General features: G+C 46.8%; 1 protein-coding gene across 1 annotated transcript; it reads right to left on the bottom strand.

Moving 5' to 3' along the window:
- Positions 1-96,686: 96,686 nt before the first annotated feature.
- Positions 96,687-255,711, bottom strand: LOC147689512 (uncharacterized). Its single transcript, XM_086936898.1, has 3 exons — positions 255,586-255,711; positions 194,028-194,162; positions 96,687-102,407 (listed from the first exon to the last, which is right to left on the bottom strand). Exon 3 carries the CDS (start codon positions 101,689-101,691, stop codon positions 100,039-100,041), a length of 1,653 nt encoding a protein of 550 aa, XP_086793024.1. The 5' UTR covers positions 101,692-102,407; positions 194,028-194,162; positions 255,586-255,711; the 3' UTR covers positions 96,687-100,038.
- Between the last annotated feature and the right edge of the window lie 32,647 nt (positions 255,712-288,358).

Here is a 288,358-nt window from a genome sequence, read left to right as displayed (position 1 = left end):
TACAGAACGGCTCCGCACGACTCATCCTCGACATCCCTCGCCACAGCCACATATCGGCCCACCTGAGAAACCTGCACCGGCTCCCCGTCAGCAAGAGGATCACGTTCAGGCTCCTCACCTACGCACACAAAGCGCTCCACGACATGGGCCCCGAATACCTAAACAACCGCCTCTCGTTCTACTCTCCTACCCGCCATCTCCACTCCGCCAGCCTCACCCTCGCAACCGTCCCACGGATCCGCCGAGTCAATACCGGAGGAAGATCGTTCTCCTACCTGTCTGCTAAGACATAGAACTCACTCCCCGCACACCTACAGGACCATCTCACCTTCAGGAAACACCTCAAGATCTGGCTATTCGAGCAGTAGCGCCTACCGCCCCCTCTCCCTTCAGCGCCTTGAGACCCTCGAGGGTGAGTAGCGCGCTCTATAAATGGACTGATTGATTGATTGATTGAGTATAGATAACTGTAAACTTCTCACCTGATGATGTATGTCATGCAGCAAAAAATATTACAGGAAGCCGATGATGGACTCCGTGAGAAGCAAACGATATTCCATAAACAGAAACAGACAAGATGGCGCCCTGTCACGCTATGTTACTTGCGTTGAGGGAGACACGCAGTAGCGTGTGGAAGTGAGGCGTGCGTTCCAGTGATGTAGAGGGGGACGTCAGATGATCAGAGCAAGGCGCGCGCTCTAAACGGCTGCACAGGACAACATCTAAAAATGGGCAAAAGTACGTTAAAATGTAGCAAGACCACGAAGGAGATACTGTGGGACTAAGACACTGCTTCCCAAATCCTCACGAAAGTAGAAGCCAAGATGAACGGAAGAGAAGGAATTACGCCAAAATGGTACTAGGTTGTGCTGAAGGGAACCAAAGTAAACCAGGATCGTCGCCAAATATGTTGAGATGGATTCCCCAAATAATGAGAAGGATACGTTAAGTGAAGAAGAGAAGTTTACTCGCAGCACAACCTGGCATCTGACTACCTCCACAACCCGCTGCAACTGTCAGCTGCGGAGTGCCGTCCACCTTACATTCTAGGCACGAGCATTGAGAACACGAAGGGCACGGAAACCCTCAACAAGGTGAGAGATGTGGGAGACTCTAACCAGGGTAAGTATGTACTAGTACAGATAATACAGATACGTATGCATCACAAGGACCTAGGCTGCTTATATATAAATGTAATACTGAGGATCTACCATTACCCCTTTCCTTTTCTCCTGCAGTATCCTTTACGGGCGAGAGGCATCTCCACACATGTGCATAGACTCCTCACAGTGCAGTATGATGCAGTGCACAGATCTGCCTTTAACACACATGATTTCACAAACACCCCGAAGGTGCTGATCCTCCCTACCTGAGCAGGGACCTGTGTGGGCGTGTCCAGCCTCCCTCTCCTCCTGGGGCTGGGGGCAGATGTGGAGCCTGAGGGTGGGGGCGGGTCTGTGAGTGTCACACTGCACAGACAGACGCACCTCCTCCTCTGGACAGACAGACAGGCGCTCTTCCTCCTCTGGACAGGCAGACAGGCGCTCCTCCTCCTCTGGACAGGCAGACAGGCGCTCCTCCTCCTCTGGACAGGCAGACAGGCGCTCCTCCTCCTCTGGACAGACAGACAGGCGCTCCTCCTCCTCTGGACAGACAGACAGGCGCTCTTCCTCCTCTGGACAGACAGACAGGCGCTCCTCCTCCTCTGGACAGACAGACAGGCGCTCCTCCTCCTCTGGACAGACAGACAGGCGCTCTTCCTCCTCTGGACAGGCAGACAGGCGCTCCTCCTCCTCTGGACAGACAGGCGCTCTTCCTCCTCTGGACAGGCAGACGCTCCTCCTCCTCTGGACAGACAGACAGGCGCTCCTCCTCCTCTGCACAGACAGACAGGCGCTCCTCCTCCTCTGGACAGACAGACAGGCGCTCCTCCTCCTCCTCTGGACACGCAGAGCAGGGCCCCGCTTCCGATGCTGTAGATGCGAGGGCTACTCACATTCGTTGCTGATGCTGTCGCTGCCGCCGCTGAACCGGAAGAGGAAACCACCAGGAAGACGGAGGCCGAGCCTGGTTAGTAGACGCCGCTGTTGCTGTCGCTGCCGCCGCTGAACCGGATGTGACCACCCTCCCTGGACTCTAGCCCTTGCTTTAGGAGCGCCGCGAGCCACCTGAGACCCCGGCACGAGGTGGAGGCGCTTCATTTGAATGAACCGAGACCGGAAGTGACGCAAGATGTAAAAGGGTCCACCTTCAACAGAAGGCCTCGAGACCAGCCCCCACCCCCCTGCGACCCCAGGGCCCAGGGCGGGGGGGGGGGGGGGAGCTGTACATCCCTACACCTCGGACACCCCAGTCCCCCCCCCCCACCCTCTCCTGGACCCCGGGGGCAGGGCTGCCGGCTTCGGATGTGGGGGGGGCTCATCCTGTCGTCTCTGGCTTAAACATGAAAACAGAACCTGTCCTATTTATTTATTTTATTTATGCAATTTTATATAGCGCGGACTTTACCCGAAGGTGTCAGAGCGCTTCACAATAGGAACAGAAAAGATACAAACTGAGAACATTACACGAGCAACAGATTGCAGAGGCATACGTTACGTTACATACGGTAAAGTGATAATTGTGAGCAAACAAAATACATGAGGTAGTAAAAAGTGCTCAGGAGGGAAAAGTGACAAGTGTGCAGGCTACAAGAGAAAATAGAGTATAATTTGTGGTATAATACTGCAATATATGTTACACACTCAAGCACAAGAACAAACGATTACGTAGGCAAAAGTGGCACTTGTGCAAGTATCAAAGGTAAAAAACATGTGAGAGGAAGCAAACCGTGTGTTACAGGGGCAAAGTGGTGAGTGCAAGTTGCAAGAGGGTACCAAACACAAGTACATGGATAATACTGCAATAAAAGGCAAGCACTCTAACCGCAAGAACACACTGGGAAGGCACTTCCATGGACATGAGAAGTAGAAATTATCAGTAGTGGGAGATCTTCCTTCAGACAGAAGAGAGTTACTTTTGGAGGTGTCTCTGGAGGAGGAGAGCTTTGAGGTCCCTTTTAAAGGCCTGGGAGGAGGCTGTGGTCCGGAGCTGAGGCGGCAATGGGTTCCAGATTCTCACTGCGTTGCCTGAAAATGATTGGGCCATCGTTCCTACCAGCTGAAGCCTGAGCCCAGCTCTCTAATGTCACTGCCCAGTCTGTGGCCCTGTGGAACTGCAACAATAGATCCCTTCCCGCAGCAAAGAGGGGCTTTAAAACCCCCATTAGTATAATAATAACAGAACTAGATCCACCCCCAAATGACCCCCCCTGGCACGGCTCCTTGAAGAATGCAAGCACCATGGCCTGCTGCTGAGCTCCGGGGCGAGGCCGGCTGCCCAGGGTCACACCTCTGGGATAGACTAACCATGCCAGTGATGCTGGCCTCATCCCTGCAACAACACAGGTCACACAACCCCAGGGGCCTCCTGCCTCAGGAACCATCTCAGAAAGACCCCATCTACTTCCAGCCAGAGCATCATGTGATCGTGCCTTTTGGCTTCCTGCTGCATTTGGAGTTGGTTTTCGAGGGGCTAGGTGGGATTTTGGTGTGTCTGTGAGAGTAGCATTCCCGTAGCCCAGTCTTAACAGAAGCTCCAGGACACTCCTCGGAGTAGCTGAGCGCTATATAAAACGCCCCTTAACATAACATAACAGAACCATGGCTTGCATTGCAGTTTTGAGATCATTAGGAGGGAGGACGGGTTTGATTTTGTTTAGTAGTTTTAATTTGTAGAGGGCACTCCTTGCGGTACTCTTAATGTGTGAGCTCATGTTCAGGTTAGAGTCCAGCATTATTCCCAGCGATTTGGCGGATTCAACCAGGGATAGGTTGTAATTTAGGGAGTTAATAAGCTTTATCCATTCTTGGACCTGGTGGGTTTTTCAGTCATTTGAGAGAAGAAGAATTTCTGTCTTTTCTTGGTTGAGTTCTAAGTCATTGTGTGATAGCCAGTTTTGGATTTTTGTTAGAATATCATTTAGACAGCGTATGTCTTCTGGGGAGGACATTTCCAGGTAGAGCTGGATGTCGTCTGCATAAAGGTGGAAGGGAATGTTTGATTGCTTGATTATGGTATGAGGGTCTCCATGTAGATATTGAAGAGAGTACGTGAGAGGACTGAGCCCTGGGGAACCCCTTTGGTTATAGTAGAGATATATGAAGTTGCATTGTTTATTTTTATTTGTTGAGAGCGGTTGTGAAAAAAGGATGTGAACCATTTCAGCACCTGGCCGTTCGCTCCAATCCGTTGTTTGAGGGTGTTAAGGAGAAGTTTATGGTCCACCATGTCGAAGGCCACAGATAGGTCTAGGAGAATGAGCAGGCAGCAACAGCCGGCATCCATACATTTGTGGTTGTCTTTTGCTATATTTTGTATAGCTGTTTCCGTGCTACAACCCTTTTTTTAAGAAGCCTGATTGGTGAGAATCCAGGAGATTGTTAGTGTTGAAGTGCTGTTTGAGTTGGAGTAGGACACATTTCTTGAGGATTTTGGTCAGGTTTGAGATTGGCCTGAAGTTGTTGAGGTCGTTGGGGTCTGATACAGTTTTTTTTTTGTTTTTTTGTAATGGAGTAATTTGAACACTTGCGCACTCACAGCTGGGACACCCTGCTTCCTGGCAATCCTGCATATGTCTTAACCTCTCTGTTGTGAATTATACTCTGCGTAAGTACCAGAAGTGCACCAGCCTCAAACACATTAAAATTGTCAATGCTTTTGGTGCCGTCCATTCTTGAACCCATTATGCATTCTCAAGCTGCCTCAAGTCTCTTTCCCAGTGTTCTGTCAAGACCTGACTTTCAAGGGATTTCAGGTGTTTATCACTAGGGATCTGTAAATCTGAGTGATACCTTCACCCCTGTAGGCTCAATTGCCAGCTTTGCTTCTAATGGGTTCAATTCCGGCACGTCTGCTAATTCATACTTGCAAAGGTTTAAGGCACGCCTCACCTCCAAGTATTGTTAGAATTGTGTCAGGAGACATTTTCTTTCAGGGCCTCAAACGGTTTAGTATATTTCCCCTCACAAATGTCACCTAATTTAGAGATACCTTTCAGGCTCTGTAGGAAAATGCGTTACTGGTTGAGGAGGGTGGAGCAATACTCAAACAGGAAGCACAATCCTTGTCAGGGTGAAGTCACAAGCAAACCCCAAATCAACAAGTGCTCAACCCTCTGGTAGCTTGGCACAGATCAGTCAGGCTTGACTTAGAGGGAATGGGTAGAATATTGATGCAGCAATTCAAACAGTAACAGAGTGAAACAACACAAGGAAAATCCCACACAAGATTAGATCAATAGAGTATGTTTTAATAAATAAAACAGGACCAAAATAACAATAATCCAGTCAGTAGAACTGGAGTTACGTAATTTTAAAGAGTTCAGTGAATATGGTGCCAAAAAGCACAAAGTGCCAACTGTGGTTATCTTGTCGTGACGGACCCAGTTTAGGCCAACCACGATGGAGCTCAGGCCATCTGCAGGGACTCTTTTAGGCCTGCTGAACAAGAGTACCTTAAATCTTGGTTGCGGAGCATTGCAAGGTCACACGTCAAAAATGCGTCACGCAGCAGAGGCAATGCAATGTCCGGGACGGAGATGAGGGGGCTTGTGATGACAAGTTTTGTGTCGAGGATGCGCCACGTACTGGCTAGCTCAGAAGAAGCCACGGGGCTTGTGATGCAAAGTCGATTAGGGGCTTGTGATGTGAGGGCCTAATTCGAGGATGCATTGAGCTTCAATGGCGATGCAAAGTCCTTGCACTGGGAAAGTCCTCACAGCAGCGGTGATGTGCAAGTTCTGCTCAGGGTTGCTCCGCGCAGCAAAAGAGATCCACAGATGGGCTGGCAGGTCACCTTCAGGCTCACTGTGAAGGTCCAAGACTGGGGTGACATCACTTTGCAAGGTAGGACTAACAGTTGCAGAGTCAATGTGCTGGTTACAAGAGACTAGTCCTTGGAGTCACTCTGGGGTGGTGGTCCTGGGTACAGTTTCCAGCTCCAGTCTTTCTCACCCAGGCAAGAGGGCAGCAGTCCTGCAGAGACGCAGTGCTTTCAGCAGCACAGAAGAGGTGATGTCTGAGGTCCACTATTTATACCTGATGACTTCTTTAAAGTGGGATACACTTATAGAGGATTCCCTTTCAAGTGCTCAGGTTTCTGCCTCCCCTGGTCCCAGACTAACTACAAGTGGCATTTTCAAAATTGTAATGAAAAAATCTGACTTTACCATCAAAGATAATTTAACTTACAATTCCAAAGACACCAAACAGGACCTGTTTACTTGTTCCCATTTGGAAGATATCCATATTAAATGAATGTAATAAAATTAACTCCAGTGTTGTCCTATGAGAGGGTTAGGCCTTGCTGTAGTGAAAAACTAATTTAAGAGATTTTTTCGCTATCAGGACATGTAAAACTTAAAAGTACATGCCCTACTTATTTAAATAACTTGTGCCCTTCCCAGTGGGAGGGAGGTCCAGTGGGTAATCCTGGTGAGTGGATCCCAAAAACTATTTGCACAGCACTTTGGAGGAGCAGAGCAGCTTGGGGGGGGGGGGGGGGAGTGCATCTCCCGCTAGGCAGCGCAGCCTGGGTGACAACATCACCGCGCCTGGAGAAATGAAATGAAATGCCAGCATTTGTAAAGCGCACAGCTACCTCCGGGGTGGTGTCCCAGCGCTGGGGGCCGTCTGGAAGATTAAGCAAGCTATTACCCAGAGTCACATGGTCCTGGGCGAACCTGTCGCCAGAGGCGGGGATCGAACCGGGAACCCTGTGGTCCGGAGTCAGGCACTGTGGCTGCTGGTGTGACACACCTCTTGCACTTTGAAAGAGGAGAGCAGCTCGGGGGACTGCATCTCCCGCTAGGCAATGCAGCCTGGGTGACGACATCACCGCGCCAGGAGGTGCACTTAAGCACAGCGGTTCACTCGCAGAGCCGGATGTGCTCTGGCGTGCCCGAGCCAAGGGCAGGCCCATCTGCGCCCGTCAGCGACTGAAGGAGGCAGGGCAGGGCCACCCCCTTTGGATGTTCGCAAAGGGGCCCAGAGAAACATCATAGAAATAGGTTGTTACTGGTTGGAAGTGAGGGCTCTGAAGAGGTGGACTCCAAAGCAGCTAAGTAAAGCAGTCACCTGGCGAAGGAAACAGCAGATTGCAGGTACATTATTCTATCTTCACTCCCGTAAGCCACCCCGCGCCAACCAGTTGGCAACCAGTCGGGAACTGAGGCTGCCCGTTCAATATTGCGGTGAAGACCTTGATTAGAACCCTACTACATATCCCTGATAGCTAAAAAAGTCGCGAATAAGACTATTGTGCATCTGCATTGGTATTCTAGCTCTGGGGTTGAATATATAGTGTGGTAGTCACACAACCAGATTAGAGTATTTTTGTGCCTGTGCCCGGCCCTGGTTTAAGGTAAACAGATTGACTCTATTTGCTGTCCCTAGGACTGACAGGAAGCCTAAACAGGACTACAGGGACAGACAGACTCTATATGCTCCTGAGGCGTGAGCAGGGAGATATACGCTGCTGCTACTATTCTAGATTTCGTATTATTGTGTCCGCATTACCCTGTGTGTTCGAGTTTTTAAACTTTTATGTGATCTCTTGAGGTCCGTTTTTGAATGCTGCTAAATTTTGCCACTTTTGCACTGAAGCTGTTAGAGCCTCTTTTAATTAAAAACATGACTTACTAGGAGATTGGGAAGGCACTCTGGGATCTGGGTGCTTGATTCTGGCTGGGACCGGGGGCTGCACTTGGCAAAGCGGGCCGCCATTTTGGGGGAAGTAAGGTCAGCGGGCTAGTCTTTTTCGCCCCTGACGTTATATTTGGAAGGTTTAGCGCAGGTGTGTCACTCTATATGCTCCTGAGGCGTGAGCCGGGAGATAAACGCTGCTGCTAATATTCTAGATTTCGTATTATTGTGTCAGCATTACCCTGTGTGTTCGAGTTTTTAACCTTTTATGTGATCTCTTGAGGTCCGTTTTTGAATGCTGCTAAATTGAGCCTCTTTTAATTAAAAACACGACTTTCTAGGAGATTGGGAAGGCACTCGGGGATCTGGGTGCTTGATTCTGGCTGGGACACGGGGCTGCACTTGGCAAAGTGGGCCGCCATTTTGGGGGAAGTAAGGTCAGCGGTTTAGTCTTTTTCGCCCCTGACGTTACAATTGGCAGAGATGGTTCGTGCGCGCAGTGGACGCGCGCAGCGGGCGCGCCAAAGCAAAGCCCGTCCGTGCTCGACCAGCGCTCAGCGTCAGGACCCCTGTAGGACATGGTGCGGGTAAGCCAAATATACAACAATACTCTAGGGATTTCCTTTCAGTGTGAATGGCGGGGCTGGATCGGTGGGGTGCCCACGTATCAGTTTTGATAAGGAGGTCCCCTCCTGCTCTACTATGTGTCTTAAGTGCATGGTGGTGCTTCCTGTCTGACTTTACAGACCTGTTAACACCTGCAAGTATAATAGAAGGAATAATATTGACTCCTCACAATTGCAGGGGCTGAAGTGCATTCTGTTGAATGGTAGATCATTGGTAAAGCACAGTCTGGAGTGCGCTAGACAAGTTGATGAAGAGGCAATAATGGCTGCTTTTATCACGGAAACGTGGACTGACGAGGCATCAGGTCCAGATTTAGTTAAGGCTACGCCCCCAGGCTACGCTTGCTATACCCTAAATAGGCCGGGGAGGAAAGGGGGGATCGCGGTTATTTGCCACACCTCTATTAATGCGACTTTTGGAACAGCATCTATCCCAGATTGTGAGGCTTTGGAGTTCTGCCTATATTACTCCCGTCAGGCTGCTTTCAGAGGTACTCTCCTCTATAGACCGCCTGGCCCTAGGAGACCTTTTTTAACATCGGTGGGAGTGCTGTGTGCCAGCTCCTATACCATACTGGGAGATTTTAATTTCCATTTAGAGGCGCTTACAGACCCAGATACGATGACGCTTTTGGACTTCATGGAAAGCGTTGATTTTAAACAACATGTGGACGGGATCTTTTCCACCATCCCGCAACTCACAGTTACAGGTCTGCTGCCCCTGGTCTGCTGCCCCTGGTCTGGTCAGACCATGTGGAAGTATGCTTTGAGCTAGCTGGATCCTATCACCATGAGATGGGTAAACTAACCAAGAAATAAAGGATCTCCAGAGCATGGAATACATTTGATGCTATAGAACTAGAAGACCTGTTGATCTCCACCTTATTTTGTCCGACATTGAAGAGGCGACTACTCAATATTCTAATTGGCTCGAGGTAGCCAGCAATAAGTTAGTAAAAAAGTCTCAAACTCTAATAGAGCACGGCCCTCTCAGGAGCTGAAAGATCATAAATTAAAGTGTAAATGGTTAGAGAGGAAATGGAGGAGGGGATATAACATTGCAGAGAAGGAGGCATATAAACAAAGCCTTGTGGCGTATAAAAATCTACTTTTTACAACTAAGAAAGATTTCTTTGCCAACCAAATTAACGCGGCCATAAATTTGGCTAAAGAACTCTTCAAAATAGTCCCCAGCCTAGCGTACCCTGGTATGTCTAGTGTCTCGCCAAGTCAGGGGCTTTGTGAGGAAATAGCCAACTTTTTCTGCAGCAAGGTGGAGGCTATTTTTTCCACATTTAAAGGGCCGGGGACATATGGAGCACTGGGTGTCGGGGAGAAATATATAGCTCAGCCGGGTCTTCCCAGCTTCGAGGAGTTTACACCTCTCTCCATCAAGGACATTCGCAAATCACTGTAAGCTAAATCGGGTTCCCCCTATGATCCCTGCCCGGTGGCGGTGCTAAAACTAGCCCCCGACCCCATTGTTATAACACTCACTGCTATGATAAACTCAATGTTTAGGGAAGGATATTTTCCTAAAGCCTGGAAAATCGCGTCAATACTTCCGCTACTCAAGAAGTTGAATCTTGACCCGAATGATCCCAATAACTTTCGGCCGATCTCCCGTATCCCCCTGCCAGCTAAACTGATGGAGAAAGGTATGAATGCACAATTAAGTTCATTCTTACAAGAGGCACAAATTTGGGATCCAACGCAATACGGGTTTAGAGAGGGACACAGTACTGAGTCCGTTCTCATAAAATCCACAGAGGAAATTAGGGCCGCACTTGACCAGGGAGACAAAGCTTCAATGATCATGTTTGACCTGTCTGCGGCATTTGACACGGTCCACCATGATTTGCTGCTGGACCGGTTATGAGACTGTGGTATCCATGGCAAAGCTTGGGACCTCCTGAAGCCCTTCCTCTCGAACAGAGTACAAACAGTTTTGCTTGGCGCATTCTGTTCCAAACCCTTCGCTTTGCCCTGTGGAGTGCCGCAGGGGTCCTCGCTTTTTAATGTCTATGTTTCCCTGCTGGCCCCCCTGATCAGGTCCTTTGGTTTTGCTCTGACATCGTATGCAGACGACACGCAGATTGTGATGTCCCTGCGGCCTGGGCAAAAGACGGAGACTGCTAGTCGATTCAGTGACTGTATGAAAGCAGTGGGTAAATGGATGACCCAGAATTGTTTAAAACGTAATTCTGGTAAGACAGAAGTCATTCTCTTTGGCAATGACCCCAAGTTCTGGTCCCCAAGCTGGTGGCCTGACTCATTGGCGGTGCTTCCGATCCCGACGAAGAAAGTAAAGAACTTGGGTGTCCTGATTGATGATAAACTCAACTTTAAGGTACAGGTCAATGCAGTGGTCTCAGCGACCACATTTGCGCTTAGAACATGCAAGAAAATCTTGCAATTCCTTCCCAAGAAAAACCAGCGTACAGTTGTGACGGCACTAACTAAGTCGCGGTTGGACTACTGCGATGGCCTCTATCTAAATATTCAGGAACAATTAATGTATAGACTTCAACTTTTACAAAATTCGGCTGCCAGACTGCTCACAGGCACAGCCAAATATGTCTCGATCTCCGGAGCGATCAGAAGACTTAACTGGCTGCCCGTTAAGAAACGGGTGCAGTTCAAAGCACTCTGTACAGTTTACAAAGCACTTCATAGCACCGGGCCAGAACATATGAAGCAACAGTTTCAGTGGAATGTCCCCAATAGACCACTTCGATCTTTGGGAGCAAAACTAGTAACGGTACCTATCTCTAAAAAGGCCAGTTGGGGAGGTAGGAGTTTCATAGCTGGTGCAGCTAAAGCTTGGAACTCTCTACCTCTTCATCTTAGAAACAGCCCGGATTTACTGGCATTCAGGAAAGCCTTAAAGACTTGGCTTTTTGGCGCATAACCTCTGGCTCCTAGTTATATCTCTTTGGGTTGCGTATAGACAGCGCCAGGACACCTTCGGGTAGCAGTTTGCGCTTTAAAAATACTTCAAACAACATAACATAACTGTATCTTCATTGTGTTATTCTTTATTTAAACTTATATAACTGTGATAGATTGTATACGTACTGTACGTGGTTGTAAAACGATCTCACGGTCCTGTACATATATATGTGTTGGTACTAGGGGTTACTAAAAACTAAGCATGGGGAAAAAGAAATTACCACCAGATCTTGGGAAGCCCAGCTCCCCGGACCAAACACAGACCTCACTATTGAAGTTTATAACAGGTGCCACAGGTGCAATAGAAAAACAGACTACTAATGTCAAAGAGTCTCTTTTAATATGTGGAGAAACGGTACCGGACATCCCCAGTTACATCAGAATGTTTAGGCAGCGGTATGGTTAGACAGACTGAGAAAGAAGCAAACGGGTTATTTGAGTAGTTAGTTTTCCCGGTCTCCGCACCTGGCCTGTGCATAATCACCCTCATCCAACCGTACAAGCAGATTAACCAAAACGACAGGAGCTCCCGTCCCTAATACAACTCTCCATAGCAGGTCCCGGGGCACAAGATCGAATGCAGCTCGGAGAGCGACAAAAGCTACGTACAATTTATGTTTCTTTAATAATGCGTATTTCCAGGTGTGTAATATAAATCTAAATACCTGGTCTCATGTGCTGGTTTTAATACGGAACCCAGTTTGATAGGGCGACAGAATGTTGTTATCCTCTATCCACGTTAACAATGTATCCAAAACTTACTTAGCAAACATGTTTTGCAAGTTGTCTAGGAGGCTAATCGGTCTGTAGTTCGATGGGACTGAGGCATCTCCTTTCTTCTGTATGGTGAATATTTCTGCCCCTCTCTAGATTTCTGTTTTTTTCCCCCATCGGCGATGGCATTGGACAGGATGTTTATAGAAGTGGCCCATACAGGCGGTTCTGACTTGTGCAGGTCGCCAGGTATCTGATCAGGCCCTAGGGCTTTGGCTGATTTTAATTTATCTATAGCCTTACGAGTATCAACCAAGCTAAAAAGAGGGCCTCCACTGTCGTCATCACATGCTGTCTCAGGGAGCTGGCAATGGGTTTGGCTGTCTACACCGTCCACAGGAAAGATAACTTCTCCTTTATCATAGAGCATAGTGAAGTGGTCAACCCACTTCTCGGGCTGAATAAAATCTACATCTATATATATATGTATTTATTTTGTGGCTCACTGGTTAGAGGCGGCAGACCCGAAGCAGAGAACGGCCTGGGACCAGGGTTCGATTCCCGACGCGGCAGGGTTGTGGACCAGGGTCAGCGGACTCGATAATTCTCGCCTCGGTGCCTACTCTAACCAGGGATCACACTCGGCAACTCTGGGCATTAGCTTGCCTCATCTCTACAATGGCCCCCCACATTCGCCGGGGATGCCTGGTTTCACCTTGGAGATACCCAGTAGGGACCATCTAACAGGGATAGCCAGGACGGGTTCCCCAGCGGTCTACAGCGCCACGACGCCTCAGGGCAGCAGTGGCCTTTACAAGAACACATACATATATATATATTACCAACTGGCGGTCGCCAGTAGGTAGTTATAGTTAGGATTATCTTCAATGCAAAATCTTAACATTCTATTATGAATAACTTTGGCGCCGGTTGAGGAATCTGCCTGAAAATTTCCTCAAATTTGCCTCGCGGCGCTCCGGTCCTTCCCTAAAAGTTTGGTGGGGATTCGTGAAGCGGGGGCCGAGATAAAAGGGGGGTCCCAAAACGTGTTTTCCCCATGTTAATTTCCATAGGGCGGTCAACCTCACTTTTAGCCCGAACGGCTGAATGGATTTCCACCAAACTTGGCAAAATTGTAGGGACTGGTAGCCCGATGTGCCTTTGCTAGGTCTCAAGAAATGTGCTCCAGAGGATTTTGAGTAATTTAGGTTCAAAATAATATATATATCTATACCCGCACCCCGGTACGCGCACCGGGGAGCGTACCGGGCGCGCCACGTGAGGTGCGCACGGAAAGCTGATTGGCTCTTGGGTGTCTGTAAACATTCAAAACAGTCCGGAGCGGCTGCCATCTTGTGTCTTGGTAAAATCGAGATTCAAGAGGTGGCAAAAACAAAGGGGAAATGACCATATGTGGGGTTCATAAAAGGGACCCGCGGGGCAAAAAAAAATGTTTTTTTTTTCGATTTGCGCGGGGGGAACGCCCGGTACGCGCACCGGGGAGCGTACCATAAGGAATAAAGAATGACCGAGTTTTTAAAAAATGTAGCCTTTTTTTATAATTTGGAGGTAGTTCTAAAAAGAACAGTTTTTTTTCTTCTTTTTATTCAAAACAAAAACAAAAACAGGGAATGCAAAACTGCTCAACAGGAGCAAAAAATAGGGGAAAAATTAGGGCTGGGGAAGGCAGCGGTGTTCTTGCCTCTTGCGTGCAATGGGCTTGATGCTCTGCTCACCATAGCAAAGCATTTCATCGCATTGCTTGCACTTTATAGTAATGTCACTAAAAACAGGTTGAATGTTCGGAATCATCTCCAATTCCGCTGCACGTCCTCTCCCTGATGTTGTGGCTCCTCCTGTAGATGTGGAGGCACCATCCCTTGGGGGATTACATGCCAGGTCTCGGACACTCTCCCGGGCATAGTTCTGGGGGTGCCTGCGTTGGACGTGGCGAATCATTGTCGAATTGCCAAAACTGTACTTCCTTCTTGAGTCTCCGCGGGAAAGCACAGTTTGGCAGATTAGGCATTCTACTTTGGGAGCATTCACCTTTTTTAATCCTTCAGGTATTGAAAACAAATTCCAAATAAAATGCTCCTTGATCTTGGGCTGAGGAGGCTGTTCCTCAATGAAGCCATCTGAGTCCTCACTACTGCTGGAGGGTCTAGCTGCCAATCTTTGCACAAAATGGTAGGACAGATAAAAACAGGTCTTGCTGTCTCCAAAGTGAAAGAAGAAATGAAGGAAATGGGTGGGGTTTTCATTAGTTGTAAAAAAAAAACTGATAACAACCAATGAAAAGAGTTATTTTAAGGTCACATGACCAGGGCTTTAATCATTTGGAAACCAAAACTGTCCTGAACCAATAAAAAGTGTCATTTTTAGGTCACATGACCCGACGCGCTTACACTACGCGCCCCGGGGCGCGCCCAGGGGCGCGTCGCTTAAGCGCGTCAAATGCTTACGTTGAGCGATCGTATTCGCTCGAGTGCTTCCGGGTGCGCTTACGCTGTGCGTATCACGCGGACGTGGCTACGCGATGCGTCACGATGATGTTTTCATTCGCGGCAATAGCACTAACGGGACGCTCCCCGGTGCGTGCGCCGGAAAAGTGCGCTTTCCGGTGCGCTCGCCGGGGCGCGCACCGGGAGCGCACCAGGGCAAAAAATATATATATATATTATATAAATGTACAATATAGGATTTATTATAAAAAATATAGGTTTGATGCCCTATATATAGTTAGGAATTAGCATTTAAAAAACCTATGAAATTCACTGAAAAAACCATAGGTTTCAGACCAGTTATAGTTAGGAATTAGCATTTAAAAAACCTATTAAATTCACTGAAAAAAACATAGGTTTCACACCAGTTATAGTTAGCTGGACATTTTACTGACATAAAACCATTGAAATTCCCACGTTATAGTTAGTTGGACTCACTATAACTTGCGCGCCTGCAATGCACTGCTGATGACGTCACTCATGACATGGTCAGTGACATCACTCATGACATCACTGATGACACCATCCAGTGGTCCAGAGTGCTGATTTTCGATATAAAACCTACTTGGCAGTCTTACAGGATATTATTATGCTGTATCCACTCGTCCAATCTAAAAGGGACCTGTCTACAGAAGTTGGGAGTTGTCTATGAGGTTGATCGGTCTATAATTTGATGGAATAGATCTCGTCCCTTTCTTGTAGTTTGGTATAATTACCGCGCCCTGTCATGACGGAGGTATCCGATTACTATTTATTATACTGTTAGATAGGGCATTCAGATGAGGGGCCCAAACTTCAGGTTCTGAAAGATAAAGATCTCCCGAAACGCCATCCATTCCAAGAGCATTACCTTTATCTTTTCGCATTAGTGCTTTATGTGTTTCGCATAAAGTGAATATAGGGCTCAATTGCGTAACTGAAGAATGAGATGAGGTAGTCACTTGAGATAATTGAGCACCGCTGGCCTCTTCTGGGGGATAAACTCTTGGATGCTACTATGGAGCTGGCTGTCATAAAGGGCACTAAAGAGGGCACAGATCTAATGTCAACATTCACAAAAGTTATGTATCTAGGTTCTGACCAGGTTTTGATGATAGTTTGCAAGGCCAGAAGGTCTTTGGAATTAATTGGGAGCATTTTCACTGTTGGAAAGAGATCAGTTCTCAGCCATATTAAAAGTCCACCTGAGGGGCGCCCTGCCCGCGATGGAACCGTATCTTCACCTGGGCGGAACACAGGCTCTGTTGCTCAGGTTTCTTGCAGAAGAACAATAAGGTGAAGATCGATGAATGAGCCCCACTCTGGGTCAGAGAGTTTAGACTTAATGCCGGCAACATTCCACAACAGTAGTCTTAAAGGGTTGTCGTGCACTACTCCCATGGAGTTCATGGCAGGCCTTATAGCCACTAATGTCCTCTTAATTATGTCTAGGGTTCCCGGTTTTATGGTATTTATTTTTCCAACATTTCCATCTGTATTTATCCATATTTCTTTTTTTGTCATTTTATCTGTATTTATCCACATTCATTTTTGTCGCAAGAAAAAAGAGTCTGAAACTAGTACTTTACCACATTTATTTAAATTGATATCAAATTTGCACTAGGTTGTTATAGCAGTTTTTAAAAGATTGGATCCTATGATAAATGCATTATTCGCATTGGCAGCTTCCCTCCCTTCATTGGAGAGTGCAGGCAAGTTTCTTGCTGCACTGATGAGGCATTCCGCCCACCCACCCCAGATCGTTCAACCCCTACGGCCCTACTGAGGGAAAGCATGCTCACCGGTCTGCTGGCTGATGGGCGAGGGGAGGCCCTCCCCATCACTACCTAGAGAAGGGAAACCTCTCTAGCGCCTAGGGCCTATGGAGGCAAGAGCAATATGCAATACTCGTGGCCCGGAAATCCCGGAATGGAACCACCTTTCTATTATACCCGCTGGATTTCGTCTCCATCGCATGCCCCACTCTTGCTCACCCTGGGTGGTATGGATATGAGGTATGAGTGTTGGGCTCACCTCGCTTGAAAATCGCCGGCGTTGCAAGGCATATCTGACTCGCTCAATCCGTCTTGAGAGGCGCAATCTTGGGTTCATTTGGTCTCTGCCGGGGGTGCCTCACTCCCTCGTAGGACCCATCCTCCGTTTCATGGGAGCGTCGCTCCACCTTCAACAATCTATTATGTTTTAAAATAAATGGTGTTCTTAATGCACACCCTTTGACCCCCTCCGTTTCGTGCGAACTATTCGTTGCTAGAGGCATGTCTGCCCCCTCTGTGCCCTGCCACATCACCCTCCATCCCCCCTCCCATACAACAACTACAACAAAAGGTCGATGTCCTGGGGTGTTTTCATACCGCTTAATGGACATCGGCTGCTTGCACTGCTCCAACAATTTACACCTTGCCTGACCACCGCTGTGAGGGGTCCTGGAGGGACTGCACTTGTTCACCCCTCTTTGAAGCGGCAGTTTGAGGGCACCAATTTACTATTTCCTGTGGCAGCCCCTGTGCACCTCTGACTCAGATTTCATAGACGAGCACAGAGGCGGCAGGAGCATCTGTTCTGTATTTTGCCGTTTCTATATAAAAATACAGACAAAAACCAAAAGGTTTTCTGTCTGTATTTATATATATATAAATCCGTTTAATCGGAACCGGGAGCCTTCATTATGTCCAACGGGTGTTGTCCCAGCAATAACTAAGACAGCATAAGCTGAAAGCCCTTCGGGCACACGTGGGTGTCTTATAGGATACTGTTTGGGGGTATGAGTAATGAGTCCATCGATATCTGAGGTGTTGGAGAGACTAGTCGTTTCTTTGCGGTTGGATCTCAATGCAGTGGATGGGCAGTATTGATGGATTTTGGGAAGTAAATCCAGTGCATGTGAAGGGGGTCTTATTTTTAAAGATATTTGAGCCTAAATTGTGTCCTTAAGAGACAAACCTATGTAGTTCCTTTCTCGGTTTGCAACTGTAAACCTTCTAGCATTTGTTGTGTCCTCCCTTATGATTGATCTACACCCTCTTGTATGGCGGATCCAATGTATTACTTTATTCACCAGGGCCTCGTTTGTTTCGGGTTGATGTTTCTCAAGCTTTGGGACGTTAGTCATATATATATCAAAACATTGAGCACTATTAGTGCACCTTGTAATGCTGTCTCCCTTGCAAGGAGGGGGTAAACAACCTTTACAACGCAACTTTTACCACGCAGTGCCTTTACATCGCGGTATTTACAACGAAAACCATTACAACGCATTGCGCTGGGGGCGCTCTAGGATAGGAAATACGTTTAATTTACTATCCAACACCTTCCCTAGTGTCCACGGGTACTGGTGTTGGAATAGTAAATTAAACTTTTCACTATCCAGCACCCCAAAGCGCTATGCGTTGTAATGGTTTGCAATGTAAAAAATGCGTTGTAAAGGCATGCGTGGTAAAAGCATGCGTTGTAATGTCATACATCCGGAGGGGGTGAACAACCTTTACAACGCAACTTTTACCACTAGGGGAATATAATCACAGTTCAATTGAGTTATCAACATTCTTGATGGGAATTCTGTCTTGTCTCTGATAATAGGACGTCGTGGTATTATGTGGCTCAGGATGCCCTTTGTCCACCCTCTTTGGAGGGGTCTTTTGTGTCCCAGGCTACTCAGATCTTCCGGCCTCAGTGTTCCATTTAGGAGATGTAAACGTACATGGGCCCCATGTCGAGACTGTATCGATAAAAGTATCCAATTTCTCAGTTATTAAATTATCCAGTCTTTCAATGATAGACCTTGGAGATCTAACTGCTTCAATTGATCCCCCAGATCTGACTTTGATGGGGAAGGCTGGGGCTGTTAGGTTGATTGCTTTGCTAATTACAGATGAGGGGTCTTTTCCTACAGGCTCATTCTCTAGTGACAAATATTTGTTCATACAATCCACATTGATAACAAAATGCTCTTCTGTGTCAGTAGGAATATCAGCTGTAGGGACATTAAGTTGATTTTGGTAACCAGCAGGAGAAATTGAATTGGGATCAATGTTATCCGTGTGTGTCGCTTGTTGATCCTCATAATAGGTGCTGGGCTGTGAGTCTGCTAAGCATGCCCACAGCCACATTAAGTCGAAAACCAGTGAAGCAAAAAGCAAAAATTGGGGTGACCATAGGAAAGCAGACCCTACTCTCCTACAACAGGGATATGTAAGATGTGTTTTTTTTGTATTGCAGCGAGTGCTGCACCCGTAGCACATGCAGCAATACAAAGACTACACATAGCAACCACCTTGAAGGCGGTTGTATCCTAAGCACTTTTAGAACATATAATACTTGTAGCACCAAATAGCAAAGGTAGCACACAACCATTAACCACTTGGAAAAGGTAAGTACCACCTACGCAATCCTAAACACCTTAGGCAGGGAACCATGAATTCACTAGTATAACCCATACTAGATAAAACAACCTCCTAAGCATGAAAACACATTCACAGGTATAGGGTATAGGCCAGAAGCTTTACACATGATGCATGAAGACATATTCAGAGGTATAGGCCAGAAGCTTTACACATGATGCATGAAGACACATTCAGAGGTATAGGCAAGAAGCTTTAAACATGATGCATGAAGACACTTTCAGAGGTATAGCCCAGAAGCTTTACACATGATGCATGAAAACACATTCAGAGGTATAGGTAAGAAGCTTTACACATGATGCATGAAAACACATTCAGAGGTATAGTCAAGAAGCTTTAAACATGATGCATGAAGACACATTCAGTGGTATAGGCAAGAAGCTTTACACATGATGCATGAAGACACATTCATAGGTGTAGGCCAGAAGTTTTACACATGATGCATGAAGACACATTCAGAGGTATAGGCCAGAAGCTTTACACATGATGCATGAAAACACATTCAGAGGTGTAGGCCAGAAGTTTTACACATGATGCATGAAGACACATTCAGAGGTATAGGCCAGAAGCTTTACACATGATGCATGAAAACACATTCAGAGGTAACAGAACACAGGGTGCGCAAAACATACTACACACAGTAAATTTCCTAACACCCAAAGAATTAGCACATAATCACATTTAGCGCATAAATCACATTGAGGTCCAGGTTGCGCCACTGCCTTAGGAGCAAAACTGTGTCATGTGGGAGACTTCTAGACTCCAGAAATACAGATTGCGCTCATGGGAGCCCTCAAGGCTCTTAAACAACAGTGCCCCCAAAAGGTTGGAGCCCTCTAGCTCCGGGACTCACTGGGGCCCTCAGGGGCAAGGAACATGGGCCCCTCTGGCCCTCGGGACCCTCCACTGGGGCCCTTTAGATAATTGAGGCCACCGTTGGAGCCACGGGGCTCTGAGGAATAAAATGAGGCCAAGCCCCTCACGGGGACTTTAAATGTAAATGTATGTATACTTGTAAAGCGCACTGTTACTGTGGAACCCATCCTGGCTTTCCCTGTGAGATGGTCCCTCCTGGACACCCCCAAGGTGAAGCCAGGCATCCCCGGTGCTGATAGGGCTGTTGTGGAGATTGAGCAAGCTATTGCCCAGAGTTGCAGAGTGGGACCCATGGTTAGCGTAGGCACCTAGGCGAGAATTATCAAGTCCGCGGACATTGACCCAAGACCCTGCCGCGTCGGGAATTGAACACTGGTCCCGGGCCGACCTCTGCTTCAGGGTTTGCCGCTTCGAACCAGATGAGCCACACTTCTCCCTTCTTCTTAAACAAATGGGCCCGTTGGAGCCTTCGTGGCTCTAAGACAAATAATGCGCAAAATGGTGGAGCGGCCCTCTGCCAAACGGGGCCGCTCGAATACTGCCTCTCCCCCCCCCCCGTCCAGCCCTGACTCACCGGGCTACTCTGGGGAGGCGTCTCTCCGTTTCCGGGCCGGACTCCACGGGGTCTCAGGGGGCTCTCCATCACTCAGGGTAGCCTCGGCGGGTGTCAGCAAGGCAGCGGGCGGGACTCTCTCGCTTCCTCTCGAGAGCCTCGCTGGTGGCTGCCCCTCTTCACCCGGCCCCCTCTCGGGACCCAGGACTCTTCTCTCGGGCATGGCGCAGGGCTCCTCCCAGCAGATGGGAGACCTGCAGGCAGCCCCCGACCTTCTCCTCATGTACGGCCGCACTTCCGGGCCGCACGTGTCACTTCCGTCTGGCGGCCCGTCCACAGTCAGGCGGGCGGCGGCATCTTTCGGGGGCAATATTGAGGGGTTGGCACCCTCGAAGTTTAAAACAAACATAGAGACGGGGTGGGCACCCGTTAAGGTGCATATCACGAGGGGTGGCACCCTCCATGATCCTTTACACGAAGACGCAGGGTGGGCACCTGCGCACTTGGGGGCATACAAAGGGCAGGAGTGCTTCCCTCTGAGGGAAAATGAAAGCGCTCTGCCCAGGAATGAAAAATAAAGCATTCACAAGGCACTAGGGCACGGACAGCACCAAAAGGCCCCAGAGATGACCCCAACAACAAGAAGGGTCCCAGCAATACAGGACAAGGCTCCTGGGGCAAGGAAAAATCCCCCAGCCATCCTCAGGCCAGGCAGATGGGACCAAAAGAAGTCCTCCAGTATCCAGGGCATCCAGGGGCTGGGCAGGGCCCAGGGAGGCAAGCCTTCCCCGGGCTCAAGCAGCAGCACACCCCTGGCAGATTCAATTCAGGAAACAAGAACATTTAACATGAGGTCACAGCCTCTTTTTATACACAAAATCCCTTTGTCTCTAGGGTGTAGGGTGGGGGAAAAACCAGACGCAGATGGTTCTGGAGCCCTCTGTTGCTCAGCCCCTCTCCGCGTTCACTGGCCAGGCTAGGGTCATCAGTCGCACCACAGGAGGCGGAGCCAGCATTGTGTAGGGAAAGCCCAGCCCTTTTCAGGTCCCAGGTGCAGCCCCTCCCTGCCATCAACATGCAGATCTCCCCATTCACCACCGGGGCAGATCAATCCTGACTTCTGGAGCCAGGCACACCAGCCAGCACCAGCCAATCACAAGCCAGTCACTGCACAGACAGGCCAACTTCTAGAAGTGGCACTTCCACACTAGCCACATTAAAGCCGCGCACATCATCGCGCAGCACTCAAACTCACAAGTCCGCACATACCAAACTCAACCTTGCACTATCCAAGCATCAGGAACTACCATGGACACACATATCCCCCATGCATTCCTATGGGAGGGCAGGCCAATCTCACACACGCACTCAGAGAGTGCACGCAATTTACACTGGGATACAGTGTCAAGTGTGCAAAGACCAGAAATCACTATAATTATCTCAGAGTTCAATGCAAAAAGTTCAGGGGTGAACCTGCCGGAAGGGCCAAGTCCAACAGGGAGGTTCCTATCAATGCCTCAAAGTGTTAATCTATTTGCCTGGAGATTCCTATTAATGCCTTAAAGTGTTAATCTCTTGCCTGGAGATTCCTATCAATGCCTCAAAGTGTTCATCTCTTGCCTGGAGGTTCCTATTAATGCCTCAAAGTGTTAATCTCTTGCCTGGAGATTCCTATTAATGCCTTAAAGTGTTAATCTCTTGCCTGGGGGTGTCTATCAATGCACCAAAGTGTTCGTCTCTCGACTCGGGTTGCTATAAATGCCTCAAAGTGCTCATCTTTCACCTTGGGGGTGCTGATCAATGCCTCAAAGTGTTCATCTCTTGCCTGGAGGTTCCTATCAATGCCTCAAAGTGTTCATCTCTTGCCTGGAGGTTCCTATTACTGGGATGACCAGAACGACCCAGGGGTAAACAGCCTCAAAGCTTTCCTCTCAGACCTTAATTTTAACCAAATATGTAACAGCCCAGCACACGACAAAGGCGCACCTCTCGACCTAGTAATTTCCAAAGTGGACTCCACACAGCTCGTTCTTGATCCTCCCCTGTGATTGGTCTGACCATCTTGTTGTTATATTCCAAGTCATGGAATCGGTTAAACAACTTCCAACACAACCCCTGAGAACAAAGATCTGGAAGAGAAACCTGAAAAACGTCGGCTCCGACCTTCTAGCATCCTCTAATTCAAATTCACTATGTCCCCCGGAAGACCTAGCTGATGTCCAGGGGCTAACCAATGATTACTTTCACGCCATGAACAACCTACTACACAAAATAGCCCCTCTTCAACTGAAAAGAACTTCCACAAAAGACTCAAAACCTTGGTATGTTGAAAGGCTAAGTGAAGACAGATGCTCACTTAGAGTAATTGAACGACGTTGGAGATCCGCACCCTCAGCTGACCACCTCAAGCTACTAAGCACCTCCAGAAACTCCCACTTTAGAAAGATCAGAACATCTAAAACCGCCTTCTTCAGGATTCAACTAGACCAAGCCAAAAACTACCCCAAAAAGCTACTCAATCTGATCAAAGCTCAAACCAAGAGCGCACCTATTCTCCCCAAGGCTATCTCTGGCACTCTACCCAGTTGTGATAAATTTGCCGTCCTTCTTCGCTTCAAAAACAGAATCCATAAAAACAGACCTACTCAAGGACCTCTTATCCCCCTCGGACATGCACAAGAATTCATCACTGCCCCCTACAGGTGCCCAAGCTAACTACCCCTCAAAATTCAACCTAAAAAACAACGCAACTTGGTCCTACTGCAACACGTACAGTGAAGATGCCATACTAAAGACGCTAACTGCTCTGAAACCTTCCAATCATTTAACAGACCCGCTTCCAGCCAACTACTTAAAAGACTTCATTCCTCTGTGTCTACCACTCTGGACCAAGATCATAAATACCTCCCTCCTTCAAGGATCCATTCCAGACATCCTGAAAACAGGTCAGGTATCGCCTATCCTAAAGAAACCAACAGCTGACCCTTCGGATCTAAATAACTATCGTCCGATATCCAACACACCTATGCTAGCCAAACTCTTGGAAAAAGGTGTTAACATGCAGCTGAACAGACACATCGAAAAATTCAACCTGCTTAACCAATTTCAATCGGGCTTCGAAGCAGGTCACAGAACCGAATCAGCAATGACACATGTAATTGACGACGCTCTAAAAATCCTGGACCAAAACTAAGCCTGTATACTAATCTTACTCAACCTGTCACCAGCATTTGACACCGTCAAACATGGCAACTTGCTAGAAGTCCTGAAACACAGAATGGGACTGTCTGGAGCTGTATTTAACTGGTTCGCCTCTTTCCTCCAAAATAGATCCCAAAGGTTCAAGGTCAATCAATTCCTGTCCAATCCCACGCCAGTCACGTAAGGAGTTCCGCAAGGATCCTTTCTCTCGCCCACTTTTTTCAACCTTTTCATGGAACCACTCACCAAACTTCTCAGTCTTGCCAAGATTCACTTCCATATGTATGCAGACAACACCCAAATCTATATCAAGATCCACTCACTTGAAGACATCAAATCGCTCAACACAACACTACAAAAAAAAAACATGGCTGCCCGAAAACCATTTGAAACGAAACTCCCTCAAAACGGAGTTCCTCTTAATCGCTCCCCCTAACAAAGCATCCACTATCCTGGACTGGCTGAAACACTTAACTGCTCTCAAAGAACAACATTGTTGAATTAGCGAAATTGCTAGGTGTGACTCTGGACAGTAACCTAAAGATGCAGAAGCATATCAGCGCTTCCACCAAAGGAGCTAACTTCCACATGAAGACCCTGCAAAAACTGAAACCCTTCCTGCCAGCCTACAATTTTAAACAAGCAGTTCAAGCCCTAGCAATCCCTAGAGTGGAATATGGGGCGGTAACCTTATGCAGCCTCCCAAGGTCTTTGACAGCCTGCTAAGAGCCGCTATCAACTCAGCTGCGAGACTCATCACGTGTTCAAAGAGAAACGCTCACATATCCCCTGACCTGAGAGCCCTCAACTGGCTACCGTTTGAGGCTAGAATTTATCTGAAAATCGCTTGTATGATGCACAAGGCCCTACACCACAATTCTCGGCACTGCCTAGCTCAGAAACTGGTGCTCTCTGTGGGCAATAGAGCCTCCAGGAGTGCCAAGACTCTTCTACTAAAACCACAACGATTTCCAAGAAAAAAACCTATAACCGATCCTTCTCTGGTATGGCTCCCAGGATCTGTAACGCTTTGCCCACTGAAACAAGAATGAACCCTTCCTCTGCCCCGAAAAAGAAGGGAAAGTGATTCTAATGGCTAAATTCACATGAATTTACTGACTTATTACTGTTTTAATTACTAGTTCTCTTTTTGAGCTACATATTGTTTTTTCCCGCCAGTTTTCATGTCTCTGAGTATCGTATATCTGATTCACTTATCATTGTCTACTCTTGGTTTCTACATCTGACATGTAAAGCGCTCCGATACCCGCAAGGGTCTTGTTTGCGCTATATAAAACCTTCAAATAAATAAATTAAACTCCCATATAACCAAGGCGGTCTAGACTTTCCTGATTTTAAACGTTACTTTTTGTCTGCTTTTGTTGGGCGTTTCAGGAGCCTTTTTATTCCGGAGCTAACTGAATTTTGGCATTGGCTGGCCCTGGGGGCAGAAAGCCAGATATTCCTCTACCGAATCAATGACCCTAATTATTTTAAACGAGTGTGATTTAAGATAATTCAGGACTGTGTATATATATGGAAAGGAATTGAGACAGGTCTTTCTTTATCCTCAACTCTTATTAGATACCCGCTGTGGGGAAATCCAATGCTGCTTGGAATTTTTCATGATAGTACTGCCCAGCGGTGGACCAGATAGGGGGTACACTTACTGGGACAACTTTATGAGGGCAATGGTATTAAATCCTTTGAGAACCTTCGGGCAACATTTGATATTCTCCAACATATGTTTCCCTGACCCTCCTGGTAGGTCGCTCCCCCTTCACGCAGCTCCGACTGTGTGCTCCTGCTGCCGCTGCCACGGCCGGTGGTAAGTGTCCTCCGTCCTTTTTGCTTCTGTGCCACTGTCTCCCCCTCTTGTGCCTCGTTTTCTGCCCTCTGTTCCATCCATTTTTCCTTCGTTTTTTGTGTCTTTCTTCCCTTTGTTCCACCCGTTTTTCCCTCGTTTTTTGTGCCTTTCTGCCATCTGTTTCACCCGTTTTTCCTTCGTTTTTTGTGCCTTTCTGCCTCTGTTCCACCCGATGTTCCCTCGTTTTTATGCCTTTCTGCCCTCTGTTCCACCCGTTTTTCCCTCGGTTTTTTGTGCCTTTCTGCCCTCTTTTCCATACGTTTTTCCCTCATTTTTTGTGCCTTTCTGCCCACTGTTCCACTCGTTTTTTGTGCCCTTCTGCCCTCTGTACCACTTGTATTTACCTCATTTTTTGTGCCCTTCTGCCCTCTGTTCCACTCGTTTTTTGTGCCCATCTTGTCTTCTGTTGCAGTTGTTTCCCACTCCATTGTGCCCACTACAGCCCTGCCCCCCTGACTGCCCACTGCCCAATCGCTGCTCCCGCCTCCCAGCTGCTCCTCCCACCCACCTCCCTATATATGCCGAACGCTGCACGGTAAGGTGAATGACCCCTGACCCTCCTGGTAGGTCACTCCCCGTCCACGCAGCTCCGACTGTGTGCTCCTGCTGCCGATGCCACTGCCGTTGGTAAGTGTCCTCTGTCTTTTTTGCTTCTGTACTGTTCTGCCCTCTGTTCCACCCGTTTTTCCCTCGGTTTTTTGTGCCTTTCTGCCCTCTTTTCCATACGTTTTTCCCTCATTTTTTGTGCCTTTCTGCCCACTGTTCCACTCGTTTTTTGTGCCCTTCTGCCCTCTGTACCACTTGTATTTACCTCATTTTTTGTGCCCTTCTGCCCTCTGTTCCACTCGTTTTTTGTGCCCATCTTGTCTTCTGTTGCAGTTGTTTCCCACTCCATTGTGCCCACTACAGCCCTGCCCCCCTGACTGCCCACTGCCCAATCGCTGCTCCCGCCTCCCAGCTGCTCCTCCCACCCACCTCCCTATATATGCCGAACGCTGCACGGTAAGGTGAATGACCCCTGACCCTCCTGGTAGGTCACTCCCCGTCCACGCAGCTCCGACTGTGTGCTCCTGCTGCCGATGCCACTGCCGTTGGTAAGTGTCCTCTGTCTTTTTTGCTTCTGTACTGTCTTCCCCTCTTGTGCCTCGTTTTCTCCTCTGTGCCACTCATTTCCCCCCCTTGTGCCCCATTTTGCCTTCTGTACCACTGTTTCCCCCTCTTTGTGCCTCGTTTTCTGCTCTGTGACACTCGTTTCCCCCCCTTGTGCCTCATTTTGCCTTCTGTAACACCTTTTTTCCCTCTTCCTGCCTCCTTTTTTTGCTCTGTGCCACTCGTTTCCCCCCTGTGTCCCATGTTGCTTTCTGTACCACTGTTTCCCTGCCGCTGTGCCCCCTGCGGCCCCGCCCCCTGCCCACTCGCTGCTCCCGCCTCCCAGCTGCTCCTCCCTCCCACCTCCCCATATATGCCGGACGCTGCACAGCCACGCAGCGGACGCGTGCAGCGGGCGTGCCACTGGCATGCCGAAGGCGAGCCTAAGGCAAGCCCGTCTGCGCCCGTCCTCGCCTGGACCGCGCCCAGCGCCAGAACCCCTGGACCTTGCCACGACACCAGACTCCACTACGACACCAGCACCCTCCACGCACTCAACGTCGGCCGAAACCACATCTGCTTCCAGGCCGCCCCGAAACGGACCCACGGACCCTGCAGCTTCACCTGCGACAGAGCCACCAAACCTCCAAGGACTGGACCCAACCACCTCCGCTGCATACTCCTCAACACCCGCTTCGCACGCAAACACACCGTCGAGCTCTGGGATCTGCTCAACACCTCCGCCCCAGACATGGCCTTCCTGACTGAGACCTGGTGGAACGACTCCTCCGCGCCCGACATTGCCATAGCCTTCCCGGACGGCTACAAGACCACTCGCAGGGATCGCGCCAACGGAATCGGAGGAGGAATAGCCATCATCCACAAGTCCACCCTCCAGGTCGCCACCCACGCAGACGACACCCTGAACACCGCGGAACACCTCCACTTCCAGATCCACACCGACCCCAACACCACCCTCAGAGGAACACTCATCTACAGACCCCCCGGACCCCGGGCTCAGTTCAGCAACTCCATCGCCGACCTCCCCAGCACCAACGCACTCGCCTCCACAGACTACATCCTCCTCGGGCCTGAACTTCCACCTCGAGAACAACAACGACGCCAACTCCGTCATCCTGATCGACCACCTCACCAACCTTGGCCTCAGACAACTCGTCACCGCACCCACCCACACCGCCGGCCACACGCTGGACCAATCAATCAAAGCATTTATATAGCGCGCTACTCACCCGGAGGGTCTCAAGGCACTTGGGGGGGGGGGGGTCCGCTACTGCTCGAACAGCCATGTCTTGAGCTGCTTCCTGAAGGCAAGGTGGTCCTGGGTCAGGCGGAGGTGGGTCGGGAGGGAGTTCCAAGTCTTGGCGGCCAGGTAGGAGAAGGACCTTCCTCCTGAGGTGGCTCTTCGGATGCGGGGGACGGCGGCGAGGGCGTGGCCGGTCGATCGAAGCTGGTGTGTGGGAGCATAGAAGTTGAGGCGGCTGTTGAGGTATCCTGGGCCTTGGTTGTGTAGGGCTTTGTGTGCGTGGGTGAGGAGACGGAAGGTGATTCTCTTGTTGACCGGGAGCCAGTGCAGATCTCTCAGGTGTCCGGAGATGTGGCTGCGACGGGGGATGTCCAGGATGAGTCGTGCTGAGGCGTTCTGAATCCGCTGGAGTCTCTTCTGGAGTTTGTCTTCTCCACAGGAACCCACATTGCCTTTGACCACACCACCGAACTCCACTGGACCGACCACCGCTGCATCCATTTCACCTTCAAGAAACCAACCACACACCACGGCACCCAACAGCTGCCTCGCCGCTGCTGGAGCAAAGTCACCGAAGACCAGCTGATCACCACCCTCGCCCAGAACCCACCTGCCGACCCCACCAACCCAGACGCCGCAGCCTGCAACCTCAGACAGTGGATCGACGACTGCGCCAACACCCTCGCCCCGCTCAAGAAACCCTCCAACAGCCACGCCAGCAAGAGAGCTCCAGACCTCCAAACGTGCATGCCGGAAACTGGAGGAGATATGGCTCCACGAACGCACATCCGACAACAACGCAGCCCACAAGGACGCCAGCGGCAGACATCACCACCTCATCAGATTAGCCAAGAGATCCTCCTTCAAAGACCGCTTGGATAACAACACACACAACAGCAAGGAGCTCTTCAGCATCGTAAAGGAACTCTCCAACCCCAGCGCCAATGCCAACGACATCCCGCCCTCACAAGAACTGTGCGACTCACTAGCCATCTTCTTCCACTGCAAGATCGTTGACATCCATGACACCTTCAACACCAAGACCACCCCGACTACGCCAGACTCCACCTCCCCAGTGAACACTACCAGCGCCAACCGCCTGACCTCCTGATCCAACGTTAACAACAACGAGACACGCAAGGTCATGAACTCCATCGACTCAGGATCTCCGTCAGACCCGTGCCCACACCGCTTATTCAACAAAGCAGACGCAGCCATCGCACCCCAACTACGGAAGGTCATCAACATCTCCTTCAACACAGCGGCATTCCCGGAAAGCTGGAAGCACGCCGAAATCAATGACCTTCTGAAGAAGCCCAAGGCGGACCCCAAGGACCTCAAGAACTTCCGGCCGCTCTCCCTGCTCCTGTTCCCGGCAAATGTCATCGAGAAAATCGTCAACATGCAATTGGCCCGCCACCTGGAAGACAACAACATCTTGGATCCGTCCCAGTCCGGATTCAGACAAAACCACAGCACCGAGACAGCCCTCATCGCTGCCACAGACGACACCAGGCGCCAACTAGACAACGGCAAAACAACAGCCCTCATCCTCCTGGACCTGTCAGCCACCTTCGACACGGTCTGCCATCGCACTCTAAAGACAAGTCTCCTAGAAGCCGGGATCCAAGAGAAGGCCCTTGACTGGACCATGTCCTTCCTCTCCGGCAGAACCCGGAGCGTCCGCCTCCCATCCTTCCGATCCAAAGCCACCGACATCATCTGCAGCATCCCCCAGGGCTCATCTCTCAGCCCGACGCTGTTCAACGTCTACATGGCCCCCCCTCGCACAAGTGGCCCGCCAGCACGACCTCAACATCATCTCCTACGCCGACGACACCCAGGTCATCCTCTTTCTCACCAAGGACCCACTCACCGCCAAAACTGACCTCCACTAGGGAATGAAGGCCGTCGCCGACTGGATGAGGAGCAGCCGTCTTAAGCTGAACTCGGACAAGATGGAGGAACTCATCCTCGGACCCACCCCCTCAGTCTGGGATGACTCCTGGTGGCCGACCACACTGGGAACAGCACCAACACCCACTGACCATGCATGCAACCTAGGATTCATCCTCAACTCCTCTCTCTCCATGTCTAAGCAGGTCAACGCCGTCTCCTCCTCCTGCTACAACACCCTCTGCATGCTCCGCAGGATCTACAAGTGGATCCCAACCGAAACAAGAAGAACGGTGACACAGGCCCTTGCCAGCACAAGACTCGACTACGGCAACGCACTCTATGCAGGAATCCCGGCCAAACACATACGGCGAGTACAACGCATCCAAAACGCCTCCACCCGACTGATCGTCAACGTCCAAAAAGTATCAACAAGAGAGAGAGGGCATGAGTGGACACTCCTATACCCCTGTCAGTATATCATAAACAACTTAGGAGTGACTCAGTGAGAAAGAAAATTATATTTAAATATGTGTTAATCTATTTTACCCCCCACCAAAAAACGGTGAACCAGCTTAAGGAAACACCCACAATGGGCAACCTTCGCCCTTGTGTGTTTAAAGGAAAAGAGAAAGACAAGTCTTTCTCTTTATAAAAGGACCCTCACTCACCACTTATTGGTGACATGCTTCATCATTGGGTCCCCCCCAGCGTGCTACAACGCCTGAATTACAGCGGAGCGGGATGGTGATGTGTGTAACAGTGCTCTAACTAAAATGTGAGTATAACTGTGAGTGCAAAGTTAAAAAATACAAGGTTGAGGCCTTTAATTTTTTTTTAATAAAGGCCAACCCGTCTTAGGTTAAAAACAGTGTAAACGGACAAAACTAGGTTCTATATTAGGGAACCTGTGTCCTTAAATAAAATAGTCGGTCAACATGTTTCTGCTGTTAATTATGCAAAATCGCTCAGCATTTGTCAGGACCTTTACAGATAGCACTCCGGTGGTGTGCGCGCGCTAAGGTGCACCCTCCCATGAGGCTTTTAGTGTGAAAAGGAAATTTTCATAACAGTGTTACTCACGGTTATTACCCGTGGCAGCTCACTGAAATTGTGTACAAAAAGAGGGAGCAGTTGATCCAGGGGGGATCAGGGAGGGCGTAATTACCACTCAATTAAGAGCGGAAAGTCCAGCCTAAGTGCGTGCCCTCAATAAGTGTATTGATCAAAAGTTGGCAAGGCTGTTCCTTGGGGGTGAACGGGAAGTGAGGTGTACTGGTGAAGGGAAAGGTGGTGGTTTAAACAATATTCACCTCCCACTGGGTATCCATTGTGTTGGATATGTTTGCCTCACACACCCTTGCAGGTGTCATGCTTCATCATAGGCGTTGCTCCTCGTCGGGTAGGCGGTGCAATCCCCGACGGGCTCACCTCAGAGAGGGGCTCCTTAGCGGAGATCTTTTGAATCCAACTGCCTATGGGTGAAGTGAGGGGCCAAGGGGTTTGCAGACCTGGGTGTGAGTTAAAATGTAGCGCAGGGTACCTAAGACTATTTTATTCGGGTGGTCCCTCGTTACAATTAAAAGGTGGAGCTAGACTAGACCTAACCGGAAAATAATGTTTCCATATTCTAGAGTAGGCTGGGGAGTATAAAAACGGTCGACATGTTTCTCGCTGTGTAGCAATGGCTTGCGATTCGTCAGGACCGATATGGTGTGGTCTACAAGAAGTAAGCAACCTTATGTCAAAAAGTGTTGCTTATTTTAAATAATTGGGAAATTTTTACCTCAATTATGTTGTTCCTTGCCTAAAGGGGGGAGCAAGAAAGGGCTGGTTATAAGCAAGAGTGGCCTAATATCAGTGACCAGGTGCACACATAATGACATGCCATGAAGTGCATTTGCGCATTAGGCATGTATTCAATTTGAACCATGTGTCGTGCTTGTGGTGCAGCGTGGGTTCAACATGCAGCTGGTGGGTGTGCGGCTGCATGCGTATGGATGAAGTGATAAAAACAATAATAATACAGCAGCATTCAATTCTTTATCAATCCAGAATGTATTCACAACTCACCTAAAGGTCAGTATTTATTTGCCCCGTCAATACTCGGCGGGTCGTACATCAAAAGAGAAGCCTCTGGTTAGCAGGCTGGGTAGTGAGGGGTTTAAAAATAACATTTGCATCATGCAGTATCAGGGGAGAACCAACAGTATGCCGCAGTTCCTAACTTGTGTAGTGGAATCAGTTGCCCGCCAGTATACATGAATAGGGGCCCTTTACAACGTTGGTGGGCAGTGTCACATCATGGCCCCGGAACTACAGAGGCAGATGCTGGCTGCGACCTGCTGGGGAGTGAGCTAGAGCCCTGACACGGTTCACTCCGCAGTATAAAGAGAACCGAACAAAACAAAACAGAACAGAAAGTCAGTCTCCCTCTGTAGAGAGGACACCCGCGAACCTCCCTCTCGTGGTTAGATTCCTACATAGGCTCTGCTTGCTAGTGAGCATATAATGCGGACCCATGCTAGTTATGGGGAGAACGACGGTCGCGGCCAACTATCGGTATACGTATTGCCTGACTTTAAACTTTAAATTATTGCTCGCACCACTTACCTACTGATCTCCGTGTAGTAGGCATTGGTCCTACCCCTTCTTCCACAGGAGCAAAAAATACGTATCAAGAGAAAAGTGCTCTCTCCCTGGGTTGAGACAGCGCGGGATACCTTCACGCGGTGTCACATTTGTGAAGGGTGCGAGAAGCTGGCCCTTAGGTGGAGTGAGACGCTGGGTGAAAATATTACAATTAATAATATGCGGATAGCCTTAGATACTATCACCCGATCAGTGCATTCGGTCGGCTTACAGCTCCAGCAATTTCGCACACTCTGTTTACTTTATTACACATCCGAAAGGATTGCTAGCTGGTCTTAGGGTCGAGGCACATGGGGAGGGACACGGCAGGATTGCCCTAATGTGGGCTATATGCAGCTGGTGTCCATATGTTAGTCACATGTCCCTTGTTGAAGAAGTTTTGGGATAGGGTGCAAGGTGCAATTCAGAACAGATTAAATAGGGACATTACAATCTCGGTGACCGAAAGGATGCTGGGATATAAAGAAGATGGAGAGGGGAATGGTCCCATACTGACAATTCTGCTAGTAGCGGCGCGCCATGCCATAGCCAGATCCTGGATTTCCCCGAAACCTCCTACGGAGATGGAATGGTGGCTGATTCTTAAGGAAACTGTTGAAAGGGAAAGGACTCTGGCTAAAGGAAGAGGGATTAAAGCAATGCAAACATATAGATCTGTTTGGGGAGCACTGGAAGCGCTTTGAATTCGCCTATAGCTGGTCAATATTGACAATGGGTAGCTTTGATCTATAGCTCCGAAAATGGCTCAGAAGAAAATTCATTACTAGCCTATCATGACTTGCATTGCTTCTGTTCTTCCACCTCTTTTTTCTTTTTTGTTGTTGTAAGTGAATCTCAGTTTGTATATTTCTGGAATTGTATCTTTATCCCGGTGTTTTGACAATACAATGTTTTTTTTAAAAAAAAAAAAGGAAATATGAGTAAAAAACTGAAATTCACAGGAAAAAATAGTAGGTTAAAGTGACATTATAGTTATGTGTGATACGATATTGGATCACTTAAAAAAAATAATTACCTAGAAATTCACTGAAAAAAGTAAGTCTAAAGTGATGTTATAGTTAGGTATGGTTAAAAGATCTTAGTTTACATTAAAAAAACCCTATCACTTTACAAAAAAATGGAAAAGTGATCTTATAGTTAGGTACTAAAATAACACAAAAACTAATGGTTAAAGACAAAAAAAACGGACATTTACCAGTTATAGTTTACTGAGCTAATTATAATGTGCACACTCATCATGCACTGTTAATGATCTCACAAGTCTCTTCACTCATGACATATTACATGACATCATTGATGACATCTCAGATGATATTATTGGTCACATCACTGATACATGAATGTGGCAGTTTGATGTATGCTTTTCAAACCTGAAGGTATTCTTCAAGCTACACCTAGACCCGGTTATCTATCACCTCCATAGAGCTAATGGGAGAAACCTTTCACAAAATGCAGGACATGAAGCATATCTGTGACATCACCTACATTAGTAGATAATATGCTCAGTTTTTAGTGCTTTCAAAACAGTGATGGATGGAACGCTTGAATTAATCTCAGCCACAGGCAATTGCTCGGGCTGCACCCCAATCAATCTTTACTCACCCACTACGCCACCCCATATTGGACTAAGCCATATGCAAATCTGTCTTGACCCTGCTCCAGTGGGAACAGTTCAGTTCGAACTGCCGGCTCAGGACCTCCTTGAGCTGGACCGGTTTAGCCTTTATAAGGGCTCATCAGTTAGGTATGGCTTGGTTCCAGCGGCACAGTGAGCACAGGACTACGCCATTGCAAACAAACATATGAGAGATGGAATGCTTGAATTAAGTGGTATTCATGTGTGTGAGGAATGTAATGGCTCGGTAAGAATGAGTATGATTAGCAACTTATTAAACCTTGAATACCCTCCAATTAATTTTGTTTTTTACCTTAATAATATGTGGTTGTTAAATAATTAGGTCAACGGATTTACATCTCTGCATCTGCCAATCATGAGGTATGCACAACTATGCCTTTTGTCGATGACCCTAAGTAATTTGTAAAAGTAACTTGCACATATTCCTGAAATGAGCAGAATGGCATACACCATTACAACAACGCTTACAAACTTGAACCGTCTGTCAGTGAGTCATCCATATATTATACACTCTACACAGTAATGTACAATAGCTCAGACATTTCACAGAACTTCTGGAAGTAAGGGGCATATTACCAAGGGCCATTATCGCCGCTTTAGCTGGACTTTTTCCCGCTACAGCGGCGATAATTTTATCGCTCTATTACCTAGTAGGCGATAGCGAGCATTTTGGGCCCCGCTTTGCATGTCACCGATAATTATCGCTAATGACATGCAGAGTGGGCGTGCCAAGATGTTAGCGACTGGAAACAGTCGCTAATATCGCTATCTCCTATTACCAACAATGGCTTAGGTTTAGAAATATTTGCACTAAGCGCGAATATCTCCAAAAGCTAACGCCTGCCCAGAGCAGTTCTTAGCCATGTTATCCAATGAGAGGTGGATAACATGGCTAAAGCATTGTCACGGTAATGCCTGAATATCGCGGTATTCACAGCGATATTCACAGCGATATTCACGCATTTTGCCCGTTTTTTATCGCTTCTGAGATAAACCTTGATAATAGCAAGGTATCTCAGCGATAAAAACAGGTGAAGGGCGGGGATAGGAATATCCCCAATAAGCCAACATAGCGATAATTATCGCGAGTTGTTGGTAATATGCTCCTAAGTATCTGCACTTTGTATATCTCCAGTTTCTATAGAATTTGTTGATATTTTGTACATTTCACCTCTCAAGGACGGCATTTGCGCGGGCGGATGTTCTCGTAAGAAGGTAGCAGTTCGGGCCGGTTCCCACCTGAGACTTCCAATACCAGCGGGCTCCCCCAAGAGTTGGTTTGATCGTGTTAGGGGTCCACACTTACCTGCAGGACAAAGGGGTTGAGTCCCTGTTCTGCTTCTGGGGTCCTGGCAGGAGCTCCTTCAGCCATCTGCCTGCTCCATCTTGGGGTTCAACCTCTATGGGAAGGAAAGAGGGGCGGCGCTGAGACTCACCAGGGGCACATGGCATTCCTCGCAAGAGGGGCTATCACTTGTCTGAAGGCCTGTGTAAGCCTTTTAAAGACATAGAATCCAGGCTAGATTTTCAATGTTCCACCCTGAATTACCATAGACAGGACCACAGTTTTCAGAATCCTTGCTTCCCAACCTGTTATCACCAGGCTCATGTGATTTGCTGTGTCGTTTCCTCTTGGGACACCATTTAAGGATTCTTCCATTCCTTTCACTGCATCTCAAAGCAGCCACCGTTCTTTTCAATGGGTTCTATGCCCTTGTAGTCTCCTGTTTTGCTCCCTTTCTTTCCTTGGAGATTTGGTTCTCTCGGATCATGAGTCTCTGGCTTCCAAATGTCCTGGAGATGTTTATGAAGCTGGCTTCACCTCCACTTTGCGACCCTTCCTGCGGACGCCTCTTCCACATGTAGTTCCTATTGTGGGAAGGCACAGTGGCCTCAAGTAGGAATCATCCTTATCTTCAAGAGACCAACCCCTGGGATTGATCCCGTATTCATCCAGGATGTGACGAAGCGTCTTTTTTACTTGATGAGCGATTAAAACACTTCCCTCATTCGCTGCAGCTTTTGGAAGTTTGCTGCTGCTAGAGTCTTCCTGTTTGAGCACAAATAAATGGAATCGTCCTTATCACTAAACCGAGGCGCTCTAGGATGATGTTCTTTACCATTAAAAACAGTATCCCAGATGTCTGAATCTTCCTCTATTTGGTGTACGCTGTTGTCAAGGTTCTCCCCTGAGTCGCCTCCGCAGGAGAATTATTGAAAAAAATGTAGTTGCCTTTACTCTCCTACCCCACTTCTTCTGCAGTTCACTCAGGAGGACATATTTACAAGCCACTTGCACCGCCGGAGCATCACATTGTGTGACGCACCGGCGGCGCAACCTGCTGAGTGATATTTACAATCACAGGTAAAGCCACCCTGAACGACTTTACCTGTGCTTGTAAATATCGGCCCTGTTCACGCAACACTGCGTGTTAGGGGTGTGACATGGGTGTTGCTGTGGGTGTTCCCATGTAACAACACCCATGTCCACTGATGCATCTCCAGATTTACAAGGAATCATAAATCTGGAAATGCGTAAGAATGGTAGCGAGGTGCAACGAGGTGCACCGAGGGGAAATATATTCATTTCTCCTCGTATTTTTCTGAGTATAGGCTTAAGATATTGAGCAGGTTCACGCACATATAGAACCATGTCATCAGCATACATGGAGACCGCCAAAGACCGAAGAGGGAACTTTAGAGCTGCGCCCGCGTATCTCTGCCGTAAGATGCAAGCCAGGGGCTCCATCACGATAGCAAATAGTAAAGGCGAGAGCGGACAGCCCTGTCTCGTCCCTCTTTGCACAGGAAACGAGCTCGAAACATGTCCATTGACCCTCACTCGCGCTATGGGATTAGTGTAAAGAAGGGTTATCAGTGATGTAAAAAAGAAGGGCACCCCCATCCTGTGCAAGATTGCCATCATGTATCGCCATGCAACTGAATCAAAGGCCTTTGTGGCATCGAGCATGACTGCCACTGCAGGCAAGTCCGGCTTGAGCAGGTGAAGCACCGCAAACAGCGTCCTCAAATTGTGGGTGGTGTACCGGAGTGGAATAAATCCTGACTGGTCCGGCAGCACCATGACTGGAAGAAGTAATCGCAGCCTGGTCGCCAGTACTTTAGCTATAATTTTTACATCGGTGTTCATGAGAAACAGAGGTCGGTATGATTCGCATTTGTTAAGAGGTTTGCCCGGTTTAGGCAGTGCCACAAGCAGTGCTTCTCTCATTGTAGTTGGGAACTGGCCCTGTTCTACCGCTTCCTCCAGCACCATAGCCAAATGCAGAAGCAAAAGATCAACGTATTCTTTATAGAATTCGGATGGCAGCCCATCTGTACCAGCAGCCTTTCCATTTGGAAGGGCTGCTATCGCATCTCGAAATTCCCCCTCCGTGATATGATGCATAAGGAATTCCTGCTGTCCACTTGATAGCCAGACCAATGCAATGTCTTCTAAATACTGGTCTATTTCCCTTTCTTCCGTCGTTGCCTTATATTCATACATTTGCTCATAATACTTGGTAAAACAGTCCAGAATGCCAGCAGTGCTAGTCACGGTGTCCTCCCCATCTTCTATCTCCTGCACAGTACAGTGTCTAGCCCAGGGTTCCCTGATACGATCTGCCAATCCTTTCCCTGGTCTACCCCCTTCGCCATAGTATCTCGCCCTAGTGCGTTTGGATAGGAATTGCACCTCCTGATCAGCCAGTTCATTATATTCTGTAACCTTTGATCTAATGGCAGCTAGCAAGGTCTCATCCGGGCATTCTTCCAATTGATGTTCAAGCCTCGACAAGTCTCTCTCCAGACTAGACATGGAGTCTCTGAGTGATTTGAGGACTCCAGATTGAAGACCAATACATGCCCCACGTACAGTCACTTTGAAGGCCTCCCACACCGTGCACATACTGTCTATTGACCCAATATTCTTAGCAAAGAACTCCTCAATAATCCCCCTGAGACGTTCACGCAACACCTGATCTGTCAAAGTCCCCGGCGATAAGCGCCAAGTGAAAGGAGCCGGTGTGTGCGCCGGCATTCGCACCTCCAAGCATACCGGGGCATGATCTGAAAGTGTACGCGGCAGGTGTCCCACATCTATCACCCATCCGCAAACATCTCTGGTCACCAGCCAATAGTCCAATCTGGACCATGTGTCATGGGCCGACGTGTAACAAGTGCCCTCCCGCCTGCTGGGATATCGCAAGCGCCACGCATCCACCAGCCCCAGACCTCTCATCCCCTCACACACCGCATCAGCCGCCTTCTTTCGCACACCAGGCCTATCTTGTTTTCTGTCCATTTCCCCGTCTAGAGCAACATTCAAATCCCCACCACATATCACCGCCGATGGAGGCAGCATGTAAATTTTGTTCCAAAGCGTAACATAAAAGTCAGGATCATCAACATTATTATTATTATTATTATTATTTATTTTTATAAAGCGCGATAGTCACCCGGGGGTATCCCAGCGCTAAAAGAACCATGAATTCACCAGGTCGAAGGGGGGAACAGAAGCTGAAAAGAGGGGAGGGGGGTACAGATTTAGGGAAAAAGATGGGTTTTTAACAGTTTCCTGAAGCGCAGGTATTGAGGTTCAAGACGTAGATTACGGGGAAGTGAGTTCCAAAGTCGGGAGGCTTGTACTGAGAAGCGTCTACCTCCTGCTCGGGTTTTCCTGAATCTAGGGATTTTGGAAAAGTTTTCTGTATTGGAGCGGAGGGACCTAGGGTTCCTATAGGGAGTGATAATGTTACTGAGAACAGGAGGGCCTTGATTCTGCAAAGTTTTATGAACAAGGCATAGGGCTTTGAATTTGACTCTCTCCCTTATGGGGAGCCAATGGAGAAGTTTAAGAGCGGGCTTGGCAGATGATCTGGCCGGGGTGTTAGTGATGATCCGGGCGGCCGTGTTCTGAATTATCTGTAGTTTGGTGAGGGTCGCTTCGGGGGCACCCAGGTAAATCACATTGCTATAGTCCAGTCGCGATATAATGAGACCTTGGACTAAAAGTTTTTGAGATTTAGGGGGGAGAAGGGGCAGAACTTTCCTCAGCGATTTTAAGAGGCCGAAGCAGGTCCCTGCCACCTTCTTTGCTTGTGAGGTGAAGGAGAGATCGGAATCGATCCACACACCCAAACTTTTCACCTCTTTTTTAGGATCAGGGGGTGGACCCAAACAGGCTGGCCAGCTGTCCAGGGGAAGTGAGGCTCCTTCCGGGCCTAGTATAAGGACCTCGGTTTTTGTCCCGTTGAGTTTTAGGGCTGATCTGTTCATCCAATGATGGACCTGCGTAAGGCAGTTGAACAGATCAGCTTTCTGTTGCTTGGGATGGGACAGAGACACCACTAGTTGAGTGTCGTCGGCGTAGCTGACGACGCTCACTCCGAAAGGGGTGATAACCTCCTCCAATGTGGACATATAGATATTAAATAAGGTGGGACTCAGGGAGGAGCATTAGGACCATATACATTAAGAAGGGTCACCAGAGTACCGCATAGGTTACCATGTGCTATAATATACCGACCATCCTCGTCAATCTCTTGGTGCTGAATAACAAACGTCACATTTTTTTGATCAGGATCATCACACCACGTGCATAGGATGAATAAGTGGTCGCCAGTCTAACACCCGCCCATTGCTTACCCACAATGTCTGCTGCCCTTCCCCTAAGATGCGTTTCCTGAAGAAACACCACTTGAGCGCCATGCCTGTTCAGGAACGCCAACATTTGTCTAGTTTTTTGTGGGCGATTCAACCCTCTGACATTCCAAGTAACACAGGTAAGTTTACCTCCCCTATCCATGCATCCAATGTTGAAATATGTCCCAAATACCATAGTACCATCCCAAAGGGTTGCCAAGAGCACATTTCATACAACACATTATTGACCAAATGTTATGTAGTAGCACCCCGTAATTCAAACAGTGCATCAACCAGCAGTGCTGCAACCTTTGTACAAACCTCCCACTCCTCCCACCATAGATCAGGAACCCCAACAACCCTCCCCTAGAACTCCAGAAACCCTCCGTCCCCCCACCTCCCACTTCAGCATCCCCAACCTGCCAAAGCTGTCCCCCACCCCCCCCCCCAACAACTCCAACAGTGCACATGAAAGAGTGTGGGGTTCTCCCATACGAGGGGGCGCAGTGGCACACAACTCCCGACAGAAAACCAACGAGAGTGCAGACCGTGCAGATCAATAGAGCATCCCAACTCCCCCAGCCCCGGCTTCCCAGCAATAAGAATCAGAGCAGGAAAAGGCACTCAATATACAACCTCAGATACACCAACAATCCTGTTGCGCCTCAAGATACCTCCCAGTGTACATAGAGTATATCATGGTCAAACAGTTCATTGCAATGGCGCATGTCCGCACCTCGATCGTTACCGTGTAGGCCCTCAGAGATACTCATAGCCCGCAGGATCCAAGGACTAGGAAATACTCCTGCAGGAGAATCAATGTTCGAGCGGTAGTTACACAGTAAAATCCAGTTCCCGCAGGTGGTCAGTGCCATGAATCAAATGTTGCTCCACATATTGCAAGGGAAGGAGTGTAATCGGCGAGGGAAGCAGTTTGAATCTGGGCGGTAGCCTACTCCACAGCGCTCGGATATGTCCAATTGGATAGTAGCCAGATATGAAGTCCCTAAGCCACCTCATCCTGCAGGACCTACTCTTCATCCTGTCGCACATTCGAGTCTCTCTTGCGTTTTTTTTGTTTCTTTGCGTAATCCATGGCTGCTTTAGGGAAGGCAAAGATCTTGTTGTCTGCCGGGAGGCCAATACGAAGACGCGCCGGATACAACATGGCGTACAGAATGTTTTCGGCGCGAAGCAGCTGCTTCACCGCCGTGAATTCCTTGCGCGCCGTTTGCACTGCCACGGTGAAATCAGGATTAAATTCAAGTCTGTTCTCTTGATATTCAATAGTGTCCTTCTCTCTCGCAAGACGCAATATGACATCCCTGTCGCGATAGTTGAGAATGCGGGCGATGATAGGACGCGGTTGCGCCCCAGGCACCGGCCGATTCGCCAGAGATCGATGAGCCCGCTTCACGATGAATACTCGTTGTGAGAAGTTGGCCCGATATGCAGCGTTTGCTATTCTAGCGACCGCTATGTATCGTTCCAAACGACCCTTATGATGATTGGTTGTAAGTCAACCTATAGACCAGCTATCCTAGTAGCGTGGATACGAGCAGTCTAAGGCTAAAGACTCGAGAGGGCGCGTTAAGCCAGCTGTTTACCACACATATACCCCTTCAACACCAAGTGAAAGGACACCACACAAGTGTTATGAAAATAAACAGGATATTTATTAAGATTCACAACAGCCCTGGACTCTTTATGAGGACAGGGTACTAAGCACAAACCAAATCTCTTAGAAAAATACTTCAAGTGCACAATTAAAACAAGTGTCCGAGGACACGGAAAGTTTAAGGTCTCGGGCGGACCCGATAAGGCAAGTCGGAAGCGAGGGACTCGGGACCCTAGAGTAAAGAGGCTATGCAGGCACCGAAATGCCGAGTTACCTAGCCACGAGGGCTGCGGCTGCACAAGTCTTACAGGCGTCGGGGTCTTCGCTGACGAGCCAGGAGCCGGAAGAAAAGGAGTTGCTGGCCGGCGACCAGTGATGAATAGTTCGTAGAGATCCAAGCCTGGATCAGAGATTGATGATACCTGAAAGCAGAGGGGACCAAGTTCGTACTACTAGGCAGTAGTCAGAGGGTACCAGGAAGGCACCGGTTGGCCGTCACCTCGACCAGGTGAGTGGGCGACGCTAGGCTCTGCAGTCTCACGGACCAGGAGGCGTTGTCGGCGACCACGGTGGAGGTGCGAGCTGTCCCACGAAGGATGATGCTGTCGGCGTCGCTGGGCCCAGGATGGGGCAACAAGCCTTGGCAGATCTCAGGGCCACGTGGTGGGCCTAAGATGGCGTCTTGAGTGGACCAGGAGGGTCCGGGGTGCTTCTCTCAAAGATGGAAGCAAGGGCCAGTCTGGAGCAACCAGACCAGCAGTGTTGATTGTCGGATGTCGTCACAGAAGGGCACAAGCCAGCGGCTAGTGACCAGACAACGTGCTGAGCAGCGAGCAGAAGGGCCCCACGCAGATCGTGGAGATGCTGGGAGACTGCACTTCGGTGCTGGAGCGGCTCAGGGTCGGGGCTTCTCGGACCCCAGAGCACTCACCAGAGAATTACTTCGATGGTCGTGCTGGTTAAGAAAGCGTGCAGGTTTTGATGATGGCCGGTCCCTCGAGGTCTCGTCGCACCCACAGATCACAGCTGAGCTGATGACGTGGGTAGAGGTCAGAGGTGCCAGGGAAGCCGGTTCTCGTCGAGCTGGGCCGTCGGGTTCCTTGAGTCAGGACTTACAGCAAACCGCAGAGTTCTTAGATGGTGCCCGCTGATGCAGGGTGACTACTCCTTAGTCACAAGGGAGAAATCTTGAGAAGAGTCTCGAATGTCCTTTCATAGAAAGTAGTTCTTGATCCAAAGATGATCTAATTTGGAAGGGTCCCCGCTCCGGTCTTTATCCTAAAGAAAGGGGTGGGTACATGACTAGGTCCTGCCCTAAGGGTGGGACCAGGAAGGGGGGTAGTTACACCCCTCTCCCCTGCCGGACTTTCCCCAGGGCTGGCGCCCCTGGAACTGGTTCTGACCGGCAGATGCGTAGTGAGCACCGGGGTGCCACTCCGCAGTCACCTTCTCGCAAAAGCCCTACCTACCCAGAATACACAAACCCTGTCTGGGATGGTGCGAACACCGCCCTCGACAGGAAACCCTTTGTCCAAGCTCTCCTCGCTGGAAGGACTCCCAGCAGCAGGAGGTCAGACTCGTGTCTGTGGTGGCAGCATCCATTTTGTGGAGCTGAGGCTTTAGTTAACTTTAACCGGGGTTCACAGTTACGTACATGTCGTGTCCCTCTAGAAGGGCGGAATGCTAACCTCGTCGCCAGAATTGGTGAGGGGGCAGCATCCCGATTCGTATGACACCTTACTCGACATGCCTTGATAACGCGACACCGAAGTTACCGATGTGGTGCGCGTTATCATGGAACAGCCATTGGGTCTTGATCCTGCAAGCTGCAACCGGGCTCGGCTCGGGCCAGAACCTAGTTCACACGAGCCCACGCACTCTGCCTTCAGGATTGTCAAGGCCTGCCATAGGAGTGACTGATAGGAACTCGGGTGTCCATTGTATGGTTAGATATAGAGCTACTATACCTAAAGCAAAGGGTGATTACACGACTTTGCCCCAGCTGTCATGCAGCCAGTTGTGTCAACTTTAGGCGGCCAGCCAGGGGTGGCATAATACATGCTGCAGCCCCTGGCGGCCCTGGGTACACCTATGCCCTGCGTTACGGGGTCTGATAAGGTGGCCCAGTACCAATTGGTAAATGCACCTAGGGTACATATCGTAATTTAGAAAGAGAACAGCCAGGCTGTGGGTCTGATTGGCAGGCCCACAGCCAGAGAAAGTCGTAAACCAGGAAACAAAAGCAAAAAATCTGGGTGATCATAGGATTGCAGACCCTACTCTCCTACATGACCCCCCCCCCAAACGTCGGAACAATAAGCTAACCTTGACCAGGTGAGTCTTCTTGTTCTAAGTGGAAATATCTGGAGAGCCCATCGGCATTGCCATGATCAGTACCAGGTCTATGTTCCACTGTAAAGTCCATCCCCTGTAGGGAAATGGACCACCTAAGCAGTTTGGGGTTTTCACCCTTCATCTGATTTAGCCACAAGAGGGGCTTATGGTCGGTCTGAATCTTGAAGTGAGTGCCAAACAAGTATGGCCTCAGCTTCTTCAGGGCCCAAACCACAGCAAAGGCCTCCCTCTCAATAGCTGACCAATTCTTCTCTCTAGGGGTCAGCCTTCTGCTTATAAAAGCAATGGGCTGGTCTTGACCATCAAAATTCAGTTGAGAAAGAACAGCTCCCACACCCAACTCAGAAGCATCTGTTTGGACAATGAATGGTTTGGAGTAGTCCGGACTTTTGAGGATAGGCGCCGTGCACATGGCCTGCTTTAGGTCATCGAATGCTTTTTGACAGCTCGCTGTCCACTGAACCTTTTTTGGCATTTTCTTACTTGTCAGTTCATTTAATGGTGTCACAATTGAACCATAGTTCCTGACAAACTTCCTATAGTAACCAGTCAGGCCCAAGAAAGCTCGAACCTGAGTCTGGGTGGTTGGAGGAGCCCAGTCCCTGATTGACTGTATCTTGCTCTCCAGTGGCTGAACCTGGCCTCCACCTACAAGGTGGCCCAGGTATACAACCTGTGTCTGCCCTATCTGGCACTTGGTGGCCTTGATAGTGAGGCCTGCTGCTTGCAGAGCCTCTAACGCTTTCCGCAGGTGGACCAGGTGATCCTCCCAGGTGGAGCTAAAGACAGCAATATCGTCAAGATACGCCGCACAGAAGTCATCCAGCCCAGTAAGGACTTGATTCACCAACCTTTGGAAGGTGGCAGGTGCATTTTTCAGACCAAAGGGCATCACCACGAACTGATAATGCCCACCAGGGGTTGAAAATGCGGTTTTAGGCTTGGCGTCCTCAGCTAACCTGATTTGGCAATACCCAGCTGTCAGGTCAAACGTACTTAAGTAGTTGGCCGAAGCCAATCTATCGATAAGCTCGTCTGCCCTTGGTATTGGGTGGGCGTCAGTCTTAGTGACTGCATTGAGACCCCTGTAGTCTACGCAGAACCTCATCTCTTTCTTACCGCCCGGGGTGTGAGGTTTCGGCACTAGAACTACGGGACTAGCCCAAGGGCTATCCGAGGGTTCAATGACTCCCAGCTCCAACATTTTCTGCACTTCACTCTTGATGCAGTCTCTAACGTGATCAGGCTGCCGGTAGATTTTACTCTTAACGGGCAAGCTGTCACCAGTGTCAACCTCATGGGTGCACCAATCGGTCTGACTGGGTGTTAGAGAAAACATATGTCTGAAAGACTGAAGAACCTGTTTACAGTCTCTCTGTTGATGTTCGGAGAGGCTGCCACAAAAGACAACACCATCTACCGATCCATCGTCAGGATTCTGAGTGAGCAGGTCGGGGAGAGGGTCACTCTCCTCCTCCTGTCCCTCATCTAGGGCCATGAGCAAACTCATGTCCTTCCTGTCGACATATGCCTTGAGCCTGTTGACATGAAGCACCCTGTGGGGGCTCCGGGGAGTTCCCAGGTCGACCAGGTAGGTGACCTCTCCCTTTTTCTCCAGGATGGTGTAGGGCCCGGACCATTTGTCCTTGAGTGCTGCTGGGGCCACTGGCTCCAACACCCACACCTTCTGTCCGGGCTGGTAAACAGTCAAGACAGCCTTTTGGTCATGCCAAGCTTTTTGGAGTTCTTGGCTGGCCTTAAGGTTTTCAGATGCCTTCTCCATGTATTCAGCCATCCGCGAGCGGAGGCCAAGCACATAGTCCACTATGTTGGCTGCAGGCTTTTTGAGAGGTCTCTCCCATCCTTCCTTCACCAAACACAGGGGTCCTCTTACAGGATGTCCGTACAAAAGTTCAAAAGGGCTGTAGCCAACCCCCTTCTGTGGGACTTCTCTGTAGGCGAACAAGAGGCAGGGGATCAGGACGTCCCATCTACGCCAAAGCTTTTCCGGTAGTCCATGAATCATCCCTTTCAGGGTCCTGTTGAATCTCTCAACAAGCCCATTGCATTGTGGATGATAGGGTGTAGTGAACTTGTAGTTGACACCACATTCCTTCCACATAGCAGTTAAGTAGCTCGACTTAAAGTTTGCACCTCTGTCGGAGGTGACCTCCTTAGGGAAGCCCACTCTGGAGAATACTCCAACTAGGGCTCTTGCCACAACAGGTGCTGTAGTGGTCCTAAGGGGAATAGCTTCAGGATACCTGGTGGCATGATCCACTACCACCAGTATAAACTTGTGCCCTGATGCTGTTGGTGGTTCCATGGGACCGACGATGTCGATCCCCACCCGTTCAAAGGGCACCCCCACCACAGGCATTGGTATAAGGGGGGCCTTTGTCGTGCCACCTGACTTACCACTGGCTTGGCAAGTGACACAGGAGCGGCAAAACTCCTTGGTATCTTCGTTCATATGAGGCCAGTGAAAGTGTGAGACAAGCCTGTCCCACGTCTTCGTCTGGCCTAAGTGACCTGCTAAGGGAATCTCGTGGGCCAAGGTAAGTAGGAAACCACGCTGAGACAAGGGTACAACCAGCCTCCTGGTCATGCCAGGCTTGGGGTCTCTTGACTCAGTGTACAGGAGTCCATCTTCCCAGTATACCTTGTGGGTACCTGTGGCGTTCCCAGCAGCCTCAGCAGCAGCCTGCTGTCTGAGGGGTTCAAGAGAAGGGCAGTCTAACTGGTCCTTCCCCAGGTCTTCCCTTGAGGGTCCCCCTGAACCCAAGAATTCAACTTGATCAAGTTCGAACTCCCTAGGCTCAGTTTCCCTCAATTCCTGTAGGTCAGCCTCCTCTGAGACTTGATCCACGACCTGGGGCAAGGGGGAAGGCGCAGCCTTAACCCTACCGCTCTTTTTCTTGGGAGGTGTCTGGTCCGTTGTTCCAGGATCCAGCACCTGTTCAGTGGGGCATTTCCTGACCTGTGACCTGGTCACAGCGAACACATGTGCTGGCAAGCCTAACATTTCCATGTGAGTCCGGTGCTCCACTTCTGACCATTGTGATGACTCCAAATCATTGCCCAACAAACAATCCACTGGGAGGTCTGAACTAACTACAACCTTCTTTTGGCCAGTTACCCCTCCCCAGGAGAAAGCTACAATTGCCATACTGTGATTGGTAGTGACATTGCTTGCATTGGTCACCAGGAATTCCGTACCTGGCATGATCTGTCCAGGGTCCACAAAGTTAGGCGTCACCATGGTGACGCTGGCACAAGTGTCCCTATAGGCCTGAGCCATCTTTCCATTTATGAAAGGCGTCTGTCGGTATTTGCCCAAAGTATTGGGACTTACGTCAGGGGACACGTCCACGTCCCCTGTACTGACAAGGACAGCCTGAGTGAGTGTGCCAACTAAGTTGTCACTCCCCTCAGAACCCAGGGTTAACCCTACTAAACCCTTGGGAGGTGCACTACCACTGCTGGCTGTACTAGGGGGCACAGGTGCCTTAGGGGCTGCAGTGGCAGGAGCCTGCCCTCCTCCTTTCTTGGTGCACTCACTAAACCAGTGAGATTTACTTTTGCAGTACTGGCACCATCTTTTGGATTGGCCTTCTTTCTTCTTTTGGGGAGCCTGACCCCCACCCTCTTTGGGTTGTTGGGGACCTGTCTAAGACTTCTGGTCATTTTGTTCCCCCTTAGAATCTTTACCCTTCTGGTCTGCTTTCTTCTGACCACCTTGATTCTGGCCCTGGTTCTGTTTAACTCTTGTACGAACCCATCTGTCTGCCTTCTTTCCCAATTCTTGGGGAGAGGTCAGATCCGAGTCGACAAGATGCTGATGCAACAACTGGTTCTGACAATTGTTTAAAATTTGTTCTCTCATCATCAAATTATACAATCCTTTGTAATCAGTAACCTTACTGCCCAGCAACCAGCCCTCTAAAGCCTTAGTGGCACAATCTACAAAGTCAGACCAATCTTGAGACTGCGTTTTCTGGGTATCCCTGAACAGCACCCTGTACTGCTCAGTGGTTAGGCCGAACCCTTCAACGAGTGTATTTTTCAAGACTTGGTAATCGTTAGCGTCCTCCACCCTTGTGGTGAGGAGCTTGTCTCTTCCTTTTCCTTCAAAGGAGAGCCACAAGATAGCTGCCCACTGACTCTGGGGAACACCCTGCACAGTGCAGGCCCTCTCCAAAGCAGTAATCCATTTGTGGATGTCGTCCCCTTGTTTAAAGGGGGGCACTATCTTCCCAAGGTGTTTCGTATCAAAACTCCTTTCCCTATTGCTAGGTACATTGCTGCCACCAGTGGGGACTACCCCACTTAACTGTTGCTCTCTAGCAAAGGCAAGCCTCTCTTTGGCCAGGGCAAGTTCTTCCCTTTCAATCCTCAGATTAGCTGCCCTTTCCTTAGCTTCGTACACTCTCCTCTGAGGGGACGTCATCCCTCTTTGAGAAGAGTTGTGAGAGCCATTGGTTTGAAGGGATCTGCCAGAGTCTCTCGACAGAGATCGGGCTCGTCCATTCCCAAGGTTAAGCGGACCCGACAGTAGCGCTGGGGGTCCCCCAGTACCACTATCATGTTTGCTTAAGTTGGACCTGCTTAGTCTAACGACTTCTACCTGTCCCTTATCTGCCTCATCCCCAGAGGGATCCTCATCCTCATCATCCTCCACATCTTCGTTCTCAGTTGCGAGGTGGATGAGGTCAGGATCGTCTCTGGTTCCCTCGAGGGGAGGCATGTCTCTTTCTGGATTAGAAGAGCTGGGAAGGGTCTCAGCTTTTCTGGCATCATAAGTCTCCAAGAGACCAATCAGAAAGGACGTGGTGGGGTTAGACCCCTGCTTGATCTTCCTGGAGTGACACACTTGTCTTAACTCCTTGAAGCTCAGCACAGTATATCTCGAAGGGATGACCTGTGGAGGGTCAACTGACACAAGGGGAGACTCAGAGTTTCCTCCTTTGTCCGACATACTGTTTCTAGTGTGGTGTAAGTGATGCACCTACCTACACTATGTGTTTACCTACTTTTCCCTTGCTAAGAGTTGCAGCCAAGGTGTGCTAAGCCTTGAGGAGCTGCAACAGCTGGTTCAGTAGAACTCAGAGTATTCTAAGCTTTAGTTATATGTACTAACAGTACTTATGTGATCTTTCAACAAGATATTCTTAGGATACGTGTGGTAAAACAACAGCAAGCTCAAATCCCAACCGCTGCTCACCAATGTGAGAAGTTGGCCCGATATGCAGCGTTCGCTATTCTAGCGACCGCTATGTATCGTTCCAAACGATCCTTATGATGATTGGTTGTAAGTCAACCTATAGACCAGCTATCCTAGTAGCGTGGATACGAGCAGTCTAAGGCTAAAGACTCGAGAGGGCGCGTTAAGCCAGCTGTTTACCACACATGTACCCCTTGAACACCCAGTGAAAGGACACCACACAAGTGTTATGAGAATAAACAGGATATTTATTAAGATTCACAACAGCCCTGGACTCTTTATGAGGACAGGGTACTAAGCACAAACCAAATCTCTTAGAAAAATACTTCAAGTGCACAATTAAAACAAGTGTCCGAGGACACGGGAAGTTTAAGGTCTCGGGCGGACCCGATATGGCAAGTCGGAAGCGAGGGACTCGGGACCCTAGAGTAAAGAGGCTATGCAGGCACCGAAATGCCGAGTTACCTAGCCACGAGGGCTGCGGCTGCACAAGTCTTACAGGCATCGGGGTCTTCGCTGACGAGCCAGGAGCCGGAAGAAAAGGAGTTGCTGGCCGGCGACCAGTGCTGAATAGTTCGTAGAGATCCAAGCCTGGATCAGAGATTGATGATACCTGAAAGCAGAGGGGACCAAGTTCGTACTACTAGGCAGTAGTCAGAGGGTACCAGGAAGGCACCGGTTGGCCGTCACCTCGACCAGGTGAGTGGGCGACGCTAGGCTCTGCAGTCTCACGGACCAGGAGGCGTTGTCGGCGACCACGGTGGAGGTGCGAGCTGTCCCACGAAGGATGATGCTGTCGGCGTCGCTGGGCCCAGGATGGGGCAACAAGCCTTGGCAGATCTCAGGGCCACGTGGTGGGCCTAAGATGGCGTCTTGAGTGGACCAGGAGGGTCCGGGGTGCTTCTCGCAAAGATGGAAGCAAGGGCCAGTCTGGAGCAACCAGACCAGCAGTGTTGATTGTCGGATGTCGTCACAGAAGGGCACAAGCCAGCGGCTAGTGACCAGACAACGTGCTGAGCAGCGAGCAGAAGGGCCCCACGCAGATCGTGGAGATGCTGGGAGACTGCACTTCGGTGCTGGAGCGGCTCAGGGTCGGGGCTTCTCGGACCCCAGAGCACTCACCAGAGAATTACTTCGATGGTCGTGCTGGTTAAGAAAGCGTGCAGGTTTTGATGATGGCCGGTCGCTCGAGGTCTCGTCGCACCCACAGATCACAGCTGAGCTGATGACGTGGGTAGAGGTCAGAGGTGCCAGGGAAGCCGGTTCTCGTCGAGCTGGGCCGTCGGGTTCCTTGAGGAAGGACTTACAGCAAACCGCAGAGTTCTTAGATGGTGCCCGCTGATGCAGGGTGACTACTCCTTAGTCACAAGGGAGAAATCTTGAGAAGAGTCTCGAATGTCCTTTCGTAGAAAGTAGTTCTTGATTCAAAGATGATCTAATTTGGAAGGGTCCCCGCTCCGGTCTTTATCCTAAAGAAAGGGGTGGGTACATGACTAGGTCCTGCCCTAAGGGTGGGACCAGGAAGGGGGGTAGTTACACCCCTCTCCCCTGCCGGACTTTCCCCAGGCCAGGGCTGGCGCCCCTGGAACTGGTTCTGACCGGCAGATGCGTAGTGAGCACCGGGGTGCCACTCCGCAGTCACCTTCTCGCAAAAGCCCTACCTACCCAGAATACACAAACCCTGTCTGGGACGGTGCGAACACCGCCCTCGACAGGAAACCCTTTGTCCAAGCTCTCCTCGCTGGAAGGACTCCCAGCAGCAGGAGGTCAGACTCGTGTCTGTGGTGGCAGCATCCATTTTGTGGAGCTGAGGCTTTAGTTAACTTTAACCGGGGTTCACAGTTACGTACATGTCGTGTCCCTCTAGAAGGGCGGAATGCTAACCTCGTCGCCAGAATTGGTGAGGGGGCAGCATCCCGATTCGTATGACACCTTACTCGACATGCCTTGATAACGCGACACCGAAGTTACCGATGTGGTGCGCGTTATCATGGAACAGCCATTGGGTCTTGATCCTGCAAGCTGCAACCGGGCTCGGCTCGGGCCAGAACCTAGTTCACACGAGCCCACGCACTCTGCCTTCAGGATTGTCAAGGCCTGCCATAGGAGTGACTGATAGGAACTCGGGTGTCCATTGTATGGTTAGATATAGAGCTACTATACCTAAAGCAAAGGGTGATTACACGACTTTGCCCCAGCGGTCATGCAGCCAGTTGTGTCAACTTTAGGAGGCCAGCCAGGGGTGGCATAATACATGCTGCAGCCCCTGGCGGCCCTGGGTACACCTATGCCCTGCGTTACGGGGTCTGATAAGGTGGCCCAGCACCAATTGGTAAATGCACCTAGGGTACATATCGTAATTTAGAAAGAGAACAGCCAGGCTGTGGGTCTGATTGGCAGGCCCACAGCCAGAGAAAGTCGTAAACCAGTGAAACAAAAGCAAAAAATCTGGGTGATCATAGGATTGCAGACCCTACTCTCCTACACTCGTGACAGTTGGTCGGAACCAAAGATGTCCACCAGCATGAATTGCGACGCCATATGGTCCAACCTGTGGTTAACCGCCTCCATGGTGCCTTCAATGGACTGTAGCGTCTTTTGCATTGCTACCAATGTGGCCTCTAGGTTTGGGGTGCTCCCAACCGCTCCAGCCGGGTCCGAGTCTGTAGGCCCTTGCGAGGAAGATAGTGCAGTCTTCCTCGTTTCAAATGTAATTTTCGGCTGGTTTCTTTCCGGCCTGCCCATGGCTCCCTTTATTTCCGCGGTTCAGCCCAGGCTCCGCAGTCTGTGGGTCAAGCGCTGCCAATGTCCTTCTCAGCGCAATCACCAGCAGTGCCCAAGGCGCGTGGGAGCAGTACACCACCAGGTCACCGCCCGTCACCTCCGTGGTCCGTTCCACGGGCAGACCGGCAGCGTCAACCTCCCAGAGGGTATTGCCAGCACCAGGCCACTTTCTCCAATGTCTGCCGTAGTTAGCGGTAAGCCCGCTGGAAGCAGCAGTGCCCAGCCCCTGCACAGCGCTGCGCACCCGTCCATCCGTCCCCGTCCCCGTCCCCGTCCCCACCAGCCACAGCTCGCGCGGCGCGTCCCAGCGCCGCCTCCACAGCCCCGGGCTCAGCTACTTCCCCGCCCCACTCACCGCGACCAGCAGGATCAGGGTCCAATCCGCCCAGCCCACAGGCTGTCTCCGCTCGCTCCCGATGTCCTCGCCGCCTGCAGCGCGGGCCACCTGTCACCACTGGGAGGGACGACGAGCAGGGAAGAAGTCGTCAGGCCTGCAGGCTTCCGCCGGGTGCCGATATCAGGGCCGCTCTAGTCCGTCCTCCGCTCCGGCGCCAAACACCGCTCCACAGAAAGCGGCTCACACAGTCGTCCCGGTTCAGGGAAAGCGCCTTTCCTTTTGCTCAGTCTCCTTCGCTATCATTTGCCATCAAGCCAGGGCACTGGAAAGCTGGAATATGTAGGATATTAATGCAGATTTTCAACGGTCGTAGCAGAGCCTCACAAACGTGCGGCCATCTTGCTCGGCGCCCTCTAGCGCCCCCCCCCCCGGAGCGTAGAAGTTGAGGCGGCTGTTGAGGTATCCTGGGCCTTGGTTGTGTAGGGCTTTGTGTGCGTGGGTGAGGAGACGGAAGGTGATTCTCTTGTTGACCGGGAGCCAGTGCAGGTCTCTCAGGTGTCCGGAGATGTGGCTGCGACGGGGGATGTCCAGGATGAGTCGTGCTGAGGCGTTCTGGATCCGCTGGAGTCTCTTCTGGAGTTTGGCGGTGGTTCCGGCGTAGAGGGAGTTGCCGTAGTCCAGACGGCTGATGACGAGGGCCTGGGTGACCATCTTCCTGGTCTCGGTGGGGATCCACCGGAAGATCTTACGTAGCATGCGCAGGATGTTTAAGCACGACGAGGAGACGGCGTTGACTTGTCTGGTCATGGAGAGGGAGGAGTCCAGGATGAAGCCCAGGTTGTGTGCGTGGTCTGTTGGTTTGGGTGCGCTGCCTAGGGGGGGGTGGGGGCACCAGGAGTCGTCCCAAGCGGCGGATGAGGATCCCAGGATGAGGACTTCCGTCTTGTCCGAGTTCAGTTTCAGGCGGCTGTTCTTCATCCATTCGGCTACCTTTTTCATCCATTCGTGAAGGTTGGCTCTGGCGGTGGCGGGGTCGTTGGTAAGGGAGAGGATCAGCTGGGTGTCGTCGGCGTAGGAGATGATGTTGAGGTTGTGCTGGCGTGCGATGTCTGCGAGGGGGCTCATGTAGACGTTGAAGAGGGTTGGACTGAGCGAGGAGCCTTGCACTAAGCCTCTTGATACAGGGCTCAAGACAACAACCCGCCCTGCTCATTGCAGTACCACACCGCGTGGTGTTGTCTGTGAACACCTGCAGCAGCTGTCCTTGGATGGGGAGCAGGAAGGCCTCCAATGCCCAGCAAATCACCCTCAACTCCAACACATGTATGTGGAGTTGAGCCTCTGCTGGAGACCAGAGACCTCCGACCTCCATTTCTTACAAACTGCCTCCCCCGCCCAGTTTTGCTGCATCCCTGAACACCACACACTCTTGGTGGAGAAAGGAGAGGAGCCCACCACTGACCCAATTGCAGATCAGTAGCTAACACTGCAGGTCTTTGGCAGTCTCCTTTGAAATTTGGATACAATCCAACACTTTCCTTTGATGCTGTGCCCACTGGGATTTGTGGTCCCACTGCAGACCCTGCATGGGCCACTTGGAATGTTCAGCCAGCAGGATGCAGGAACCCAATAATCCCATGAGCCTCAGGGTTTTCTGCACAGAGATCCAGGACCAAGGCTGAAACACTGGGAACAAAGCCTGAATGTTATGCACTCTCCGCTCCAGGGGAAAGGCACAAAACGGTATTGTATCCAGAATAGAATCTACGAAAGAGTCAACTGTGAATTCTGAATGTTGATAGTGAACCCAAATGATGTTAGGAGGTTTGCCATCATCTGGATGTGGTTGATGACCCCACCTTCTGCAGCCAGTCATAGATGATAACCTTGGCCACTGAAGGTGTATTGCAACCACCTCTATTACTTCTGTAAGCACCTGAGGGGCACTGGTGAGGCCAGAAGGGAGAACCGCGAACTGAAAATGTTCGTGGCCCACTGTGAACAGCTGGTTGAGCATGTGGGACTGCAGGATGAGACTAGGCAAATAAGCATTCTGCGGGTTCAATGCCACCATCCAGTCTCAGGGTTCTAGGTCAGACAGGAACTGGACTGGTAAGCATCTTAAATTTGTCCTTTCACAGGAAGGCATTGAGAGGGCAAAGATCCTAAATAGGATGAGGGCTATACCCTTCTTTGGCCCAAAGAAGTAAAGGAGTTAAACCCAATTGTTATGGTATGTTATGTTAAATGTAATTTGTAGAGCGCACGTTCACCAGGCGGTTTCTTGGCACTGAGAGAGGATGGCAGTTGTACAAGAGTGAACGATCTTCAGTTGTACACTTGGATAAATAGCCAGGTCTTTAGTAACTTTCTAAACTCAGTGTAGGAGACGGCAGTGCGCAAATTGGAGGCGAGGGTATTCCAGAACTGAGGGGCCAGGGTTGTATATCGGAGACCTCCATGTTTCTTTCATTTGAAACTGGGGGGAACCAGCAGATTTTTATTTGAAGAACGAAGGTCATGGGCTGAAGTGTACCTCTGTTTTGGAAGTGACGAAGGCGGGCCCACGTCCAGCGAGGGCTTTATCGATGGTACAACCCAATTTAAACCGGCAGCGTAGAAGTAAAGGAAGCCAGTGAAGGCTTTTACAGAGGGCTCAAATGTCTGTGCTTGGGCTGACCAAAAATAAGCCTAGCTGCCTGATTCTGAACCAGTTGCATCCGATGTAACTGATAGGCCGGTATGCTAGTATATAGGGAGTTTGCATAGTCAATAGGAGAAATGATTAGGGCAAGAACCCCTTGGGTCAAGGCTGCGGTGGAAAGGAATCTACTAATTTTCCGAATTCTTCGGAGATGGAAAAAGCATGCAGAGACCACTGAACTGATCTGGGCCTTCATGGTTAGGTCATAACTGATGACGATTCCCAGACTTTTTACCGAGGTGACTGGGAGAGGGGAACTCCCTAATGGTGGAGGCCAAAATTTGGAATTCCAGGGGTTGGCCAAACCACCCGTCAGAATCAGCTCCGTTTTGTCTGGATTTAGCTTAAGTTGGTTAGTGTTCATCCAATCACTAATGACATTCATAGTAGATTGGAAGCTAGACACAGACGATGCAGAGGTGTCATTGTTGAAAACCAACTGGAGGTCGCTGCTTCCAAGATTGTAACGCTCTCTATGGCTTCTCTGGTCCTGTCAACAATTACAGGCCCTTTTAGTATCACGCCAAGGACACCAGAGGCAGGACAAGGAAGAGGATCCAAGTCCAGTGGGCCTAAGAACAGGAACAAATCGGAGTATCAACTCGGAGCATGACCAACAACATCCAACCGGGACTGAGCAACCGGCCTGTCTAACAGTGTATCTCACAGCATGAGTTCTCACCTTACCTCAATTACCAGGGATGGAAAAAGATTTTGGTTTTGTCCCCATGGCCAATTTGGACTAATTTGTGAAATAAAAAAAGTTCATCAGAAAACGAAAACTGCAGGCCTTTTTCATGGAGAGACCAATTGACACGGACAGACAAGGAGATACAGGTTTGCAACCAGAATCAACTTCACCCCCCCCCCCCTCTCCGTCGTTCCAGTAGAAATCTTGGCATTTTAAAAAGCCGTTCTGAAGGACACTGGTGAGATCAAACCGGGCACAATAAAAATATTCCATAACACAACTATCAAAGAATTAACCACAGATAAAAAATATTGTGATAAAACTAGCTGACAAAGGAGGAGCAGTAGTGTTACAAAATACAGAGGCGCCATAGTGAATGCTTCCGCCTACTAAGTGACACCAGGAACTATGAACAACTACCAGAGGACCCAACAGAATTGCTAAGGATTCATATCCTCACCATGATGCATTAGCACATAGCTGGATCTCACGTCAGGAAGATGATTTCCTAACCAATAAATCTCCAGTCATCTCTTATTTTTACACTATCCCAAAAAAACATAAAAACCTGACCTCATCCCCAGGATGTCCCATTGTATCAGGGATTGGTTCAATTCTAGAACTGCTTACAAAATGTATGGATGCCTTCCTCCGACAGACTGTACAGAAGACTGATACTTACCTGAAGGACACGAAGGATGTCTTGAGGCTTCTCAATAACATGACGTTTGCTCCCTCTGACTAACTATTGATAGACCTGGACATCGAGAGCTTCTATACAAGCCTTCCACACAACGAAACTCTCAACATCATCGAGAATCCATTATTTGAGGTGGACTGGGATTTCCAGACCCCCAGAAACGACATCATGGAATGCTGCAAATAGGCCCTCCTCTCCAATTTTTTCAGATATGAAGAAACCTTATATCTACAGAAATATGAGACCAGCATGAGCAGCACCATAGCGCCTAGAATAGCTGGACATTTTGTACATCACATTGAGAAACACAAAATCCTTAAGCACCCCAATCCTTTTTTTCTCAATATCAAAATATGGAAACTTTACATTGATGGCGTCCTGATAATTTGGAATGGAGATGAGCCAAGAGCTCATGATTTCATCAAATGGCTCAACAAACAGAACACATTCCTAAAATTCACACACACCATCTCTAGAACAGAACTATTGTTCCTTGACCTAAATATTATTACAGACGGGGAAACACTGAGACCGACCAAGACACCTAAAAGAGAAGTTACCTTTTGGTCAGCGCCTCAAACTAAGACACAACTGTTCTACCCTTCACAACTACAGAAAAAAGCAGAAACTAGCAAAAACGGGTAGCTAGAACCTATCCTTATAAAATAATTTCAGGAGCTATGAAACGGGTGAAGAACAACCATAGAGAAGCCCAACAGTAGGAACCTCCTCAAAAGCAACAAGAACAGCGACCAATATGTTTCACCACCTACAGCTTGGCATCAAACCAAATAAGGAAGATCATCAGCAAACATTGGAGAATTATGAACAGTGGTACTCTTCAATTCACTAGATCAAAGTTCTCAAACAAAAGAGTAAAGAGTATCAGAGACATGTCGGTTCACACACTGCCGCGAAAAACCAACACTGATGACATCCAGTTACATTTTTCCCCCAGTCCAAGGCCATCATCCATGCAGGGTCTGCAGCATCTGTCCCCTCACCCAAGCAACAGAGAATTACATTCAATGATAATACAACTTGGGACAATTCACAAACTGCAACTCGGAATGTGTGAATATATATATGATCGAAACTAAAAGTGGAGTCCGTACCCTTTCTTCCCGTCGGAGCATGGACGGTCTGGGAATATGAATATGAATATATATATATATATATATATATATATATATATATATATATATATATATCTCCGGATGAACAGCCAAGAAAGGAGGTTTGGAAGAAAGAGCCTGAAGCTCACTCACCCTGCGAGCAGAAGTGATGGCAACCAAAAAGGCAGTTTTAAGTGTCAAAAGTCTGAGAGGACAGTTTTGTAGTGGCTCGCAAGGAGTGCGCATAAGGTAGGTCAGAACCAAGCTCAAGTTTCACTGGGGCATTACGAAAGGAATAGGAGGAAACAAGTGAGTAATGCCCTTAAGGAAACTATTTACAATAGGGGTCTTGAAAAGAGAATGTTCATCTGGAAGGCAAAGAGAGGCCAAAATGGCCAAAAAATAGCCTTAGAGAGTGCCCAGAGCAGAGCCCTGCTGGACCAAGGAAAGAATGAAAAATAAGAAACTTTGAAAGAGGGGCAGAAAGGGGATCCACAGGCTTTGCTGCCCCCCATGCCACAAATGTGTTTCATCTACAGGCGTATACTGGTGGAGGGACGCCTGGCTCCCAAGTTAACGTTACAGTCTTCGGGAGGAAGGTCGAAAGCTGTCAACTGTCGCCGCCCAACCTCCACGCAAGGAGGTGGAGGACTGTCCCCTGTTGAGGCCGTCTGATTGGAGAATCGATGGCCATGTGCAGGAGCTCTGGGTACCAAACTCTTCGTGCCCAATCCGGAGCCACAAGGATGACTTGGGTCCGGTCGCGCCTGATCATCTTCAGCATTCTGGGCAGAAGTGGTATAGGCGGAAAGGCGTATAGAAGTACGGAACTCCACTTGCGGCGAAAAGTGTCGCCTAGCGAGTGCCACCTTAGAAAATCCAACGCACATAACTGCTGACATTCTGCGTTCTCTTCGGTGACGAAAAGATCCAACCAAGGTTCTCCAGACTGCTGAAAGAGACCTTGCACCGCTTCCAAGTGAAGACGCCATTCGTGATCCATCATGCACCGGCAGCTGAGTTTGTCCGCCCTGGCGTTCAGAGAACCTGCCAAGTGTTGAACCACCAGGGACATGCACTTATGTTCCAGCCACATCCAAAGGCAAAGAGCCTCTTGACATAGGGTCCACAACCCCACCTCGTCCTGTTTGTTGCAGTATTCAGTGGCAAATAGATCTAACCAAGGTTCTCCCCACTGCTGAAAGAGACCTTGCACCACCTCCGAGTGAAGACGTCCTTCATAATCCATCATGCACCGGCGGCTGAGTTTGTCCGCCCTGGCATTCAGAGAAACAGCCAGGTGTTGAACCACCAGGGACATGCACTGATGTTCCATGCTATGTCCAAAGGCAAAGAGCCTCATGAACATAGGGTCACAACCCCACCTTGCCCTGTTTGTTGCAGTACCATAAGCCCGAAACTGCGCTCTGTCCAGAACCGCTCCGATGAAAAGGAGCTTCTGAGAGGGAATCAGGTGTGACTTTGGCACGTTGATGGTGAACCCCAGTGAATGCAGGAGGTCGGCCGTAGTCTGGAGGTGGGAGACAACAGCCTGGGGCGAGCCTGCCTTCAACAGCGTGAGGCGAGCCCGCCTTCAACAGCCAGTCGTCGAGATAGGGGAAGACTGGAACCCCTGATCTGCGCAGATGAACTGCGAACACCGCCATCACTTTCGTAAATACAGAGGGGTGCTGGTAAAGCCAAAGGGGAGCACAGTAAACTAAAAGTTCTCGTAGCCTACCGTGAACCGTAGGTAACACCTGTGAGCCGGCAGGACAGGAATGTGAAAAAATAAGGGTCTTGCAAGTCCAACGCTACCATCCAGTCTCTAGGGTCTAGGGCAGACAGGACCTCAGCCAATGTCAATATTTTGAACTTCTCCTTGCGGAGGAAACGTTTGAAGCTCTTGAGATCCAAGATAGGACGCAGGCCTGTGTCCTTCTTGGGCACCAGAAAGTAGTGGGAATAACAACCACAACCTACTTCGTGGGCAGGAACTCACTCAATGGTTTCCTTGGCCAAGAGAACCGTAACTTCCTGGCAGAGAAGGGCCAAGTGATCCTCTGATATGCAATGGAACAGAGGTGGCATGGATGGATGGGTAGTGTCGAAGGGGAGGGACTAGCCCCTTTCGACTATCTGCACTACCTCCCTGTCCGACATATGCTGACCCAGTGCGGGAGGTGATGGCAAATCCTGCCGCCTACTGGCAATCAGTGGCGGTGACTGCGTGGGGCAAGAGGTAGAAGCGAAGCCCGAGGACCTGGCCGTAGCCCTGGAGTCCTTAAAGCGCTCCAGCGTGTTGACTGCTATGTCGCTCAACAAACAACGGCATGTCCAAAACTGTAGATTGGACATCACCCGAAAAGCCAGTGGACCTCAGCCAGGCGTAGCGTCTCAGGGCTACTGACATTGAACTCGTCCTGCCCAGCGAGTTGACGGTGTCCAGTCCACATTGTATGGTGAACTTCGCTGTGTCTCGCCCCTCGGGAGAGCACGGCCCGGGCCTCCTCCAGGCACTGTGGCAGCACCTGTGCGAGCGTGTCCCATACAGAATGGGAGTATCGGCCCAAGAAACATGCTGTGTTCACCGACCGCAGTCCTTAGCTGGTGGAAGAAAAGATTTTCTTCCCAAGGTGGTCCAGCTTCTTGAATTCCCGATCAGGTGGAGTGGTAAGGAATGCGCCCTTGGAAGTCGAGGCTTGGACCACCAAGCTCTCAGGGGTAGGGTGCTGGAAGAGGAAAATGTGGTCGGCCGGGCGGTGGCACCGGGAAATCATCCTATCCACAGGGGTTCCTGTGCTGGGCTTGGACCAAGCGCCCAAAAGGATGTCCGTGAGGGCCTCATTGAACGGCAGCGGGGGCTCCGAAAAGGCTGCAGCCAGTTGAAGCACCTTGGTCAGGAGGTTAGTGATAATCGTCACCATTGGATGCTCGGGGTTCAAGGTCTCTGCCGCCCTACACAACACCACGGCGTAAGAGGCACCCTCCTCCATAGCCACAGTAGGGGAGATAGCATGCCAAGGTCTGGAGAAGTGTCCAGACCACTGGCCTCACTTAACTTCTCTCTCTAGTCCGGTTCTTCTAACTGGTCTGCCAAAGGGTCAAAAGACTCCTCCCAGTCCTCCTCAACCTCCTTTGGTAGCCACTCAAGGCGATAGGGAACACCAGGGGGAGAACGGGGGTACTAAAGAACTGGTCGGCAACGGTAGCGACATCGGTCGACGCCGGTCCGGGTCTGTGTACATGTCGAGGGGGAGGCTGTGGTCGACGTCGGTTGAGGACACAACCGGCGTCGGAGGGGTCGTGAATGGATTCAGTGCCAGAGGAGGTGTCGTAAGGTCGACCGGCGCCGATCTGGATCCAGGCCTGTATCCCTGGGGGCCCTGCGGCGCCGGGACCGAAGCCGCCGGTATTGAAGGCCTAGAGCCCACTGCCAAGTCTTGCGGTGGCCGAAGGCACGCCGGCGGAGTCGGGCTGTTCAAATATGGACGAGAGGGCTTCGTAAAAACTACGAAGTTGGGCAGGTGTTGCCCCGGCTTCCCGGGAAGGAGGTTCGGAGTCGACCCAACAGGCTCCGCAGGCGGAGCTGGATGACTACCATCCACATCCCGCGTTGGCCAACCGACGTATAGAACGCGAAGAGCGACGGTACTTCTTCGCCTTCCTTTTTATGCTTCGACTTACCCGAAGACGAAGACTTCTACGAGGAATGGTGGTGATGGCTCCGAAACCGGTCCATCGAACTCCCTCTCGACCGGGACCTCGCACGGCACGTAACTGGCTGCTGGGCCTCCAGAGGCTTTCGGAACCACTCCCGCAAAGACTTCGGGCCATGGTCTGGCAGTCGGAGCACGACTTCGGGTCGTGGTCGCGCTTCAGACACAAGAGGCACACAAGATGAGGGTCCGTGACCGACATCAGCTTGTGGCAGGAGCCACAAGGCTTGAAGCCGGTTCACCAATGTGACATCCCTGTCCACCAGGATTCGGACGACTCGAAAAGATGTCGACAAAAAGTCGAAAAAAGACAGTCAAAAAGTAATTCGAGATACCGCTCTCTCCGGATCTGTGCTGGCTGGCACGGAAAAAGAAAGAACCAACATCAGCGTGCAGAAGCGGCGTCTAAGTAGATACTACAACGTCATTCCGGCGATCACGACGCCAACGACAAACGCAGAGTCGACCGACGCCACCTACCGACGCGCAGGGGTACTGCTGAAGAAACTTTTTCTGGATCCAGTCTGACGCTTGGGGGTAATTCTAAGGTGAGGAATCCATAACTAATAGTCTCTTTCAGATTAGATCTTTTACCACCTGTAAGTGCTCCCTTGCAACTCCCAGGTTGTAGCCCGCCCCATTCTGCGGCGGAACAGGAAGAAACCTTATGATGAAGCATGCCACAAAGTGGAAACCCTGGTGGGTGAGGATAATTTAAGGAAAACACACCATTTTCCTAAACAAACCTGTGAGTGGAAAGAAAGAATAACAACCCTTCCCTTTTTTCACAGAAGGGCTCTTTTTGCTTAACACATACGTACTAAGGAGGATGAGCCTTCTCTGAATCTTTCCTCTATCTCCCCCTTGTTTATTTACAATATTAAGTTAAAACACCAAGATCGTCGGAATCAGGTAAATATTTTAGACATTCTATATTTTTACAGGAACTCATAGCAGTCAGATTTGAGGCATGAGCTTCAAAAGCAGTAATCTTATCCTATGAGAGAAGAATTCCCTGCATAGGTACACTTACAAACGGGTTATTCTCCTGGACGTAAGGTGCTTAGGGGCCAAGGTGCAAAGAACCACCAGCAGTTCGGTTTACCTTACCTGGTGTGTCCATGTGCAGAGGTGCTAGTTGCGATAGCTTCGAACGCCACCTGTCGGGGAAAAGACTGGAAGAACGCAGATGGGGGCTCGGGTCTTGAGGGTCTCTAGAGCACAAGGACACTGTTGGTTTAAGTGGACCTGGGCTAGGGGGCTCGTGTGCAGAGGTGTTTTGTCCAGCAGGTAGCTGCTGTTAGAGGCTTTCACTTTGTGGTGGAGTCCTGGAGAGGGGAAGAAAACAAGACTGCAGGCCCACTTTCATTGATGGCCTTGGAGATCCTGATGTCCTTTGTCAGCAGGTTGGTGTAGGTGGTGCCTGGACACACAACAAGTCATTGTAGTTGCAAGGGCTCCAGTATCCTGGGAATTGGTGCAGGGAGGCTCAGGGCAGGCCCAGCGTCTTGAGACTTGGTGAACAGATGAGGCTGGCCTTCTGGACACTCTGTAAACTCCTGCTGGCGAGTTGCTCCCTCATTGGACCCACGGGTCAGCAAAACAGTGAACTGGGCTGGTGAATTCAGGTGCCTGCACAAGCAGAGGAGAGGCTCCTCCACCCAAAGGGAGATGTTTGGTGGTTGTTGAGATGCTGGACAGTCCTCCAAACGTTTGGGAAGGATGTGAAGCTTGTGGACTACTAAGTCTCTGTGATTGTCGAGGGGCAAGCAGCCAGGTAGGGTTTGGTGCCAGCCTTTGGTGCATGTGCTCTGTTCTCACTCTGTTGGTCTTTCTGCGTACCTCTTCAGTTCCCAGTAGTCAAATCTGTTTTCCCGGTGTCAGGGGGCCACCTAGGTACTACATTTAGGGGCATTGAGGGAGTGTAAGGTAGTAGCCAAAGGGTTACGTACTCCTGGGGTGACTGCACCCCCGATATGACCCCTTTCTGTGGAGAGAGGGCATAAACCAGACCCAGAGTTCCTAGTTTCACCAAAAACAAGATGGTGATACCCTTCTTCGAGTGTCGACTTCAGGTGGTCCACCTTAGGGGTGTGCCCAGCCTGTAAGCGTGACACGCCTTCTGACTTGCTAATTTTCCCACTTGACCTGGTGCCAAATGGGCCTCAGAGTAGAGGGAGGCATTCCCAGGTCTGCGGAGAAGCTGAGTTTGCACATCAAGGGCAGCAAAGGCTTTGAAGCCTCTTGCCTCGATGTGCTAAGATACTAGTCATACTGCTGGAGGAGGTATGAACACCTTCCTCTGGAGCAGGCAGGGTTTCTGACCTCAGAGACTGCGGGCTCACATCTGCAGAGGGGTCAGAAGCTTGCCTGTGGTGGAGGCTGTATGATACCAGTCAGCCAGCACACCAAGACTAGTAGGATGCAGGGGGCACCTTTAAGGTGCCCTTTGGGTGCATGTCAGGACAAATCCAATATTGGCATCAGTGTGGAGCTGGCAAGATGAGGCGCTTGATGCCAAACACCATTATTTTCAGGAAAGCCATTATGTAGCTGTGTAACTCATAATGAACAGTGCCCAGGAACACATAATCAAAAGAGCTACCTGATTACTTGTAATATCTAGCAACGGAACTAGACATCAAAGGGGCATATCTATTCACGGACATGGGCCTTCACATGCAATATAATGCACCCTGCTTTAAGGCCTGCTGTAGGAGTGACTTACATCGATTGCATGCAGTGTCTGGACAAGTTTGCACCATTTCACAAATCCTGCAATGGCGGTCTGGATGGTTTTGAGTGTCGGCCCCTTAGGGGGGAACACTACATGCTGCAGCCTTGTGGACCCTCCAAAGTACCCATGCCCTAGGTACCCGGGGCACTATTTACAAGGGACTTACTGTGGTGCTACAGTCCTTGTCAACTGGTTCACATGTGTACATGTGGTTTGTTTTAGGGAAAGAACACTGGTGCTGGAGCCTGGTAAGCAGGCTTCAGTGTACTGTCAGAGTTGAAAACCAGCATCGAATAGTAAACAAGTATTTGCAATGCAATAGGTCTCACATGTGTTAATGTTACAGCTGTTGGCATTGAAAAAGGCAATGTTTTTTACATACTTTTTTTTATTTGTAGTGGAGTCATTATATTTGCATAGCGCTATTGCCATTGCTAAAGTAAAAAATATTGTCATTTTGAATGACAAGAGCTCTAACTTTAACAAAGGCAAGATGCACAGTAGTTAGATGGCGCCCCCCGGAGGTCGCAGTCTAATGGAGTGCATTCAAAGTCATAATATGCGAGGCATGTTTTATCATTTTTTCATTGCAATAACGCCTTATTTGAGGCAGCTCTAGCAAGGAATCTGGTTAGGGAAAAGGGAAGCGAAAAAGGCTACAAGGTACGCAAATTTGGATGGGTGTAAAGGAAAATCGATTCCTCGAGCTGCGCGGCATAAATGGATGCTAAGAAACAAACTAAGCCACTGACAGACCTCGTGTAACTGCAGGACGCACCAATGGGAGTCATGTGCATTTGTTCTACTGTCCACAAGAGGGCTCCATTACAACCATTTCGGGTTTAAGAAATGCAGATAAACAGTTGAATGGGCTAAAGCCAGCGCTGTTCTGAGTCCAGCTTTGCCACCCACCATTGGCAGAAATACCTTGACCTACAATGAAATACATGGGGTTATGGTGGGCAGAAGCACTCCACGGGGTATGGTCAGTGTCATTGCGTCGACATTCGACCAACAATAAAGAACAAGTTACTTACCTTAGGTAACGCTTTTTCTAGTGGATACAGTATTTGCCTGTGGATTCCTCACCTTGTGAATATCCCCCTGCGTCAGCAACGTTCAGAAAATTCTCTTGTAGCACGCCGGCGTGGACGACATCATAGGAGCAGGGCATCATAGGAGCAGGGCATCGCGCGCGACTCCGACTGACGTCACGGAATCCTTATTAGGCCTACGTCGGCGTGATGACATCAGTTCAGACCTTTTTTCCGTGCCTTCGAGGCACCCGGACGGACCAATGACAGTAGATATATACATATACAGAGTACACAGTACATAATATCCAAAATTACACACAGTGTGTAGCCAATGCATGAAAAACAATATATATACAAACATAAAAATATATATACATATAAAAACATTAAAATAATGTCAAACACAGGTATAGAAGAGTGGACAACGTGGAGGCGGGTGGGCATGTGAGGAATCCACAGGCAGATACTGTATCCACCAGAAAATGCGTTACCGAAGGTAAGTAACTTGTTCTTCTGATGGATACATCTGCCAGTGGATTCCTCACCTTGTGAATAGATTCCCACAGCAGTCCCCACTCCCGGAGGAGGGTGTCCACTCTCCTATACCAGAAAATCCTGGAGCGCAAAGTGTCCGTCCCTCCTCACCTCGGTATCCAAGCAGTAATGCTTCGCGAAAGTGTGGAGGGAGGCCCAAGTTGCCGCTCTTCAAATGTCCTCCACAGGAACACCCAGGACAAAGCAGATGTAGAAGACTTTGCTCTAGTAGAATGGGCTATTATACCCTCTGGAGGTTCCTTACCAGCCAGGGCGTAGCAGATCTTGATGCATAGTATTATCCATCTCGAAAGTGTGCGCTTGTGCACAGCTCTTCCTTTTCTGCAACCAGCAAATCCAACAAACAGCTGGTCATCCACTCGATAGTCCTTTGTCCTATCAAGATAAAAGCTCACGCCCTCTTAGGGTCCAAACTGTGAAGCTGCTCCTCCTCCTTGGAAGGGTGAGGGGGAGGATATAAGGTAGGAAGGGTAATGGACTGTCCTAGATGGAAGGAAGTTACCACCTTAGGCAAAAAAGCAGCCCTGGTTCTGAGAACCATTCGTTCAGCATGAATGGTCAAGAACGGGGGCTTTGACCTAAGAGTTTGAAGCTCACTTACCCTCCTTGCCGAGGTAATTGCAACTAGGAAAACCGTCTTAAAAGACAACAACCTCAAGGGACAATTATGTAAAGGTTCGAAAGGGGACCCTTGACCCTGTTTTCAGGCCAGGTCGCTCCCCTGACACGTTAGCTCGCCGTCCTAGTGCTGTGTCTACCTTGTGCCCCGCTGCTGCCGCCAGTTCGATCCCTGGCGGTCCAGTGGGCGTAAGCTTGCTCTCTATTCTGCTCTTTATTGCCTTTATTCTGCTGCCGATTGTACTGTCTCCACTGTGTTACGCTTTTCTTTTTGATTCACGTTCTGTGCCCCATTGACTGTACTGTGTTGCCTGTACTCCCTTAGCGTTTTTTCTTTTGTGCCTCTTTGCGTTCTGTTCACGTTGTTGGTTTCCCTTCACGTTTCTGTGCCACATGCTCCCCCTCGTTCCCGCCACTGCGTCCCCCGCGGCCCCGCCCCCGACTGGTCGCTGCTCCTCCCTCTCTCGACCCCTACATAATGCAGGCCGCGCAGCGGGCGCGCCGCTGGTGCGCCGAAGGCGCACCTAAGGCAAGCCCGTCCGCGCCTTGACCGTGCCCAGCGCCAGGACCCCTGGCCCCCGTCGAGGACAGCCCACCAGTCAGATCTACGATGCCGCCATCCTCCACGCACTCAACACCAGCCGGACCTCTGCCTGACACCGAGCCACCCCGAAACGCACCCACGGACCCTTCATCTGCCAAGCCTGCAAATTCACCTGCCTCCACACCTGCACCCCGCACGCCGGACCAAGCATCAACAACCACACCCTCAAGTGCATCCTTCTCAACACCCGCTCCGTCCACAGGCACGCCGTCGAACTCTGGAACATCCTTGACACAACAGCGCCGGACATCACCTTCCTCACAGAAACCTGGATGAACGCCTCCTCAGCCCCCGACATTGCCACAGCCATCCCAGAGGGCTACAAGATCACTAGAAGGGACCGCACCAACCAAAACCGGATGAGGCATCGCCATCGTCCACAAAAACACCATCCGCATTACGACCAACTCCGACGATACCCTCACCGCCGCCGAACACCTTCACTTCCAGATACACACCGACCACAAGACCACCCTCAGAGGCACCTTCATCTACAGACCCCCGGGACCACGCACACAATTCAGCGAAGCCATCGCAGACTTCATCAGACCGCAGGCCCTCACATCCTCCAACTACATCCTCCTAGGGGACCTCAACTTCCACCTTGAAACAACAATGACAACAACACCACCACCCTGCTGGACAACCTCGGACTCAAGCAACTGGTGAACACCCCCACCCACTATGCCGGCCACACGCTTGACCCAGTCTTCTCCTCCAGCGACCACATCTCCTTCAGCCGCACAACCGGACTACGTTGGACAGACCACAGTTGCCGCCACTTCAGCTTCAGGAAAACCACGACCCACCACCACGAGCAAAAGGCTCCCCGAAGATGCTGGGGCAAGATCACCACCGACCAGCTCACCACCTCCCTGAGCCAGAACCCCCCCAGCAACATTACGGACTCCAACGAAGCAGCCCGCAACCTCACTCAGTGGCTCCCCAACTGCGCTGACGCCCTTGCACCAATGAAGAATGCCCCCGGCAGACCAGGCAGCAACAAAGCCTCGTGGTTCACCAACGACCTCAAAATTTCCAAGAAATCCTGCCAGACCCTCTAAAAAGCCTGGCGCAACAACCAATCAACAGAAAACATGACAGCCCTCAAGAACGCCACACGCAAACACCACCAGCTGATCCGGACCACAAAAAAGACAGCGCTTAAGGAATGGGTCACCTCCTTCCTCACCGACAGAACCCAGAGAGTTCACCTGCCTCCCTTCCGCTCAGCAGCCACCAAGATCATCTGCGGCGTTCCTCAAGGCTCCTCGCTCAGCCCCACACTCTTCAACGTCTACATGAGCCCCCTCGCAGCCATCGCACGCCAACACAACCTCAACATCATCTCCTACGCTGACGACACCCAGCTGATCCTCCCCCTCACCAATGACCCCGCCACCACCAGAGCCAGCCTCCAGGAAGGAATGAAAGACGTTGCGGAATGGATGAAGCTCAGCCGTCTGAAACTGAACTCAGACAAGACGGAAGTCCTCATCTTCGGACCATCCCACTCCGCCTGGGATGACTCCTGGTGGCCCCCTGCACTGGGTACCACCCCCAAGCCCACAGACCACGCACTTAACCTGGGCTTCATCCTAGACTCCTCCCTCACGGTGACCAAGCAAGTCAACGCCGTCTCATTATCTTGCTTCAACATCCTGCGCATGCTCCGAAAGATCTTCCGGTGGATCCCGACCGGAACCAGACAAACGGTCACCCAGGCCCTTGTCACCAGCCGACTGGACTACGGGAACTCCCTCTACACTGGAACCACAGCCAAACTACAGAAAAGACAAGACTCCAGCGCATACAAACGCCTCTGCACGACTCGTCCTGGACATCCCCCGCCACAGCCACATCTCCGCCCGCCTGAGAGACTTGCACTGGCTCCCGGTAAACAAAAGGATCACGTTCAGGCTCCTCATCCACGCACACAAAGCCCTCCACGACACGGGCCCCACATACCTCAACAACCGCCTCATGTTCTACACTCCCACCCTCCAGCTCCGATCCGCCAGCCTCGCCCTCGCCACTGTCCCACGGATTCGCAGAACCACCACCGGGGGAAGACCCTTCTCCTACCTTGCGGCCAAGACATGGAACTCCCTCCCCGCACAACTTCGGCTGACCCAGGACAATATCTCCTTCAGGAAGCAACCAAAGACCTAGCCCTTCCAGCAGTAGCAGCAGCAACCCCCCCCCCCCCCCCCCCCCCTCCAGCGTCTTGAGACCCTAGTGGGTGAGTAGCGCGCTATACAAATCTGCTGACTGATTGATTAAGAAAGTAAGTACCAGATTCAAGTCCCATTGAGGCACAATAAAAGGAGTGGGAGGAAATGTATTTGCAATTCCCTTCAGAAAATCTCAAAACAATAGGAGATTTAAATAAGGACGGCTGATCCGGCAGGCAGAGAAATGCAGATAACGCCGAAAGACAACCTTTAACTGTAGCCACAGCAAACCCTTGCTGTGCTAAAGAAAGAGCAAATAGAAGTATATCTGACAAACGAGCCCTTAAAGGGTCAATGGACTTCTCCCCACACCAAGTCACAAATTTAGACCATCTGTATGAATAGATTGACTTGGTAGAATCACGCCTGGCCAATAGAATGACATCCACCACATCATGTGGGAGAGAAAAGGAATTCAGGTTGCCCGTTCAATCTCTAGGCATGAAGGTGTAAGGTCTGGAGGTGGGGTGTAGATATAAACAACAGGATTCTATCAATGTGCATTAGTGAATAATTTTAGTTTTTGTGATGATTATCTATCTAATGAGCGTGGAACAAGGCTCTCTCTTGAGATGACAAGACGAGGGCACTATGTGCTTTTAAAATACCCCTCACACACTAAGAATCCCTTAGTGTCATGCTTCATCATGGGGGTCTTCCCGTCCCTCAACCAGGCGGGGCGTGCTGCGACCTACGAGCTACGTGGGAGCACTAATTGTTGTGACAGTAGGCTATGTGTGGTGCAGTGTAGGTTATATCAGTGAAGTGTAGGGACCTATATATGTGAAGGGAATTTTTAACTTTGCATTCACATATATAGGTCCCTACACTTCACTGATATCACCTACACTGCACCACACGTAGCCTACTGTCAGCACGTAGAGGGACGGGACGAACCCCCATGATGAAGCATGACACTAAGGGATTCTTAGTGTGTGAGGGGTATTTTAAAAGCACAAAGTGCCCTCGTCTTGTCATCTCAAGAGAGAGCCTTGTTCCACGCTCATTAGATAGATAATCATCACAAAAACTAAATTATTCACTAATGCACATTGATAGAATCCTATTGTTTATATAGACCAGTAAGGAGGCTGATTCTATCATCACCTCTACACTTCCTCGACTGTTGTTTTGGTGGGGGTGTAGAACCTGCCCCTCCATCTGAGAGAGGAGATCTGCCCTGAGAGGGAGACGGAGCGGCGGGCATGAGGAGAGGTGGAGAAGATCTGTGTACCACACCCTTCTAGGCCAATCCGTGGCGAACAATATGACTTGGGCCCGGTCTTGACGTAACTTCCTCAGAACCCGAGGAATCAAGGGTATGGGAGGAAACGCGTAAATGAGTGTTGAGTCCCAATTCAACTGAAACGCATCCCCCAAGGCTCCCTGCATCGGAAACTGGAGACTGCAGAATGACAGGCAGTGAGCATTCTCGTGAGTGGCGAACAGGTCCACCTGAGGAGTTCCCCACATCCAGAAGACGTGAAGAACCACCTCTGGATGAAGCCTCCACTCGTGGTCGGCTGAGAATTGCCGACTGAGACGGTCTGCGCGCACGTTCAGAACTCCGGCCAGAGGATTTGCCTTCAGACAAATCTGATGGTCCTGAACCCAGGACCAGAGACACAGAGCCTCTCTGCGACCCCACTCCTCCCTGTTTGTTGACATACCACATCGCAGTGGTATTGTCCGTCAGGAGTTGAACCGACCGCCCACGAAGGGAAGGGAGGAAGGCCTTGAGTGCTAGACGTATTGCCCTCAATTCTAGAAGGTTGATGTGAAGCAACCTTTCCTCTGGAGACCAAAGACCCTTGATCTCTAGATCCCCCAGATGAGCACCCCACCCTAGAGTGGATGCAACCGTTATCACTGTGGCAACCGATGGAGGTAGATGGAAAGACTTTCCTTGAGACAGATTGCCTTCCACACCCCACCAAGATACATCCGCTGCAGCTTCTCTGGAGATCCTCACAGACTCCCTGAGATCTCCGTTGTGCTGATACCACTGCCTGCGGAGACACCACTGGAGTGCCCTTATGTGCCAGGGTGCATGGTTGACCAACAGAATGCAGGAAGTCATCAGACCGAGCAGGCGAAGGACCTTCAAGACTGGAACGACCGCTCCATTGTGAAACAAAGGAATCATTTCCTGTATGTTGCGAATCCGTTGTGGAGGAGGGAATGCCCGACATACAGTTGTATCCAGTACTGCACCAATTAACAGGTTGCGCTGGGAGGGCACCAGGGGAGATTTGGGTACATTTATCGAAAAACCCAACCTGTACATCAACTGAGTTGTGTCTTGCAGATGATGGAGCACTTTCTCTGGAGATTCCGCCTTGATCAGCCAATCGTCCAGATGAGGGAATACTGGAATCCCTGACCTTCTGAGATGTGCTGCCACCACAGCCATCACCTTGGTGAAGACTCGAGGTGCAGTAGTAAGACCAAACGGAAGGACCACAAACTGGTAATGCTGTGATCCCACCGTAAAACGGAGATACTTCCTGTGTGACCTCAGGATTGGGATGTGAAAATATGCATCCTGCAAGTCGATTGACACCATACAGTCTTCTTCCCGCAGCGCTTGAAGAACCTGCGCAAGGGTGAGCATATTGAACTTCTCCTGCTTCAGGTAAAGGTTCAAGATCCTGAGATCCAGGATTGGACAAAGTCTGCCATCCTTTTTGGGGATCAGGAAATACCGGGAGTAGCATCCCTGACCCCTTTCCTGCTCCCGAACCACCTCTATCGCACCTTTTCGCAACAGTGACAGGACCTCCTCCTGCAGGAGAAGTAGGTGGTCCTCCAAGCAAAAACCTTGGCAAAGAGGGTAATCCGGTGGAAATTCCTGAAAGGGAAGAGCATACCCATTCTCTACGAGATTGAGAATCCAAAGATCTGATGTAACCGATTCCCAATCCCGTAGAAAATGGGTAAGCCGACCCCCTACAGGACCCACATGAACCGGAATGGCGGATCTAGGGCTGCTTTGCTGATGAAGGAGGGGATTGGGAAGCGGAGGAGGAAAAGGAGGAGGAGGAGGCTTGATGTCCTCGAGGACGAGCTCTTTGTCTGCCCCTGTAGGATTTATATAGTGGATTTTGCTGTTGCTGCTGCTGTTGAACTTGACGGTAGGGTCGAAAGGATGCACGCCCAAAACCTCTAAACCTCTTAGTCGCAGAGCCTCTGGACTGCAGCCCCAAAGATCTGGCAGTAGCCCTACTGTCCTTAAATCTTTCTAAAGCTGCATCAGCTTTCTTTCCTAATAAACCAGTACCATCAAATGGCAAATCCAACAAAGCTGCCTGAGAGTCAGGAGAAAAGTCAGATGACTTCAGCCAAGCAGCCCTTCTAGAGGCAACAGAAGTTCCCATAATGCGAGCAACCGAATCAGCAGTGTCAAGTCCACTTTGAATCACTTGACTTGCAGCCGCCTGTGTATCAGCCAACACCTCATCAAAATCCGTCCTGCTGTCCTCAGGAATCTTTGGAGCCAACTGCCGTATAGAGTCCATCAGAGCATGTATAGATCTCCCCATGAGACATGTGGCATTGGTCGATTTTAGAGCCATACTCGCAGAAGAGAAAATCTTCTTCGCAGTCTGATCCTGTTTCTTGGACTCTTTATCCCCAGGCACTTGAGGGAAAGCACCAACAGACTTCTTCGAACAGGCTGCCTGTATACCCAGACTTTCAGGCGAAGGATGCGAGGATAGAAACTCAGGATCACCAGGAGATACCCTATACCTCCTTGGAACACCCTTAGCCACTGCAGGAGCTGTAAGAGGCCTGTTCCAAACCTCCAATATAGGCTCTGTCAAAGCCTCATTAAAAGGAAGCAATGGTTCTACAATCGATGATGGGGAATGAAAGACCTCAGTCAATGTATTAGCCTTGAACTCAGCTGTAGGCAAAGTCAAATTCAAAAGAGCTGCAGCCTTTTTAATAACCACATGGTATGGTGCAAAGTCCATTGAAGGAGCATCAGAAACAGAGGACAGCTCCCATTCAGGGGAAAGCTCTAAGCCGCTAGCTTCCCTCAAGTCATCAAAATAGTCCTCCTGAAGCTCACCTTCTTCCATCTCAGCGTCTCTATATCTTTGCTCCTCTATAAGACGCTGAGCCTCCTGCCTTGATCTTTCCTTCACGAGCCGCGCCGTCGGATCCGTGACCGACTCCAACGGAGCTGGCGCGAGATTGAATCCAGAAGCACAAGCTGCTGCTCATGAGGTCGAGACGGAGCTGGCGTCGATTGAATTGGCGTCGACGACTTCGGCGGCGCCGAGAAAAGCCAAGGCGAAGCTGCGCCGGCATAAATGCCATAAAAGGAGCTGGAGCATAGGAGTGAGGAACTCCTAAATTATATGCCAATGGACCCATGGGACCCGAAGGTGCACCAGAGGGGTACAAAGCTCTCGAGTAGACACCATACATCGCATTTAAAAACGAAGTAGGGTCTTGACCTGGAGCTGGGAAGGGCGGGCAAGAACCCATAGGATGCCCTCTGGGAGGTTCCGAATTCGCCTCCTCTTCCACAGGCGGATTGACTGGAGTCACTGAGCCCTCTTGTAAAGGAGCCTCTTCTTCCTCACAAGCCGGGGACGGCGCCGTAGAGGGAACCAATACCGGAGCCAGAGAATGCACCGGCGTCTCCAAGGGCGAAGCCTCACCTTCTGGAACACCAAGCGAAGGAGACACCTCATCTTTTCTATGCTTCCTCTTAGGCGACTTCGGCCTCGACTCCGAGTCCTTACCGGAGTGATGACGAGATCCATGCCTTCGCTTCTTATGCTTTTTCTTCGCTGACGTCGAAGCATGACCAGAAGACTACTTCGAAGGCGACGCCGTGCGAGACCTCGACCTCTACTTCGCCCTGCTCGAATGCGATCTCGAAGTCTTTTCTCTTTTCTACTTTTCAACTTCGCCACCAGAAGTTTCGCTTCCCTCTCTCGAAGAGCCTTCGGATTCATCTTCTTACACAAAGAACAGCCTTTGACATCGTGGTCCGAACTCAGGCACCAGATACAATATTCATGTGGGTCCATAATAAACATCATCTTGCCGCACTCCCCACAAGGCTTGAACCCGGTCTTCTTAGTCGACATCTTCTGCGAGAAACAAAGAAGCAAGAAGCCAAACAGAGAAAAACAGTAACAAAGTTACCAACAGTTACAGAGATTCCCAAAACTGTTAGCGTCGACGACGCGGAAAAAAGGGAACTGATGTCATCACGCCGACGTAGGCCTAATAAGGAGTTAGTGACGTTAGTCGGAGTCGCGCGTGATGCCGTGCTCCTATGACGTCGTCCACACCGGCGTGCTACAAAATAATTTTCCGAATGTTGCTGACGCAGGGGGATATTCACAAGGTGAGGAATCCACTGGCAGATGTTTCCATCAGAAACATCACCTCTTCGCCGAAATAGCATAGCAAATGTATGTCATTAGAACAGCGACAATTTGAACGTTTCGGCAAGCCTCAACTGGCACGACAGAAGTTCACCGAGCAGCCTAAAGTGATCTTAGTATTAGCAACCACCTTGCTCGAATGAAGTTAGTATACTGTTATGGCTGTCTTTTTGCTAGCTCTTTGGAGAAGGAGAATGATGGAGAGTGACTCCAGCCTATCACCCCCATAGCATAGGGATTAGGCCGATAGATAGGGGCCCTGTCTTACATATATAAGGGTATTTTCGTACCATTTTCCTTAGAGTAAGGCTTATGAATTTAAGTTAGGGGATAGACATATAAGTATTAGTCATGATTTGCTCATTTGCTAACATGCTAGGCTATTTTCCATGGAGCTATGCATATTGTGGGCTCCGTAGGCCTTAAACGAGACAGACTCCATTTTGCTTTCTGCCCGGTAGCTCGAGAAGGCTTTCTAGGTGAAGAGTAATGTTTTAGTTTCAAGCTGTTGTTCGCTTGGAGAGAACCGGTTCAGGCTGACCCTTATCGAAGGAATGTATTTTTCTCCACTCCGAAGACACAACTTCAGGCCGGCCGGCTGGGAAAGTGTCCTTGGTACGGGGAGGTACAAGAATTTGGTGGGCGGCAGGTTACTGGCCGTGAATTTCCATGAAGGAACGGGCTTTGATATTAGCGAAGGTGTTAGTCAGTTTTTGAGTTAGTCCGTAGGCGGCATCTAGCCGTTAGCATCTCTGCTATTAATTATCTCACGGCGGACAGTTGCCATCTTTGAAGTCTTAGAAAGATTTAAGACCGAAACTCTCTGAGAAAGACTGAAGGAGATTTAGCGCGGAGCGCACTAATACAGAGAGTGAGAGATACGGTAGCTAATAACCAGCAAGGTTCCAGTGCCCTGGAGGGAAGCAGACGAGGTTGAGCCTAGCGGTGCAGACGTGTACTTGTGACGGCTGGGGTGTGACTGCAAGGCGAGCCAGGACACAGAGACGAGAAGGGAACCTAGATGACTGCCGAGCCCAGACTTCATATTAATCAGGTGACGTCCGACCAGCTCTAATAGAATGTGCACTCTAATCTTTACCTTTTCTTTGCAGAAGTTATGTTGCATAGTAATGTGATTCGTGTCTATTGTTAATAAATACCCTAATTCTTATGGAATTATTGTGTGCCTTGTGTTCCTGTTCAATCTCGGTAAATGCATCTCCTAGTCGAAAGTTGTTTATGTGAACGGATGTGTAATCCCGATCAGGTAAATGGTGGTCGAACAAAGAGGGAGTGAGTGGACCTTTGATGCCAAGAACAGAAAGTACACCATATAATTTGGAACCTTGTTCAAAGTCATTATTATAGTTTTATTCCGAGTAGGTAACTGAGATATTATCCTGATAACTGTTCATAGGAATGTGGTCGTCGTTGATATGCGGCGTTAATGAGAGCACTGGGGGGGATTACCAGTGTGGATACCCACAGGATTGTGGCTTGAATAAGTGAGAACGCCAGGGAGGATACTGGCGTGTAGTTTCGCAGGATTGCGAACAGTTTGGAAAAGAGAGCATTGGGTTCTGCAGGCCCATGTGTAGACGCACCGGATTGTGTGTCAGATCTGCCCTAGGGTAGAACGGTCTGGGTCGGGGTGGCCGCGAGACCAACTGATGTGAATAAGATATTGTAGAAAATCCGTACATGTATATTGTCATTCCCCATCCTTAGGTGCGACCTGTATATATATCTGTATATCTATTCATTGTGAATACGATCTGAGGAGGGAAGGTGAGTACGTTTTGGCTGGGTCACAGGGGCCCCTGGGGGCTGATCCCATCTAAACAGAAAATCCAGCCATTACATCTGGCGTCACGAACTGTTTACGAAGCCTGTGTGCATTGTGTTGTTTTAATCTTGTTGGTTTGCGCTCGGCTTGTACGTATAAAATTTTGTTTATAATTGTGTATATAATTTTTGCGTGTAATTATGTTTGCGAAAAAATCATCGTCGGTTTTTAAATTACCGATTCAGATTCCCGGCTGGGAGTCTACGCCTTACGAGGCATTGGCTCGTGAGTGGGCCGATTCTACTGGTTTGAGTGAAAATTGGTCTTCATGCTTGGAGCAGGCGGAGCCTGCCGATGTGGTGTCATGCTTGCAGAAAGCGCCAGTAGTGAAGGGTGATGAGCTTCCTATTTTAGGACGCAGAGGGTGGATTGTTCTTAATGCATATAGAATATTGCATGAGAGGTTTGTTCAGCTACAAAAACAGTTTAAGGACATGGAAGGTCAGTGTGTTGAGTTGCAAAATGCGCACACTTTATTGCGTTGTCAAAATAAATTGCTTGCCGACAAACTTGAAACATATCAAACCATTGCCGAAAGGGCTGCGGTCCGTATTGCACGATATAAGTATAAACATCGTCGTGGACGTGTGTCTTCACGCAAAGTGCGTATGGTTGTAGCTAAAGCTGGAATGGATTGGAACCCCGATGAGTGGGACGGTAATATCTGGGATTCTCATACTTCTGACTCCTCGGCAGAGGAGGGTGACAAACGCGAGTCTTCTCGCTCCGGACGTGATTGTAAATCTGCTTCATGTATCGATTTAAGTCCTGATTGTGACCGTCCTCGTTCTTCCCGTGTGGATGACGTAGCTTGCCCTGATTGTGCTGCTAAATCTAAGATGCGGGCTTCCTCGGAAGCTCTTCCTGCAGTTTCTGCTCACCCGATTTTTCGACGAAAATTACAACAGGCCCCTGGTAATCCGGGTGGTATAGCTCTCGATTGTATTGAAGACTTTACTCAGCAGGAGGTTAGTGACATTCTGCAACGATTTCGACAACGGCCTGGTGAGGCCTTGCTTACCTGGATGGTGCGTCTCTATGAGCTTGGCGCTGCCGGTATTATGCTCGATGCTGTTGATTGCTTACGATTTTGCTCTTTGAGTTCTGATTCTACGATTCAGGATCATTTTCGGAATTATAATGGTGCTGGTCAAATTACTTTGCTCCAGCTTGCGTCTGACGGCTGTAATCATAAATACCCTACCGAATCTGATTGGCCCACTGATGAGAAACCGTGGTACACTTTGCGCGATGCGTCGCAACGTTTAAAAGAGGAAGTCATGAAAACGTGTATCTTCCTTAGTACTGCTGACAAGTTATTGGATGGTCTTTTAACATCTTCTGTGCGTAATCGCATAATCCGTGCTTCTCCTGTTGCTTACAAGCAGGTCATGATGACATTATTGATTAACCAAACTGGCAATCCTTTGTCTGTTGTGCTTGAGTCTGTTCGTCAGCTTGGTGAGCTGGGTGAATGGTTTAAACCTGAAAGACAATCTCGACCTGAGGGTCGTACTGGTGGGGACTATAAGTTCTCTAGACGTGACATGTTTCTTGCTCTCATTGCTGATGGTGTTAAAAGGGAAGACATTGATGGTGAGCCTAATAATATCCTATGGGATATGTTTCGTAAGCGTGGTTTGGATCGGAAGGAGGGTGCCCGTCGTGTGCGAAAGAATGAGTATGATCGTGGTTCGGATGACAGTGGTGATGAGAGACGACGTGTGAATTCTGATCGCCGTGATGATCGGCGCTATGAACGTGACGGATCCCCTCGTCGTAATGATGGGAGGGGGAGAGAGGATGATCGTGAGAGGGGAAAAGATGATCGAGTTTCCAACAAACGAAGAGATGAAAGGTGTTACTCCCCTGACACGAGAAAGAGAGAGGATCGTAACAGACTCTCTGATCGTAACTCACAACTTTTTGAACCTGACACTAATCCGTTTCGTACTGGAGACGGATATGAACATGACATTCTAATACCAAAGAAAACCGAAAGCATTTACCCTGATTTGTCTTGGTTGACAGACCGCAGGAAAAATGACTAGGAAATAGGTCAAGCTCCGGTACGCAAGTGGGCCCACAGAGATTACAGACCCTATGTAGATATTGAAATTTTTTGGAAACATCGTAATATCCAAAGGGCCCGAGCGTTGGTTGATACTGGGGCGGAGGCCACTTTAATTCATGGTAAATCGAGAAAATTTAATGGACAGTCTTTTACAATTACCGGTCTGGGTGGTAAAGAGACACCCGCGGTTCAAACTGCACTCGAAATTAAAATTGGTAGAATTCCTCGTAGAGAATACTCTGTGTTGGTTGTGCCACTTTTGGAATACATTATTGGAATTGACATTTTGAAAGGTATGACTTTGCATTTGGATGATGGTTGCTATCAATTTGGTACACGACAGTATATTTCGACCAGACCCGTACGGGTTGGCCGTTTACGCATGCCACCTATTAAGATACCTTTAGCAACGAAAGTGATCTCTCAGAAGCAATATCGCATCCCAGGTGGTCATGAAGAAATTACCGCTACGATTCAGGATTTGGTTGACGCAGGAGTCATTACTCCGGTCACATCTGCTTGGAATAATCCTGTTTGGCCCGTGCGCAAAAGTGATAATTCTTGGCGCATGACTGTTGATTATCGAGAATTGAACAAAAATACACCTAAATTGACTGTTGCGGTGCCTGACATTGTCACATTGATTCAGAGAATTCAAAAGCATCCAGGTACATGGTATGCTTCCATTGATATTGCTAATGCGTTCTTTTCAATACCAATTGCCCCCGAATGTCAGGAACAATTCAGTTTCACATGGAATGGACGTCAAATGACGTTCCGGAGTCTTCCTCAAGGCTATGTACATAGTCCTACGATCTGTCACCGGCTGGTGGCGGAACATTTGTCTGAAGTGCCCACGAATCCACAAGTTCAGATTTGTCATTATATTGACGACATTTTGATTCAAGGTGAAACGCAAGACCAGGTACAGTCCCATTTAGATCAAATTATTGACTGTTTGCGAGCGAAAGGCTGGGAAATTAATCCTGACAAATTACGAACTCCATCCCAAGCTGTGAAATTTTTGGGAATTAATTGGCATGAGGGTCACAGAGAGGTGATTCCACAGGTTAAACGAAAAATTCTTGATTTTGCTGTTCCCAGAAACAGGAAAGAAGCTCAATGCTTTATTGGTTTATTTGGATTTTGGCGTCAGCATATTCCCCATTTGAATCAAATCTTGGCTCCACTGTATCGAGTCACTCGTAAAAAGAATGCGTTTGAATGGGGTGAACCTCAACAGACTGCTTTTAATTTGGCTAAAGAAGCTATTCAGTATGCTTTGGATTTGTGGCCCGTGAATGACGGTGATGTGGATTTGAATGTGTCCGTGGAAGGCCTGTATGCCAATTGGAGTTTGTGGCAAAAGCAGGGCAGACAAAAAGTGCCATTAGGTTTTTGGACCAAAAAGTTACCCGAGGCTGGTGAGCGTTACTCACCTTTTGAAAAACAGTTGCTTGCTTGTTATTGGGCTCTGGTGGATACCGAGCAGTTGACCCTAGGCCATGCTGTGATTTTGAGGCCTGAAATTCCTATTATGCAGTGGGTTTTGAGTTCACCAAAGTCCCATCGAATTGGACATGCTCAGGAGGCTAGTGTGATTAAATGGAAGTGGTACATTCAGGACAGGGCATGTGTGGGTCCGAAAGGTGTGGCGGTTTTACATGAGCGAGTGGCGCAGGCGCCCTCCAATGAGAGTGAAAGTGAGTGTTCGGTTCCCGTAGTGCAGGAGTCTCCCGTGAAGTGGGGTAAATCATTTGATGATCTGTCCGCGGAGGATAGAAAACATGTGTGGTTTACGGATGGTTCTGCGAAATTCATTGGTGACAAAAGACATTGGAAAGCTGTCTCTTTTAACCCGATTACAAAGAAATTGCTAAGCACAACTGGAGATGGTAAGAGTAGCCAATATGCTGAACTCTATGCAGTTTACCAAGTTTTGAAACAGGAACTACCAGGCACATGTCATATTTTCACTGATTCCTGGTCCACTGCGAATGGACTAGCGGTGTGGTTGCCAACATGGCATTCTCATAATTGGGAGTTGCATTCCAAAGAATTATGGGGTAAAGAACTGTGGCAAGAAATTTGGGAATTGCTCCCGCAGAGTACTGTAACAATCTTTCACGTGGATGCTCATACTCCAATTGACTCCCTTGACAAATTTTTTCATAATATTGCAGATGAACAGTCTAAAATTTCTGAGGCAGTGGTTGACATGCAGGATTCTGATTTGGCGGGATTGGCGAAGTGGGCCCATCAGAAAGCAGGACATTTTGGAGAAAAAGCCACTAGCAGGTGGGCTACCGATAGAGGAATTCATATTCCTTTTTCTTTAATTAAAGATGTCATTCTACATTGTCCCATTTGTCAGCATTCTAGGAAAAAAGAGGTACCTCAGATTGTTCGAGGTCACTTACATCGAGGTAAATTGCCCGCCCAAATTTGGCAGATTGATTATATTGGTCCGCTCCCTATGAGCAGAAATTGTCAATACATTTGCACAGTGGTTGATACTTATAGTGGCCTTTTGGTCGCTTTCCCTTGCAAGAATGCTACCCAAGTGAATACAATTAAAACCCTGGAGTTAATTATTCTATACTATGGTGTCCCATTCCAGATTCAATCAGACAATGCATCCCACTTTCGTGGAAGATTGGTACAGGAATTCTGTACGGAAAATAACATTGATTGGGTGTTTCATATTCCATATTACCCACAAGCTTCAGGATTGATTGAGAGAATGAATGGCTTGTTGAAAGAACAGTTGCGCAAGTTGACTGATGACCGTTACAGCCAGTGGAGAGATGTCCTACTTCAAGCTCTGTTAATTTTAAATAATCGTCCTTTGTTACATGCTGAATCTCCTTTGATGCGTTTGTTTCCTCCACATGTTGATGCAAAACCTAACTCCATAGCGAACACTGTCATGTATTGGGAAATTACCCCCGGTGCTTTGGCTCCATGTAGAGCAACCCCAGGTTCCGCAGGCCTTGACCTGCATGCATTAAATGATGCACATTTTCCAGGAAAAGATCGAATCATTGTTGAAACTGGCATTGGTGTCTCTATACCTGCCGGTAGTTTTGGATTAATTGCCCCTAGATCTGGCCTGGCCCTGAAAGGTGTACAAGTGCTCGGAGGAGTAATTGACAGTGATTATCAGGGAGAGATTAAGGTTCTCCTGCTTAATAGCAGTGAGACGGATTTGTTTATCAAAAAGTCTGACCGTGTTGCTCAGTTACTGATTATGCCTGTCTTCAGTGGTGAGATCAAAAAAGGCTCTGCTCCAACGTTGCTAACTGTGCGAGGACAAAAAGGCTTCGGATCGTCTGATCTTCCTGGAGCTAAAATATGGGTGCAATCGCCTAAAAATCCTCCTGAACAGGCTGATATTATTGCGACCGGTCATGACAACACCGTTTTGGTGATGAAGCCAGGGAAAGATGGCTGGGAAGCTGTCCCAGCTGATAAATGTTACTTACGAGAATGAATAAGGCCTGTGTTTGTATTTTTTCAGATCATTCTTTGGATTGCTGCTGCAGGATGTGTCGGCGCTGGACTCCTTTTGGCTTGCTACGCCGGGAGAGGAGAGGATCCACCGACGCCGGTTGATGGGATAATAAGAGCCCTGCGGTCCGCGTGGGTACAGTCATCGAATTTCTGGGTCACACTCGCAAAGCGGGTGACGAACTCTCCGCATTTTTGCCTTACACCCATGAAGAGCGTTACTGACATTTTAGCGACCTGTTTGGTAGCTGTCCCTGCATCCACTGAGACTCTTCGCCATGTCTTCAATGTATCTAATGCCCGACCTAATGTTATTCTGGGTGATTTCGCGGCCCATGAGTTTTGTCCCTCATGTACTCTTATTCCAGATCTTGATGTCCCTATTAATTCCAGAATTACTACTTTTAATATTACCCCTGGAGATCTTTGCTTCGTGATGACCTGTAACCCTAAAGCTATTACCGAGTGTTTGCGGCTGAAGCTCCAAGCCGCTACTACTTTTTCATTTCATCAACGTTTGTTATGTTCAAAGAGACTTCCTAATTCAGGTCTTTCAGTTAAGAATAATATGACCTGTAAACGTTTAGTAGTAGCCACTAGCCATTATCGTTCAATGCTATTGCCAGCTGGATGGCTCTTTTCTTGCGGGAATTCATCTTGGCCCTATATTCCTGCGAATATTTCTGGTGGCCCATGTGCCATCACTAGATTGAGTTTGCTAATGTTTTCCTCACATCCTACTTCACATTCCCGTATTGTACGTGATTCTATGTCATTGCATGAAGATTGTGATTCCTCTGTTCATCTCTATTCCAGATCGGAATATCTTGGTTTAGCTTTTTCTATTATTGGAGTGTCTGCATTGGCCGTTTATAATGCCAAAACAATCGGCAAAATGGCCTGCTGGATGGTTAAGTCCATTAACCAAACATCTACTGTTTTATCTGATCTCTTATTAGATGCCCAAGGTGAACGTAGAGCTATTTTGCAGAACAGGGCCGCTATTGATTATCTCCTGCTGAAACATGGACATGAGTGCTCGGATTTTGAAGGTCTATGCTGTTTTAATTTGTCTGACCATTCTAAAGCTATCCAATCCCATATTGACAAACTCCACGACTTGACTGCAGAAATTAGACAACATATAGATCAGGGTTTCTTTGACTGGCTTTTTAATTGGCTCCCTGACATGCATTCCCTACGACAAATTTTAGGGGGGGTTATTGTCGCTATTTGTATCCTAATAGCTATTTGTTGCTTTATTCAGTGTATCCCTTCCCTGCTACAATTTTTTAGACTTAGTAAGGGTCGTAGGTCAGTTAATTTTGTTTCATACTATTCGTCTACTGATGTTAGCTCCATTTAGTATGTGGTTAATAGACTGGAGTCAAGGGGTGTAATGTTATGGCTGTCTTTTTGCTAGCTCTTTGGAGAAGGAGAATGATGGAGAGTGACTCCAGCCTATCACCCCCATAGCATAGGGATTAGGCCGATAGACAGGGGCCCTGTCTTACATATATAAGGGTATTTTCGTACCATTTTCCTTAGAGTAAGGCTTATGAATTTAAGTTAGGGGATAGACATATAAGTATTAGTCATGATTTGCTCATTTGCTAACATGCTGGGCTATTTTCCATGGAGCTATGCATATTGTGGGCTCCGTAGGCCTTAAACGAGACAGACTCCATTTTGCTTTCTGCCCAGTAGCTCGAGAAGGCTTTCTAGGTGAAGAGTAATGTTTTAGTTTCAAGCTGTTGTTCGCTTGGAGAGAACCGGTTCAGGCTGACCCTTATCGAAGGAATGTATTTTTCTCCACTCCGAAGACACAACTTCAGGCCGGCCGGCTGGGAAAGTGTCCTTGGTACGGGGAGGTACAAGAATTTGGTGGGCGGCAGGTTACTGGCCGTGAATTTCCATGAAGGAACGGGCTTTGATATTAGCGAAGGTGTTAGTCAGTTTTTGAGTTAGTCCGTAGGCGGCATCTAGCCGTTAGCATCTCTGCTATTAATTATCTCACGGCGGACAGTTGCCATCTTTGAAGTCTTAGAAAGATTTAAGACCGAAACTCTCTGAGAAAGACTGAAGGAGATTTAGCGCGGAGCGCACTAATACAGAGAGTGAGAGATACGGTAGCTAATAACCAGCAAGGTTCCAGTGCCCTGGAGGGAAGCAGACGAGGTTGAGCCTAGCGGTGCAGACGTGTACTTGTGACGGCTGGGGTGTGACTGCAAGGCGAGCCAGGACACAGAGACGAGAAGGGAACCTAGATGACTGCCGAGCCCAGACTTCATATTAATCAGGTGACGTCCGACCAGCTCTAATAGAATGTGCACTCTAATCTTTACCTTTTCTTTGCAGAAGTTATGTTGCATAGTAATGTGATTCGTGTCTATTGTTAATAAATACCCTAATTCTTATGGAATTATTGTGTGCCTTGTGTTCCTGTTCAATCTCGGTAAATGCATCTCCTAGTCGAAAGTTGTTTATGTGAACGGATGTGTAATCCCGATCAGGTAAATGGTGGTCGAACAAAGAGGGAGTGAGTGGACCTTTGATGCCAAGAACAGAAAGTACACCATATAATTTGGAACCGTGTTCAAAGTCATTATTATAGTTTTATTCCGAGTAGGTAACTGAGATATTATCCTGATAACTGTTCATAGGAATGTGGTCGTCGTTGATATGCGGCGTTAATGAGAGCACTGGGGGGGATTACCAGTGTGGATACCCACAGGATTGTGGCTTGAATAAGTGAGAACGCCAGGGAGGATACTGGCGTGTAGTTTCGCAGGATTGCGAACAGTTTGGAAAAGAGAGCATTGGGTTCTGCAGGCCCATGTGTAGAGGCACCGGATTGTGTGTCAGATCTGCCCTAGGGTAGAACGGTCTGGGTCGGGGTGGCCGCGAGACCAACTGATGTGAATAAGATATTGTAGAAAATCCGTACATGTATATTGTCATTCCCCATCCTTAGGTGCGACCTGTATATATATCTGTATATCTATTCATTGTGAATACGATCTGAGGAGGGAAGGTGAGTACGTTTTGGCTGGGTCACAGGGGCCCCTGGGGGCTGATCCCATCTAAACAGAAAATCCAGCCATTACATATACTGATGCGACCCAGCCACCCAGAAGGCCTGTTACATCACTGCAATTTATATGTTGCGCACAGCGCGCTTCACGTTAGGGTAAATGCATTTGTTTAATGCAGTTACCATCATAAAACAGCATACTTCTAGACGAAGCAACACCCAACGTGAATATAAAGCCTCCAACGTACCTGCTTAAAGTATGAATGATGCACAATTGCTCCTGTGTGAATTACATCTGGACAATCTGTAGCCGAGTAGCGATGCGCAGCGTTTTCCTTGCGGGAGTGAGCTCAATAATTGCTAACAGATGGCGACTCAGCTTGCTCCTGATGGCGCTGCTCTCACTCCCGCAAAGAAAACGCCAAACGTGCATGAGTCGCAATAGAAACCAATCTAAAACATGCACGCTTTTAGGCAAAAGTCCTGAGCGATGGCTAAAGGTCCCCTCCTAAGCAGCGCCTGCGCGCTGGGTAGGTGAGACCTAAAAAGGGAGCAAAATAATTGGGGGGACAAATGCAATAAAATTCCAGTTTCCTACAGTTGGTTAGTGGACTCTGATCTAATTCCCACTTGTGGCACTCTCTCAATGTTCTGCTAAGAGTGTATGACCATTGATTTTTAATTTCGGGAACATGTTCCACTTTTTAAGTAATGCCGTGTTGCAGAATCCATTATCATATATTTTGGGCTTCCATGGAAAACAGGTGTAACTTTGTCCCTCCTTACTTGTTCAGATAGTATACTTTGTGGTCATTTATCTGTAAGAACTAGCATCGTATGAGTGCTTTATTTTCAGTAGAAATGTCCATCCATACTTGGATTCTTCCAACTACCACCAGCCGTTGACTTCTAACACCTGCAAATGTGCTCGCCATCCTTCTAGGGATTCCCCAAACCCCTGAGGATATCGACGGACCTTCTGCCCTGAGAGAGAGGAGGGAGCTGAGGGTGCTTACTGCTGCCTGCGTCGCCTGTTGCCTGTTGCCTGCTCCCGCCGCTGCCCCTCGCCGGACCCGCTCCGCGGGTCCCGCTTCGCGGCCAGGAGTGTGCTGAAGGCTGCAAGGGCTTGCTCACCGACCGGCAGGGCTGCGAGCCAGAGGCGGGGGACTCCAAGTTCCAGGAGCCCCGCGCGCCTGTGGTCATCTGGGCTGCTCTCCCTGCCGGCTCCGCCCCCACCTGGACGGTGAAAGCGGCGTCCCTCTACACTTCCTGCGGATTCCCCAAACCCCTGAGGATATCGACGGACCTTCTGCCCTGAGAGAGAGGAGGGAGCTGAGGGTGCTTACTGCTGCCTGCGTCGCCTGTTGCCTGTTGCCTGCTCCCGCCGCTGCCCCTCGCCGGACCCGCTCCGCGGGTCCCGCTTCGCGGCCAGGAGTGTGCTGAAGGCTGCAAGGGCTTGCTCACCGACCGGCAGGGCTGCGAGCCAGAGGCGGGGGACTCCAAGTTCCAGGAGCCCCCGCGCGCCCGTGGTCATCTGGGCTGCTCTCCCTACCGGCTCCGCCCCTAGAGACCAATCAGCCAGTAATAAAGGAGGAGTATCATCCCCGCTGCGCGGGAGCGCGCGGGAGGGCGCCGGGAGAAGCCCGGGACAAGGGCGGGACCGTCTGTGGCCGTCCGGGCCCGAAGGAGGCCGGGCTGGGCCATCCCCCTTGATCTTGTGACACGCCATTTATTTCAGTAAGTGACACAGATTCTCTTGTATCACCTTGTATTTATTATGGCGACTGCTACTAACTCTAGTCCTACAACCAGTCAATTGATGTCTTTTCCAACGGAGTCCGGCCCTTTGGCCATTGGTCCCTTAGATAAATTCTTTTTCAATCGCTCACTGGCAATAGATAAAGAATTAACTTTGGCAGAGAAGCGCGCCGAGCGTAGACTATCCATCGAAATACTTAAGAACTCTTTGGACAAGTCTTCTAATGTTGTCTACCTCACTTTGGTAACCCCTCTTTCATCAGTGAGCCTTCCAGTTACAAACGAAGGCTCTGAGGCCCTGGGTGACAACACAATCGAGACTCCCGCGACGGATTCAAACAATACTTGTAGTAGTACATCTCACCCATTATCGCTCTCTGATTTGGGCCTTCAAGTTATACCTGCCAATTCCAAAACTGGGGCTAAAAGGAAACGTCCAGTTGCTGTAAAAAACTGTAAAAAAATGGCCCGACCACCATCAAAAAGTAGGAAGTTACATACATCTTTGAACATTGGGAATACAGTTAATGAGCCAGTACAAAGAGTAGGATGTGTAATACCAACCACTCCTACTTCTCAGGATAATGAAGATAAAGCGGACGATTCTTCTTCGGTTCCAAAAGTACCAAGTAAAGACAATGATGTATTATTTGCAAATATGCTTCCTGAACTGGAAAAAATGTTTAGACTGGTACTCACTCCCATAGAGGATAGAATTGCTAAACTCATTGATAGGTTAAACCACTTTGAGCAAAAAACTTTAGACAATTTCTATTCTACAAAATCTCTGATCAAAGCAAGTAGGGTGGAAACAAACTTAAACCCCCAGGTCATGAATATCCCCCACACTCAGGACAAGGGTAGAAATCCTAGAAATGGCTCCCCCTTACCTGGCAAACAAAATAAACCCCCAGCAAAAGTCACTGCAAATCCCACAGCCAGGGCCGATAAAGCGACTTCGGGTTCTGAACCCTCACAGTCGAATTTGACACATCCCATACAGTCCTCATTACCCCAGCCACAAAAACAACTGGCCAACATAAACGTTGTGGCTAACTTGTGCCAACAAGTGGGTAAAGCAACAACATCTGCAAGCGCCACTACCAACACATGTATACCCCCGAACACCAAGGGGGTAGGAAATGGGGTTAATGTTTACCAGCCGGCTGTTAAAGCCCCAACGGCGCCCCTAGCTAATAGCAAACAGGTGCAGAAACCTGCCCTTCAACCTGTTCCCCAAGTTCCCAAATCAATCCCAACGCCCTTGCCAAAGCCACCTTATAGAAAACCCCCAATCAATCTAACTCCAGACTCCTTCCCCTATGTGGCAGTTCTCATCAATGTACCACCTTTACCCCCAGGACAGAGAGAAAACTTCCAGATGCTCAAAAACAAGACCATGCACTGGTTAAAGGAAAATCGCCCTCTGCCGGGTGGTATAGATGGGCTAATAATAGGGGCTAGGAGAATTGACTGGATGGGCTACACACCAAAAACCCTGGGAGGGGAATGTATAGTGGTTAATTTTCAAGATCCTAGGGTGGTGGGATGGATAACAAGGCAGGGATGGGGAACAAATAAGGGCGGTATTGGTATTGTGGACCTCACCTTCTTTTACCCCAGACCAACAAGTGTAGCTACAAGCCTACTAAACGAGCCCATAATCCCCCCCATCGCGCAATGGCCAGTTGTTTCATTACCTCCCTCCCATGCTAGTTTTAATTATACTCTACATTCACACAATAATTCCCACGTAGGATGGCAGGACTTGGGCTGGGGATATTGACACACTGGTACTGACAGCACGGGCGGAATTTTAAAAGAAGTAGAGGCGTTGGGTGATGTCTGTGTTAATACCATTGCTACAAATGTAAAGGAGAACAACATCGAGGCTGGGTGTGTGGCCGAAGAAGATGGCCTTAGTCTAGGAACATCAAATTCAAATGCCATATACCCTGTAATGGACGATTTAGTTGTGGGCTCAATGGATGACTCAGATAGGCTGGCTAGTTTAGTGGGAATTTCTATGTCATCCCACGAATCTCCGCTTGCCAAAGCTCGGGAGGGAACTAATGCAGATATTGGCACCCTTTTGTCTTGGAATATCGCAGGGTTGGCCAGCAAGCTGGACTCCCAGCTTTGGGTAGATTTTATAAGTGGCTTTGACATTTGTTGTTTCCAAGAAACCTGGGCTTGTGATCCACTCTTTTGCTTAGGTTACTTGAATTATTATATACCAGCCATAAAAGGGGGAAGAGGGCGGCCAAAGGGCGGCCTAACTGTGTGGGTCAGACTGGGTTTGCATATTGATATAAAAAGCCTTGACCTGGGAAAAAGTGATTTACAAGCCCTTAGAATCTCTGTCGCAAAAGGCCAACCAATAGATTTATATAATATCTATGTGAGAGGTGGCACAGTAACAAATCTATCCACCATCGAGTTGATGTCTGATGTTATGGAGGCCAATTCCCAGGGAAATGCAAAGATAATAGCAGGGGATTTAAACAGGACCTTTGAACCCTTGAACTGTACAAACGACCTCAACGAGTGTGAAGAGGATAATCTCTGGGGAGTACCATCTTTAAACTTACAACCTGTGAAGCGATGGACAAAAGAGATTTTACTGTTAAATGGAATATGTTTGGAATATGGTATAAGAGCCCTTAATGGTAGGACACCTGGTGATAGGGAGGGCAGTTTCACTTTCGACAATGGTATCAGCAGGAGCCGAATTGACTACATATTGTGTAGTCTCCAGCTGTGGAATGGGGTTGTAGACATGGCGGTTAGACCCCGGGTTGAAAGTGACCACAACCCCCTATGTGTGTCACATAAGTGGTGGAATGCAGGTTTAGGATACCCTACTGAGACACGCGAAGAAACCCCTCATTTAAGTAACGATGAGCGAAGGCTAAAATGGCCCAAGGTGTTAGCAAACGAAGTCACTATGACATACATCATTAACAAGGTTGATGGTGCAATTTCTGAGATAGAAGCTGCCGTCCCAGTGGCTCCCGGGGACAATGTTATCACAGAAATCCACAATAAGTTATTCTCCTCTTTAAGACCATGCTTTTTTATAAAGAAAAGAAAAGGGAAGAAAACTAAAGAAGTGGGCAGGTGGTTCGATAATCATTGCAGAGCAGCACGTCTAGATCTGGGGCAGGCAATAAGGAACAGGGATCGTGCTGCTGTGATTAAGCATAGGAAATTGTACAAAGCAGCCATCTATCGTGCAAAAAAGAAATGGGATGAAGACCATTGGGCCCAATTAAAAGAAGCCTCCGATAGTAATGATTCAATGTTATTTTGGAAAATTATCAAGTGGGGCAGTGGTGCGGGCCCAGCAAAACCTGATAATAATGTACCAGTGGAATCCTGGGTCGATTATTTCGGGCCGCAGTACGCGGAAAGTAATATATCCGTGACAGCAGAAGATATAATCCCGGCTTATGCAATCGAAGATTTATTCTCCCTTAGTGAAGCAGAAATTGCCATCAGTTCTGCGAAATGTGGGAGGGCGCCTGGCCCAGATGGTATCCCCCCTGATATTTTTAAACATGATGTGGCTAGATGGGCAAAATATATCCTGCTTGTAGCAAATGCCCTAGCTAAGGGGGCAGTGGTTCCAGACATTTGGAAAGGCGCAACCATTATCCCCATCCACAAGAAGGGCGATCGCACACTGCCTGCAAATTATAGGCCCATAAGCTTAATAGCCACTGTGCAGAAAATAGTCGGAAGAATGGTAACAAACCAGCTAATGGACTGGGTAGAAGACAACAGCGCCCTCTCCCCATACCAAGCGGGATTTAGGCGAGCTACTAGTACCATTGACCAGGTCTTTCGCTTCACAATATTGAGGTGGAAAACCGTTGAGCTGGGAAGGGGCAGCCTGTACGTCGCGTTTGTCGATCTGCGGGCTGCGTTCGATCTAGTCCCCAGGTACAAGCTATGGTCGGTGCTCCTAAAGCTGGGGATTCCTGCAGAATTGCTAACACTAATTATGCGACTGCACGAATCCAACTTTGCCAGAGTCCAATGGGGAGGAAGTAGCGAGACAACAGTGGACTTCCCTGTGGAAAGGGGTGTTAGGCAAGGTTGTTCTATGGCCCCCCTACTTTTCTCGTTATTTATTAACGGGATAGTTGAGAGAATGCTGAGGGCTAGTGTCGATGCCCCTTCGTTGGCGGACACCAGGGTTCCGATCCTGATGTTCGCTGACGACACTCTTATTTTGTCCAAGACTCCCATGGGGCTGCAGCGTGCATTAAGCATTTTTGATGCTTTTTGCACGGAGCACGGGCTAGAGGTAAACGTAGGGAAAACCAAACTAATGGCCTTCTCTGCTGGAAGTAGAAGCTATCCTAAGATAACCCTAAATAACAGCAGGCTCGACATAGTCAATGAATTTACATATTTGGGAGTGCAGATTGCGGGGGGGACTGGCTGGACGCATCATGTGAATAAAGTAGTCCTAAAGCACCAGCAGCTATCAGGTGCCCTAAGGGGGGAACACCGTAAATCAAAAACAAAACCTATAAAACCCGCACTGACAGTGTATGATGCGAAGGTTTTGGGTGCCACCTTATATGGCGCTGAACTATGGGCTTGGAATAGTCTGATGGCTCTTCAGACCTCCGAAAACAAGTTCATGCGCGGGATTACTGGACTTCCACAGAGCACCCCTCTGATCCCATTGTTTATGGAGCTTGGTAGACGCACGATCATCGACAGAGCTCGTTTGCGACCAGTTCTTTACTGGAGACGCCTCTGGACGACTCCAGAAATAAGACAGTACGCGGAGGGCTTTTCGTGGATAATCAAGGAAGATATCTTCCACAAGATAAAATGGTTAAAACATCTGAAGACCATGTTGGCAAATCTAGGGTTTTCAAATCTTTGGAACAACCCTGAGGGAGAAACCTTCCCAAGCAAAGAAGCCCTCAAAGAGCAATACTGGGATTGGGTGGGAGGCAAGATGCTGAATGACACCAGGGCAGATTCAATGTCTGGTCGTTTCTTGGAGACCAAAATTTTACCTGTCCTAGAAAATTACTGGGATAACATCACGGTACCAATGGACAGGAAACTTATTTTCCAGTTAAGGTCAGGATCTATCCCCCTTAAGAAATTGACATCTGGTTGGCACAGACCCACTGATAGCCTATGTCCTGCCTGTGAAAATGCCGAGGAGAGCCTAGGCCATTTTCTCTTTTCATGTGAAGCCTATGTGAATCCAAGGAGGAAATGGCTCTCGCCGGTATGCAAAAATTTGGGGACACGCGATAGCTCCGTGGCCCTAAGAATCCTATGTACAACACGCCAGGATTCGATAGTCATGGGTGTCGCCAAATACATGGGTTGGGCTTGGGCGATAAGACGACGGTCCTTAGGGGATTGCAGGTAATTTAGGGATTCCTTTTAATAAATTAATAAACTTTTATGTATTGGTATAAATTGTTTTATCTGTAATGTTGTATGAGCTGCACTGTGTTTAATGAATTTTTACTCTGTATCATGTATTTTGTGTAACTGTTCTGATTTTATGTGCGAAGCATCTGTAGTCATCAGGAATTAAGGCTGTGGGTTTCGGAATGTTAGGCCTAACAATGTATTGTCTTCCTGCATTCACCAAAGCATAGTAAGTCTTAGTCTGGGAGTGAACAGATTGATGTTTTAAAAATCTAATTGGCTTTAAGTCCACTCTATGTCTATCTCTTCCTGAAATGGTGTTGTGTAAGTGACAATGTGGAATTAGAGGAATGAAAGAGGACATATCCAGAAATTATTTGAATAGCTGAACTGAACACAGACTTTCTTGTCGAACAGGAAATGGCAAAATCATTTAGTCTCGGTATGGTTTCTTTTGTAGGGAAAGCTTTGCATGAGACTGTATCCAAAAAGAGCCCCTGGAAAAGTTATTTTCCTGCTGGTATGAAGGCAAGATTGTTCCCTGTTTAGCATCAAACCTAGGTTTTTAAACACTTGAAGGCAGGCTATTGCGGATTCCTTTGCACTAAGCTACAAAGGACCTTTTATAAGTCAGTCTTCCAGGTGTGGGAAAATCTGAATCCCGTTTCTTTTCAGGTAAGCCACAACTGGGACCCTGTATCTGGTAAATGCTCAAGGAGCGAGCTTGAGATACAGTAGAGTTTTTAATTGGCAATGGCATCTGGCCACCTCAAACCTTAAATATTTTCGATGTTTTAGATAAATGGGGATATGAAAATAAGAATTCTTGCAATCTAGGGATACCATAAAGTCTCTTTGGTTTAATAATTGGAGAATTTCCGGCGGCATAACTAATTGAAATTTCAGAAATTTCTTTAGCTGCCAGAAATCGATTATCTGCCGCTATTGCCCCAACCTTGTATTGTATTGTAGTGATTTTTGTATAGCGCAGTTGCTGCCCAATGGGCGTCCAAGCGCTGAAGCATGAAGACAGAACTGGGAGTTGCGGGGAGGGATTAGAGTTCGGTGGGCCTTGCAAACAGATAGGTTTTCAATTGTTTGCGGAAAGAGAGTAGGTTCGAGTTAGTCCGGAGTTGTAGGGGAAGTGAGTTCCACAACTTAGAGGTGTTTAGGGAGAACATCCTTCCTCTGGTCCTGGCTCTCCTTACTTTGGGTACCACGGCCAGGAAGGCCTCCGTAGATCGAAGGTTTCTCTTTGGGTGGTAGTGGGTGACTAAGTTGTCATTGATTGCTGGGCCTGTCTTCCAGAAGGCCCGGTGGGCAATACATAATGCCTTGAATGCCACTCTCTGCCTCACTGGCAGCCAATGTAGGCTGTTTAGTGCGGGTCTAGCTGACTGAGTTCGTGGAATCTGTAGCAGGGTGCGGGCTGCACAGTTCTGTACCACCTGTAGCTTTCGTAAGGTCATCTCGGGGGCTCCTACGTATAGGGCGTTGTTCGAGTCTAGCCGGGACTGAATCAGGCCTTGTACTGCCACTTGTTTGGCTTCCATTGGCAGAAGAGGTAAAACTTTCCTCAATGTCCTAAGTAGGCCAAAGCACGTGGCGGATAGTTTGGTGGCCTGAGTGGAGAAGGAGAGACTTTTGTCAAGCCATACTCCTAGGCTTTTTATACTTTCCTTGGGGGTAGGAGGGGTGCCCAGGCATGGAGGCCATAAGGAGATGAAAGATACTGGTGATACTGAGCCCAGGAGCATGAGCTCAGTTTTGTCTCCATTAAGTTTTAGGGAGGAGCATGTCAACCTTTTCTTGATAAGGAAGAAAACTGGAATAGAAACCATGTATTCCGATGAGTGTGAACACATTTCTATGGCTTCTTTCTCGAGGAGAGGAACTTAAATTTTAACAGAATGAGATTTTGATGTGACCTGCGAGGTGGATTTTGAGGTTTCTGAACAAATTCTATAGTGTGGCCATGATGGACTAGATCTAGCACCCATTGATCTGTTGTAATAGATTTTCAATTGTTTCAGTAATTGCAGTCTTCTGCCCACCTGTCGTAGGGAAGCAAAGATGACCATTGCCTAAAAGGCATCATTGATGCATGGACGAGTCTAGTCCACTGTTGAGAGATGATGATCTCCTACGTGTAGCTGACTTGGATAGGCTGCAGTCAGTGTTGGTCTGTACTGCTTTTCGGAGTACCGCTGGCAATAAACAGGGTGGTGCTGGAGGTAAGGCTGGAACCTGTAAAACTGAATGTTCCCTCTGTAATATAACTGCCCCCTTCCTCTAGTACCATAAAAGGCTTGGAATCTGCACTGCTGCAAACCCCCCAAAGACCATGCCGTCTCTGTATCCCCCTTTATAGACTGAGGAGCACCAAATAAGTTTGCCAAATTGGACCTCCCTTTTGTAGGGCACATCCAATATTTTAGCCGGAATCTCAGGTCAAAAGGATGTTGCCTTAAGCCGTTCTTGCCTTTTCACGATGGTCGTGGCAGCAAGCTGGTGAAAGCCAGTGGAGGAAACATCCATGGCTATGTCAATGATATCGCCGGATGTTCTTTTGCCCTGCTGTATAACTGCCCTTTCTTCATTTTTCTTGCATCTGGTAGAAACTCCAAATAAGCTACAAGATCGGATCACATTGTTCCGGTCTTACCTTCCTAATATGGCTAGAGCATCAGATAAATAATAATGGTAGCTGCCATCGCAGAAAACCTTTCGCCTACATTATCCAGGCATCTGTTTTCCTTGTCAGGTGGAGTGGAACAAGGTGTGGAGGGATTTCTCAAATGCTTCTGATCAGCCTGCATGCCCACAGAGTTTGGACATGGGCGCTCAAAAAGAATCGCTTGGGGCCTTGTACTTCTCATTAAAGCGTGGCTGTATTCTACATCACTTTCAAGCCCTCTTTACATAAGTGGTCAATTATAGATATTACTTTAACCTCTTCGAGGCTATTGACGTCACCATTCCGTCACGGCTCGCGGGTGAGCGGTGCTCATGACGGAACGGTTCCGTCACGGCCCGGCCGCCGCGCCTGCGCGGCACTGATTTCGCGCCTGCGCGGCACGTTTAATTGAGCGGGCGGGCCGTGACGGAACCGTTCCGTCATGAGCACAGCTCACCCGCGAGCCGTGACGGAACGGTTCTGTCACCCGCGCGCCCCCCCCCCCCCCCGCGACCGAAGGAGTTAACAGACTTATGTAGCGGCTCATGGACATTATAGAGAAAGTTTGCTTAATGGGAAATGGAAGATCAAATCTCTTGGAAGTTATCTCCAAAAGAGTGTGGAACTCTCCAATGTGGAGAAGTGTGGCTCAGGGGTTAGAGGCGGCAGACCCGGAAGCTGAGATCGGCCCTGGACCCGGGTTCAATTCCCTGCCTCGGCGGGTCTTGGGCTAAAAAATTCCACGGACTCGATAATTCTCGCTCCGGTGCCTTCTCGACTCACGGGTTCACACTCTGCGACTCTGGGCAATAGCTTGCTTAATCTCCACAACGGCCCCTCGTGGCGGGATGCCTGGCTTTCACCTTGTGGATACCCTGCCGGGGCTATCTCACAGGGGAATACCAGGACGGGTTCCCTAAGCAAGCGCCGGGACACCCACTGCGGGTAGCTGTGCGCTATATAAGCTCAAATACATTTACATTTACAAATATCATTTGGTAAAAAGCTAGCAGCCAGTGGAGTAGGAGGGGCCGACGGTGGTGCCACAGACTCATACAATTCCACTCCAGTGTGAGCTGGTTGATCCTGGGTTATCTCATCATGTTCAGATTCGCCAATATCAGAATAAACATTCTAAATAGTAGAGGGGATATTTTGGGAGTCAAGGATCCTCAATGGCCCCAAGCCAGATTTCCACTGCGGGTTCATGCTAAGGGAGTCTGTGCCCCACTGGGTTCAGCACCGACTCCAGTGCAGATTTGTTACTGGCACCATACCAAGTGGGTTCCTTTTGCATTAATACCAATGCTGGAGAAGGATTTGCAGCCCATTGTGCTATCTCACTCCAAGCAGAAACCACCCCAAACTTGTTTGAGGTCACACCTGGCTCCGGCAGGGACGCAACCAGCAGGTGATCCATTTAATTCTGTCACTTTCCCCCTCTTAAGTGGTAGGGCCTACATTTTACACAATCGTTTTGGCACTGACTTGGGCAATGAGTATTATTACAATTCTCCAGTATTGAATCTTTCATAGATTCACATGCTTGGATCTTAACCATTCTTGGGGTGGGAATCCCACTTTATTTTAACAAGCAGTACCAATGAAAGCACTGTACAACAAAGCTTAAATGAGTGACATTGTTAACCAATTCAAAACCTTTTAAAAAGAACTAAACTTCAGCAATAAAGGACGCAGCTCCTGAAGCACCCTACCCCTCAAGGACCACAATACCTCAGATGTCTGATCACACATCATATTCAGAGAGACTCCCTGAGCCCTGCTCAGTTTATCATCTTCAAATCTAGTTTGAACCCTGTTTGCTTGGGGAAGGGGGGGTGGAGGTGGGACTGACATCTTCCCTTGCACACTTGAATTTATTTTGACGAGAAATAGGTCTCAACAGATTTGTTTTTTGTGTCTTAATGATATTGTTTATCACTGTTATTTCTGCAAATACAATTCACCATGGGAGGTTTCTTATTTGGTTTGCCTCAGTTCCTTTTTCTACCTCCTGGGGTATTCTTTTTTTTCTCTTTTCAACTTCCTTTTCTAATTACTGTTTTACTAACTCTAGACTGCAACTGTCTACACACTGACATTTCTTTTATTTTCTTGTTCTAAAAATGCAAGTTGAATGTTTTCAAACAAACTGTTTTCTTTGAGCACTGTAGGAACTGGGGTCACCAGTTCCCCGGGGGGTAGCCTGGCACGAGCAGGTAGGCACCCGAAAGCTTAGGTGTAAAGTGACCATACAGCACACACGTCCACTGAGACAATAAATGCACGCAATGACCGACACCACACCAGCATGGTTGATTAAAATCAATACGCTTTATCTAAGATCAAGGTCACGACTGGTAAATCATTTAGAGCAAATCACTAATCACGGTAGCAATAACTCATTACAGCATTTCATCAGGGGAGCAAATGGAGCAATTCAATAATCACCATAGCAGGTCTCAATAACCATTGCATTAGGGGAATAAAGGCTTCATTACTCAGCAGTAAACATTTCCTCATGTACCTGTAGTCGTTCAGGAAACACTGCATTAGACAGGATTAAAACATTTCATCAGACCAGAATGAACATTTCATCAAACATTGTGCAACATCTCATTATGCAGGAGAATTAACATCTTATCAGGTAAGCCAACATTACATTAGGCCAGAATAAACATTTCCTTTAACCAGGGTAGCATTTCCTTAGGCAAAAATAACCACCTCCTCCTGTAGGTCAATCATTAAGCCAGGCAATAATAAACAATTCATCAGGCCAGTTCCCGTAAACCTCTGGGCCGGCCTAGGGCGAGTGGGAGCGATCAGTTCTCCCAACAGGGGCTATTCTCAACAAACTCAGGCCCCACTGGTGACCTGCGGGGTCTTGGCCCAGTTCCGGTGCTTTAATAGGCAGGTTAGGGCCAACTGGGCCCCTCCAACAGTCTCCCGCGGGGGAGTGCGTTCTCGGGGCCTTCCTGGGGGTTTACCTTTTTCTTCAGCCCCCTCGGGCCCTTGGGGAGGACTCCTGCTCTTCTGAGAACCCTCCGGTGTATCTCGTGCTGCCAAAGCCAGCCACGGGGCCAAGGGCTCAGGCGACCCCGGGGGTGCAGCAAGTCGGAGGGGGCTCTCACTCTCCAAGGCCCCCTCCGTGACGATTCTGGGGCCGGCCTGGGTTCTGCCGGTGGCGGGCCATTCCGCGGTCCTTCCTTGAGGGGTGCGGCACGGCCGGCCAGCCAATCACAGTGCAGCAAAGGCGGGGCGCAGCCTGTGACGCGGCCAGGCGCCCCCTTCACGTGGTGAGGGTGATGGTGGTGGCGTCGGGCCTAGCACTGCCTGCTAATAGCGTGCGGCGGCCTCCCCAAGGCTCCGGGGCCTCCGCGGCGCCTTCGCACACTCGGGCCGGGCTGCGGCGATGATTGGGCCCTAGGCGCACCGGAGGACTGCACCCCTCCTCAACCTTCTCCCGGGCCGGGCGCGGCCCACAGCAAAACGGCGGCAGCCCTCTCCTGGCGTCAGGGGCCGCCAGGGGCAGATGACGGCGATGCCGGCACCACCAAAAACGCAGTGAGTCGGGCGGCGCTTTTGGGGCACAGCACGCTGCCCAGCAGGAAGGCGTTTGAGGCACCGGGGCACAAGTTAGAGCGGCGCTTGGCCAGGGTAGCGCCTGGGGCAGGCAACAGGTTGGCAGATTACAGCACTGCTCAAGGGCACAGTAGGAGAGCGCTGGGTAGGTAATGCAGGCAATAAGGCAGTCTCAGCAATCAGGCACTTCAGGGTGCTAGCGCTAGGCCATGAGAGCGCTTAGCCAGCAGTCCAGGCAAGGCAGGACAGCGAAGGGGGTTAGGCAGGACAGTACAGGTGCCCAGGTGAAGACAGAGGAGCGCAGAAGTGACACAGCCCGGTACCTGGTTGATCCCCAGTAGTCCTGGTTAGCGCAGGTTGGTTTCTTCTTGGCGCTTGGTGGTTCTTGCGCCCTTGGTAGGCAGTTTCTTGAAGGGGGGAGGGGTTGAGTTGAAGGCTGCTGACAGGATTCCTCTGCAGGTCACTGCAGGTGGTCCCTAAGTTCCCCTCCCGCCGGGCCAGATCAGTGGGCTAGTTCAGTGTTCCTCCCACAGCTTGGTGGGCAGCGCCTAAACCCCGTCACCCCCAGTGGTATAGGTTCCTGACTAGGCCCTACCGCCTAAGTCTCCTGCGTAGGTTCCCCCAGGTCCGTGATGCCCCAACTGACTAAAAACTTTCCCTCCTTTCTTTATATATGCCCAGGTCAGGTGACCACTCTCTAAGGCGGCAGAAGCAGACCCCGCCCTTATTCTGGAAGGTTCCAGGAGCTTCCCTACTCTAGCTACGGGCAGGCAAGGCAGGCTGGTGTTGAAACAATGTTTAAGGGTCCCAGGCAGCTCCTGGCAACTAGGGTGCTACTAAAAAGACCACGCTGCAGTAGCAGGGGCCTGTGGCAAACAGGTTGGAAGTAGAGAACACCTGCACCTTAGCATTGGTTAGCGATGGGACGGTGCTCGGAGACCTAAGGCCAACAAAAAAGAAGGTGGGAAAAATGAGGCAAGGGCGAAAAAAACAGGGAAAGACCACCCTAGGGCTAACAGGTCTAATAAGCACTATTTCCAGTTTTAGCTTTTCATTAACTATTTTTGTGCATCAATGTTTCAGTAGTTTAGGGTATGTTGCCTAGCAATAGCTGAACATTAGATTGTTCTTTATTTGAATAGTCTAGGTAAGAATATCCTGCCCTCTTCTTATCCCTGTAAGCGGCAGTTTAATTTCTTTACCTTATCTCTGATATTACACCTGTTGAAAAACAAACTGATTTACCATGATCTGGCATTACAACAGTGGTATTATTGGGGTTTGATGTCTTTGCACTATCTCTACTATGATAAGCACCCCCTTTGCAGAGGTATGGGTTGGTGTCAGGTTCTTTTATCTTGGGTAAAGGTATTCAGCAAACGCTTGAAAATGGAGGAAATATTTATCTACACTTCTATTATTTCTCTCCTCCCTCCATATACATCCTGGATGTGTCTGGTGCTGTGTTCTTGACTTGAGAGAATAAACCACTTCCCACATTTCCTCCACCTTATGGAATTTCACTGCGGTGAGTGTCTTCCTATTATAAATTGCTTTAGCACACATGAATGGTATAATGCATATATGCTCAGCCAAGGCATATTGCTGTTAACCATTTGGTCACCAGGACATTAATGAGTTTTGATATTCCTCGATTTAGTATACATTGTCCAGCCTTCTGGGTTTTGGGTCTCTGAACTTTAATTGCTGCTTGCTGTCTTCAGGCCAGAAACCTTCACAATATACTAATACCACAACAAGAGTATGTAATGCTAATGTTAAAAAGATTTATACAGAGCATGCTGCCCCAGTGACGGGGCGTCCTATATATCATTTGTATAGAACTGCATCTGTTGCCACCACCCCAAACCATCTCCAGGCCAGAGTTGGTGCTGGATACATTTTATACTGGGTGTGGTGGGACCCTCTTTTCTGCAGTGTGGATGTGCATGTCACCTTGTTGATGACTAACTCAAACTCATTCCAAGTTCACTGCACACGTGCATCTCATGTCCTGTGTGTGTTCGTTCATGGGTTCTCAGATTTGATGACCGATTATACTTCTTCCCACATTTCTTGCACTCCTATTTTTTCTCTCCGGTGTGTGTTTGCTGATGGCACCTAAGTTGTGATGAGTTATTAAAGCACTTTCCACATTCACTACATGGGTATGGTTTTTCCCCAGTGTGCGTTCTCTGATGGACCTGTAAGCATGATGACTGGTTAAATGTCTTCCCACATTCACTGCAAACATATGGTTTTTCTCCAGTGTGTATACGCTGATGGGTCCTTAGGTGTGAGGATTGAATAAAACTCTTACCACATTCATTGCACATGTGTGCTTTCGCTCCCGTGTGGATTTTAAGATGGCGTCTTAGTGTTGATGATAGTCTAAAACACTTACCACATTCACTACACATGTGTGACTTTTCTCCTGTGTGTATTCGGTGATGAGTCCTTAGACTTGATAAGTGACTAAAGCTCCTCCCACATTCACTACACTCATATGGTTTTTTTCCTGTATGTGTTCGCTGATGTACCTTTAGGTATGATGACTGCTTAAAATTCTTCCCACATTCACTACACTTATATGGTTTTCCCCCTTTATGTATTTGCTGATGTCTCTTTAGTGTTGACAACTCAGAAAAGTTCTTCCCACATTCACTGCAGCTGTAGGGTTTTTCTCCTGTGTGTGTTCGCAAATGTATCCTTAGACTTGTTGAATAATGAAAGCTTTTTTCACATTCACTGCACCTATATGGTTTTTCCCCTGTGTGTGTTCGCTGATGGACCCTTAGGACTGATGACCCTTTAAAGCTCATCCCGCATTCACTGCACATATGCGTCCTTTCTCCTGTGTGTATTCGTATGTGAGTTTTTAGGTTTGATGATTGATTAAAGCTTTTTCCACATTCACTGCACCTATATGATTTTTCCCCTGTATGTGTTCGCTGATGGATCCTTAGGTTATATGAATCATTAAAGCTCCTCCCACATTCGCTGCATGTGTATGGTCTTTTCCTTGTGTGTATTCGTAGATGGCGCTCCAGCTGTGAAGTATATTTAAAGCTTTTACCGCATTCATTGCATATGTATGCATTTCCCCTTGTATGTGTTTGTAGATGGCACTCTGGCTTTGATGAGTGTTTACAGGGCTTACCGCACACACTTTGGGGGTCCAATTTTTGGCCTCTCTGTATTTGCTGATGGAGCTTTAGGTCTGATGCCTGATAAATGTTCTTTCCACATTCACTGTAACCAAATGAAGTTTCTCCAGTGTGTTTTCGCACATGACCCTTTAGGTAAGATGAGCACTGAAGGTGCTTCCCAAATTCACTGCCTGTATATGTTTTTTCCGCCATATGTGTTTCAAGATGACTTCTTAAGGATAATGAGTGTCTGAAGTTCAATCCACGTTCACTGGATGTATATTGTTTTTTTCCTGTGTGTATTTGCTGATGGACCCTTAGGTCTTCTGAGTCACTAACATTCTTCCCACATTCATTGCAAGAATATGCTTGTTCTCCTATGTGCGTTGCCAGCTGGATCTTTACGTCTGACGACTGATTAGATCTATTCCCACATTCTGTGCACCTGTAAGTTTTTCTATGTGTGTTCACTGATGGGTTTCTATTTGTTGAAAATGTATAGCTCCTCTCAAATTTACTCATGTGAATCAGTTTTTCTGTTGTGGCCTCGGTCTCTGGATTGGTTACTTTCCTGCAATCATGCCCCATGATGGGCCATCACAGTAGCAATAACGCTGAGACATTGTCACAGTCTGTGCATTTGTGCAGTGTTTGAGATGTATACATCCCAATTTAACTACTACGTTGAATGGTTACTAGTATTCCAGCCATGCTCAAGTCTGTGGCATCTCTGTTGGAGGAGATAGTGAGTCTTTATAATGGATTGAGTTATTTCACAAACGTAAACAAAAACTCAAAGGGCCTTTTATTGTAGGATATGATGTGCTTTGTAGGCAGCAGGGCCCCTCTTTCTTTTCATCTTATTCTGTGTGGTCCTGATTCAGCTTTTCCTCCATGTGTGGATTTTAACTGGTTTGGTGGGTGCGGCTGAAATGGGTTGTTAAGAGAACAGAATGATTGCATCTTGTTGTAACCATATTACACAGATGTCAGCCCAAGAACACTGTTGGGAACATTTGTATGCTGCATTTTATGTGCCAGTGCTGTTTCAATGATTTGCTTTCAAGCAGGTCTCATGTATTTCATGACATGGATGTCCACAGACTCCTACTTCCATTGGATCGCACAGTCAGCTTCTTGCAGGGCTTGTCTGTACACAAGGGGGGTTTTCTGTCTCTTACTACATTCTTATGTTTCTTAATAGTCAAGAGTACTATTTCTGGATCTTCTTCCAGGTATCTTACTTGTTTCGATTAGCACAATATGTTCTTCAATATTCATCATCATATTATAAATTCATGAGTCTGTTGGCAGTAAAGAGATCTAAAATCATTAAAGGCACAGGCTGCATGAAGACCATTGTCTACAAATAATTCATAACTTATCTATAACACAAAGTATGAACACTTCATAACATATCTATAACACAAAGTATGAACAGTTCATAACGTATCTATAACACAAAGTATGAACACTTCATAACGTATCTATAACACAAAGTATGAACACTTCATAACGTATCTATAACACAAAATATGAACACTTCATAACTTATCTATAACACAAAATATGAACACTTCATAACTTATCTATAGTACAAATTATGGGCCTTATTTAGTGTTAAGCCCATAGGGTTCTCCACCTTGGAGGGCCTCATGATGAATCTCACTGTATCTCTCTCACTATTCCTCATTGTATTCCTCACAAAATCTCCCTCTGAATCTTAATTTGTAAATCTCACGGGATCACTCTGTGGGGCATATTATAAAGGACCAGTGTTAAAATTATTGCTGTTTTACCGGCAGGAAACTGCCGATAAAATGGCGATAATACGCCCTTGTTAATTCCCATAGAAGCCCATGTTAACACAAAACATGGGCTTCTATGGGAATTAACTAGAGCGTATTATCAAGCCCATTATCGCCGGTTTATTGGCAGTTTCCTGACGCTAAAATGGCGATAATTTAAACACCGGTGCACAAGTTACTACTTGTGTAACGATATATCTGTAAGAGACATTAGTTAGTGATAGATTCCTTACCTTAGAATATCCCCAGGCATCAGACTGGTTTCGGAAAATTTGGCGTAGCAATACCCATGCGCGCCGGCAGGCGTCGTCCGCGGCTCCGTGTCCGTCGTCGGCGTCGTTAGCGCCGGAATGACGTCGGAGTACTTAGATGCCGCCCTCGCGCGCTGACGTCAGTTCTGATACACAGCTTTTCCGCGCCAGATACACAGAGCCATGATAGAACCAACACTGGTGCCATGAAACTAGGGCCCTGAAAGGGGATGACCTTAACCCTAGATATCGGTTCGCAGAACGGGGAGGATGGGGGGGTCGGTAAGGAATCTATCACTAACTAATGTCTCTTACAGATATATCGTTACACAAGTAGTAACTTGTGCATCTGAAAGAGACACGTTAGTGATAGATTCCTAACCTTAGAATAGATACCCCAGCAATACCAACCCCGGTGGTGGGTCTGCGAACCAATAATCACACCAGAAAGTCCTGGAGGACGGAACGGCCAAAGAAGCCATCCCTCTAGACTTGGCTGTCCAGGCAGTAATATCTTGCAAACGTGTGCAGTGATGCCCACGTAGCTGCTTGGCAAATGTCCTGCAAGGTCACTCCCCGGCCCAGGGCAGTTGTAGTCGCCGTGGCCCGAGTGGAATGAGCCCTCAATCCAACAGGGAGCTCCTTATTAGCCAAGGAGTAACATGCCTGGATACTCAAGATGATCCACCGAGAGATGGTCAGCTTGTGCACCGCCTTCCCCTTCTTAGCGCCCACGTAACCAACAAAGAGTTGTTCATCCACCCGGAACTGGCGTGTGCGATCCAGATAGTAAGAGAGCGCACGTTTTGGGTCCAGACAGTGGAGCCTCTCTTCCTCTTTTGAGGGATGCGGAGGCGGAAAGAAGGTGGGCAAGGTAATGGACTGCCCGATGTGGAAGGCCGTGACAACCTTGGGCAGGAAGGAGGGTCTTGTCTGCGACACAACCTTGTCCGAATGGACAGAGAGGAAAGGAGGTGTGGAAGAAAGAGCCTGGAGCTCACTCACTCTCCTGGCAGAGGTGATGGCAACCAGGAAAGCAGTCTTCAAAGTAAGAAGACGGAGATGACATTTATGGAGCAGCTCAAAGGGAGCACACATTAGGTAAGTAAGAACAAGGTTCAAGTCCCAAAGGGGCATCACGAAAGGAACAGGAGAGAACATGTGTGTGATGCCCTTCAAAAACCTATTTACAATTGGGGACTTAAACAAGGAAGGATGATCAGGTAGCCTTAAGAAGGCGGAAAGGGCAGAAAGGTACCCTTTGATAGTGCCCAGAGCAGAGCCTTGCTGGGCAAGAGAAAGAAGGAAGAGGAGAACCTCAGAAAGGGGTGCAGAGAGTGGATCCACAGACTTTGCTATGCACCATGCCACAAATCTTTTCCACCGGCAGGCGTATACCGACTTTGTGGAGGGACGCCTGGCTGCCAGAATGACATTACAGACTTCGGGAGGCAAGTCAAATGGCCTCAACTGTCGCCTCTCAATCTCCAAGCTTGTAGGTGGAAACTGGACAGGTTCGGGTGGAGGACCGTCCCCTGCTGCTGCGACAGAAGGTCCTCCCGAAGAGGCAGACGAATCGGGGGATCGACTGACATGCTGAGTAGCTCGGGATACCAGTACCTTCGTGCCCAGTCCGGAGCCACAAGGATAACCTGGGCCCTGTCGCGCCTGATCTTCTTCAGCACTCTGGGCAGAAGTGGTATAGGCAGAAAGGCGTACAATAGACCGCAACTCCACTCACGACGAAAAGCGCCTCCGAGCGAGTGCCGGCTTGGAAATTCCAACGCGCAGAACTGATGACATTGCGCGTTCTCTTCTGTGACGAATAAATCTAACCAAGGCCCTCCCCACTGCTGAAAGAGACCTTGCGCCACGTCCGAGTTCAGACGCCATTCGTGATCCATCATGCACCGACGGCTGAGTTCGTCCGCCCTGGCGTTCATGGAACCTGCCAGGTGTTGAACCACCAGGGTCACGCTCTGATGTTCCAACCACTGCCAGAGACGCAGAGCCTCCTGGCATAGGATCCACGACCCCACCACGCCCTGTTTGTTGCAGTACCACATGGTGGTGGTGTTGTCCGTGAACACCTGCACTACACATCCCCGGACAGAGGGGAGGAATGCCTTCAGCGAAAGTCGTATCGCCCGCAGCTCCAGAAGGTTGATGTGGAGCCGGGACTCCGCCGGAGACCAGAAGCCTCTGATCTCCGCCTCTCCCATGTGGCCTCCCCAGCCCAGGAGGGACGCGTCCATCACAACCACGTGCTCCGGGTGGGGTAGGGAGAGGGATCGGCCACTGACCCAATCGCGGTTCGTGAGCCACCACTGCAGCTGTCTCGCAGTGCCCTCCGAGATCAAGACATGGTAGGACAAGTTGCCCTGATGCTGGGCCCACTGAAACTTCAGGTCCCTCTGCAGAGCCTGCATCCGCCACCGGGCGTGATGCACCAGAAGGATGCAGGAGGCCATCAGCCCCAGAAGCCGCAGCGTCAACCTGACCGAGACTCGGGATAAAGGCTGAAAGATCTGAATCAGAGCCTGAAATATCCCGAACCCGCTGTTCGGGAGGATAAACCCGAAACTGCGCTGAGTCCAGAACCGCTCCGATGAAGAGGAGCTTCTGAAAGGGACACAGGTGCGACTTCGGCACGTTGATGGAGAACCACAGCAAGTGCAGGAAGTCGGCCGTAGTCTGGAGGTGGCTGACAACTATCTGGGGCGAGCCCGCCTTCAACAACCAGTCGTCGAGGTAGGGAATGACTGACACCCCTAACCTGCGCAGATGAGCTGCGACCACCGCCATTACTTTCGTGAACAACCGTGGGGCGCTGGTAAGGCCGAAGGGGAGCACGGTAAACTGAAAGTGCTCGTGGCCTACCATGAACCGCAGGTAATGCCGGTGGGCCGGCAGGACGGGGATGTGAAAATAAGCGTCCTGCAAGTCCAACGCTACCATCCAGTCTCCGGGGTCCAGGGCAGCTAAGACCTGAGCCAGAGTCAGCATCTTGAACTTCTCCTTTCGGAGGAAGCCGTTGACGTTCCGTAGGTCCAAGATAGGGCATAGGCCCCCTTTGCCCTTCTTGGGTACCAGAAAGTAGTGGGAGTAACAACCACACCCTACTTCTGGCCCAGGAACGCGCTCGATGGCCCCCTTGGCCAAGAGGGCCGTGACTTTCTCTTGCAGAAGTTGCAAGTGATCCCCCGACACGTGGTGGAATTGTGGTAGCATGGCTGGAGGGGTCGCCTCGAAGAGGAGGGAGTAGCCCCTTAAGGTGATTTGCAGCACCCACCTGTCCGATGTGACAGTGCGCCAGTGGAAGAGGTGATGGCGAACCCTGCCCCCCACTGGCGTCACATGGGCCTGAAAGCACGGACTAGGAGGGTTTTGAGGCAGGTGCTGTGGGGGAAGGTGTGGACTGGCCTCGCCATTGTCCCCGACCGCCGCTACAGCGGTTTCCACGGCCGCCACCGCGCTGTTGAACATTCTGCGGTGCGTGGCTGGCGGCACGCGTGGGGGCGCCCCTTCCGTGGCCACGAAAGGAGCAAAAGGCACCCGATTGCTGGCGTGGGGCCGAGAGGCCCAAGGACTTGGCCGTAGCCCTGGAGTCCTTAAAACGCTCAAGCGCATGGTCTGCCTTGTCGCCAAAGAGGCGACCGCCATCGAACGGCATGTCCAGAAGAGTAGCCTAGACATCGGCCGAAAAGTTGGCGGACCTCAACCAGGCGTGGCGTCAAACCGCCACCATCGTTGCCATCGCCCTGCCCAGTGAGTCCGTGGTATCCAGCCCACATCGGATGGAATATTGCGCGGCATCTCGACCCTCTGCAAGGGCTTGGGTGAGTTTAGCCCGGACATTGTGGCAGCAAGTCCGCGACCGTGTCCCACAGGGTGTGGGTGTAGCGGTCCAAGAGGCATGCGGTATTGACTGACCGCAGTCCCAAACTCAGGGACGAGAACACATTATTCCCTAATTGTTCATACCTCTTAGATTCCCGATCGGGCGGAGCCGCCGGGAATGCGGTCTGGTAAGTGGAGGCCTGGATGACCAGGCTCTCGGGGGTGGGATGGGTGGACAAATAGCAAGGGTCGCCCGGGGCCGGGCGGTAGCGTCTGGCCACGTTCCTGTCCACAGGCGGACCTGTGGCGGCTTGGAACAAGTGCCCACAAGAACGTCACACAAGGCCTCATTAAACGGCAGCAGAGGCTCAGTGGAGCTTGCCTGCGGTTTAAGGACCTCTGTGAGGAGGTTAGTCCTCACGGCCGCGACAGGGAGCTCAAGGTTTAAGGCCTGCGTCAACACTACACTGTAAGCAGCCCCCTCCTCCGTAGCCACGGTGGGAGGGGAGACAAATCCAGTGTCTGGCGAAGTGTCAAGACCACTGGCCTCCCCAAGCTCATATGCCCAGTCCTATTGAGACTGCCACTCCTGTGCCAGAGGGTCCACAGACCCCTCCCAATCACCCTCGTCACCCATCTCCTGTAGTTCAGGGTCAACAGATGGGGCCGTTTCATGGAAATAGAAATATTCAAACGACGTCGAGAGCGGCGCCGGAATCGGACCGAGGGTAGGATCGGGTACGGCGTCCATAGTAGGCGCCGGGGGCGACACCCGCAGGGCTGGCGCCGGTGAGGTCGTGAGGTCGACCGGCGACGACCCGGATCCGGAAGCGGATCCAGTGAGGGCCTGCGGCGCCGGGACCGAAGTCGTCGGCGGCACCGGGCCGAAACATCCGGCGGCGTCGGAGCCGAAGCACTCGACCCGCTAGGCCCTTCAGCCGGGACCGTTGGGCCCGGAGGCGCCACGGTACCCGGCTGAGGAGGGAGGGACCTCATGGCCATGAGGTACCGCTCGACCTCCTCAGGCGTCGCGTCATGCCCAGGGACCCGAAGGTGTGGGGCAGGCGGCGACGCCCGTGACTCCATCGGAGCCGCGTGGGTGGCGTCACCCGAATTCCCGGCCGCATCGCACGAGCGTTGGGGTGGGTTGGAGGAACGATGGTGTCTCTCCGACCTCTCATGCCTCTTACCTGAGGACTTGGATCCTGATGACCGATGTCCACTCCCGGAGCAGCGAGGGGTCCGACCCCGTGACCGGTCCCTCAACCTCCTGTGGGACCGGGACCTGGATCGGCGCGGGGCCGACTGCCGGAGCTCAAGTCGCTTGAGAGACCGCTCCCGCCTAGTTTCAGACGTCAGGGCCCGGCAGTCGGAGCAGGTGCAGTCGTCGTGGTCGAGGCCTAAACACTTTAGACACCGGCGATGGGGGTCGGTAACCGACATCAGTCGTTCGCACTTGAAACAGGGTTTAAACCCAGGCATCCCTACCGGCACCGTCGGAGTCAAAGACTAGAGTAGTGAAATGATCAAAAAGATCAAAAAGTTTAGTCAAAAAATGACTAAGGGGTAGAGCTTTACCGGATCTGCGCTAGCTGGCGCGGAAAAAAGAAGAAGAACTGACGTCAGCGCGCGAGGGCAGCGTCTAAGTACTCCGACGACGTCATTCTGGCGCTGACGACGGACGCCGAGCCGCGACGACGCCTGCCGGCGCGCAGGGGTATTGCTACGCAAAATTTTCCGGATCCAGTCTGACGCCTGGGGATATTCTAAGGTAAGCAATCTATCACTAACGTGTCTCTTTCAGATCCTTGATAATATGCCCCTGTATTCCTTGGTCTATCTCCTTCTCTCTAGCTCTCATTATAATTATTTGTGCAGGTCTCTCTCTATGTCTCTGTGTATTTCTCTTTAACTCTCTCTGTGTCTTGGTCTGTAATGTACACCATAGGACACTAACAGAAAAATAAGGGGACAGACAAAGAAATAAGGCATGGAAGAGAGAGGGAAAGAGAATGAGAAAGAGAAAATGGGAGAGACTAACTACTACACCCACTGTGGATGATGTATTATCAGACACTCCCTTTAAATAAGGGACATGAATCTTGACAGCCGTTCATGAGATTACACTGGCTCAGTCACGACAGGCCATCCTTTCCTGTAAATCCAGATCCCCCAATGACCCTTACCCTCCGACATTCTTCATAACTGTTGACATTGTCAACCCTTTTATGAATAAAACTATTAATACCTCATTATCAGTGGCTGAGGTCACTTTAGATTGGAAATTGGCAGTTGTCAAACTATTAGAAAAATTAATTTGGCAGACCCCACAATATTGTCCAATCTTCGTCCCATCTCACTGCTCCCTGAATTAACCAAAATGCTTCAAAACCTTGTCAATTGTCAATTAATTTCATTTTTGGAAAACTTAAATGTACCTTTTCCCCGGTAAGCTGGCTTTCACCGAAGACACTCCACAGAATCTGCTCTGTAGGAAGTTTCGGATACCCTAAAATTGACCTTGGACGCGGGAGGGCAAGATGGCCGCCGAGACGCCGTAGTGGATGGTCGCACCCTGTAACCCTCCTGACTGGGAAGATGAGGTGTACTACGTGCTCATATGCTTAGATTGCAGACTTACAGATTTGCAGATTCACTGATCTACTACCAAGCTAAGTTGATATAATCTAATCTGCTGTGGAAAATTTGCCTTTCTTACTGGGAGAAAAGAGCACTCGATACTGATAAAAAGCGATGCTGAGAGAACTCACTGGCTTGCTTTTTTTGATATGTGACTTTCCACAAGAGAAAAAGTGGGCTCTGCAGAAATATCTGCACAAACACTGTTCAGCTTTGATTTCCCATTCGCCCCTACCTGGAAGTCGCTATTGGAAAGTTGCTTCAAAATCTATGGCTACAAAACCTGCACTTTACTCAAGGAAGAATCGTGACCGAGACGATTGGAGCCGTGACTCTGAGGTGGAGGAGGATATGGATAACCTCGGGGCCCCAGCGCTTAATTTAAGAGGGAAAGCACGATCTAAAGCGCAGCAAAGGCGAGAAGCGGCAAAGGAAAATAAATTAAAGAAAATACGTGAAAAAGAGGAAGGAGGGAAAAAAAAGAATGTGACTGTCCCAGTGTCAGCTATTGTAAGGAGAAGAGAGGAAGCAAAACTCACCGCTGGGGAGGTACTTGGAAAGGAAACAGCACTCCGCCAGATGACCATAGTTGAGACTTTTTTGCCCGCAGCAACACCAGTAACGACTGACCAAACAACTTTGCAGTCGAATCTGCCACAGGGAGTGAGAGTCCCCACGTTGGTGAGCCTGTGCAGGATGTTGCAGCCTGCTGTGGAGAGGGAACCATTTGAACAGGCAGGAGCAGATGGGGATGGTACCTGCACGCTCGAGGTACAGCCTCTAACTGAAGTTACAGAGGCAGCAGAAGGCGGAGACTTTTCTACTGCTGTGGAAGTGGGCGGACCCAAGCTCTTAAAGGAGAAAGCCACAATTCATTTGGCACCAGTGGTATCTGGAGTTAAAGGGCCAGGCGCAGAACAAAGCCTGGTGGAGGATACTGTTGTAGAAAAAAGTAATTCTGAGGCTGCAACTAACTTAATTGAAACAGAGCTAAGGGTTGATAAAGATATTAACTTGGATTCAATTAATAAGAGGGATGCAAGCACACGCAAATTGCCTGATGCACTTCCTGCCTCTCCCAGTGATGAGGTTTTTTTCACTGGTAATGACGAGGCGGATGATGAGGAAAGTATGAATGGAAGTCTGGGATCAACGACAGACACGGAGTCAGAGACGGAGAGTTCAGATGATGAAACAGTGAATACTGACACGGGAAGTAATGAGACTGTATCAGGGACTGACTCTGAAAACTCCTCAACTCCTATCAGTAGTGAGATAGAACCTATTGATAAAGAATATAAGGATTCATTTCAAAAAACATTGCAAAAAGACGTCTCTTCTAGATCAAAGACAAATCCTGAGGGCAGTATCAGATCTGTGGAAAAAATTAAAACTAAGAGCAAAAAAAAGAAGTCAAGCAAACGAAAAGGGAAATCTAGACAACAGAGATTGTCAAAGGAACACAGAGGCAATATGAAAACAGTAGTAAAAAAACTAAATTTGGATAAGATGGCAGAGAACTCTGGAATACCGGCAGATGAGTTTGTAAATGGTGAAACTCTGGACTCTGCGGACCGTGGAGCGGATGGTGGTATGTCTAATTTTGAAGTCTTATTTACAACATTAAAACAAATGCAGAGTGAGGCTCGCATTGAGAGCCAAAAAGCAAAGCGCAGGGCTAAACAGGCGAATAGGAAAATACAATCCTCCTTGCGTAAGGTCAGCAGGTTGTATGAGGAGATGGCTGAGAGAGTCTCTGAAGTAGAGACTAGAACCGGGAAATTAGAAGATGATATGGTCAAAGTGAAGGATGACAGAAAAGAACAAGATAAGACTACGGCCGACATGCTATGGAAACTCGAGGAATTTGAGAACAGACAAAGACGCAACAATGTTCGCCTGATTGGAATACAGGAAGGGAAAGAAGGAAGTGATGTTCGGGGGTATGTTGTTGACTTATTAAAGGGTGCCCTCCCAGAGTTGTCTACATGGGATCTTGACCATGAAATACAAAGGGCGCATCGTTTTCCTCTGATCCAGAAAGCAGCGCAGAGTAAGCCTCGCGCAATACTTCTATACGTGGGGAATTTTCTTCTGCGAGAAGAGATAATTAACAAAGCAAAGCCCCAAGCTAAATGCAAATACAATGGCGTAGAGTTCTTTGCACGTCCTGACTTTTGCCACACCACTGTGGAAAGAAGGTGGAGGATGAGGCAGCTCATTACCCCATTTCAAAACATAGGTTGTGAGGCTTACCTTCTGTATCCCGCTCGTTTGAAGATTGGAGTAAATGGGAACTTTAAAATTTTCTACTCTGAGATACTTGCACAAGAATATCTTAACTTTCTGCAAGACCAACGGAAAACAAGGCACAAGGAGAATGTTGAGAATAATGATCATGCAGTAGCTCTTAGGGATATTCCCCAAAAGAAACGAAGATAAATATAATATGGAAAATAGAGACTGTGTAAAGTAATTTTTGGGGACGAAAGCTACATATGAGGACTTATTTAAAATAATAGAGGAAACTGTTTGCTCAAGGTCTATGAAAAATTTATTTGATGTTTTACTCCTCTTTATCGGATGGTTTTCTTGAGTTGTAGCTTTTTCTGCTTCAATAAGTAAAGATTGGTATTAATATAAGAAGAATTGGGGTAGAGGTTGAGCACGAATAGGGGTGGTATTTGTTGGACATACACTGAGCACAGTAAGATGAAGGGAAAGTTAGGGGGGTTTACGGGTTTGACATCCAGGAGGCAAAAGTCGGCCAGACATAGGTCCGTTGGACCTATTTGCCTGTAGGGGGGGTGGGACTCTGAGGGTGGGCAGTCTGGGGTGGGCTTGGGGATGGGCAGGGAAATGGACAGGGCACAAAGGTACAAGACACTTAAGAGGATTTGACAAAAGTAATTTGTATCAACTGTATGATATGGGTAGTGACACTGAAGATGTGGAAGACAATATTGAAATTAACAGGGAAGTCTATTTATGCAGTGTGCTAGGCCTAGTATTGTATATCGTTTCTAGAACATTAAATAAAAGCAAGCAGATAGGGTCTGAAGAGAACTGGCTGGGGAAAAAAAAAATGAAAAATGTCTATTAGATTAGTGACATGGAATGTATGCGGCCTAAATGATGTAACGAAAAGGCAGAAGATAGGAATACGGCTACGGCAAATGAACGTAGATTTTGTGTTTCTTCAGGAGACACATGTAATGAGTACCCATGAGATATATCTTAATCAGCTGGGGTTTCAATTAATAGTTGCTTCTAAACAAGGAGTTAAACAGAGAGGGGTAGCGATTCTATCGAGGGATAAAAATGTAGTAACAAGGAGAAAGTTAAGAGATAATTGGGGGAGATGGGCGATGGTTGAGGTACTATTAGGGGGGGTGTGGACAACATTAGTTGCAGCATATGGTTCTACACAGGACGATCCAGAAATTCTGCAATTTTTGGATTCTGAGTTGGCAGACTGGGCCCCTCGAGTTATTATAGGTGGAGACTTAAATATTGACGGAGCGGAGGGTCTAGGATCAGGCTCAATAAGACAGTATAAGGGGAGGAAAAAAAAGGTCTACAAGGCCCTTACTGATCTTTTAGAAAATAATACATTGCGAGATGTCTGGGGGTCAATCAGATCGAAACAACTCGGTTATACATATTATTCAGCACCGCATCAGATATCCGTTAGGCTGGATTACTTCCTGGTTTCCAATGATTTCATTAGTATAGTGGAAATTGATAGACTTCCTCGGATACTTAGTGACCACAATCCCCTAATCCTAACGATAAAGCAGAGTGGGGGAACAACAATAAGAAGGGAGTGGACATTCGAAAGGGGATTGCTTTTAGATGATGACTATATAAAACATATGTCTAAATGGATTACTGAATTCTTTGAATATAATAGAGGAACTGCTGCAGTTGGCATAGTATGGGATGCCTTTAAGGCAGGAGCACGCGGTGAAACGTGTAGTTATAGCGCCTTCAAGAGGAAAACAGAAAGACTGCGATATAAGGAGAAAGAGGGAAAAGTACTGGAGGCAGAAGAACAACTTAATAACTGTGTAATAAGGGGAGAGCCGACTGAACAATTCGTAATAGAATTACTGAAGGTGAAAAGTGAGGCAGAGGAAGAACTTGCTAATAGAGCCGCAAAGCAATATACAATCAGAAGGGAGAGATGTTACGAGTTCAGTGAGAAAATAGGGCGAGTCCTTGCTATACGAACCAGACAGATAGCGGCGGCAGGGACGATTAAGGAAATAAAGGATGAAAAGGGACAACTACATTCAGATCCAGAAGAAATTCGGGAGGTCTTTAGGAAGTTTTACCAATCTTTATATGATGAGAAAGATCCCAGTAGTATCGATAGAATAAATGAATATCTCCAGAACATTGAGGTAAAAAATATATCCCCTGAAGATGCAGAGGAATTAGAGACCGTATTGGACGAAACTGAGATTAAAGAAGCAATGACTGCTCTACCCTCGGGGAAGGCTGCTGGACCTGATCAGCTACCGATCGAGTTTTATAAAACTTTCTGGGGATGTTTAGGTAATAATTTAACTCAAATGTTTCAAGCTGCACAAAGTGGGGTATCTATTCCCAAATCCTAGAGCGGGGCAGATATAGTATTAATTTTAAAAAAAGAAAAGCCCCCGAATGAACCAGGGTCGTACCGCCCAATAACATTGATGAATAATGACACCAAAATTTATTCGAAGGCACTGGCTGCAAGATTTGCAAGAATTATAAGTAACCTGGTTAGTGATAACCAACATGGGTTTATTCCTGGTAGAGGGACAACTCACCATATTAGAAAAGTTATAACTTTATTTGATGTGGCGGAAGTAGCAGGAGACCCGATGGCAGTTATGCTTTTGGATGCGGAAAAAGCATTTGATCGGGTCTCCTGGCAGTATTTGTGGCAGACCCTAGCTAGAGTTGGGATTAGAGGAGGCTATTTGAAAGCAATTCAGACTCTATATATGGATCCAGGTGCAGCATTAAGGATAAACGGGGGTATAACTGGTCAATTTAAAATCAAGAGAGGAACTCGCCAGGGATGTCCTTTCTCTCCCTTGCTATTTGCCATCTATATGGATCCCTTAATACGGAAGATAGAATCAGCACCAGAGATCACCCCAGTCAATACAGTTCTTGGGCCATGCAAGATATTAGCCTATGCTGACGACGTTGCGGTGATAACACCTTGCCCAACGGAAGCAACTACATTTGTAGAGGCCGAGGCCTTAAGATTTGGACAAGTCTCAGGGTACTCATTGAACGCGTCTAAAACCCAGATTATTAAAAACTCTTTTACACCTTGTGAAGATAGAAGAGTAGTGCCGGCAGGGAAATACCTCGGAATTAATATTATGTCTAATTTAGATAGTTTGGTGGATAATAATATTGCCCCAGTAATCGAAAAGGCAAGAAAAGATTTGGATCGTTATGAGAACTTACATTTATCATTAGTTGGGCGAGTTAATATTATTAAAATGCTGATCTTACCCAAACTGTTGTATCTTTTTAGGGCAATCCCTCTTCTAATTGAAAATAAGTGGTTTAAAATTTGCGAAAGTATGGTAAATCGTTTTATTTGGGCTAGAGGTAAAACCCGGAGGGCATTGAGGTATATGTCCCTTCCCAGGGAGAGAGGGGGGTGGTCACTGCCGGATCTAAAGGTATATTATTGGGCTGCAGCAATACAAGGAATGGTTGGATTAATTGGGGGGGCTGAGATGGATGGATGGGATAAGACAGGCTCGCTGGCTATATATGGTTTAGCTCTGGGTACAAATGCTGAAAATATTTTTTTAAGATTTACTGATGGAAGTTACTTTAAAAGAACACGTTTCAAGATAATTATGGCGGCCTACAGCATATGGAAAGGATTTTCCAAAAAAGTTGGAATAGGGAAATATAGTGTATATACTAGATTCAAAAATAATCCCTCATTACCTAGGGCTGTGTTCTCAGGAATGGTATATGAGGAATGGGAGAGTCAAGGTATAAGAATGATTGGTGATATGTGGGATGATAATGGCATCTTACAATTTATAGATTTGAAAAACAAGTATATGTTAAACACACATCATTTCTTTAAATACCTTCAAATAAGGAGTTGTATATTAAATAAAAAAGGGGGAGCTCTAGGCTTTGGGAGGAGTATAATGATGGATCTCATACAAAAAGGTAATGACTGTACTATAAAAAGATTTTATTTAGAAATGACAAAGTTAAAAAAGGATGATCTTGACAAATGGATAATTAAATGGTCCTCAGATTTAGATATAGCTAGAGAAAGAGATATTTTCTCTGAATCACTTGAGATGGGATGTAAATTACTATGCTCAGCGTCTCTTCAGGCCCAGCACTACAAGAGCCTGTATCACCTGTATTATACGCCATGGAAAATTGCTCAATGGGGGGCTGTGTCGGGCATCTCGTGTTTTAGATGTGGCAGTATGGAGGCCAATTTGTTACATATTTTCTCTACTTGTCCACACTTAGATAAGATAAAACAAGATATCGGGAATTTTTTCCGAAATGCCTTAGACACAACAATAGAGTTGGACTCAGCAACTATTTTGTTGGGAATATCCCCCAACGGACAAACTAATTGTAAATATTTTCTGTTTGTAGCAATGTCGATTTTTAGACTGCTTGTGGCCTCAACTTGGTTAGATCCAAATCCTCCTACGTATCATCAATGGCTAGGAAAAACTTTGTCAATACAAAAATTGGAAACAGCTATTTACTCTAGGAAAGGGAGAAAGGGTAAAAAGCTGGGTATACAAATCTGGGGTCCTTTGATTCAATGGAAGGCTGGAACTGAATAAGGTATTTTGAGGAATGTATGTATTATGGAATGTTAACATATATTATTTGTATCCGTATATATTATGATAGGATCTGTATGTAGTATGTATATTGTAATATTTCACTTTCCATTTTTCTTTTGAATATGTAGTTGAGTATGTGGCTGCCTTATGAAACTTATTGTGCCTTGTCCATGTAATGGGGGAGGGGGGGGGGGGGGGGGGGGAAATAAAATGTGGGGAAAAAATTTATCAATAAAAATATTTAAAAAAAAAAAAGAAAAATTAATTTGGCAGACCCCACAATATTGTCCAATCTTCGTCCCATCTCACTGCTCCCTGAATTAACCAAAATGCTTCAAAACCTTGTCAATTGTCAATTAATTTCATTTTTGGAAAACTTAAATGTACCTTTTCCCCGGTAAGCTGGCTTTCACCGAAGACACTCCACAGAATCTGCTCTGTAGGAAGTTTCGGATACCCTAAAATTGACCTTGGACGCGGGAAATAATGTGGTGTTAATCTTACTTGATCTTTCTGCACCGTTTAATACTATCTCAGATGCCAAACTTCTCCAAAGAATCAAGGGCTGAGGCCTTTATCAACAAGCCCTGGCATGGATTCAATCCTACTTAACTGGTCGGAGACAAGCAGTTACTTTAGGACCCTTTTCATCAGCAGAAAGATCAGTAGCATCAGGACTTCTGCAGGGCCTCTTAGCCCTGCATCATTAAATATATATATGATCCACTTCATCGCTCGGATTGCTTCTTTGGGAATAGCGACCACTTCATACACTGACAAAATGCAGCTGACTTTATCCCTGGATAAAGGGTCCTGTCGCTCAGAGCTAAATTTAAAAAACTGACTCACTGAAGTCATCAAGTGGATGCAATCCGGCCCTTTAAAATGCAACTCCGATAAAACGGAGATCATGTTGTTTGGAAAATCAATTTAATTTTCCCCAGTTCAATGATCTCCGAATTCTGTGCCCCCGCTGTACGCCACCGTTGATGTTGCAAGAAACCTAGAAGTAAAATTCGATACCACTCTCTTTCCACCCACAAGTGCTTGCAGTGGCAAGTATGTGTTTTAACTTGATCAAATCGATAGAATTTTTTTTTACTTCCTCCCATTAGCAGCAATGAAGACAGTTGCCTTTACCCTCATTACCTCGAGCCTCGACGATTGTGATAGTCTCTAAACAGGATCCTCGGAACAGACCATCTATAAGCTTCAGATGGCGCGGCATGCGGCGGCTAGACTCTGCCTACGCTGCCCTGAAAACTTTACACTGGTTAACAGTGCATCAAAAGATCCTTTTTAAGATCCTCACACTGATCTTTACAGTATGTAGATCACTGGTCCTAAACATCCGACCACCAGATTCACTCATTATATAACTGAAAGGACGCGGAGATCACCCCATGATAATCTTCTTAAATTCCCTTTATTCAGACTCAAAACCCGAGGCAGTAAGTCCTTCTCGCTATTAGGATCCAAGGCCGGGACTCAACTTCCCAGCCCTTTGTGGTTAAGTAGAATCAGAAGTAATATTCAACAAGCATTTGCAATGCAATAGGTCTTGCATGGGTTAGAGTTAGAGCTTTTGAAGTTGCAAAGAATAACGCAACCCCAGTAGCTGTCATTTTTAGTAATGTGAGACCCAAGTATGCCACTATAGCACACAATGCGCACAGATGACAGAACAATGGGAGTGCGTAGTCGGTAAACAAAAGATATGTGATTACGAACTAGGCATAAAATAAATGCGAGGCCAATTGCATTGCAAATGTTCGTTTCCCTCTGGTGTCTAGAGGGGTTTCTGTCCCCTTTGGGGTAGAGGGCAGAAAGACCCCATTGGGGGTGGAGGGGCACTCGCTCATGCATGGGGTGGCAGCCCATCCCTGATGAAAGCCAATGATTGTTACCTTGTCTCGCGCCAGGACGCTCCTTCGCTGGAGCAGCTGTGCGCGTAATAAATAATCATGACATAACATAACATTCTTAAGCAGGGGCTAGCACAAAGCCCACTCTAAATCTATACTGCATACAACAGGTCTGTCAGTCAACAGACAACTAAATCATTCAGTAAGCGAGACCTGAAATATATATCTTTTTAAATGGTAAGTGGGAATCTTTTCAAGTCACATCTGTGCAAGCCCCTGCATCTTTTATAGGTAAATAGGCTACACAGATAATCACAAACCAACCAACTTTACTCAACGGTGCCAAATTATAACAAGCATTGTCTAGGCACATCACACTAACATGTTGTTTAATAGGGCAGTAATTGGGTAAAAGAGAATAGCCAGGTCTATGCACGGTTTGCCAGGACTTACAGGACTTACAGAAAGAAAGTGCTTATGCACATTACATGATTCTGTCTATCCATAAAACCATGTTTAAGACGGCCCCACAAACACCCGACCAATGCTGCGCACTCCGTCCATCCTGCTCAGTACATGTGTGTTACTTCATCTGGGTGGCATGACGCTACTTTTGACTGTGCAGTTAAACGTTAGTACTGCATTCGCTCCTGCGGGGTTGTGGACACCTTTGGAAAACAGAAAGTGCCAAAGAGGGGGCCCACTGCGGACACTTCGCGCAGGCAGCGTGTAACCGCGGGCAGCGTGCAACTTCTAAAACAGGCGTGTGCTCAATGTTGTGAACGCTATCCCAGCAAACCTTTGTTTAATAAGCAGTATGTAGGTGAAAGAAATACCATAAGTGTGTGCGCTTTCTGCGGGAGTGACACCGAGAAGGAGCGTTTGCACATTGTCTGATTGCACCGTTTTCAAACAGAATGTTATCCTTTTTTCCACCACTGTGGTACTATGGTACTTTTTTTTGCTTTATAGTTAAGGTTTAGCTATGCATTGGGCACTGCGATGTTCTGGACGCATTTAGAATACAGAGAAGAGAGCAGAGGGCGCCCAATGTAAGACACACAGCAGCAGGCACCGTCTAGAGACAGCCTGAAACTCTCCTCCTCGCTGACACCGACCTGCGACCTCTTCCAACACACACTTCTTACAGGAAAGACGCGTCACCTCCAGCATATGTTTACTTTCTGATAATTCATTACTAACAAATGGCAAACGCTTGGTTAACAGTCGCTGAACACAGCACCAACCAACCGCGCCCTTAGGGCCAACGCCCTCCAGCAGCAAATGCAAACTCCTCTAGGAAAGCGCTATATTAGCGATCAAAGCACTATTTCTAAATTTACAGCTATTTATATTTTCTTTTATTTCCAGCTCTACTTATATTGCCATCTGAACATATCTCTTATGCTATGTTGTGTTAGGCTAGGCTGTGTTATCTCGTGTTAGGCTAGGCTGTGTTATCTCGTGTTAGGCTAGGCTGTGTTATGTTGTGTTAGGCTAGGCTGTGTTATGTTGTGTTAGGCTAGGCTATGTTATCTCGTGTTAGGCTAGGCTGTGTTATCTCGTGTTAGGCTAGGCTGTGTTATCTCGTGTTAGGCTAGGCTGTGTTATGTCGTGTTAGGCTAGGCTGTGTTATGTTGTGTTAGGCTAGGCTGTGTTATGTTGTGTTAGGCTAGGCTATGTTATCTCGTGTTAGGCTAGGCTGTGTTATGTTGTGTTAGGCTAGGCTGTGTTACGTTGTGTTAGGCTAGGCTATGTTATCTCGTGTTAGGCTAGGCTGTGTTATCTCGTGTTAGGCTAGGCTGTGTTATGTTGTGTTAGGCTAGGCTGTGTTATGTCGTGTTAGGCTAGGCTGTGTTATGTTGTGTTAGGCTAGGCTATGTTATCTCGTGTTAGGCTAGGCTGTGTTATGTTGTGTTAGGCTAGGCTATGTTATCTCGTGTTAGGCTAGGCTATGTTATGTCGTGTTAGGCTAGGCTGTGTTATGTTGTGTTAGGCTAGGCTGTATTATGTTGTGTTAGGCTAGGCTATGTTATGTTGTGTTAGGCTAGGCTGTGTTATGTTGTGTTAGGCTAGGCTATGTTATGTTGTGTTAGGCTAGGCTGTGTTATGTTGTGTTAGGCTAGGCTGTGTTATGTTGTGTTAGGCTAGGCTGTGTTATGTTGTGTTAGGCTAGGCTATGTTATGTTGTGTTAGGCTAGGCTGTGTTATGTTGTGTTAGGCTAGGCTATGTTATGTTGTGTTAGGCTAGGCTAGGTTATGTTGTGTTAGGCTAGGCTAGGTTATGTTGTGTTAGGCTAGGCTATGTTATGTTGTGTTAGGCTAGGCTGTATTATGTTGTGTTAGACTAGGCTATGTTATGTTGTGTTAGACTAGGCTGTATTATGTTGTGTGAGGCTAGGCTGTATTATGTTGTGTTAGGCTAGGCTGTGTTATGTTGTGTTAGGCTAGGCTGTGTTATGTTGTGTTAGGCTAGGCTATGTTATGTTGTGTTAGGCTAGGCTGTATTATGTTGTATTAGGCTAGGCTATGTTATGTTGTGTTAGGCTAGGCTATGTTATGTTGTGTTAGGCTAGGCTGTGTTATGTTGTGTTAGGTTAGGCTAGGTTATGTTGTGTTAGGCTAGGCTATGTTATCTCGTGTTAGGCTAGGCTGTGTTATGTCGTGTTAGGCTAGGCTGTGTTATGTTGTGTTAGGCTAGGCTGTGTTATGTTGTGTTAGGCTAGGCTATGTTATCTCGTGTTAGGCTAGGCTGTGTTATGTTGTGTTAGGCTAGGCTGTGTTACGTTGTGTTAGGCTAGGCTATGTTATCTCGTGTTAGGCTAGGCTGTGTTATCTCGTGTTAGGCTAGGCTGTGTTATGTTGTGTTAGGCTAGGCTGTGTTATGTCGTGTTAGGCTAGGCTGTGTTATGTTGTGTTAGGCTAGGCTATGTTATCTCGTGTTAGGCTAGGCTGTGTTATGTTGTGTTAGGCTAGGCTATGTTATCTCGTGTTAGGCTAGGCTATGTTATGTCGTGTTAGGCTAGGCTGTGTTATGTTGTGTTAGGCTAGGCTGTATTATGTTGTGTTAGGCTAGGCTATGTTATGTTGTGTTAGGCTAGGCTGTGTTATGTTGTGTTAGGCTAGGCTATGTTATGTTGTGTTAGGCTAGGCTGTGTTATGTTGTGTTAGGCTAGGCTGTGTTATGTTGTGTTAGGCTAGGCTGTGTTATGTTGTGTTAGGCTAGGCTATGTTATGTTGTGTTAGGCTAGGCTGTGTTATGTTGTGTTAGGCTAGGCTATGTTATGTTGTGTTAGGCTAGGCTAGGTTATGTTGTGTTAGGCTAGGCTAGGTTATGTTGTGTTAGGCTAGGCTATGTTATGTTGAGTTAGGCTAGGCTGTATTATGTTGTGTTAGACTAGGCTATGTTATGTTGTGTTAGACTAGGCTGTATTATGTTGTGTGAGGCTAGGCTGTATTATGTTGTGTTAGGCTAGGCTGTGTTATGTTGTGTTAGGCTAGGCTGTGTTATGTTGTGTTAGGCTAGGCTATGTTATGTTGTGTTAGGCTAGGCTGTATTATGTTGTATTAGGCTAGGCTATGTTATGTTGTGTTAGGCTAGGCTATGTTATGTTGTGTTAGGCTAGGCTGTGTTATGTTGTGTTAGGTTAGGCTAGGTTATGTTGTGTTAGGCTAGGCTATGTTATGTTGTGTTAGGCTAGGCTGTGTTATGTTGTGTTAGGTTAGGCTAGGTTATGTTGTGTTAGGCTAGGCTATGTTATGTTGTGTTAGGCTAGGCTGTGTTATGTTGTGTTAGGCTAGGCTGTGTTATGTTGTGTTAGGCTAGGCTGTGTTATGTTGTGTTAGGCTAGGCTGTGTTATGTTGTGTTAGGCTAGGCTATGTTATGTTGTGTTAGGCTAGGCTGTGTTATGTTGTGTTAGGCTAGGCTATGTTATGTTGTGTTAGGCTAGGCTAGGTTATGTTGTGTTAGGCTAGGCTAGGTTATGTCGTGTTAGGCTAGGCTATGTTATGTTGTGTTAGGCTAGGCTGTATTATGTTGTGTTAGACTAGGCTATGTTATGTTGTGTTAGACTAGGCTGTATTATGTTGTGTGAGGCTAGGCTGTATTATGTTGTGTTAGGCTAGGCTATGTTATGTTGTGTTAGGCTAGGCTAGGTTATGTTGTGTTAGGCTAGGCTGTATTATGTCGTGTTAGGCTAGGCTAGGTTATGTTGTGTTAGGCTAGGCTAGGTTATGTTGTGTTAGGCTAGGCTATGTTATGTTGTGTTAGGCTAGGCTATGTTATGTTGTGTTAGGCTAGGCTATGTTATGTTGTGTTAGACTAGGCTGTATTATGTTGTGTTAGGCTAGGCTATGCTATGTTGTGTTAGGCTAGGCTGTATTATGTTGTGTTAGGCTAGGCTATGTTATGTTGTGTTAGGCTAGGCTATGTTATGTCGTGTTAGGCTAGGCTATGTTATGTTGTGTTAGGCTAGGCTATGTTATGTTGTGTTAGGCTAGGCTAGGTTATGTCGTGTTAGGCTAGGCTAGGTTATGTCGTGTTAGGCTAGGTTAGGTTATGTTGTGTTAGGCTAGGCTAGGTTATGTCGTGTTAGGCTAGGCTGTGTTATGTTGTGTTAGGCTAGGCTGTGTTATGTTGTGTTAGGCTAGGCTGTGTTATGTTGTGTTAGGCTAGGCTGTATTATGTTGTGTTAGGCTAGGCTATGTTATGTTGTGTTAGGCTAGGCTATGTTATGATGTGTTAGGCTAGGCTAGGTTATGTCGTGTTAGGCTAGGCTATGTTATGTTGTGTTAGGCTAGGCTGTATTATGTCGTGTTAGGCTAGGCTATGTTATGTCGTGTTAGGCTAGGCTGTATTATGTCGTGTTAGGCTAGGCTATGTTATGTTGTGTTAGGCTAGGCTGTATTATGTTGTGTGAGGCTAGGCTGTATTATGCCGTGTTAGGCTAGGCTGTAATATGTTGTGTGAGGCTAGGCTGTATTATGTTGTGTTAGGCTAGGCTATGTTATGTTGTGTTAGGCTAGGCTATGTTATGTTGTGTTAGGCTAGGCTGTATTATGTTGTGTGAGGCTAGGCTGTATTATGTTGTGTTAGGCTAGGCTGTATTATGTTGTGTTAGGCTAGGCTGTATTATGTTGTGTTAGGCTAGGCTGTATTATGTTGTGTTAGGCTAGGCTGTATTATGTTGTGTTAGGCTAGGCTATGTTATGTTGTGTTAGGCTAGGCTGTATTATGTTGTGTTAGGCTAGGCTATGTTATGTTGTGTTAGGCTAGGCTGTATTTTGTTGTGTTAGGCTAGGCTGAGTTATGTTGTGTTAGGCTAGGCTGTATTATGTTGTGTTAGGCTAGGCTATGTTATGCTGTGTTAGGCTAGGCTGTATTATGTTGTGTTAGGCTAGGCTGTATTATGTTGTGTTAGGCTAGGCTATGTTATGTTAGGCTAGGCTATGTTATGTTGTGTTAGGCTAGGCTGTATTATGTTGTGTTAGGCTAGGCTGTATTATGTTGTGTTAGGCTAGGCTATGTTATGTTGTGTTAGGCTAGGCTATGTTATGTTGTGTTAGGCTAGGCTGAGTTATGTTGTGTTAGGCTAGGCTGTATTATGTTGTGTTAGGCTAGGCTATGTTCTGTTGTGTTAGGCTAGGCTGTATTATGTTGTGTTAGGCTAGGCTATGTTATGTTAGGCTAGGCTATGTTATGTTGTGTTGTGTTAGGCTAGGCTGTATTATGTTGTGTTAGGCTAGGCTGTATTATGTTGTGTTAGGCTAGGCTATGTTATGTTGTGTTAGGCTAGGCTGTATTATGTTGTGTTAGGCTAGGCTGTATTATGTTGTGTTAGGCTAGGCTATGTTATGTTGTGTTAGGCTAGGCTGTATTATGTTGTGTCAGGCTAGGCTGTATTATGCCGTGTTAGGCTAGGCTGTAATATGTTGTGTGAGGCTAGGCTGTATTATGTTGTGTTAGGCTAGGCTATGTTATGTTGTGTTAGGCTAGGCTATGTTATGTTGTGTTAGGCTAGGCTGTATTATGTTGTGTGAGGCTAGGCTGTATTATGTTGTGTTAGGCTAGGCTGTATTATGTTGTGTTAGGCTAGGCTGTATTATGTTGTGTTAGGCTAGGCTGTATTATGTTGTGTTAGGCTAGGCTGTATTATGTTGTGTTAGGCTAGGCTGTATTATGTTGTGTTAGGCTAGGCTATGTTATGTTGTGTTAGGCTAGGCTGTATTATGTTGTGTTAGGCTAGGCTATGTTATGTTGTGTTAGGCTAGGCTGTATTTTGTTGTGTTAGGCTAGGCTGAGTTATGTTGTGTTAGGCTAGGCTGTATTATGTTGTGTTAGGCTAGGCTATGTTATGCTGTGTTAGGCTAGGCTGTATTATGTTGTGTTAGGCTAGGCTGTATTATGTTGTGTTAGGCTAGGCTATGTTATGTTAGGCTAGGCTATGTTATGTTGTGTTAGGCTAGGCTGTATTATGTTGTGTTAGGCTAGGCTGTATTATGTTGTGTTAGGCTAGGCTATGTTATGTTGTGTTAGGCTAGGCTGTATTATGTTGTGTTAGGCTAGGCTGAGTTATGTTGTGTTAGGCTAGGCTGTATTATGTTGTGTTAGGCTAGGCTATGTTCTGTTGTGTTAGGCTAGGCTGTATTATGTTGTGTTAGGCTAGGCTATGTTATGTTAGGCTAGGCTATGTTATGTTGTGTTGTGTTAGGCTAGGCTGTATTATGTTGTGTTAGGCTAGGCTGTATTATGTTGTGTTAGGCTAGGCTATGTTATGTTGTGTTAGGCTAGGCTGTATTATGTTGTGTTAGGCTAGGCTGTATTATGTTGTGTTAGGCTAGGCTGTATTATGTTGTGTTAGGCTAGGCTATGTTATGTTAGGCTAGGCTATGTTATGTTGTGTTAGGCTAGGCTGTATTATGTTGTGTTAGGCTAGGCTGTATTATGTTGTGTTAGGCTAGGCTATGTTATGTTGTGTTAGGCTAGGCTAGGTTATGTCGTGTTAGGCTAGGCTATGTTATGTTGTGTTAGGCTAGGCTATGTTATGTTGTGTTAGGCTAGGCTATGTTATGTTGTGTTAGGCTAGGCTAGGTTATGTCGTGTTAGGCTAGGCTAGGTTATGTCGTGTTAGGCTAGGCTAGGTTATGTCGTGTTAGGCTAGGCTATGTTATGTTGTGTTAGGCTAGGCTGTATTATGTTGTGTGAGGCTAGGCTGTATTATGTTGTGTTAGGCTAGGCTGTATTATGTTGTGTTAGGCTAGGCTGTATTATGTTGTGTTAGGCTTGGCTATGTTATGTTGTGTTAGGCTAGGCTATGTTATGATGTGTTAGGCTAGGCTAGGTTATGTCGTGTTAGGCTAGGCTATGTTATGTTGTGTTAGGCTAGGCTGTATTATGTCGTGTTAGGCTAGGCTGTATTATGTCGTGTTAGGCTAGGCTATGTTATGTCGTGTTAGGCTAGGCTATGTTATGTTGTGTTAGGCTAGGCTGTATTATGTCGTGTTAGGCTAGGCTATGTTATGTTGTGTTAGGCTAGGCTGTATTATGTTGTGTGAGGCTAGGCTGTATTATGTTGTGTTAGGCTAGGCTGTATTATGTTGTGTGAGGCTAGGCTGTATTATGTTGTGTTAGGCTAGGCTGTATTATGTTGTGTGAGGCTAGGCTGTATTATGTTGTGTTAGGCTAGGCTATATTATGTTGTGTTAGGCTAGGCTGTATTATGTTGTGTTAGGCTAGGCTGTGTTATGTTGTGTTAGGCTAGGCTATGTTATGTTAGGCTAGGCTATGTTATGTTGTGTTAGGCTAGGCTGTATTATGTTGTGTTAGGCTAGGCTGTATTATGTTGTGTTAGGCTAGGCTATGTTATGTTGTGTTAGGCTAGGCTGTATTATGTTGTGTTAGGCTAGGCTATGTTATGTTGTGTTAGGCTAGGCTGTATTATGTTGTGTTAGGCTAGGCTATATTATGTTGTGTTAGGCTAGGCTATGTTATGTTAGGCTAGGCTATGTTATGTTGTGTTAGGCTAGGCTGTATTATGTTGTGTTAGGCTAGGCTGTATTATGTTGTGTTAGGCTAGGCTATGTTATGTTGTGTTAGGCTAGGCTAGGTTATGTCATGTTAGGCTAGGCTATGTTATGTTGTGTTAGGCTAGGCTATGTTATGTTGTGTTAGGCTAGGCTATGTTATGTTGTGTTAGGCTAGGCTTGGTTATGTTGTGTTAGGCTAGGCTAGGTTATGTCGTGTTAGGCTAGGCTGTATTATGTTGTGTTAGGCTAGGCTGTGTTATGTTGTGTTAGGCTAGGCTCTGTTATGTTGTGTTAGGCTAGGCTGTGTTATGTTGTGTTAGGCTAGGCTGTGTTATGTTGTGTTAGGTTAGGCTAGGTTATGTTGTGTTAGGCTAGGCTATGTTATGTTGTGTTAGGCTAGGCTGTGTTATGTTGTGTTAGGTTAGGCTAGGTTATGTTGTGTTAGGCTAGGCTATGTTATGTTGTGTTAGGCTAGGCTGTGTTATGTTGTGTTAGGTTAGGCTAGGTTATGTTGTGTTAGGCTAGGCTATGTTATGTTGTGTTAGGCTAGGCTGTGTTATGTTGTGTTAGGCTAGGCTATGTTATGTTGTGTTAGGCTAGGCTGTGTTATGTTGTGTTAGGCTAGGCTGTGTTATGTTGTGTTAGGCTAGGCTGTGTTATGTTGTGTTAGGCTAGGCTATGTTATGTTGTGTTAGGCTAGGCTGTGTTATGTTGTGTTAGGCTAGGCTATGTTATGTTGTGTTAGGCTAGGCTAGGTTATGTTGTGTTAGGCTAGGCTAGGTTATGTCGTGTTAGGCTAGGCTATGTTATGTTGTGTTAGGCTAGGCTGTATTATGTTGTGTTAGACTAGGCTATGTTATGTTGTGTTAGACTAGGCTGTATTATGTTGTGTGAGGCTAGGCTGTATTATGTTGTGTTAGGCTAGGCTGTGTTATGTTGTGTTAGGCTAGGCTGTGTTATGTTGTGTTAGGCTAGGCTATGTTATGTTGTGTTAGCCTAGGCTATGTTATGTTGTGTTAGGCTAGGCTGTATTATGTTGTATTAGGCTAGGCTATGTTATGTTGTGTTAGGCTAGGCTATGTTATGTTGTGTTAGGCTAGGCTGTGTTATGTTGTGTTAGGTTAGGCTAGGTTATGTTGTGTTAGGCTAGGCTATGTTATGTTGTGTTAGGCTAGGCTGTGTTATGTTGTGTTAGGTTAGGCTAGGTTATGTTGTGTTAGGCTAGGCTATGTTATGTTGTGTTAGGCTAGGCTGTGTTATGTTGTGTTAGGCTAGGCTATGTTATGTTGTGTTAGGCTAGGCTGTGTTATGTTGTGTTAGGCTAGGCTGTGTTATGTTGTGTTAGGCTAGGCTGTGTTATGTTGTGTTAGGCTAGGCTATGTTATGTTGTGTTAGGCTAGGCTGTGTTATGTTGTGTTAGGCTAGGCTATGTTATGTTGTGTTAGGCTAGGCTAGGTTATGTTGTGTTAGGCTAGGCTAGGTTATGTCGTGTTAGGCTAGGCTATGTTATGTTGTGTTAGGCTAGGCTGTATTATGTTGTGTTAGACTAGGCTATGTTATGTTGTGTTAGACTAGGCTGTATTATGTTGTGTTAGGCTAGGCTGTATTATGTTGTGTTAGGCTAGGCTATGTTATGTTGTGTTAGGCTAGGCTGTATTATGTTGTGTTAGGCTAGGCTATGTTATGTTGTGTTAGGCTAGGCTGTATTATGTTGTGTTAGGCTAGGCTGTATTATGTTGTGTTAGGCTAGGCTATGTTATGTTAGGCTAGGCTATGTTATGTTGTGTTAGGCTAGGCTGTATTATGTTGTGTTAGGCTAGGCTGTATTATGTTGTGTTAGGCTAGGCTATGTTATGTTGTGTTAGGCTAGGCTAGGTTATGTCATGTTAGGCTAGGCTATGTTATGTTGTGTTAGGCTAGGCTATGTTATGTTGTGTTAGGCTAGGCTATGTTATGTTGTGTTAGGCTAGGCTTGGTTATGTTGTGTTAGGCTAGGCTAGGTTATGTCGTGTTAGGCTAGGCTGTATTATGTTGTGTTAGGCTAGGCTGTGTTATGTTGTGTTAGGCTAGGCTATGTTATGTTGTGTTAGGCTAGGCTGTGTTATGTTGTGTTAGGCTAGGCTGTGTTATGTTGTGTTAGGTTAGGCTAGGTTATGTTGTGTTAGGCTAGGCTATGTTATGTTGTGTTAGGCTAGGCTGTGTTATGTTGTGTTAGGTTAGGCTAGGTTATGTTGTGTTAGGCTAGGCTATGTTATGTTGTGTTAGGCTAGGCTGTGTTATGTTGTGTTAGGTTAGGCTAGGTTATGTTGTGTTAGGCTAGGCTATGTTATGTTGTGTTAGGCTAGGCTGTGTTATGTTGTGTTAGGCTAGGCTATGTTATGTTGTGTTAGGCTAGGCTGTGTTATGTTGTGTTAGGCTAGGCTGTGTTATGTTGTGTTAGGCTAGGCTGTGTTATGTTGTGTTAGGCTAGGCTATGTTATGTTGTGTTAGGCTAGGCTAGGTTATGTTGTGTTAGGCTAGGCTAGGTTATGTCGTGTTAGGCTAGGCTATGTTATGTTGTGTTAGGCTAGGCTGTATTATGTTGTGTTAGACTAGGCTATGTTATGTTGTGTTAGACTAGGCTGTATTATGTTGTGTGAGGCTAGGCTGTATTATGTTGTGTTAGGCTAGGCTGTGTTATGTTGTGTTAGGCTAGGCTGTGTTATGTTGTGTTAGGCTAGGCTATGTTATGTTGTGTTAGGCTAGGCTATGTTATGTTGTGTTAGGCTAGGCTGTATTATGTTGTATTAGGCTAGGCTATGTTATGTTGTGTTAGGCTAGGCTATGTTATGTTGTGTTAGGCTAGGCTGTGTTATGTTGTGTTAGGTTAGGCTAGGTTATGTTGTGTTAGGCTAGGCTATGTTATGTTGTGTTAGGCTAGGCTGTGTTATGTTGTGTTAGGTTAGGCTAGGTTATGTTGTGTTAGGCTAGGCTATGTTATGTTGTGTTAGGCTAGGCTGTGTTATGTTGTGTTAGGCTAGGCTATGTTATGTTGTGTTAGGCTAGGCTGTGTTATGTTGTGTTAGGCTAGGCTGTGTTATGTTGTGTTAGGCTAGGCTGTGTTATGTTGTGTTAGGCTAGGCTATGTTATGTTGTGTTAGGCTAGGCTGTGTTATGTTGTGTTAGGCTAGGCTATGTTATGTTGTGTTAGGCTAGGCTAGGTTATGTTGTGTTAGGCTAGGCTAGGTTATGTCGTGTTAGGCTAGGCTATGTTATGTTGTGTTAGGCTAGGCTGTATTATGTTGTGTTAGACTAGGCTATGTTATGTTGTGTTAGACTAGGCTGTATTATGTTGTGTTAGGCTAGGCTGTATTATGTTGTGTTAGGCTAGGCTATGTTATGTTGTGTTAGGCTAGGCTGTATTATGTTGTGTTAGGCTAGGCTATGTTATGTTGTGTTAGGCTAGGCTGTATTATGTTGTGTTAGGCTAGGCTGTATTATGTTGTGTTAGGCTAGGCTATGTTATGTTAGGCTAGGCTATGTTATGTTGTGTTAGGCTAGGCTGTATTATGTTGTGTTAGGCTAGGCTGTATTATGTTGTGTTAGGCTAGGCTATGTTATGTTGTGTTAGGCTAGGCTAGGTTATGTCATGTTAGGCTAGGCTATGTTATGTTGTGTTAGGCTAGGCTATGTTATGTTGTGTTAGGCTAGGCTATGTTATGTTGTGTTAGGCTAGGCTTGGTTATGTTGTGTTAGGCTAGGCTAGGTTATGTCGTGTTAGGCTAGGCTGTATTATGTTGTGTTAGGCTAGGCTGTGTTATGTTGTGTTAGGCTAGGCTATGTTATGTTGTGTTAGGCTAGGCTGTGTTATGTTGTGTTAGGCTAGGCTGTGTTATGTTGTGTTAGGTTAGGCTAGGTTATGTTGTGTTAGGCTAGGCTATGTTATGTTGTGTTAGGCTAGGCTGTGTTATGTTGTGTTAGGTTAGGCTAGGTTATGTTGTGTTAGGCTAGGCTATGTTATGTTGTGTTAGGCTAGGCTGTGTTATGTTGTGTTAGGTTAGGCTAGGTTATGTTGTGTTAGGCTAGGCTATGTTATGTTGTGTTAGGCTAGGCTGTGTTATGTTGTGTTAGGCTAGGCTATGTTATGTTGTGTTAGGCTAGGCTGTGTTATGTTGTGTTAGGCTAGGCTGTGTTATGTTGTGTTAGGCTAGGCTGTGTTATGTTGTGTTAGGCTAGGCTATGTTATGTTGTGTTAGGCTAGGCTGTGTTATGTTGTGTTAGGCTAGGCTATGTTATGTTGTGTTAGGCTAGGCTAGGTTATGTTGTGTTAGGCTAGGCTAGGTTATGTCGTGTTAGGCTAGGCTATGTTATGTTGTGTTAGGCTAGGCTGTATTATGTTGTGTTAGACTAGGCTATGTTATGTTGTGTTAGACTAGGCTGTATTATGTTGTGTGAGGCTAGGCTGTATTATGTTGTGTTAGGCTAGGCTGTGTTATGTTGTGTTAGGCTAGGCTGTGTTATGTTGTGTTAGGCTAGGCTATGTTATGTTGTGTTAGGCTAGGCTATGTTATGTTGTGTTAGGCTAGGCTGTATTATGTTGTATTAGGCTAGGCTATGTTATGTTGTGTTAGGCTAGGCTATGTTATGTTGTGTTAGGCTAGGCTGTGTTATGTTGTGTTAGGTTAGGCTAGGTTATGTTGTGTTAGGCTAGGCTATGTTATGTTGTGTTAGGCTAGGCTGTGTTATGTTGTGTTAGGTTAGGCTAGGTTATGTTGTGTTAGGCTAGGCTATGTTATGTTGTGTTAGGCTAGGCTGTGTTATGTTGTGTTAGGCTAGGCTATGTTATGTTGTGTTAGGCTAGGCTGTGTTATGTTGTGTTAGGCTAGGCTGTGTTATGTTGTGTTAGGCTAGGCTGTGTTATGTTGTGTTAGGCTAGGCTATGTTATGTTGTGTTAGGCTAGGCTGTGTTATGTTGTGTTAGGCTAGGCTATGTTATGTTGTGTTAGGCTAGGCTAGGTTATGTTGTGTTAGGCTAGGCTAGGTTATGTCGTGTTAGGCTAGGCTATGTTATGTTGTGTTAGGCTAGGCTGTATTATGTTGTGTTAGACTAGGCTATGTTATGTTGTGTTAGACTAGGCTGTATTATGTTGTGTGAGGCTAGGCTGTATTATGTTGTGTTAGGCTAGGCTATGTTATGTTGTGTTAGGCTAGGCTAGGTTATGTTGTGTTAGGCTAGGCTGTATTATGTCGTGTTAGGCTAGGCTAGGTTATGTTGTGTTAGGCTAGGCTAGGTTATGTTGTGTTAGGCTAGGCTATGTTATGTTGTGTTAGGCTAGGCTATGTTATGTTGTGTTAGGCTAGGCTATGTTATGTTGTGTTAGACTAGGCTGTATTATGTTGTGTTAGGCTAGGCTATGCTATGTTGTGTTAGGCTAGGCTGTATTATGTTGTGTTAGGCTAGGCTGTATTATGTTGTGTTAGGCTAGGCTATGTTATGTTGTGTTAGGCTAGGCTATGTTATGTCGTGTTAGGCTAGGCTATGTTATGTTGTGTTAGGCTAGGCTATGTTATGTTGTGTTAGGCTAGGCTAGGTTATGTCGTGTTAGGCTAGGCTAGGTTATGTCGTGTTAGGCTAGGTTAGGTTATGTTGTGTTAGGCTAGGCTAGGTTATGTCGTGTTAGGCTAGGCTGTGTTATGTTGTGTTAGGCTAGGCTGTGTTATGTTGTGTTAGGCTAGGCTGTGTTATGTTGTGTTAGGCTAGGCTGTATTATGTTGTGTTAGGCTAGGCTATGTTATGTTGTGTTAGGCTAGGCTATGTTATGATGTGTTAGGCTAGGCTAGGTTATGTCGTGTTAGGCTAGGCTATGTTATGTTGTGTTAGGCTAGGCTGTATTATGTCGTGTTAGGCTAGGCTATGTTATGTCGTGTTAGGCTAGGCTGTATTATGTCGTGTTAGGCTAGGCTATGTTATGTTGTGTTAGGCTAGGCTGTATTATGTTGTGTGAGGCTAGGCTGTATTATGCCGTGTTAGGCTAGGCTGTAATATGTTGTGTGAGGCTAGGCTGTATTATGTTGTGTTAGGCTAGGCTATGTTATGATGTGTTAGGCTAGGCTTGGTTATGTTGTGTTAGGCTAGGCTGTATTATGTTGTGTTAGGCTAGGCTGTATTATGTTGTGTTAGGCTAGGCTGTATTATGTTGTGTTAGGCTAGGCTGTATTATGTTGTGTTAGGCTAGCCTATGTTATGTTGTGTTAGGCTAGGCTGTATTATGTTGTGTTAGGCTAGGCTATGTTATGTTGTGTTAGGCTAGGCTGTATTTTGTTGTGTTAGGCTAGGCTGAGTTATGTTGTGTTAGGCTAGGCTGTATTATGTTGTGTTAGGCTAGGCTATGTTAGGCTGTGTTAGGCTAGGCTGTATTATGTTGTGTTAGGCTAGGCTGTATTATGTTGTGTTAGGCTAGGCTATGTTATGTTAGGCTAGGCTATGTTATGTTGTGTTAGGCTAGGCTGTATTATGTTGTGTTAGGCTAGGCTGTATTATGTTGTGTTAGGCTAGGCTATGTTATGTTGTGTTAGGCTAGGCTGTATTATGTTGTGTTAGGCTAGGCTGAGTTATGTTGTGTTAGGCTAGGCTGTATTATGTTGTGTTAGGCTAGGCTATGTTCTGTTGTGTTAGGCTAGGCTGTATTATGTTGTGTTAGGCTAGGCTATGTTATGTTGTGTTAGGCTAGGCTAGGTTATGTCGTGTTAGGCTAGGCTATGTTATGTTGTGTTAGGCTAGGCTATGTTATGTTGTGTTAGGCTAGGCTAGGTTATGTCGTGTTAGGCTAGGCTATGTTATGTTGTGTTAGGCTAGGCTATGTTATGTTGTGTTAGGCTAGGCTATGTTATGTTGTGTTAGGCTAGGCTAGGTTATGTCGTGTTAGGCTAGGCTAGGTTATGTCGTGTTAGGTTAGGCTGTATTATGTTGTGTTAGGCTAGGCTGTGTTATGTTGTGTTAGGCTAGGCTATGTTATGTTGTGTTAGGCTAGGCTGTGTTATGTTGTGTTAGGCTAGGCTATTTTATGTTGTGTTAGGCTAGGCTATGTTATGTCGTGTTAGGCTAGGCTATGTTATGTTGTGTTAGGCTAGGCTGTATTATGTTGTGTGAGGCTAGGCTGTATTATGTTGTGTTAGGCTAGGCTGTATTATGTTGTGTTAGGCTAGGCTGTATTATGTTGTGTTAGGCTTGGTTATGTTATGTTGTGTTAGGCTAGGCTATGTTATGATGTGTTAGGCTAGGCTAGGTTATGTCGTGTTAGGCTAGGCTATGTTATGTTGTGTTAGGCTAGGCTGTATTATGTCGTGTTAGGCTAGGCTGTATTATGTCGTGTTAGGCTAGGCTATGTTATGTCGTGTTAGGCTAGGCTATGTTATGTTGTGTTAGGCTAGGCTGTATTATGTCGTGTTAGGCTAGGCTATGTTATGTTGTGTTAGGCTAGGCTGTATTATGTTGTGTGAGGCTAGGCTGTATTATGTTGTGTTAGGCTAGGCTGTATTATGTTGTGTGAGGCTAGGCTGTATTATGTTGTGTTAGGCTAGGCTGTATTATGTTGTGTGAGGCTAGGCTGTATTATGTTGTGTTAGGCTAGGCTATGTTATGTTGTGTTAGGCTAGGCTGTATTATGTTGTGTTAGGCTAGGCTGTGTTATGTTGTGTTAGGCTAGGCTATGTTATGTTAGGCTAGGCTATGTTATGGTGTGTTAGGCTAGGCTGTATTATGTTGTGTTAGGCTAGGCTGTATTATGTTGTGTTAGGCTAGGCTATGTTATGTTGTGTTAGGCTAGGCTGTATTATGTTGTGTTAGGCTAGGCTATGTTATGTTGTGTTAGGCTAGGCTGTATTATGTTGTGTTAGGCTAGGCTGTATTATGTTGTGTTAGGCTAGGCTATGTTATGTTAGGCTAGGCTATGTTATGTTGTGTTAGGCTAGGCTGTATTATGTTGTGTTAGGCTAGGCTGTATTATGTTGTGTTAGGCTAGGCTATGTTATGTTGTGTTAGGCTAGGCTAGGTTATGTCATGTTAGGCTAGGCTATGTTATGTTGTGTTAGGCTAGGCTATGTTATGTTGTGTTAGGCTAGGCTATGTTATGTTGTGTTAGGCTAGGCTTGGTTATGTTGTGTTAGGCTAGGCTAGGTTATGTCGTGTTAGGCTAGGCTGTATTATGTTGTGTTAGGCTAGGCTGTGTTATGTTGTGTTAGGCTAGGCTATGTTATGTTGTGTTAGGCTAGGCTGTGTTATGTTGTGTTAGGCTAGGCTGTATTATGTTGTGTTAGGTTAGGCTAGGTTATGTTGTGTTAGGCTAGGCTATGTTATGTTGTGTTAGGCTAGGCTGTGTTATGTTGTGTTAGGCTAGGCTGTGTTATGTTGTGTTAGGTTAGGCTAGGTTATGTTGTGTTAGGCTAGGCTATGTTATGTTGTGTTAGGCTAGGCTGTGTTATGTTGTGTTAGGTTAGGCTAGGTTATGTTGTGTTAGGCTAGGCTATGTTATGTTGTGTTAGGCTAGGCTGTGTTATGTTGTGTTAGGCTAGGCTATGTTATGTTGTGTTAGGCTAGGCTGTGTTATGTTGTGTTAGGCTAGGCTGTGTTATGTTGTGTTAGGCTAGGCTGTGTTATGTTGTGTTAGGCTAGGCTATGTTATGTTGTGTTAGGCTAGGCTGTGTTATGTTGTGTTAGGCTAGGCTATGTTATGTTGTGTTAGGCTAGGCTAGGTTATGTTGTGTTAGGCTAGGCTAGGTTATGTCGTGTTAGGCTAGGCTATGTTATGTTGTGTTAGGCTAGGCTGTATTATGTTGTGTTAGACTAGGCTATGTTATGTTGTGTTAGACTAGGCTGTATTATGTTGTGTGAGGCTAGGCTGTATTATGTTGTGTTAGGCTAGGCTGTGTTATGTTGTGTTAGGCTAGGCTGTGTTATGTTGTGTTAGGCTAGGCTATGTTATGTTGTGTTAGGCTAGGCTATGTTATGTTGTGTTAGGCTAGGCTGTATTATGTTGTATTAGGCTAGGCTATGTTATGTTGTGTTAGGCTAGGCTATGTTATGTTGTGTTAGGCTAGGCTGTGTTATGTTGTGTTAGGTTAGGCTAGGTTATGTTGTGTTAGGCTAGGCTATGTTATGTTGTGTTAGGCTAGGCTGTGTTATGTTGTGTTAGGTTAGGCTAGGTTATGTTGTTTTAGGCTAGGCTATGTTATGTTGTGTTAGGCTAGGCTGTGTTATGTTGTGTTAGGCTAGGCTATGTTATGTTGTGTTAGGCTAGGCTGTGTTATGTTGTGTTAGGCTAGGCTGTGTTATGTTGTGTTAGGCTAGGCTGTGTTATGTTGTGTTAGGCTAGGCTATGTTATGTTGTGTTAGGCTAGGCTGTGTTATGTTGTGTTAGGCTAGGCTATGTTATGTTGTGTTAGGCTAGGCTAGGTTATGTTGTGTTAGGCTAGGCTAGGTTATGTCGTGTTAGGCTAGGCTATGTTATGTTGTGTTAGGCTAGGCTGTATTATGTTGTGTTAGACTAGGCTATGTTATGTTGTGTTAGACTAGGCTGTATTATGTTGTGTGAGGCTAGGCTGTATTATGTTGTGTTAGGCTAGGATATGTTATGTTGTGTTAGGCTAGGCTAGGTTATGTTGTGTTAGGCTAGGCTGTATTATGTCGTGTTAGGCTAGGCTAGGTTATGTTGTGTTAGGCTAGGCTAGGTTATGTTGTGTTAGGCTAGGCTATGTTATGTTGTGTTAGGCTAGGCTATGTTATGTTGTGTTAGGCTAGGCTATGTTATGTTGTGTTAGACTAGGCTGTATTATGTTGTGTTAGGCTAGGCTATGCTATGTTGTGTTAGGCTAGGCTGTATTATGTTGTGTTAGGCTAGGCTGTATTATGTTGTGTTAGGCTAGGCTATGTTATGTTGTGTTAGGCTAGGCTATGTTATGTCGTGTTAGGCTAGGCTATGTTATGTCGTGTTAGGCTAGGCTATGTTATGTTGTGTTAGGCTAGGCTAGGTTATGTCGTGTTAGGCTAGGCTAGGTTATGTTGTGTTAGGCTAGGCTAGGTTATGTCGTGTTAGGCTAGGCTGTGTTATGTTGTGTTAGGCTAGGCTGTGTTATGTTGTGTTAGGCTAGGCTGTGTTATGTTGTGTTAGGCTAGGCTGTATTATGTTGTGTTAGGCTAGGCTATGTTATGTTGTGTTAGGCTAGGCTATGTTATGATGTGTTAGGCTAGGCTAGGTTATGTCGTGTTAGGCTAGGCTATGTTATGTTGTGTTAGGCTAGGCTGTATTATGTCGTGTTAGGCTAGGCTATGTTATGTCGTGTTAGGCTAGGCTGTATTATGTCGTGTTAGGCTAGGCTATGTTATGTTGTGTTAGGCTAGGCTGTATTATGTTGTGTGAGGCTAGGCTGTATTATGTCGTGTTAGGCTAGGCTGTAATATGTTGTGTGAGGCTAGGCTGTATTATGTTGTGTTAGGCTAGGCTATGTTATGTTGTGTTAGGCTAGGCTATGTTATGTTGTGTTAGGCTAGGCTGTATTATGTTGTGTGAGGCTAGGCTGTATTATGTTGTGTTAGGCTAGGCTGTATTATGTTGTGTTAGGCTAGGCTGTATTATGTTGTGTTAGGCTAGGCTGTATTATGTTGTGTTAGGCTAGGCTGTATTATGTTGTGTTAGGCTAGGCTGTATTATGTTGTGTTAGGCTAGGCTATGTTATGTTGTGTTAGGCTAGGCTGTATTATGTTGTGTTAGGCTAGGCTATGTTATGTTGTGTTAGGCTAGGCTGTATTTTGTTGTGTTAGGCTAGGCTATGTTATGCTGTGTTAGGCTAGGCTGTATTATGTTGTGTTAGGCTAGGCTGTATTATCTTGTGTTAGGCTAGGCTATGTTATGTTAGGCTAGGCTATGTTATGTTGTGTTAGGCTAGGCTGTATTATGTTGTGTTAGGCTAGGCTGTATTATGTTGTGTTAGGCTAGGCTATGTTATGTTGTGTTAGGCTAGGCTGTATTATGTTGTGTTAGGCTAGGCTGAGTTATGTTGTGTTAGGCTAGGCTAGGTTATGTCGTGTTAGGCTAGGCTAGGTTATGTCGTGTTAGGCTAGGTTAGGTTATGTTGTGTTAGGCTAGGCTAGGTTATGTCGTGTTAGGCTAGGCTGTGTTATGTTGTGTTAGGCTAGGCTGTGTTATGTTGTGTTAGGCTAGGCTGTGTTATGTTGTGTTAGGCTAGGCTGTATTGTGTTGTGTTAGGCTAGGCTATGTTATGTTGTGTTAGGCTAGGCTGTATTATGTTGTGTGAGGCTAGGCTAGGTTATGTCGTGTTAGGCTAGGCTGTGTTATGTTGTGTTAGGCTAGGCTATGTTATGTTGTGTTAGGCTAGGCTATGTTATGATGTGTTAGGCTAGGCTAGGTTATGTCGTGTTAGGCTAGGCTATGTTATGTTGTGTTAGGCTAGGCTGTATTATGTCGTGTTAGGCTAGGCTATGTTATGTCGTGTTAGGCTAGGCTGTATTATGTCGTGTTAGGCTAGGCTATGTTATGTTGTGTTAGGCTAGGCTGTATTATGTTGTGTGAGGCTAGGCTGTATTATGCCGTGTTAGGCTAGGCTGTAATATGTTGTGTGAGGCTAGGCTGTATTATGTTGTGTTAGGCTAGGCTATGTTATGTTGTGTTAGGCTAGGCTATGTTATGTTGTGTTAGGCTAGGCTGTATTATGTTGTGTGAGGCTAGGCTGTAGTATGTTGTGTTAGGCTAGGCTGTATTATGTTGTGTTAGGCTAGGCTGTATTATGTTGTGTTAGGCTAGGCTGTATTATGTTGTGTTAGGCTAGGCTGTATTATGTTGTGTTAGGCTAGGCTGTATTATGTTGTGTTAGGCTAGGCTATGTTATGTTGTGTTAGGCTAGGCTGTATTATGTTGTGTTAGGCTAGGCTATGTTATGTTGTGTTAGGCTAGGCTGTATTTTGTTGTGTTAGGCTAGGCTGAGTTATGTTGTGTTAGGCTAGGCTGTATTATGTTGTGTTAGGCTAGGCTATGTTATGCTGTGTTAGGCTAGGCTGTATTATGTTGTGTTAGGCTAGGCTGTATTATGTTGTGTTAGGCTAGGCTATGTTATGTTAGGCTAGGCTATGTTATGTTGTGTTAGGCTAGGCTGTATTATGTTGTGTTAGGCTAGGCTGTATTATGTTGTGTTAGGCTAGGCTATGTTATGTTGTGTTAGGCTAGGCTGTATTATGTTGTGTTAGGCTAGGCTGAGTTATGTTGTGTTAGGCTAGGCTGTATTATGTTGTGTTAGGCTAGGCTATGTTCTGTTGTGTTAGGCTAGGCTGTATTATGTTGTGTTAGGCTAGGCTATGTTATGTTAGGCTAGGCTATGTTATGTTGTGTTGTGTTAGGCTAGGCTGTATTATGTTGTGTTAGGCTAGGCTGTATTATGTTGTGTTAGGCTAGGCTATGTTATGTTGTGTTAGGCTAGGCTGTATTATGTTGTGTTAGGCTAGGCTGTATTATGTTGTGTTAGGCTAGGCTATGTTATGTTGTGTTAGGCTAGGCTGTATTATGTTGTGTGAGGCTAGGCTGTATTATGCCGTGTTAGGCTAGGCTGTAATATGTTGTGTGAGGCTAGGCTGTATTATGTTGTGTTAGGCTAGGCTATGTTATGTTGTGTTAGGCTAGGCTATGTTATGTTGTGTTAGGCTAGGCTGTATTATGTTGTGTGAGGCTAGGCTGTATTATGTTGTGTTAGGCTAGGCTGTATTATGTTATGTTAGGCTAGGCTGTATTATGTTGTGTTAGGCTAGGCTGTATTATGTTGTGTTAGGCTAGGCTGTATTATGTTGTGTTAGGCTAGGCTGTATTATGTTGTGTTAGGCTAGGCTATGTTATGTTGTGTTAGGCTAGGCTGTATTATGTTGTGTTAGGCTAGCCTATGTTATGTTGTGTTAGGCTAGGCTGTATTTTGTTGTGTTAGGCTAGGCTGAGTTATGTTGTGTTAGGCTAGGCTGTATTATGTTGTGTTAGGCTAGGCTATGTTATGCTGTGTTAGGCTAGGCTGTATTATGTTGTGTTAGGCTAGGCTGTATTATGTTGTGTTAGGCTAGGCTATGTTATGTTAGGCTAGGCTATGTTATGTTGTGTTAGGCTAGGCTGTATTATGTTGTGTTAGGCTAGGCTGTATTATGTTGTGTTAGGCTAGGCTATGTTATGTTGTGTTAGGCTAGGCTGTATTATGTTGTGTTAGGCTAGGCTGAGTTATGTTGTGTTAGGCTAGGCTGTATTATGTTGTGTTAGGCTAGGCTATGTTCTGTTCTGTTAGGCTAGGCTGTATTATGTTGTGTTAGGCTAGGCTATGTTATGTTAGGCTAGGCTATGTTATGTTGTGTTGTGTTAGGCTAGGCTGTATTATGTTGTGTTAGGCTAGGCTGTATTATGTTGTGTTAGGCTAGGCTATGTTATGTTGTGTTAGGCTAGGCTGTATTATGTTGTGTTAGGCTAGGCTGTATTATGTTGTGTTAGGCTAGGCTATGTTATGTTAGGCTAGGCTATGTTATGTTGTGTTAGGCTAGGCTGTATTATGTTGTGTTAGGCTAGGCTGTATTATGTTGTGTTAGGCTAGGCTATGTTATGTTGTGTTAGGCTAGGCTAGGTTATGTCGTGTTAGGCTAGGCTATGTTATGTTGTGTTAGGCTAGGCTATGTTATGTTGTGTTAGGCTAGGCTATGTTATGTTGTGTTAGGCTAGGCTAGGTTATGTCGTGTTAGGCTAGGCTAGGTTATGTCGTGTTAGGCTAGGCTAGGTTATGTCGTGTTAGGTTAGGCTGTATGATGTTGTGTTAGGCTAGGCTGTGTTATGTTGTGTTAGGCTAGGCTATGTTATGTTGTGTTAGGCTAGGCTGTGTTATGTTGTGTTAGGCTAGGCTATTTTATGTTGTGTTAGGCTAGGCTATGTTATGTCGTGTTAGGCTAGGCTATGTTATGTTGTGTTAGGCTAGGCTGTATTATGTTGTGTGAGGCTAGGCTGTATTATGTTGTGTTAGGCTCGGCTGTATTATGTTGTGTTAGGCTAGGCTGTATTATGTTGTGTTAGGCTTGGCTATGTTATGTTGTGTTAGGCTAGGCTATGTTATGATGTGTTAGGCTAGGCTAGGTTATGTCGTGTTAGGCTAGGCTATGTTATGTTGTGTTAGGCTAGGCTGTATTATGTCGTGTTAGGCTAGGCTGTATTATGTCGTGTTAGGCTAGGCTATGTTATGTCGTGTTAGGCTAGGCTATGTTATGTTGTGTTAGGCTAGGCTGTATTATGTCGTGTTAGGCTAGGCTATGTTATGTTGTGTTAGGCTAGGCTGTATTATGTTGTGTGAGGCTAGGCTGTATTATGTTGTGTTAGGCTAGGCTGTATTATGTTGTGTGAGGCTAGGCTGTATTATGTTGTGTTAGGCTAGGCTGTATTATGTTGTGTGAGGCTAGGCTGTATTATGTTGTGTTAGGCTAGGCTATGTTATGTTGTGTTAGGCTAGGCTGTATTATGTTGTGTTAGGCTAGGCTGTGTTATGTTGTGTTAGGCTAGGCTATGTTATGTTAGGCTAGGCTATGTTATGTTGTGTTAGGCTAGGCTGTATTATGTTGTGTTAGGCTAGGCTGTATTATGTTGTGTTAGGCTAGGCTATGTTATGTTGTGTTAGGCTAGGCTGTATTATGTTGTGTTAGGCTAGGCTATGTTATGTTGTGTTAGGCTAGGCTGTATTATGTTGTGTTAGGCTAGGCTGTATTATGTTGTGTTAGGCTAGGCTATGTTATGTTAGGCTAGGCTATGTTATGTTGTGTTAGGCTAGGCTGTATTATGTTGTGTTAGGCTAGGCTGTATTATGTTGTGTTAGGCTAGGCTATGTTATGTTGTGTTAGGCTAGGCTAGGTTATGTCATGTTAGGCTAGGCTATGTTATGTTGTGTTAGGCTAGGCTATGTTATGTTGTGTTAGGCTAGGCTATGTTATGTTGTGTTAGGCTAGGCTTGGTTATGTTGTGTTAGGCTAGGCTAGGTTATGTCGTGTTAGGCTAGGCTGTATTATGTTGTGTTAGGCTAGGCTGTGTTATGTTGTGTTAGGCTAGGCTATGTTATGTTGTGTTAGGCTAGGCTGTGTTATGTTGTGTTAGGCTAGGCTGTGTTATGTTGTGTTAGGCTAGGCTATGTTATGTTGTGTTAGGCTAGGCTGTGTTATGTTGTGTTAGGCTAGGCTGTGTTATGTTGTGTTAGGCTAGGCTGTGTTATGTTGTGTTAGGCTAGGCTATGTTATGTTGTGTTAGGCTAGGCTGTGTTATGTTGTGTTAGGCTAGGCTATGTTATGTTGGGTTAGGCTAGGCTAGGTTATGTTGTGTTAGGCTAGGCTAGGTTATGTCGTGTTAGGCTAGGCTATGTTATGTTGTGTTAGGCTAGGCTGTATTATGTTGTGTTAGACTAGGCTATGTTATGTTGTGTTAGACTAGGCTGTATTATGTTGTGTGAGGCTAGGCTGTATTATGTTGTGTTAGGCTAGGCTGTGTTATGTTGTGTTAGGCTAGGCAGTGTTATGTTGTGTTAGGCTAGGCTATGTTATGTTGTGTTAGGCTAGGCTATGTTATGTTGTGTTAGGCTAGGCTGTATTATGTTGTATTAGGCTAGGCTATGTTATGTTGTGTTAGGCTAGGCTATGTTATGTTGTGTTAGGCTAGGCTGTGTTATGTTGTGTTAGGTTAGGCTAGGTTATGTTGTGTTAGGCTAGGCTATGTTATGTTGTGTTAGGCTAGGCTGTGTTATGTTGTGTTAGGTTAGGCTAGGTTATGTTGTGTTAGGCTAGGCTATGTTATGTTGTGTTAGGCTAGGCTGTGTTATGTTGTGTTAGGCTAGGCTATGTTATGTTGTGTTAGGCTAGGCTGTGTTATGTTGTGTTAGGCTAGGCTGTGTTATGTTGTGTTAGGCTAGGCTGTGTTATGTTGTGTTAGGCTAGGCTATGTTATGTTGTGTTAGGCTAGGCTGTGTTATGTTGTGTTAGGCTAGGCTATGTTATGTTGTGTTAGGCTAGGCTAGGTTATGTTGTGTTAGGCTAGGCTAGGTTATGTCGTGTTAGGCTAGGCTATGTTATGTTGTGTTAGGCTAGGCTGTATTATGTTGTGTTAGACTAGGCTATGTTATGTTGTGTTAGACTAGGCTGTATTATGTTGTGTGAGGCTAGGCTGTATTATGTTGTGTTAGGCTAGGCTATGTTATGTTGTGTTAGGCTAGGCTAGGTTATGTTGTGTTAGGCTAGGCTGTATTATGTCGTGTTAGGCTAGGCTAGGTTATGTTGTGTTAGGCTAGGCTAGGTTATGTTGTGTTAGGCTAGGCTATGTTATGTTGTGTTAGGCTAGGCTATGTTATGTTGTGTTAGGCTAGGCTATGTTATGTTGTGTTAGACTAGGCTGTATTATGTTGTGTTAGGCTAGGCTATGCTATGTTGTGTTAGGCTAGGCTGTATTATGTTGTGTTAGGCTAGGCTGTATTATGTTGTGTTAGGCTAGGCTATGTTATGTTGTGTTAGGCTAGGCTATGTTATGTCGTGTTAGGCTAGGCTATGTTATGTTGTGTTAGGCTAGGCTATGTTATGTTGTGTTAGGCTAGGCTAGGTTATGTCGTGTTAGGCTAGGCTAGGTTATGTCGTGTTAGGCTAGGTTAGGTTATGTTGTGTTAGGCTAGGCTAGGTTATGTCGTGTTAGGCTAGGCTGTGTTATGTTGTGTTAGGCTAGGCTGTGTTATGTTGTGTTAGGCTAGGCTGTGTTATGTTGTGTTAGGCTAGGCTGTATTATGTTGTGTTAGGCTAGGCTATGTTATGTTGTGTTAGGCTAGGCTGTGTTATGTTGTGTGAGGCTAGGCTGTATTATGTTGTGTTAGGCTAGGCTGTATTATGTTGTGTTAGGCTAGGCTGTATTATGTTGTGTTAGGCTTGGCTATGTTATGTTGTGTTAGGCTAGGCTATGTTATGATGTGTTAGGCTAGGCTAGGTTATGTCGTGTTAGGCTAGGCTATGTTATGTCGTGTTAGGCTAGGCTATGTTATGTTGTGTTAGGCTAGGCTGTATTATGTTGTGTTAGACTAGGCTATGTTATGTTGTGTTAGACTAGGCTGTATTATGTTGTGTGAGGCTAGGCTGTATTATGTTGTGTTAGGCTAGGCTGTGTTATGTTGTGTTAGGCTAGGCTGTGTTATGTTGTGTTAGGCTAGGCTATGTTATGTTGTGTTAGGCTAGGCTATGTTATGTTGTGTTAGGCTAGGCTGTATTATGTTGTATTAGGCTAGGCTATGTTATGTTGTGTTAGGCTAGGCTATGTTATGTTGTGTTAGGCTAGGCTGTGTTATGTTGTGTTAGGCTAGGCTATGTTATGATGTGTTAGGCTAGGCTAGGTTATGTCGTGTTAGGCTAGGCTATGTTATGTTGTGTTAGGCTAGGCTGTATTATGTCGTGTTAGGCTAGGCTGTATTATGTCGTGTTAGGCTAGGCTATGTTATGTCGTGTTAGGCTAGGCTATGTTATGTTGTGTTAGGCTAGGCTGTATTATGTCGTGTTAGGCTAGGCTATGTTATGTTGTGTTAGGCTAGGCTGTATTATGTTGTGTGAGGCTAGGCTGTATTATGTTGTGTTAGGCTAGGCTGTATTATGTTGTGTGAGGCTAGGCTGTATTATGTTGTGTTAGGCTAGGCTGTATTATGTTGTGTGAGGCTAGGCTGTATTATGTTGTGTTAGGCTAGGCTATGTTATGTTGTGTTAGGCTAGGCTGTATTATGTTGTGTTAGGCTAGGCTGTGTTATGTTGTGTTAGGCTAGGCTATGTTATGTTAGCCTAGGCTATGTTATGTTGTGTTAGGCTAGGCTGTATTATGTTGTGTTAGGCTAGGCTGTATTATGTTGTGTTAGGCTAGGCTATGTTATGTTGTGTTAGGCTAGGCTGTATTATGTTGTGTTAGGCTAGGCTATGTTATGTTGTGTTAGGCTAGGCTGTATTATGTTGTGTTAGGCTAGGCTGTATTATGTTGTGTTAGGCTAGGCTATGTTATGTTAGGCTAGGCTATGTTATGTTGTGTTAGGCTAGGCTGTATTATGTTGTGTTAGGCTAGGCTGTATTATGTTGTGTTAGGCTAGGCTATGTTATGTAGTGTTAGGCTAGGCTAGGTTATGTCATGTTAGGCTAGGCTATGTTATGTTGTGTTAGGCTAGGCTATGTTATGTTGTGTTAGGCTAGGCTATGTTATGTTGTGTTAGGCTAGGCTTGGTTATGTTGTGTTAGGCTAGGCTAGGTTATGTCGTGTTAGGCTAGGCTGTATTATGTTGTGTTAGGCTAGGCTGTGTTATGTTGTGTTAGGCTAGGCTATGTTATGTTGTGTTAGGCTAGGCTGTGTTATGTTGTGTTAGGCTAGGCTGTGTTATGTTGTGTTAGGTTAGGCTAGGTTATGTTGTGTTAGGCTAGGCTATGTTATGTTGTGTTAGGCTAGGCTGTGTTATGTTGTGTTAGGTTAGGCTAGGTTATGTTGTGTTAGGCTAGGCTATGTTATGTTGTGTTAGGCTAGGCTGTGTTATGTTGTGTTAGGTTAGGCTAGGTTATGTTGTGTTAGGCTAGGCTATGTTATGTTGTGTTAGGCTAGGCTGTGTTATGTTGTGTTAGGCTAGGCTATGTTATGTTGTGTTAGGCTAGGCTGTGTTATGTTGTGTTAGGCTAGGCTGTGTTATGTTGTGTTAGGCTAGGCTGTGTTATGTTGTGTTAGGCTAGGCTATGTTATGTTGTGTTAGGCTAGGCTGTGTTATGTTGTGTTAGGCTAGGCTATGTTATGTTGTGTTAGGCTAGGCTAGGTTATGTTGTGTTAGGCTAGGCTAGGTTATGTCGTGTTAGGCTAGGCTATGTTATGTTGTGTTAGGCTAGGCTGTATTATGTTGTGTTAGACTAGGCTATGTTATGTTGTGTTAGACTAGGCTGTATTATGTTGTGTGAGGCTAGGCTGTATTATGTTGTGTTAGGCTAGGCTGTGTTATGTTGTGTTAGGCTAGGCTGTGTTATGTTGTGTTAGGCTAGGCTATGTTATGTTGTGTTAGGCTAGGCTATGTTATGTTGTGTTAGGCTAGGCTGTATTATGTTGTATTAGGCTAGGCTATGTTATGTTGTGTTAGGCTAGGCTATGTTATGTTGTGTTAGGCTAGGCTGTGTTATGTTGTGTTAGGTTAGGCTAGGTTATGTTGTGTTAGGCTAGGCTATGTTATGTTGTGTTAGGCTAGGCTGTGTTATGTTGTGTTAGGTTAGGCTAGGTTATGTTGTGTTAGGCTAGGCTATGTTATGTTGTGTTAGGCTAGGCTGTGTTATGTTGTGTTAGGCTAGGCTATGTTATGTTGTGTTAGGCTAGGCTGTGTTATGTTGTGTTAGGCTAGGCTGTGTTATGTTGTGTTAGGCTAGGCTGTGTTATGTTGTGTTAGGCTAGGCTATGTTATGTTGTGTTAGGCTAGGCTGTGTTATGTTGTGTTAGGCTAGGCTATGTTATGTTGTGTTAGGCTAGGTTATGTTGTGTTAGGCTAGGCTAGGTTATGTCGTGTTAGGCTAGGCTATGTTATGTTGTGTTAGGCTAGGCTGTATTATGTTGTGTTAGACTAGGCTATGTTATGTTGTGTTAGACTAGGCTGTATTATGTTGTGTGAGGCTAGGCTGTATTATGTTGTGTTAGGCTAGGCTATGTTATGTTGTGCTAGGCTAGGTTATGTTGTGTTAGGCTAGGCTGTATTATGTCGTGTTAGGCTAGGCTAGGTTATGTTGTGTTAGGCTAGGCTAGGTTATGTTGTGTTAGGCTAGGCTATGTTATGTTGTGTTAGGCTAGGCTATGTTATGTTGTGTTAGGCTAGGCTATGTTATGTTGTGTTAGACTAGGCTGTATTATGTTGTGTTAGGCTAGGCTATGCTATGTTGTGTTAGGCTAGGCTGTATTATGTTGTGTTAGGCTAGGCTGTATTATGTTGTGTTAGGCTAGGCTATGTTATGTTGTGTTAGGCTAGGCTATGTTATGTCGTGTTAGGCTAGGCTATGTTATGTTGTGTTAGGCTAGGCTATGTTATGTTGTGTTAGGCTAGGTTATGTCGTGTTAGGCTAGGCTAGGTTATGTCATGTTAGGCTAGGTTAGGTTATGTTGTGTTAGGCTAGGCTAGGTTATGTCGTGTTAGGCTAGGCTGTGTTATGTTGTGTTAGGCTAGGCTATGTTATGTTGTGTTAGGCTAGGCTGTGTTATGTTGTGTTAGGCTAGGCTGTATTATGTTGTGTTAGGCTAGGCTATGTTATGTTGTGTTAGGCTAGGCTATGTTATGATGTGTTAGGCTAGGCTAGGTTATGTCGTGTTAGGCTAGGCTATGTTATGTTGTGTTAGGCTAGGCTGTATTATGTCGTGTTAGGCTAGGCTATGTTATGTCGTGTTAGGCTAGGCTGTATTATGTCGTGTTAGGCTAGGCTATGTTATGTTGTGTTAGGCTAGGCTGTATTATGTTGTGTGAGGCTAGGCTGTATTATGCCGTGTTAGGCTAGGCTGTAATATGTTGTGTGAGGCTAGGCTGTATTATGTTGTGTTAGGCTAGGCTATGTTATGTTGTGTTAGGCTAGGCTATGTTATGTTGTGTTAGGCTAGGCTGTATTATGTTGTGTGAGGCTAGGCTGTATTATGTTGTGTTAGGCTAGGCTGTATTATGTTGTGTTAGGCTAGGCTGTATTATGTTGTGTTAGGCTAGGCTGTATTATGTTGTGTTAGGCTAGGCTGTATTATGTTGTGTTAGGCTAGGCTGTATTATGTTGTGTTAGGCTAGGCTATGTTATGTTGTGTTAGGCTAGGCTGTATTATGTTGTGTTAGGCTAGGCTATGTTATGTTGTGTTAGGCTAGGCTGTATTTTGTTGTGTTAGGCTAGGCTGAGTTATGTTGTGTTAGGCTAGGCTGTATTATGTTGTGTTAGGCTAGGCTATGTTATGCTGTGTTAGGCTAGGCTGTATTATGTTGTGTTAGGCTAGGCTGTATTATGTTGTGTTAGGCTAGGCTATGTTATGTTAGGCTAGGCTATGTTATGTTGTGTTAGGCTAGGCTGTATTATGTTGTGTTAGGCTAGGCTGTATTATGTTGTGTTAGGCTAGGCTATGTTATGTTGTGTTAGGCTAGGCTGTATTATGTTGTGTTAGGCTAGGCTGAGTTATGTTGTGTTAGGCTAGGCTGTATTATGTTGTGTTAGGCTAGGCTATGTTCTGTTGTGTTAGGCTAGGCTGTATTATGTTGTGTTAGGCTAGGCTATGTTATGTTAGGCTAGGCTATGTTATGTTGTGTTGTGTTAGGCTAGGCTGTATTATGTTGTGTTAGGCTAGGCTGTATTATGTTGTGTTAGGCTAGGCTATGTTATGTTGTGTTAGGCTAGGCTGTATTATGTTGTGTTAGGCTAGGCTGTATTATGTTGTGTTAGGCTAGGCTATGTTATGTTAGGCTAGGCTATGTTATGTTGTGTTAGGCTAGGCTGTATTATGTTGTGTTAGGCTAGGCTGTATTATGTTGTGTTAGGCTAGGCTATGTTATGTTGTGTTAGGCTAGGCTAGGTTATGTCGTGTTAGGCTAGGCTATGTTATGTTGTGTTAGGCTAGGCTATGTTATGTTGTGTTAGGCTAGGCTATGTTATGTTGTGTTAGGCTAGGCTAGGTTATGTCGTGTTAGGCTAGGCTAGGTTATGTCGTGTTAGGTTAGGCTGTATTATGTTGTGTTAGGCTAGGCTGTGTTATGTTGTGTTAGGCTAGGCTATGTTATGTTGTGTTAGGCTAGGCTGTGTTATGTTGTGTTAGGCTAGGCTATTTTATGTTGTGTTAGGCTAGGCTATGTTATGTCGTGTTAGGCTAGGCTATGTTATGTTGTGTTAGGCTAGGCTGTATTATGTTGTGTGAGGCTAGGCTGTATTATGTTGTGTTAGGCTAGGCTGTATTATGTTGTGTTAGGCTAGGCTGTATTATGTTGTGTTAGGCTTGGTTATGTTATGTTGTGTTAGGCTAGGCTATGTTATGATGTGTTAGGCTAGGCTAGGTTATGTCGTGTTAGGCTAGGCTATGTTATGTTGTGTTAGGCTAGGCTGTATTATGTCGTGTTAGGCTAGGCTGTATTATGTCGTGTTAGGCTAGGCTATGTTATGTCGTGTTAGGCTAGGCTATGTTATGTTGTGTTAGGCTAGGCTGTATTATGTCGTGTTAGGCTAGGCTATGTTATGTTGTGTTAGGCTAGGCTGTATTATGTTGTGTGAGGCTAGGCTGTATTATGTTGTGTTAGGCTAGGCTGTATTATGTTGTGTGAGGCTAGGCTGTATTATGTTGTGTTAGGCTAGGCTGTATTATGTTGTGTGAGGCTAGGCTGTATTATGTTGTGTTAGGCTAGGCTATGTTATGTTGTGTTAGGCTAGGCTGTATTATGTTGTGTTAGGCTAGGCTGTGTTATGTTGTGTTAGGCTAGGCTATGTTATGTTAGGCTAGGCTATGTTATGTTGTGTTAGGCTAGGCTGTATTATGTTGTGTTAGGCTAGGCTGTATTATGTTGTGTTAGGCTAGGCTATGTTATGTTGTGTTAGGCTAGGCTGTATTATGTTGTGTTAGGCTAGGCTATGTTATGTTGTGTTAGGCTAGGCTGTATTATGTTGTGTTAGGCTAGGCTGTATTATGTTGTGTTAGGCTAGGCTATGTTATGTTAGGCTAGGCTATGTTATGTTGTGTTAGGCTAGGCTGTATTATGTTGTGTTAGGCTAGGCTGTATTATGTTGTGTTAGGCTAGGCTATGTTATGTTGTGTTAGGCTAGGCTAGGTTATGTCATGTTAGGCTAGGCTATGTTATGTTGTGTTAGGCTAGGCTATGTTATGTTGTGTTAGGCTAGGCTATGTTATGTTGTGTTAGGCTAGGCTTGGTTATGTTGTGTTAGGCTAGGCTAGGTTATGTCGTGTTAGGCTAGGCTGTATTATGTTGTGTTAGGCTAGGCTGTGTTATGTTGTGTTAGGCTAGGCTATGTTATGTTGTGTTAGGCTAGGCTGTGTTATGTTGTGTTAGGCTAGGCTGTATTATGTTGTGTTAGGTTAGGCTAGGTTATGTTGTGTTAGGCTAGGCTATGTTATGTTGTGTTAGGCTAGGCTGTGTTATGTTGTGTTAGGCTAGGCTGTGTTATGTTGTGTTAGGTTAGGCTAGGTTATGTTGTGTTAGGCTAGGCTATGTTATGTTGTGTTAGGCTAGGCTGTGTTATGTTGTGTTAGGTTAGGCTAGGTTATGTTGTGTTAGGCTAGGCTATGTTATGTTGTGTTAGGCTAGGCTGTGTTATGTTGTGTTAGGCTAGGCTATGTTATGTTGTGTTAGGCTAGGCTGTGTTATGTTGTGTTAGGCTAGGCTGTGTTATGTTGTGTTAGGCTAGGCTGTGTTATGTTGTGTTAGGCTAGGCTATGTTATGTTGTGTTAGGCTAGGCTGTGTTATGTTGTGTTAGGCTAGGCTATGTTATGTTGTGTTAGGCTAGGCTAGGTTATGTTGTGTTAGGCTAGGCTAGGTTATGTCGTGTTAGGCTAGGCTATGTTATGTTGTGTTAGGCTAGGCTGTATTATGTTGTGTTAGACTAGGCTATGTTATGTTGTGTTAGACTAGGCTGTATTATGTTGTGTGAGGCTAGGCTGTATTATGTTGTGTTAGGCTAGGCTGTGTTATGTTGTGTTAGGCTAGGCTGTGTTATGTTGTGTTAGGCTAGGCTATGTTATGTTGTGTTAGGCTAGGCTATGTTATGTTGTGTTAGGCTAGGCTGTATTATGTTGTATTAGGCTAGGCTATGTTATGTTGTGTTAGGCTAGGCTATGTTATGTTGTGTTAGGCTAGGCTGTGTTATGTTGTGTTAGGTTAGGCTAGGTTATGTTGTGTTAGGCTAGGCTATGTTATGTTGTGTTAGGCTAGGCTGTGTTATGTTGTGTTAGGTTAGGCTAGGTTATGTTGTGTTAGGCTAGGCTATGTTATGTTGTGTTAGGCTAGGCTGTGTTATGTTGTGTTAGGCTAGGCTATGTTATGTTGTGTTAGGCTAGGCTGTGTTATGTTGTGTTAGGCTAGGCTGTGTTATGTTGTGTTAGGCTAGGCTGTGTTATGTTGTGTTAGGCTAGGCTATGTTATGTTGTGTTAGGCTAGGCTGTGTTATGTTGTGTTAGGCTAGGCTATGTTATGTTGTGTTAGGCTAGGCTAGGTTATGTTGTGTTAGGCTAGGCTAGGTTATGTCGTGTTAGGCTAGGCTATGTTATGTTGTGTTAGGCTAGGCTGTATTATGTTGTGTTAGACTAGGCTATGTTATGTTGTGTTAGACTAGGCTGTATTATGTTGTGTGAGGCTAGGCTGTATTATGTTGTGTTAGGCTAGGATATGTTATGTTGTGTTAGGCTAGGCTAGGTTATGTTGTGTTAGGCTAGGCTGTATTATGTCGTGTTAGGCTAGGCTAGGTTATGTTGTGTTAGGCTAGGCTAGGTTATGTTGTGTTAGGCTAGGCTATGTTATGTTGTGTTAGGCTAGGCTATGTTATGTTGTGTTAGGCTAGGCTATGTTATGTTGTGTTAGACTAGGCTGTATTATGTTGTGTTAGGCTAGGCTATGCTATGTTGTGTTAGGCTAGGCTGTATTATGTTGTGTTAGGCTAGGCTGTATTATGTTGTGTTAGGCTAGGCTATGTTATGTTGTGTTAGGCTAGGCTATGTTATGTCGTGTTAGGCTAGGCTATGTTATGTCGTGTTAGGCTAGGCTATGTTATGTTGTGTTAGGCTAGGCTAGGTTATGTCGTGTTAGGCTAGGCTAGGTTATGTTGTGTTAGGCTAGGCTAGGTTATGTCGTGTTAGGCTAGGCTGTGTTATGTTGTGTTAGGCTAGGCTGTGTTATGTTGTGTTAGGCTAGGCTGTGTTATGTTGTGTTAGGCTAGGCTGTATTATGTTGTGTTAGGCTAGGCTATGTTATGTTGTGTTAGGCTAGGCTATGTTATGATGTGTTAGGCTAGGCTAGGTTATGTCGTGTTAGGCTAGGCTATGTTATGTTGTGTTAGGCTAGGCTGTATTATGTCGTGTTAGGCTAGGCTATGTTATGTCGTGTTAGGCTAGGCTGTATTATGTCGTGTTAGGCTAGGCTATGTTATGTTGTGTTAGGCTAGGCTGTATTATGTTGTGTGAGGCTAGGCTGTATTATGTCGTGTTAGGCTAGGCTGTAATATGTTGTGTGAGGCTAGGCTGTATTATGTTGTGTTAGGCTAGGCTATGTTATGTTGTGTTAGGCTAGGCTATGTTATGTTGTGTTAGGCTAGGCTATGTTATGTTGTGTTAGGCTAGGCTGTATTATGTTGTGTGAGGCTAGGCTGTATTATGTTGTGTTAGGCTAGGCTGTATTATGTTGTGTTAGGCTAGGCTGTATTATGTTGTGTTAGGCTAGGCTGTATTATGTTGTGTTAGGCTAGGCTGTATTATGTTGTGTTAGGCTAGGCTATGTTATGTTGTGTTAGGCTAGGCTGTATTATGTTGTGTTAGGCTAGGCTATGTTATGTTGTGTTAGGCTAGGCTGTATTTTGTTGTGTTAGGCTAGGCTATGTTATGCTGTGTTAGGCTAGGCTGTATTATGTTGTGTTAGGCTAGGCTGTATTATCTTGTGTTAGGCTAGGCTATGTTATGTTAGGCTAGGCTATGTTATGTTGTGTTAGGCTAGGCTGTATTATGTTGTGTTAGGCTAGGCTGTATTATGTTGTGTTAGGCTAGGCTATGTTATGTTGTGTTAGGCTAGGCTGTATTATGTTGTGTTAGGCTAGGCTGAGTTATGTTGTGTTAGGCTAGGCTAGGTTATGTCGTGTTAGGCTAGGCTAGGTTATGTCGTGTTAGGCTAGGTTAGGTTATGTTGTGTTAGGCTAGGCTAGGTTATGTCGTGTTAGGCTAGGCTGTGTTATGTTGTGTTAGGCTAGGCTGTGTTATGTTGTGTTAGGCTAGGCTGTGTTATGTTGTGTTAGGCTAGGCTGTATTGTGTTGTGTTAGGCTAGGCTATGTTATGTTGTGTTAGGCTAGGCTATGTTATGATGTGTTAGGCTAGGCTAGGTTATGTCGTGTTAGGCTAGGCTATGTTATGTTGTGTTAGGCTAGGCTGTATTATGTCGTGTTAGGCTAGGCTATGTTATGTCGTGTTAGGCTAGGCTGTATTATGTCGTGTTAGGCTAGGCTATGTTATGTTGTGTTAGGCTAGGCTGTATTATGTTGTGTGAGGCTAGGCTGTATTATGCCGTGTTAGGCTAGGCTGTAATATGTTGTGTGAGGCTAGGCTGTATTATGTTGTGTTAGGCTAGGCTATGTTATGTTGTGTTAGGCTAGGCTATGTTATGTTGTGTTAGGCTAGGCTGTATTATGTTGTGTGAGGCTAGGCTGTAGTATGTTGTGTTAGGCTAGGCTGTATTATGTTGTGTTAGGCTAGGCTGTATTATGTTGTGTTAGGCTAGGCTGTATTATGTTGTGTTAGGCTAGGCTGTATTATGTTGTGTTAGGCTAGGCTGTATTATGTTGTGTTAGGCTAGGCTATGTTATGTTGTGTTAGGCTAGGCTGTATTATGTTGTGTTAGGCTAGGCTATGTTATGTTGTGTTAGGCTAGGCTGTATTTTGTTGTGTTAGGCTAGGCTGAGTTATGTTGTGTTAGGCTAGGCTGTATTATGTTGTGTTAGGCTAGGCTATGTTATGCTGTGTTAGGCTAGGCTGTATTATGTTGTGTTAGGCTAGGCTGTATTATGTTGTGTTAGGCTAGGCTATGTTATGTTAGGCTAGGCTATGTTATGTTGTGTTAGGCTAGGCTGTATTATGTTGTGTTAGGCTAGGCTGTATTATGTTGTGTTAGGCTAGGCTATGTTATGTTGTGTTAGGCTAGGCTGTATTATGTTGTGTTAGGCTAGGCTGAGTTATGTTGTGATAGGCTAGGCTGTATTATGTTGTGTTAGGCTAGGCTATGTTCTGTTGTGTTAGGCTAGGCTGTATTATGTTGTGTTAGGCTAGGCTATGTTATGTTAGGCTAGGCTATGTTATGTTGTGTTGTGTTAGGCTAGGCTGTATTATGTTGTGTTAGGCTAGGCTGTATTATGTTGTGTTAGGCTAGGCTATGTTATGTTGTGTTAGGCTAGGCTGTATTATGTTGTGTTAGGCTAGGCTGTATTATGTTGTGTTAGGCTAGGCTATGTTATGTTGTGTTAGGCTAGGCTGTATTATGTTGTGTGAGGCTAGGCTGTATTATGCCGTGTTAGGCTAGGCTGTAATATGTTGTGTGAGGCTAGGCTGTATTATGTTGTGTTAGGCTAGGCTATGTTATGTTGTGTTAGGCTAGGCTATGTTATGTTGTGTTAGGCTAGGCTGATAATGTTGTGTGAGGCTAGGCTGTATTATGTTGTGTTAGGCTAGGCTGTATTATGTTATGTTAGGCTAGGCTGTATTATGTTGTGTTAGGCTAGGCTGTATTATGTTGTGTTAGGCTAGGCTGTATTATGTTGTGTTAGGCTAGGCTGTATTATGTTGTGTTAGGCTAGGCTATGTTATGTTGTGTTAGGCTAGGCTGTATTATGTTGTGTTAGGCTAGGCTATGTTATGTTGTGTTAGGCTAGGCTGTATTTTGTTGTGTTAGGCTAGGCTGAGTTATGTTGTGTTAGGCTAGGCTGTATTATGTTGTGTTAGGCTAGGCTATGTTATGCTGTGTTAGGCTAGGCTGTATTATGTTGTGTTAGGCTAGGCTGTATTATGTTGTGTTAGGCTAGGCTATGTTATGTTAGGCTAGGCTATGTTATGTTGTGTTAGGCTAGGCTGTATTATGTTGTGTTAGGCTAGGCTGTATTATGTTGTGTTAGGCTAGGCTATGTTATGTTGTGTTAGGCTAGGCTGTATTATGTTGTGTTAGGCTAGGCTGAGTTATGTTGTGTTAGGCTAGGCTGTATTATGTTGTGTTAGGCTAGGCTATGTTCTGTTGTGTTAGGCTAGGCTGTATTATGTTGTGTTAGGCTAGGCTATGTTATGTTAGGCTATGTTATGTTGTGTTGTGTTAGGCTAGGCTGTATTATGTTGTGTTAGGCTAGGCTGTATTATGTTGTGTTAGGCTAGGCTATGTTATGTTGTGTTAGGCTAGGCTGTATTATGTTGTGTTAGGCTAGGCTGTATTATGTTGTGTTAGGCTAGGCTATGTTATGTTAGGCTAGGCTATGTTATGTTGTGTTAGGCTAGGCTGTATTATGTTGTGTTAGGCTAGGCTGTATTATGTTGTGTTAGGCTAGGCTATGTTATGTTGTGTTAGGCTAGGCTAGGTTATGTCGTGTTAGGCTAGGCTATGTTATGTTGTGTTAGGCTAGGCTATGTTATGTTGTGTTAGGCTAGGCTATGTTATGTTGTGTTAGGCTAGGCTAGGTTATGTCGTGTTAGGCTAGGCTAGGTTATGTCGTGTTAGGCTAGGCTAGGTTATGTCGTGTTAGGTTAGGCTGTATGATGTTGTGTTAGGCTAGGCTGTGTTATGTTGTGTTAGGCTAGGCTATGTTATGTTGTGTTAGGCTAGGCTGTGTTATGTTGTGTTAGGCTAGGCTATTTTATGTTGTGTTAGGCTAGGCTATGTTATGTCGTGTTAGGCTAGGCTATGTTATGTTGTGTTAGGCTAGGCTGTATTATGTTGTGTGAGGCTAGGCTGTATTATGTTGTGTTAGGCTCGGCTGTATTATGTTGTGTTAGGCTAGGCTGTATTATGTTGTGTTAGGCTTGGCTATGTTATGTTGTGTTAGGCTAGGCTATGTTATGATGTGTTAGGCTAGGCTAGGTTATGTCGTGTTAGGCTAGGCTATGTTATGTTGTGTTAGGCTAGGCTGTATTATGTCGTGTTAGGCTAGGCTGTATTATGTCGTGTTAGGCTAGGCTATGTTATGTCGTGTTAGGCTAGGCTATGTTATGTTGTGTTAGGCTAGGCTGTATTATGTCGTGTTAGGCTAGGCTATGTTATGTTGTGTTAGGCTAGGCTGTATTATGTTGTGTGAGGCTAGGCTGTATTATGTTGTGTTAGGCTAGGCTGTATTATGTTGTGTGAGGCTAGGCTGTATTATGTTGTGTTAGGCTAGGCTGTATTATGTTGTGTGAGGCTAGGCTGTATTATGTTGTGTTAGGCTAGGCTATGTTATGTTGTGTTAGGCTAGGCTGTATTATGTTGTGTTAGGCTAGGCTGTGTTATGTTGTGTTAGGCTAGGCTATGTTATGTTAGGCTAGGCTATGTTATGTTGTGTTAGGCTAGGCTGTATTATGTTGTGTTAGGCTAGGCTGTATTATGTTGTGTTAGGCTAGGCTATGTTATGTTGTGTTAGGCTAGGCTGTATTATGTTGTGTTAGGCTAGGCTATGTTATGTTGTGTTAGGCTAGGCTGTATTATGTTGTGTTAGGCTAGGCTGTATTATGTTGTGTTAGGCTAGGCTATGTTATGTTAGGCTAGGCTATGTTATGTTGTGTTAGGCTAGGCTGTATTATGTTGTGTTAGGCTAGGCTGTATTATGTTGTGTTAGGCTAGGCTATGTTATGTTGTGTTAGGCTAGGCTAGGTTATGTCATGTTAGGCTAGGCTATGTTATGTTGTGTTAGGCTAGGCTATGTTATGTTGTGTTAGGCTAGGCTTGGTTATGTTGTGTTAGGCTAGGCTAGGTTATGTCGTGTTAGGCTAGGCTGTATTATGTTGTGTTAGGCTAGGCTGTGTTATGTTGTGTTAGGCTAGGCTATGTTATGTTGTGTTAGGCTAGGCTGTGTTATGTTGTGTTAGGCTAGGCTGTGTTATGTTGTGTTAGGCTAGGCTATGTTATGTTGTGTTAGGCTAGGCTGTGTTATGTTGTGTTAGGCTAGGCTGTGTTATGTTGTGTTAGGCTAGGCTGTGTTATGTTGTGTTAGGCTAGGCTATGTTATGTTGTGTTAGGCTAGGCTGTGTTATGTTGTGTTAGGCTAGGCTATGTTATGTTGTGTTAGGCTAGGCTAGGTTATGTTGTGTTAGGCTAGGCTAGGTTATGTCGTGTTAGGCTAGGCTATGTTATGTTGTGTTAGGCTAGGCTGTATTATGTTGTGTTAGACTAGGCTATGTTATGTTGTGTTAGACTAGGCTGTATTATGTTGTGTGAGGCTAGGCTGTATTATGTTGTGTTAGGCTAGGCTGTGTTATGTTGTGTTAGGCTAGGCAGTGTTATGTTGTGTTAGGCTAGGCTATGTTATGTTGTGTTAGGCTAGGCTATGTTATGTTGTGTTAGGCTAGGCTGTATTATGTTGTATTAGGCTAGGCTATGTTATGTTGTGTTAGGCTAGGCTATGTTATGTTGTGTTAGGCTAGGCTGTGTTATGTTGTGTTAGGTTAGGCTAGGTTATGTTGTGTTAGGCTAGGCTATGTTATGTTGTGTTAGGCTAGGCTGTGTTATGTTGTGTTAGGTTAGGCTAGGTTATGTTGTGTTAGGCTAGGCTATGTTATGTTGTGTTAGGCTAGGCTGTGTTATGTTGTGTTAGGCTAGGCTATGTTATGTTGTGTTAGGCTAGGCTGTGTTATGTTGTGTTAGGCTAGGCTGTGTTATGTTGTGTTAGGCTAGGCTGTGTTATGTTGTGTTAGGCTAGGCTATGTTATGTTGTGTTAGGCTAGGCTGTGTTATGTTGTGTTAGGCTAGGCTATGTTATGTTGTGTTAGGCTAGGCTAGGTTATGTCGTGTTAGGCTAGGCTAGGTTATGTCGTGTTAGGCTAGGCTATGTTATGTTGTGTTGTGTTAGGCTAGGCTGTATTATGTTGTGTTAGACTAGGCTATGTTATGTTGTGTTAGACTAGGCTGTATTATGTTGTGTGAGGCTAGGCTGTATTATGTTGTGTTAGGCTAGGCTATGTTATGTTGTGTTAGGCTAGGCTAGGTTATGTTGTGTTAGGCTAGGCTGTATTATGTCGTGTTAGGCTAGGCTAGGTTATGTTGTGTTAGGCTAGGCTAGGTTATGTTGTGGTAGGCTAGGCTATGTTATGTTGTGTTAGGCTAGGCTATGTTATGTTGTGTTAGGCTAGGCTATGTTATGTTGTGTTAGACTAGGCTGTATTATGTTGTGTTAGGCTAGGCTATGCTATGTTGTGTTAGGCTAGGCTGTATTATGTTGTGTTAGGCTAGGCTGTATTATGTTGTGTTAGGCTAGGCTATGTTATGTTGTGTTAGGCTAGGCTATGTTATGTCGTGTTAGGCTAGGCTATGTTATGTTGTGTTAGGCTAGGCTATGTTATGTTGTGTTAGGCTAGGCTAGGTTATGTCGTGTTAGGCTAGGCTAGGTTATGTCGTGTTAGGCTAGGTTAGGTTATGTTGTGTTAGGCTAGGCTAGGTTATGTCGTGTTAGGCTAGGCTGTGTTATGTTGTGTTAGGCTAGGCTGTGTTATGTTGTGTTAGGCTAGGCTGTGTTATGTTGTGTTAGGCTAGGCTGTATTATGTTGTGTTAGGCTAGGCTATGTTATGTTGTGTTAGGCTAGGCTGTGTTATGTTGTGTGAGGCTAGGCTGTATTATGTTGTGTTAGGCTAGGCTGTATTATGTTGTGTTAGGCTAGGCTGTATTATGTTGTGTTAGGCTTGGCTATGTTATGTTGTGTTAGGCTAGGCTATGTTATGATGTGTTAGGCTAGGCTAGGTTATGTCGTGTTAGGCTAGGCTATGTTATGTTGTGTTAGGCTAGGCTGTATTATGTCGTGTTAGGCTAGGCTGTATTATGTCGTGTTAGGCTAGGCTATGTTATGTCGTGTTAGGCTAGGCTATGTTATGTTGTGTTAGGCTAGGCTGTATTATGTCGTGTTAGGCTAGGCTATGTTATGTTGTGTTAGGCTAGGCTGTATTATGTTGTGTGAGGCTAGGCTGTATTATGTTGTGTTAGGCTAGGCTGTATTATGTTGTGTGAGGCTAGGCTGTATTATGTTGTGTTAGGCTAGGCTGTATTATGTTGTGTGAGGCTAGGCTGTATTATGTTGTGTTAGGCTAGGCTATGTTATGTTGTGTTAGGCTAGGCTGTATTATGTTGTGTTAGGCTAGGCTGTGTTATGTTGTGTTAGGCTAGGCTATGTTATGTTAGCCTAGGCTATGTTATGTTGTGTTAGGCTAGGCTGTATTATGTTGTGTTAGGCTAGGCTGTATTATGTCGTGTTAGGCTAGGCTATGTTATGTTGTGTTAGGCTAGGCTGTATTATGTTGTGTTAGGCTAGGCTGTATTATGTTGTGTTAGGCTAGGCTATGTTATGTTGTGTTAGGCTAGGCTGTATTATGTTGTGTTAGGCTAGGCTGTATTATGATGTGTTAGGCTAGGCTGTATTATGTTGTGTTAGGCTAGGCTATGTTATGTAGTGTTAGGCTAGGCTAGGTTATGTCATGTTAGGCTAGGCTATGTTATGTTGTGTTAGGCTAGGCTATGTTATGTTGTGTTAGGCTAGGCTATGTTATGTTGTGTTAGGCTAGGCTTGGTTATGTTGTGTTAGGCTAGGCTAGGTTATGTCGTGTTAGGCTAGGCTGTATTATGTTGTGTTAGGCTAGGCTGTGTTATGTTGTGTTAGGCTAGGCTATGTTATGTTGTGTTAGGCTAGGCTGTGTTATGTTGTGTTAGGCTAGGCTGTGTTATGTTGTGTTAGGTTAGGCTAGGTTATGTTGTGTTAGGCTAGGCTATGTTATGTTGTGTTAGGCTAGGCTGTGTTATGTTGTGTTAGGTTAGGCTAGGTTATGTTGTGTTAGGCTAGGCTATGTTATGTTGTGTTAGGCTAGGCTGTGTTATGTTGTGTTAGGTTAGGCTAGGTTATGTTGTGTTAGGCTAGGCTATGTTATGTTGTGTTAGGCTAGGCTGTGTTATGTTGTGTTAGGCTAGGCTATGTTATGTTGTGTTAGGCTAGGCTGTGTTATGTTGTGTTAGGCTAGGCTGTGTTATGTTGTGTTAGGCTAGGCTGTGTTATGTTGTGTTAGGCTAGGCTATGTTATGTTGTGTTAGGCTAGGCTGTGTTATGTTGTGTTAGGCTAGGCTATGTTATGTTGTGTTAGGCTAGGCTAGGTTATGTTGTGTTAGGCTAGGCTAGGTTATGTCGTGTTAGGCTAGGCTATGTTATGTTGTGTTAGGCTAGGCTGTATTATGTTGTGTTAGACTAGGCTATGTTATGTTGTGTTAGACTAGGCTGTATTATGTTGTGTGAGGCTAGGCTGTATTATGTTGTGTTAGGCTAGGCTGTGTTATGTTGTGTTAGGCTAGGCTGTGTTATGTTGTGTTAGGCTAGGCTATGTTATGTTGTGTTAGGCTAGGCTATGTTATGTTGTGTTAGGCTAGGCTGTATTATGTTGTATTAGGCTAGGCTATGTTATGTTGTGTTAGGCTAGGCTATGTTATGTTGTGTTAGGCTAGGCTGTGTTATGTTGTGTTAGGTTAGGCTAGGTTATGTTGTGTTAGGCTAGGCTAGGTTATGTCGTGTTAGGCTAGGCTATGTTATGTTGTGTTAGGCTAGGCTGTATTATGTTGTGTTAGGCTAGGCTATGTTATGTTGTGTTAGGCTAGGCTGTGTTATGTTGTGTGAGGCTAGGCTGTATTATGTTGTGTTAGGCTAGGCTGTATTATGTTGTGTTAGGCTAGGCTGTATTATGTTGTGTTAGGCTAGGCTGTATTATGTTGTGTGAGGCTAGGCTGTATTATGTTGTGTTAGGCTAGGCTGTATTATGTTGTGTGAGGCTAGGCTGTATTATGTTGTGTTAGGCTAGGCTATGTTATGTTGTGTTAGGCTAGGCTGTATTATGTTGTGTTAGGCTAGGCTGTGTTATGTTGTGTTAGGCTAGGCTATGTTATGTTAGGCTAGGCTATGTTATGTTGTGTTAGGCTAGGCTGTATTATGTTGTGTTAGGCTAGGCTGTATTATGTTGTGTTAGGCTAGGCTATGTTATGTTGTGTTAGGCTAGGCTGTATTATGTTGTGTTAGGCTAGGCTATGTTATGTTGTGTTAGGCTAGGCTGTATTATGTTGTGTTAGGCTAGGCTGTATTATGTTGTGTTAGGCTAGGCTATGTTATGTTAGGCTAGGCTATGTTATGTTGTGTTAGGCTAGGCTGTATTATGTTGTGTTAGGCTAGGCTGTATTATGTTGTGTTAGGCTAGGCTATGTTATGTTGTGTTAGGCTAGGCTAGGTTATGTCATGTTAGGCTAGGCTATGTTATGTTGTGTTAGGCTAGGCTATGTTATGTTGTGTTAGGCTAGGCTTGGTTATGTTGTGTTAGGCTAGGCTAGGTTATGTCGTGTTAGGCTAGGCTGTATTATGTTGTGTTAGGCTAGGCTGTGTTATGTTGTGTTAGGCTAGGCTATGTTATGTTGTGTTAGGCTAGGCTGTGTTATGTTGTGTTAGGCTAGGCTGTGTTATGTTGTGTTAGGCTAGGCTATGTTATGTTGTGTTAGGCTAGGCTGTGTTATGTTGTGTTAGGCTAGGCTGTGTTATGTTGTGTTAGGCTAGGCTGTGTTATGTTGTGTTAGGCTAGGCTATGTTATGTTGTGTTAGGCTAGGCTGTGTTATGTTGTGTTAGGCTAGGCTATGTTATGTTGTGTTAGGCTAGGCTAGGTTATGTTGTGTTAGGCTAGGCTAGGTTATGTCGTGTTAGGCTAGGCTATGTTATGTTGTGTTAGGCTAGGCTGTATTATGTTGTGTTAGACTAGGCTATGTTATGTTGTGTTAGACTAGGCTGTATTATGTTGTGTGAGGCTAGGCTGTATTATGTTGTGTTAGGCTAGGCTGTGTTATGTTGTGTTAGGCTAGGCAGTGTTATGTTGTGTTAGGCTAGGCTATGTTATGTTGTGTTAGGCTAGGCTATGTTATGTTGTGTTAGGCTAGGCTGTATTATGTTGTATTAGGCTAGGCTATGTTATGTTGTGTTAGGCTAGGCTATGTTATGTTGTGTTAGGCTAGGCTGTGTTATGTTGTGTTAGGTTAGGCTAGGTTATGTTGTGTTAGGCTAGGCTATGTTATGTTGTGTTAGGCTAGGCTGTGTTATGTTGTGTTAGGTTAGGCTAGGTTATGTTGTGTTAGGCTAGGCTATGTTATGTTGTGTTAGGCTAGGCTGTGTTATGTTGTGTTAGGCTAGGCTATGTTATGTTGTGTTAGGCTAGGCTGTGTTATGTTGTGTTAGGCTAGGCTGTGTTATGTTGTGTTAGGCTAGGCTGTGTTATGTTGTGTTAGGCTAGGCTATGTTATGTTGTGTTAGGCTAGGCTGTGTTATGTTGTGTTAGGCTAGGCTATGTTATGTTGTGTTAGGCTAGGCTAGGTTATGTCGTGTTAGGCTAGGCTAGGTTATGTCGTGTTAGGCTAGGCTATGTTATGTTGTGTTGTGTTAGGCTAGGCTGTATTATGTTGTGTTAGACTAGGCTATGTTATGTTGTGTTAGACTAGGCTGTATTATGTTGTGTGAGGCTAGGCTGTATTATGTTGTGTTAGGCTAGGCTATGTTATGTTGTGTTAGGCTAGGCTAGGTTATGTTGTGTTAGGCTAGGCTGTATTATGTCGTGTTAGGCTAGGCTAGGTTATGTTGTGTTAGGCTAGGCTAGGTTATGTTGTGTTAGGCTAGGCTATGTTATGTTGTGTTAGGCTAGGCTATGTTATGTTGTGTTAGGCTAGGCTATGTTATGTTGTGTTAGACTAGGCTGTATTATGTTGTGTTAGGCTAGGCTATGCTATGTTGTGTTAGGCTAGGCTGTATTATGTTGTGTTAGGCTAGGCTGTATTATGTTGTGTTAGGCTAGGCTATGTTATGTTGTGTTAGGCTAGGCTATGTTATGTCGTGTTAGGCTAGGCTATGTTATGTTGTGTTAGGCTAGGCTATGTTATGTTGTGTTAGGCTAGGCTAGGTTATGTCGTGTTAGGCTAGGCTAGGTTATGTCGTGTTAGGCTAGGTTAGGTTATGTTGTGTTAGGCTAGGCTAGGTTATGTCGTGTTAGGCTAGGCTGTGTTATGTTGTGTTAGGCTAGGCTGTGTTATGTTGTGTTAGGCTAGGCTGTGTTATGTTGTGTTAGGCTAGGCTGTATTATGTTGTGTTAGGCTAGGCTATGTTATGTTGTGTTAGGCTAGGCTGTGTTATGTTGTGTGAGGCTAGGCTGTATTATGTTGTGTTAGGCTAGGCTGTATTATGTTGTGTTAGGCTAGGCTGTATTATGTTGTGTTAGGCTTGGCTATGTTATGTTGTGTTAGGCTAGGCTATGTTATGATGTGTTAGGCTAGGCTAGGTTATGTCGTGTTAGGCTAGGCTATGTTATGTTGTGTTAGGCTAGGCTGTATTATGTCGTGTTAGGCTAGGCTGTATTATGTCGTGTTAGGCTAGGCTATGTTATGTCGTGTTAGGCTAGGCTATGTTATGTTGTGTTAGGCTAGGCTGTATTATGTCGTGTTAGGCTAGGCTATGTTATGTTGTGTTAGGCTAGGCTGTATTATGTTGTGTGAGGCTAGGCTGTATTATGTTGTGTTAGGCTAGGCTGTATTATGTTGTGTGAGGCTAGGCTGTATTATGTTGTGTTAGGCTAGGCTGTATTATGTTGTGTGAGGCTAGGCTGTATTATGTTGTGTTAGGCTAGGCTATGTTATGTTGTGTTAGGCTAGGCTGTATTATGTTGTGTTAGGCTAGGCTGTGTTATGTTGTGTTAGGCTAGGCTATGTTATGTTAGCCTAGGCTATGTTATGTTGTGTTAGGCTAGGCTGTATTATGTTGTGTTAGGCTAGGCTGTATTATGTCGTGTTAGGCTAGGCTATGTTATGTTGTGTTAGGCTAGGCTGTATTATGTTGTGTTAGGCTAGGCTGTATTATGTTGTGTTAGGCTAGGCTATGTTATGTTGTGTTAGGCTAGGCTGTATTATGTTGTGTTAGGCTAGGCTGTATTATGATGTGTTAGGCTAGGCTGTATTATGTTGTGTTAGGCTAGGCTATGTTATGTAGTGTTAGGCTAGGCTTGGTTATGTTGTGTTAGGCTAGGCTAGGTTATGTCGTGTTAGGCTAGGCTGTATTATGTTGTGTTAGGCTAGGCTGTGTTATGTTGTGTTAGGCTAGGCTATGTTATGTTGTGTTAGGCTAGGCTGTGTTATGTTGTGTTAGGCTAGGCTGTGTTATGTTGTGTTAGGTTAGGCTAGGTTATGTTGTGTTAGGCTAGGCTATGTTATGTTGTGTTAGGCTAGGCTGTGTTATGTTGTGTTAGGTTAGGCTAGGTTATGTTGTGTTAGGCTAGGCTATGTTATGTTGTGTTAGGCTAGGCTGTGTTATGTTGTGTTAGGTTAGGCTAGGTTATGTTGTGTTAGGCTAGGCTATGTTATGTTGTGTTAGGCTAGGCTGTGTTATGTTGTGTTAGGCTAGGCTATGTTATGTTGTGTTAGGCTAGGCTGTGTTATGTTGTGTTAGGCTAGGCTGTGTTATGTTGTGTTAGGCTAGGCTGTGTTATGTTGTGTTAGGCTAGGCTATGTTATGTTGTGTTAGGCTAGGCTGTGTTATGTTGTGTTAGGCTAGGCTATGTTATGTTGTGTTAGGCTAGGCTAGGTTATGTTGTGTTAGGCTAGGCTAGGTTATGTCGTGTTAGGCTAGGCTATGTTATGTTGTGTTAGGCTAGGCTGTATTATGTTGTGTTAGACTAGGCTATGTTATGTTGTGTTAGACTAGGCTGTATTATGTTGTGTGAGGCTAGGCTGTATTATGTTGTGTTAGGCTAGGCTGTGTTATGTTGTGTTAGGCTAGGCTGTGTTATGTTGTGTTAGGCTAGGCTATGTTATGTTGTGTTAGGCTAGGCTATGTTATGTTGTGTTAGGCTAGGCTGTATTATGTTGTATTAGGCTAGGCTATGTTATGTTGTGTTAGGCTAGGCTATGTTATGTTGTGTTAGGCTAGGCTGTGTTATGTTGTGTTAGGTTAGGCTAGGTTATGTTGTGTTAGGCTAGGCTAGGTTATGTCGTGTTAGGCTAGGCTATGTTATGTTGTGTTAGGCTAGGCTGTATTATGTTGTGTTAGGCTAGGCTATGTTATGTTGTGTTAGGCTAGGCTGTGTTATGTTGTGTGAGGCTAGGCTGTATTATGTTGTGTTAGGCTAGGCTGTATTATGTTGTGTTAGGCTAGGCTGTATTATGTTGTGTTAGGCTTGGCTATGTTATGTTGTGTTAGGCTAGGCTATGTTATGATGTGTTAGGCTAGGCTAGGTTATGTCGTGTTAGGCTAGGCTATGTTATGTTGTGTTAGGCTAGGCTGTATTATGTCGTGTTAGGCTAGGCTGTATTATGTCGTGTTAGGCTAGGCTATGTTATGTCGTGTTAGGCTAGGCTATGTTATGTTGTGTTAGGCTAGGCTGTATTATGTCGTGTTAGGCTAGGCTATGTTATGTTGTGTTAGGCTAGGCTGTATTATGTTGTGTGAGGCTAGGCTGTATTATGTTGTGTTAGGCTAGGCTGTATTATGTTGTGTGAGGCTAGGCTGTATTATGTTGTGTTAGGCTAGGCTGTATTATGTTGTGTGAGGCTAGGCTGTATTATGTTGTGTTAGGCTAGGCTATGTTATGTTGTGTTAGGCTAGGCTGTATTATGTTGTGTTAGGCTAGGCTGTGTTATGTTGTGTTAGGCTAGGCTATGTTATGTTAGCCTAGGCTATGTTATGTTGTGTTAGGCTAGGCTGTATTATGTTGTGTTAGGCTAGGCTGTATTATGTTGTGTTAGGCTAGGCTATGTTATGTTGTGTTAGGCTAGGCTGTATTATGTTGTGTTAGGCTAGGCTATGTTATGTTGTGTTAGGCTAGGCTGTATTATGTTGTGTTAGGCTAGGCTGTATTATGTTGTGTTAGGCTAGGCTATGTTATGTTAGGCTAGGCTATGTTATGTTGTGTTAGGCTAGGCTGTATTATGTTGTGTTAGGCTAGGCTGTATTATGTTGTGTTAGGCTAGGCTATGTTATGTAGTGTTAGGCTAGGCTAGGTTATGTCATGTTAGGCTAGGCTATGTTATGTTGTGTTAGGCTAGGCTATGTTATGTTGTGTTAGGCTAGGCTATGTTATGTTGTGTTAGGCTAGGCTTGGTTATGTTGTGTTAGGCTAGGCTAGGTTATGTCGTGTTAGGCTAGGCTGTATTATGTTGTGTTAGGCTAGGCTGTGTTATGTTGTGTTAGGCTAGGCTATGTTATGTTGTGTTAGGCTAGGCTGTGTTATGTTGTGTTAGGCTAGGCTGTGTTATGTTGTGTTAGGTTAGGCTAGGTTATGTTGTGTTAGGCTAGGCTATGTTATGTTGTGTTAGGCTAGGCTGTGTTATGTTGTGTTAGGTTAGGCTAGGTTATGTTGTGTTAGGCTAGGCTATGTTATGTTGTGTTAGGCTAGGCTGTGTTATGTTGTGTTAGGTTAGGCTAGGTTATGTTGTGTTAGGCTAGGCTATGTTATGTTGTGTTAGGCTAGGCTGTGTTATGTTGTGTTAGGCTAGGCTATGTTATGTTGTGTTAGGCTAGGCTGTGTTATGTTGTGTTAGGCTAGGCTGTGTTATGTTGTGTTAGGCTAGGCTGTGTTATGTTGTGTTAGGCTAGGCTATGTTATGTTGTGTTAGGCTAGGCTGTGTTATGTTGTGTTAGGCTAGGCTATGTTATGTTGTGTTAGGCTAGGCTAGGTTATGTTGTGTTAGGCTAGGCTAGGTTATGTCGTGTTAGGCTAGGCTATGTTATGTTGTGTTAGGCTAGGCTGTATTATGTTGTGTTAGACTAGGCTATGTTATGTTGTGTTAGACTAGGCTGTATTATGTTGTGTGAGGCTAGGCTGTATTATGTTGTGTTAGGCTAGGCTGTGTTATGTTGTGTTAGGCTAGGCTGTGTTATGTTGTGTTAGGCTAGGCTATGTTATGTTGTGTTAGGCTAGGCTATGTTATGTTGTGTTAGGCTAGGCTGTATTATGTTGTATTAGGCTAGGCTATGTTATGTTGTGTTAGGCTAGGCTATGTTATGTTGTGTTAGGCTAGGCTGTGTTATGTTGTGTTAGGTTAGGCTAGGTTATGTTGTGTTAGGCTAGGCTATGTTATGTTGTGTTAGGCTAGGCTGTGTTATGTTGTGTTAGGTTAGGCTAGGTTATGTTGTGTTAGGCTAGGCTATGTTATGTTGTGTTAGGCTAGGCTGTGTTATGTTGTGTTAGGCTAGGCTATGTTATGTTGTGTTAGGCTAGGCTGTGTTATGTTGTGTTAGGCTAGGCTGTGTTATGTTGTGTTAGGCTAGGCTGTGTTATGTTGTGTTAGGCTAGGCTATGTTATGTTGTGTTAGGCTAGGCTGTGTTATGTTGTGTTAGGCTAGGCTATGTTATGTTGTGTTAGGCTAGGTTATGTTGTGTTAGGCTAGGCTAGGTTATGTCGTGTTAGGCTAGGCTATGTTATGTTGTGTTAGGCTAGGCTGTATTATGTTGTGTTAGACTAGGCTATGTTATGTTGTGTTAGACTAGGCTGTATTATGTTGTGTGAGGCTAGGCTGTATTATGTTGTGTTAGGCTAGGCTATGTTATGTTGTGTTAGGCTAGGCTAGGTTATGTTGTGTTAGGCTAGGCTGTATTATGTCGTGTTAGGCTAGGCTAGGTTATGTTGTGTTAGGCTAGGCTAGGTTATGTTGTGTTAGGCTAGGCTATGTTATGTTGTGTTAGGCTAGGCTATGTTATGTTGTGTTAGGCTAGGCTATGTTATGTTGTGTTAGACTAGGCTGTATTATGTTGTGTTAGGCTAGGCTATGCTATGTTGTGTTAGGCTAGGCTGTATTATGTTGTGTTAGGCTAGGCTGTATTATGTTGTGTTAGGCTAGGCTATGTTATGTTGTGTTAGGCTAGGCTATGTTATGTCGTGTTAGGCTAGGCTATGTTATGTTGTGTTAGGCTAGGCTATGTTATGTTGTGTTAGGCTAGGCTAGGTTATGTCGTGTTAGGCTAGGCTAGGTTATGTCATGTTAGGCTAGGTTAGGTTATGTTGTGTTAGGCTAGGCTAGGTTATGTCGTGTTAGGCTAGGCTGTGTTATGTTGTGTTAGGCTAGGCTGTGTTATGTTGTGTTAGGCTAGGCTGTGTTATGTTGTGTTAGGCTAGGCTGTATTATGTTGTGTTAGGCTAGGCTATGTTATGTTGTGTTAGGCTAGGCTATGTTATGATGTGTTAGGCTAGGCTAGGTTATGTCGTGTTAGGCTAGGCTATGTTATGTTGTGTTAGGCTAGGCTGTATTATGTCGTGTTAGGCTAGGCTATGTTATGTCGTGTTAGGCTAGGCTGTATTATGTCGTGTTAGGCTAGGCTATGTTATGTTGTGTTAGGCTAGGCTGTATTATGTTGTGTGAGGCTAGGCTGTATTATGCCGTGTTAGGCTAGGCTGTAATATGTTGTGTGAGGCTAGGCTGTATTATGTTGTGTTAGGCTAGGCTATGTTATGTTGTGTTAGGCTAGGCTATGTTATGTTGTGTTAGGCTAGGCTGTATTATGTTGTGTGAGGCTAGGCTGTATTATGTTGTGTTAGGCTAGGCTGTATTATGTTGTGTTAGGCTAGGCTGTATTATATTGTGTTAGGCTAGGCTGTATTATGTTGTGTTAGGCTAGGCTGTATTATGTTGTGTTAGGCTAGGCTGTATTATGTTGTGTTAGGCTAGGCTATGTTATGTTGTGTTAGGCTAGGCTGTATTATGTTGTGTTAGGCTAGGCTATGTTATGTTGTGTTAGGCTAGGCTGTATTTTGTTGTGTTAGGCTAGGCTGAGTTATGTTGTGTTAGGCTAGGCTGTATTATGTTGTGTTAGGCTAGGCTATGTTATGCTGTGTTAGGCTAGGCTGTATTATGTTGTGTTAGGCTAGGCTGTATTATGTTGTGTTAGGCTAGGCTATGTTATGTTAGGCTAGGCTATGTTATGTTGTGTTAGGCTAGGCTGTATTATGTTGTGTTAGGCTAGGCTATGTTATGTTGTGTTAGGCTAGGCTGTATTATGTTGTGTTAGGCTAGGCTGAGTTATGTTGTGTTAGGCTAGGCTGTATTATGTTGTGTTAGGCTAGGCTATGTTCTGTTGTGTTAGGCTAGGCTGTATTATGTTGTGTTAGGCTAGGCTATGTTATGTTAGGCTAGGCTATGTTATGTTGTGTTGTGTTAGGCTAGGCTGTATTATGTTGTGTTAGGCTAGGCTGTATTATGTTGTGTTAGGCTAGGCTGTATTATGTTGTGTTAGGCTAGGCTGTATTATGTTGTGTTAGGCTAGGCTGTATTATGTTGTGTTAGGCTAGGCTATGTTATGTTAGGCTAGGCTATGTTATGTTGTGTTAGGCTAGGCTGTATTATGTTGTGTTAGGCTAGGCTGTATTATGTTGTGTTAGGCTAGGCTATGTTATGTTGTGTTAGGCTAGGCTAGGTTATGTCGTGTTAGGCTAGGCTATGTTATGTTGTGTTAGGCTAGGCTATGTTATGTTGTGTTAGGCTAGGCTATGTTATGTTGTGTTAGGCTAGGCTAGGTTATGTCGTGTTAGGCTAGGCTAGGTTATGTCGTGTTAGGTTAGGCTGTATTATGTTGTGTTAGGCTAGGCTGTGTTATGTTGTGTTAGGCTAGGCTATGTTATGTTGTGTTAGGCTAGGCTGTGTTATGTTGTGTTAGGCTAGGCTATTTTATGTTGTGTTAGGCTAGGCTATGTTATGTCGTGTTAGGCTAGGCTATGTTATGTTGTGTTAGGCTAGGCTGTATTATGTTGTGTGAGGCTAGGCTGTATTATGTTGTGTTAGGCTAGGCTGTATTATGTTGTGTTAGGCTAGGCTGTATTATGTTGTGTTAGGCTTGGTTATGTTATGTTGTGTTAGGCTAGGCTATGTTATGATGTGTTAGGCTAGGCTAGGTTATGTCGTGTTAGGCTAGGCTATGTTATGTTGTGTTAGGCTAGGCTGTATTATGTCGTGTTAGGCTAGGCTGTATTATGTCGTGTTAGGCTAGGCTATGTTATGTCGTGTTAGGCTAGGCTATGTTATGTTGTGTTAGGCTAGGCTGTATTATGTCGTGTTAGGCTAGGCTATGTTATGTTGTGTTAGGCTAGGCTGTATTATGTTGTGTGAGGCTAGGCTGTATTATGTTGTGTTAGGCTAGGCTGTATTATGTTGTGTGAGGCTAGGCTGTATTATGTTGTGTTAGGCTAGGCTGTATTATGTTGTGTGAGGCTAGGCTGTATTATGTTGTGTTAGGCTAGGCTATGTTATGTTGTGTTAGGCTAGGCTGTATTATGTTGTGTTAGGCTAGGCTGTGTTATGTTGTGTTAGGCTAGGCTATGTTATGTTAGGCTAGGCTATGTTATGTTGTGTTAGGCTAGGCTGTATTATGTTGTGTTAGGCTAGGCTGTATTATGTTGTGTTAGGCTAGGCTATGTTATGTTGTGTTAGGCTAGGCTGTATTATGTTGTGTTAGGCTAGGCTATGTTATGTTGTGTTAGGCTAGGCTGTCTTATGTTGTGTTAGGCTAGGCTGTATTATGTTGTGTTAGGCTAGGCTATGTTATGTTAGGCTAGGCTATGTTATGTTGTGTTAGGCTAGGCTGTATTATGTTGTGTTAGGCTAGGCTGTATTATGTTGTGTTAGGCTAGGCTGTGTTATGTTGTGTTAGGCTAGGCTGTATTATGTTGTGTTAGGCTAGGCTAGGTTATGTTATGTTGTGTTAGGCTAGGCTAGGTTATGTTGTGTTAGGCTAGGCTATGTTATGTTGTGTTAGGCTAGGCTATGTTATGTTGTGTTAGGCTAGGCTATGTTATGTTGTGTTAGACTAGGCTGTATTATGTTGTGTTAGGCTAGGCTATGCTATGTTGTGTTAGGCTAGGCTGTATTATGTTGTGTTAGGCTAGGCTGTATTATGTTGTGTTAGGCTAGGCTATGTTATGTTGTGTTAGGCTAGGCTATGTTATGTCGTGTTAGGCTAGGCTATGTTATGTTGTGTTAGGCTAGGCTATGTTATGTTGTGTTAGGCTAGGCTAGGTTATGTCGTGTTAGGCTAGGCTAGGTTATGTTGTGTTAGGCTAGGCTAGGTTATGTCGTGTTAGGCTAGGCTGTGTTATGTTGTGTTAGGCTAGGCTGTGTTATGTTGTGTTAGGCTAGGCTGTGTTATGTTGTGTTAGGCTAGGCTGTATTATGTTGTGTTAGGCTAGGCTATGTTATGTTGTGTTAGGCTAGGCTATGTTATGATGTGTTAGGCTAGGCTAGGTTATGTCGTGTTAGGCTAGGCTATGTTATGTTGTGTTAGGCTAGGCTGTATTATGTCGTGTTAGGCTAGGCTATGTTATGTCGTGTTAGGCTAGGCTGTATTATGTCGTGTTAGGCTAGGCTATGTTATGTTGTGTTAGGCTAGGCTGTATTATGTTGTGTGAGGCTAGGCTGTATTATGTCGTGTTAGGCTAGGCTGTAATATGTTGTGTGAGGCTAGGCTGTATTATGTTGTGTTAGGCTAGGCTATGTTATGTTGTGTTAGGCTAGGCTATGTTATGTTGTGTTAGGCTAGGCTGTATTATGTTGTGTGAGGCTAGGCTGTATTATGTTGTGTTAGGCTAGGCTGTATTATGTTGTGTTAGGCTAGGCTGTATTATGTTGTGTTAGGCTAGGCTGTATTATGTTGTGTTAGGCTAGGCTGTATTATGTTGTGTTAGGCTAGGCTGTATTATGTTGTGTTAGGCTAGGCTATGTTATGTTGTGTTAGGCTAGGCTGTATTATGTTGTGTTAGGCTAGGCTATGTTATGTTGTGTTAGGCTAGGCTGTATTTTGTTGTGTTAGGCTAGGCTGAGTTATGTTGTGTTAGGCTAGGCTGTATTATGTTGTGTTAGGCTAGGCTATGTTATGCTGTGTTAGGCTAGGCTGTATTATGTTGTGTTAGGCTAGGCTGTATTATCTTGTGTTAGGCTAGGCTATGTTATGTTAGGCTAGGCTATGTTATGTTGTGTTAGGCTAGGCTGTATTATGTTGTGTTAGGCTAGGCTGTATTATGTTGTGTTAGGCTAGGCTATGTTATGTTGTGTTAGGCTAGGCTGTATTATGTTGTGTTAGGCTAGGCTGAGTTATGTTGTGTTAGGCTAGGCTAGGTTATGTCGTGTTAGGCTAGGCTAGGTTATGTCGTGTTAGGCTAGGTTAGGTTATGTTGTGTTAGGCTAGGCTAGGTTATGTCGTGTTAGGCTAGGCTGTGTTATGTTGTGTTAGGCTAGGCTGTGTTATGTTGTGTTAGGCTAGGCTGTGTTATGTTGTGTTAGGCTAGGCTGTATTGTGTTGTGTTAGGCTAGGCTATGTTATGTTGTGTTAGGCTAGGCTATGTTATGATGTGTTAGGCTAGGCTAGGTTATGTCGTGTTAGGCTAGGCTATGTTATGTTGTGTTAGGCTAGGCTGTATTATGTCGTGTTGGGCTAGGCTATGTTATGTCGTGTTAGGCTAGGCTGTATTATGTCGTGTTAGGCTAGGCTATGTTATGTTGTGTTAGGCTAGGCTGTATTATGTTGTGTGAGGCTAGGCTGTATTATGCCGTGTTAGGCTAGGCTGTAATATGTTGTGTGAGGCTAGGCTGTATTATGTTGTGTTAGGCTAGGCTATGTTATGTTGTGTTAGGCTAGGCTATGTTATGTTGTGTTAGGCTAGGCTGTATTATGTTGTGTGCGGCTAGGCTGTATTATGTTGTGTTAGGCTAGGCTGTATTATGTTGTGTTAGGCTAGGCTGTATTATGTTGTGTTAGGCTAGGCTGTATTATGTTGTGTTAGGCTAGGCTGTATTATGTTGTGTTAGGCTAGGCTGTATTATGTTGTGTTAGGCTAGGCTATGTTATGTTGTGTTAGGCTAGGCTGTATTATGTTGTGTTAGGCTAGGCTATGTTATGTTGTGTTAGGCTAGGCTGTATTTTGTTGTGTTAGGCTAGGCTGAGTTATGTTGTGTTAGGCTAGGCTGTATTATGTTGTGTTAGGCTAGGCTATGTTATGCTGTGTTAGGCTAGGCTGTATTATGTTGTGTTAGGCTAGGCTGTATTATGTTGTGTTAGGCTAGGCTATGTTATGTTAGGCTAGGCTATGTTATGTTGTGTTAGGCTAGGCTGTATTATGTTGTGTTAGGCTAGGCTGTATTATGTTGTGTTAGGCTAGGCTATGTTATGTTGTGTTAGGCTAGGCTGTATTATGTTGTGTTAGGCTAGGCTGAGTTATGTTGTGTTAGGCTAGGCTGTATTATGTTGTGTTAGGCTAGGCTATGTTCTGTTGTGTTAGGCTAGGCTGTATTATGTTGTGTTAGGCTAGGCTATGTTATGTTAGGCTAGGCTATGTTATGTTGTGTTGTGTTAGGCTAGGCTGTATTATGTTGTGTTAGGCTAGGCTGTATTATGTTGTGTTAGGCTAGGCTATGTTATGTTGTGTTAGGCTAGGCTGTATTATGTTGTGTTAGGCTAGGCTGTATTATGTTGTGTTAGGCTAGGCTATGTTATGTTGTGTTAGGCTAGGCTGTATTATGTTGTGTGAGGTTAGGCTGTATTATGCCGTGTTAGGCTAGGCTGTAATATGTTGTGTGAGGCTAGGCTGTATTATGTTGTGTTAGGCTAGGCTATGTTATGTTGTGTTAGGCTAGGCTATGTTATGTTGTGTTAGGCTAGGCTGTATTATGTTGTGTGAGGCTAGGCTGTATTATGTTGTGTTAGGCTAGGCTGTATTATGTTGTGTTAGGCTAGGCTGTATTATGTTGTGTTAGGCTAGGCTGTATTATGTTGTGTTAGGCTAGGCTGTATTATGTTGTGTTAGGCTAGGCTGTATTATGTTGTGTTAGGCTAGGCTATGTTATGTTGTGTTAGGCTAGGCTGTATTATGTTGTGTTAGGCTAGGCTATGTTATGTTGTGTTAGGCTAGGCTGTATTTTGTTGTGTTAGGCTAGGCTGAGTTATGTTGTGTTAGGCTAGGCTGTATTATGTTGTGTTAGGCTAGGCTATGTTATGCTGTGTTAGGCTAGGCTGTATTATGTTGTGTTAGGCTAGGCTGTATTATGTTGTGTTAGGCTAGGCTATGTTATGTTAGGCTAGGCTATGTTATGTTGTGTTAGGCTAGGCTGTATTATGTTGTGTTAGGCTAGGCTGTATTATGTTGTGTTAGGCTAGGCTATGTTATGTTGTGTTAGGCTAGGCTGTATTATGTTGTGTTAGGCTAGGCTGAGTTATGTTGTGTTAGGCTAGGCTGTATTATGTTGTGTTAGGCTAGGCTATGTTCTGTTGTGTTAGGCTAGGCTGTATTATGTTGTGTTAGGCTAGGCTATGTTATGTTAGGCTAGGCTATGTTATGTTGTGTTGTGTTAGGCTAGGCTGTATTATGTTGTGTTAGGCTAGGCTGTATTATGTTGTGTTAGGCTAGGCTATGTTATGTTGTGTTAGGCTAGGCTGTATTATGTTGTGTTAGGCTAGGCTGTATTATGTTGTGTTAGGCTAGGCTATGTTATGTTAGGCTAGGCTATGTTATGTTGTGTTAGGCTAGGCTGTATTATGTTGTGTTAGGCTAGGCTGTATTATGTTGTGTTAGGCTAGGCTATGTTATGTTGTGTTAGGCTAGGCTAGGTTATGTCGTGTTAGGCTAGGCTATGTTATGTTGTGTTAGGCTAGGCTATGTTATGTTGTGTTAGGCTAGGCTATGTTATGTTGTGTTAGGCTAGGCTAGGTTATGTCGTGTTAGGCTAGGCTAGGTTATGTCGTGTTAGGCTAGGCTAGGTTATGTCGTGTTAGGTTAGGCTGTATGATGTTGTGTTAGGCTAGGCTGTGTTATGTTGTGTTAGGCTAGGCTATGTTATGTTGTGTTAGGCTAGGCTGTGTTATGTTGTGTTAGGCTAGGCTATTTTATGTTGTGTTAGGCTAGGCTATGTTATGTCGTGTTAGGCTAGGCTATGTTATGTTGTGTTAGGCTAGGCTGTATTATGTTGTGTGAGGCTAGGCTGTATTATGTTGTGTTAGGCTAGGCTGTATTATGTTGTGTTAGGCTAGGCTGTATTATGTTGTGTTAGGCTTGGCTATGTTATGTTGTGTTAGGCTAGGCTATGTTATGATGTGTTAGGCTAGGCTAGGTTATGTCGTGTTAGGCTAGGCTATGTTATGTTGTGTTAGGCTAGGCTGTATTATGTCATGTTAGGCTAGGCTGTATTATGTCGTGTTAGGCTAGGCTATGTTATGTCGTGTTAGGCTAGGCTATGTTATGTTGTGTTAGGCTAGGCTGTATTATGTCGTGTTAGGCTAGGCTATGTTATGTTGTGTTAGGCTAGGCTGTATTATGTTGTGTGAGGCTAGGCTGTATTATGTTGTGTTAGGCTAGGCTGTATTATGTTGTGTGAGGCTAGGCTGTATTATGTTGTGTTAGGCTAGGCTGTATTATGTTGTGTGAGGCTAGGCTGTATTATGTTGTGTTAGGCTAGGCTATGTTATGTTGTGTTAGGATAGGCTGTATTATGTTGTGTTAGGCTAGGCTGTGTTATGTTGTGTTAGGCTAGGCTATGTTATGTTAGGCTAGGCTATGTTATGTTGTGTTAGGCTAGGCTGTATTATGTTGTGTTAGGCTAGGCTGTATTATGTTGTGTTAGGCTAGGCTATGTTATGTTGTGTTAGGCTAGGCTGTATTATGTTGTGTTAGGCTAGGCTATGTTATGTTGTGTTAGGCTAGGCTGTATTATGTTGTGTTAGGCTAGGCTGTATTATGTTGTGTTAGGCTAGGCTATGTTATGTTAGGCTAGGCTATGTTATGTTGTGTTAGGCTAGGCTGTATTATGTTGTGTTAGGCTAGGCTGTATTATGTTGTGTTAGGCTAGGCTATGTTATGTTGTGTTAGGCTAGGCTAGGTTATGTCATGTTAGGCTAGGCTATGTTATGTTGTGTTAGGCTAGGCTATGTTATGTTGTGTTAGGCTAGGCTATGTTATGTTGTGTTAGGCTAGGCTTGGTTATGTTGTGTTAGGCTAGGCTAGGTTATGTCGTGTTAGGCTAGGCTGTATTATGTTGTGTTAGGCTAGGCTGTGTTATGTCGTGTTAGGCTAGGCTATGTTATGTTGTGTTAGGCTAGGCTGTGTTATGTTGTGTTAGGCTAGGCTGTGTTATGTTGTGTTAGGCTAGGCTATGTTATGTTGTGTTAGGCTAGGCTGTGTTATGTTGTGTTAGGCTAGGCTGTGTTATGTTGTGTTAGGCTAGGCTGTGTTATGTTGTGTTAGGCTAGGCTATGTTATGTTGTGTTAGGCTAGGCTGTGTTATGTTGTGTTAGGCTAGGCTATGTTATGTTGTGTTAGGCTAGGCTAGGTTATGTTGTGTTAGGCTAGGCTAGGTTATGTCGTGTTAGGCTAGGCTATGTTATGTTGTGTTAGGCTAGGCTGTATTATGTTGTGTTAGACTAGGCTATGTTATGTTGTGTTAGACTAGGCTGTATTATGTTGTGTGAGGCTAGGCTGTATTATGTTGTGTTAGGCTAGGCTGTGTTATGTTGTGTTAGGCTAGGCTGTGTTATGTTGTGTTAGGCTAGGCTATGTTATGTTGTGTTAGGCTAGGCTATGTTATGTTGTGTTAGGCTAGGCTGTATTATGTTGTATTAGGCTAGGCTATGTTATGTTGTGTTAGGCTAGGCTATGTTATGTTGTGTTAGGCTAGGCTGTGTTATGTTGTGTTAGGTTAGGCTAGGTTATGTTGTGTTAGGCTAGGCTATGTTATGTTGTGTTAGGCTAGGCTGTGTTATGTTGTGTTAGGTTAGGCTAGGTTATGTTGTGTTAGGCTAGGCTATGTTATGTTGTGTTAGGCTAGGCTGTGTTATGTTGTGTTAGGCTAGGCTATGTTATGTTGTGTTAGGCTAGGCTGTGTTATGTTGTGTTAGGCTAGGCTGTGTTATGTTGTGTTAGGCTAGGCTGTGTTATGTTGTGTTAGGCTAGGCTATGTTATGTTGTGTTAGGCTAGGCTGTGTTATGTTGTGTTAGGCTAGGCTATGTTATGTTGTGTTAGGCTAGGCTAGGTTATGTTGTGTTAGGCTAGGCTAGGTTATGTCGTGTTAGGCTAGGCTATGTTATGTTGTGTTAGGCTAGGCTGTATTATGTTGTGTTAGACTAGGCTATGTTATGTTGTGTTAGACTAGGCTGTATTATGTTGTGTGAGGCTAGGCTGTATTATGTTGTGTTAGGCTAGGCTATGTTATGTTGTGTTAGGCTAGGCTAGGTTATGTTGTGTTAGGCTAGGCTGTATTATGTCGTGTTAGGCTAGGCTAGGTTATGTTGTGTTAGGCTAGGCTAGGTTATGTTGTGTTAGGCTAGGCTATGTTATGTTGTGTTAGGCTAGGCTATGTTATGTTGTGTTAGGCTAGGCTATGTTATGTTGTGTTAGACTAGGCTGTATTATGTTGTGTTAGGCTAGGCTATGCTATGTTGTGTTAGGCTAGGCTGTATTATGTTGTGTTAGGCTAGGCTGTATTATGTTGTGTTAGGCTAGGCTATGTTATGTTGTGTTAGGCTAGGCTATGTTATGTCGTGTTAGGCTAGGCTATGTTATGTTGTGTTAGGCTAGGCTATGTTATGTTGTGTTAGGCTAGGCTAGGTTATGTCGTGTTAGGCTAGGCTAGGTTATGTCGTGTTAGGCTAGGTTAGGTTATGTTGTGTTAGGCTAGGCTAGGTTATGTCGTGTTAGGCTAGGCTGTGTTATGTTGTGTTAGGCTAGGCTGTGTTATGTTGTGTTAGGCTAGGCTGTGTTATGTTGTGTTAGGCTAGGCTGTATTATGTTGTGTTAGGCTAGGCTATGTTATGTTGTGTTAGGCTAGGCTATGTTATGATGTGTTAGGCTAGGCTAGGTTATGTCGTGTTAGGCTAGGCTATGTTATGTTGTGTTAGGCTAGGCTGTATTATGTCGTGTTAGGCTAGGCTATGTTATGTCGTGTTAGGCTAGGCTGTATTATGTCGTGTTAGGCTAGGCTATGTTATGTTGTGTTAGGCTAGGCTGTATTATGTTGTGTGAGGCTAGGCTGTATTATGTCGTGTTAGGCTAGGCTGTAATATGTTGTGTGAGGCTAGGCTGTATTATGTTGTGTTAGGCTAGGCTATGTTATGTTGTGTTAGGCTAGGCTATGTTATGTTGTGTTAGGCTAGGCTGTATTATGTTGTGTGAGGCTAGGCTGTATTATGTTGTGTTAGGCTAGGCTGTATTATGTTGTGTTAGGCTAGGCTGTATTATGTTGTGTTAGGCTAGGCTGTATTATGTTGTGTTAGGCTAGGCTGTATTATGTTGTGTTAGGCTAGGCTGTATTATGTTGTGTTAGGCTAGGCTATGTTATGTTGTGTTAGGCTAGGCTGTATTATGTTGTGTTAGGCTAGGCTATGTTATGTTGTGTTAGGCTAGGCTGTATTTTGTTGTGTTAGGCTAGGCTGAGTTATGTTGTGTTAGGCTAGGCTGTATTATGTTGTGTTAGGCTAGGCTATGTTATGCTGTGTTAGGCTAGGCTGTATTATGTTGTGTTAGGCTAGGCTGTATTATCTTGTGTTAGGCTAGGCTATGTTATGTTAGGCTAGGCTATGTTATGTTGTGTTAGGCTAGGCTGTATTATGTTGTGTTAGGCTAGGCTGTATTATGTTGTGTTAGGCTAGGCTATGTTATGTTGTGTTAGGCTAGGCTGTATTATGTTGTGTTAGGCTAGGCTGAGTTATGTTGTGTTAGGCTAGGCTGTATTATGTTGTGTTAGGCTAGGCTATGTTCTGTTGTGTTAGGCTAGGCTGTATTATGTTGTGTTAGGCTAGGCTATGTTATGTTAGGCTAGGCTATGTTATGTTGTGTTGTGTTAGGCTAGGCTGTATTATGTTGTGTTAGGCTAGGCTGTATTATGTTGTGTTAGGCTAGGCTATGTTATAATGTGTTAGGCTAGGCTGTATTATGTTGTGTTAGGCTAGGCTGTATTATGTTGTGTTAGGCTAGGCTATGTTATGTTAGGCTAGGCTATGTTATGTTGTGTTAGGCTAGGCTGTATTATGTTGTGTTAGGCTAGGCTGTATTATGTTGTGTTAGGCTAGGCTATGTTATGTTGTGTTAGGCTAGGCTAGGTTATGTCGTGTTAGGCTAGGCTATGTTATGTTGTGTTAGGCTAGGCTATGTTATGTTGTGTTAGGCTAGGCTATGTTATGTTGTGTTAGGCTAGGCTAGGTTATGTCGTGTTAGGCTAGGCTAGGTTATGTCGTGTTAGGCTAGGCTAGGTTATGTCGTGTTAGGTTAGGCTGTATTATGTTGTGTTAGGCTAGGCTGTGTTATGTTGTGTTAGGCTAGGCTATGTTATGTTGTGTTAGGCTAGGCTGTGTTATGTTGTGTTAGGCTAGGCTATTTTATGTTGTGTTAGGCTAGGCTATGTTATGTCGTGTTAGGCTAGGCTATGTTATGTTGTGTTAGGCTAGGCTGTATTATGTTGTGTGAGGCTAGGCTGTATTATGTTGTGTTAGGCTAGGCTGTATTATGTTGTGTTAGGCTAGGCTGCATTATGTTGTGTTAGGCTTGGCTATGTTATGTTGTGTTAGGCTAGGCTATGTTATGATGTGTTAGGCTAGGCTAGGTTATGTCGTGTTAGGCTAGGCTATGTTATGTTGTGTTAGGCTAGGCTGTATTATGTCGTGTTAGGCTAGGCTGTATTATGTCGTGTTAGGCTAGGCTATGTTATGTCGTGTTAGGCTAGGCTATGTTATGTTGTGTTAGGCTAGGCTGTATTATGTCGTGTTAGGCTAGGCTATGTTATGTTGTGTTAGGCTAGGCTGTATTATGTTGTGTGAGGCTAGGCTGTATTATGTTGTGTTAGGCTAGGCTGTATTATGTTGTGTGAGGCTAGGCTGTATTATGTTGTGTTAGGCTAGGCTGTATTATGTTGTGTGAGGCTAGGCTGTATTATGTTGTGTTAGGCTAGGCTATGTTATGTTGTGTTAGGCTAGGCTGTATTATGTTGTGTTAGGCTAGGCTGTATTATGTTGTGTTAGGCTAGGCTATGTTATGTTGTGTTAGGCTAGGCTGTATTATGTTGTGTTAGGCTAGGCTGTATTATGTTGTGTTAGGCTAGGCTATGTTATGTTGTGTTAGGCTAGGCTGTATTATGTTGTGTTAGGCTAGGCTATGTTATGTTGTGTTAGGCTAGGCTGTATTATGTTGTGTTAGGCTAGGCTGTATTATGTTGTGTTAGGCTAGGCTATGTTATGTTAGGCTAGGCTATGTTATGTTGTGTTAGGCTAGGCTGTATTATGTTGTGTTAGGCTAGGCTGTATTATGTTGTGTTAGGCTAGGCTATGTTATATTGTGTTAGGCTAGGCTAGGTTATGTCATGTTAGGCTAGGCTATGTTATGTTGTATTAGGCTAGGCTATGTTATGTTGTGTTAGGCTAGGCTATGTTATGTTGTGTTAGGCTAGGCTTGGTTATGTTGTGTTAGGCTAGGCTAGGTTATGTCGTGTTAGGCTAGGCTGTATTATGTTGTGTTAGGCTAGGCTGTGTTATGTTGTGTTAGGCTAGGCTATGTTATGTTGTGTTAGGCTAGGCTGTGTTATGTTGTGTTAGGCTAGGCTATGTTATGTTGTGTTAGACTAGGCTAGGTTATGTCGTGTTAGGCTAGGCTATGTTATGTTGTGTTAGGCTAGGCTGTATTATGTTGTGTGAGGCTAGGCTGTATTATGTTGTGTGAGGCTAGGCTGTATTATGTTGTGTTAGGCTAGGCTGTATTATGTTGTGTTAGGCTAGGCTATGTTATGTTGTGTTAGGCTAGGCTATGTTATGATGTGTTAGGCTAGGCTAGGTTATGTTGTGTTAGGCTAGGCTATGTTATGTTGTGTTAGGCTAGGCTGTATTATGTCGTGTTAGGCTAGGCTGTATTATGTCGTGTTAGGCTAGGCTATGTTATGTCGTGTTAGGCTAGGCTATGTTATGTTGTGTTAGGCTAGGCTGTATTATGTCGTGTTAGGCTAGGCTATGTTATGTCGTGTTAGGCTAGGCTATGTTATGTTGTGTGAGGCTAGGCTGTATTATGTTGTGTTAGGCTAGGCTGTATTATGTTGTGTTAGGCTAGGCTGTAATATGTTGTGTTGGGCTAGGCTGTATTATGTTGTGATAGGCTAGGCTATGTTATGTTGTGTTAGGCTAGGCTATGTTATAATGTGTTAGGCTAGGCTAGGTTATGTCGTGTTAGGCTAGGCTAGGTTATGTCGTGTTAGGTTAGGCTGTATTATGTTGTGTTAGGCTAGGCTGTGTTATGTTGTGTTAGGCTAGGCTATGTTATGTTGTGTTAGGCTAGGCTGTGTTATGTTGTGTTAGGCTAGGCTATTTTATGTTGTGTTAGGCTAGGCTATGTTATGTCGTGTTAGGCTAGGCTATGTTATGTTGTGTTAGGCTAGGCTGTATTATGTTGTGTGAGGCTAGGCTGTATTATGTTGTGTTAGGCTAGGCTGTATTATGTTGTGTTAGGCTAGGCTGCATTATGTTGTGTTAGGCTTGGCTATGTTATGTTGTGTTAGGCTAGGCTATGTTATGATGTGTTAGGCTAGGCTAGGTTATGTCGTGTTAGGCTAGGCTATGTTATGTTGTGTTAGGCTAGGCTGTATTATGTCGTGTTAGGCTAGGCTGTATTATGTCGTGTTAGGCTAGGCTATGTTATGTCGTGTTAGGCTAGGCTATGTTATGTTGTGTTAGGCTAGGCTGTATTATGTCGTGTTAGGCTAGGCTATGTTATGTTGTGTTAGGCTAGGCTGTATTATGTTGTGTGAGGCTAGGCTGTATTATGTTGTGTTAGGCTAGGCTGTATTATGTTGTGTGAGGCTAGGCTGTATTATGTTGTGTTAGGCTAGGCTGTATTATGTTGTGTGAGGCTAGGCTGTATTATGTTGTGTTAGGCTAGGCTATGTTATGTTGTGTTAGGCTAGGCTGTATTATGTTGTGTTAGGCTAGGCTGTATTATGTTGTGTTAGGCTAGGCTATGTTATGTTGTGTTAGGCTAGGCTGTATTATGTTGTGTTAGGCTAGGCTGTATTATGTTGTGTTAGGCTAGGCTATGTTATGTTGTGTTAGGCTAGGCTGTATTATGTTGTGTTAGGCTAGGCTATGTTATGTTGTGTTAGGCTAGGCTGTATTATGTTGTGTTAGGCTAGGCTGTATTATGTTGTGTTAGGCTAGGCTATGTTATGTTAGGCTAGGCTATGTTATGTTGTGTTAGGCTAGGCTGTATTATGTTGTGTTAGGCTAGGCTGTATTATGTTGTGTTAGGCTAGGCTATGTTATATTGTGTTAGGCTAGGCTAGGTTATGTCATGTTAGGCTAGGCTATGTTATGTTGTATTAGGCTAGGCTATGTTATGTTGTGTTAGGCTAGGCTATGTTATGTTGTGTTAGGCTAGGCTTGGTTATGTTGTGTTAGGCTAGGCTAGGTTATGTCGTGTTAGGCTAGGCTGTATTATGTTGTGTTAGGCTAGGCTGTGTTATGTTGTGTTAGGCTAGGCTATGTTATGTTGTGTTAGGCTAGGCTGTGTTATGTTGTGTTAGGCTAGGCTATGTTATGTTGTGTTAGACTAGGCTAGGTTATGTCGTGTTAGGCTAGGCTATGTTATGTTGTGTTAGGCTAGGCTGTATTATGTTGTGTGAGGCTAGGCTGTATTATGTTGTGTGAGGCTAGGCTGTATTATGTTGTGTTAGGCTAGGCTGTATTATGTTGTGTTAGGCTAGGCTATGTTATGTTGTGTTAGGCTAGGCTATGTTATGATGTGTTAGGCTAGGCTAGGTTATGTTGTGTTAGGCTAGGCTATGTTATGTTGTGTTAGGCTAGGCTGTATTATGTCGTGTTAGGCTAGGCTGTATTATGTCGTGTTAGGCTAGGCTATGTTATGTCGTGTTAGGCTAGGCTATGTTATGTTGTGTTAGGCTAGGCTGTATTATGTCGTGTTAGGCTAGGCTATGTTATGTCGTGTTAGGCTAGGCTATGTTATGTTGTGTGAGGCTAGGCTGTATTATGTTGTGTTAGGCTAGGCTCTATTATGTTGTGTTAGGCTAGGCTGTAATATGTTGTGTTGGGCTAGGCTGTATTATGTTGTGATAGGCTAGGCTATGTTATGTTGTGTTAGGCTAGGCTATGTTATAATGTGTTAGGCTAGGCTAGGTTATGTCGTGTTAGGCTAGGCTATGTTATGTTGTGTTAGGCTAGGCTGTATTATGTCGTGTTAGGCTAGGCTGTATTATGTCGTGTTAGGCTAGGCTATGTTATGTCGTGTTAGGCTAGGCTATGTTATGTTGTGTTAGGCTAGGCTGTATTATGTCGTGTTAGGCTAGGCTGTATTATGTTGTGTTAGGCTAGGCTATGTTATGTCGTGTTAGGCTAGGCTATGTTATGTTGTGTGAGGCTAGGCTGTATTATGTTGTGTTAGGCTAGGCTATGTTATGTCGTGTTAGGCTAGGCTATGTTATGTTGTGTTAGGCTAGGCTGTGTTATGTTGTGTTAGGCTAGGCTATGTTATGTCGTGTTAGGCTAGGCTATGTTATGTTGTGTTAGGCTAGGCTGTGTTATGTTGTGTTAGGCTAGGCTAGGTTATGTTGTGTGAGGCTAGGCTGTATTATGTTGTGTTAGGCTAGGCTATGTTATCTCGTGTTAGGCTAGGCTATGTTATGTTGTGTTAGGCTAGGCTATGTTATGTCGTGTTAGGCTAGGCTATGTTATGTCGTGTTAGGCTAGGCTGTGTTATGTTGTGTTAGGCTAGGCTATGTTATGTTGTGTGAGGCTAGGCTGTATTATGTTGTGTTAGGCTAGGCTATGTTATGTCGTGTTAGGCTAGGCTATGTTATGTTGTGTTAGGCTAGGCTGTGTTATGTTGTGTTAGGCTAGGCTATGTTATGTCGTGTTAGGCTAGGCTATGTTATGTTGTGTTAGGCTAGGCTGTGTTATGTTGTGTTAGGCTAGGCTATGTTATGTTGTGTTAGGCTAGGCTAGGTTATGTCGTGTTAGGCTAGGCTATGTTATGTTGTGTGAGGCTAGGCTGTATTATGTTGTGTTAGGCTAGGCTGTATTATGTTGTGTGAGGCTAGGCTGTATTATGTTGTGTTAGGCTAGGCTGTATTATGTTGTGTTAGGCTAGGCTGTATTATGTTGTGTTAGGCTAGGCTATGTTATGTTGTGTTAGGCTAGGCTATGTTATGATGTGTTAGGCTAGGCTATGTTATGTTGTGTTAGGCTAGGCTGTATTATGTCGTGTTAGGCTAGGCTGTATTATGTCGTGTTAGGCTAGACTGTATTATGTCGTGTTAGGCTAGGCTATGTTATGTTGTGTTAGACTAGGCTAGGTTATGTTGTGTTAGGCTAGGCTATGTTATGTTGTGTTAGGCTAGGCTATGTTATGTCGTGTTAGGCTAGGCTATGTTATGTTGTGTTAGGCTAGGCTGTATTATGTTGTGTTAGGCTAGGCTGTATTATGTTGTGTTAGGCTAGGCTATGTTATGTTGTGTTAGGCTAGGCTATGTTATGTTGTGTTAGGCTAGGCTGTATTATGTTGTGTTAGGCTAGGCTGTATTATGTTGTGTTAGGCTAGACTGTGTTATGTCGTGTTAGGCTAGGCTATGTTATGTTGTATTAGACTAGGCTGTATTATGTTGTGTTAGGCTAGGCTATGTTATGTTGTGTTAGGCTAGGCTATGTTATGTTGTGTTAGGCTAGGCTGTATTATGTTGTGTTAGGCTAGGCTATGTTATGTTGTGTTAGGCTAGGCTAGGTTATGTCGTGTTAGGCTAGACTAGGTTATGTTGTGTTAGGCTAGGCTATATTATGTTGTGTTAGGCTAGGCTATGTTATGTTGTGTTAGGCTAGGCTGTATTATGTCGTGTTAGGCTAGGCTATGTTATGTTGTGTTAGGCTAGGCTATGTTATGTTGTGTTAGGCTAGGCTGTGTTATGTTGTGTTAGGCTAGGCTGTGTTATGTTGTGTTAGGCTAGGCTGTGTTATGTTGTGTTAGACTAGGCTATGTTATGTTGTGTTAGGCTAGGCTGTATTATGTTGTGTTAGGCTAGGCTGTGTTATGTTGTGTTAGGCTAGGCTGTGTTATGTTGTGTTAGGCTAGGCTGTATTATGTTGTGTTAGGCTAGGCTGTATTATGTTGTGTTAGGCTAGGCTGTATTATGTTGTGTTAGGCTAGGCTGTGTTATGTTGTATTAGGCTAGGCTGTGTTATGTTGTGTTAGGCTAGGCTGTATTATGTTGTGTTAGGCTAGGCTGTATTATGTTGTGTTAGGCTAGGCTGTGTTATGTTGTGTTAGGCTAGGCTGTGTTATGTTGTGTTAGGCTAGGCTGTGTTATGTTGTGTTAGGCTAGGCTGTGTTATGTTGTGTTAGGCTAGGCTATGTTATGTTGTGTTAGGCTAGGCTATGTTATGTTGTGTTAGGCTAGGCTGTGTTTTGTTGTGTTAGGCTAGGCTGTGTTATGTTGTGTTAGGCTAGGCTGTGTTATGTTGTGTTAGGCTAGGCTATGTTATGTTGTGTTAGGCTAGGCTATGTTATGTTGTGTTAGGCTAGGCTGTATTATGTTGTGTTAGGCTAGGCTGTGTTATGTTGTGTTAGGCTAGGCTGTGTTATGTTGTGTTAGGCTAGGCTGTATTATGTTGTGTTAGGCTAGGCTGTGTTATGTTGTGTTAGGCTAGGCTGTGTTATGTTGTGTTAGGCTAGGCTGTATTATGTTGTGTTAGGCTAGGCTATGTTATGTTGTGTTAGGCTAGGCTATGTTATGTTGTGTTAGGCTAGGCTATGTTATGTTGTGTTAAGCTAGGCTGTGTTATGTTGTGTTAGGCTAGGCTGTGGTATGTTGTGTTAGGCTAGGCTGTATTATGTTGTGTTAGGCTAGGCTGTGTTATGTTGTGTTAGGCTAGGCTGTGTTATGTTGTATTAGGCTAGGCTGTATTATGTTGTGTTAGGCTAGGCTGTGTTATGTTGTGTTAGGCTAGGCTGTGTTATGTTGTGTTAGGCTAGGCTGTATTATGTCGTGTTAGGCTAGGCTATGTTATGTTGTGTTAGGCTAGGCTGTATTATGTTGTGTTAGGCTAGGCTGTATTATGTCGTGTTAGGCTAGGCTGTGTTATGTTGTGTTAGGCTAGGCTATGTTATGATGTGTTAGGCTAGGCTGTATTATGTTGTGTTAGGCTAGGCTATGTTATGTCGTGTTAGGCTAGGCTATGTTATGTTGTGTTAGGCTAGGCTGTATTATGTTGTGTTAGGCTAGGCTGTGTTATGTTGTGTTAGGCTAGGCTATGTTATGTTGTGTTAGGCTAGGCTATGTTATGTTGTGTTAGGCTACGCTATGTTATGTTGTGTTAGGCTAGGCTGTGTTATGTTGTGTTAGGCTAGGTTGTGTTATGTTGTGTTAGGCTAGGCTATGTTATGTTGTGTTAGGCTAGGCTGTATTATGTTGTGTTAGGCTAGGCTATGTTATGTTGTGTTAGGCTAGGCTATGTTATGTTGTGTTAGGCTAGGCTATGTTATGTTGTGTTAGGCTAGGCTGTGTTATGTTGTGTTAGGCTAGGCTGTGTTATGTTGTGTTAGGCTAGGCTATGTTATGTTGTGTTAGGCTAGGCTGTGTTATGTTGTGTTAGGCTAGGCTGTGTTATGTTGTGTTAGGCTACGCTATGTTATGTTGTGTTAGGCTAGGCTATGTTATGTTGTGTTAGGCTAGGCTGTGTTATGTTGTGTTAGGCTAGGCTATGTTATGTTGTGTTAGGCTAGGCTGTGTTATGTTGTGTTAGGCTAGGCTGTGTTATGTTGTGTTAGGCTAGGCTATGTTATGTTGTGTTAGGCTAGGCTGTGTTATGTCGTGTTAGGCTAGGCTAGGTTATGTCGTGTTAGGCTAGGCTATGTTATGTCGTGTTAGGCTAGGCTGTGTTATGTTGTGTTAGGCTAGGCTATGTTATGTTGTGTTAGGCTAGGCTAGGTTATGTCGTGTTAGGCTAGGCTGTGTTAGGCTAGGCTATGTTATGTTGTGTTAGGCTAGGCTAGGTTATGTCGTGTTAGGCTAGGCTATGTTATGTTGTGTTAGGCTAGGCTGTGTTATGTTGTGTTAGGCTAGGCTATGTTATGTCGTGTTAGGCTAGGCTGTGTTATGTCGTGTTAGGCTAGGCTATGTTATGTTGTGTTAGGCTAGGCTGTGTTATGTTGTGTTAGGCTAGGCTATGTTATGTCGTGTTAGGCTAGGCTGTGTTATGTCGTGTTAGGCTAGGCTGTGTTATGTCGTGTTAGGCTAGGTTGTGTCGTGTTGTGCTGTGTTTTGTTATGTTATGCTGTTATCAGTCTGGGTGTTGTTCTTTTATGTTTTGGGATCCAGGTGAGATGGGAGGGAACGAGGCTCCCCAGATGAGAGTGTGTTCAGAGTCTGTGGCTGAAATGTAAGCTTTCAGCCTCTCCCTCTGTCCTTGGTAGTTTGAGGTGAGCTCAGGGTTTTTGTTGGTTGCTTTATTTCTCAAATAGATCGGTACCTTCCACAAGGAGCAGTGGTGGGTGGGGTTCATTGAACTCAGCGTGTTTCCTTTGCCTCGCCAGGTGTATCGCAAAGATTGCTTTATATTTATAATGTTTCCCCTGAGTCTGTCATTCGCTCTCCAGTTCGTCATTTCAAATATCGATCTTGCTCTGCTTGGATAGAACAAGCCCCGCTGCAAACCTGCCCCGCTGTGGTGCAAATGCAACTCATCCGGCCCCTCGGTGCAATTATTCCCAGGGAGGCCGTTCACCGACCAGGAGGGCCTGGCAGCCTGCCAGAGAGGAGTGTCCTGTCACTGGCGGCCTCTGGGGTCGGACCTCGACCCTCCCTGGAAAGGGCGCACTCGGGTAAAGTTTGCCTTCGACACAGAGAGAGGTCGGAGTTTCACACTTGGCACCACCAGGGCAGGGCCAGCGCGTGTTTACTGGGGACCGGGGGAACTCACCGGAACTCGTCAACGTGGCCCACGGCGATTAGGAACTCTTTGGGGTGGGGTGGGGTGGAAGCATCCAGGAGGAGGGACAGGGGTGGAGAGGACGGGAGGCTGTGATCGTTCTACAATGAATTCCACTATATATAGGTTTGTGTGCTTTAAAACATGACACTATTTATAGAATCCAAATAAACAACAAAACACTGGTAAAGCACACAAGAAAAAGGCGGGAAACTGTCAGCAAGTTAAAACCTCTCTTGTGTGCAGTCACGAGCTCAAAACCTGGGAGGGCTAACTCAGCTTTTCAGCTTCACGGTGTCGATAAACTGAGCGCCAATAAGCATACAAGAACAAGCACCCTCTGCGGACACTCAATTCAACGTCTATATTCCTGGTAATTTACATTAATTTATCTCGAAATTGAACTATTGCCTAGCATTCTCCAAATAGAGTTGATATAATTATCCTGTGCGCAGAAGAAATTAATTTTTGCTTACACTCTACAGAAATTCAAAACTGCACTTTATTAAAAACAATAATTAAACGCTCGTGTCACAGCAATATGGAGCCGGCTTTAAACAAATTTACCATTGGGCCATTTTTCAAAGCGCCATCGTAAAAAAGAATCAGGAGGGAAAAGTACACAGAAAATATAAAACTCGTTGATGTGAAGCACAGCTCAGAAAGCCGCCGCCTCACCGTAGTCCCTGCGCGTGCACAGGGGCAGCTCTAGGCTCATGGTGGCCCTGGGCAGGGAGCGTAGGTAGGGGGCCCTGGAAGAGGGGGTCCGGACAGAGCGAAGCCCCCTGGAGCTCAGGAGGGGGCGTGGGGGGAGGGTCAGGGTGGAAGTGGAACAGAGCCGGAGGCCGCAAAATCCCTGCCAGGGGCCGCCACGCAAATATGTATCCATCCCAGAGGACATGAGCGTCCGCAGAAATGTTCCCAGGGGGGGGCAAAATTTTAACTTCATCACCATCCTCCGACATGGTTGAACACAAGTATTAAATACATTAAAAAAATCTAATAAGACAAAGAGCTTAAATAAACAAAGAAACCCATAAGGGGAAGAGAAAAATCTTGTGAGGCGCCACAGCATACGACCTGGCAACTACAATAAAACAGAGGGAAAAACTAAAAATGACGGAAAAAACCAAAAACATTCTAAATCAGGTTGATGTGGTTCTAGAGCATGGGTACTCACAAACTTTCTCTCAGGGGCCAAATTTACAGAGTGGTTTGTGTCCGAAGGTCGCACCAGTGGTGGCGGGGTCAGTGGGGGAGGGGGGTGGGGCTAGCAACAAAAAAAACTATGACCGTGAGGTTGAACACATACCCGGCAGCGGCCGTCTTCATCCACTGAGCCACCAGACCCGGCATACACACATCTATCTTTCTCTTTCTCTCTCTTTCTCTTTCTCTCTCTCTCTCTCTCTCTCTCTCTCTCTGTCTCCCTCCTTTTCTCGCTGTCTCCCTCCCTCCCTCCCTCGCTCTATCTGTCTCCCTCCCTCTCTCTATCTCTGTCCATCTCTCCCTCTCCATCTCTCTGTCTCCCTCCATCTCTCTCCCTGTCTCCCTCCCTCTCTCCCTCTCTGTCTCCCTCCATCTCTCTCCCTGTCTCCCTCCCTCTCTCCTCCACTGTCTACCTCTCCCTCTGTCTCTCCCTCTGTCTCTCCCCCTGTCTCTCCCCCTGTCTCCCTCCCTCTGTTGCCCCCTTCCCTCTGTCTGTCTCCCTCTGTCTATCTGTCTCCCTTTGTCTGTCGCCCTCTGTCTGTCTCCCTCTGTCTGTCTGCCTCCCTCTGTCTCTCTCTCTTGGTCTCTGTCTCCCTCTCTCTCTCTGTCTCCCTCCCTCTGTCTGCCTCACCCTTTGTCTCCCTCTCTCCCTTTGTCTCCCTCCCTTTGTCCCCCTCTCTCTGTCCCCCTCTCTCTGTCCCCCTCAGTCTGTCTCCCTCAGTCTGTCTCCCTCAGTCTGTCTCCCTCCCTCTGTCTCCCTCCCTCTGTCTCCCTCCCTCTTGTCTCCCTCTCTCTTGTCTCCCTCTCTCTCTCTCTCTGTCTCCCTCCCTCCCTTTCTCTCCCTCCCCCTGTCTGTCTACCTCTGTTACCCTCCCTCTATCTTCCTCCCTCTGTCTGTCCCTCCCTCTGTCTGTCTCCCTCTGTCTGTCTCCCTCTGTCTGTCCCCCTCTCTCTGTCCCCCTCAGTCTGTCTCCCTCAGTCTGTCTCCCTCAGTCTGTCTCCCTCAGTCTGTCTGCCTCTCTCTCTGTTTCCCTCTCGCTCTGTCTCCCTCTCGCTCTGTCTCCCTCTCTTGCTCTCTCTGTCTCCCACCCTCTGTAACCTCTGTCTCCCTCCCTCTCTCTCTCTCTCTCTCTCGCTCCCTCTGTCTCCCTCTCTGTCTCTCTGCCAGTCTTAGTCTCTGCCTCTATTTGTCTGTCCCTGTTTCCCTCCCTCTATCTCCCGCTCCGTCTCTGTTTGTCTCTGCCTGTCTTTCCCTGTCTCTGTATCTGCCTCTATCTGTCTCTGTCTGTCTCTGTCTCTATCTCTTTCTGTCTCTGTCTCCCTCCTCCTCTCTCTCTCTCTGTCTCCCTCCATCTCTGTCTCCCCCCCCCCCTCTCTCTCTCTCCCTCTGTCTCATTCACTCTGTTCGTCTCTCTCTCTCGGACTCCCTCTCTATGTCTCTCTCTGTCTCCCTCTCTCTGTCTCCCTCTCTCTGTCTCCCTCTCTCTGTCTCCCTCTCTCTGTCTCCCTCCCTCTGTCTGTCACCCCCTGTCACTTCACCCAGCTTCCCAGGCACACACACAGCAGCACCCGAGTACTTCATATTGCTTTTTTTCCCTTCCAGCCTCTGGCTGTCATCCCTGTAGAGGGGATACTCTCAGCATTCACATATCCCCCTTAATGGAAGAAGCAACAACGTGCTTGAAGTGCTAGTAGTGAGTTGTCTGCTTGTTTAGGTAGGAGCGACCCTTTCTGGTAGCCACAGTGCTGCTAACAAGTCGTCAGGGCAGACAGTGTCTTCTCAAAGGAGGCTCCGAGACTACAAAAAACACCCTGAAGGGAAAAACCTCTGATGGAAGAGGTGACTCCAGAATCCAGGCAACATGACACGAAAAGGAGGATAGTCAGCAAGGAGATGACAGACCTGTGAAGAAGAGGAGAATTGCAGAAGAAGGAACCCACAGGACCAAAATACCAAACTGGAGAAAAGTGTCACCAACAGAAGTGAATAGATATCAACAGGAGAAAAGAGACACCAACAGGAGTGAAGAGTGTTGCAACGCAAGAAAAATGAGAATTCCAGACCCTTATATATACACAAGGACAGCAAGGAAGTGACACCACAGGAAAAGGAGAACCACCATCTTGGTTTAGGAAGAGAAAGGAAGAAGGTTATAAAACCTCCATCTTGGAATGGTGAAGAAAGAAAAAACAGTACTCTAGGCACTCTGGGAACCAGACAGAGGAATTTTGTAAGGAAGGAACACGTGACTGCAGGCAACTCAAATGAAGGTCACTCTAAGATTCAGATAAGTCTACAGCGCCTGGTTTTCCCAGGCAGTCTCCCATCCAGGTACAAACCAGACCCGACCCTGCTTAACTACAGATGAGATCAGGTGCTTTTAGGGTTGTATGGCCACCGCCCACAGTGGCGGCATACCCCAAGAGAAAAGAGAAGTGCTTCATGGTGCGTCTTTGCACCCAGAAAAGAAACTGCAGGGCGCCACACTGAGCTGTGGCATGCCCAGCGTACAGAAATAGGTGCCACAGACAGAGTTACAGCCCGCAGCTGTGAGGCGGGAGGTGCGCAGGTCATGACCCAGTCCACGGCGTATCACCACATCTATCAACCCCTCCTTTATCATACGCTATCCCATTATCCATCTCTTTCATTATCCATCTCTTTCATTATCCATCCCTCTTTTCCTCGCTCTCTTCCCGTTGTTAACCTGATTTTCCCATTTCAATTGCCCCTGCACTATTTCCCTCCCTCTCTCGTAGTCTATAATTTACCCCTCTTTCTCACTTGTCTCCCATATACACTCTATACTTCATTCTATTTCTACCTCCTATGTCCTTAGTCCCAACTCTCCAAATTCCTATTGCTTCTTTGAGACTTACGTCAGTTATTTTTACTGTATTTAAAATTCTCCAGTTCTTCAGTTATGTCTTCTTATGCCAACAACCTGCTTTATCAAACCTTGTCATTTGCAGAAGACCCTTCTCTGTAGACATTAAATAGATTCCTGTCCCTGTGAGTGCTTTCAGTTCTGCATGCTTCTAAAGGTTAGGAAAGTGGAAAGACCTTGTTCAACCTTTTTTAGGCATTCAATCAAAAGAAAGTTTATTGTTGAGTGGTAAAGGAAAATCCACCTATTTCTGGGGGAGTTGTTGGATACCGTGGAGACTCCACATGTGGCATTTCTTTTACCAAACTATCCTTTTCCTGAAGTGATAGTGCCATATTTCTTTGATTCTACTCCTGATTTGGCACTTCCTCAAGGTATCACCAACCTCTAAATCATGCAAGTTAGAACTAAGAAGTGTGTGTGAGGCCTTGATTCACCCTGACCAGGAAACTTCTAATAATCCTCTTCTGCATCCATCCTTTGCGTTGTCATTCACTATTCTTTTTACTCCCCTCGCCACTTTCGTTTCCTACCCTATCTTTACCAATCTCTTGCTCTAACCTTCTCTCCACTTAGTCTGTTCTCACTTCATCTTTTACTTGGCTGTTTCCCTCTTCCATTTCCCCCTCTCTCCTTGTACTTATCTATAAATATTTCCCTCCCCTCTCGCCTCTATTCCTATCTTCTCTCGTCAATCATTTCTCCCTCTTTCCTCTCCCCCTCTCCGTTTGTCTCTACTCCCCACTCCGTCTCTTATTTCTCCTTTTGGCTCTGTCTCTCTCTTTATCTCTCCTCTACTCTTAAGTCTCCCTTGGTCTCAACATGGAGGGTTAATAAGATTTTTCACTACAACATTGTCAAAATCGAATTTTCATTTTTTTTCTCTATTTTTAGTCATATTGTTCTTTAAATGTAGTTATTTCAGTCTTCGGTGTTTTTTCCGGGTTTTTTTCACTCTCAGCTGTGTACAGCACTCTCCCCATTGCTCAAACGGATTAAGTGCAACCTGTGTTGTCACGTTATTCCAATATCTTCATAACACTGAGACTTTCCAATACCTCCAAAAAGGAGTCAGAGATGACTTGATGAGCTGCGCAAGTTGCCTCTCCTTCTAATGATCAAACGTAGCTGCTGCTTTGACTGGAGTAGAGTTTTCTTTTAAAGTGGTAGACATTTCCAACATAGGTTTCATGGAGGGAGGGGGAAGTTATGGTTCAAGCAGTTATGATTGTAATGTATATCATCTTATTATGCGAACAAAAGAAATACTGGCACAGTTACTATACATTGTTATGTTAACTATGTCATTATCAGCGTCCTGCTTTGCATGTACTATATTCACCTTAAAAACTATAAAATAGATGGTGTAGTAGTTTCCTTTACTCCCACATAAGTATTTGTTGACATGAGAGTCGGTCTTGCGATCCTGGTATTTGAATTGTGACTTTCAAATAAAATTGATCTCCTTTCCCTTGGAAGGATTGGTTCCCTTTAAATCCGACTATTAGTAGTTGTTACATTCTCTCATATATTTACTAGTCATGTTTCTTTAATTGTTAGTTCTTTGCACATGCACTGGCATGAGCTCCTGCGTGAGCCATGTTATTCTTTGATTGCATTCCACATTCTGTTGCTGTGGTCTAACAATGTTAGTTTGTACAGTTAGGATTGAAAGCTAACCTGTTGTAGGAGTTGGACCTGTTTGACGTGCTGCCAATAAAGAAACTTTTAAAGCTACATATTTCTCTTGAATTCAACAAAATTTGGCGACGAGGAGCACCACTCTGCAGCACGTTTAAGGAGTGGTGATGGAACCCATGTGTGAGGATTTTTTATCTATTTTCTAAAAACTTTGGTATGTACTACTTCATACTTTCGTACTTTTGATTGTACCAGCGGCAGTTGCATTTATTCCACTGTACTTCTGATTGTACCAGCGGCTGTATTTAATACTGTTTTCACTATTTATACATATTTTTTTTTCTTTAAAACAATATTTTTATCACATTCTTTACTTCACCTACTACAGTTTTTCACCTCTACGTTGGACTTCTACTTTCTACATTACTTTGTGCTTCTGTCATCTCCTTTAACATTTTTATCGCACTCCGTTCTAATACCTTTCAAAACGAAACATCCATCGTTGCTGAGCCAGTATTCCACATCGCACGCAGACTTGCCGACGTGTTCTCTTCGCAACCTAGCAACAATCTACGTTCTGCCTCGTTATTCTGAACTTTGACGTGCGCAGCGTGCCACGTCACACGCAGGTCGTAACACGTCACTCGTTTTCCTCCATTTTCAGAATCACCTTAGCAACGCGTATCTATTGCAGCGCTTTATCTACGATGAACTTGTGAGTTTATTTATAACGTTTAAGCATTTAACGGCATCAAGCGTTTTCCACAAATTACGCATTTTAAAGCAAAGTACATTTTATGATGTTTTTTTTTCTACAGTATAGTTCAAAATATATATATTTTTTAAGACAACAAGAAATTATTACTACTACTTTAGAGTATTATAGATATATTCATGTACTAATATATATATATATCCTAATTATGTGTATATATTGATGCATACATATATATTAATATCTCTATCATTTGTTTTCATTAAAACCTATACCTACTTACCATAATTTTGAACCATGCAATTTGATCCGCCTGCTAAATTTCTTCAGATAAAAGGAGATCCTCCAATGCCTTGGTCAAGATGGAAGGAAGAGTTTGTTACTTATATGAAGGCTATTGACGGAGAAAGGATGGGTTCTGAAAGAAAAAAAAGTATTTTACTCCATTGATTGGGTTCTGAAGGACAGGTCATTTTTAGGACTCTTCCCCAAATTACTTCTCAAAATGATGGTTCTGGGTATTCTTTAAATGTTTACACAGAAGCACTTGCTAGACTGGAAAAGAGATTTAAGCCTAATGTTAGTATTGCATTAAATCGTTTTAAATTTTACACAAGGAAACAAAAAGAGGATGAGTCTTTTGACGATTTTTTAACTTCCCTTAGATCTCTTAGTGTTCACTGTAGTTTTGGCACCATGACTGACGAAATGATAAGAGACCAAATTATTGTCCACGTTAAATGCAAAAAGATTCAGGACAAATTGTGGGTCATGGGAAATCCAAATTTGAGTGAGACTATTGCTACTGCTAAAGCCCAAGAACAGTCAGATTTATGGATGGATACAGTCAGGAAAGATCCTATCAAGAAACCTCAGGAAGAAGAGATTTGTAATGTGGGAAAGAAATTTGAACCCAAGAAAGACTATTTTTCTTCAAGACAAAATTTTAGTAAATCAAGATCTTCTCCACATTTAGGTTCAAATTCCCAGAATGTATGTTTTAGATGTGGGAATAGGTCACATTATGCAAACTTTCCTGGATGCCTTGCTCTTCAAAGATAATGTAAAATCTGTAATAGAATTGGACATTTCAGTAACATGTGTAGAGACAAACGTCCTTTTAATAAGGGTTCTGTTTCTTTCATTTCAGAGGAGCGCTGGGATCCCCAAGGGTAACCACGCGCTATATAAAACTCAGTAATAATAATAATAATAATAATAATAATAATAAGGAGAATATGTGTACCATTCCAAATGTTCATAATGTTCCGGATAAAGGTTTTGTGGTATCTATTATAGATGCTCAGTCAAAATCAATACTTAATTCACCTAAATGCATTTTTCACGTATTAGGTATTGATTTGCTTTTAATGGTTGACTCAGGTTCACCATGGACCATTATCACTTTAGATTACTATAATATCACTTTGTCAAATGCTTTGCTAATAATTAATCTAAAAGAATCTGATATTAATGCCAGTGGTTTTTCCGGAACTAGGATTGATTGTATAGGTTTCTTCCATGTTAATCTAACTTTCAGACATAGGAAACCCCACATAAAATTGTATATCACTAAGAAGGGTGTCAATGTGTTGGGATGGTTTGACCAATGGAAACTTGGTATATTGCTTAATCCACATTCCAAAGAACAAATATCTTTATGCGATGATAGTCTGATGAACATTATCTCTACTGTCGAAGATTCTGAATGTTCCACTTACACTGAAAAGGCTGCTAATGTTATCTCATGTTTCCAAAATGTTTTCTGTGATAAGTTAGGTAAACTTAAAAATTTCTCACATAAAATAGTTTTAAAAGAGAGTAATACTCCTATCGTACAAAAACTTAGAAGTGTTCCAATCAACATTAGAGAAGAACTTAGAATGTTAGATGAATTACTTAAAGAGGATATTATAGAGCCAATAGAGTCATCAGAATGGGTTTCTCCAATAGTTTTAGTACGTAAACCAGACAAAAAATTAAGGGTGTGTGTTGATTTGAGAGCATTAAACTCAAATATTGTAATTGACTGTCACCCGTTACCAAACATAAATGAGTTGGTATCTCTGTTTGATGGCGCGAACATTTTCTCTACCTTAGATCTCCGTTCCGCTTATCACCAAATAATGCTAACAGAGGACTCAAGAAAACTAACGGCGTTCATAACTCCGCAAGGTCTATTTCAATACAAGAGAATGCCATTCGGTCTCGCATCTGCTGCCTCTGTTTTTCAGAGAGTAATGTTTCAAATTTTCAGGGTGTAATGGCTGGATTTTCTGTTTAGATGGGATCAGCCCCTAGGGGCCCCTATGACCCAGCCAAAACGTACTCACCTTCCCTCCTCAGATCGTATTCACAATGAGTAGATGTACAGATAAATATACAGGTTGCACCTAAGGACGGGGAATGACAATATATGTATATACGGGTTTTCTACAATATCTTATTCACATCAGTTGGCCTCGCGGTCACCCCGACCCAGACCGTTCTACCCTAGGGCAGATCTGACACACAATCCGGTGTGTCTACACACGGGCCTGCAGAACCCAATGCTCCCTTTTCCAAACTGTTCGCAATCTGGCGAAACTAAGCGCCAGTATCCTCCCTGGCGTTCTCACTTATCCAAGCCACAATCTGGTGGGTATTCCCACTGGTCTCCCACCCAGTGTTATCACTAACGCCGCATATCAACGACGACCACATTCCTATGAACCATTATTTGGGGGTATTGTCTCAGTGATCTACCTGGAATAAAACTACAGTAATAACTTTGAATATGGTTTCAGATTATGTAGTGTACTCCCTGCTCTTGGCATCAAAGATCCACCCACTCCCTCCTTATTCAGTCACCATTTACCTGATCGGGATTTCTCATCCGTTCACCCAAACAGCTCCTAACTAGAAGTCGGGTTTATCAAGATTGAACATGAGCACCAGGCACACGATAATTCTATATGAATTAGGGTATTTATTAACAATAAACATAAATCACATTACTATGCAGCATAACATTTGCAAGGGAAAAAAAAAAGGTAAAGATTAGAGTGCACATACTACATAAATTGGGCGGGTATCACCTGGTTAGTGGGAAGTCTGGACTCGGCAGTCATCTAGGCTCCTGTCTCGTCTCTGGGTCCTGGCTCGCCTTGCAGTCACCCTCAGCCGTCACAAGTACACGTCTGCACCGCTAGGCTCAACCTCGTCTGCTCTCCCTCAGGACCTCGGAACCTTGCTGTTTATTAGCTACCGTCTCTCTCTCTCTCTGTATCAGTGCGCTCCGCGCTACTTCTCGTTCAGTCTATCTCAGAGAGTTTCGGTCTTAAATCTTTCTCCGACTTCAAAGATGGCGACTCATCCACCATGAAAATGAATAATGGCAGAGATGCTAACGGCTAGATGCCGCCTACGGACTAACTGACAAACTGACTAACACCTTCGCTAATATCAAAGCCCGTTCCTTCATGGAAATTCACGGCCAGTAACCTGCCGCCCACCAAATTCTTGTACCTCCCCGTACCAAGGACACTTTCCCAGCCGGCCGGCCTGAAGTTGTGTCTTCGGAGTGGAGAAAAATACATTCCTTCGATAAGGGTCAGCCTGAACCGGTTCTCTCCAAGCGAACAACAGCTTAAAACTAAAATATTACTCTTCACCTAGAAGGCCTTCTCGAGCTACCGGGCAGAAAGCAAAATGGAGTCTGTCTCGTTTAAGGCCTACGGAGCCCATAATATACATAGCTCCATGAAAAACAGATCGGCATGTTAGCAAATGAGTGAATCATGACTAATACTTATATATCTAACCCCTAACTTAAATTCATAAGCCTTACTCTAAGGGAAATAATACGAAAATGCCTTTATATATATAAGACAGGGTCCCTGTCTATCGGCCTAATCCCTATGCTATGGGGGTGATAGGCTGGAGTCACTCTCCATCATTCTCCTTCTCCAAAGAGCTAGCAAAAAGACAGCCATAACATTACACCCCTTGACTCCAGTCTATTAACCACAAACTAAATGGAGCTAACATCAGTAGACGAATAATATGAAACAAAATTAACTGATCTACGACCCTTACTAAGTCTAAAAAATTGTAGCAGGGAAGGGATACACTGAATAAAGCAACAAATTGCTATAAGGATACAGACAGCAACAATAACCCCTCCTAAAATTTGTCGTATGAAATGCATGTCAGGGAGCCAGTTAAAAAGCCAGTCAAAGAAACCCTGATCTATATGTTCTCTAATTTCTGCAGTCAAGTCGTGGAGTTTATTAATGTGGGACTGGATATCTTTAGAATGGTCAGACAAATTAAAACAGCATAGACCTTCAAATTCAGAGCATTCATGCCCGTGTTTTAACAACAAATAATCAATTGCAGCACGGTTTTGCAAAATAGCTCTACGTTCACCTTGGGAATCTAATAATAAATCTGATAAAACAGTAGACGTTTGGTTTATAGACTTCACCATCCAGCAGGCCATTTTGCCGATTGTTTTGGCATTATAAACGGCCAATGCTGGAACACCAATAATAGAAAAAGCTAAACCAAGATATTCTGATCTGGAAAAAAGATGAACAGAGGAATCACAGTCTTCATGTAATGACATTGAGTCTCGAACAATACGGGAATGGGAAGGAGGATGTGAAGAAAACATTAGCAAACTTAATCTAGTGATGGCACATGGGCCACCAGAAATATTCGCAGGAATATAGGGCCAAGATGAATTCCCGCAGGAAAAGAGCCATCCAGCTGGCAATAACATTGAACGATAATGGCTAGTGGCTACTACTAAACGTTTACAGGTCATATTGTTCTTCACTGAAAGGCATGAATTAGGAAGTCTCTTTGAACATAACAAACGTTGATGAAATGAAAAAGTAGTAGCGGCTTGGAGTTTCAACCGCAAACACTCGGTAATAGCCTTAGGATTACAGGTCATAACAAAGCAAAGGTCACCAGGGGTAATATTAAAAGTAATAATTCTGGAATTAATAGGGACATCAAGGTCTGGAAGAAGAGTACATGAGGGACAGAACTCGTGGGCCGCAAAATCGCCCAAAATAACATTAGGTCGGGCATTGGATACATTAAACACATGGCGCAAAGTTTCAGTGGATGCAGGAACAGCTACCAAACAGGTCGCTAGAATGTCAGTAACACTCTTCATAGGAGTGAGGCAAAAATGCGGAGAGTTCGTCACCCGCTTAGCGAGTGTGATCCAGAAGTTTGAAGAAGTACGCCACGCAGACCGCCACGCAGACCGCGTGGCTCTTATAATCCCATCAACCGGCGTCGGTGGATCCTCTCCTCTCCCGGCGTAGCAAGCCAAAAGGAGTCCAACGCCGACACATCCTGCAGCAGCAGTCCAAAGAATGATCTGAAAGAATACAAATACAGGCCTTAATCATTCTCGTAAATAACATTTATCAGCTGGGACAGCTTCCCAGCCATCTTTCCCTGGCTTCATCACCAAAACGGTGTTGTCATGACCGGTCGCAATAATATCAGCCTGTTCAGGAGGATTTTTAGGCGATTGCACCCATATTTTAGCTCCAGGAAGATCAGACGATCCGAAGCCTTTTTGTCCTCGCACAGTTAGCAACGTTGGGGCAGAGCCTTTCTTGATCTCACCACTGAAGACAGGCATAATCAATAACTGAGCAACACGGTCAGACTTTTTGATCAATAAGTCAGTCTCACTGCTATTAAGCAAGAGAACCTTAATCTCTCCCTGATAATCACTGTCAATCACTCCGCCGAGTACTTGTACACCTTTCAGGGCCAGGCCAGATCTAGGGGCAATTAATCCAAAACTACCGGCAGGTATAGAGATACCAATGCCAGTTTCAACAATGATTCGATCTTTTCCTGGAAATTGTGCATCATTTAATGCATGCAGGTCAAGGCCTGCGGAACCTGGGGTTGCTCTACATGGAGCCAAAGCACCGGGGGTAATTTCCCAATATGTGACAGTGTTCGAAACAGAATTAGGTTTTGCATCAACATGTGGAGGAAACAAACGCATCAAAGGAGATTCAGCATGTAACAAAGGACGATTATTTAAAATCAACAAGGCTTGAAGTAGGACATCTCTGCACTGGTTGTAACGGTCATCAGTCAACTTGCGCAACTGTTCTTTCAACAAGCCATTCATTCTCTCAATCAGTCCTGAAGCTTGAGGGTAATATGGAATATGAAACACCCAATCTATATTATTCTCCGTACAGAATTCCTGCACCAATCTTCCACGAAAGTGGGATGCATTGTCTGATTGAATCTGGAATGGGACACCATAGTACAAAATAATGAGCTCCAGCGTTTTAATTGTATTCACTTGGGTAGCATTCTTGCAAGGGAAAGCGACCAAAAGGCCACTATAAGTGTCAACCACTGTACAAATGTATTGACAGTTTCTGCTCATAGGGAGCGGACCAATATAATCAATCTGCCAATTTTGGGCGGGCAATTTACCTCGATGTAAGTGGCCTCGAACAATTTGAGGCACCTCTTTCTTTCTAGAATGCTGGCAAATGGGGCAATGTAGAATGACATCTTTAATTAAAGAAAAGGGAATATGAATTCCTCTATCGGCAGCCCACCTGTTAGTGGCTTTCTCTCCAAAATGTCCTGCTTTCTGATGGGCCCACTTCGCCAATCCCGCCAAATCAGAATCCTGCATGTCAACCACTGCCTCAGAAATTTTAGACTGTTCATCTGCAATATTATGAAAAAATTTGTCAAGGGAGTCGATTGGAGAATGAGCATCCACGTGAAAGATTGTTACAGTACTCTGCGGGAGCAATTCCCAAATTTCTTGCCAGAGCTCTTTGCCCCACAGCTCCTTGGAATGCAATTCCCAATTATGAGAATGCCATGTAGGTAACCACACCGCTAGTCCATTTGCAGTGGACCAAGAATCAGTGAAAATGTGACATGTACCTGGTAACTCCTGTTTCAAAACTTGATAAACCGCATAGAGTTCAGCATATTGACTACTCTTACCGTCTCCAGTTGTGCATAACAATTTCTTTGTAGTCGGGTTATAAGAAACAGATTTCCAATGTCTTTTGTCACCAATGAACTTCGCAGAACCATCCGTAAACCACACATGTTTTCTATCCTCCGCGGACAGATCATCAAATGATTTACCCCACTTCACGGGAGACTCCTGCACTACGGGAACCGAACACTCACTTCCAGCCTCATTGGAGGGCGCCTGCGCCACTCGCTCATGTAAAACCGCCACACCTTTCGGACCCACACGTGCCCTGTCCTGAATGTACCATTTCCATTTAATCACACTAGCCTCCTGAGCATGTCCAATTCGATGGGACTTCGGTGAACTCAAAACCCACTGCATAATGGGAATTTCAGGCCTCAAAATCACAGCATGGCCTAAAGTCAATTGCTCGGTATCCACCAGAGCCCAATAACAAGCAAGCAACTGTTTTTCAAAAGGTGAGTAACGCTCACCAGCCTCTGGTAACTTTTTGGTCCAAAAACCTAATGGCACTTTTTGTCTGCCCTGCTTTTGCCACAAACTCCAATTGGCATACAGGCCTTCCACGGACACATTCAAATCCACATCACCGTCACTCACAGGCCACAAATCCAAAGCATACTGAATAGCTTCTTTAGCCAAATTAAAAGCAGTCTGTTGAGGTTCACCCCATTCAAACGCATTCTTTTTACGCGTGACTCGATACAATGGAGCCAAGATCTGACTCAAATGGGGAATATGCTGACGCCAAAATCCAAACAATCCAATAAAGCATTGCGCCTCTTTCCTGTTTCTGGGAACAGCAAAATCAAGTATTTTTCGTTTAACTTGTGGAATCACCTCTCTGTGACCCTCATGCCAATTAATTCCTAGAAATTTTACAGCTTGGGATGGAGTTTGTAATTTGTCAGGATTAATTTCCCAACCTTTTGCTCGCAAACAGTCAATGATTTGATCTAAATGGGACTGCACCTGGTCTTGCGTTTCACCTTGAATCAAAATGTCGTCAATATAATGACAAATCTGAACTTGTGGATTCGTGGGTACTTCAGACAAATGCTCCGCCACCAGCCGGTGACAGATCGTAGGACTATGTACATAGCCTTAAGGAAGACTCCGGAACGTCATTTGACGTCCATTCCATGTAAAACTGAATTGTTCCTGGCATTCGGGGGCAATCGGAATTGAAAAGAATGCATTAGCAATATCAATAGAAGCATACCACGTACCTGGATGCTTTTGAATTCTCTGAATCAGTGTGACAATGTCAGGCACAGCAACAGTCAATTTAGGTGTATGTTTATTCAATTCTCGATAATCAACAGTCATGCGCCAAGAGTTGTCACTTTTGCGCACGGGCCAAACAGGATTATTCCAAGCAGATGTGACCGGAGTAATGACTCCTGCGTCAACCAAATCCTGAATCGTAGCAGTAATTTCTTCATGACCACCTGGAATGCGATATTGTTTCTGAGAAATCACTTTCGTTGCTAAAGGGATCTTAATAGGTGGCATGCGTAAACGGCCAACCCGAACGGGTCTGGTCGAAATGTACTGCCGTGTACCAAATTGATAACATCCATCATCCAAATGCAAAGTCATACCTTTCAAAATGTCAATACCAATAATGTATTCCAAAAGTGGCACAACCAACACAGAGTATTCTCTACGAGGAATCCTACCAATTTTAATTTCGAGTGCAGTTTGAACCGCGGGTGTCTCTTTACCACCCAGACCGGTAATTGTAAAAGACTGTCCATGAAATTTTCTCGACTTACCATGAATTAAAGTGGCCTCCGCCCCAGTATCAACCAACGCTCGGGCCCTTTGGATATTACGATGTTTCCAAAAAATCTCAATATCTACATAGGGTCTGTAATCTCTGTGGGCCCACTTGCGTACCGGAGCTTGACCTATTTCCTAGTCATTTTTCCTGCGTTCCGTCAACCAAGACAGATCAGGGTAAATGTTCTCAGTTTTCTTTGGTATTAAGATTTCTTGTTCATATCCGTCTCCAGTACGAAACGGATTAGTGTCAGGTTCAAAGAATTGTGAGTTACGGTCAGAGAGTCTGTTACGATCCTCTCTTTTTCTCATGTCAGGGGAGAAACTTCTTGCATCTCGTCGTCTGCTAGAAACACGATCCTCTCTACCCCTTTCGTGGTCATCCTCTCTCCCCCTCCCATCATTACGGCGGGGGGATCCATCACGTTCATAGCGCCGATCATCACGGCGATCAGAATTCACACGTCGCCTCTCATCACCACTGTCATCCGAACCACGATCATACTCATTCTTCCGCACACGACGGGCACCCTCCTTTCGATCCAAACCCCGCTTACGAAACATGTCCCATAAGCGATTATTAGGCTCGCCATCAATGTCTTCCCTTTTGACACCATCAGCAATGAGGGCAAGAAACATGTCACGTCTAGAGAACTTATAGTCCCCACCAGTACGACCCTCAGGTCGGGATTGTCTTTCAGGTTTAAACCATTCACCCAGCTCACCAAGCTGACGAACAGACTCGAGCACAGCAGACAAAGGATTGCCAGTTTGATTAATCAATAACGTCATCATAACCTGCTTGTAAGCAACAGGAGAAGTACGTATAATGCGGTTACGCACAGAAGATGTTAAAAGACCATCCAATAGCCTGTCAGCAGTACTAAGGAAGATACACGTTTTCATGACTTCCTCCTTCAAACGTTGCGACGCATCGCGCAGAGTGTACCACGGTTTTTCATCAGTAGGCCAATCAGATTCAGTTGGATATTTATGATTACAGCCATCAGACGCAAGCTGGAGCAAAGAAGTTTGAGCAGCACCATTATAATTCCGAAAATGGTCCTGAATAGTAGAATCAGAACTCAAAGAGCAAAATCGTAAGCAATCAACAGCATCGAGCATAATACCGGCAGCGCCAAGCTCATAAAGACGCACGATCCAGGTAAGCAAGGTCTCACCAGGCCGTTGTTTAAATCGTTGCAGGATGTCACTAATCTCCTGCTGAGTAAAATCTTCAATACAATCAAGAGCTATACCACCCGGATTACCAGGGGCCTGTTGTAATTTACGTCGAAAAATCGGGTGAGCAGAAACTGCGGGAAGAGCTTCCGAGGAAGCCCGCACCTTAGATTTAACAGCACAATCAGGGCAAGCTACGTCATCCACACGGGAAGAACGAGCACGGTCACAATCGGGAGTCAAATCAATGCATGAAGCAGATTTACAATCACGTCCAGAGCGAGAAGACTCGCGCTTGTCACCCTCCTCTGCCGAGGAGTCAGAAGTATGAGAATCCCAGATATTACCGTCCCACTCGTCGGGATTCCAATCCAGTCCAGCTTTCGCTACAACCATACGCACTTTGCGTGAAGACACACGTCCACGACGATGTTTATATTTGTATCGTGCAATACGGACCGCAGCTCTTTCGGCAATGGTCTGATATGTTTCAAGTTTATCGGCAAGCAATTTATTTTGACAACGCAACAAAGTGTGCGCATTTTGCAACTCGACACACTGTCCTTCCGAATCTTTAAACTGTTTCTGTAGTTGAACAAACCTCTCATGCAATATTCTGTATGCATTAAGAACAATCCACCCTCTGCGTCCTAAAATAGGAAGCTCATCACCCTTCACTACTGCGCTTTCTGTAGGCATGACACCACATCGGCAGGCTCCGCTTGCTCCAAGCATGAAGACCAATTTTCACTCAAACCAGTAGAATCAGCCCACTCACGGGCCAAGGCCTCGTAAGGCGTAGACTCCCAGCCGGGAATCTGGATCGGTAATTTGAAAACCGACGATGATTTTTTCGCAAACATAATGACACGCAAAAAATTATATACACAATTATAAACAAAATTTTATACGCACAAGCCGAGCGCAAACCAACGATATTAAAACAACACAATGCACACAGGCTTCGTAAACAGTTCGTGACGCCAGATGTAATGGCTGGATTTTCTGTTTAGATGGGATCAGCCCCTAGGGGCCCCTATGACCCAGCCAAAACGTACTCACCTTCCCTCCTCAGATCGTATTCACAATGAGTAGATGTACAGATAAATATACAGGTTGCACCTAAGGACGGGGAATGACAATATATGTATATACGGGTTTTCTACAATATCTTATTCACATCAGTTGGCCTCGCGGTCACCCCGACCCAGACCGTTCTACCCTAGGGCAGATCTGACACACAATCCGGTGTGTCTACACACGGGCCTGCAGAACCCAATGCCCCCTTTTCCAAACTGTTCGCAATCTGGCGAAACTAAGCGCCAGTATCCTCCCTGGCGTTCTCACTTATCCAAGCCACAATCTGGTGGGTATTCCCACTGGTCTCCCACCCAGTGTTATCACTAACGCCGCATATCAACGACGACCACATTCCTATGAACCATTATTTGGGGGTATTGTCTCAGTGATCTACCTGGAATAAAACTACAGTAATAACTTTGAATATGGTTTCAGATTATGTAGTGTACTCCCTGCTCTTGGCATCAAAGATCCACCCACTCCCTCCTTATTCAGTCACCATTTACCTGATCGGGATTTCTCATCCGTTCACCCAAACAGCTCCTAACTAGAAGTCGGGTTTATCAAGATTGAACATGAGCACCAGGCACACGATAATTCTATATGAATTAGGGTATTTATTAACAATAAACATAAATCACATTACTATGCAGCATAACATTTGCAAGGGAAAAAAAAGGTAAAGATTAGAGTGCACATACTACATAAATTGGGCGGGTATCACCTGGTTAGTGGGAAGTCTGGACTCGGCAGTCATCTAGGCTCCTGTCTCGTCTCTGGGTCCTGGCTCGCCTTGCAGTCACCCTCAGCCGTCACAAGTACACGTCTGCACCGCTAGGCTCAACCTCGTCTGCTCTCCCTCAGGACCTCGGAACCTTGCTGTTTACTAGCTACCGTCTCTCTCTCTCTCTGTATCAGTGCGCTCCGCGCTACTTCTCGTTCAGTCTATCTCAGAGAGTTTCGGTCTTAAATCTTTCTCCGACTTCAAAGATGGCGACTCATCCACCATGAAAATGAATAATGGCAGAGATGCTAACGGCTAGATGCCGCCTACGGACTAACTGACAAACTGACTAACACCTTCGCTAATATCAAAGCCCGTTCCTTCATGGAAATTCACGGCCAGTAACCTGCCGCCCACCAAATTCTTGTACCTCCCCGTACCAAGGACACTTTCCCAGCCGGCCGGCCTGAAGTTGTGTCTTCGGAGTGGAGAAAAATACATTCCTTCGATAAGGGTCAGCCTGAACCGGTTCTCTCCAAGCGAACAACAGCTTAAAACTAAAATATTACTCTTCACCTAGAAGGCCTTCTCGAGCTACCGGGCAGAAAGCAAAATGGAGTCTGTCTCGTTTAAGGCCTACGGAGCCCATAATATACATAGCTCCATGAAAAACAGATCGGCATGTTAGCAAATGAGTGAATCATGACTAATACTTATATATCTAACCCCTAACTTAAATTCATAAGCCTTACTCTAAGGGAAATAATACGAAAATGCCTTTATATATATAAGACAGGGTCCCTGTCTATCGGCCTAATCCCTATGCTATGGGGGTGATAGGCTGGAGTCACTCTCCATCATTCTCCTTCTCCAAAGAGCTAGCAAAAAGACAGCCATAACACAGGGATGTAGACAGTTTTGTAAAATGTTTCCAGGATGACATTTTGGTTTTTTCAAAGAATATTATTGAACATGAAAAACATTTACACATTGTGTGTTTGAGGTTAGAACAAAGTGGTTCAACACTCAAGGCACACAAGTGCAATCTTTTTAAAAAATCTGTTTAATATTCAGGGCACACCCTTTCGGGTGAGGGTGTTGTTCCAAAAAAATCTAACGTTGAAGCAATTATTAAGGCACCAGCTCCAGACAATAAGGATCAGTTACTTTCTTTTGCTGGTCTATGTGAATATTATAGCAAGTTTGTTATCAATTTTGCTACGAAAATGGAACCTTTGAGAAAGTTACTTAGACAAGGAGAAAAATATGAATGGTCTGAGGTACAACAGCGTTCTTTTGATGATATTAAACATGACATCATACATGCTCCCACACTCAAACCTTTCCGCATGAACAGAGAGTGCATAATTACTGTTGATGCGAGTTTATATGGTTTAGGTAGTGTTCTGTCTCAAAAGGAAGGTAGCAATGAATGGAATGTTGCTTTTGCTTCAAGGACTCTTAGTGAATGCGAGCGCAGATATGCTGTTATTGAAAGGGAGTTACTTGCCTGCGTGTGGGCTACTGAACATTTTAGGTTATATGTCTGGGGTTCAAAGTTCACACTTAGGACCTATCACAAGCCATTAGTAAACATCTTGTCAGTGGGTGGAGGATGGAATGCAACGGCAAGGATAGCCAGGTTAACGTCTAAATTACAGGAATATAATTTTACCACGGTTTATGTCCCTGGGAAGAAAAATGTCACAGCGGATTGTTTATCACGCTTACCATGTGCACAGGAAGAAGTTAGTTCTATTAGTGGTGTTGATTTTGTTCTTTCAGTTCAAGATGTTGTGTGTGGAAAATTTCAGGAGATTTCAGAGACATTGTGGGAAGAATGTGTACAGAAAGACCAAAAGTGGAGAGAGTTAAAGGAATGTGTTAAAAATGGTTGGCCAAGAAAGGATTTGGTGCAACCGGAACTGGTTCCATTTTATAAAGTTCTTGAAGAGTTAGAATTAGATGGCGATTTTGTTTTTAAATCAGGGAAATGCATTCCACCTGAGAGCGTGTATGAAGTAATCTTACGTATTGCACACAAAACACATCCTGGTATTTCGTCTATGAAAAGGTTGGTGAGAGACTATTTTTGGTGGCCAGGAATTGATAAGTTTGTGGATAGAATTGTTAGAGAATGTGCAGAATGTTGTTCTAGTGAGAAAATGCTTTAAGTACATACTCCTCCTATGAAGATAGTTAAATGACCGTCTCAACCTTGGGAGAAGGTAGCTTTTGATATTACTGGTCCATTTCATATGTTGCCTGAGGCATCACGGTATGCTTTAGTTATGATTGATTATCATTCTAAGTGGCCGGAGGTGAAGTTTGTCCCAAAAGCCACCACTGAGGCTGTAATTAACTTTTTCTAAGACATTTTTACTAGGGAAGGTTGTCCGTTATCTTTAGTGACAGACAATGGTATTCAGTTGACTTCGTTAGAAATGAATAATTTTCTTAAAGAGTGTAACATTATTCACAGGTTAACGTCGGTTTATGAACCACATGAAAACGGTCAAGTTGAGAGATTCAATCAGGTTTGAAGAATTATGTGGTGGATTCCATCAAGTTTGGTGTGAACTGGGTAAGTGCTTTAAGAGAATGTTTGTGGAATTATAGAATTACACCACATTCAACCACACAAGTAAGTCCTTTCAATGTGTTTAAGGGAAGGAATTCTGCTTCTAAAGTTTTCCCTGGTGGCTAAGAGAGAAATCTCATTATTTTGTGTTTCTGATATTGCCAAGCGTGTTGAATGTAAACAGCTTAACGTAAAAAAACGGTATGATGATAAATGGAGTGTTAAGACACAATGTTTTCAAGTAGGAGAGTGGGTAAGAATTCGTAAACCTGGTTTAATAAGTAAAGGGTTGGACAAATACAGTGAACCTATTCAACTTAAGAAAGTCTTTATCAATAGTGCCATGACTCAAGATGGCAGAATATGGAATTTTGGAAGGTTAGCCAAATGTCATGCACCTGACATTTTGCATAAAGGAATACTGCATAATGATGTACAACTTGATAAAGATTATTCAATCGCTTCTAGAGTCAAAGATACCAAGCGAGTTATAAATGTTCCTAAGAGGTACATACATTCTAGCTAATTCGTTTTGATTCATTATTAAACTTTCTGCATTATGTTTTGTATCATTTCTTTGTTTTCTTTTTTTTCCTTTTCTCTATGTACATATGTTTTGTTAATAGGGAGATGTGTTACATTCTCTCATATATTTACTAGTCATGTTTCTTTAATTGGCTCACTGCAGAATACAAAGTGGGCAATGCTTAATTTGAGAATAAATAAGAAGTGCTAGGGATACACATTGCTCCTGCCAGCGCTGCCAATGGCAACCCCTATCTATCACAGTCACCAATTCTGTGACAATTCTGAATATTCCCCGGCTCAAATCTGTAAGAATGGCTTAGGTTGCAGGTATAAGTCATTCTAATGTAGGTAGAATTAATAAACCACTATTGTGCTCGTATCTGAATTAGGCAGACAGCGCTACCCTGCAGCAGCCTTCCATAAGTTGCGGTGTTAACAATTGAGTGCAGTGTCAAGCACAGGAAACAATCGGCTCAAATCAAATAGTAAAAGAGGGCCCACTGAATTTAAACATATTTCACAGATATTCATTAGACTTTGTTGTGGTGGGGGGGAACTAACGGGCTGTGGCCTACATAGGGCAAGGGGCTCTACTGCACTGGCCAGCAGACTCCTACCTCCCTGTCCACACTGAATCTCCAGCTATAGCAATCACGAGCCACTTCAACAAAAAGAGTGTTGGAATTTCATAAGAAGTACACTTAAACCAAGAATGTTGGCACTAGCCACCTTTTTATCCGATTGTTGTTGCCTGCTGTGAGGGACTAAAGATCACGTCCCCTGCCTAAGACTTGTTAATTGTGCTGCTCGAAAGCATCAGCAGCACCCCAAGGACTCAACCTCTTTTCCTGAGGCGTGGGCTGGGAGGAGATGCTCCATGCTGTGTCTCCTCTGCCGGCCCATTATCATTCTGACCATGACAATGCAATTGCTGACTCTGGGACCTGCTGGGAGTCACACTCGGCGCTGTAGCAGCCTTTCAGGTGTTGCCTCAGCAGGAAAGTCGGCCCAGGTATGTGGGCCTGCTTTTCCACTTCAGAATCGCCTTGGGAATCGGGCTTAGATCCAGGGGGGGCAAGCGCCCCCTCTTGCCCCCCCCTGCGGACGCCCATGCCAGAGGATTATTATATTAAGGATATATATTGGCGTGGAGGCTCCTGGGGTTTGGTGGCTCTCTGCAGGTGCACAGCTTGCACATGCCTAAGGCCGGCCCTGGCGTGCATTACCCCGCAGTCTGACCTACCGGATTGATTCTAAATACGGCAACAAAATGGCACCTGTAAATTTTGAGGGACGGGAATATGTAGACTGGCACTGAGCGGTTCAGTGGCCAAATAGCCCAAGAATGGAGCCCCGGCCTGGGCTTGTATTTACTGGCGGCAGCGGTGCCTGCCTTTCGTGCAAGGGGAGGAGGGTGGTTATCTCCTGCCAGGGCTGAAAAGAGAGACGCCGGCCGCCTGACAGGAGAAAGCGATCAGGAGTTCTCGCTAGAAACAGCACGCGTCTCGAGGGGGCATTGTGGAGAAACAGCCTGCCATTGGCATCACCCCGGGCACGGCTTAGAGCCCGCACAGCCACCGCGCAACGCTTGAGCGCCAAGACAACTGGGGCTTCGCCTGCATTAGTGCGGGTGCAGAAATACAAGAGGGGCTCAGCTTATCGAAATGTGGAGAAATATGTCTTTTTCTATGTAACTACTTCAAAATAAGTGAAAAGGTGAATTTGTAGAGGGCGTGCATAGGAAAGAAGCAATATACGCTCGGTTCCTTTTACAAAGAAGCTGTCGCCGGTGTTCACAGCCGCAATGACAACCCACTATCTGCTCACTGCACTCACTCTTTTATCGGTGTGATTATACCATGTTTAAATTTGTGGTTGATTCACGCCCTGTCTCTCCAGTCGCCTTTCCTGCGCACGCAACACGCAAAGCCCGGCCGCAGAGAAAGGAGGGGAGGGCGCCCTCGGCTGCACGTCCGCTCCCATCCTATTTTTTGGGCCAGTAACACATGCCATGGCCGCTAAGCATTAGAGTGCTCTGCTTAGAAAGCGAGATCTAAAGGAGGTGAATCTGCGAGCATCCTTTCTTGGGAGAGGTCCTCTGGATTCGTTTCAGTCGGTGGCTTGCTGCTTCTCGGCTCTGTTTTGCCATCTAAACCAAAGCACTTTCAGAGCTTCCTTCGTATTTGGAAAGTCTCTTTCTAGCGGAACGGGAAGTGACTTCCAAAGAAAAGAAGACTTGCCCGCGGAGCCTTTTGGGTACCAAAATGTGCATATTTCCCTGGGTGGCAAGTTTGCTTTAGGGTCTGCCCCTGAGGTATCATCAGGTTGAAACAGTAGGGGGCGCCTTTTCATGGAGATCCTTGTGCACACATCATCGAGTTTGAGATCAGGCGCGTGACAACTAACAGTGGGCAGGATATCCTGGGTCTTTGGAACTCCCTAAACCTATGGTGGCGGAACGCTAAAAAAACAAAAAACATCTTGGCAGCCAAAGCTGCCCATTTCTCTAGTCGCATTACCAATACAAATAATAATTCAAAAGAGATTTTTAATATTGTCAATGAACTCTCCAATTCAGAGAGGATATTATTGAAGGTGGCACCATCACAGGAATTATGCAATTCCCTCAATGATTATTTCATTGACAAGATTATCACTATTAAAAATAATATTCCCAAACGTTCCGTTGTACCTAGTTCTGATGATCAGTTTAAAAACACTCATTCGTTAAGTCAATTTCCCAATATTGACCTGGAAACTTTCCATAAGCTCCTAATGAAGGTAAAATCAGGAGCTCCATCGGACTGCTGTCCGCCGTATATCCTCAAAGACTGTTTTTTGGCTTTTCCCAGCCCCATACTGGCCCTAATGAATGAGTCTCTCCCCGAGGGAAAAGTCCCCCCGGCCTTTAAGAAGTCTATAGTCGTTCCCCTTTTGAAGAAACTCAGGGCAGACCCCACATTGTTATCCAATTATCGCCCGATTTCTTTGCTGCCTTTTGTCGCAAAGCTACTGGAAACTCATATAGCAAACTGTCTATCTGATTTTCTAGAGAAGTCTGGATATCTTGACCCCCACCAGGCAGGCTTCCGGCCAGCTCATTCAACGGAAGCGGTCATAGTGGCGGTGTTGGATACTCTCAGAGAACACGTGGATTGGGGCTCCCCACGGGCACTGGTACTATTAGATCTCTCAGCCGCGTTCGACACGGTCGACCATGAAATTCTGGTGGACCGTGTCGAAGTGGCTGGTGTCCGGGGGGCGTCCGCCTGTTGACTATCGTCTTTCTTGAATGACAGGTCTCAGGCTGTCCGCCAAGGGCCCTACATTGCCCCCCTCCCCATAAAAGCATATGTGGGGTTCCTCAGGGCTCAGCACTGTCACCTCACTTATTTAACATCTATATCTCCCCTTTGATTCAATCAATGAAGATGAGAAACGTGACAGTTTTCAACTATGCAGAGGATCTGCAGCTGGTCCTTGAGATCGATGGCTCCGAACGTTCAGTGGCGGACCTCCATGAAACTTTGCTGTTTATACAACAGTGGATGGACGGTAACCATCTAAAACTGAACCCGGGCAAGACAGAGCTTGTCTTGACCGGGGACAGTGGTAAATTCTGGGGTCCTCACTACTGGCCCACGGAGCTCGGTCCATCCCCCTCCCCTGCCAGCTCGGCAAAAACGCTAGGAGTTTCCCTTGACAAGGAACTAACACTGAAATCTCAGGTGGGCAGTGTGATATCAAAGTGCTTCTTTCAGATGCGCAAGATCCGGAAAATCCACTGTTTTTTCACCCAGGACGCTCTGGCCCACATTATAATGGCCACTGTCATATCCCGTTTGGACTATGCGAATTCTGCATACCTGGGGTTGCCACTTTATTTATCTAAGCGATTGCAGTTAGTCCAAAATCAGGCTGCTCGGTTGGTCATGCGTCAACCCAGATGGCAACCAATCAGCCCAGCGCTTCAGAAACCTCACTGGCTCCCCATCTCTCAGCGCTGTGTTTTCAAAACTGGCTGAATGGTGTTTAAGGCCTTGCATGCCAAAAGCCCAGCTTTTATTACTAACCTGTTATCCAGATATGTGCCCAACCGGACCCTTCGTTCTGCCCATCTTTCTCTGCTTTTTGTACCCAAGTTTAAACGTGTGCGTCAGGGGGGCCACCGTTTTGCAGTCTTGGCGCCTAAACTTTGGAATTCGTTTCCTCTGGAGATCCGGTCTTGTAACGACATCAAGCAGTTTAGGAGGCTCCTCAAGACCTGGTTGTTTCGGTTCGCTTATAATTTGGGATAATTGACAGCTGTAGTCTGTTCAGTCCGCCTTCAGTACTTTTCTGCTCTCTAGTCAGCGCCATGAAGCCACCCAGTGAAAGTGCGCTCAATCAACTCCCATTAACATTAACATTAACGCTGATGACTCTCAAAGACGGGTTGTAATAACCAACTAACCCAAATTCATCATCGCAGACTGCCTTACACTTGTCCTGCTTGGATGCAGGCCCATCAATAAGTGGGTAGATGGCACAATATACCCCAAGCCCCTCCCTTTTTTAGGGCCCCATATTCGTACTAATGTATTTTACAAACCACCAAAGGGTCAATCACATTAGAGTGAACAGTCCATAATTTCCACACAGAAGAATTGCAGGGTCTGTTGCATTTGCAGGCTAAATACCACTTGCAAACCGTAGTACCACAATATACTTAATTCAAAACGTCACGTTTATGGTCTTTGTGCTGCTGGAAGCAAAAAATGTCCAGATGAAGTCATTAAGTCTACCTCTTGCCAGGCTGCCCCGGGCCACCGAAGGGGGCCACCTAAGAGGGCGGCCACCCTTAGTGCCACAGGATAGCACAGACCCCCAAAGAGCGGTCTAGTGTTGGGGACCCGGAGGGTCTCCAATGAGGTCACTTCCGGCGGGGGAGGGGCGGAGCCAAAGGTATATGGCTTAGGGTTGCGGGCCTGGCGCCCTCTTTGACCCCCGATCGGCCGTGTGGACGGACCCTCTCCCCCTTGTCCCAGACGAGCGGTGGTGCCCGGACGCTGTTTTCCCTCCATACCACTAACCCGGCTGTCGGGCAGCAGGGGGGGTGGAGGGTGGGGGGGGGGCGGTGGGGGGAGTAGTCCTCTAATACTATTTTTCTTTGTGTTGCAAGCGGAGTTACAGGGCGATCCAATGCTGTAAGGTACAGAAGGGTACCCTCTACAGGAGCACAGTAAGGGTGCGAGAGCCAATTATCCCCAGGGAGATCCTCGGTGGGATCCTGGAGGAGTGACGGCGCCCCATTAGTCCTTCGGGTCCTTCGGGCGGTTGTGGACCTGAGCAACGAGGGGTTGCCTGCAACGCTCAGCCCCCCGTAGTGGGGAGGGGAGTGTGTAAGGGGTGGACTGGAGGTCCGCCGGGGGGAGGGGCTAGCCCTACCCCCAAAATTGACAACACCCCAGCGGTTAACACCACAGGGGGATTATGGCTCATCAGGTGGGCAGGTGGCGAGAGGCGGCCTGACCCTGGATCGCCCGTAAGATAACCCAACATGTTGGCATAATGTTTATGCAAATGAAGCTGCAACAACTTTCTCCAACAAAACATTGTGTGGTGTCTGTTATTATGGGAAATTGTTGTGAGCGGTTTGGGGTATGGGCAGATATTGGCACTATGTGTGCTAAACCAGGTCGTCTTCCTCAGCTAGCCTCCTGTAGACTCACCTAGACATTTCCCTTATCTCTTACTGCTCCTGCCAGCTGTGTGTTCACCTAGCTTTAGACCTTCATCAGTCATTGGTCCTACCTGTTGTCACGAGCTAGCTTTGTGATCTGCAGTCGCGTTCTGCTACTGGATTGGTTATTTTCATTCTCGTATTGAACAGGTGGGGATCGGATACCAATGTGGTAATGTGTCACTGTTCCAACATGGTACCCGGTCACCGCTTTGTGCCACAGGGCGGACGTCAGACTCACACACTTAATTCTTCTCTCTTTAAACCCTGGAAGCTGCTTAGGCCCCGAGTAACACTGCCCTAATGGACGCAGCAGAATTCCTGGACGTCCTGCCATTGTTAGCGGCTTCCCTTCCCGCCCCGGTGCAGAGAGGTCTGCCACGCACATATGGAAATGAGTGTGCCCTGCCCCGCGGTAACCGGGCACGTCCATATCGGCATCCACAGCACACCGAGAGCGCTGTCCAGGCCTCTAAGCGCCTTAAGCTCGCTCCAAGTGGATAAGCACAACCAGAATTCCTGGAAGTCCTGCTTGCAGCTCCGGCTAAACCCTCTGAAGGCTGGGAGTTTCTACTGCATACCGTTCATTTTCCAAAAAAGCTGCATCGTCCTGGTACAAGGTCAACTGCGCTAGTCCATAAATTCATTTTATGTTAATTAAGAATGTGAACAAGTGGCAGGGAAAGCGTTCGCTTTCACTTCCGCTTGAAAAACAAAGAAGCCAGCGAGTGGTCTGTGCATGCGTGCCACTGCGAGCCTTGTGCTTTCAATTATCGCGCCCGTGTCTGGGCACGATAATTGAAACCACATGGCCTATTGGTGTTTATTACGCGCACCAAGACGCACACCAAGTCTTAGTCAAGCGGCCGCTGCTAAGAGACTGTCTCTCAGCAGCGGCCGCCTGACGGGTGAAAGAGAACAGCAGATCAGCACGAGAGAAGAGAAAGAAGAGTTAGAGAAGGAAGCGGGTAAATGAGAACAGCAGATCAGCACAGGAGAAAAAAACAGAGTTAAAGAAGGAGGTGGGTGTAAGAGAACAGCAGATTAGCACATGAGAAGAGAACAGGGAGTTAGAGAAGGGGGTGGGGTGTCCATCACCACCCCCTTTTGTACCGCTTTTGGCCGCCATGGGTGTGGCAGGGTATGCTCAGACGTGAGTCCCTTGCTCACTTTGCCACTGGATTCAAGCAAGCCGGGCTGAAGACGGCTGGAATGCCAGAAACCGGTCCTCGGAAGCTTATTTCCGGTCCAGGGAAGACATGGCTTGGCAGATCGGGCTGGACTGTTCCCATGAGGCACAGGGTCAGACTGATTTGCATATAGCCATGTCTGAACTGGGGTGGCAGAGTGGGCTAAAGAACGGTGATGGTTTAAAACCAGATCTTTTGACTGGGTGTGAGCGTTTGATTGATTCAGATGCTCCGTCCATCACCACCCCTTTTGTACCACTTTTGGCCGCCATAAGTGTGGCAGGGTATGCTCAGACGTGAGTCCCTTGCTCACTTTGCCACTGGATTCAAGCAAGCCGGGCTGAAGACGGCTGGAATGCCAGAAACCGGTCCTCGGAAGCTTGTTTCCGGTCCAGGGAAGACATGGCTTGGCCGTTCGGGCTGGACTGTTCCCATGAGGCACAGGGTCAGACTGATTTGCATATAGCCATGTCTGAACTGGGGTGGCAGAGTGGGCTAAAGAACGGTGATGGTTTAAAACCAGATCTTTTGACTGGGTGTGAGTGTTTGATTGATTCAGATGCTCCATCCATCACCACCCCCTTTTGTACCGCTTTTGGCCGCCATGGGTGTGGCAGGGTATGCTCAGACGTGAGTCCTTTGCTCACTTTGCCACTGGATTCAAGCAAGCCGGGCTGAAGACAGCTGGAATGCCAGAAACCGGTCCTCGGAAGCTTGTTTTTGGTCCAGGGAAGACATGGCTTGGCAGTTCGGGCTGGACTGTTCCCATGAGGCACAGGGTCAGACTGATTTGCATATAGCCATGTCTGAACTGGGGTGGCAGAGTGGGCTAAAGAACGGTGATGGATTAAAACCAGATCTTTTGACTGGGTGTGAGTGTTTGATTGATTCAGATGCTCCGTCCATCACCACCCCCTTTTGTACCAAGTCTTAGTCAGTTGGCCGCTGCTAAGAGACTGTCTCTCAGCAGCGGCCGCCTGACGGGTGAAAGAGAACAGCAGATCAGCACGAGAGAAGAGAAAGTGGAGTTAGAGAAGGAAGTGGGTAAATGCGAACAGCAGATCAGCACAGGAAAAAAAACAGAGTTAAAGAAGGAGGCGGGGTGTAAGAGAACAGCAGATTAGCACATGAGAAGAGAACAGGGAGTTAGAGAAGGGGGTGGGGTGAAAGAACAGCAGTTCAGCATAAGATAAGAGAAAAGGGAGTTAGATAAGGAGGTGTTGTTGAAGAGAGCTGCAGATCAGCTCTGGAGAAGAGAAGTGAACAGGGAGTTAGAGAAGTAGGTGGGTGGAAGAGATCAGCAGTTCTGCAAGGGAGAAGAGAAGAGAACAGGGAGTTAGAGAAGGAGTTTGTTGGAAGAGAGGAACAGATCAGCACAGCAGAATAGAACAGGGAGTTAGAGAAGGAGGTGTGTTGAAAGATAGCATCAGATTAGCAGAAGTTAAGAGGGTGTTAAAATGCAATGCAATATGTTTCTCATTTGGAAAGTTTGAGCTATTGCTATTGTAAAATACCAATTTTTTAAATGTTTTGTTGTGGAAAATAGTGAAAATAATTGCTTTGTCATTTACAACGCTAATAGTTATAACTTTTGCAAATGTGACACCTATAGCATTTGTAATGCAATATGTGTTGTATTTATGTGACTTACATGTATTGATATTACAAACATCACTAGTTTGGATTAGGAGGGTGGAGTTGGAGTTGGAGGGTGGAGTTGGCCTTTGATTTGGAGGGTGGACTTGGAGGGTGGAGTTGGGGGGGTGGAGTTGGGAGGTGGAGGGTGGATTTGGAGGGTAGAGTTGGATGGTGGGTTTGGATGTAGGATTTTGATTTGGAGGGTGGAGTTGGATGGTGGGTTGTGATGTAGGATTTTGATTTGGAGGGTGGAGTTGGAGGGTGGAGTTGGCTTTTGATTTGGAGGGTGGAGTTGGCTTTTGATTTGGAGGGTGGAGTTGGCTTTTGATTTGGAGGGTGGAGTTGGAGGGTGGAGTTGGAGGGTGGAGTTGGAGGGTGGATTTTGATGTAGGATTTTGATTTGGAGGGTGGAGTTTCAGGGTGGAGTTGCAGGGTGGAGTTGCAGGGTGGAGTTGCAGGGTGGAGTTGCAGGGTGGAGATGCAGGGTGGAGTTGCAGGGTGGAGTTGCAGGGTGGAGTTGCAGGGTGGAGTTGCAGGGTGGATTTGAAGGGTGGAGTTGCATTTTGAGTTTGAGGGTGGAGTTGGAGTTGGAGGCTGGATTTGGAGGGTGGAGTTGGAAGGTGGAGTCGAGTTAGAGGGTGGAGTTGGAGGGTGGATTTGGAGGGTTGTCTTTGGAGGTGGATTTGGAGTTGGAGGGTGGAGTTGGAGGGTGGATTTGTATTTGGATGTAGGATTTGGAGTTGGATGGTGTTTTTGGATGGTGGAATTTGATGGTGGAGTTGAAGTTGTATGGTGGATTTGGAGGGTGGAGTTGTATGGTGGAGTTTGAGGGGGGATTTTGAGGGTGGAGTTGGATTTTGAGGGTGGATTAGGATGGTGGATTTGGAGGGTGGATTTTGAGGGTGGATTAGGATGGTGGATTTGGAGGGTGGATTTGGAGGGTGGATTTGGAGGGTGGATTTGGAGGGTGGAGTTGGAGGGTGGAGTTGGAGGGTGGAGTTGGAGGGCGGAGTTGGAGGGCGGAGTTGGAGGGCGGAGTTGGAGGGCGGAGTTGGAGGGCGGAGTTGGAGGGTGGAGGCTGGAGTTGGATTTGGAGGGTGGAGGCTGGAGTTGGATTTGGAGGGTGGAGGCTGGAGTTGGATTTGGAGGCTGGAGTTGGATTGGGAGGCTGGAGTTGGATTGGGAGGCTGGAGTTGGATTTGGAGGCTGGAGTTGGATTTGAGGGTGGAGTTGGATTTGAGGGTGGAGTTGGATTTGAGGGTGGAGTTGGATTTGAGGGTGGAGTTGGATTTGAGGGTGGAGTTGGATTTGAGGGTGGAGTTGGATTTGGAGGGTGGAGTTGGATTTGGAGGGTGGAGTTGGATTTGGAGGGTGGAGTTGGATTTGGAGGGTAGAGTTTGGATTTGGAGGGTGGAGTTGGATTTGGAGGGTGGAGTTGGATTTGGAGGGTGGAGTTGGATTTGGAGGGTGGAGTTGGAGGGTGTAGTTAAGAGTGTGGATTTTGAGGGTGGATTTGGAGGGTGGAGTTGGAGGGTGGAGTTTGAGGCTGGAGTTGTAGTTGGAGGGTGGAGTTGGAGGGTGGAGTGGGAGTCTGTAGTTGTAGTTTGCAGGTGGATTTAGAGGGTGGATTTGGAGGCTGGATTTGGAGGCTGGAGTTGTAGTTGGAGGGTGCATTTGTAGGATGGATTTGGATGTTGGAGTTGGAGGGTGGAGTTGGATGGTGTTTTTGGAGGGTGGTGTTGGAGGGTGGCTTTGTAGTTGGAGGGTGGCGTTGGAGGGTGGATTTGGAGTGTGTAGTCGGAGGGTGGACTTGGACGGTGTAGTAGTTCTTGGATTGTGGATTTGGATGGTGGATTTTGAGGGTGGATTTTGAGGGTGGAGTTGGAGTGTGGAGTTGTAGGGTGGTGTTTGCGGGTGGTTTTGGAGTAGGAGATTGGAGTTGGATCAAGTGGTGACGGATCGAGTGTTGGCGGATCGAGTAATGGCGGATCGAGTGGTGGGCAGGTAGAGTGGTGGGCAGGTAGAGTGGTGGGCAGGTAGAGTGGTGGGCAGGTAGAGTGGTAGGGCGCTAGAGTGTGGGCGCTAGAGTGTGGGCGCTAGAGTGTGGGCGCTAGAGTGTGGGCGCTAGAGTGTGGGCGCTAGAGTGGTGGTGCATAGAGTGGTGGTGCATAGAGTGGTGGTGCACAGAATGGGGGATAGGGTGGTGGCTGATAGAGTGGTGGCGGATAGAGTGGTAGAGTGTTGGGGAAGAGAGTGGTGGCGGTAGAAGGCTGTACTGTGTGTGAGAGAGAGTGTGTGTGTGAGAGTGTGTGAAAGTGTGTGAGAGAGAGAGTGTGTGTGAGAGTGTGTGTGTGTGAGAGAGAGTGTGTGTGTGTGTGAGAGAGAGAGTGTGTGTGTGTGTGAGAGATAGAGTGTGAGAGAGTGTGAGAAAGAGAGTGTGAGAGAGAGAGTGTGTGAGAGAGAGTGTGAGAGAGAGAGTGTGAGAGAGTGTGTGTGAGAGAGTGTGTGTGAGAGAGAGTGAGTGTGTGTGAGAGAGAGTGAGTGTGTGTGAGAGAGAGTGAGTGTGTGTGAGAGAGAGTGAGTGTGTGTGAGAGAGAGTGAGTGTGTGTGAGAGGGTGAGTGTGTGTGAGAGAGGGTGAGTGTGTGTGAGAGAGAGTGAGTGTGTGAGAGAGAGTGAGTGTGTGAGAGAGAGAGTGAGTGTGTGAGAGAGAGAGTGAGTGTGTGAGAGAGAGAGTGAGTGTGTGTGAGAGAGTGAGTGTGTGTGAGAGAGTGAGTGTGTGTGAGAGAGTGAGTGTGTGTGAGAGTGAGTGTGTGTCAGAGTGAGTGTGTGTGAGAATGTGAGAGTGTGTAAGAGAAAGAGTGTGTAAAAGAGAGAGTGTGTAAGAGAGTGTGTAAGAGAGAGTGTGTGTAAGAAAGAGTGTGTGAGTGAGGTAGAGAGAGAGTGAGGTAGTGAGGGAGAGAGAGACAATGAGGTAGTGAGGGAGAGAGTGTGTGAGAGAGAGTGTGTGAGAGAGAGAGAGTGTGTGAGAGAGTGTGTGAGAGAAAGAGTGTGTAAGAGAGAGTGTGTAAGAGAGTGTGTAAGAGAGAGAGTGTGTGAGAGAGTGTGTGTGAGAGAGTGTGTGAGAGAGAGAGTGTGTGAGAGAGAGAGTGTGTGAGAGAGAGTGTGTGAGAGAGAGAGTGTGTGAGAGAGTGAGCGTGTGTGAGAGAGTGTGTGAGAGAAAGTGAGAGAGAGTGTGAGAGAGTGAGAGAGAGTGTGTAAGAGAGAGTGTGTAAGAGAGAGTGTGAAAGTGTGTGAGAGTGTGTGAGAGAGAGAGAGTGTGTGAGAGAGTGTATAAGAGAGAGCGTGAGTGAGAGAGTGTGAGTGAGAGAGTGTGTGAGAGAGTGTGAGAGAGTGTGAGAGAGTGTGTGAGAGAGTGTGTGAGAGAGTGTGTGAGAGATAGAGCGTGTGTGAGAGAGTGTGTGAGATAGAGAGAAAGTGAGAGAGAGTGTGAGAGAGAGTGTGAGAGAGTGTGTAAGAGAGAGTGTGTAAGAGAGAGTGTGAAAGAGAGAGTGTGAAAGAGTGTGTGAAAGAGAGTGTGAAAGAGAGTGTGTGAAAGAGAGTGTGTGAAAGAGAGTGTGTGAAAGAGAGTGTGTGAAAGAGAGTGTGTGAAAGAGAGTGTGTGAAAGAGAGTGTGTGAGAGAGAGAGAGTGTGAGAGAGAGTGTGAGAGAGAGAGTGAGAGAGAGAGTGTGTGTTAGAGAGTGTGTGTGTGAGAGAAAGTGTGAGAGAAAGTGTGAGAAAAAGTGTGAGAGAGTGTGTGAGAGAGAGTGAGTGTGTGAGAGAGAGTGTGTGAGAGAGAGAGTGTGAGAGAGAGAGTGTGTGAGAGAGAGAGTGTGAGAGTGTGTGAGAGAGAGAGTGTGTGAGAGAGAGAGTGTGAGAGAGAGTGAGAGAGAGAGAGAGAGAGAGTGTGTGTGAGAGAGAGTGTGTGTGAGAGAGAGTGTGTGAGAGAGAGAGTGTGTGAGAGAGAGAGTGTGTGAGAGAGAGAGAGTGAGGTGAGGGTCCGAAGTAAATGGTGGCAGGGCAGACATCATTGCAGCTAGCAAGTCGAGTGTTTTCAAGCTGTGTCCCTAGAGAGATGGCAACACAGCAACAGCATTTCAGGAGCAAGGCTACTGTAAACATTGTCGGCATTGCTGTGGGTGGGGGAGGGGGCGGGGAAGCCGGAGTGCTTTCCTTTGAAGTATGATGGGGGGCGGGGGAGCAGCTTGGGAGTGGATGTCTTTGAAGTTGATGCAAGGCAGATGGTAACAGCGCGTGCTGGAGAAGCTTCGTGCTTGAATGAATCTGATGCGAGGGAGATGGTAACAGCGCACGCTGGAGAAGCTTCGCGCTTGAATGAATCACATGCACTGGGCCGAATCCGTACTCCAAAAACTGTTGGTAGGATTTGCTGGTTGCCCTCTATATGTCTCGGCCAGTAATGCTCATGCGCATTGACAGGCCGAGACCTAAAAAGGATGGGAAACAATAAAAGAGTGGTTGAGAGATAAGGGAAGAAAGAGGGCAGTCCTTTAAAAAGGAGATGGCAAAAGAGAGACAGAAAGAGAAACGCAACAGAAGAGAGGGACTAAGAAAGAGAGACAGATGCTAGAAAACAAATGAGTAGCGAGAGGATGGCATAGGTGGAAATAGAAAGAAAGAGGGAGAGAAGGAAAAAGGGGAGATAGAGAAAAGAGAGGGAAACAAAAGAGGAAAGATGGACATTAAGAAATGAAGAAACAGGGAGTGGGGCCTTACAGCAAGAGAGTTAAAAACTTGAGATTGGAAACTAAGAAAGAGTTGGAGGGCGAGAAAGAAAGCGGACCAGCACAAATAACAGAGGGCGAGAGAGAGAGACTTGTAGTACTGTAAGAGACAACATACACTCAGCTTCAAATATCACATACTCCACTTTATTCCATTCTGGGGTAAATCTTTGGAGACAAATATGTTTGTAGTTTATGAAAGTAGCTAATAATATCCAATATAGTCTTGATACTTGTAGGAAGGGGGAGACTCTAGTTGGCGCAGTGCAAGCACTAGCGACAAGCAGGGACTCTCCCTTCCTCGTCAGGGCTGAGGGTTACCTTCCAGACAACCTCTGCTTACCCTCTAGGTAGTGTGGCTTAAGCAGTCTTAGGCTAATCTTTGGGGCACATAGGGTTAAACACTTGCAACAGTACACCTTCACAACCAACCCACCACACAACGAGACCAGACTGTATTCTTGTAAAAATATATCTCTTTATATAAACTTTACGCAGGTTTGTGAATACAGTCAATAACTTTACGGATACGGTTGCAGGATATTAGCTTTAGGTTACCACAGTTCTTATCGTAGTTCTTGTGAGGCCCGTAGGCCGGTGTTAAACAAAGTTCTTTGTGGAGCCAGCGGCGTCCAGGGGATCTGTCCCACGTCGCGTTGCCTTCCCGGTGTCGCTGATCGTTGCGGCTCTTCGGCCGAGCAGGTCACTGGTCGTCCGGGGCAGCGGTGCTCTGTGGCGGCACGGTCCTCTCCTCGTCGTCTGCTCCGACCTTGGAGTCGGCGGCTGGGTGGCGGTGACAAGTGGCAGTACGGTCCCCAAGTGCAGGACGTACCCAGCCAAATGCCGGTGCAGCTGTGGGCTCACAGCTGGGCTGTCGGGCAGGCTACCGACCTTGTGGATTCTCGTAGGGCAATAGTCTGTCTTTGCAGGTGAGGGACGGCTCGCTATGCAGTCGCCTCGATAGCTCGGACCAGACGGGTCCTCCTTCGCTTTGCTCTCGGGCTCCCAGCGCAGGTGTGGTCACGATGTTCGGGCCAGCGGCGGCTGGTCCTCACTGTGCTTCCGCTGTAGCTTTGGGCCCCGGTCACGGTGGTCGGGAGGGAGTGGATGCCTTAGAGGAGCTTCCTCTTTGTCGGTACTGCGGCGATGGTCAGCACCCACAGTCGCTTTCTTCCAAGGGGGGGTTTAGCGTCCACTGGTCCTGGGACGCTGGTCAGGGGGCAAGTTCAGTTCCGAGCCCTTGGAGATCTCTTTGCAGAGTTTGGCACAAGTAGCACAAAAGTCTTTTCGTCGTTTTGTCTTCCTCTCCTTCAGCAGCAAGGCACCAGACACAGGCAAGAGTCAGCACCCTTCCTTGTCTTCTCGCGGTCCTTCTCGTAGGGCAGAGTCGTTCTGTGGCCCAAACTGGATCTAACTTTCAAGGAGCAGGGCTCCATCTTTTATAGGCCAATTCTTTTGTTCTCGCAGGCCAGGGGGGCCTTTGCATAGCCACTCTCAGTTCTGGAGTACCCCGGCGGGGGCACTCCGGCTTCTGCTTTCAGTGTGAGGGGCAGGCGCATCAGACGCCCCCCAGGAGGTGGAGCCAGCATTGTCCGGACAGGAGTGGCCAGAGTACCTTGTTGATGGGGCTTCGCCCTTCCTGGGCCAGGTGCCGGCAGAGTCATCCGCCGCTCCCCAGGAGGGTGGAGCCAGCATTGTGGTGGCCGAGCACAGTGACAGTTCGAGTCAAGAGGCACTCCTACCTCCCACTAAGGTGTAATCTGCGCATTCACCACCTGTCGTCCCTCCAGCCCTGTCACTCACACATCCCAGACAGTCGGATACACATACGGGCAGAGGCAACTGGAATGGTTAAGCAAGCAAATGCTAACTTTCTAAAAGTAGCATTTGCAAACCCAGGATAATAAAATAAACTTGACTACAAGAAATATCTCATCATCCTGAGTTCAGGCATACTAAACATGACTCACTACCATGCTCCTTGAGCCTGTGGGGATCATAGGGTATAATAATCCTCGCAGCTCAGTCTGGCCTAATGGAGCAGGTAGCCTTCAGTAGTGAAATACGGTCTTCGTTGTAGGTCACTACCAGGACATGCCGCGCACATCAGGGCTTGTCCTACCTCGCACCTACAATGCACCCTGCCCGCAGGCCTACCATAGGGGTGTCTAATATGTAGTCAAGGGAAGGGTCGGGGCTGGCAAGTGGGGACACTTGCCCAGCTAGCGTGACAGTACGAGACCGCACGCGGGTTCTGCGGTCGCAGTTCCCAGACACAAGTTTACGGCTGCTCGGGTGGGTGGCGCAACCAGCGCTGCAAGCCCACCAGCAGTATCGGCATCTACACGCCCCGGCACTCTCTCGTGCGCTTTACTGGGGACTAACAGTAAATCCAATGCACCAATCATGGATACCAATCGTATGTACAGTTTACAGTAGGGAGCACTTGCACTGCGGCACGGATCAGCCGTGGCGCAGTGCCCTGAGTATCGGAAAACCAGCAAAACATCGGAGGCACATCAGCAAAAAGTGGAAGGGAGACTCACGCCAAGGTGCCAGGTCTAACAATACTTCAAATACTTCACTTTAAAGGATTACTAGAGCCATGGTCTTTTAAGATTAACTTTTTATTGACCGAAAACACTGAAGCCAGCATGTGTTTTTTTTTTGTTTATATGTTTTTTATTTTCATTTTACCTGGTACAACACATTACATCCGTAAGTTCTTAAAGGAAAAAACAAGCATTTCCATCATGGAATATCATAGTGATATAGCTTACAAATCGTAGAAAAACTAAATATACAGTTCTCAACTAGTCAGAATTAGCATGGAATAGGTACCTTAGGCTTTGGGGAAGAAATTCATACCTATACATTAACAGAAAAATGACCTTTCAAGGGGTTTGTCTCCACAAAGCAAGTGGAGCACAGACGCAGAGCCCCCATTCCCTCATCTTTTTCCCCCTGTTTTTATAGAGAGCGGCTTCGATGTTATGGATGCCTAGCAGTCTAGTAAGCCACATTTGAAAAGTAGGTGCAGTGTTATCCTTCCATCCTCCTGTCACCAGGATCCGAAGGACTGCTAAGCATATAAATATGAAAGCCTCCTTATCCCATTCTAAATCAGGATTGTTACCAATACCAGACATCATAAGGGTAGGGGATAGGTTTACCGGGATATCTAGCAGCCCCAAAAACCTCTCAATCTCTGCACAGATTCCCCTCATTTTTTTACACTGCGCGAACATGTGGATTTGGTCGGCCAGTCCCTCCTAGCATCTTGGAAACTTATTGTCCTCCTTTTACCCGATTTAACACCTTGGCTGCTAGGCGTTTCCCCCCCCCTGCGCTGAAAATTGCCATTTTGCTGGTGTCATGACGAGCTCAGCTCGTCATCAGCACAGCTCAACTGTGCATCATGACGAACTGAGCTCGTCATGAGCATCGAAAGGGTTAAAGAGCTTGACCGGGGTAAAATATAGATTAAAGAGGACTTTATATTGTTGCGCCCTTAGGTTGGTAGACCGGAACACTTTATTCGCGAGCTGAAGTGTGTAATCTAGGTCAAAGTCGGGGTCCCTCAATTTCGTCATACATGATGTTTCTACTTTATCAACATCATCTACTATTGAGTCGGTTAGGGATTTGTATATAAATTTAATTTTAATCTGGGCTACGCCTCCGAGCATATGCTTGATTATTTTAATTTCCCCTCCTGGATGAATGCGGGGCCTTGTCCCGTGTATGATTTGGTGGATCTGAAGGTACTTAAAAGTATGGGTGGGGGATGCCAAATTTAGTTTGGATATCAGGAAAAGCGAGTAGTTCCCCTGTGCCCTCATCCAAAATGTCCCCCATTCTACTGATTCCTTGTTTTTTCCAAATAGCCCCCATCCTATCATTACATAATTGAGGGAAGATTTTAGAATCCCATAGTGGTGTATAATAATTTATTTTTGGAATTAGTAATGTTTTGTGGATAGCTTTCCACATTTTCCATATGCCATCCATAATTTTGTATTTTGTTCTATTGTAATACCCTCTTTCTGTTTGACGTAACAGTAACCCTTGAGCATCTTCACCCACTAGTAGTTCGAAGATAGAGGGAGGATCGATTGGCTGAGTGTGGTTAGGAGAGATATCCAACAATATACTCATTTGACTCATCAGGCATGCCCATTGGTAGAATCTGATATCAGGTGCTGCCAAGCCACCCCTCTCTTGCGGAAGTGATAGATATGTTAGAGACCTTCTGATTGTGGCATAGGACCATAAAAAAATTGAGAATACTGCTTCTATACTTTTTATCCATCCCTCACCAACCAGAAGCGGAATTGATCGGAAGAGGTAAAGAATTTTTGGTAACATAGTCATTTTTAGAACATTTACTTGCCCTATCAGGGAAAGATGAATAGTATCTATTTGTTAGAAACGGGATCCTGGCTGGCCAAGACTCGCGTCGAGGTCAGTCAGGGATCACCATTCCTAAGGTCAGAGCAAGGGAGTTACACGCCAAGATAACCCCTACTCGCCCTCTAGGTAACGTGGCGCGAGCAGCAAGGCTAAACTTGGAGGCGATATGAGTTAAGTATTTGCGCACGCACCCCAGCAACAACACCCAAGGCCCACCACAAAGGAAACTCCACACAAGGTTATATAAAAAATAGCCTTTGTATTACAATAAACACATTAGATAAAACACACACTTTACATTGTGCCAGAGGCACGGGCAGAATTTACAGGGGATATTTACAAGACAGGGCCACCTGGACCACTGTCAGGAATCAGCACTTTTAGAAGTAACACTTTTAAAAATAGCACTTAGGATGTAAAACTGTAGCACAAAGATAACATACAACCAGTCACTACTGGTACCAGGTGAGCACCACCTATGCAACCCTCACTATCTTTGGAGATTACACTAGGGACCTGGGCCTCGCTAGTACCACCTGCACTAGGGAGAAAACAACCACCTAAGTATTACAATACCTGTAGGGGTGTAAGAAAGGAAACACATGATGCATCACAATACATTCAGCGGTGTAAAAGGACAAAGCACATGACGCATAAAAACACATTCAGAGGTGCAAGAGAAACAAGGCACATGATGTATCAACAACACATTCAGCGGTGCAAGGAACAAGGCACATGATGCATCTACAACACATTCAGAGGTGCAGCAAAGAACACTTCGCATAAATCACATTAGCACATCAATCATAAATGCGCCAGAATCACATTAGCCAGAACTTACATCAAAGTCCAGGGTGCGCCACTGCGCCAAAACCTAAACGTGGCAGCTGCCCACAAAGTGCTGGGCAACTGGGCATCGTGGGAGCCTCGCAGGCTCTGAGGAATAAATATGCAAAGGGAGAGCCTCTCAGGGCTCTCAAAACAAAGGTCTGGCACTTGAGCCTCTCTGGGCTCGTAAGACAGGAAATGCCCCCTGAGCCTCTCGGGCTCTCCATGAACTGCAGCCAACGTTGGAGCCTCTCAGGGCTCGAGGACAAGGCGGGGGCAAGCGGAGTCCCCCCTCTGGGGACTCGACATGGCCAAACTGGGCAACGAGCCTCTCATGGGCTTTGAAGCAATGTGGGGCCCAGGGGAGCCTCTCAGGGCTCGAGGAGTTAAGATACGGGTGGAGCCTCTCAGGCTCGAAGTACACATGCCCAATGAGCCTCGTGGGCTCTAAATAAATAGTGCCGGGGTGACGGGCCACTGGGAACAGGTATGGCCACATCGTTGGAGCGGCCCGCTATCATGTGGGGCCGCTCGAAGAACAACCAGGGACAGTCCCGAGGCCCCCCTCCTTACCGGGCTCCGGGCGTCCCTTCTCTCTGTGTCCCCTCTCCGGGGACAGCGCAGGACTCCGCCTCCGGGGCTCCCCTCACTTCTGGGAGCCCCGTCACGCAACATCCGGCATCTTCACCCGGTCCCCCATCTCGGGACCGGGACTTGGCAGGTGGAGCCCTCAAGGCTCCGGGCTCCTCTTCTCCGGCCGGGCGCCACGGCCAATCAGAGGACGGCAGCGGGCGGGACTTCCTTTAGCAAACCGGAAGTCCCGCCTACAGTCAGGCGCGACGCCGCCTGACTTCCTGTTTTGCCCGCGGCTGCGGCGGTGAACACGGGGCAATGCCGGGTGGGCACCGGCTTTAATTAAATTGTACAGCGAGGTGGGCACTCGCTAGAGGTCCATTAAAGGGCAAATAAGCGGGGTGGCACCAGCTCCGAAAATCGGCAAAATGAGCCGTGGGCAGCCATAAGCAGGGTGGCACCTGCAAAGCAAAATAAAGCGCCTTCAGCGCTAAGGGCTAGATAGAGCGCTCCCAAGCGCTAGAGTAAAAAAAAAGCGCTTCCAGGCACTTTGTGAAGGAATCCAGGGCCCCCAGGCGCTAGGAAAGAAATACAGCGCTCCCAGGCGCTAGGAAGGCACAGAGAGCAACAAAAAGTCCTTCAGGGGTCCAAGGGCTGCAGTAGTCCAGGGGCTGGGCAGGGCCCAGGGGGGCAAGCCTTCCCCTGGGCCCAAGCAGCAGCATGCCCCTGGCAGGATTCAAGTGTCAGAACAAGAACATCTTCATGGGGTCACAGCCCCTCTTTTATACACCTTTTCCCTTTTGTCTGTAGGTGCAGGGTGGGGGCAGAACCAGTCGCAGCTGGTCTGTGAGCACTGTTGATGGCTCAACCACCCCTTTCATTCATCAGGCAGGCTAGGGCCATCAGTCGCACCACAGGGGGCGGAGCCAGCATTGTGTGGGGAAAACCCAGCCCCATTCAGGACACAGGCGCAGCCCCTCCCTCACATCAGCATGCTAATCTCTCCATTCACCACCGGGGCAGACCCACACAGACTTCCTGGAGCCTGGCATCCCAGCCAGCTCCAGCCAATCACACGCCAGCACCTTCACAGCACATACACAGTCATGTCTAGAAGTGGCGCTTCCGCACAAGACACATACACACCGCACATACCATTGCGCAGCATTCACTCTCCCGAGTTCGCACATACCAAACTTGACCATGCACGCCTCACGCATCAGGAACTACCAGGGACACAGACATTCCCCATGCATTCCTATGGGAGAGCAGGCCAATCTCACACACACACTCAGGGAGAGGACGCACTTTACACTGCGCCACAGTGTCAAAGTGCGCAAAGACCAGAAGTCACTAGGCAAAAAGTTCAGGGGTGAACCTGCCAGAAGGGCCAAGTCCAACACAACCCCCTTCCAGCCAAAACGCAGGGGAGAACAATCACCACCGTGATGGACTTCCCTGCTTGGGGCGATAGAACACGGACGCGGGCCCGCACTGCAGGGACACCCTCCTGTTCTACGCCACGCCTATCCATAAGACAAGCACATACAAATAAAAAAAAAAAACAGGCCCAACTAGGCTACCCCACTGGTACTCCTTAGTTGTCCACGGCTAGGACCAGGCCCTAGGCCATCCAGATACCACTGGTCCCTGCCAATACATAGAGTGGGGGGTAGTAACCCCTGGCCTACAATAGCCATTCTCCACTCCCTTTCTCAGTGTAGTTCCAAACTACCACTGATCCTCCAACCTAGGGTCCGCACCCTCAGGCTGACCAGAGGTCACGGGCATGAATGCCCCACCCTACCTCTACTTCTGAAGCACCCTCCAGAACAACTCTCCCACCAGTTCGGGACCTTTACTCCCTCAGCAGCAGTGACCACGGTCAGACCAGCACAAGATCGGTGTAGTGAGGCGTTGCACTTTGCGGGTTGCCAGATGCGGTGCAGGCGGCGGCTCACGGACCGCGTCGAGACGGGGACGGTGAGCGGCATAGGCTGCGCGGCCGAAGGCAGACGCGGCTCAGTGCGGTGCCTACAGGACACCAGGCTGGTCATGACAGAGTCACAGCTCCCCTAACTGGTCTACCACCTGGGATTCGAATTCACTCCTCCTTCAGCAGCAAGGCAACCACTGCAGGTCAATCCCCCATACAGCTTACCCGGTTCCTTCTCTTCAGGCAGGAGTTCCTTCAGGACACTACATACAGTTGCCCTTACGTCCAGATCCGGAAACACCGGCTACTGGCTCCCCAACCGAGGGACGTACCCCTTTGGTCAGATGCCTGGCGCACCAGGACTTCCTTGAGGGTGACACATAACTAATGTGTCGTGTACAAGTCTTCCTGACACTCAGGACAGAAGTGGCATCACCCTGGTCACTCCCTGGCGACACAACCCTTCTGGTTGGCCCCTGACCCACTGGTTACTCCACTGGGGAATCTATCCCCCTCGCACCCCTCCATCTGGACTTCTGCACCCTCCCAACTGGAGCGGTACTGCCAGATAACAGAACTACTAGAGCCCTGCTTACAGGCGCTCCACGTTCTCTCCACGCTGGGAGATCTCCCTACAAGGACGCTCCATACGGACATGCTAGGCTCCCTCACCTGGTGTTCCTAAGAAAAAAACACCCAGACTACGAAGACCAGGCTTGTGCTCCTCTGAGCCACTTCCACCACACTGGGCTGGAAGACCAGAACCTTTCCTTAGGGTCACTCCCCAACAATTAACACAATGGCACAGGGCAGGGGAAACTCCCATGAGCTTCAGGCCCACCCATGAAATCATGTTCACTGATGTTCTACATTCTCCAAATACTCTGGGAGATCTTCCTCAAATGACCTATTGGTACAGCCTAGGCCCCCGACCTGACGTTCCCTTCAGAAACAGTCCAGGCCCTGACACTGGGTTTCGGGCGCCTGGAGACATGCAGTCCCACCCACTCCTTCTCCTCTTGAGACAGGACGTGAGCCCCTACACCGAGACCTAGCTGGGCTACACTTAACCTCTTCCACCACACTGGGCTGGAAGACACCTCAGCCACTCCTTTTGGAATCACTCCATCCCCTATGCCTCTCTCCTCCCAGAACATTACCAACTCCAAACATCTGTCTCTAAACAGACCACAGAAAATCAGAAGCAGGCTCCACTGTCTGCAGACGTTCTTGGGAAAAGTTTAACACACGGAACTTTAGGTATCTGAGCAAAACAAGAGTACACAAGCATTCAGTGCAACACACCCTTCGTCCACACACACCCCTCCCCAGACTGGTAAGGCAGTTTCTACCACCCCTGATTTCTCAACCTGACCACACGTGACACAGGTACCATCACTCCAGGGCAGGGACGGGGGACACATGCACTCAACACACTTATGCTGCCACCACTGGATCCCACCCTCCTGGTGAATCCAGAAAACACACTGCACTTAGGGGGATGATCTACCCTACCGAGCTAGGGACACCTAACTCAAAGTGCACAAGAAACACATTTCCACAGAAATGACATTTTTAGCAAACTCCATACAATAATCCCCAAAATGTGATTTATCTAAAATGCAGAGCTTTGTAGTGTGGCCAGTTGCCACTGTGGTACATCGCAAACACAAATCCTTATCCTCACCGCTGCGTCCAATGTTAGAAACGGGATCCTGGCTGGCCAAGACTCGCGTCGAGGTCAGTCAGGGATCACCATTCCTAAGGTCAGAGCAAGGGAGTTACACGCCAAGATAACCCCTACTCGCCCTCTAGGTAACGTGGCGCGAGCAGCAAGGCTAAACTTGGAGGCGATATGAGTTAAGTATTTGCGCACGCACCCCAGCAACAACACCCAAGGCCCACCACAAAGGAAACTCCACACAAGGTTATATAAAAAATAGCCTTTGTATTACAATAAACACATTAGATAAAACACACACTTTACATTGTGCCAGAGGCACGGGCAGAATTTACAGGGGATATTTACAAGACAGGGCCACCTGGACCACTGTCAGGAATCAGCACTTTTAGAAGTAACACTTTTAAAAATAGCACTTAGGATGTAAAACTGTAGCACAAAGATAACATACAACCAGTCACTACTGGTACCAGGTGAGCACCACCTATGCAACCCTCACTATCTTTGGAGATTACACTAGGGACCTGGGCCTCGCTAGTACCACCTGCACTAGGGAGAAAACAACCACCTAAGTATTACAATACCTGTAGGGGTGTAAGAAAGGAAACACATGATGCATCACAATACATTCAGCGGTGTAAAAGGACAAAGCACATGACGCATAAAAACACATTCAGAGGTGCAAGAGAAACAAGGCACATGATGTATCAACAACACATTCAGCGGTGCAAGGAACAAGGCACATGATGCATCTACAACACATTCAGAGGTGCAGCAAAGAACACTTCGCATAAATCACATTAGCACATCAATCATAAATGCGCCAGAATCACATTAGCCAGAACTTACATCAAAGTCCAGGGTGCGCCACTGCGCCAAAACCTAAACGTGGCAGCTGCCCACAAAGTGCTGGGCAACTGGGCATCGTGGGAGCCTCGCAGGCTCTGAGGAATAAATATGCAAAGGGAGAGCCTCTCAGGGCTCTCAAAACAAAGGTCTGGCACTTGAGCCTCTCTGGGCTCGTAAGACAGGAAATGCCCCCTGAGCCTCTCGGGCTCTCCATGAACTGCAGCCAACGTTGGAGCCTCTCAGGGCTCGAGGACAAGGCGGGGGCAAGCGGAGTCCCCCCTCTGGGGACTCGACATGGCCAAACTGGGCAACGAGCCTCTCATGGGCTTTGAAGCAATGTGGGGCCCAGGGGAGCCTCTCAGGGCTCGAGGAGTTAAGATACGGGTGGAGCCTCTCAGGCTCGAAGTACACATGCCCAATGAGCCTCGTGGGCTCTAAATAAATAGTGCCGGGGTGACGGGCCACTGGGAACAGGTATGGCCACATCGTTGGAGCGGCCCGCTATCATGTGGGGCCGCTCGAAGAACAACCAGGGACAGTCCCGAGGCCCCCCTCCTTACCGGGCTCCGGGCGTCCCTTCTCTCTGTGTCTCCTCTCCGGGGACAGCGCAGGACTCCGCCTCCGGGGCTCCCCTCACTTCTGGGAGCCCCGTCACGCAACATCCGGCATCTTCACCCGGTCCCCCATCTCGGGACCGGGACTTGGCAGGTGGAGCCCTCAAGGCTCCGGGCTCCTCTTCTCCGGCCGGGCGCCACGGCCAATCAGAGGACGGCAGCGGGCGGGACTTCCTTTAGCAAACCGGAAGTCCCGCCTACAGTCAGGCGCGACGCCGCCTGACTTCCTGTTTTGCCCGCGGCTGCGGCGGTGAACACGGGGCAATGCCGGGTGGGCACCGGCTTTAATTAAATTGTACAGCGAGGTGGGCACTCGCTAGAGGTCCATTAAAGGGCAAATAAGCGGGGTGGCACCAGCTCCGAAAATCGGCAAAATGAGCCGTGGGCAGCCATAAGCAGGGTGGCACCTGCAAAGCAAAATAAAGCGCCTTCAGCGCTAAGGGCTAGATAGAGCGCTCCCAAGCGCTAGAGTAAAAAAAAAGCGCTTCCAGGCACTTTGTGAAGGAATCCAGGGCCCCCAGGCGCTAGGAAAGAAATACAGCGCTCCCAGGCGCTAGGAAGGCACAGAGAGCAACAAAAAGTCCTTCAGGGGTCCAAGGGCTGCAGTAGTCCAGGGGCTGGGCAGGGCCCAGGGGGGCAAGCCTTCCCCTGGGCCCAAGCAGCAGCATGCCCCTGGCAGGATTCAAGTGTCAGAACAAGAACATCTTCATGGGGTCACAGCCCCTCTTTTATACACCTTTTCCCTTTTGTCTGTAGGTGCAGGGTGGGGGCAGAACCAGTCGCAGCTGGTCTGTGAGCACTGTTGATGGCTCAACCACCCCTTTCATTCATCAGGCAGGCTAGGGCCATCAGTCGCACCACAGGGGGCGGAGCCAGCATTGTGTGGGGAAAACCCAGCCCCATTCAGGACACAGGCGCAGCCCCTCCCTCACATCAGCATGCTAATCTCTCCATTCACCACCGGGGCAGACCCACACAGACTTCCTGGAGCCTGGCATCCCAGCCAGCTCCAGCCAATCACACGCCAGCACCTTCACAGCACATACACAGTCATGTCTAGAAGTGGCGCTTCCGCACAAGACACATACACACCGCACATACCATTGCGCAGCATTCACTCTCCCGAGTTCGCACATACCAAACTTGACCATGCACGCCTCACGCATCAGGAACTACCAGGGACACAGACATTCCCCATGCATTCCTATGGGAGAGCAGGCCAATCTCACACACACACTCAGGGAGAGGACGCACTTTACACTGCGCCACAGTGTCAAAGTGCGCAAAGACCAGAAGTCACTAGGCAAAAAGTTCAGGGGTGAACCTGCCAGAAGGGCCAAGTCCAACACTATTCTTTTTAATTCCTGCGTAATGGAGGCAACCAATGGAGCAAAATTATCTTCAATTATGGTATTAACTGCCGGGGTTATCCTGATCCCAAGATAGACTGCCGAGTCGACCCACCTAGTATCCTGTCTTACCATATTGTTGGTGCATAGAACTTGAGTCTTGTTTTCATTAAGACGGTATCCAGAATAATTACCAAAATCCCTAGCCATATCTGTGAGAGCTATTATCGCCGTTCCCGGGTTTGGAGTTAAGTCAGCTAAATCATCAGCATATGCCAAGATTTTTGTTTCATAGCCCCTACATACAACTGGATTGATTGCCTCACATCCTACAATTCTACGAATCATGGGGTCTATATATATGGCAAAGAGTATTGGGGTACATGGGCATCCCTGCTGTGTCCCGCGAGATATTAACATTTCTTCTGAACTTCTTCCCATCAATTGGATCCGGGCCCTGGGGTCGCGATACATCGCTTTGATTGCACTGATTATATTCGGACCAAATCCCCTTCGCAATAATATCCCCCATAAAAACCGCCAGGTGACACGATCAAACGCTTTCTCAGCGTCGAGGAGGATCATCCCCCCCGGGCAGCATGGATATCGAACAACGTAATTACCCGCCTCACATGGTCAGTTGTTCCCCGACCCGGGATAAACCCATGCTGTCAAGGGGACACCAGACCGGCGATGACCCTTCCCAGTCTATTAGCTAGGACTTTGGCGTAGATCTTTGTATCTGAATTTATGAGGGATATTGGTTGATAAGCTCCAAATTCGTCCTTAGGTTTACCTTTTTTATGGAATACTAAAATATTGGTTTCCTTCCATGAGCTAGGGATATCCATGGTATAAATTATGCATTAAATAGATCCGTTAGTAAAGGAACTAAAGTATCTTGTAGGCATTTATACAGTTCCAGCGGGATGCCGTCTGGTCCTACAGCTTTCCCTATCACTAGGTCCGTCATAGCCTTGATTACTTCCTCATTTGATATATCTTCTTCCAGCCCGAGGCTATCTTGTTCTGTCAATTTTGGGCCCAGATCATCCCAGCATGTATTAGAGAAGTCCTGATAGTAATTTTTAAAGATTTCTCGAATCTCATCCGGCTCAGAATAAGTCTGGAGTCCCTCACGAATGTTTTAAATGATATTTTGGCTACTCCTTTGTACAATGAGCTCCTATCTATTTGATATTGATCGGCCGCTCTTTGGGATATTAACTGATTTATTTCTGCTTTAATAACCATAACTTTCTGTTGTGTTTCTATGATCTCACACCCCCTGGCTATCACTGACCAATAGTTTTTTTGGCAGAGAAGCTAATTACCTCCCCTCTTAAAGCCGCTTTGAATGAGTCCCAAACCGTATTCCGAGTTGTGCTATAACGATTGATATCAAAGTAACTTTGGGCCCAGTTCTTTAGGTGGGCGACAAATTTACTGTCTGCTAGTAACTTTCTTTCAAAAGACCACCTTGATGATGGCCTAATCAGGGTATCGATAGAGAATTGGAGTATCAAAGGGTTATGGTCAGAGATTACTTTGGGGGCTTTCTTAATTTCCACCCTATTTAAAACCACAGCAGAAACAAGAAAATAATCTAATTTAGAAAACGTATTGTCCGGACAGGAAAAGTATGCATATCCAGGAATATTAGGCTCCGTTTCTCCCCATACGTCTTGCAGCCCGTGGGTTTTAATGAATGCAGTTATGGCGCGAAATACCCTGGGCTTCATTCCCTGATTTGGGGTAGTTCTACCTGATTCTGTAAAATCCGCAGAGACATTAAAGTCTCCACAGACTACAAAAGGGGCGGGCCAATTCAATAATTCAATCTCAAGGTCGTCAAAAGTTTCGGGATCATCGCGATTTGACTCATATATAGTACATAGTGTAAAGCCCAGCTCCATTTCAACCACGGCCCAGCGACCATAAGCATCTGCCAGGTGTCGTCTGCTCCCACCCAAACCTGGCTTAGCCAATATGACCATACCTCTAATAGTGGAGGTTTGAGAGGAGCTAGCCAACAGCTCGTAGCCTCTTATATTCAGAAGATGTTTCTTAACCCATGGTAGATGGGTCTCTTGCAGACAGAGAATATCAGTTTGACTTAGTCTAAAATATGGCCCCAACCTCTGTCTTTTACCCCAAATCATTGAGACCCCCGACATTAATAGAGCAGATACGAAGTCTCCCCGTTGCGTGTTTGTAATTCAGACTCTAGTGCCTTTTCTCCTTTTTTCACACATCTCACACAGTTTCCAGATATCCCTTTAACCAAAGCTTTGTACCAGGTATAGTGAATTTTTTTAATCTTTTTTCTCCCCCTTGTTGAACCCACCTCGAGCTCTCCCCCCCACCCCCATACCCACCTCCCTTCCCCTCCCCCCTCCCCACCCTAACATTCCCTTTTGCCCCGTTGGGGCACTCAGACAAAGGTCTGAGCATGTGAGTTTTTACAGTAAATGTAATCAACATCCAGCATCCTCCTTTGCAAGGCACACACGTCATGCTGCAGTGGAATTAGCAACAGCATTTCAAAATAGAGTGTTTATTTTTTTTTATGTCTCACTTTAATTTTTGTTTGCTAGCATGAAGACCCAAGAACCAACCAAGATAGAAATAGTAATCACCTTGCTCTCAGCAGTGGTAGATGCTGTGGAGCTGGACTGAAATCTCACGGCATGTGCCACGTTTTACTGACTATAAGATAGCGATACCTTTCTTGTTAGCATTTACTGCCAGCCCTAGCATGGTATGTTAGCAGTGCTCCACTAGTGATACCTTGGTATATAGTAGTTCACAACCATTCTACCCATCCTTGGGTTTTCCTCAACAATTACCCAGAATTTTGGGCCCCATTTTCACCTCAGCTCTTCCCTCTGCCCCAGTACTGCTGCCAGTCAAACCTATGAGCAGACAGTCTACAATTCCCAGAAAAGACCAGAGGTGCTAAGCACGGCGTTCCTTGCAAACTAATCATGTAAGGAACAGAACACCCCAAAAACAATTTCACCTCATCAAAAACCCAAACTGCTTTTCCCAACCATCGACCCTGAGGATTCTTCAAAGAAAGCAGCAAAATTCGCTATATTCTTTGATGAAAAGGTCAAATCACTGGTGGATCAGGTCACTCACCCCACCCCCATTGAGGAGTGAAAATCCTTAGTCACTTGGCAGAACTTTGCCGCATTCTCGGAAGATGACGTGTTCCAGTCTGGCTTCATTCAAAATTGCAGCACCGAAACAGCCCTGCTGCAAGTGATCGATGATGCGCTGCATATACTTGATTCTGGGGAGTCTTGCCTTCTGATTCTTCTTGACCTCTCTGCAGCCTATGACACTGTTAATCACAACACCCTCCTTAACACTCTTTAACAGAGAATGGGCGTGGAAGGCACAGTGCTTACATGGTTTACCTCATTCCTCTTGGACAGATCCCAAATGATCAAGATAGCCAACAGTCTTTCCTCTCCATTGGTGAGGGGTCAAGGCGTCCCTCAAGGTTCTATCCTTGCACCCACTTTGTTTAATCTCTATCTGGAAACATTAGGGTACCTCCTAAGTAAAGCTGGGATCCACTGCCATCTCTATGCCGATGACTCTCAAATCTACCTCAAGGTGTCTTCCGCACACGATCTCTCACTACTCAACTCTACTCTCAACTCTATTCACAACTGGATGCTAGTTCACTAACTCATTCTCCATCCCTCCAAAACTGAATTCCTCCTCCTATCTACCTATCTCTCCCCTCCTTCTGTTCAATCCTGGATGGTTCAGCTGAACTCATTCAACAATAAACCCATCATTGTAGACAGCGCTAAATCCCAAGGTGTCATACTTGACAAAAGACTCAATCTAATCTCCCACATCAACTCCATTGCTAAGAACGCACGTTACCAGCTGCGCCTTCTGTGGGGTATTCGTCTATTCTTCCCGGAGAGAGACCTAAAAACATTGGTCCAACCGCTAGATCTCTCTGGACTGGATTACTACAATTCTCTTCTGACTGACCTTCCCAAATCTCACCTCTCACCCCTAAAATCTGTCCTCCAGTCAGCAGCTCGCTTTATTTCAGGGTCCAAATGAAGTGACCACATTACTCCTATCCTGTCTTCTCTTTGATGGCTTCCCATCGAGGCAAAATCTATTTACAAAACTGCTTGCATCACCCACAAATCCTTGCACACTTCCTCCCCTCGTTACCTGACGAATAAACTGAAATTGTCTGGAGGCTCGAGACCTTCTCGGAACGCGGAAACGTTTCTGCTTGAGCCCCCTCCTTCAAAAGGGAAAGATCGATGGCTCAATCGTTCTCAGGTAAAATACCGATTCTGTAAATGCATGCCCTACATCTGCAAACCCTAATACCGGTCGGAAACGGCCAAAATCGGCCTTTTCCCACCGGTATTAGAGCTCCTACATCTGGCCCCTAGTCTCCTGTTTATTTTTGCAACGTTCTATTTTGTAACATTTCTCTCATGTAACGTAACTGGTTCTATTGTACAGGGCTCCGACACCTTCGGGTAAAGTCCGTGCTATATATAAATGCATTAAAGAAAAGAAAATAAACTGCATTAAACCACACCCATGGGGGGGTTCAGTGCTTGAACACCCATAGGGGGAGTTCAGTGCTTGAACACCCATAGGGGGGTTCAGTGCTTGAACACCCATAGGGGGGGGGTTCAGTGCTTGACACCGATAGGGGGGGGAGTTCAGTGCTTGAACACCCATAGGGGGCTTCAGTGCTTTAACACCCATGGGGGGGGGGTCAGTGCTTGACACCCATAGGGGGGTTCAGTGCTTGACACCCATAGGGGTTTCAGTGCTTGAACACCCATGGGGGGGGGGGGGAGGGGTTCAGTGCTTGACATCCATAGGGGGTTCAGTGCTTGAACACCCATGGGGGGGGGGGGGGGTTTAAGTGCCTGACACCCATAGGGGGGTTCAGTGCTTGAACACCCATGGGGGGTTCAGTGCTTGAACACCCATGGGGGGGGGGGGGGTTCAGTGCTTGAACACCCATGGGGGGGGGGGGTTCAGTGCTTGAACACCCATAGGGGGGGGTTCAGTGCATGACACCCATAGGGAGGGGGGGTTCAGTGCTTGAACACCCATAGGGGGTTTCAGTGCTTGAACACCCATAGGGGGTTTCAGTGCTTGAACACCCATAGGGGGTTTCAGTGCTTGAACACCCATAGGGGGGTTCAGTGCTTGAACACCCATAGGGGGGTTCAGTGCTTGAACACCCATAGGGGGGTTCAGTGCTTGAACACCCATGGGGGGGGGGGGGGGGGGTTCAGTGCTTGACACCCACAGGGGGTTCAGTGCTTGACACCCATGGGGGGGGGTTCAGTGCTTGACACCCATAGGGGGGGTTCAGTGCTTGAACACCCATAGGGGGGTTCAGTGCTTGAACACCCATAGTGGGTTCAGTGCTTGGCACCCATAGGGCGGGTTCAGTGCTTGACACCCATGGGGAGGGGGGGGGGTTCAGTGCTTGACACCCATGGGGGGGTTCAGTGCTTGACACCCATAGGGGGTTCAGTGCTTGACACCCATAGGGCGGGATCAGTGCTTGACACCCATAGGGGGGGTTCAGTGCTTGACACCCACAGGGGGGGTTCAGTGCTTGACACCCATAGGGGGGGTTCAGTGCTTGAACACCCATAGGGGGTTCAGTGCTTGAACACCCATAGTGGGTTCAGTGCTTGACACCCATAGGGCGGGTTCAGTGCTTGACACCCATGGGGGGGGTTCAGTGCTTGACACCCATGGGGGGGTTCAGTGCTTGACACCCATAGGGGGTTCAATGCTTGACACCCATAGGGCGGGTTCAGTGCTTGACACCCATAGGGGGGGTTCAGTGGTTGACACCCATAGGGGGTTCAGTGCTTGACACCCATACGGCGGGTTCAGTGCTTGACACCCATAGGGGGGGTTCAGTGCTTGACATCCATGGGGGGGTTCAGTGCTTGACACCCATAGGGGGGGTTCAATGCTTGAACACCCATAGTGGGTTCAGTGCTTGACACCCATAGGGGGGTTCAGTGCTTGACACCCATGGGGGGGGGGGGGTTCAGTGCTTGACACCCATGGGGGGGTTCAGTGCTTGACACCCATAGGGGGGGTTCAGTGCTTGACACCCATAGGGGGGTTCAGTGCTTGAACACCCATGGGGGGGTTTATTGCTTGACACCCATAGGGGGGGGGGGGTGTTCAGTGCTTGACACCCATAGGGGGTTCAGTGCTTGACAACCATAGGGGGTTCAGTGCTTGACACCCATAGGGCGGGTTCAGTGCTTGACACCCATAGGGGGGGGTTCAGTGCTTGAACACCCATAGTGGGTTCAGTGCTTGACACCCATGGGGGGGGGGGGGGGGGGGTTCAGTGCTTGACACCCATGGGGGGGGTCAGTGCTTGACACCCATAGGGGGGGTTCAGTGCTTGACACCCATAGGGGGGTTCAGTGCTTGAACACCCATGGGGGGGTTCAGTGCTTGACACCCATAGGGGGGTTCAGTGCTTGACACCCATGGGGGGGTTCAGTGCTTGACACCCATAGGGGGGGTTCAGTGCTTGACACCCATAGGGGGGGGGGGTTCAGTGCTTGACACCCATAGGGGGGGTTCAGTGCTTGACACCCATAGGGGGGGTTCAGTGCTTGACACCCATAGGGGGGTTCAGTGCTTGACACCCATAGGGGAGGTTCAGTGCTTGAACACCCATGGGGGGGTTTATTGCTTGACACCCATAGGGGGTTCAGTGCTTGAACACTAATGGGGGGGTTCAGTGCTTGACACCCATGGGGGGGGTTCAGTGCTTGACACCCATACAGGGGTTCAGTGCTTGACACCCATAGGGGGGGGTTCAGTGCTTGACACCCATAGGGGGGGTTCAGTGCTTGACACCCATAGGGGGTGTTCAGTGCTTGACACCCATAGGGGGGTTCAGTGCTTGACATCCATAGGGGCGGGTTCAGTGCTTGACACCCATAGGAGGATTCAGTGCTTTAACACCCATGGGGGGGGGGGGGTGTTCAGTGCTTGACACCCATGGGGGGGGGGGGGGGGGGTTCAGTGCTTGACACCCATAGGGGGGGGTTCAGTGCTGGACACCCATAAGGGGGGGGGGGGGGGGGGGTTCAGTGCTTGAACACCCATGGGGGGGTTCAGTGCTTGACACCCATAGGGGGGGTTCAGTGCTTGACATCCATGGGGGGGTTCAGTGCTTGACACCCATAGGGGGTTCAGTGCTTGACACCCATAGGGCGGGTTCAGTGCTTGACACCTATAGGGGGGGGGGGTTCAGTGCATGACACCCATAGGGGGGGGGGTTCAGTGCTTGAACACCCATAGGGGGTTTCAGTGCTTGAACACCCATAGGGGGGTTCAGTGCTTGAACACCCATAGGGGGGTTCAGTGCTTGAACACCCATGGGGGGGGGGGTGTTCAGTGCTTGACACCCACAGGGGTTCAGTGCTTGAACACCCACAGGGGGTTCAGTGCTTGACACCCATGGGGGGGGGGGTTCAGTGCTTGACACCCATAGGGGGGGTTCAGTGCTTGAACACCCATAGGGGGGTTCAGTGCTTGAACACCCATAGTGGGTTCAGTGCTTGGCACCCATAGGGCGGGTTCAGTGCTTGACACCCATGGGGATGGGGGGGGGGGGTTCAGTGCTTGACACCCATGGGGGGGTTCAGTGCTTGACACCCATAGGGGGTTCAGTGCTTGACACCCATAGGGCGGGATCAGTGCTTGACACCCATAGGGGGAGTTCAGTGCTTGACACCCATAGGGGGGGTTCAGTGTTTGACACCCATAGGGGGGGTTCAGTGCTTGACACCCATAGGGGGGGGTTCAGTGCTTGACACCCATAGGGGGGGGTTCAGTGCTTGACACCCATAGGGGGGGGTTCAGTGCTTGACACCCATAGGGGGGTTCAGTGCTTGAACACCCATGGGGGGGTTCAGTGCTTGACACCCATAGGGGGGTTCAGTGCTTGACACCCATGGGGGGTTCAGTGCTTGACACCCATAGGGGGGGGTTCAGTGCTTGACACCCATGGGGGGGTTTATTGCTTGACACCCATAGGGGGGTTCAGTGCTTGACACCCATAGGGGGGGTTCAGTGCTTGAACACCCATAGGGGGGTTCAGTGCTTGAACACCCATAGGGGGGTTCAGTGCTTGAACACCCATGGGGGGGGGGGGGGGTTCAGTGCTTGACACCCACAGGGGGTTCAGTGCTTGACACCCATGGGGGGGGGTTCAGTGCTTGACACCCATAGGGGGGGGGTTCAGTGCTTGACACCCATAGGGGGGGGTTCAGTGCTTGACACCCATAGGGGGGTTCAGTGCTTGAACACCCCATGGGGGGGTTCAGTGCTTGACACCCATAGGGGGGTTCAGTGCTTGACACCCATGGGGGGTTCAGTGCTTGACACCCATAGGGGGGGTTCAGTGCTTGACACCCATGGGGGGGTTTATTGCTTGACACCCATAGGGGGGTTCAGTGCTTGAACACCCATAGGGGGGTTCAGTGCTTGAACACCCATAGGGGGGTTCAGTGCTTGAACACCCATAGGGGGGTTCAGTGCTTGAACACCCATGGGGGGGGGGGGTTCAGTGCTTGACACCCACAGGGGGTTCAGTGCTTGACACCCATGGGGGGGGGTTCAGTGCTTGACACCCATAGGGGGGGTTCAGTGCTTGAACACCCATAGGGGGGTTCAGTGCTTGAACACCCATAGTGGGTTCAGTGCTTGGCACCCATAGGGCGGGTTCAGTGCTTGACACCCATGGGGAGGGGGGGGGTTCAGTGCTTGACACCCATGGGGGGGTTCAGTGCTTGACACCCATAGGGGGTTCAGTGCTTGACACCCATAGGGCGGGATCAGTGCTTGACACCCATAGGGGGGGTTCAGTGCTTGACACCCACAGGGGGGGTTCAGTGCTTGACACCCATAGGGGGGGTTCAGTGCTTGAACACCCATAGGGGGTTCAGTGCTTGAACACCCATAGTGGGTTCAGTGCTTGACACCCATAGGGCGGGTTCAGTGCTTGACACCCATGGGGGGGGGGGGGGGGTTCAGTGCTTGACACCCATGGGGGGGTTCAGTGCTTGACACCCATAGGGGGTTCAGTGCTTGACACCCATAGGGCGGGTTCAGTGCTTGACACCCATAGGGGGGGTTCAGTGGTTGACACCCATAGGGGGTTCAGTGCTTGACACCCATACGGCGGGTTCAGTGCTTGACACCCATAGGGGGGGTTCAGTGCTTGACATCCATGGGGGGGTTCAGTGCTTGACACCCATAGGGGGGGTTCAATGCTTGAACACCCATAGTGGGTTCAGTGCTTGACACCCATAGGGGGGTTCAGTGCTTGACACCCATGGGGGGGGGGGGGTTCAGTGCTTGACACCCATGGGGGGGTTCAGTGCTTGACACCCATAGGGGGGGTTCAGTGCTTGACACCCATAGGGGGGTTCAGTGCTTGAACACCCATGGGGGGGTTTATTGCTTGACACCCATAGGGGGGGGGGGGTGTTCAGTGCTTGACACCCATAGGGGGTTCAGTGCTTGACACCCATAGGGGGTTCAGTGCTTGACACCCATAGGGCGGGTTCAGTGCTTGACACCCATAGGGGGGGTTCAGTGCTTGAACACCCATAGTGGGTTCAGTGCTTGACACCCATGGGGGGGGGGGGGTTCAGTGCTTGACACCCATGGGGGGGGTCAGTGCTTGACACCCATAGGGGGGGTTCAGTGCTTGACACCCATAGGGGGGTTCAGTGCTTGAACACCCATGGGGGGGGTTCAGTGCTTGACACCCATAGGGGGGTTCAGTGCTTGACACCCATGGGGGGGTTCAGTGCTTGACACCCATAGGGGGGGTTCAGTGCTTGACACCCATAGGGGGGGGGGGGTTCAGTGCTTGACACCCATAGGGGGGGTTCAGTGCTTGACACCCATAGGGGGGGTTCAGTGCTTGACACCCATAGGGGGGTTCAGTGCTTGACACCCATAGGGGAGGTTCAGTGCTTGAACACCCATGGGGGGGTTTATTGCTTGACACCCATAGGGGGGTTCAGTGCTTGAACACTAATGGGGGGGTTCAGTGCTTGACACCCATGGGGGGGGTTCAGTGCTTGACACCCATACAGGGGTTCAGTGCTTGACACCCATAGGGGGGGGTTCAGTGCTTGACACCCATAGGGGGGGTTCAGTGCTTGACACCCATAGGGGGGGTTCAGTGCTTGACACCCATAGGGGGGGTTCAGTGCTTGACATCCATAGGGGCGGGTTCAGTGCTTGACACCCATAGGAGGATTCAGTGCTTTAACACCCATGGGGGGGGGGGGGGGTGTTCAGTGCTTGACACCCATGGGGGGGGGGGGGGTTCAGTGCTTGACACCCATAGGGGGGGGGTTCAGTGCTGGACACCCATAAGGGGGGGGGGGGGGGTTCAGTGCTTGAACACCCATGGGGGGGTTCAGTGCTTGACACCCATAGGGGGGGTTCAGTGCTTGACATCCATGGGGGGGTTCAGTGCTTGACACCCATAGGGGGTTCAGTGCTTGACACCCATAGGGCGGGTTCAGTGCTTGACACCTATAGGGGGGGGGGGGGGGGGTTCAGTGCATGACACCCATAGGGGGGGGGTTCAGTGCTTGAACACCCATAGGGGGTTTCAGTGCTTGAACACCCATAGGGGTTTCAGTGCTTGAACACCCATAGGGGGTTCAGTGCTTGACACCCATGGGGGGTTCAGTGCTTGACACCCATAGGGGGGGTTCAGTGCTTGACACCCATGGGGGGGTTTATTGCTTGACACCCATAGGGGGGTTCAGTGCTTGACACCCATAGGGGGGGTTCAGTGCTTGAACACCCATAGGGGGGTTCAGTGCTTGAACACCCATAGGGGGGTTCAGTGCTTGAACACCCATGGGGGGGGGGGGGGGGGGTTCAGTGCTTGACACCCACAGGGGGTTCAGTGCTTGACACCCATGGGGGGGGGTTCAGTGCTTGACACCCATAGGGGGGGGGTTCAGTGCTTGACACCCATAGGGGGGGGTTCAGTGCTTGACACCCATAGGGGGGTTCAGTGCTTGAACACCCATGGGGGGGTTCAGTGCTTGACACCCATAGGGGGGTTCAGTGCTTGACACCCATGGGGGGTTCAGTGCTTGACACCCATAGGGGGGGTTCAGTGCTTGACACCCATGGGGGGGGTTTATTGCTTGACACCCATAGGGGGGTTCAGTGCTTGAACACCCATAGGGGGGTTCAGTGCTTGAACACCCATAGGGGGGTTCAGTGCTTGAACACCCATAGGGGGGTTCAGTGCTTGAACACCCATGGGGGGGGGGGGGGTTCAGTGCTTGACACCCACAGGGGGTTCAGTGCTTGACACCCATGGGGGGGGGTTCAGTGCTTGACACCCATAGGGGGGGTTCAGTGCTTGAACACCCATAGGGGGGTTCAGTGCTTGAACACCCATAGTGGGTTCAGTGCTTGGCACCCATAGGGCGGGTTCAGTGCTTGACACCCATGGGGAGGGGGGGGGGTTCAGTGCTTGACACCCATGGGGGGGTTCAGTGCTTGACACCCATAGGGGGTTCAGTGCTTGACACCCATAGGGCGGGATCAGTGCTTGACACCCATAGGGGGGGTTCAGTGCTTGACACCCACAGGGGGGGTTCAGTGCTTGACACCCATAGGGGGGGTTCAGTGCTTGAACACCCATAGGGGGTTCAGTGCTTGAACACCCATAGTGGGTTCAGTGCTTGACACCCATAGGGCGGGTTCAGTGCTTGACACCCATGGGGGGGGGGGGGGGGGGGTTCAGTGCTTGACACCCATGGGGGGGTTCAGTGCTTGACACCCATAGGGGGTTCAGTGCTTGACACCCATAGGGCGGGTTCAGTGCTTGACACCCATAGGGGGGGTTCAGTGGTTGACACCCATAGGGGGTTCAGTGCTTGACACCCATACGGCGGGTTCAGTGCTTGACACCCATAGGGGGGGTTCAGTGCTTGACATCCATGGGGGGGTTCAGTGCTTGACACCCATAGGGGGGGTTCAATGCTTGAACACCCATAGTGGGTTCAGTGCTTGACACCCATAGGGGGGTTCAGTGCTTGACACCCATGGGGGGGGGGGGGTTCAGTGCTTGACACCCATGGGGGGGTTCAGTGCTTGACACCCATAGGGGGGGTTCAGTGCTTGACACCCATAGGGGGGTTCAGTGCTTGAACACCCATGGGGGGGTTTATTGCTTGACACCCATAGGGGGGGGGGGTGTTCAGTGCTTGACACCCATAGGGGGTTCAGTGCTTGACACCCATAGGGGGTTCAGTGCTTGACACCCATAGGGCGGGTTCAGTGCTTGACACCCATAGGGGGGGGTTCAGTGCTTGAACACCCATAGTGGGTTCAGTGCTTGACACCCATGGGGGGGGGGGGGGTTCAGTGCTTGACACCCATGGGGGGGGTCAGTGCTTGACACCCATAGGGGGGGTTCAGTGCTTGACACCCATAGGGGGGTTCAGTGCTTGAACACCCATGGGGGGGGTTCAGTGCTTGACACCCATAGGGGGGTTCAGTGCTTGACACCCATGGGGGGGTTCAGTGCTTGACACCCATAGGGGGGGTTCAGTGCTTGACACCCATAGGGGGGGGGGGGTTCAGTGCTTGACACCCATAGGGGGGGTTCAGTGCTTGACACCCATAGGGGGGGTTCAGTGCTTGACACCCATAGGGGGGTTCAGTGCTTGACACCCATAGGGGAGGTTCAGTGCTTGAACACCCATGGGGGGGTTTATTGCTTGACACCCATAGGGGGGTTCAGTGCTTGAACACTAATGGGGGGGTTCAGTGCTTGACACCCATGGGGGGGGTTCAGTGCTTGACACCCATACAGGGGTTCAGTGCTTGACACCCATAGGGGGGGGTTCAGTGCTTGACACCCATAGGGGGGGTTCAGTGCTTGACACCCATAGGGGGGGTTCAGTGCTTGACACCCATAGGGGGGGTTCAGTGCTTGACATCCATAGGGGCGGGTTCAGTGCTTGACACCCATAGGAGGATTCAGTGCTTTAACACCCATGGGGGGGGGGGGTGTTCAGTGCTTGACACCCATGGGGGGGGGGGGGTTCAGTGCTTGACACCCATAGGGGGGGGGTTCAGTGCTGGACACCCATAAGGGGGGGGGGGGGGGGGTTCAGTGCTTGAACACCCATGGGGGGGTTCAGTGCTTGACACCCATAGGGGGGGTTCAGTGCTTGACATCCATGGGGGGGTTCAGTGCTTGACACCCATAGGGGGTTCAGTGCTTGACACCCATAGGGCGGGTTCAGTGCTTGACACCTATAGGGGGGGGGGGGGGGGTTCAGTGCATGACACCCATAGGGGGGGGGGTTCAGTGCTTGAACACCCATAGGGGGTTTCAGTGCTTGAACACCCATAGGGGGTTTCAGTGCTTGAACACCCATAGGGGGTTTCAGTGCTTGAACACCCATAGGGGGGTTCAGTGCTTGAACACCCATAGGGGGGTTCAGTGCTTGAACACCCATGGGGGGGGGGTGTTCAGTGCTTGACACCCACAGGGGTTCAGTGCTTGAACACCCACAGGGGGTTCAGTGCTTGACACCCATGGGGGGGGGGGTTCAGTGCTTGACACCCATAGGGGGGGTTCAGTGCTTGAACACCCATAGGGGGGTTCAGTGCTTGAACACCCATAGTGGGTTCAGTGCTTGGCACCCATAGGGCGGGTTCAGTGCTTGACACCCATGGGGATGGGGGGGGGGGGGGGGTTCAGTGCTTGACACCCATGGGGGGGTTCAGTGCTTGACACCCATAGGGGGTTCAGTGCTTGACACCCATAGGGCGGGATCAGTGCTTGACACCCATAGGGGGAGTTCAGTGCTTGACACCCATAGGGGGGGTTCAGTGTTTGACACCCATAGGGGGGGTTCAGTGCTTGACACCCATAGGGGGGGGTTCAGTGCTTGACACCCATAGGGGGGGGGGTTCAGTGCTTGACACCCATAGGGGGGGGGGTTCAGTGCTTGACACCCATAGGGGGGTTCAGTGCTTGAACACCCATGGGGGGGTTCAGTGCTTGACACCCATAGGGGGGTTCAGTGCTTGACACCCATGGGGGGTTCAGTGCTTGACACCCATAGGGGGGGTTCAGTGCTTGACACCCATGGGGGGGTATATTGCTTGACACCCATAGGGGGGTTCAGTGCTTGACACCCATAGGGGGGGTTCAGTGCTTGACACCCATAGGGGGGGTTCAGTGCTTGACACCCATAGGGGGGTTCAGTGCTTGACACCCATAGGGGGGGTTCAGTGCTTGACACCCATAGGGGGGTTCAGTGCTTGACATCCATAGGGGGGTTCAGTGCTTGACATCCATGGGGGGGGGGGGGGGGTTCAGTGCTTGACACCCATAGGAGGATTCAGTGCTTTAACACCCATGGGGGGGGGGGTTCAGTGCTTGACACCCATAGGGGGGGGGGGGTTCAGTGCTTGACACCCATAGGGGGGGGGGTTCAGTGCTGGACACCCATAGGGGTGGGGGGGGGGGGTTCAGTGCTTGAACACCCATGGGGGGGTTCAGTGCTTGACACCCATAGGGGGGGGTTCAGTGCTTGACACCCATAGGGGGTTCAGTGCTTAAACACCCATAGGGGGTTCAGTGCTTGAACACCCATAGGGGGTTTCAGTGCTTAAACACCCATAGGGGGTTCAGTGCTTGACACCCATAGGGGGTTCAGTGCTTGACACCCATAGGGGGGGTTCAGTGCTTGACACCCATAGGGGGGGTTCAGTGCTTGACACCCATAGGGGGGGGTTCAGTGCTTGACACCCATAGGGGGGGGTTCAGTGCTGGACACCCATAGGGGGGGGTTCAGTGCTTGACACCCATAAGGGGGGGGGGGTTCAGTGCTTGACACCCATAGGGGGGGGGGGGGTCAGTGCTGGACACCCATGGGGGGGGGGGTTCAGTGCTGGACACCCATAGGGGGGGTTCAGTGCTTGACACCCGAAGGGGGGGGGTTCAGTGCTTGACACCCATAGGGGGGGTTCAGTGCTTGAACACCCATAGGGGGTTCAGTGCTTAAACACCCATAGGGGGTTCAGTGCTTAAACACCCATAGGGGGTTCAGTGCTTGACACCCATAGGGGGTTCAGTGCTTGACACTCATAGGGCGGGTTCAGTGCTTGACACCCATAGGGGGGGGTTCAGTGCTTGACACCCATAGGGGGGGGTTCAGTGCTTGACACCCATAGGGCGGGTTCAGTGCTTGACACCCATGGGGGGGGGGGGGGTCAGTGCTTGACACCCATAGGGGGTTCAGTGCTTGAACACCCATGGGGGGGTTCAGTGCTTGACACCCATAGGGGGGGTTCCGTGCTTGACACCCCACCCATAGAGGGGGGGGGGGGGTTCAGTGCTGGACACCCATGGGGGGGGGGGGGTTCAGTGCTTGACACCCATGGGGGGGGTGGGTTCAGTGCTTGACACCCACAGGGGGGGTTCAGTGCTTGACACCCATGGGGGGGGGGGGTTCAGTGCTTGACACCCATAGGGGGGGTTCAGTGCTTGACACCCATGGGGGGGGGGGTCAGTGCTTGACACCCATGGGGGGGGTTCAGTGCTTGACACCCATTGGGGTGGCAGTGCTTGACACCCATAGGGGGGGGGTTCAGTGCTTGACACCCATAGGAGGATTCAGTGCTTTAACACCCATGGGGGGGGGGGTTCAGTGCTTGACACCCATAGGGGGGGGGGTTCAGTGCTTGACACCCATAGGGGGGGGGGTTCAGTGCTGGACACCCATAGGGGGGGGGGGGGTTCAGTGCTTGAACACCCATGGGGGGGTTCAGTGCTTGACACCCATAGGGGGGGGTTCAGTGCTTGACACCCATAGGGGGTTCAGTGCTTAAACACCCATAGGGGGTTTCAGTGCTTAAACACCCATAGGGGGTTCAGTGCTTGAACACCCATAGGGGGTTTCAGTGCTTAATCACCCATAGGGGGTTCAGTGCTTGACACCCATAGGGGGTTCAGTGCTTGACACCCATAGGGGGTTCAGTGCTTGACACCCATAGGGGGGGTTCAGTGCTTGACACCCATAGGGGGGTTCAGTGCTGGACACCCATAGGGGGGGTTCAGTGCTTGACACCCATAGGGGGGGTTCAGTGCTTGACACCCCACCCATAGAGGGGGGGGGGGTTCAGTGCTTGACACCCATGGGGGGGGGGTTCAGTGCTTGACACCCATGGGGGGGGTGGGTTCAGTGCTTGACACCCACAGGGGGGGTTCAGTGCTTGACACCCATGGGGGGGGGGGTTCAGTGCTTGACACCCATAGGGGGGGGTTCAGTGCTTGACACCCATGGGGGGGGTCAGTGCTTGACACCCATGGGGGGGGTTCAGTGCTTGACACCCATTGGGGTGGCAGTGCTTGACACCCATAGGGGGGGTTCAGTGCTTGACACCCATAGGGGGGGGGTTCGGTGCTTGACACCCATAGGAGGATTCAGTGCTTTAACACCCATGGGGGGGGGGTTCAGTGCTTGACACCCATAGGGGGGGGGGGGTTCAGTGCTTGACACCCATAGGGGGGGGGGTTCAGTGCTGGACACCCATAGGGGGGGGGGGTTCAGTGCTTGAACACCCATGGGGGGGTTCAGTGCTTGACACCCATAGGGGGGGTTCAGTGCTTGACACCCATAGGGGGTTCAGTGCTTAAACACCCATAGGGGGTTTCAGTGCTTAAACACCCATAGGGGGTTCAGTGCTTGAACACCCATAGGGGGTTTCAGTGCTTAAACACCCATAGGGGGTTCAGTGCTTGACACCCATAGGGGGTTCAGTGCTTGACACCCATAGGGGGTTCAGTGCTTGACACCCATAGGGGGGGTTCAGTGCTTGACACCTATAGGGGGGTTCAGTGCTGGACACCCATAGGGGGGGGTTCAGTGCTTGGGGGGGGGGGGGGGGTTCAGTGCTTGACACCCATCGGGGGGGGGTTCAGTGCTGGACACCCATGGGGGGGGTTCAGTGCTTGACACCCATTGGGGGGGCAGTGCTTGACACCCATAGGGGGGGTTCAGTGCTTGACACCCATAGGGGGGGGGTTCAGTGCTCGACACCCATAGGAGGGGTTCAGTGCTCGACACCCATAGGAGGGGTTCAGTGCTTGACACCCATAGGGGGGGGGGTTCAGTGCTTGACACCCATAGGGGGGGTTCAGTGCTTGACACCCATAGGGGGGGTTCAGTGCTTGACACCCATAGGAGGGGTTCAGTGCTTGACACCCATAGGGGGGGGGGGTTCAGTGCTTGACACCCATAGGGGGGTTCAGTGCTTGACACCCATGGGGGGGGTTCAGTGCTTGACACCCATAGGGGGGTTCGGTGCTTGACACCCATAGGAGGATTCAGTGCTTGAAACTTATAGGGGGGTTCAGTGCTTGACACCCATAGGGGAGGGGGGGTTCAGTGCTTGACACCCATAGGGGAGGGGGGGTTCAGTGCTTGACACCCATAGGGGAGGGGGGGGTTCAGTGCTTGACACCCATAGGAGGATTCAGTGCTTGAAACCCATAGGGGAGGGGGGGTGGTTCAGTGCTTGAAACCCATAGGGGGGGTGTTCAGTGCTTGAACACCCATAGGGGGAGGGGGGTTCAGTGCTTGACACCCATAGGGGGGCGGAGTTCAGTGCTTGACACCCATAGGGGAGGGGGGGTTCAGTGCTTGACACCCATAGGGGAGGGGGGGTTCAGTGCTTGACACCCATAGGGGAGGGGGGGGCTTCAGTGCTTGACACCCATAGGAGGATTCAGTGCTTGAAACCCATAGGGGAGGGGGGGTTCAGTGCTTGACACCCATAGGGGAGGGGGGGGGGGTTCAGTGCTTGACACCCATAGGAGGATTCAGTGCTTGAAACCCATAGGGGAGGGGGGGTTCAGTGCTTGACACCCATAGGGGAGGGGGGGGGTTCAGTGCTTGAAACCCATAAGGGGGGTGTTCAGTGCTTGAACACCCATAGGGGGAGGGGGGTTCAGTGCTTGACACCCATAGGGGGGGGGGGGGTGTTCAGTGCTTGACACCCATAGGGGGGATTCAGTGCTTGACACCCATAGGGGGGATTCAGTGCTTGACACCCATAGGGGGGGTTCAGTGCTTGACACCCATAGGGGGGGGGGGGTTCAGTGCTTGACACCCATGGGGTGTGGGGGGGTTCAGTGCTTGACACCCATGGGGGGGGGGTTCAGTGCTTGACACCCATAGGGGGGTTCAGTGCTTGACACCCATAGGGGGGGGGGTTCAGTGCTTGACACCCATAGGGGAGGTTCAGTGCTTGACACCCATAGGGGGGTTCAGTGCTTGACACCCATAGGGGGTTCAGTTCTTGACACCCATAGGAGGATTCAGTGCTTGAAACCCATAGGGGGGTTCAGTGCTTGACACCCATAGGGGGGTTCAGTGCTTGAACTCCCATGGGGGGGTTCAGTGCTTGACACCCATAGGGGGGATTCAGTGCTTGACACCCATAGGGGGGGTTCAGTGCTTGACACCCATAGGGGGGTTCAATGTTTGACACCCATGGGGGGTGGGGGTTCAGTGCTTGAACACCCATGGGGGGGTTCAGTGCTTGACACCCATAGGGGGGGGGGGGTCAGTGCTTGAACACCCATGGGGGGGTTCAGTGCTTGACAGCCATAGGGGGGGGGGTTCAGTGCTTGACACCCATAGGGGGGGGTTCAGTGCTTGACACCCATAGGGGGGTTCAGTGCTTGACACCCATAGGGGGGGGGTTCAGTGCTTGACACCCATAGGGGGGGGTTCAGTGCTTGACACCCATAGGGGGGTTCAGTGCTTGACACCCATAGGAGGATTCAGTGCTTGAAACCCATAGGGGGGTTCAGTGCTTGACACCCATAGGGGGGTTCAGTGCTTGACACCCATAGGGGGGTTCAGTGCCTGAACTCCCATAGGGGGTTCAGTGCTTGACACCCATAGAGGGGGGGGGTCAGTGCTTGACACCCATAGGGGGGGTTTAGTGCTTTACAATCCATTCCTGATCTTACCCTGTTCAGGACTATCTTCTCAGTTCCCCTCTCAGCGCGTCTGTTGTGAGAACGTTCTCGACTCCACCGGCCCCCTAGTTTCCCCTCACGGCCCAGGGAAGGGTGTTTATGTCGCTCCTTGTAAAGGGGAGGAGGGTGTTTCATCTGTACTCTGAAGAAGGCCGGCCATGTAGGCAATGGCTGGTGCATTTCATCCTCCCAGAGCCGAACAAGCTGTGCAGGGGCGTCTGTCTGCCGTTCTCGGCGTTGAGGATGGCGTCTCCCAGGGCTGCTCCGATGGAAGTTCCTGAGCTGTTCCTCTTCCTACTGTGAAAATCAACAGAAGAGCGGAATTGGAGGCAGCGTGTGGGCAGATCAGTAACCAGCAATGCGCATTACTCAAGCCTTCGTTTTTTCTTGTTACTTTTCCTTCCAAACTGTTTAAAGGGCCTACTTTCGTGATGGACATTATTTCTTGCTTTAACGAGACTGTATATTTAATGAGTTACATCCTCCATCCCAGTTTTCGCTTTGGAGCATTATAATTTCTTTGTGATTGCTTTCTAACCTTCTGCCGCCTATCGTGAATGTGAGTACTGGTTAAAGGATGATGAATCCCTGATATTCTTCTGCTCATGAAAAAGAGTGCCCACTAATGCCGAAGGCTCTTACAGTATTGAGGCGCTCGCCCCCAGGATTCCGGGGAGGGCAAGTGGCGGTCTAGTATTCTTTGTAAAACATTCTATTGCTTGCGCCCTTAAACTGATCAACTCATATGCTATAATGGGGGATGCAGATTATCTTTCCATCGGGGATAGTTCTGACTCTTTTTAATGTCTACACTAGGTCTGTTCCACAGGGACGGACTCACCTATTTTGTCCATGTTAGATGACCTGGTTGGTATTTACCAGCTTCAGCAGGCGACTTTAACGGTATGTTTCAACCATCTCCCCATATCAGCATTTTGACTGAGGATGAAGATGAGTTCTAGGGAATCCCTAACTTAACGCACAATGTAAGAGGTCATCGCAATACCAATACAGCCTTTGAGCTGACTTTATTGGTTGTGGGTAGGATCTTGAGGGCATGCAATGGTAGGACTCATTCAGACCTTGACAGGCAGGTCACATTTAAGAGAGGCCCTAGCTCTAGTGTTATTGATTACATCCGGGTGGATATTATAATTTGGCAATTGGTGAGTGATGTGATGATCCCGATTCAACCAGATAGCGATCATAACTCCTGCTTTTATCCATGGAAGGTACTCTTCTTAAAAGGGACCCACTGGACGCCAATCAACACACCACGAAATCCTAGGAACTAACAATCTCAGAAGAGTTTCCAGGCCTAAGATTCAGGAGGATAGCAAACGACAGGCAAAGATCTACAAATTATTTGTTCATTACTTTGCCAACACTGATAATATTAGTTCGGATGATCGAATAACTTTAACAGCCCGTGGAGATTTCTTTGAGGCGCTGAAAGCTGTATTTATATCTAAACCCTTTGAGAATACCCCATAGAAGGGAAAAAACATGCCTGGTATAACCAGGAGTGTAAACAGGCCAAATCGGAGTTGAGGCTGGCTATTCGTGAGGTTGCTCACCCAGTTGTGAATTAAGCAAGTAATAGTTATAAATCAGCCCTTGCCAAGGCCAAGCGTGACTTGGTTGATAAGAGCTGCCAGGGCTTACTGGTTGCAGCCAGGTGTAACGACAATCGTTCATTCTGGCATTTCATAGCACATGGGAGTCTGGATGGTGTTACTACACCTGATTATTGTTGTCACCATGCACGGAGTCGCATAAAACCGGCAGCGCGGGAGCTTGTTCACCACACCGCATCTCTTCCACGCCACACAGCAGACCGGGGACAGTATCACCCAGTGGACCTCACGCTTGGAGGCGTGTGTGTGTTTTTCCACAACACCCGGAGGCGCATAAAACCGGCCCAGTTCACCACGCCAGATCTTTTGCACGCCACACCGCAGACCGGGGACTACATCCCCCAGTGGACCTCGCACCTCTAGGCACCTGCGTGTTTCCACTGTGCCAAGAAGCGCATAAAACCTGCCCAGGGCTCCCGTAGCGTGGGGCGCGTGCGGGCATGTGTGGGCATAGCCCGGGCCAAGGACGGGCCCATCTGCGCCAGTCAGCGGCGCCTTGACTTGAGGGCCTCGCTGTTTGCCAGTTCAACTCCTCACTACTGCCAGCATGTACACCTAGACGCACTAAGTGAAACTGTGTTTTTAACTTTGTGTTCGTTTTTTATTTGAGCCATACCTTTGGTATTCTTAACTGCCTGACACTCTTCTTGCTTCTAGTCACCGCCTCAGACCCCGGTCCGTCACAGCTTGGGCCGTTTATACGGAGGGTCGGTCCGGCCGATATTTCACTTCCGGTTGCATTACCGGAAGTAGCAACTAGCGCTCCAGCTTGTTTTCGTCCTCTCCCCACTTAATCAAGAGTAAGACACGGACGCGCGCAGCGGCGCGCCGAAGCCGCGCCAAAAGCAAGCCCGTCTGCGCCCGTCTGCGCCTGAACGCCGCCAGTCACCAGGACATTTGCATTTATTTTTCGGTAATTTGTTTTTGCCCTTAATGTCTCCCAATATTCTTAACAACATGTCTAGTCTTAGGTACTCCAGCAAAGAATTCAAAGAAATAAACACTCCTCAAATCATACTCTCCGACGCCCTATCAGCTGAAATTGAAATGTTTCCAAGAATCTCCTGCCTGGCCCCCCCTCTTGACCACATTGCGACCACAGTTCCTCTCTGTTCAAACCCGTCCAGCAAGGTCTCCAAAGAACTTACTGCCATTTATTTTAATGAACGTTCTATTTCTAAACATGCATTGGAAATATGGAGTCTCCGGGACTCAGAAGCCCCAGACATTTGCTTTGTGTCTGAGACCTGGTTACACGAGAACGCCACTACTGATTTACATACAGCCTTTCCTCCTGAGTATAAAATAATACGATATGATAGGAATGACTCCAGAGGGGGCGGACTACTAATTGCAGCCACTCACAACATAACTATTATTAGTGTGGAAAACTTTGTTTTCAACCGTGCGGAAATTGTTTTGTTCAAGATAATTGGGCCCTCAAATACTGTCTGGAAGGGAGCCTTACTTTACCGACCTCCCGGCACTAAGGGAGAGTTTGCTAACAATTTGCTAGAGATCATCGCCCCACATGTCCTGACTTCGGATAAATTCCTTCTGATTGACGATTTCAATTACCACGCGGAAGTACAGCTGAATATAGATACTAAAAAGCTAATCTCTAATATGTACACCCTTAACCTTGTTCAGAAGATTACCGACCCAACACATCAGGCTGGCCACACCCTCGATCTCCTTTTCTCTAATTCTCCTGATATCATGGCTTGTCCCCCTATCCCATTGCTCTGGACCGATCACTACTTATTGAAGTTTACCATCCCTATCCCCGCAACTGAAGTAGCTCCCAAAGAGGAATCCATATCTCGCAGGTCCTTGAAAAAAATTACACTATCTTCATTTTCTAAACACTTTCAGTCTGACTCTATAACCCCCATCATGAGCGCTAGCACCTCGATAAAGCCATTGAGAGAGCACTGGATAAAATTGCCCCCTGGCGTAATGTTAAATGAAAGATTAGAAATGCCCCATGGTTCACTGAACAACTAAAAATCACCAAATCCCTAACTAGAGCCGCAGAGAAAAAATGGCGGAACAGTAAAGATCAGGCCGACCGTAATGCATATAAAGCTCTGCACACCGGCTATAAGCGCGACATAAGGTTGTCAAAGCGAGCATATCTCACGGAACGTATAACCAAAGCGGAAAATTCCTCCAAAGAATTGTATCAAATTCTAAGAGAGTTTACTATCGCTAACAATCCATCATCAACACCCAATTCTCAAGAATGGACTGAGGCTCTCTCAGTCCAAATGCTATACATGTATCTTTCCTCCCCTATCAAACTCCAACGCAGACTGAAATGCCGGCACCTACACCATGCGACTCCCCACATATCTTGAGTGAATTTGTAAAATTCGACAACGATAAGACCATGTCAGTCGGACTGAAAATAAAGTCTGGGTCCCCTACCGATCAGGTCTCCCCTAAACTATTCCCCATACTTGCCCCGGCCTAGGTGGAATGTCTGACTGGTCTCCTTAATAAATCCCTCTTTTGCAGGCAGACTTCCCCACAATATGGAAGGCAGCAAGAATCAGGCCAATACTGAAGAAGCCTTCAGCTGACCCTAATGTCCTCTTAAACTATCGACCAATCTCCCTGCTTCCATGTTTCGGAAAAATACTTGAATCCTTTGTTACCAAAGAGCTTGTGAGCCATCTGGAAAACCAGGGGCTCCTAGATCCATCCCAATCGGGTTTCCGTGCAGCACACAGCACGGAGACAGTACTGGTAGAGGTCGCGGACAATATCAGACTGGCCCTAGACAAACACCAATCAACTTTTCTTGCCCTGCTCGATTTATCGGCGGCATTTGACACCATCTCCCATCGCATTCTAATCCAACGGCTGTGGGAGACTGGTGTCAGAGGAAAATCCCTAAAATGGTTTACCAATTACCTATCTGACCGCACAACAGCTGTCCAAATTGGCACAAACATAGCAAGTACAAGGCCTGTCAAGACGGGTGTTCCGCAGGGCTCCATTTTAAGCCATACACTTTTCAATGCCTATATGATACCTTTGGCCAGAGTGATTAGAGCCTTCCGCTTCAATGTTTCGTCTTACGCCGAGGATACTCAAATCCTAATCACTCTGGGCCCCGATCCTAACGAGACAAAACAGCGTTTCTAAAACGGCATGATTGAGGTTGAGAAATGGATGAGCACCAATCATCTGCAGCTCAACGGCAGCAAAGCCGAAATCATGCTTTTTGGTAAAGCTGCGGAACATTGGACTCAAGACTGGTGGCCAACCAATCTAGGCAATTGTCCAACCCCCAAGGAATCAGTGCGGAACCTGGGGTTTCACATGGACAATAAACTGTCCATGAAGAACCAAAACAAACCACATTGTAGGCATCTGCTTTGGACTTATGCACAGCCTTCGGAAAGTTTTCACGTGTATTCCCGCGGAGGCCCGGAAACCTTTAGTTCAGGGTCTAATCATAAAGAGATTGGACTACGGGAATGCGCTTCTATTAGCCATAAACAAGCATCACTTGAATAGACTACAGGTTCTTCAGAACACCGCAGCGCGGTTGGTTTTAAACCTTCCGCGAAAGTCTCCTTCTGCCCCATGCCTGAAGAGCCTTCCTTGGCTCCCTGTAAAAAAACGAATCCTGTATAAAACATTACGCCTAGTCCATAAACACATGTATGGAAAAGGTCCAAAATATTGGTCCCAAAAGCTCACATGGCATGTACCCCGGAGAGAACTCCGATCCAGTGCCGAGTTCCTGCTCACTTCTCTTAGAATACAAACCTCCAGAAATGGTGGTCGGGCTTTTATCTTTCTTGCCCCTGCCTTTTGGAATAAAATGCCCCTTAACCGTTGCGCTATTTCAGAACACAGTTGCTTCGGTAAGAAGCTGAAGTCATGGCTTTTTGCAAACTAAGCTTTTCCACTTCTCGTCAGAGCCGTCTGCAAGCGCCATGAGACTCTTTGGACGTGATATGTGTGCGTTACAAGTGCCTTTGACTTGACTTGAGCGCCAGACAGAGGCACGTCAGGGTCACCTCTCTTGGCTCCACCGCATCGTGGCAGCGAACTGAGTACTGTGAGTGTTGACTTATATATTGTTAATTTCATTGTTCCTTCCTCTCTTTATATACTTCTCCCATAATTGGTTGCTATAATGGGCAAAAGGAAAGCATGTGACAAAAATGCGGGTGCTGGTAGTCTAAGGAAAATCCCGCCCCAATGCATTGACAATCGTATCTTAAATGAGATTGATGAATTAATAAAGGAAGTAGAGGGTCTCCTAGCCCCCCAATCAACACCACAAAGATCAAAAAGCAAGGAGGAAGGATAAAGGGTCTCCTGAATGTCAGGTCGCTTCGTAAGCATAGGCTCGATGTGTTCGAGCTGATAACTGACAAAAGCCTCGACATACTGTTTGTAACAGAAACGTGGCTTGATCAGTTCTCCGACTCCGACATCATTGAAGCCACACCAGAGAATTACTCCTGGGTTAGGCTGGATAGGCCAGAGGGGGTGGGAGGGGGGATTGCGATAATTTTTGGGGACACTTTGGCCTGCGGCTTGGAACGCACGCTGATTGCGGAGAGTGAGGCGGGTCTCTTTTCGATTAAAATTAATGGGGCTCACACGCTAAATGGATGTTTGGTATATCGACCCCCAGGGACCTGCACTAAGTTTAGGGAGAGCTTGCTAGAAAGCCTCATGGAAGAAACCCTGCGCAGGGACAAATTTCTCCTATTAGGTGATCTTAATTTGCACCTCAACTGTCCGGAGGCTACAGGGGTTGAGGATTTCGGTCGGGACATGCTCGCCCTGCAACTGGATCTGAAACTGGAAGCCCCTACGCATCGACTGGGTCATCTCCTGGACCCGGTCTATGCTAATTGGGAAGGTGTGGAGGTGTCAGGTGTTGAACCTTTTCCCTGGACCGACCACTTCCTGGTTACATTTACAATCCAGAGCAGAAATGCTCATAAAACTAGCCAGGCACCATCCAACTTTCGTAGAAGAAAGTGGGCTCAATTTTCGGTGGAAAATTTTAACCACGCCTTAACTAGGGATGGTCTACCGGGGGGCGAGGATATAGAAGCCGCCACCCGTAACCTGAATCATCGTATTTTGGCTGCGCTTGACCAGACAGCCCCACTCTGCCGTTCGAATACAAGTGCTCGGAAAGAGCGCTCAGCACCCTGGTTCAGTGCTGAGCTGAGACTGACAAAGGCAGATTGTAGGCGGGCAGAAAAAGTCTGGAGGGTGTCCTATGACAGCAAGGCCAGGGAAGTATTCCTGGACAAAAGGCGTATTCACCATAGGCTGATAAAAAAGTCTAAGGCAGCCTACTTTGCTGAACAAATTCAAGGGGCAGAGAACTCCGCTAAGGAACTCTTTGGCATTTACAAATCCCTGACGTCGGTAAATGCACCCACAGAACCGGAGACCTGCTCTACGGAGTCTTGTGACCGGATTGCAGACTACTTCTCCGCTAAAGTGGAGAAGATTTACTCGACCTTCCCTACTCGGTCCACAGGATGGGACCTAGAGGAAGCAGTAGGGGACACAGAGACGGCAGGGCAAATATCACACTATCGCACCCCTCCTCCGGAGGAACTAATAGCGGTGTGCCGCTCTGTTAAATCAGGGTCCCCGTGGGACCCGGTGTCGCCAAAACGCTTGGCAGACAGTTTGGAAGTCCTGGAGCCTTATATAAGGCACGTCCTTGATGTGTCCTTCGGATCGGGAAAGTTGCCGGTCGGATGGAAACAAGCGGTGGTGCTCCCGCTCAGGAAGAAATCCCACCTGGGCTTCGAGGTATTAGAAAATCTGAGGCCCATCTCCCTCCTGCCTTTTCTGTCAAAAGTGGCAGAGAAGGTGGTTAATACCCAAATCATGAAGCATGTGGAGGAAAGGGGATTGCTCCATGCGACGCAGTTTGGCTTTAGACCTCGACATTCCACCGAGTCCGCCCTCCTCATGGCGACGGAACATCTGAGAGAGGGCGTGGACGCAGGTCAAACTATGGCGCTGATCCTGCTGGACCTCAGCGCGGCGTTCGACACTGTAGCTCATAACATCCTGCTACAGTGTCTGAACAGTGGTGGCATATCTGGCACCGCGCTGAGATGGATCCATGACTTCCTCAATGAGAGAAGTTTTCAAGTCAGGCAGGGAGACTGCTATTCAAGGGGGGTGCCTTTGGGCCAAGGCGTGCCGCAGGGCTCGTCTTTGAGCCCAACCCTCTTTAATTTGTATGTCGCGCCTGTTGCATCGATCGTGGAGAGCCATGGCCTCCAACTGGTGTCCTACGCCGACGACACGCAGCTGGTGATCTCCCTGTCGCAGGCGCCCTGTCTTGCTGCCGATGGCTTCCGTTCGTGCATGAAAGATCTTGCCGAATGGATGGCCAATAACTGTTTGAAGCTGAACGGTAGCAAGACAGAGGTGTTGGTGGTAGGGAGAGCCCAGTCTGCCTGGTCGTCGGCGTGGTGGCCCTCCTGCCTTGGACCCTCCCCTACCCCGTGCCTTGAGGCGCGCAACTTGGGGGTGTGGTTTGACGCTGGGCTTACTTTCGGCCCCCAGATCAATCGGGTGGTGGGAGTCTGCTTCGGCATTCTGAAGAGGCTGAGAAAGGTCTTGGACCTACTCCCGCTTGAAGCACGCCAAACCCTGGTTCATGCCCTGGTCACGGCGAGGGCGGACTATGGGAACCTGCTGTACCTGGGGGCTCCAGAAAAAAGTATGGCCCGGCTGCAAGTGTTGCAGAATGCGGCAGCGCGTCTGACCCTCAGACTGCCAAAAAGGGCGCCTTCTAGGGCGGCCCTCCAGCAGCTTCACTGGCTCCCGGTGAGGAGAAGGGTAGAGTACAAAGCCCTTTGCACCTGCCATCGTATTTTGAATGGCAGAGCACCGGCCCCTCTGACGAATCTGATCACAGCGTACACACCAGCTCGCGCGCTAAGATCTGCAGGGGGTGGCCTGCTGAGGACTCCCAGAATTAAGAAGGCCCGCATGGGAGGCAGGTCGTTTAGACACCTGGCAGCAACCAATTGGAACAAACTGCCCACGAACCTGCGCCTGGAGCCAGATGAGGCGAGATTCCGGGCGAAACTAAAAACTTATCTTTATAGTAAATAGGGCCCCATGTAGCTTGTGTGCTCACTGTTATCTGCCTACCTCCACTTTCAGCGCGTGGACACGCCGGTGTGCGTAATCGCAGCGCTTAACAAATGTCCCAATAATAATAATAATAATAATAATAATTGCATATGGTATAACAGCTGGCTTCACATGCCCTCTTGAGTTTAGCTAAGACTGCTTTTGTCCACGCTACCCCTAGGATAGCTGGTCTATAAGGTTGACTTACAACCAATCACCATAAGGGTCGTTTGGACTGGTGCAAGGTGCTCACTAGAATAGTGAACACCATATACCAGGCCAACTTCTCACATTGGTGTGCAGCGGTTGGGATTTGAGCTTGCTGTTGTTTTTACCAATTGTAATCTTTGACAATATCATTTGAAAGATCACATCAAGTACCTTAGGTACATATAAACAAAGCTTAACATACTTAAGTTCTACTGAACTTATTGGTTGTAGACCAAAGGGCCTAGCACACCCTGACTACAACCTCTAGAGAGGTTCCTGTAGGTAAACAAATAGTGTAGGTAAGTGCACCACTTACACCTCACTAGTCATGCCTGGCACAGGTGAACCCTCCAGTTCTCTACCTGTGGGTGACCCTCACAAGGCACCATCCAGTTATGAAAAACTCAGCCACAAGGACTTGAGTGCCCTGTGCACTGCAAGGGGGCTGAAAAGGGGTCACAACCCCCCCCCCCCCCCCCCCCCACACACATCCCTATCCTCATTGCAATCCTAGAGAAAGCTTATCTTGAGAAGGAGGCTGTAACAGATCCTTCAAGTAAGATAGGAAAGGGAAACCCACCTGATAATACTGATACCCCAGAAGTTGAACCTAAAGAGGTAGATGATGATGATGATGATTCATCAGGAGGATGGCCAGGTTCAAGTTAGAAGATTGTGCCAGGCCAACGTAAGCCTACATGGGAGTGGAGAAGGTGTCCACCTTCCCAGGCCCAATAGTATACTTACCCTGGCACTAGAAGGGTCAGATCTCCTTCCAGGGAATCTGACCAGTCTAATGCCTCCAGGGGATCTCAAAGGGGAATGACTTACCCCCAGAGAAGGGAACATGAGGCTAGGATGAGAGCTGTCCAACTTCAAATTGAGAATGAAGAGGTAGCCCTGGCCCAAGTTAAACTTTCTTTAGCAAGGGAGCAAAGGTTAAGTGGATTAGATTCCACTGGTGGCAGCATTATCCCTAAGGATAAAGACAGGTAGGTCCTATGATAATAGAAACCTGAGTAAGATTGTGCCCCCCTACAGAGATGGGGATGACATCCACAAATGGATAACTGCTCTTGAGAGAGCCTGCATGGTACAGCAGGTTCCTCAGGATCAGTGGGTAGCAATCTTGTGGCTCTCCTTTTCAGAAAAAGGGAGAGACAAGCTCCTCACTGTTAGACCTGAGGATGCTAAAAACTACTGTTATGTTATGTTATGTTATGTTATGTTAGTTTTGTCTTTTATAGCGCACGGCTACTCCAGAGAGTGTCCCGGCGCTTTTATTAAAACCAGTCGTAGAGTAACACAACACAGAACAAGCAAAAGGAACAGCAAAAATCAGAGCGAAAAGAATTATTGGGCAAAAAGCCAAGTTTTAAGGCCCTTCCTAAAATTCAAGAGGCAACGTATTCCAGATCTGTGGTGCCAGCAACTGAAAGAGCGACCCCCAATGCGGGCCCTCTTTACTCGGGGTACCACCGCGAGGAACAGTGATTCAGATCTCAACGATCGGGTCGGCTGGTAGAAGGCAATCCTCCTTTGGAGATATTTAGCTCCCGAGGCATGGAGAGCCTTATGGGCCAGGGTCAAGGCCTTAAAAACTATCCGCCTCCGGATAGGCAGCCAATGGAGCGACTGCAAAAGGCGTGAAACTCTAGAACGTCTATAAAGGCCAAAAATGGCCCGCGCGGCCGAGTTCCGGACGACCTGCAGACGTTGTAAAAGAGATTGTTTCCTTTGCTCCTGTCTCTTACATATATATAAGAAAAAGTTTTGTTATTGTGGTGTATTGTTTAAAAACATGTTCTATTAAAAAGAAATAAATAATCATGGATACACTTCAACATTCGACTAACAATTGAGTTTGTGTTAGTTTTGAATTTAATTTGGTTGGTTTCTTGGAAATAGACACAGTATTGGCACCCCCTTTGTTTATTCTAGTAAAAGATTCCGGCAGGCCAAGATACAGGACGTTGGCATAGTCCAATCTTGAGCCGATTAAGGCCTGCACCGTCGTCTTCCTATGATCTTCTGAGAGCAGAGGAAGAAACTTTCGGAGCATCCTCAATAGGCCAAAACACAACCTATAGGCCAAAACACAACCTATCCTGAATGCGAGGCCCTTCTCTTCTCCATAGGCCTATCCAGTAAAGCAACATTTAAAGGTATGCTGATTTACCGCCCTCCAGGATCCAGAGCCAAATTTCTCGCACGCCTGGATCATATAATCGAGACATCTATTGGAGCACCACAGTTTACCATTCTAGGTGATTTTAACTTTCGCCTCGAAGTTTCAGAAGACCCTGACACTAAAATGTTACTTGGAGACTTAGAGACTGCCGGTCTCACACAAATTGTTAAAAAACCCACGCACAAAGCAGGCCATACGTTGGATGGAGTATTCACCAACAATCCCGAAATCTCCATCACAGAGGTCATTCCTCTAATCTGGACTGATCATTCTGCGATATGCTTCTCTATCCCTACTAAACCCACGCCCCCTCGGCTGTCTCTTCCCCACTCTACTACATTCAGAGACTGGAAGAATTTAAATCTTGAACGTCTCACTCAGATGATTCAGGATAGCCCATCACTTAATGAGCATGATCCCATAGCAGCTTCAGACACTTACACGGAGATTCTGATCGAAGCCTGCAACAAATTAGCACCTCCTAAAACCTCCCACCGTACTAGAAAACGCCCATCAGCCCCCTGGTTTTCTGAGCCGCTCAGACTTCCGCGTCAGTATTGCAGAAACCTGGAACGGCAGTGGCGCCGTAACTTTAACACATCTGACAAGATTAGTTACAAAAGCGCTCTCACTAACTATAAAAAACTCATAAAAACAGAAAAAACTACATACTATACAAGCCAAATTAATGAGGCGAAAAACTCCTCAGGGAAACTATTTCAAGTAGTAACCTATCTGTCCAATCCATCTGTTCCTCAGTCAGAAGGGTCTCAAGCCCTTTCTGATGCATTAGCCAATTTTTTCGAGGACAAGGTTAGAGCCATCTTTAACACATTTACACCTGAGATAGCGACCATTCCCTCTCATTCCACAGCTGACACCGGCCCTTCATTCGCAGGCTTTGAACCTACCTCCTGTGAATTCATTCAACCACTGATCGCTCAAACCAAATCCGGCTCACCTTTGGACCCTTGCCCTCCAAACATTCTCAACCTCATCTCGGAGGTTATTGCCCCTCCCCTAACCACCATCTGCAATGCAATGTTTGAATCCGGTGTATACCCCCCGCAGTGGAAAAAAGCAATAATCAAACCGCTGCTTAAAAAACAAGTCTAGACCCTCTCCTTCCTGCCAGTTATAGGCCCATTGCCTGTCTCCCATTCCCTGCAAAGATCTTTGAAAAGATCATGAACATCCAGCTGTCAAATTACATCCATCACAATAATCTACTGGATGACACCCAATTTGGGTTCCGACAGGGCCACGGAACAGAGACGGCACTGTTGAAAGCAGCAGATGAGATTAGGTCTACAATGGATAATGGAGGAGCCGCAGTTCTAGTACTCCTGGACCTATCTGCGGCCTTCGACACGGTCGACCACGCCACCTTGATCGACCGTGTCGAAGCCATAGGAATCACATGCAAAGCAAAAAACCTCCTGGCCTCATTCCTGTCGAACCGTTCACAAACAGTGAAACTAGGCAATTTCACATCCCAGACCTTCTCCTTGCCATGTGGAGTACCACAGGGATCCTCGCTAAGTCCGACACTATTTAATATCTATGTGTCGGACCTGGCGAGGGTCATAAAATCCTGTGGAATCTCCCTCACTACTTACGCTGACGATACCCAATTGGTATTATCGATACATAATGACGGAATCTCAGTAGCAGCCAATTTCCAAATGGGAATGAAGGCAATAAGCTCCTGGATGTCATCCAACTGTCTTAAACTTAACTCTGATAAGACAGAAGTGATGACATTCGGGAGGCTTCAACCCACCTGGTCCCCTCAATGGTGGCCTCACCAGATGGGACAACCACCAGAACCTGTGACGAAGGTACGCAACTTGGGCGTTATCTTCGATAACAAATTGACATTCCAGCAACATGTCAATGCGGTGGTTTCTTCTTCCTTCCACGTACTAAAAAGGATAAAAAAACTAATCCCATACCTTCCGTCACATGCAGGTAAAACCTTGGTCAGTACACTAGTATTCTCCAAAACTGATTACTGCAATGCATTGTTACTCAATACACAACAAAAGGTTCTTAATAAACTCCAAACTGTCCAGAACGCTGCTGCCAGAACATTGCTATCTATCCCTAGATTTGCATCAGTTTCCCCCTACATTCGACAATTACATTGGCTACCGGTGAGGAGCCGCATCAAGTTTAAGGCTTTATGCATTGCATATAAGGCCATTCACGATCAAGGACCCTTATTCTTAAGGAAAGCCTTCCGACCGCTTGAACATACTAGAACTCTGCGGTCATCCTCAGCGCACCTACTCATGGTCCCCCGTACAAGAAGGGCCAACTGGGGCGACAAACGTTTTGCTGTGGCCACGGCCAAAATGTGGAACGCACTTCCTCTAAACATCAAGAGCGCTCCGACCCTCCTTCACTTCAGAAAGCAACTGAAGACTTGGTTGTTCCCTGCCTAATCCCCCCCCCTCCTCCGGAGAGTTCTGCAACTACAGCGCCGAGACACCCCAGGGTATTTGCGCGCTCTAAAAATCGCCAGAAATAAATAAATAAAATAAATAAAACATGTCCCCGTGAGACCAAGGATCTGAGATCTTAACGCCAGGCCATTATCCATCTTGATCCCCAGATTCTTAGCTAGCTGGGAAGAGTGCGCTGGAGGAAACATGTTGATAGGCCACCATTCCTGCCAGTCTGGGTTGTGTGGGCAGACGAAGAAGAGTACCTCAGACTTGTCTGAGTTGCACTTGAGGCTGTTGAGCTGGAACCATTTAAAAACAGCCCCAAGGCACTCGCGGATACTCTCTCCATCAAAATCTTCTCCTTTCCTGCAGGTGAAGAGGAGCTGGGTATCGTCTGCATAAGAAACAATCTGGGCCCCATAAGACTCCGCCAATGCCGCCAAAGGGGTCATAAAGATGTTAAAAAGAGTCGGGCTCAACACAGATCCCTGCGGAATTCCGACTCCCAAAGGCAGCATAACGGCGGAGCTGGGTGAGGCCCAGACCGATTGTCGACGGCCAGCCAGGAATGATGTAAACCAGCTAAGCACCGTCCCCCTCAGACCGATCTCGTGAAGTCTGGTGAGGAGACCCTCGTGGGGGACGGTGTCAAAGGCCGCCGACAAGTCCAGCATTACGAGCATAGCTTTGCCGCCTGAATCCAGCGCCTCTTTTATGGCCTCAGACACCTCCAAAAGCGCCGTCTCGGTGCTTAAATTGGGGCGGAAGCCAGATTGAGCGGAGTGCAGCAGATTGTGAGATTCCAAAAAATTGGAAAGCACGATATGAACATGCTTCTCCAGGATCTTAGCCAGCGCAGGGATGAGAGAGATTGGCCTGTGGTTGACCAAGGCCTCCGGGTCAAGACCCGGCTTCTTAAGAAGGGGAATGACCATTGCCTGCTTCCAGGCCTGCAGGAACATTCCCCGAGTCAAGGAGAGATTCAAGAGAGGATTCGCCAGCGGATTTACAACGTCGGCCATTTTCGCCAGGAATTTGGCAGGGCATGGGTCAAGAGGCGACCCAGATTTAAGATTGGCCATAAGTGCCAATGACGAAGGAGCTGAAATGGGCGGAAAATCTGCCAAGACTGAACCCGAAAGGGCCCATGGGCCTGGCCCATCTTCAAGGCTCGGAGGTACTTCAACTTCCCTTAAAGGAAAAGAATCCTGGATCGATTTGATCTTGGCGGTAAAGAAATTGGCGAGAGCGGAGGCCCACGAGTCAGAGAGGGCGGCCAGGGTCGAATTAGTTCGAGGGGCCGTGAATTCCCTGACGATCGTAAAGATCTCCTTGCATGAGTTGGAGGCAGCCTCTATCCTCCTGGCAAAATAACCTTTTTTCTCCGAGAGGATGTCCCGATGGTAGGCCTTGACCGCTGTCCTGTAGACAAGCCTGGCTGCTGGATCATACTGAGCACGCCACGCCCTGTCCTGAAGAGTGCTCTTATTGAAGAGTTTGGCCTAACCACTGAGCAATACAGGTTGTTGTTCAGAGATACCCAAAAAACTCAGACTCAGGACTGGACTGACTTTGTTGATTGTGCCACTAAGGCTCTGGAAGGTTGGTTGCTGGGAAGTAAAGTTACAGACTATACAGGATTGTACAATCTAATAATGAGAGAACAGATCCTTAATAATTGCCAGAACCAGTTGTTGCATCAGAACCTGATTGACTCAGATCTGACCTCTCCCCAAGAATTGGGAAAGAAGGCAGACAAATGGGTCAGAACCAGGGTTAAGCAGAAGCCCCAGAACCAAGGAGGTGATCAGAAGAAGGAAGACCAGAAGGGTGGAGATCAGAAACAAAAAGACCAGAAGTCTTCTTCAGGCCCCCAAAAGGGGTCCCAAAATGGAAAGAAAAAGAAGAAGAATGACGGCCAAAAGAAACCTTGGTGTAATTACTGTAAGTCAGTTTCTCACTGGTTTGGTGAGAGCACTAAGAAAGGTGGAGCCCCTGCCACTGCAGCCCCTAAGGCAACTGCACCCCCTAGTACAGTCAGCAGTGGCAGCCCCCAAACTAAAGCTATAGTGGGGTTAACCATGGGTACTGAGATGGAGTCTGGACTAATCAGAGTTCCTACTCAGGCAGTCTTGATCTGTGATGGGGACATGGATATGTCCCCTACTATGAGTCCCAGTACTCTGGGCAAGTACAGGCAGACGCCTTTGATTAATGGTAAAGTGGCTCAGGCCTACAGTGACACATGTGCCAGTGTCACAATGGTGACACCTAACTTTGTGGACCCTGGACAATTTGTACTGGGTGATAATTACCTGGTGACCAATGCTAGGAATGTCACTACTCCCCATGGTGTGGCAATTGTTAACTTCTCCTGGGGAGGGGTAAATGGCCTCAAGAGAGTTGTGGTAAGTGCAGACCTCCCAGTTGACTGTCTTTTGGGCAATGATCTAGAGGATTCTATGTGGTCAGAAGTGGAGTACAGGACTCATGCAGAGATTCTAGGTATTTCAGCACAAGTCCTTGCTGTGACCAGGTCACAGGCCACAAAGTGCTTACCTGAACCTGTGCTGGATCTTGGAACAATAGACCAGACACAACCCAAGAGGAAGAACAAGAGGGTAAAGGCAGTGCCTTCCCACTTGCCCCAGGTTGAGGATCAGTCCTCACAGGAGGCTGAATATGTGATCCAGGAGGAGACTGTCCTGGAAGAGCTTGAACCTGATCAGGTTGAGTTTCTGGGGACAGGGGGACCCTCAAGGGCAGATCTGGGGCAGGCTCAATTAAATTTCCCTTCTCTTGAACCCCTCAGACAGCAGGCTGCTGCTGAGGCTGCTGGGAATGCTCAAGGTACCCATAGAGTGTATTGGGATGATGGGCTCCTTTACTCAGAGGCTAGAGACCCCAAGCCTGGTGCTACCTCTGCAATTAGGGGCTTCCTTCTACCCTTGACACATGATATTCCTTTAGCAGGACACTTAGGCCAGAACAAGACTTGGGAAAGGCTTGTCCCTCACTTTCACTGGCCTCACATGTCAGAAGATACCAAGGAGTTTTGTCGCTCCTGTGTCACCTGCCAAGCCAGTGGCAAATCAGGTGGCAACACAAAGGCCCCCCTTATACCACTACCTGTTGTGGGGGTACCATTTGAGAGAGTGGGGATAGACATTGTTGGACCAATGGACCCCCAAACAGCATCTGGGCACAGAAGTATACTGGTGGTAGTGGATCATGCCACCAGGTACCCAGAGGCAATTCCCCTGAGGACCACAACAGCTCCTGTTATGGCAAGGGCCCTACTTGGAGTTTTCTCCAGAGTGGGCTCTCCGAAGGAGGTTCTTTCAGACAGAGGTACCAACTTCATGTCTGGATATCTAAAAGCAATGTGGAAAGAATGTGGTGATAAACACAAGTTCACTACACCTGACCATGCACAGTGCAATGGGTTTGTTGAAAGATTTAACAAGACCCTAAAAGGGATGATAAAAGGGTTACCTGAAAAGCTTAGGCGAAGATGGGACATCCTTTTACACTGCCTTCTCTTTGCTTACAGAGAGGTCCCACAAAAGGGGGTTGGCTACAGCCCTTTTGAACTTTTGTTTGGGCATCCTGTAAGGGGTCCCTTGTGTCTCGTGAAGGAAGGATGGGAGTTACCTCTCAAAAAGCCTAAACTTAACATAGTGGACTATGTACTTGGTCTCCGCTCCAGGATGGCTGGATACATGGAGAAAGCTTCCAAAAACCTTGAGGCTAGCCAAGAACTTTAAAAAGCTTGGCATGACCAAAAGGCTGTCCCGACTGAGTACCAGCCGGGACAGAAGGTGTGGGTGTTGGAGCCAGTGGCCCCAGCAGCTCTACAAGACAAATGGTCTGGACCCTACACCATAATTGAGAAAAAGGGAGAGATCACCTACTTTGTGGGCCTTGGCACCCCTAGGAGCCCCCACAGGGTACTCCATGTAAACAAATTTAAAACATTTGTGGACAGGGTAGACATGGGCTTGCTCATGGCTACAGATGGGGAGCAAGAGGGAGAGAGTGACCCTCTCCCAGACTTGTTATCCCATAACCCTGATGATGGTTCAGTTGATGGTGTGGCCTTAGCTGGCAGCCTCACTGACCAGCAGCAACAGGACTGCAAGCAAGTTCTACAGTCTTTCAGACACATGTTTTCATTCACACCTAGTCAGACTAGTGCACCCGTGAGGTGGACACTGGTGATAGTCTGCCTGTGAAGAGTAAGATCTACAGGCAACCCGACCATGTCAGGGACTGTATAAAGACTGAGATGCAGAAAATGCTTGAGCTTGGAGTGATTGAGCCATCAGACAGCCCCTGGGCCAGCCCAGTAGACCTCGTGCCAAAACCCCACACCAAAGATGGGAAGAGAGAGATGAGGTTTTGTGTGGACTATGGAGGTCTCAATGCTGTCACTAGGACAGATGCTCACCCCATTCCAAGAGCAGATGAGCTCATTGATAGATTGGCTTCTGCCAAGTTTCTGAGCACATTTGATTTGACAGCTGGTTATTGGCAAATCAGGTTAGATGAGGAGTCAAAGGCCAAAACAGCATTCTCAACCCCTGGAGGTCATTATCAATTTGTGGTAATGCCTTTGGATTGACGAATGCACCTGCCACTTTCCAAAGGTTGGTGAACCAAGTCCTTTCTGGGTTGGATGACTTTTGTGCAGCTTATCTAGATGATATTGCTGTCTTCAGCTCCACCTGGGAGGATCACCTGATCTACCTGTAGAAGGTTTTGGAGGCCCTGCAAAAGGCAGGCCTAACTATCAAGGCAACCAAGTCCCATTTAGGGCAGAGCAAGGTTGTATACCTTGGCCACCTGGTAGGTGGGGGTCAGGTTCAACCATTGGAGAGTAAGATCCAGACCATCAAGGACTGGGCTCCTCCAACCACCCAGACAGAGGTCAGAGCTTTCTTGGGCCTGACTGGGTATTACAAAAAAAGTGTGAAGAATTATGGGTCCACTGTGACACCATTAAATGATCTGACATCCAAAAAGATGCCAAAGAAGGTTCAGTGCACAGTTAGCTGTCAAAAGGCATTTGAATGACCTGAAGAAGGCGATGTGCTCTGCACCTATCCTAAAGAGTCCTGTCTACTCCAAAGAGTTCATTGTCCAAACACATGCTTCTGAGTTGGGGGTGGGAGCTGTGCTTTCACAACTTAATGTAGATGTTCAAGACCAGCCCATTGCTTTCATTAGCAGAAGGTTGACCCCTAGAGAGAAACGTTGGTCAGCCATTGAGAGGGAGGCCTATGCTGTGGTTTGGGTCCTGAAGAAGTTGAGGCCATACTCGTTTGGCACTCACTTCAGAATTCAGACAGACCATAAGCCCCTCTTGTGGCTAAATCAGACGAAGGGTGAAAATCCCAAACTTCTTAGGTGGTCCATTTCCCTACAGGGGATGGACTTTACAGTGGAGCACAGACCAGGGACTGACCATGGCAATGCAGATGGTCTCTCTAGGTATTTCCACTTAGAACATGAAGACTTATCTGGTCATGGTTAAGTTTAATGTCCCTGCATTTGGGGGTGAGGGGGGTTATGTAGGAGAGTGGGTCTGCTTTCCTATGGTCACCCCAATTTTTGCTTTTTGCTTCACTGGTGTTCGACTTAATATGGCTGTGGGCATGCTAATCAGACCCACAGCCTGCTGTTCTCTCTCTAAATTCACAACCATGTATTTTAGGTACATAACTAATTGGGTATTGGATCACCTTATCAGCCCCTGTACAGTGTACTATAGGTACCCAGGGCATAGGTGCATCCAAGGCCTACCAGGGGCTGCAGCATATATTTTGCCACCCCTGGCTGGCTATCCAATCTGACACAACTGGCTGATCACTCAGCTGGGGCAAGGTGGTGTAATCACCCCTTGCTTAGATATAGTATACCTATATCTAAACCTATATCTGGACACATATACACCTATAAGTCACTCCTATGGCAGGCCTTAACAATCCTGGAGGCAGATTGTGGCATATGCATCTCAAACACTCACTGCCACTGAGAGAGGATATGCTGTTATTGAGAAGGAACTCTTGGGATGTGTATGGGCATTTTCGGAATTATATTTGGGGTGCAAGGTTCATGTTAAGAACTGACCATAAGCCTTTGGTGAATATTTTGTCGCCCGTGGAGGGGCTAGAGCTACTGCTCGTATAGCCAGACTTATGTCACGCCTCCAGGAGTACAATTTCGACATTGAGTATGTTCCAGGAAAATTGAATGTAACTGCGGACTGTTTGTCCAGGCTGCCATGTCACGGTGTTGATGAACATGGAGATAAAGAAGTTGTGGTTAGTATTACTGAGTCTGTTTCCATTAAACCAGTACCAACTATTCTTGGATTATTTCAATTATTTACCATTATTTACTACAAAATTGGCGACGAAGGTGCTTGGTTTTATGTGAGATGGTGCTCTAGTATGAGCTGAGCCTGTCTGCAGCTTTCGGGACCAACTCCCTTAGCTGTTCTGGGATATTGCCATACCATATACTCTTAAGTGCATTATAATCCTTGTGGTTACTTCCTAACTTTGGTTTGGCTTTATCAAAACATGTAGTGTAAGGTGTCATACGCTTTGGAATACTACCCCCTGGCCAGTTCTGGCGACGGGGGTAGCATTCCACCCTTCTAGAGGGAGAAGACATGTTACTTTGCTTAAACGCGGTTAAATCTAAGCAGAGCCTCAGCATCATAAAATGGATGCTGCTGCCACAGACACAAGTCTGGCCTCCTGCTGCCGACCGAAACTCCGACAGAGGAGGCCTGGACACATGGTATCCTGTCACAGAGAGGTGTTACACCACCCCAGACAGGAGATAGTGGACTGGAGCAGGGAGGGCTGAATGAAACTAGACACTGCCGGGGGCGCACAAGGCGTCCCATGCATAGTCCAGTTCAAACCGGTGCTGGGGCACTCCGGCCCCAGCTCTGGCGCGAAACTGGACAAAGGGAAAGAGGTGTAACCACCCCCTTCCTGGGTCCCACCCATAGGAGGGACCTAGCAGGTGATCCAGCCCCTAGATTTGAAATAAAGGTAGGAGCTGTGCCAATGCAATTTAGATCATCCTGATTGAAACTTTGAAACGAAACTCTGGACCCTTCGACATCCTACTCAACGTAGAAGACTGAAGAATCTCCCTTGTGGTCAAGGAGTGGCCACCCTGTGCAAGCAGGCACCATCAGCGCATCAAGACTTCCTTTGCCGTTGCTCTCGCCGGAGCTTGAACGACAGAGACCGACAAGACCTGGACTCCCAGACTTCCAACAGCCCGATCCAAAGTCCTAGCAAAGCTTAGACCCGTGGAGGCGACGTGAGACGTGGGACCGGCCATCTTGCAAAGTCGACAAAGTGCTACCTGTGCAGCTTCCGAGGCTCCCTCGACGCTGTGCTTTGGGGTTTGAGAAGCCCCAGCCCCGCGCAGCCTGTGCTCCAAAGATCACCTCTCCACACTCTCCGAGTGCTGTGTGGGGCCCTTTTGCACTTTTCCTGCTCGATGCGTTGTCCGGTCGCTTGCCCGTTGGCTGGTGGCCTCTGTGACGACGATCCATCAAAACTACACTGCTGGTCTGGTTGCTCCAGACTGGCCCCAGCTCCCCTGAAAAGGAGCTGTAGTGTAGTTCCTATTTTCCCAATAGGCTCTGCGCTTTGGAATAACATAAACAGCAGTGTAGACGTAGGACTGAGGTCATCTAGGTCTCTACTGACTATGTTAGACTTAATTAGTTTTGCCAGCTATCTCAGAGGTCACTAGAAACTTTCTCGAATGAGCAGGGAGGAGTGAACTTCCCTGATTAGATAAGAAGGGATTCAGTTTCTGACAACCGCATAAACATGACAACTTTGCTCCCTCAGAATAAAGAGTGTATCTCTAGACAGCTATTTCACTCAGTCAATCGTGCATGCTTAGTTTCACCAGCGTGCAGAGAAATAGAGAGACGGGCGTTTTCAATAAAAAGGTGTTATTTTATTGAGCAGTCTTCTTTCTCATGCAAGAGAAATGAATTGCCACAATTGCAATACTTATCATAATGTAAAGTGCGTACAGTAAAAGTAGTATTATGAAATAATACTGTAAAAGCATGGATATGGTTTCTTAGCCATATGATACTTTAAAATATATAAAATATATACATACGTAAAAACATTGACTAAACGAACTCAACAGGTGCTTCTAAGATACGCCTACCACAGTGTACCTGACCTAAGCCTAATATGTGGGAAGGAGTAAGTAAGTAGCAGTTTTAAGTTAAGTTAGGGTTTTTTGCCAAGTATCGAAACCAAGAATTCTCTCTTTTTTTTTTATTTTCAAAGTTTTTTATTTGCATCAAAGGATCACATAGGCAATAAGCAATTCATTTTTTCAAAAAAAAAAAAAAAAAAAAGAAACAAAAATATAACAGTATTCCATGGTCGCATTTAGATAAATATATAACACTACTTAAACAGTGCCAAACATAAAGTTAAGAATCGATAGACATAAATTTTAAGAAAGATTACTAAGACATAAATAAACCCCATATTCTGTCAATTTTTCGTCTGGCCTGCAATCCCCTTGAATCTGCAATAGCGGCTTCCATACTATGAATCTCCTTAACTAAACTCCACCATTCTAAAACTATTGTTGGGTTCTTTTGGATCCATGCTCTGGCAATAATTAACCTTGCACAAGTGATTAGAATATTCAACAGATCTCTAAACCTTTCACCCCCATTGACGCCTACGCAAACATCAATATTTGAGAATAAGAAGGGTTGCTCCAGCCTCTCAGTGATAACCTTAGTTATTCCTTCCCAGTATTCTTTAAGGTGAGGGCAAGTAAAAAACATGTGGACAATATCCGCGCCACTCATATCACATTTAGGGCACTTCGTTCTATCAGAATGATTATTGTTCGTTGCCCATTTAAGTATCCTTTCAGGCGTGTAATATAATTGACAGACTGTTTTAAACATCTGCAATTTTAGGCTGGAAGATTGAACTGATGCATTTAGGCTTTTAAAAGATGTGACAATTAGATCTGTTGGGACGCTCATTGCCAGTTTCCTATTCCATTTCTCTGTTAAAATAGTAGCATCACCGGTCCTGAGATCAGAAAAGAGCTTATAACCCAAGCTTATGATAGATTTATCAACATCTCTATAGATACAGTCCCATATCTCAGATTCTGAGACTGCAATGAGTTCTACTTTTTTCACTAGGTAATCTCTAATCTGATAATATTTAAACCTAGCCATTTCAGGTAGATTATAGCAGAGTTTCATTTTATCAAATGCCATAAAGCCATGATGATCATATAAATCCCCCAGAAATCTAATACCGGAGTTTAAAAACATTTGACAGGCTGTGTCATGAAAAATAGTAGGAAAGCCGGGATTGCCCCATAAAGGTGTTTTACTGTGAAAAAGAGATGTATTGCATTTAGCCATAATAGATCGCCAGACACTCACAGTGTCCCTTATGGTCTTAAATTTAACCCTTTTAAAATAGTTGGGGTCATTTATCCTATACAGAAACATATTGACATCTAATCCTAATAGGAACTTGTGAAAGTATAAACATTTATCCAGAACTGTCAAACTGCAGATCCGAGTCATAAATACTGACCAGTAGTAAAATTTAAAGTCCGGAAAAAGAAGTCCTCCTTGACTAAAGGGGAGTTTAAGCAGTGATACAGCACGCCGGGCTTTTTTATATCCCCATACAAAACTGCCAATGATACCTTCTAGTCTGATGAAGAAGGAATTGTTGACCCGCAGAGGGATTGTTCGAAACATATACAAGAATTTAGGCAAAATTTTCATTTTTATTAAATTTATTCGACCAATCATACTGATTGGAAGTTTATGCCATTTCTTAAGTTGCATGGCAGTTTCTTTTAATAAAGGTTCGTAGTTTAATCCTATGATGGAATCAATATCCGAGCAGATTTTAACACCTAAATAGGTGACTACATTACTAATTCCAGAGACAGGAGTAGTTGGTTGGTAATTCATGACGACTTGAGTTTTGGTGGTATTAAGTCTGTAACCAGAGACTGAGCCATAGATGCCAGCTTCTATTAAAATACCTTTCATAGTTTTAGCAATATCTGGCGAGAAAACTGCAATATCGTCAGCATATACAGTTATATCTAATTTATCTAATCCATTAAAAAAAGGGCAGATTAGTGTTTGGCGTTGTAGAGCAATTAAAAAAGGTTCTATTGCAAGAGCAAAAAGTAATGGTGATAAAGGGCACCCCTGCCTTGTCCCTCTTTTAATGGAAAACAAAGAAGAGCATTTCCCCATATATGAGATCTTACCCATAGGATTATCATATAGAGATTGGATCCATCGTAGATGTTGTCCTTTAATACCAAATGCCTGTAGTGCGGCCCACAGAAAACCCCACCCCACCCGGTCAAATGCTTTTTCAGCGTCTAATAAAATCATACCGAGTGGGGTGTGTTTAATCCGTGCTGCATCAAAGGCTGATATAGCCATGTTAATATGTGCTGTGGTGTCAGGCTTAGGGATGAATCCATGTTGTTGGGGAGAGACAAGTTGGGACATGTACGGAGCTAGTCTAGTAGCCAGTATTTTGGCAAAGATTTTTGCATCGCTATTAATAAGTGAAATAGGCCTGTAAGATCCCCTCTCTTGTGGTGCTTTACCTTTTTTTTTTATAAAAAGAAAATAATTTGGGTTAAATTCCACGATCTGGGTGCTTGTTGCCCTTTACCAATAGCACTAATCACATCAACAAATAGTGGTATTAATTCTTCAGTGAATAGTGGGTAGGAGGAGCACTCGTTAGATGTATTGATGATTTCAACCTATTATACTAACAAAAATTTTTTTAAAAAAGATTGTAGAATTTTCTCTCAGCGTGCTGCTAAGGTAGCACGTTTGTCTTGTCCGTGCCTATAACTTGAAACCTATCTTAAATGTCTGGGACACTTAACCCTAGCGCACTGTCGCTATGTGCGGTTGTAATAAAACACTCCGCCTGAATTTTTACTCAATTAAACACAATCGTTTGCTTTTGAAACATATAGTTTATCAACAAATAATCAAAAAAATGATTCAGTAACTTTTCTCCAGTTTACACAATGGTTTCGTTCAAAACATGATTATACAAATAAAGTGAAATTCACATTGTTGCATAATTCGAACATTAACAGTAGATGACTGTATCTTGTGCCCAATGCATTTCAAGCTCAAACGAGCTCTTCCTCAGGGGCCTGTGAAATGAATTGTGTGTATAATTACTTTAACAGAAAATGGATGAGACAGAAAACAGATCTTCAAATATGTACAGGGTATCCACCAACGTTGTCAACACCATGCTAGCGAAGTGAAAACACACAGTACCAATACCCCAGTGAGTGCACCTCATTGTGCCAAAAAACTAACACAGAAACACCACGCAACAAACTTACTGATATCGTAGTCACCTTTGTCTTCCATCTAAATCATAAGAGCGTATAAACAACGTGTTAAAAACCATGAAGAAAGCTGCTTTCAACAGACAAATTAACTGACTCACCCTTCATCAAGTTCTCTCTTACCTAGTTGTCAAAAAACGGAGTCAAAAAATTGGGACAGTTCAGCTCTTACACGGGTCTTGTCTGATCTGTAAAGACAAATCGGGTCACTCAACTCTGGGTTCAGACAACCTCACTACCGAATCGCGTCAAACTAAACGTATTGGTTAGGGGCCCCTTACCGTAATCAGGAAAGCTATGCCTCAACCTTCTGCTCTACGGCTCGACTGTACGCTACAGCTGCTACCTCAATCACCGACTCGCTGTGTGGAACATACCGCGTTCTTCCTCAAAACCAAGCAAGACGGCTTGGCAGAGTAAACACTGACGAAGGACTCACTAACCGACGAGGAAACCCAAAACAACGGGCGCCATGTTTGAAAAGTCAAAAAGCAGCTCAGTGCTCCCTCAATGAAGCCTCAGAGTGAAAAGAATAAATGAACTCCTTGGAAATGAGTGTGAATACAGAAGAAAGAAAGAAATGATGTGTGTATATGTGTTTTTGTAACATACTCCTGCTATACATCGTCTTCATACTATTATTCACTATAATGACATTCTACATGAAATGCAGACATCAAGCTGAAACAGACTACATAGGTAAAAAAACTCATATAAAACATGACAAATCAATTTTCTCATTTAACCCTTTGGGTTCCTGGGTAACCAAAAACCTGATCCAATGTATTTCTCTTTGGAGGAGGGATCTGGTGAGATCGACCCCCTCGTAAGTTTTAATTACCTCCAGAATGGAGAACCTAATCTGAGCTATGCCATGATTGTTGTCATTCCAATGTTTTGCCAGGTTACTTTTCACATTTTTGTTTCTTATTGTGCTTTTATGTTCTGTTATTCTCGTCTTAAGTTTTCTCTCTGTTTTCCCTACGTAGAATTTTCCACAGGGACACTTGATGTAATAGATTAGATTTTTTGAATTGCAATCTCCATTATAATGCTGTTCCATGGCTTTTCCATTTTGTGGATGATGTAGTGTCTTTCCTACGATCACATTCGAACAATGAACACAATTCTCACATTTCTTCATCCCTCTATTGGACAATTCTATGTCCCTAATAGGGGTCAGCAACAGTTCTTTGAGGTTCTTCGACCTTTTGTATGCAAAAATTGGTTTGTTGTCAAAAATTCCATTAAAATCCTCTTCATTCCTTAAGAGATTCCAATGTTTGTTGATAATGGTTTTCACCCTTTGAGATGAAGTTGAGAACTTGGATACAAACACGTGCCTGTCTGCGGTCTTTTTTGGTTTCTGGATTAACAGATTCTCCCTGCTGTTTGATTCTATCCTTTTTTGGGCTTTAAGCAAAATTTCCTCAGGATAACCTCGTTCTTTGTAGCGTTGATGTTGGATTCTCAAATTCTCTTTTAAATCTTCTTCTTGAGAGCAGATCCTTTTGATCCGCATGTATTGCGATACTGGTAGGTTGTTCTTTAGGTTTTGAGGATGAAAACTCTGGAATAACAATGCATTGTTTACATCAGTCTCTTTTCTGAACACTTTCGTTTTGATCTGCGTATCTTCAATGTTAATCAAAACATCTAAAAATGGCAATTCTTTGTCACTGATAGCATGTGTAAATTCAATGTTATCTTCACAATGGTTCAATTTGGCAATTTCATGTTCTAAACTTTCTTTTGTTCCAGACCATAATACAAATATATCGTCTATGAATCTGCGATATAAGATTGCGCTTTCATTCCAAACGGTATTCGTGTAAATATGATCAGCTTCAAATTTGGCCATGTAGGTATTGGCGTATGCCGGGGCCCCAGCAAATCCCATAGACGTACCATTCTGTTGGAGATAAAACTTTGATAACCATTGAAAATAACTATGGTACAAACAAAAATGTAAAAGTTCCAAAATGAAAACTTTTTCTGCCATTATAGACGGTTGTTGTAGCAGAGCCCATTCAACGGCCTCTATTCCGGCTTGGTGGGGGATTGAAGTGTACAACGACTTCACGTCGATGGTACACACAAAAATAGAACTTGATATTTGAATCTCCCTCAGTGTCAATAAGAAATCATTGGTATCCTTCGTGTACGATGGCCATTTTTGTACAAAAGGCTGAAGGAATTTGTCAATGTATTGGCCCAATGGTTCGAATATTGTCCCACATCCAGTGACAATGGGGCGCATGGGCGGGTCCAATAGATTTTTATGCACCTTAGGGAGCATATAAAGGTGCGGTATTCTGGGAAATTGAACTGTCAAAAATTGTTTGGTCTTGGCAGAGATATACCCTAAATCAAGGGCTTTTGTCAAAATGTCATTGAGTACGGTTTGTAATTGTTCGATGGGATTTTTGTCCAGCTCAAGATAAGTGGAAGTGTCAGCCACATGTTCTTCAACCTTGCGGTTGTACATAGTTTTGTCCATCACTATTATGGCGCCTCCTTTGTCGGCTTTCTGTATCAAAATACTCTGGTTTTCTTGAAGACCTTTGAGTACTGATCTGTCGTATACTGAAAGATTCTTACTGTTTGATTTCTTGACATTCAGGCTCTCCAAATCATTCATGACTGATTTTTCGAAGGCTTCCAAAATTTTGTGTGTTGTAGGTGCTTGGAATTTAGATTTGGGCCTGAATTCCAGAAATTCAGGTTCTTCTTTGTCGTTTTGCGATGGCACAATATTTGTGAAGAAATGTCTCAATTTCAGGACTCTCATAAATCTAAAAAATGCAACCTCGATTTCCAGCTTATTGGTATCGTATGTGGGGACAAACCCTAGACCCTTGTTTAGTACTCTCAATTCATCTTTGGTTAGTTCAGTCCGAGATATGTTTAGAACCAAATTTATCTCATGCTCCTTGTACGTGCTCCTTCTACCTCCTCTCCTTGTTTTTGTACTGATTGCTTTTTTTATTGCTTCCCTGGTGGTTGGCTGGAGTCCCCTCCCTGTGCTAAAAAAGACTTGCTCGTGCCTGCTGTTTTTGATGGATCAGTGGTGTTTAATGGAGTTTGTGGATCCGTTGTTTGACTTTGTGCAGATGGTCTGTTGGTATTCAAATCACTGTCGGAGACTAGGCTTTCCTCAGATGTTGTCACTACTTTCTTCCTTTGGTATGTTCTTCGTTGGGCATACACTTCAGCCCAAGTGTATACCTCGTTTAACTTGTAGTCCAAAGTGTCTCGTTTGAACTTGCGTAGTTTACCTTCCTGCAATTCTTTTGAGTATTTCTCTAATTTAGAAGTAATATCTTCCAATGATTTGTCCCAATCTGCTTTGTCCATCCGCGACTCCAGATTTTGTTTGATTTCTTCTATTTCACTGGCTGTTTCATGAATAGCCTTTGCAAGTTCCTCAACCAGTAACAGAATCAGGTCCAATGAGCACTTGTTTAAAATGGAATACCACCTCTCCATAAACTCCTTGTTAAGGTGAAATCTGTTTAGCATTGGTTTGATTGACATTCTGAGTCCGCGTGGTATCCTTTTTACCCTGTGGTACTGGATCAGGGTTGATGCGTGCAATTTTTGGTTGATTTCACGTTTTGCCAAAAATTCTAATTGTTTAAGTTGCTGAATGATGGTGTTTCCCTGTACATCAGAAGATTTGACTTCCTGTATCAGCGCATAAATGTTATCAGCTTGTTCAGATGTATATGCTAAAGTTTTAGCTCTTGAATCTGTCATACTCGAAATCTGCTCAAAATTCATGATTGGTGCTTACTCTCCTTAAAGACAAGTTCTCAAAATGAATAGTGGGTAGGAGGAGCACTCGTTAGATGTATTGATGATTTCAACCTATTATACTAACAAAATTTTTTTTAAAAAAGATTGTAGAATTTTCTCTCAGCGTGCTGCTAAGGTAGCACGTTTGTCTTGTCCGTGCCTATAACTTGAAACCTATCTTAAATGTCTGGGACACTTAACCCTAGCGCACTGTCGCTATGTGCGGTTGTAATAAAACACTCCGCCTGAATTTTTACTCAATTAAACACAATCGTTTGCTTTTGAAACATATAGTTTATCAACAAATAATCAAAAAAATGATTCAGTAACTTTTCTCCAGTTTACACAATGGTTTCGTTCAAAACATGATTATACAAATAAAGTGAAATTCACATTGTTGCATAATTCGAACATTAACAGTAGATGACTGTATCTTGTGCCCAATGCATTTCAAGCTCAAACGAGCTCTTCCTCAGGGGCCTGTGAAATGAATTGTGTGTATAATTACTTTAACAGAAAATGGATGAGACAGAAAACAGATCTTCAAATATGTACAGGGTATCCACCAACGTTGTCAAAACCATGCTAGCGAAGTGAAAACACACAGTACCAATACCCCAGTGAGTGCACCTCATTGTGCCAAAAAACTAACACAGAAACACCACGCAACAAACTTACTGATATCGTAGTCACCTTTGTCTTCCATCTAAATCATAAGAGCGTATAAACAACGTGTTAAAAACCATGAAGAAAGCTGCTTTCAACAGACAAATTAACTGACTCACCCTTCATCAAGTTCTCTCTTACCTAGTTGTCAAAAAACGGAGTCAAAAAATTGGGACAGTTCAGCTCTTACACGGGTCTTGTCTGATCTGTAAAGACAAATCGGGTCACTCAACTCTGGGTTCAGACAACCTCACTACCGAATCGCGTCAAACTAAACGTATTGGTTAGGGGCCCCTTACCGTAATCAGGAAAGCTATGCCTCAACCTTCTGCTCTACGGCTCGACTGTACGCTACAGCTGCTACCTCAATCACCGACTCGCTGTGTGGAACATACCGCGTTCTTCCTCAAAACCAAGCAAGACGGCTTGGCAGAGTAAACACTGACGAAGGACTCACTAACCGACGAGGAAACCCAAAACAACGGGCGCCATGTTTGAAAAGTCAAAAAGCAGCTCAGTGCTCCCTCAATGAAGCCTCAGAGTGAAAAGAATAAATGAACTCCTTGGAAATGAGTGTGAATACAGAAGAAAGAAAGAAATGATGTGTGTATATGTGTTTTTGTAACATACTCCTGCTATACATCGTCTTCATACTATTATTCACTATAATGACATTCTACATGAAATGCAGACATCAAGCTGAAACAGACTACATAGGTAAAAAAACTCATATAAAACATGACAAATCAATTTTCTCATTTAACCCTTTGGGTTCCTGGGTAACCAAAAACCTGATCCAATGTATTTCTCTTTGGAGGAGGGATCTGGTGAGATCGACCCCCTCGTAAGTTTTAATTACCTCCAGAATGGAGAACCTAATCTGAGCTATGCCATGATTGTTGTCATTCCAATGTTTTGCCAGGTTACTTTTCACATTTTTGTTTCTTATTGTGCTTTTATGTTCTGTTATTCTCGTCTTAAGTTTTCTCTCTGTTTTCCCTACGTAGAATTTTCCACAGGGACACTTGATGTAATAGATTAGATTTTTTGAATTGCAATCTCCATTATAATGCAGTTCCATGGCTTTTCCAGTTTGTGGATGATGTAGTGTCTTTCCTACGATCACATTCGAACAATGAACACAATTCTCACATTTCTTCATCCCTCTATTGGACAATTCTATGTCCCTAATAGGGGTCAGCAACAGTTCTTTGAGGTTCTTCGACCTTTTGTATGCAAAAATTGGTTTGTTGTCAAAAATTCCATTAAAATCCTCTTCATTCCTTAAGAGATTCCAATGTTTGTTGATAATGGTTTTCACCCTTTGAGATGAAGTTGAGAACTTGGATACAAACACGTGCCTGTCTGCGGTCTTTTTTGGTTTCTGGATTAACAGATTCTCCCTGCTGTTTGATTCTATCCTTTTTTGGGCTTTAAGCAAAATTTCCTCAGGATAACCTCGTTCTTTGTAGCGTTGATGTTGGATTCTCAAATTCTCTTTTAAATCTTCTTCTTGAGAGCAGATCCTTTTGATCCGCATGTATTGCGATACTGGTAGGTTGTTCTTTAGGTTTTGAGGATGAAAACTCTGGAATAACAATGCATTGTTTACATCAGTCTCTTTTCTGAACACTTTCGTTTTGATCTGCGTATCTTCAATGTTAATCAAAACATCTAAAAATGGCAATTCTTTGTCACTGATAGCATGTGTAAATTCAATGTTATCTTCACAATGGTTAAATTTGGCAATTTCATGTTCTAAACTTTCTTTTGTTCCAGACCATAATACAAATATATCGTCTATGAATCTGCGATATAAGATTGCGCTTTCATTCCAAACGGTATTCGTGTAAATATGATCAGCTTCAAATTTGGCCATGTAGGTATTGGCGTATGCCGGGGCCCCAGCAAATCCCATAGACGTACTTGTTTGAGCTTGAAATGCATTGGGCACAAGATACAGTCATCTACTGTTAATGTTCGAATTATGCAACAATGTGAATTTCACTTTATTTGTATAATCATGTTTTGAACGAAACCATTGTGTAAACTGGAGAAAAGTTACTGAATCATTTTTTTGATTATTTGTTGATAAACTATATGTTTCAAAAGCAAACGATTGTGTTTAATTGAGTAAAAATTCAGGCGGAGTGTTTTATTACAACCGCACATAGCGACAGTGCGCTAGGGTTAAGTGTCCCAGACATTTAAGATAAGTTATTAATTCTTCAGTGCAATATTTATACAGTTCCAGAGGAATAAGATCTTCCCCTACAGCTTTACCCATTGCAAGAGATTTAATTGCGCCCCTAATTTCTAAAGGTGTGATATCGGCCTCTAACTGAGCCGATTGTTCTGGATCTAAGTTATTGACTTTGTTAACATTAATATAGTTATTAATACAGTCATCTGAGATAACAGCTTCCGGTGTATAAAGGGTTTGATAGAAGGAAGCAAACTGTTGTAGAATCGATTTTGGATCGTAAAATAATTGATTATTGTCCCCTTTAATTTCTTTAACCATGTTAATGGAACGATCTTCCGCAACTTTGTAAGCCAATAATTTCCCACTTTTATCTCCATTTTCATATTGTTCTAGATGATATTTTTTAAGTTTATTAATACTTTTGTCCCTCAGAAGGTTTTTTATTGCTGCTTTAAGCTCAATTAATTTGAAGTTTAATTCTTCTAAGTTTGAAGCATTGTTACAGAAAGCATCAGATATCTGGAGTTCAATATCTCTGATTTCGTTTAGCCTTTGCTGATTTATGGTTCGGAGTTCTTTGTTTTGTCGCCAAATGTATTGCTGGGTAAATCCACGTACGCTAGCCTTACACGAATCCCAGACTATCCATGGTAAGCTGGATTGTTTGTTAATATCAATGAATTCTTTTATATGCTCTTTGAGCTGATTTATAAACCTCGTGTCAGAAAATAAGTAACGAGGAAAACAGAAGGAGCGAATAGTTTTTTCCTCAGTTGTAAGTGTAAATGTTATAGAGATCGGGTTATGATCAGACGTCACCCTTGGATGTATATCCATTAAGCATTTGCATTTGTCAAGAATCAAGTCTGAGGCCCATATCATGTCAATGCGTGAGCATACCTTATGTGCAGCAGAGTAAAAAGTATAACCAGCTATATCAGGATTTAAAGATCTCCATACATCTTTTAAAAGATGAATTGCTGCCAGATCCACAATTGCAGCTCTAGTTTTCCTCATTCTTTGAAAGGCATTTTTTCTAGTGATATCCAATTTATAATTCATTATACAATTAAAATCTCCTAACACAATATACTCTCCACCCCATCCAAGTAGTTCCATATTAATTTGATCAAAGATTATAGGCTCATCTTGATTAGAAGCATAAACTCCACATATTGTAAGTTTGAAATTTCCTACCTTTATCTGCGCTATCGCCCATCTGCCAGCTTTATCGGTTAGAGTCTTGATTATTTCACATTTCAGTCCTTTATGTTTTAAGATCGCTACTCCCCTAATTGAAGCATTAAATTCCGTGCAAACTACTGGATCAAATCCTAATTGTTTGATCAGTTGTTTGTCTTTATAAGCAATATGTGTTTCAGTAAGAACTACTATTTGCGGATTATACATCCTAAGTTCCTCATAGACAAGACGGCGTTTAATTTTATTGTTTAATCCTGAAACATTCCAGGTTAAGCACTTCATTAAATGCATTCTAAATGATATATTTCCTTACCCATGTAACCACAAAAAACAATCATCATCAGTGCCTTGTAAAACGTCTTAGTTTTTTCTTTGTCATTTTTGTGTCCTTTGATGCAGTTTTTACCCCAAACCATTGCTTCCCTTAACCCACCCCACACTCTGATACTACCTCCCCCCACCCCGTGTTTACCTGTGGATCCCCCCTTCCTGTTGACTGCCGTTCACCTGGCAGTAGGTGAGTGGATAGAACGCTAATCGGGTACAGGTATTTATAATTAGTCCATATGACACAGTACTACACATTTTCTCATTATTTCAATTTTAACCTTATCATTATTATATAAGCAATCAACTAATATCCTGTGGAAATTTAGTGGGTGGCAAGAAACTAAAAGATATTAACATCAATATATCCAATAAGGCCAGTAAGACCAGAAAGAAAAAGACATAGCACCCCTATAACACCCATATTTACTTGACATTAGTCCGTAGCTCAATCATTTCCCAGCTTTCCAGGAGGTAATTGCTTTTTCGACCTCATCTACATCCAAAAAAAAATATGAGCGGCCATTTTTTATCACTTTCAGCTTTGCAGGTTCTTGCAAATAAGCTTGAAATCCGAGTTCTTTGATCGGATCTATAAATTGATAAGAGCGGGAAATTTCCAAGACCTATTCTAATCTATATTGGCAACTATCTGCTCCGACAAGCCATCTCCTTAAAAGCACGCCCTAATACTCCAGTTACTATTGTGTCTGTCACCTTCTTTGTTTTGTTTAGTTTCATACAACTAACTGCTCTATGATTACCCTTAGAGCGGTGCTCCTTTTACCTGCGCTGCAGCCAGGTGGGGTGAAGCCTCTCAACCTACACAAAAGGGTGAGTGTATATTTGAGATGATATCCAAGTATGAATTGAAATATTGCAATGCCATTATGATCACAAACAGAAACGATGTGTATAACATTAAATGTCCCACTTGTTTCTTTATTTGTCTGTATGTTTGTTTTACATGTTGGACCCTTACCATTATGCATTGACAGTATACGGTTGAGTACGCCTGGATGTTCAGGTGATATCTTTCATTATTTATTCACAAAGCAGTAGTGTACCTTTTAAGGTCCTGAGGAATGCATTAGAAAATTTCTTCTTATGAAATGCAGAAACATGTCGACCACCATTATGTGCGGTTATTATTTAAAACCTGCACCCACACCTGCCTTTTAATCTTAGGGTCTGGGGGATATTAATAAATTTTCTTTTTTCCACCCATTCACCTAATTTTATAATTACCCTTCGCTTTTTCACTCCAATCACTATACACTGCTTTTCTCATTAGCCACTATCATACCCTACTGTTCTGCCCTCACATTACATTTCGGTTACGGTAATCTCTCACCGGCCGTCTTGTCTCCTGGGTAAGGAGATCCCAAATGATGATAATAAGGGCGGTACAGTGTGGCTTCTGATGGGAACAATACATTTTTCTCCATGTACTCTTGAGTCTTGACTTGACCGTACACTATATTTTTCTCACTGATACTGTCTTGCATGCCTTGGTATACTGGTCCGTCCTGTTAGACTCACTTACTCTTCTTTTGACCCCCAGATATTATTTGTTGTTGTGTAACTATCTGCTCCGACAAGCCATCTCCTTAAAAGCACGCCCTAATACTCCAGTTACTATTGTGTCTGTCACCTTCTTTGTGAGATCAGATCTAAGTAAACTGTCGCTAGAAAAAAGATGGAAGAATTCTCTCTAAGG

Source organism: Lissotriton vulgaris, chromosome 9 (assembly GCF_964263255.1).
Source record: "Lissotriton vulgaris chromosome 9, aLisVul1.2, whole genome shotgun sequence".
Classification (NCBI taxonomy): domain Eukaryota; kingdom Metazoa; phylum Chordata; class Amphibia; order Caudata; family Salamandridae; genus Lissotriton; species Lissotriton vulgaris.
Note: the sequence above shows the minus strand (reverse complement) of the source record. Positions and strands in the feature narration are given on the sequence as shown.

Coding starts and splice junctions, on each gene's coding strand:
- LOC147689512 (XM_086936898.1), bottom strand. CDS start 101,691: ATGGGGCATGATTGCAGGAAAGTAACCAATCCAGAGACCGAGGCCACA.